Genomic DNA, 249,969 nt, shown 5'->3' with positions numbered 1-249,969 from the left:
GAGTGAATGGATTTTTTTCGTTCTTTTTTCTATTCACATTGTTAGGATTGTACTATATAACCATAACCAGCATCTAAACGAGGATATTAATAATGAACAATCTTTGAAATCGTATACCCTAGCTTTAAGGAATGATACAATGGCCTAAATGAGATAATACTTTTATAATTTTTATATTTTTGCATTTTCATTTTACAGTTTTGTAATTTTTGTTTTTCATTAGTTATTTTATATATAGTTTTTGTCAATTTTATTTCTGTTTTAGCTATTTTAGTACAACAAATTAAAAAAAAGTTTCAATTTTTTATGTTTTATTTCAATTAACATTTATTTGAAGTAACAAAGATGTTTTTTTAATAGTTTTAGTTAGAACATTTTTTAGAGAAATATTCAATGTAAATCAGTACAGTAAACTAAATGTTTTTTAAATAACAATTTACACATATTTGTAATAGCAGTTTTTTAGTTTAAATTTATACATTAAAATAAATAACTTTCTTTTTAGGATGGTGGCCCTCGCACCAGGACAAATATATTTAGGTCCATGGCATCTAAAAAGTTTGAAAGTTCCCTGGCTTAGACTGCTTAAAAACACATTCATGGGTCACGACAGTTTGGTATATTTTGAATATGTTGTACAACCAAACTTGGCCCAATAGATTTTTATTCTTTGGTTCATAATTTTAAAATAGTACTTTAATTGAGCTTTCTTAGCATTTGACTTAGCATTTGTTTATATACCATTCAGTCAGTGTTGTGAACAAGATTATTTGACTCAAAAACATTAAGAGAACTCATTTTGTGTGTGGGTGTGTGTGTGTTATGAATACAAAGAGGCAGATGCACATTTATCTGTTGCATACATGCGTGTTAAAAGGTGTCTGCCCATGCATGATTATCTTCCTTGTGTGCATTCAGATATGACTCTGATACCAGACTCTTTGAGTCACTCTGATCTGAGATCAGGCAGAAATTATTGACCTTTTAGTGGAGAGTCTGTAGTTGCTTTACAACAGGTCCTAGATCAGCCTTTCAAAGTAACCTACAATTTAACCAGATAGTTACACAGCAGTAACCAGCATGCATCTAGTAATGCTTGTGAACCTATCCAATCATTACCTAATAGAAAAAATTATTAGAACAAATATTGGAAACAAAATATAAATATTTTTGTAACACTTTATTTGTCTGTCCATGTACATACTATGCACTTATAGTAATTACAATAACTAGGTACTAACCCTGAACCTACCCATAAACTTAACCTTAACACATGTAGTTATCTTACCCAGTACTTTCTTAGGTAAGTACACTGTCCATGTACATATAGGTACAATATTTTTGTCTAGTTTGGGTCCAGCTGGATTCTTCATGTTTATGTATGTGAGAAGATCTATGCTGGATTTCTGACCTTTGGGTTTCCATGGCTTTTTTTTTAACATTGTGGGGGAAAATTAGATTTTTTTCCCCCCACACAGACTCTCTGAGTTTCCTGATTGACTTCAAAGTAGACACACTGAGTTGGGTAGTTGTGTCTGTCCCCATAATCAGGCTGTTCCTGAAACATACACACATCCCCAAAGCAGGAAAACACACATTACTTCATTAATTAGACGAGGGACCAGTGTTCTATTTTTATCCAGTAGGGGAAACAGGAAATAGCCACACAGGAATAAAACAGGATACCAGCAAAGAAAGTTAGATTTAAATCAACCATGGCTATTTAACCTACTATACGTGTATATGTTATTTATGAAAAAGAAATCTGTGTTACACTGCTCCACTGTGAACTTTGATTCTCAGAAGATGAACACAGTTTTGTTAGCAAAATATTAACCTGTGGATGCATTTATGAAACAACAACCCCTATTTATCTAAGCAATACAGGGTATCTACACTCACCGGCCACTTTATTAGGTACACCTGTCCAACTGCTCGTTAACACTTAATTTCTAAGCAGCCAATCACATGGCGGCAACTCAGTGCATTTAGGCATGTAGACATGGTCAAGACAATCTCCTGCAGTTCAAACCGAGCATCAGTATGGGGAAGAAAGGTGATTTGAGTGACTTTGAACGTGGCATGATTGTTGGTGCCAGAAGGGCTGGTCTGAGTATTTCAGAAACTGCTAATCTACTGGGATTTTCACGCACAACCATCTCTAGGGTTTAGAGAGAATGGTCCGAAAAAGAAAAAACATCCAGTGAGCGGCAGTTCTGTGGGCGGAAATGCCTTGTTGATGCCAGAGGTCAGAGGAGAATGGCCAGACTGGTTCGAGCTGATAGAAGGGCAACAGTGACTCAAATAACCACCCGTTACAACCAAGGTGGGCAGAAGAGCATCTCTGAACGCACAGTACGTCGAACTTTGAGGCAGATGGGCTACAGCAGCAGAAGACCACACCGGGTGCCACTCCTTTCAGCTAAGAACAGGAAACTGAGGCTACAATTTGCACAAGCTCATCGAAATTGGACAATAGAAGATTGGAAAAACGTTGCCTGGTCTGATGAGTCTCGATTTCTGCTGCGACATTTGGATGGTAGGGTCAGAATTTGGCGTCTACAACATGAAAGCATGGATCCATCCTGCCTTGTATCAACGGTTCAGGCTGGTGGTGGTGGTGTCATGGTGTGGGGAATATTTTCTTGGCACTCTTTGGGCCCCTTGGTACCAATTGAGCATCGTTGCAACGCCACAGCCTACCTGAGTATTGTTGCTGACCATGTCCATCCCTTTATGACCACAATGTACCCAACTTCTGATGGCTACTTTCAGCAGGATAATGCGCCATGTCATAAAGCTGGAATCATCTCAGACTGGTTTCTTGAACATGACAATGAGTTCGCTGTACTCAAATGGCCTCCACAGTCACCAGATCTCAATCCAATAGAGCATCTTTGGGATGTGGTGGAACGGGAGATTCGCATCATGGATGTGCAGCCGACAAATCTGCGGCAACTGTGTGATGCCATCATGTCAATATGGACCAAACTCCCTGAGGAATGCTTCCAGCACCTTGTTGAATCTATGCCACGAAGAATTGAGGCAGTTCTGAAGGCAAAAGGGGGTCCAACCCGTTACTAGCATGGGGTACCTAATAAAGTGGCCGGTGAGTGTAAATGTAAAAGGGAATGTAAGATGTTTTTATATTTACATTTTTTTATTACTGAATGATAACTAAATATGATTTTATTTAATTATATTTTACAGCCTTTTGACGTTTCCACAAGTACCCTGCATTAATGAAACTTGACACATCTGTGATAATTTAAGGAATAAATGCACATGGGTTTTGTTGTTAACTGAAAAGGCTGTACAGTAGTGTGGACTAGTCTGCTCTCAACCTTATGCATATTCATGAGTGTGTCTTTTCTCAATAGCACCCTTTGTGAATCATTACATTGCAGAGCTCTGAGAAAAGTCTAAAATGCCAATGTGACTGAATTAAATTACTATAAATATGCTGAATATGCTGTTTCAAAGACTAGACTGTCTGTTAGTCATGGGACATGAAAATAGGCTTTATTATTCAATATGGTACAATTAGGAGCTGAAGAAGAAATTGGTTATATTGGTTAAATATTGCTTTTATTGCAATATTTCTGTGTCCAAAGTTATTTAAAAAGGGGATGGGTTGATGAACAGTCATTTAGAGCTTGCTGTGCAATGACATTTGGAGTGATATCTTTGGAGCCAGTGTAAAGATTTCTCTTACACTCAATCACTGAAACGATCCATTTCAGAAAAAACATCATTAATATGACAAGAAAACATGGTGTGATCTGTAGTGAAGCTGCTGGTATTCTACTTTTTAACGATTAGAAATAGAGAATCAAAAGATATCACGAGGGAATATTACCAAATGCTTTTTTTCTCCATATTTTTCTGGCCAACACTATGGGAAAATTCCTGGAAAACCCAGAAAGCAAAAGAATAGTATGCTTTCATGCTGAAAGAAAAATGAATGGGTTGAGTGTTTGTTCTCCAGTGATCTTTTTCACTGCACTGCAGATTCAGATCTGATTCCTTACAGATGATCAAACGGTGTTGCGCATAAACCCTGAGCTCATTAGTCAAGACGTACTTAAAGACCTCACTCACAAAACTACAATTGAGCAAACAACTTTTACATGTGGGATTGAAATGAGGGCAACAAAGAAATCCCTTGTTAATTTGGGTCAGACAATTTGACGGCCATTGTAGAAGTCAAACTGCAGGACTACGAGTCAAATCTTCTGATACTTCCAGTATTTCGTTGGAGCTAAAATTCGATTGCAATGGTCAATCAGCTGCCAGTGAACATGTGGATCAAAGAGTTCAGATTTTAGCATACGATGAGAGGAGTCTTAGGATTTGCAAAGTGTGAACCCAGCTTTAGAAACACATCTAAATTATAAACTTTCACATCATGATGGTTAACCTTTGCAACTAATTCAGAAATTACACGCATGCCGAACCACAGAGCCTGATCTGTACAGACCAGGCCCCATGGTAAATACAACAAGTTATCAAATGTATTAGTGTATTACTACAGAAGACATCAGTCAGACCATGATGGGATCTACAAATGCTCTTTATTGAGAACAACTTTGATTATTCTTGTAATATCATTATAGGTCCACAAAAAAATATGTTTTATTTACAAACGGGTGTTTTATGCAACATATAAAACAGGATAGGAAGAGGACATACAAAAATAGACAAACAAAAGTAGAAAAACCACCCAGTAAACAAACCTAAGGTTAATTATTGCATTGTCAAAAGACTCAGATTGCATTACTGCAGGTTGGAGGAGTACATCTGGACTCCCAGAAGTCTAGAGTCAGTTTATTATGACCCCTAAGATCACATTGCTTTAGTATAGATGTGTGCAGACAGGGGTATAAGATCTGAGGTGCGTCTATATCTTGACGTTACTGGCTGGAAGACTGCTCTTATCCAAATCGTCAAAATACGGGTGTGTCATTGCTTGCCGTGCTGAAATCCTCTTCGGAGGGTCATAAATCAGCATTTTCTAAACAAAAGAGACGATGAAAATATGTGAGGAGAGAGAGGGAGATAAACACAAACAGATAAGTAGGACACCAGTATGTCAGGACGCCCTCTTACCATGAGCAGGTCGATGCCATTCTTGTCTAGATTTTTCACTGTGTTGGCCAGATTCCCAGATTTCCACTTTGGGAAGGTATTCTTATAATCTGGTAGTGACTCAACATCTGGCCAGACCTCATTGTTAGGGGTTCCCAGAGTCCTGAACACAAATGAACCAAGGGAGGAGAAAACTACATAAAAGTAGCCAGTAATTGTAGCATCTTCACAGCATTGAAGCTGCACACTATCTCAAGGCCAAATAACAGTAATATACAGTTTTGTTTCAGCAAGTGAGACGGTAAAGACATTTATTATGTTAAAAGAGATTAAATTTCAATGAATTAATTTCAATCATTTAAGTTAATTTATACTATAAAAAAAATCATTTAGTGACAGTTATATGACGGCAAACACGATGTGAAAAGTAGAAATAGAAGAAAAGAGCATGCATTAAACATTCAATATCAACTGGCACAGGTACATAAAAAAAGAACAAGAAAAGAAAACACAATGGAACCAATATATGTGATGCGATCTGGGAAACCCCGTCGGATGTGCGCTTGTACATTTTCAGTAAAGTCTAAATAGATTGAATGTCAGTTTATTGTCAAATTTGGGTTTTCAATAAATTATTATTCTATAACATCTTGTTCATATATCTTGGGGAAAATTCACTAGATTAGTGTTGAAAAAAAGCGATTTATAGCGGCAAGCTGAAAAGACACGTCTTTCTCTTTAAGAACACGCGCGTAGCGCAGGTGCAGAAGTCTGTAAAGGCCAGGGGTGCCCAGTCCTGCTCCCGGAGGGCCACTATTCTGCAGAGTTCAGCTTCAACCCCAATCATGGTCTTACTAGATACTTCAAGCAGCTGTGTTGGAGTTGGAGCTAAACTCTGCAGGCCCTCCATGACAGAGTTTTGGACACCTCTGGTATAGGCCTACCGGAAGATCCTGAAAAGCTGGTCTATTTCTGAGTCTCCATGGAAGAGTGGTTTCTTGGTGGCAAGCTCGGCAAAGATGGTGCCAATACTCCAGACGTCTACAGGTGTGGAATAACGTGAGGCCCCAAGCAAGACTTCAGGAGCTCGGTACCACAGAGTGACCACCTGTGCAAACACACAGCGAGTAGAAGTACGTTAGCCTAATTGATTACATAACGCTTTGAGCAGGGGGAAATTGCTGTCACTGAGATGTGTGTATGTACCTCATGTGTATATACTCTGACCGGGACACCAAAGGCACGTGCGAGCCCGAAGTCTGCAAGCTTGATCACACCTTTATTATCAATCAGCAGGTTTTGGGGCTTCAGGTCACGATGCAGAACTCGGCGACAGTGGCAGAACAGAATCCCCTCGAGGATCTGATACAGGTAACTCTATAAAGAGGACACACAGTTAATGTTACTTCCAGGTACAGACTCTAACCATGGGACCTGCTGTACAAGACAGAAATAAATCAATATAAAACCTGCAGAAAAGTAAAAGAACATATTCATTCAAATGCGAAATAATCGGCAGTGTTGAACATACATTATTTTAAAGTTTGATTTGATCAAAAACACAGTAAAAACAGTAACATTATGAGATATTTCTACAATTTAAAATAACTTTTCTAATTTAATATATCCCTGTTATGGCAAAGCCAAATTTTCAGTCATCATTACTGAAGTCTCAAGTGTCACATGATCCTTCAGAAATCATTCTACGCTGAAGTGGGCTAAGTTTTCATGTACACTGGGGTTAAAAGGTCCATGTTAAAAAAGTAAATGACAGAAATATGATTCAGCACCATTTGTTAATTAAATAAAAGTGTGCACCCAAGCACACACAAAGTGTGACATTGATCATGTGAACACATCTTATACACAATATAATGCACCTTGACCAGCATGGGCTCCATGAACTGGCCAGATGGGATGGAGTCCAAATACTTCTTCAGATCCATGGACAGAAACTCAAACACCAAATATAACTTTGACTCCTGCATCAGTACATCCAGCAGGCTGTGAAAAGGGGAACAGAGAAAAAAATACAGGGGTGTATTATGATTTACATAGTAGACAAATGTAAAGTATTTGCACGATAAATGTTTCAGTATACGCAACTAGCAATTAATAAAGACTTTTAAAAGGGTCATATGATGCATTTTCATGTTTTCCTATGGTGTGTTATGTAGCTGTTAGTGCATGTATTAGATCTGCCCATAAATAACTTCATTTCTAAAGGCAGATCCAGACCCAGCTAAAACACCTCGTTCGAAGTCCCTTTATGTGTAAATATTTGCATAATGTTGTCTAAATGGACACGCAAAGAAAGAAGGCATGGCTTTATAGGTTGTCAGTAGAGTTGTCGCCGCCATGTTGTGTATTTTAATTCGAAAACAAAAGCACTTTATTTGGCCTTCCGAAAGTAAACACAATTGGAAATCAGAAGGTTAAGAAGTGGTTGAGGAATCACTGTTCTAGAACAGTACAACCAAACTCTTCCATGTGTGCAGCCCATTTTATGGAAGACAGTTTCCTGAGCCTGTGAGAGTAGAAGCCCGGATGTCCACAGAAGCTTCCCATAATAATATAGCATAATATGACCCCTTTTAAAAATCCAAGTAAAATCATTACGCTTTTTTGACAGAGAGAAAACAAGTAAGAAGATATCTAATCAGTTACATGCACGCAATCAGCAATTTCTATTCAGTAAATCTGACTGAATTGAAACACATCATGCTAAACTTTGAGGATTTTATTCTGTTTTGTGTAGATAAAGATGTTATGAAATCTCTCCGTCTCATACCGTACAACGTTTGGGTGCTGAAGCTCCTTGAGGAGGGAGATTTCTCTGACAGCAGTGCTAGGCACACCTTCCTCCTCACTCTCCAGGCGGATCTTCTTCATAGCCACCACCTGTCCAGTGGTTTTATTTCTGCCCTTATATACCACACCATATGTACCTAAAGAACACATACATGGATTTCTATAAGACATATACAGAAAAAAATACCAGGAACTCAAATGCAATTTCATAATCTGCCTTGAAACAAACTGACTGACTGCACACTGAGAGAGAGAGAGAGAGAGAGAGAGAGAGAGAGAGAGAGAGAGAGAGAGAGAGAGAGAGAGAGGCCAGAGAACAATATAAAATGGCCAACTTACCTTCACCAATTTTCTCTATCTTCAGATAGTCATCCATTTTCTCTCAACAGTCTTTTTTGAGGAAAAACAAAGGGTTGAAAAAAGTAAATTTACAGTAATTACTCAATACTGATGCCAAAAGGAACTCACCTTAAAAAGCTAGTGACAGACAAACTGGTCATTTTTTATTTCAATACACTATCTAATATAGAATGCTATACATGTAGTATGCATGTATACATTTAACGTTACTTAAATAAGTTACACATGATGTATAAAAGACTGACTGGACACATTTCTGAACATCCATTAACTTAACAACTTTTAGCTTTGACATCATTAATATATTCATAACACACAGTGACATTTCTGTTGAGCCATATTTTTTTGCTTATGAAAACAAGAAGTCCCATTTTTTAGATCCATGTTTTGCAAATGAAAATGTGACCACGTTGAAAATGCAACGGAAACAAGTGCTAAAACCAAGGGAAGGCGACAAAGACCGTGATCTGCTTTTATTTAAGAACGATATTTGTAAGTCACATCAAACTAAATATTATTTACAAGTATAAACTGCATGTTGAATTTAAATGACTAACGTTAGTCTGTAGTATTTTTTGCCAGTGGGGCCTCAACAATCAACTTAAAAACGTTCAACGATGAGAATCAAGATTGATAACAGGCAATCATCTTCATATTTAAAAACTCACCGGTTCTGTAACTATATCTAATTTGGATGAATATCCAAGCCCTCCTATTTTCTTCAAATATCTTGATGATTCAAGTTTTTGAGAAGAGAAAGAGCGTGCGGATGTTGTATCTCACCGCTGCTGAACTGCGAGTTCCTAGATTCAAACTGGCCGCTTAGACGTAATTCAAAGCAGCCAATCGGAGTTCGCGGTGAACTTCAAACCAACCAATCAGATGCTAGGGCGGTTAGGAGCGGGAGCGTACGTCTGTCAGACAGTACGTGCGCGTGCCCAGTGGTTTGTTTATTTATTGTGTAGGTAGGGAATTATAGTGATATTCCCGGTTTTTCCAATGGCAGATGTTCGCTTCTACAAGATCGCTGGTAAGTTAGTGTTCACATCAGGAAAACCTTTTCTCTTTTTAATAGGTTGTCCTAAAAGACAGACTACCCAATACAACAGACTAAAACTTGATGACGTTCAGTGGTGCTTGTCTCACTTTTTTAATTCCATAAACCTTCCAATATACAAAAAACAAATTCAGTGATTACAAGGACACTGAATCTGCCCCTCGTATATTTTTTTATGATTATTGTATTTCATTACATTTTTTTGGAGCACTTTATTTTTGTTTTTCCAAATTATATATATATATATATATATATATATATATATATATAATCCATGCAATCTGTGCTTCCACTGGATCGTCTTCAAAAGGGCACGCCATGCTCCCCCCCCCCCCCCCCCCAGTTAAATTGGGAAAATAAAATGGCATGATATTAGCAAAATTTTTAGGTTTCAGTCTTTGTTATTGTTCACACTTTGTATAAAGATGATTCTCTATGTTATGAAAGATATAACAGAATGATTTGATATTGATATTATATATTTTATAATATATAATATATATTTTATAACTCTCTTTAGGACAAATATTATAATTTTCCATAAGAGTGCTTTATCATTTAGTCAATGGCAGTCATTGTGAAACTCCAAACATTTGGTTTCTCTGAAAAGCCCTGAATGTGCTCTTTACAGGACATCCAGACTGTGGCATGGTCTCAGAGATATTCGCTCAAATATAAAGTATGATCTGGACACATCTGTTTTTCTACAGTGTGTGGTAGGCACACATGCACATTCAAGCATACAATCCTCTGTTTGACCACTTGGCGTCACTGTTTGACCGCTGTATTTAGTAGGATGAGTTAATGTTTAGGCACAGATGTGCCCCAGAGAGAGCACTGTTTTTTTTTTTTTTAGTTTTTTTTAGTTTTTTTTAGTTTTTAAAAAACATTTTATTCTTCCTCTAGACATTCTTAAGAGAAAGAAAAAAGTGTGATGTACAATAAAAAAATTAACATGGTATGTACATATACTAGTTTACTTAGCACGCATCTTCACTCAAAGTGAAAACAAAAATTGTAATAAAGTTTCTCCTCAAAAGAGCTATTTAAAAACTCTCAAAAGGCCAATGAAGCATAACTAGGCTGTCTAATTACAGAGAAATAAAGGAGGCTTAGTCCCCATGATAAAATCTCAATTCAAAAGCCAAATCCTCAGAGGTAGAGACTTTAATTAAAGAAGTGATTAGTGACAAATTATTAAGATGCATGTTTGAGTCACCCTGATTGGCTGAAGAGACCAAAACGTTAAGTGGAATGGAGAATCAAACTGATGATGAGTGTTGTTGTTGTCATTGTTTTTAAGTGATTTAACCAAACGTGTTCCTGCATCTTTGTTACTGTGGTCCAATCAACTAATCCGATTTGAGGGACAAGTTTACAGTTTATGTTTAGGCTTACAAACAGGATTAAGTGCTTCTACATCAGTGTATACCAATCATTCCCCTCTGATTTTAGGAATAACCTATGGATAGGGTTAGGAATTTTCAGACAGGAATGTTCCTCCACTACTAGGATTAACAAAATTGATCCAGCTTGGCAAATTCACCGCATAATGCCATCACTCTATATTTACTTGATGTAAAGGATAGTGTATTTTATGCTAGATTTGTAACACTCCATTGAGTTTTATCTCATAATGATCTGACTGTACATTGTCCCTCTTATTACATGGCCACCATGAACATGAAACATTGGTTTGATTTGAAATTATTTTATTCTGAGTGCTATAGACTGTATGGTCGATGATACAGCGGCCATTTAGAAAAATAATTGGCACAGATTGAACCCACTGGCCAATCAGAATCAGGCATTTTAGTGTAATTTTACAGTTATTGAGAGACTATTTTCATTATTATATTGAAATAGTTATTATTATTATATTTTTCATTTTTATTTTAGTGAAATTAGATTTTTTTCTAGTGTTTTAATATTTCTATATAGTTTTTTTTTTTTTCATTTAGATTTTTAGTTATGTTGGCACATTAAGATAAACTAAATAATATGAGATATCTTTCTTTGGTTATAGGTGAAATTCTATTTCAAGTTTTAGTTAAGTATAATGGCCGTTCCAGAGAGGCATATGACATTATTACCTCCACCATGTTAATACAGTAGTCTGACGTCTGTGAGAGAGTCTGAAACACATGAACACGTATTAAGCAGTCTTCAGGGAGGAAGATGAGCATTGCGTATTCTGTGTCCCGTCTGAGAGATGTGTGTATGTTTACATGAGCTTGTAGAGGAAGAGAAAAGAAAGAGGTCATAATAAAGGGGATTGAGAGTGAGGTACTGACAGGGGGGTGGGGGTTGGGGGGGGGTGGACAAATGCTACAAATAGTTTTTAGGACACTGAGATTTTGGGGCAAGGGAGGGCTGTTGTGTGTTTGAGCGATTTTATTTGAATGTGTGTGTCAAATGTAGGGCAAATGCAGGACCAAAGAGGATTCCCTCACCTAGATTTCACATGACCTTCATGTGTGAAAAACTACAGCAATAAATAAGTGCATTTGAAAATTGGCTAATTATAAAGATCTGATTAGGTCATAACATTGACATTATGCTGATGACCGTATAGGCCACTGTTGACCATAATCGAAAATTGTAAACACACTTAATGTCGCATATTCCGTTTTTTTTTAACCGAAAGTACCATATATATATATATATATATATATATATATATATACTGTATATAGGCTATACATTTAAATAATGCTGTAAAGCTATCAAAGTATTCTGTATTGAATATTGTCCATTTTCTCTCTCCCTGCTCTGAAGACTCTCTGACATTAGCATTCCTACCCAGGCTTGGTTGCCATGGTGAAAGCATGTGGTTTCCTGGCGTTGCCATGGGGATTTCCTCCCTGAACATTTCTTTAGCAATCATACACGTGTCTTTTCATGATTTATTCCTTCTCTCTCTCTCTCTCTCTCTCTCTCTCTCTCTCTCTCTCTCTCTCTCTCTCTCTCTCTCTCTCTCTCTCTCTCTCTCTCTCTCTCTCAATCACTGTCTTTTTTTGTCTTTCGCTGCGATTGTCAGTCTCCCCTGCTGAGGATCCTGCAGTTGGTGTAACTGTGTAAAGGACAGTTGATGAGTCTTGATTCCCTTCAGATGAGGATGAAGGTTTTCTCAGGGTGACCTTCAGCAAGCGTGACCATATTGCTTTTCTCACCTCACATAGACACACAGATTTGTTCAAACGAGTGCACTTTGAGCAGAAATGATCAGCTAACGGGCATATAATATCACCCACTCACCCGGCCGCCCCCATGCGCACATTATGAGTTTCTTGTGCTTGTATTTATCAGGAGGTTCCTGAGGAAACACGCACTAGTGCTAACAAGACTCATTACGACAGCAGTCTTATTGAATGGCCCCTGGGTAAAACAACATGTGAGATCCTGTTATGTGATCTCTCTACTGCTATTTCCTATTAACACTGAAGCTAAAAAAATATTTATCCAGAAATACTTTATGGCCTTTACCTAGCTGATATTGGTTATTATTTCATTGAACACCCTTAACGGGGGAAAATAAGACTATATTTTTTTAAAATGACATTTTAATTATGTGTAAAACAATGATAATGATTAGCCACAAGTTTTTCCTACAGTTGTTTTATTTGGTAATGTGAGTATTCGGAGATACAAATGATCACAATTGCATATAGGATTATTCATTTCATCCCATTTATACATTTGGTAGATGCTTTTTTAGAGAAAAACAATTTGGTAGATCATTTTCATTTTATCACTTCAGGCATTGCTTTTTACATCATTATCAATGTAATATGATTTCTGAATAATATTCTGGTAATTTCCTTGATTTTATGTATTTATATATTAGAATTGCATGATCCATAGTGCAAAAAATGCACATTTTTATTATTATTATATTATGTGTTGTTTTTCCCCACTAAAAATATTTAAACTGAAAACAAGTTTTTTTTTCTTTACAGTTTTCTTATTTCTTGTTTCTTATACCCCATTGACATTTAATTTTTTATTGATGTAAGCATAAATGTTTGTGAGGTTTATGCTTAAAACAGAAATCTTTGGTCAAAAGAGTAAGAAAAATGTTTTCAAATTCCAATTCAAGATATAGCCTACTTATAATTTGAATTTGATTTTAATAACAATTTATAATAGTGTTAATTTATAATTTGGTTTTACAGCACATTGGCATTTGGTTTATGAAAAAAAAAGGAAAATATTCTTAAAGTGTTGAAATGACTGAAAATCCTGCTCCAAGACAATTAAAACCCATAGGCTATAATGTTTTAGAGATATATGTGTAGAGATATAGCTCAACTGAGCTCCATAAATAATTTTCACACTGCCTGCAGATTTACCCTAAATGGCAATCTGAAAGACATTAAGCAGTAATGTACTGGTAATTTCTAGCCTTATCATTGTCCTTTATTTTGTATTTGCGTGCGTGTGTATGTGTGTGTGTGATTTGTAAAGGCTCTTCACAGCAGGTGTTCTTAATATTACTGTGAAGTGGACAAAAATAAACCTGTGTATCTCGGCCAAACATTTTATATTTCTACTGAGGGAACCATGTCATTCCTGAAACAAATTCATCAGTCTTTAAATCAGTTTTATCTTTTCTCAGCTCAGCTGGTTTCAGACGGTTTCTGTCACAAGGTGTAAGTGTTCACATATACCTGATCATTGGACAACCTTGGACAACCTTATTAGTTGGTGTATTTGTGTATTCAGTGTGCATGGTGCATGTTGTTTGTGGTTTGTGGAGTACATTTGAGAGCTCTGACCATGCCAGAACAACGGAAGTCCTTTTAACACTTCTATCAACACATACTTTATCTCCACCTCTCTTTCTGTCTCAGCTTGTCCATTTGACCTCAAATAAAGGTCACTTCCTCTTCAGTAATCTTGTAGCATGCAGTGTATGTGGGCTCAGGTTTTGTTTTTGCGTGCATGAGTGTTTCCCTGCTGAGTGTCATGCATTTGGAAAGAGTGTGAGCGAGTCAACAGTGAGGACATACTGTAGATTTAAAAGTGAAAAGGCAGCCTGATTTACATGTGAAATATACGTTTTCTGACAACACAAGACGTCATACAACTGACTCTTTTGACCATACGTTAACATCCGCCGTTTTAGGGCACCCTTTAACGTCAGTTAGATGACGATCTAGGGGTGTCACCCAACTAACGCTTTACTTTTAACTTCAGTTAGGTAACGGGGTAGGTTTAGGTCTGGGGTAGGGTTAGGATTCGATAATGTCTTCTAACCGACGTTTAAGGGTACCCTAAAACGGCGGATGTTGACGTATGGTCTAAAGCGTCAGTTGTATGGCGTCTTGGGATGAGACTGCGCTGTTTCTGACTAAGCCTAAAATTTAGGCTTATAGAAAAGAGTTATTTTAAATTCACAATATGAGTCAAGGTCGGGGACAGTGCCTCTGGGATGGCAGACCGGGGTGGTGGTCCCTCTTTTTAAGAAGGGGGACTGGAGGGTGTGTTCCAATTACAGGGGGATCACACTTCTCAGCCTCCCTGGGAAAGTCTATGCCAGGGTACTGGAGAGGAGAATACGGCCGACAGTGGAACCTCGGATTCAGGAGGAACAGTGTGGTTTTCGTCCGGGCAGTGAAACACTGGACCAGCTCTATACCCTCTACAGGATGCAGGAGGGTTCATGGGAGTTTGCCCAACCAATCCACATGTGCTTTGTGGATTTGGAGAAGGCATTCAACTGTGTCCCTCGCGCCCTGTGGAGGGGGCTCCGGGAGTATGGGGTCCAAGGTCCTTTGCTTTGTCCCTGTGAGACCGAAGCAGGAGCTTGGTTCGCATTGCCGACAGTGAGTCAGACTTCTTCAGTGCATGTTGGACTCCGACAGGGCTGCCCCTTGTCGCCGGTTCTGTTCATTATTTTTATGGACAGAATTTCTAGGCGCAGTCAGGGTCCGGAGGATATCAGGTTTGGGGATCACACTATTCCATCTCTGCTCTTTGTGGATGATGTTGTTGTGTTGGCCCCTTCAGACCAGGACCTTCAGCATGCACTGGGACGGTTTGCAGCCGAGTGTGAAGCGGCTGGAATGAAAATCAGCACCTCCAATTCCGAAGCCATGGTCGTCAGTTGGAAAAGAGTGGCTTGCTCACTTCAGGTTGGTGGAGAGATCCTTCCTCAAGTGGAGGAGTTTAAGTATCTTGAGGTTTTGTTCACGAGTGAGGGAAGGATGGAACGGGAGATTGACAGACGGATCTGTGCATTTTCTGCAGTAATACAGTCAATGTACCGGTCTGTTGTGGTGAAGAAGGAGCTGAGCCTTAAGGCGTAGCTCTCGATCTACGTTCCTACTCTTACCTATGGTCATGAGCTTTCGGTCATGACCGAAAGGACAAGATCCCGGATACAGGCGGCCGAAATGAGCTTTCTCTTAGAAGCTCGGTCACTCGGGAGGATCTCAGAGTAGAGCTGCTGCTTCTCCACATCGAGAGGGGTCAGCTGAGGTGGCTCGGGCATCTGTTCCGGATGCCTCCTGGACGCCTTCCCGGGAAGGTGTTCCGGGCAAGTCCCACAGGGAGGAGACCCCGGGGAAGACCTAGAACACAGTGGAGGGACTATGTCTCCCGGCTGGCCTGGGACCGCCTCGGTGTCCCCCCGGAAGAGCTGGAGGAATTGTCTAGGGAGAGGGAAGTCTGGGCATCTCTGCTTTTTACATAGCACTTTTTACAATAGAGATTATATCAAAGCAGCTTCACAGTGATGAAAGTAATTCAACAAAGTTTGTTTCTAGAAGAAAATTTCGTCATCATCCACCTTCAAGGGAGATCAATAATATAGTTGAATATGATTTTTAATCAAACAAATGCAGCCTTGGTGAGCATAAGAGACTTAAAAATATTAAGAAATCTTACTGACTTTTGAATGAAATTATCCTATCTTCTGTTTTTCTTTCCTTTCCTCCTCTTAAACATTTGTCTGTGTGGGTGTCTTAACCCTGCTCTACTCTCTGACCTGACCAAACACATTTGGCACACATTAATCAGGCTAGCTTTAGCTGACTCTGAATCTCTCTCTCCCTCTCTCTCTCTCTCTCTCTCTCTCTCTCTCTCTCAGACAGAACAGACCAATGTATTTCGTTTTGTGCTCTGCTGTGGTCAGCCCTCTTAGCCGCTCTGTTTTATCTACCTGGCCTTTGTCATGCACACGTACACAGTGCTTTATTAGGTTGTTCAGCGCTGTGAGAGTTGTGTTGCATTAGGTCAGCAAGGTTGGGAAGGCTTTGTTAGGATTCTCAAACTGACCTCCCACTCCTATCCTTAAAGCACTGCTCTGAAAACTTCCCCGCCCACAGAGAGTTGGCCAGCTTTATCATTTCTGCTCTCATTTTTACACCTCATATTGATGATGAATTATAGAGGGTTTAATTAGCCTGTTAAAGGAGAGCAGAACGGCTGAGGAAGCAGAATCTTGCTTGGACAGTGATTATGAGAAATGCCTGAGGTAATAAACATGCTAAGTATGGTGGACCATTGCCTTCAGAGGTCACTGCCACAGGAAACATATTTTGTTATAACTGTTAACAACAAAATGAACATTAAAAAATAATCCTGCTCATCAATAGTCTCATATTAGAGTCACAAAATAAGCGTTCTATTGACTTTCTTTATAAAAAAAAAAATAAGTAGGCACTTAACTGCACTTAATTTAATAACTAGCCTATTGCCAAGTCTTTATCGCACCTCACGATACACAATTTTTACATTCATATTACAAGATATTCTCTTGCCCCCCCCCCCCCCCCCCCCCAAAATAATTTTGTTCTAGCCGATACATTGGATGGTAACATTTTATTTTAAAGGTCCCCTTTAGGCATTCTGTTGTCTGTCTATAAGGTACATTTTAACAACATGTCAACTGTCTCATAGAATATATAGTAGACTCTGTGTGCTTAATATCAGCTAATACCTGATTTTGATGCTCCCCCAACAGACATTCTACAGAGTATAACTTTTCAAGTAACTTATTCCACTAACCCGAACCCCCTGAGTACCCATAACATAAAAGTCAACTAATATTCTAATGAGAGTTAATTCTAGGTCCAGCATTATTTACAGTCAACTAAAAGTCTTAAGGGGACTTGGATATGGAGTTAGCATTATTTATTGCACTGTACGTGGAAATTATTTTCAAGCAAGCACCATGCCCATTAATGGCAACATCTTCTTCAGTTAGTCAGCTTTTTAATTACTAGAGTCGTAACTAGAAGTTGTTGCTTTCACATCATCACATCACCAGAGATGTTTATTTCAGTGAAGAAAGTACACAGATGGTTTTTATTGGCGTTGTATTTCTTGTCGCGTTTTTGTTAATCTTGATTTCTCACAACTTCACGAAGTCACACGAAGGTCACCAAAACATGTTTTATTTTTTGTTAAATAATACATTGAATCTCATGAAGATCTACTATTTCACAGCACATCATTGTATAACATACCAGCATGTATCTAGTCTGTGTAAATATATTGATCAGCAAACATGGTTCATGGTAACACCGGGTGAAAGTGTGGAGCGGTGAGCAGCAGCTCTGATGTATGTGAGAAAACCAGTGGAACTAAAAAGAGTTTCAGTGTTTTTTTCTCACGGCTGTCTATTACTGTAGTAATGCCTGTTGCCACGGTTACCCATGACATCTCTTGTCCTGGAAATCCAAAAGCACAGTCACTGGTTCCTTTCTTTTATTACTGTCTTTTTTGCAGCATCAGATCTTCCAAAGGAGGAAAGAGCCATCTCTTGTTCATCCTGACACTCTTCATGTGACTGTCTCTCTCTCTCCCTCTCTCTCTCTAGGGAGAATCACACATTATTCACAGGTTTCCAAAAGCATTCAAGTGGGCTGGCAAGAGAGTGTAACCATGGTGATGGGGTAATGGAGTGATCACCGTAGCAACATGGCTTGACAGGTGGATGGAAGGACTAACAAGGCTTGTGATTATGTCTCTCTCTGTGTCTGTAATTGGCCAATTCCTCTCTACCACTTAATCAGAGACTGATGTATTTTTAACCAAAAGTAGCAGCACAAAAGGAAATGAGCCTATCAGCTTAGTATGCCCTCAAGACACTATTTGAAGAACGAAGTACAAGTACACCATCATTTTGAACCAAGAGTACTCATAGTACTTGTGCTATTAATACAGTTGTATCCAACTTTTGTGTTCTTTATTGTTGTGATTACACAATAAAGATCCATAATGTGGAGTGGTTGAGTATAGATATTTGGAGAAGAGATAAACGATAGATAGAAAGATTTGTGTACGTGTGCTTAAGAGCGAGTTTATAAGTAAAAGCAATATATTTCGGTGTGTGTGTGTTTCTTACACAGCTGACGGGGCACTTGAGCACTGAGGCAGAGCCAGGCGGTCACTTTGGAAAATAAGCTCTGGATATCCACACTGTTTCAGAGAAGGGGCGAAAAAGGCTGAATCAAATCACAGACATTCACTGGAGAAGAAGTGGGCAGGACAGACAGACCCAGAGCTCTGATGCCCAGTGGTGTAATGCAAATCTTGGACCCCCGGGGGAATCGTGATGTGAGGCATCAGGTGGCATGTCATAATATTTGTTTTGCTGATGAATTAGGATAAGGACAATTTAACTCTGCTGTATCCTTTCTGTGCTGTAATATTTGACCATTTAGAAGAAGTTATCGGCCAGGAAAATAATAAAAGTTAACCTCTAGAATTTTTAATATCGGTGCATTCCCACTGATGTAAGGTGGTCTTTTTAAGAAATGCCAGTTATGTACACTATCCTTTTAAACTTTGAGGCCTGTAAGATTTTTTTTTTTATGTTTTGAAAGACGTCTCTAATGCTCACCAAGGCTGCTTTTATTTGATCAAAAATACAGTAAAAACAGTAATATTGTGAAATATCATTACAGTTTAAAATAAGTTTTCTATCTTAATAGATTTTAAAATATAATATATTTCTGTGATGCAAAGCTGAATTTTCATGATCATTCAGAAATCATGCTGATTTGATACTCAATAAATATTTATTATTATCATCAATGTTGAAAACAGTATTTGATGAATAGAAAGTTCAGAAGAACAGCATGTATTTGAAACAGATTTTTTTGGGGTTACATCTTTTCAGTTATTTTCTTTATCAATTTACTTGCTGAATATAGGTATTCTGCAGGGTCACAAAACTATTAATCAACATGCAAGCTTTTGTGTGGCATAACATTTATTTAAACACATACTTGCTACTTTAATTGAGCTTTTTTTCTTGCAGAGTAAAATTGTTCCACGATATAATACTGCCACGAGAGTGTCCCCCTAAAGGGTCAAGGATCCCCCTTCACTGTTGATTAAGAGGAGCTTTCCAGATCATGAGGTAGAGAGGAATCTATCAGTAGACTGAGAATTCAGAAAGCTTTAGTGTTCTGAAGAGCAAGCGAGCAGTTGTCAAGCACTGTTGTAGACTGAGCTTCTATGTGGCATGTCATTATGCTGCTAAAAGCTGCTAAGCTGATTTATATCTGATGGTTTACTTTGATCTCTAATGTTTGAGACAGGACCGGGGCTTACTCTGGCCCAAATTGACATGGCACTCTGGCCCAAATTGCCATGGCAATTAATTTGTCCTGTTTGAGCTAGATAATGTCATCCAGTCCATATTAAATATTTCAAACTATATTGAAATATAATGGGACCTTTTCTGCACAAATTAACTTTTCATGGTTAAGTATAAACGGAAGTGCCATCACAGTACATCTAAACTCAAATTCAGTCCCAGTTTTGGATATATTAGTTATATGTGTACTGTTTCTTAAAGCCAATGAACAACAGAAGAGAGTGTCACTTAGTTCGGTGATTAGTCACGTTGTCACGGCAACTGTCGTTTGGGGTGCCCAGGTGGCCACACTGAGTGGGCTGAAATTCGTGAAGCATTTACATATGGCAAAGCTTCCCAATGTTGGTATGAAATGATGTGAACAGAATTAGAGTGTCTAAATGAAGGTTTTATTTAACTGAGTTCAGCCAAACATGGCACAAGCTATGAGAAAAGCACACATTAATGTGTACAACTGGCTTGGCTGTGTCAACACTTATGAATGACAGACAGGGCTGTATTATATACACACATATAGAAATGAGTTTTCTTCTTAACACACGTCACGTAACTACATTTACTTTTACTGACCTCTTAGAACTTCTGTTGTAAGAGTTACGTGACGTGTGTTTAGATCCAGAAGAAAACTCATTTCTATTTACTCTGTCCCCCTCTCTAAATATATCCTTCTCTCCTCTCTTCCCTTAGTTTTTTTCTTCCAATTTGTTTGGCAGATGTACATAAACTGGGAATGTTCACTGTTTTCGTCACTTTCCGTTCTAAATAGACTGAATTAGTGTCTTTCTGTATGTTACATTGTAATGCCTGTTGCTGGCAACAAGTGACTTGCTTTATAAATGAGTAATAGGGTGTATTCACACCAGGTTCAAATACAGTCTAGACCAAATACAATGTTTTTTTGTGGTTTGCTTTAGCACTGCCCTTTTTGCAAGTGTACCAAAATTTGTAAACAAAACCACATATGTGCTTAAGGTCATCCATTCATTGGAATTCGAACCACACCAGAACTTGTTTGGAACCGGATTACGGTTGTTTGGTCCACATCCGAGTGCGATTGCTGTATGCACACCTGCCCAAACGCACCAAGGAGGAAAACAAACATGACTTTGATTCAATTGAACCAAACAGACAGGTGTTAATACACCCATCGATTCATTAATTCAGCCGGTTCGATCAACCACTGATTCATTTAAAAACAAAACCAGTCTTTATACGATAGAGTAATTTAATCATTCACTCATCCTATTTTTTTCAAATTATTGATTCATTCAGGTACGAAACACGTGACTATCTTTATGAGCGAGTCATTGAATCATTTACTTAACCTATTAGTTCAAAATCACAGATTTATTTAGAAAAATACACTGCTGCTGTCTGGCTAGGAGACGCTATGAGTGGCTTTATTGCATCAAATATACTATACTCACAGCTGATTGGTCCAGTTTTGGTCTGTGATCTCTAATCCAGAATAAAACAAGCTTTGTAGCGTACGTTACTATGACATCCCCCTTACAATTAAACAAACAAACGGAAAAAAAAAAAGTTTGCTCAAACTTACGTTGGTAGGAACTGAAACAAGCCTCTGAACATCAGCATGACTGTGATTATCGCAGTTACAGCCAAATTGTTTGTGGGATATTTCTTAATCACAAACTGATGTTATATTCTATTTTGTAAAATCATTAAGTTAAATCATTAATCATGGGAAACCTGTTAGATATATTGTCATTTAGAAGGTTTTATTAATGTAAATTTGGCAACAGACTGCCAGAATTTCGCCACACCACACGTTTCAACAAAAGACGTAAATTCAAGTGATCATTAATTATATGGTGCTGTTGCTATTTGGGAGATACGCCCTGTAATTTGTGGCTAACCGCAGAGACACCTGAAGAGAAGATTTTGACATCTGCACGCAACTGTATTTGATCATGTATGATTGTATACTTACTTTTTGTCAGAAACATTTTGAATGTCAGGTTTAGGAACTGAATCACACTCTAATGCTGGTAACCATGATTATTTAGATGATTGATGATTTTGCACGTTCAGTGTTGAGCTTTCATTCTTCAGGTCCTAAAACAACATTCCTGTAAAACAGACGGTAATGATTTAAGCCATACCTAAGCCTAAACCTTTCAAATCTGATGTTTCTTATGTTCTGTTTCTCATTGTCAGGTATGGCTAAGTCTGGATTTTTACAATCAGTTAGACAGTTGCAATCCACAGATGTGATGTCTGGAGGCTGGGATGGCGACAGTGCTTATATACTACTTCTGTGTTGACATAGAGTGACAGTCTTTGAGGCTGTTTCAGCTTCCTCTACAGCTCGCAGGATGCTGGCCACACTTTAGGACAGGTCAGTCTTGAAGAACACTTATTATTTATGGTACTAACCACCAGAGGGCGGAACAAAGAGGCAGCAAATTTGTGAGAGCTGGGTTTGTGTGTGAGCCTGAGAGCAGAATCGATCACTGCCGACTGGGGGTAGTCCCTCACGTCCCAGCAATAAGCTGTGTACATCACACCACGCACACAGATACAAAGAGATGCATACACACATTATAAATTATTCATGAGAGAGGTGGAAGTCAGTCACAGTGACACGCAAAATCACTGACTAACGCCTTACAGATAAACAGAGCTTGTTTTTTTTTTTTTTCGGATGGTGGAGATCATTTATGTGTGTGTGAAACTGTGGGTGGAGCGACTATGTGTGTGAGAGTGTGTTGTCAGTGATGTGCTGTAGGGCTAGAAGCTTTTGGTTGGCCAATCCCAGCCGTCTGTGACCAGATTACTGTCTTTCTCTTCACCCCCCCCCCCCCCCCCGATTCCTCTCTCTTTTGGACACTCGCTAATTCTCTCACTCTCCTCCAATTTCCCTCCTCCCATTCCCTCTCTCTTCTCTTTTTCTGTATTCATCACTCTCTGTTGATGATTTTGTTACTCAAATGGAGAGGAGGAGAAAATAAGCTGGCTGTTGGGCCGCCATGTCTGTGCACTCTCATATCATAATATGCGGAACGTTATATCACAAACCCCTTGAGAAAGATACATGTTTTTCTAACAAATAAAGCAAGGATAAACCACCAGATACATCTAGTAAATATTCAGGTTATTGGGTGATTCTTAAAGGAATAGTTTCCTTGGAAAATTACAATGTTGTCATTTGCCCATCGGGTAAATGGGAGAGAGTTCCCAAATAATTAGCCAATATTTGCCTTTACCAAACATGCTAGAAACTGCAGCCTATGTGTGAGAGTGCGTATTGAATTTACATGTATGTGTTGTTTAAATTTTAAATAATAATTGTTAAAAATAGTTGGGGTGTTTTAGAATTCAGACTCAATTTAAAGTATTTTATTAGATAGCATATTACCAATATACACAAACTGAAAGGGGGAAAAATAATTCTGTTAAATAAGAAAATAAATTTGGTTCCCGTTTTTTTTTTTAAAGAAATAAAATGTTTTATTCAGTAAGGACGCATTAAATTGATCAAATCTTTGTTACAAAGATTTTTATTTCAAATAAATAAAAGAATCCTAAAAAAATGTATCACAGTTTCCACAAAAATATTAATCAGCACAGCCAACATTGATGTTTTTATAGGGGTGATGAACTGAGAAATCAAATTGAGCTTTTGACATCTAGAGGTCATCATATCATAAGAATATTCTGTCAGTTTCAGAACGAAAAACGTCATTGTTAGTCCAATAAAAGCTTTTATTGACACCAGGCCCAGCAAACCACTCGTTTTTAAAAGTGGGGAACTATGACGTCAAAGAGGATAAAACACCACCCCTGCAGAAGAAGATCAACGCCTACTTCAACACGGCCGGTTTAGCCCCGCCCACCGATTTGCGCATTACACACATAACTAAATAACATAGATGCCTACCTCGTGATGACAAACCGGATCGAGCTACGAGCAATACAAAATATTGTGCAGTGCCTGGTTGTGGAAGAAGACAGTAGCTGCATAAGCTTCCTCTGGATTCCAATAGGACTGCATGGATAAACTTTATTTTTAATGACGTTCCAGCTGATGAGGGTAAAACATTGTCGGTCTGTTCGCTTCATTTCACTGAGGATAGTTTTGTAAACAAGACTGGATTTGCAGACGAATTAAGAGTAAAGAACGGTGCTGTGCCGTCTATATTGGATCTGACAGGAATAGTGCAACACACAGACTCTGGGTCAAACATGTATGGGCAAATCATTCCGGTGGCCATTTTACAACATTGGACGTTTTCAAAACAATTTCCCCCAAGTGCATTGACGGGTGAGTTAAAACTCATTATAATATGCAAAACTGTTATCCACTCACAGCAGTGGGCGTTTACTTCCGTGCGAGACGCCCATAAAAATTGAGCGTTTTTCAGCTAGGTTCAAAACTAGGGTACAGAATAGCCTATTACTTTTGATGTTTTTGAATGCAAAAACCAAGTTGACCTCAGACAACAATATAATAAAATTTAAAAAGCCAGTTCATGACCCCTTTAAGCACCAAATCAGCATGGTTTCTGAAGGATCATGTGGCACTGAAGATTGAAGTAATCGCTGGTTAAAATTCTTTTTTTTGATCACATAAATAAATAAATTACAAAACATACTAAAATAGAAACATGTCATAATATTGTTTTTACTGTATTACTAAAATAAAAGCAGCCTTGGTTAGCATAAGACACTTAAAACAACATCTCGTCAACCCTGAACTTTTAAACGGTAGACCATATCTACAACAAAATAATAAAAAGTAGTTCTATCAATAAAATAAAAGCAAAAATAAAACTCTTTAGTTTTCACTGCATAAATGTTCTAATCGCTCTCTCTTTCTCTGTTCCCTGTCTCTCTCTCCCTGTCAGTAAGCTGATCTCTTGGCACCGTGCTGGAGGAGTCTTCCTTTTCTGGAAGGACCTGATGCATGCTGGTCCAGCCCTGCACATACACAGACGTTTACACACACGTACACAGCACAGAGGTGTCACATTTAATATTTCACTCCGTGCACACTTGCAAACGCGCACACATTCTCAGAGCACATGAGCGGACTATTGGCAGCAATCTGAATGGATCTCCATTTACTGTGTGAGAATAAGAGTTTCTCTGTCATTTTATTGTTCTTTCTTTCTGTCATGTCATTTAATTGTTCGTTTACACCTCGTTTTGTTTCATTCTTGTTTAAAGTGTTCTCTCCCCCATCTCTCTCTCTCTCTCTCTCTCTCTCTCTCTCTCTATGAATATTAGGAGCGTCTGTGTGGGTGTCCTTAACAGATCAAAGTAGGTAGGCTATTCAACAGGATTACACTCCCCTGTATTTCTTCTTTCTCTGATCTAAACTAATCTGTCCATCAACGTCTCATCTCTTTTTTCTGTCTCTCTGTGTCCCCTCCTTCTCTCCCTCACTCTCTCTTTTGCTCCACTATCTCTCCACACCCTTTCTGGGGAACACCAGACAGAAGAAGGCGAGTCTTCTGGAAGAGAGAGGGAGAGAGTTCACACAAGAGAGCGTGCGCTCGCCTCTCAGCATCTCTCTCATAAACAAACACCATCAGCGAAGCTTTAATGGACTTCTCTGCCTGGTCCGCGGTGATCCGAGTGGATGTTGGAATAAGGAGGATCACTCAGGGTGTCTGATTGGATCAGCTTTCCCAAAATGAGTGAAGAAGCCAAAGAAAAAAGTAGCTCCAAACCAGCACACCGGAAAAAGAAAGGAAAGAAGGTAAGATAGAATTGCATAATGTTGTGTTATTGTGGTTTTGGCTGTTGTTTGCTCAAGTGCTCATGATGGATCGATGAAGATGCTTTAAACCCACTGAGAGCTTCAAAAGCCAATAAGAGAGATGTATGTCAGGCGTTTGATTGGGAACTATGGGTATTTGATTGTATTTATTGTTTTTTTCTTTTTCTTGTTTTTTATCTGAAGACTGCTATCCCAATGCATTGACTATTGTAATTTGTGAATTTGTGTCAATCAGTATATTTAACTAAAATAATAATAACAATATATATATATATATATAAAATTGTATTTACCAAAACATAGCCTAATATTGAATCTTTTTTGGTGTGTGTTCGCATACATGTGCGTGTTTAACCATTTTGCTAGATGATTTCTTGGTATGTCAGAAGATGGTTATTAGTGGGTGTGGTTTAGGTCAATAGGTCGATCAGCCTATATTTAAAAAAAAGAAAAGAATTACTTAATTTTTGGAGGCGTGTGTGCAAGTGAGATGAAAAGAGGACGTGCAAACGTTCATGCATTCGTGACGGCATGTCAATCTCATGAGGCTGTGTGTGCTGAGCTTTATTTTGTGTGATGTTATCAGACACTGAAGACTTTGTTTTGTGCTCTTTTCAGAAGTGTACTTGTGCAAGCACAAGTTTGTGCATGTTTGCAAATCTGTGCATTTGTTTGTCTCTCTATATCTGAATTTGCATATTGTGGAATGCTGTGTGATTGACAGGTCCTATCATTCAGTTATTTGGGAATTTGAGGGGAAAAAAAGATTACTTTACCCAGGAGTTAGGTATGCCACTGAAATGAAACGCATATTTTGACATCATCTACAAACCTGATTATCAGCATGTCAGTTACTCAAGTATCTGATGTTTGACACAAATACTTTAAAGCAGTTGCTCTTCTTTGGCTTTGAAGCTGATGGTATCTTTGTGCCTGCAAGGGAACAACTCACCCCTTCCAAAACATACCTCAACAATTAAAGGATTTTCACCGATTGCCAGTGGTCCCTCCATTTTTGGCTGTAGTTCTGTGTGTGTTTGAGTGTGTACTTGTTCTTAATGAGTCATGTGGTGTGTGGAGATTCTTATGTTGAAATCTAAAAACACAAACTGAGAGCAGCTGAACCACACTTATGCATAATATTCACATTACACAAACAAATGTTGAATGATAGTCTTTGTTGTCGCAATCCTATTTAGCCAAAGAACAAAATAAGCCTAAAGCTTTCTTCACTGCATTTTTTCTTGCTTTTTTGATAATTTTTTGTCTTGTTTTCATCATTAAAAGAAGATTAAAATTTACTCAAGAATACTTTTTTTATTCTATTTTTTGCCTATTTTCAAATCGTATTTTATTTTTATGGTTAACATGATGATTTTTGTGCAGTGTTGTGCAGGTTCCAATGATATTTCATTACCCCTCAGACTGACATCATTTACCTCAGCCATTAGTAAAAGGTTTTGGCACGGAAGGCATTTTGTCAGCGTTTTAATGGTTTGTGCCTGTGCTGTGCGTGCATGTGTCTTGGCCTGCTTTGTTACTACACTGTGAAATAACCATGTGTTAATGATTGTAGTCATGGAAACAAGAGAAAGAGAGATTTAGACAGGACAGACAGACACAAAGAAGTACAAAAGCAATGTAACCCTTAAATAGCACATATTGACGTCATATGAAATATTTTGCTTTTTAAAATTAGATATTTCTTTTTTTCTTCATCAGCCCAATCAGTCATACTAATATATTATATTTAAAAACAGCAAACATTTTTCTCTTTTTCTCTTCTCCATATTTTCTACTTTTTGTTTCCTTCACAAATGGATGGTTCCTCATTTTCTAATTTTCTCTGACTTCATCTCTCTCAGCCACACACAACTACACTTTTCTCACATCTTGTGCTTGTATGAGTGTGTGCTTTGACAGTTGTGTGTCCATGGATGTAAGTGACTCCGATTCTGCGATGTGCGATTCTGACATGGGGTGTGGTGCTCCATTATTGCCCCTCTGCCACCGTCATGTCCTTCTGGCTGACACACACGACACAGACACGCACTTTGCAGCGGCTATGAACATCATGACTGAAACACAGATGTGAATTCAGTTTGGGGAGATCCGACTACTCTGGCCAGAGAGATCAGAGGGAAATAAAGTGTGTTTGTATGGTGAAAGTAAAGGAAGGAAGGAAGGAAGGTTGTTGGTACACTGGAAGGAGGAAGGAAAATTAATACTAGGATGAAGCAAAATTAAAGATTGGAGGAAAGAAAATTAAGAAGGAAGAAGAGACAGATACTTGGTATGCTAGCAGGAAGAAAGCCAGGAAAGAAAAAAAAATCAATAGGAAAGAAAAGTCCAGTGTGAGAACCGAATGAAAGAGAGAAATGGCAAGCAGAGATTTCTGAAAGAGAGAGGGATCAAGAGAACATAACCGCTTTTCTTTTGATGAAGGTAGAGAGAATCCGAAAAGATCTCGACTTAAAGTGCTGACAGAAAGCATGGGAACATATAAGTGTGAGAGCAGGAGATGATGTAAACAAAGAGAGCGAGGGAGGGTTAGTCTAAATGGAGAGACAGTGTATTTAAAGGGGCTGAGGGCACTAAATCATAACAGCCAGAAAAACCGTTGCCATGGAGCTTTAGGCAGAGGGGGCAATCTATCAGTCTGCTCAACTACACATGCGCAGACACATGTTCACATGTGAATACAGTCACATTTAAACTGAACTGGCCTAAATGCTGCTGCAATCAACAGAAAATATTGTGGCAATCTAAATATTAGCATAATATCTTAACATATTGAGAGATAATCATGAAAACACTCATGCTTTCATGATTATTATGTATCTGATTTAATTGTGTTGATGTTGAATTTTTTTTAGAGAAAGCACCACTCTTCATCACTCTTGTTATACCACTCTTTATCATCCTTAAAGTGTCCAAAATCAATCATCATTTATTCATCCTAATGTTGTTTTAAACCTGTGCAACTTTCTTCTGTGGAACACAACAACCAGTGCTGAGTAGTTACTGATTATGTGTGTGGAGTATGTAATCATATTCCTAAAAATAAGTACTTGTAATAAGATTATGTTACGCTTTAAAATCAGACTATACAGTTACTTTTTGATTGATAACATGAACATGCTGTTCTCACAATAAAAATGTCCTTTCTTTAAAAACCTACTGATTATATACGTTCAAAAGGTCTTCCGGGTTTGTGGAATCGCACACACAGACCAGATACTACAATGAGCCAATCACTGAAAACTGAGAGCTGCACGGCATTTGATCACTGGATTTACCAAAATCATTTCACGTTTAAGAAGTGTTTTCTCAACACTGTAACAAAGTGTGTCTAATCAACTCCTGAAGAACACATTTAATTAAAGCTACACTGTGTGATTTTTACCCCCATCTAGTGGCTCAATTCCGATTTCGAACTCCTACGGTGGCCAATGTAGTCCAAGATTAACATGGCTTCCAGTTCGACCTCGTCCATGAGTGTTAACTCAAACGTAAACGTGAAAGGCGATGCTTGAATTAACGAGTATGTCCCTCTTTTGCTAATGTACTTTCAAGATGGAGGGGCAACATGGCGACCGACATTAGAACCCCTTACCCGTATGTATTTTCAATGGCATATTATACACTCACGAGAATACGTTATTACTTGAACGAAGTAAATATACATTAATGAGCACATATATATTTGAAAGAACGTGTTTTTAGCTAAGAATAAACTAAAAGAGTTACACAGTGTAGCTTTAAGGGTTCAAGCATGGAGTGATGAAAGTGACCCCTTTGACTTGTGGTCCACTGAAGAAAGAAAGTTTGGAACAACATGAGGGTGACATAAACATTTGGAACAACATGAGGGTGAGTAAATGAGTAAATGTAGGTTAGAAGGGAAAGTGTGACTGATACTCGAGAAAAACTTTCTGTCGCTCTCTCTGTAATCCTAATCCCACTCCTGAGCAAACAGACATTTCCCCAGCCTCTCTGATGTCTGCTGGAGTATCCAACACACACCCGGTTCGAAACGCCAGCCCCGAGAAATATTTAGCACGCGGAAGGGCGCCCCGAGACAGATCGGAGAGGAGAGAAACTGTACACCTGTCAGGGAGAGAGAGACTGAACGAGTGCAGTAAGACCCCATGCATACTGCAAGACAGGTCTTACACTTGGGGTAATGTGTCTTCTGGCTTTCAGGCTATATTTTCACCTAACACTCATTAATATTAATTAACATGATTAATTAGCAAATCCATATGAAAAACCTTTGTTATCAGCCCTGGTGTTAAACGGTGTTATTTACAGAATTATTGACAGCAGATCTAGATATGGCGCATTGTCGTATTTGTGTTTATGTGTATGCAAACAAGTGTGAATCCATGTGTTATGTGTAAGCAACTGATATAACTCTTTCAGGAAAGAGTCCGCAGCATTAGTGAGCTGTGACAGTCTGAAGTGCTGACGAGGCCGTCTGGGTACTAGAGCTTCTGGCAGAGATGAAGCTCTTTGGCCCATATCACACAATCTGGACAACGGATTGCTCTGTCTGCACCCTTAATGCACAGACTGCTGGGAACGTAAATAATTCTCTTCAGTATTTAAGTACTGTATTCGGTTCTGAAACCTGATCAATAAACTAGTATATGTCAAAATGTTCCCATGCCCCCATTTAAGTAGACGGGAGCTTCACTAGTAAAGTACTGTAAATAGAAACTTTACCCTATTACCTATAACTGTCTGGGCTGTTACCAGCATGATTGCAATGCAGAGTGAACTGACTTTTTTTTTTTTTTTTTTTTACTTACACTGTACTAAACTCAAGCATTTTTACAGAAAGATAGATTATACTTAGCAGTTGCCTTCGTTTCCATTTATCATACAAAACAGCTTGTAGTGCACTACATTTACAACAGAAACGGTCCCTTTGGAGTAACCTGGGGTTAAGTGCCTTGCACAAAGGGCACGTGGGTATAGGGAAGCCCTCATGGGGATTTGAATCTACAACCTTTGGGTTAATAGCATAAATCAATAAACATTAAACTACCATTACACACCGCATATGTTTGAAAGACACATAATTGAAAGCCTTGAATACATTACAGAACAGATAATTATAGGTGTGTAAACATTGCATCAGCACATCTTACGGTTGTTGTTGTTTGAGGTTTTACTTTTAGTTCCACGGTGTTGCAATAACAGTAGTTTAACACTATACATAAGAGAGGAAGAACAATTTTACCTGAGTTTCCATTACACACCCTGTGTACTGAAACTACTACTTATAATTACTGGAATAGTTGTTTGTGCCTTTGTAATGAGTTGTTTTGATGTGCACTTGCTCCACCAGTGATTCTTGACTCACAATAAATCAACAACGTGTATCATGCACTGATTGTTCATATGTATTTGTGCAAAAAACCTGCGTGTAAACATTTTCTTCAGAAATTATGATTAATAAATAATCTTCAATTTGTATTCCAAATTTAGAATAAAAGTTAGAATTCACAGATTCAACAATCAGAGAATCCTGTTGGCCTTAGAAACATTCATCAGAGAGCCTCTGTTTTTGTGTCTTTTGAGAATGGATGCGGCAAATGTGTGTTTGTGGGTGAGAAGTGTGATTTGCTTAATTTATATCCACTATGATGGTGCGAACGTGTAAATGCAACACCATTTGAGACTACAGACATGCCCCACTCAAAACAGCTACATTGTAGTGTGCGTACTTGCATAAAGATGTTAAACTGAGTGTGGCAAACGCTGTCAGCCAAGACAGAAGTGAAAGATTTCTGACACTTAATGGTTTTTTATTTAGTTTGTGTGACTTTTGTACATTGTTGTTGTTATTAGGTATGGTGATACTAATCTTTGAAATACATAATCTTAAAGGGGTCTTCGGATGCAAAATTCACTTTGCATATAAATGTGTCTTTGCAGTGTGTGGACACAACCTCCATACAGTGAAAAAAATCCATTCACTCTCAATGGACTGTCCCGTATAAACATATTTCTGCCCTCAGCCATTCGACACCCCCCATGGAAGAGAGGGGTGGGGCGAGCTGTTGCTCATTATCATTTAAAGAGACATGTACCGAAACAGGTCACTGTGAACAGAGCTGTTTTTGAGGAGGGAAAAAGGGTGCTGTTTTACACAACCATTGAGATATTTTAACCAAAGTATATTATAAACTTTACATGAACACCCTAAAGAATCATACCAACTTGTGGAAAATGGGCATCCGATGACCCCTTTAACAAATATAGTCAATTCAAATTATAATGAATATTTTTAATATAATCAAGAACATATTAGAGAACTTAGTTTGGCTCTAACAGTCTTGATAATTAGATAATCTGTTGTCTACAAAATAAATGTCCTGTGACAGTCAAAGATCTAATGAGAATACTTGGAGAACTGGAGTAGAAAAAAAGACAAAATGATGTTGTTTGAAGATGTAGAAATGATTGAAGGGCTTCTGTGTAGTTGAGCGTGTGTTTAGAGAGCTCTATTTCAGAAACATCACCAGAGATCTGCCTACATTTGCCTGTTCCTCCCTCTCTCTGTCTTGGCCATGTTCCAGCGCTAGAATCTCAGTTCAGAAATGCACCTGAGACCAGCGATCACCCTCACAAAGACAGCAGAAGTTCAAGAGAAAGACTTGGCAGTGCTAATGGTGTATTATGTTGGACTAAATGAGAAACTCCCACATGACTGAAAAGAGTTATATAAACATGGCTTGTGGATGTCATTGTGTGCATGTACACACATATTTCCTTTTGTTGTTCTCTTAAAGTAGTGTTCGGTATTACTTTATGGCTGTGCAGACAGAACCGGAATAGATTAGAAGTACACAGTAATGTAAACTCACACTGTCATCAACATGCAAACGCACACACAGACTCTCTGTTGGTCTGGTTATAAAAGTTTTAGGTGAGAAGTGCACAGAACAGGATTAAAAAAATCAAAGTTTGTTGTTTTTTATGTGAGAAGAGAAAAAGTTATTTTTTTTCCAATGGCCAAGTTTAACAATGTAGTTTACATTGAAAAGTGGACACTTTATTTGTACAGAGTCAGGGTTGAACAGGAGCTGTGAATTCTGCAAATTTTGTTGTGGGATGGTGCCATAAGCTTATTACACGGACAGTATGCTCTGAGAAACTTATATAATAATAATAAACTTTACTTTATATAGCCTGCCACGTTTAAAAAGCATCTCAAACTTGGGGCTAAGTGCCTTATTTAAGGGCAGAGTGGTGATGACTGATGCGGATTGACCCAAAAACCTTACAGTTACAATCCCTGAACCTTAAAGGGATACTTCAGGATTTAGTATTAAGCTTTGTATTAGTAGGAAACCTGTTGTATTTTCAAATTACCATGCTTTCCACGCTCATACCCCCCTGAGACGAGAGATGTTTTCCCGCATGTTTTAACCCGCCCATAGAGGGTGGGATCTCACTCACAGAATGTACACAGTGTCAGCCATCTTTTTTTGGAAGCTAAGTTAGCAGGCTCTTATTCTGTGGAGAAAGCTGAGAAGTAAGGGTTACCATCCTCTTTTTCCTGGACATGTCCGGCCATCGAGATTGTACAAAATGTCCGGCATCTAACTGAATCTCTAACTGAATTCATTCCGATTGGTGAATCTGAATGTAGTGTTTACATGAACGTTAAATAAGTGACTGGTTGATGTGCGTTTTGACTCCTCGAGACCGGTGCGTCTCATAGGTGTCGCTCATTGGTAATCACGCCACCGGCCTCACGCCGTTCTCCCGCGGACCTAGCCTCGTCCTGCTCGCCACAGGCAAAGTTAATTAATGGTGACCGTTGAATTTGTAATAATTTCTGTCGGCACTGGCCAAAGGTACTTACTCCTTGTTTATTTGAGGGAAACGAAGGAGGGAAAACAGTGCATGAGGAAAGATAAGCTGTGATACCTTTTATTTTAATTAATTTGCATATTTGGAAATTTATTTGGTATTAATTTATCCTTTCACTCAATGGACTGAAAAATTGTTTTATTTTCTATTTAAAAAAAAAAAAAACGTTTTATTGTCCTAAAGAGTATTCTCACCGTGTACCGCCTGCAGAATCATGCCATGGGCTGCCATTGTTTTATGCTACTGCTAAGTACGAGTTCACAGGTGTGAAGTCATTGGTTTGACTGTTGTTCCAGAGTACTTTCACGGGTCTAAGGTTGGAAAAACCTTCTTTTTTGGCCATATTGACCTTTTTTTTCTCTCTATATGCAATCTGTCTAATCCATCAATCACACACAATGTACGTTCTCCCTCTTGCACACAAATGGGATATTGAATTTTTGTTAAGAATATGGCAAAAACATCAGATTATGCACGTCTGCGTTCATTTCATGAGCTGAACAGATGTCGGATCAGGTTTGGCCTTGAGCTTACTTGAGATTGACGATTATATGCTAAATGAACGCATAGAGAGATAGGTTATTAATCTTCAATTAATCATCAAAGGCTTATGCCAGAATAACCAAATGAAGCATAGCTTTTCATAAGAGATTATCAGCCCTGTGTAAGAGTGTGTGGTCATGTCGCAGAAAGGAGAACTGATGAAGAATTACATTGATGGGAAGTAGCAGTTGATTTGCCCTGATGGCTGAGCATGTGTCTGTGTATATCAGCTCTTAATGTGGTTAATAACCATCCTTTGACTTCTGGTAATATTGTGGTTTAGACCTAGATATTGTTCTCTCTTGGGTTATAAATAACAAAACAGTGTTTAGGAACCTCCATAATATGATATCTTTCAGAGTGAAACAGGATAATATAGGGTGGGCCTGGATTAAATTTATAGGATTGATTGTATTTTGGACGAAAAATGTCTTTGCGTTAAGTTATCTATAGGTTAGGACTGCATCTTTGCTACCTACAAATTATGTTAATAAATTCATAATTTAATGTTTCTTTATACATAATTTCAACACATACTTTTTATATGTATTGACAATGTTATTTTTATAACATTACATTTATATTTTATAAAATTGTGTATTATATATATATAGGATATATATATATATATATATATATATAGGATATATATATATATATATATATATATATATATATATATATATATGTATGTATGTATGGTAACACTTCAGTTTAGGGTCCAATTCTTATTAACTTGTTGCTTACCGTTATTAGCATGCATATTACTAGTATAGTGGCTGTATATTGGTACTTGTAAAGCACATATTAACTGTGTTATTCTACATCACCATATTTTAGATCCCTTAATCTTACCCTATACCTAAACTAAACAACTACTTTACTAACTATTAATAAGCTGTAATTAGGAGTTTGAGGCAAAAGTCATAGTTAATATTCAGTTAATATTGAGAATTGGATCCTAATCTAAAGTGTCATCATAATTATAAAATAGATTCACATTTATTAATTTAGCAGAAGCTTTTTTTCAAAGCAAAATACAAATGAGGAATGAATGCAACAAGCGATTCATCTTAAGGAGGCAATATCACAGGAAATGCTAATAATATGAAGCTTCAAACTTTAGTTGTGTCCCAAGTGACGCACTACTGTACATTGTGCACTTGTACACTATGTGCTTATACACTATGTACTCAACTGTTTAGTGTATGAATTTTATGAATTTGTGAGTTTTTTTTCATTAAGCTGAGTGTGATCACCCCTCACCTTCTGCTACGTAATCAAAGCTGCGAAAATTGAGTGCGTGAAGTGTCTAACATTCCACACTTCGACTGTGTCTGAAATCACCCACCTTCAAATAGGGCAGTATTTAGGGGACAGCTATTTGTAGTGGTGTCCGAAACCATAGTGGACGTCATCGAGTGCACTCATTCAATCCCATAATGCACCGCAATATTTAGTGTACAACTGATGTACACTCAAGGGCTAGAGAATACCCATAATGTACTGTAAGGCTCATGTCGAATGAATTCCAGTGTCTCGACAGAAGATGGCGTCCCCAGCTGAATCATCCATCCATCCATTTTCCAAACTGCTGATTAAATATGAGTCAAAAACAGAGTTGACAGTTCAAGATACCTTCAAGATATCTTTCTTCTGCTGAACACAAAAAAATATGGAGTAATGAAGTCAATGATGCCCATCAACTCTGGTTACCAACATTCTTTAAAAGATTTTTGTGTTTAGCAGAATAAATAAATTCATACAGGTTTGGAACAACTTAGGGTGAGTAAATGGAAGAAGTAAAGCTGTTTTGTGGGTGGAGCTTAGTTATTGATAATCCTTAACCATAAGACAATCATTTAGATTTTGCATTAACAATGACAGCAATTAAATTACTTGATTTTGGCAGTTGTTTATGATCAATAATAACTACCGGTATATTCATGCTCTATATTCGTAAGCATCATCCCCATCTTTGTCATGTCGCTCATAGTCTGTTGCTCATGTTCAACTCAAACCACATATTCACATTAACAATGAATGATTTCTGTAGCTTTGTCGCTGACAATCACTGTCACTGTAAATGAGCCATTAATATTCATATATCAAGCTACAGCGAGGTTCTCAACTCCTTCTTTCCACAGTGCTATCTGACCCCGAGAAGGGCCGTCCCAGAAATACACTCACACACAGAGATGTGCAAACTGGCATAGCTCGCTCTAGGCTTCGGATTCATCTTCTTGGCAGGTTGAAGGAACGAGATGCTTTGAAGTCTGGCTGCACACAAACACGAAGACGCACAGATACAGGCGCTGAAACAAGCAGTCTGTCACACAGATAGATAGACGGCTGCACGCTGGCAGCCATATTATAGGATTAGGAGTGTGTGTGAGATGGGAATAAAAGGGCAAGTGTGTGAAGCAAGGACAATCGTGACCCGTTTTCAAGTTTGTAGCCTGTATGTGTATGTGTTTGCGTCTAGATGATCTTGAGATGTCTGGGTGATTTACAATGTTGTTGTTAAGCTGTTAATGAGTGTGTGAAATGTGCTTAGCTTATGGAAGAAGGTTGTGTATTTGGTTTGTGTAGTGAGTGTGTTTTTCATGGTGCTCTATTTGTGTCGCCATTGGTTACTCTCCTGTGTCCGTTGCCTTGACGACCCTGGGGCGGGGTTTCAGACTAAATATCAGCAGTCGCTTCTCTCCTTTGCTGTTTCTCTCTCTCCCTCTCTCTCATATATGAACATACATGAGAGACGATTTTATAAGCCCGAATACTGATGAATTGGTTCGTAGACATGCTTGTTTATGTAAGCTCAATCACTCATATCATCATCTTGAATTGCAAATTCTATTTTCTAATTGCATAGTTTTTTTGTTTTGTTTTGCATATTACATATCTAATTGTGAATGATTCATCCTTGCATATTTTTAACCTTTGTAATTTTTTTGACTTTTTAATATAGCAGACGTCTCTCAGGTGACACATGCCAGGCTTCTACAATCATTTTGTCTGCAAAAACCCTTCTAACAGTTTGCTAGCTCATATTCAGATCAAATGATGAATTGATTTGGAGAACTATGCTTTTAATCCATGTCAATTTTTTTTACCACATAGAAGCTAAATTCTATTTCATTGATTTTGTACAAGAGTTTGGAAAGCACTGCCACTTTCACATGGGATTTGTTCTGCCACTGCCAAATTTGTCCCATTAGAAAAAACCGGGAGCTTGTGGATACAGTGCGGCCGGATATCTGTGTAAATGGCCATAATAAGCTGAATTGCTTTTTTCCTTTTCTTTTTCCTCAGCAGGGAAAGAAGTAGGTGTAATATACAGTATAATCAATATCATTGTCATTTGTGTATTATAATTATACCATTTGATAAACAAATGCTTGCATTTTTAGGTTTCCAAATTGGTTGTAATTTGCAACTTTAGCCTATGTTTTGCAAAAACACGGCACAAGTTCTGTTAAACGAGAAATGTATGTAATGGCTTTATCACAATGTTCTTTATCATTTGACAGTACAACTGAATCCCTAATCTTGCCTTGATATTGTTCCTACAGGTAGAGGCCTAGCTTTGCATGCACTTTTCTGTCTCTGCTCTGACTAGCTAGTGAAATTAATCCTCTGATCTCTTAAACTGATTAGCGATTAGCACGCTAACAGTCTTGTTCTGATTGTTGTTGTTAGCATGTAGGCTATATGCTAACTCAGACTCCAGCTGTCAGTTTAGTCACTGCCAGTGTGTTTAATTAAGCAAACTAGATTGATCTGTGACACAGCAGAACACAAGATGACAGGGTGAGCCCCAGACTTGTTTAGCTAGACTATTTTCATAATTATAGCCTGGAGATAAATGTGTGTTTGCATGTGTGTCCTCTGAAATGTTTTTTAGGATTAGTGGCCATCATAATAATATTTAACTTTTAACTAAGTTGGGACCACTAGGAAACATCAAAGTGATGTTCCAGGAAATAAAAACCATTATTAACCAGACAAAACAGGACTTATTGAATATAAAAAAGGACTTATTGAATCTGAAAATATTTTTTCTTGAAATCACAAAGAATTAAAAGCTAAAAAAAAAGACTTTTAAAAAGACTTTGTTTTTCTAAAATTAATGAGGCCATATATAAGAGACATTATTTAGAATTGTGTAAAAGAGAGAATTGTGCCCTGCATTCAAAATGTGATAGACACCTATAGTTCTGGGAACTTGTGGGACATCAGTGGGACTTATTTGGGACTTGCCACCTGTCACAGGAAGGAGGACTAACTGGCTTTTGCATATTTGTAATCAGCCCTCTCTGAATATATCTGTGTTATGACGTGCCTGAATTGAGAAGATTGGCTGTAGAGATGAACTGCCTGAGGTGCATCTCTGTCAAGTAAATTCAGCTTTGAAGTGGTGAAGGTGATTGACTTGGCAAAGCTTAGTGTGTGTGTGAGAGTGTGTAATGCAATATTGGTTCAGACCCACAGTGACATATATTGAACATATGATACAAGTGACACCACTCAAAACCTACACATGCGTAACACACACATTTACATGTGCATACACCGAACTGGAGCAGAGGTCATACGCTATAAGCTAGCCAGTAAGTTTTCTTAAAGTTTTTGGAGTTTGCATACTGTATAAAGCTTACCTAGTCTGTCAAATAGCACCGTGTAAGTGTGTGGATCGAGGCTGTGAAATTGACAGCAAACTCCTGAGTCCTGTGCCAGCACAAGCAAGCAGATGGCATACAAGACCCACTGATGGGCACACACATATGGTCACACTCAAAGATGTCACACGCACACACACATAGAAAAACTGCAGACTTGCATTCACAAATTATTTCTTATTTAATACATAAAGCATATATTTAGATTCAACATGTTAGGAGTGGAGCTGGGTTGCATCATTTTTCTATCGTCATCAACAACACAATTAGGTTTTGCATTTAATGTAATTTGAGTACCTCAGGTTTTTGCATTTCTGAATGTCCTCCCTTACTGGATCTTTCCACAGACACAAACCCCGGCTCTAAGTTCATCATTATTCACTGAAATAAACAGCTGTACCAGAGTGTAAAATTGTTCCATTTTCCTCCTTGCATTTCCTTTTTTGCTAATAATTGGGGAAACTTTTCTCTCTTCACTTTTTGAGTTTCTTCATCTGGATGATCACGGGTGGAAAGTTTAAACAGTATCACATCTGCAGGCCATCTTGAGATTGTTAGTGCCATACTGAAGTAATGGATTTGAAAAGTGATCCAATAGGAATAGATATGCTATGGTAATCATTTTTGTCTTTGTTTCATTTTAACTTAAAAAAAAAAAATAAATATTAAACATACTTTTTTAGGACCCAAGAGCAAAGCCGCCCATATTTGTTCAGTAAGATCAGTGGCAGTTTGATTTAAGAGGAGGAACAGGGTTTTGACCTGCTGAATGCTAACGTTTGACTGGCTAAACCAGCTAACTAGCTAAAATTTGATAGCCTGGAAGTATCCTCTATTATAGAAATTCACTCCTGCATTTACCACCATTCTAAAGTTTGGGATTAGATGTTTAAAATTGAAAATTTTATTAAAATTGTAATATTATTTCACAATATGACTGTTTTTACTGTATTTTGGATTAAATAAATGCAACCCTGGTGAGCATAAGAGAATTTCAAAAACATTAGAAAAAATTATTAAATAAAATCATCTAAATAAAAAGGTCTTAAATGGTAATGTAAACTGGTCCTCTCCAACTTTGCAGTGTTTAACTTTACATAGACACTTCTGTCACTGTGACATAATGGTTAGCAAAAAGCACCAATAGCATTTAAAGTACTTGGGTGGCATCACTATGGCGACAGGAAATTGTATTTGCTATATAGAAAGGGTCCACTTTACGACCGATCCATTACTTTTAATGTTGCATAAGATTTTAGGGATCTTTTTTATTTTGATACAGCTAACTTGAGCTAACTTGAGCTTGATATGTCAAGAAGGCTCAAACCCTCAGATATAAATGCTATTTAGAAATTTGAGGCCTTGAAGTGTGTATTATGCTTAGGCACGTGGAAACAGTGACATTTACCCTGTGTAACACACTCTCTGTCCCCTTGTGGTTAAGTAAGGTAATAGTTTCCAGTTGTGTGTGTGTGTGTGTGTCACATTATGAGGACAAAATGTCCCCACAAAGATGACAATATCTTAAATTCATGTCCTTGTGGAGATGACATTTTTTGGTCCCCATGTGGAAAAATGCTTCTATTTCGTATTATATGATGTTCTTTTGAAAATATAAAAATGCGATGTGTAAGTTTATGGGTTGGGTTAGAGTTAAAATATACAGTTTTAACAGTTTAAAAATCATGTCTATAAACGTCCCCATAATACAAGAAAATCCAATGTGTGTGTGTGTGTGTGTGTGTGTGTGTAAAGTGGGTTAACATTTAGAGCTAGAGAGTTAATGTCACCTGTCATCTCTCAAGAGAGAAGAGGAAGTAATGGAGTGTGACCTGGCTTCATTATAAAGAGAGAAACATATAAAATCTTAAGAGAGAGGGGGGAATCCACTTTTTTCCATGTATAATGTGAGACCTGGATTTTTGGATCTCCGTTTGAAGTGGCTGTCAAGTTCATGTGACATTTTTTTTTTTTCAATTTAAGCAAAAAAATTATAATAGGTCAGGAATTGAACAGGTGTCCACTTGCACGTTAAATGACTGTAACACTACACTAACACAAGTTGACTATTCACCTTTGACTAGATGTGAACTATAAAGGCATGTGCAAGCAGGTTTTCCCATGGTCGCTTAGCCACGACCCGAATTTTTAGGAATTTCAACCAAGCAAACACAAACACAAGCACAAGCAAATACATTGTTACAATTTCACTTACACTGATGGATAAACTGTATAAGGCAAGGCTAATCAATAGAAGTTCTTAACTAGTTTTTGTTAATACAATAACGTTAGTAAGTTCCTATGAGATACCACATTCATAAAAAAAATATAGAAAATAACACAAAATGAAAATAAACTGGTATTTTGGGTTAAGGTTACATAAACTACAGTTACCATGGTAAAAACACAATACTAATAAACTGTTAATAGGCCTTAAACATATGGAAACTGACCCTGATGAATGGAATGACTATCATACAGTACCTGCATGCAAATCATTCAGCTAACACACAAACCAGTTTGGCCTACGTAATTTATTGGCAGTTTTTCTTATTCATGTCTTACTTGTTTGACACCGTAACTACGTCTTTGCATGCTTGTAATTTTATTCGCTCTTTAAGTAGTGAGGTGATAGCCTACTCAGTGTGTGCCGCGAGCACATTACAATGACTGACAGGTCAGGAAAGTTTGTTTTTTTGAGGTGAGAGAATTTTTATTTTGTAACAAGTTATGAAGAATATGAAATTAGATTGTGAATCACACTCTTTATGCTATACTTAAAGGAGCAATGTGTGACTTTTAGCGACATCTAGTGGTTCGGTTGCGAGTTTGCACCAGGTTTGCACTAAGGGCTCAGCCCACTGCTCACCCCTCCCTTTGGAAGAAGCTACGGTTGCTAAAACGGGACAAACATCTCGTCGGCTGAGACAGCAGAGAATAGCCATAGGAAGCCAAGAGTGTGTAACATTGTCACTGTTTCTGTACCACAGTCCATTATAAACCACATCATGAATACTGTCTGTTTAAAAAGCCATAGTCAGGTGAGGATCAAGGGTTTTAATATATAATTTAATAAAATAATAATCAGCTGATTGTATCACAAACGTAACCAGCAGCACATTTCTCCCCACATACTGTAGCAAACCCATAATACAGCGAGGGAGCAGCTATATATTCTTTCTAACAGGGTAGTAATAGTTTAGCTGGCTAATATGAGCTGTTACTGTGGCTGAGCTGGGACGCGTCTGCATGAGTCCAAAGGTCGGAACTGCGCGCGCTGTTACAATCATGTCATCTCCGCATCCCATAGATACTATTTACTACACACAATAGGCTTTTTTCTCTGATTTTTAAAATTCTTCGCGATCGACTTTAGTGATAAAAGACTTTAGTAAAAGTCTCTATCGACGGGTTAGTAATTCCTGTAACGTACTGTTTTACGGTCAATGACATGAATACTAATCATCAGCTGTCTCACGAACGTAACAGCACATCTATCCCCAACATAACAAACCATAACACAGCGAGGGAGAACTAAGGTACATGAAACAATCCCAACTACATATTTTACACCACTCACAAGGGAAAAGTCACTACTCACGGAGTGTAAGGCTAGCTTCCAGCTTTCCGCTACTTCTCTTTCAAGGTAGTGATGAAACGCGTTCTGTAGCGCTGTTTGTTCGCGTTCGGCTACGGTAGGAATATGACGTCACAACATGGCGACCTTCATAGAAGGGTATTCCCTCGGTTATGGAGCTATTAATGTCTCATTCTAGGTAATAAAAACATTACGGCTAATTAAGTAAGTTCTTTATACACCACTGAAAACATAGTTATGGATGTCATATTGCATTTCTGTTAATAGATACTCAACTTTGTTACACATTGCACCTTTAAACTGTGTCAGAAATGTCAACAGCTTTCAAAATAACATTTTTGTTATGTTATTACATAATACATCCCACAATATTACATCATATGTTTTGACTACATTAGTTCTCTCTTATTCAATGATTTCATGCATTGCACAGTATGTTTTTATGGAAGGTGGACAAATATATATATGAAGAGTTCAGATGCAAAAGCCTCTAAGTGCCATTTGAAATTTTCTTCTTTAATGATGATTTTTATCAAACTTGTATATTTAAGTTCAGTAATTTCACTTAAATGGCAATGATAATTACCTATTAATTGTTATTTAAGTGAAATTACTGAACTTAAATATACAAGTTTGATAAAAATCATCATTAAAGAAGAAAATTTCAAATGGCATTTAGAGGCTTTTGCATCTGAACTCTTCATATATATATATATATATATATTGTAAATATGCATACTATTGTTTAATAGGAGGAGCAAAGTATAATGTAGAGCAAGTTTTGTCCGTTATTTCAAATTGGCCTTCATTTTATTTTTATATTTATTTTTTATTTGTAGTTAAAAATATGTATATATTTTTTTCCATTTTGCTTCAATTTCTTTTTCAAACCACAAGAGGGCAGTAGAGCATCACTGTAAGTTCTCTAGGATCAGGAGCAAATGGATATTGAAGTACTGTATACCAACTTTTGAGAATTGATTTGCATGCATATATGTGCTGTGCGACGTGTAAGCAGTAACATTTATATACACTGGTTATTGCCCTCAGTGTTCAGCTGTGAATTTAAACCTGCTATTTTACAACTTTTAGGATTTTATTTTTTAAATGATCCCTACACTATTTTTAATTCATCCCTATACGTTTTGTCTAAATGCGAATTTAGGGCAGGGTCCCCACTGAAATTTAAAGCAGCTACACGCAAAGGACACAAATGTTTTGCAAATGCTAATTTGACGCACTCTTAAAAGTAATTACTTTACTATTATTGCATTTAGATTATTACAATAGCTTAATATTGTGTGTACTTTAACTAAAATGTCTGCATTCATTGAATTGAAAAAATTAAGTTGTTGTAACTTAATACAATTTTCTTGATAACTTTGGAAATTGAGTAAAGTGAATTTCTAGTTGCCAGCATGCTTTGCATAGGATTAGATAAGGAGAGTACATTTTGAAATTAAGTATTATTTTATATGGGGGTTTTTAGTAAAGGGAAAGACATGTTAGTGTTACCAATGTGCTGAAGAGACTTTATTAGCAATGACTGCATTAATGTCAGTGACATTATATCTTACTTGTTCATTAAATATGACTAAATATGTCAAAAACATGCTAAAGAAGTCCTATGATAGCTATGGATTTTATCTGAAGTAGATTAATTGGTTCTAGGGCTAGTTGGAGCAACTTATTTTTTTTGAGTAATCAACTTAATTTTTATTTTATTCAATTTATTGGTTTAAAATAATTTAATTTGTCAATTTGAAGTTGTCACTTTTTTTTTTTGTTTGTTTTTTTTGTTAGTTGAACACATTGAGGATAACCTTTCCGGATGTTCCCTACCACAATGGTCTTTGCCCTAAATTTGGCATTGTGAATGTTGAATTTGGCTGGACTATATATGTCCAGAACCCTTCATGGCGACTGTCCTAACCTGTGACGTCAATGGCAGTAGACGGGGAAAAATAAAAAAAAATTAGTTCCTTTAATGGTTACAAAAAACACATCTAATGAAAATATAATGAACTATTTGTTATTTACTTGTTTTTAAAAAATAATAATAATAATAATGCATTTATTCAACATGGATGCATGATTAAATTGATCAAAAGTGAAAGCAAAGACATTAACATGAGACTTAACATATATGGCCGTGAGTATAGATAGTTGCTAACCAGCAATACCTGTCTCTCTTCGTAATCTGACTATTCTGTACTGAAGGCAGATTTTGTGGGAGTTAATGGTCCTTATTATTTATCAGTTCTTCCACGCTTTAATTGGCAGAGTGTTTTTAATGGAAACTACTGATTTTGTTTTGTTTGTCTGATCTGAAAGTAGCTGATTTGATAGTTTCAGCTTGGTTATCTTATCTGACTGGTCCAGCTGTTGTCACTTATGACTGGTCAGTTTGAATTGCCTGCTGAACTGGTCACTTTTGGTGGAGGTGCGTAGGGGTGTATATCTGCTGGTGCCTGACTGCAGAGGTCACTGGGTTCATCAACTTAGCACTTATGCATCATGGGTAATTCCCCAAGGTGTGATGGGGTGGAAATGGTCCCTTTGTTGATACGGTTGAGCGGGGAATGTGCACACACTGTCCCAAGGGAAAAGGGAACCCGTGACTGGATGAGCACAAGCTTTGCTCAGTGTGCCAATGAATTATGAATCAGCTTTTCAGGAATCGTTTGGACTCTAAAGTGCTGTGATCAGCTCTGATGGTCTAGGAGCTGCACATTTACAACCAATTATTTGGTAGTGGTCATAGTTTTGATGAATATTTGGTTAGGCTTTTTAAGAGGAGGGGTACAAAAAAGCTTGCTAAGATAATGTGTGTTTATAAAAACAAAAGCATTAAGTTAAAAACAGTGCTCCCAGACAGAGGTAGTATATGTGTTGGGCTTTTTGCCCAGTCTGACTGGTAAATGGACCCTTCTGAGTTGTGTTTGTGGCAGTAACAGTGTATTCAGAGCAAAGGGAACTGAGCCAGACTGAGAGTGAGCCAAAACAGACCACTTGCTCAGTCTGACTGGGACTTTAAGACTATGTAGAGAAGTATTGTAGTAAAATAGATTTTTTTTTTTTTTTTTTTTTTACCGCATGGTACCTTTTTCAAATAGAGACATTGATGCAAATAAGATGATGGTCACAAAATATTATAACTGATTTTCAGTTAAATATATTATCTATGAATATCACTTTAGACTTTTATTAAATAGAAAGAGATTTACTTAATTGATATTCATCCAATTGATATTTTACCAATTGTATCTCAGTAAAAAATCTCAGTAAAGACTATATAAATAACACATTAATTTTATAGCTGGTTCTGTTTATTGTTCTTAAAAAATAAATTCATATCAGATGAATATAACACATGAGTTAATGAGCTTCAGCGTGTGAAGACCAATATTACATAGGGTGAATATTTACTTCACCCTCATGTCATTCCAAACCTGTAAGACTTTTCTTTGTGGAGAACAAAAGATCTAAGGTCGAGTTTTCATATATTATTTTGCACTTGCGTACATTTCATTGAAAAGAGCAATATGATCGTTCTGCCTCACATTTTCTTTGTTGTTCCATGTAAGAAAAAAAAAAGTCATATATAGTTTATAAGGAATATAATGAGTAAATGATGACACAATTTTTATTTTTTAAAGTGAACTTTCCCTCAAAGACATTACCACATGTTTAGCATGTAGTTAAACAATGTGTGTCATTCAATAGAGGGAAATTGATTGGCCTTTTTGGTGTTTTTTTTTAAAATTTTTTTCCCTCTGTCACGCACACGTTAAGTGCAGGGTGTTTTGTACAGGCAGTGAATGAGGCAGTCTTGGAGTTGCAGAGGACCCTGCTGCACTCAGGTGGCTGATAACGCAGACGAAAACCAACATGGCTGCCGTCACTCCATACTCAGAATGCCAATGACATCAGAGAGAAGACGAGAGTTGTCGTGTGTGTGAACCACGGTTGTTGTTTTTTCACTTGTGTTCATTGTTTCCTAATGGGAAAGACACTGGGCTTTATGGACACACCGATTTTAGCTGGCCTTAACCATGAATCCAAAATAAATATGATCCAAATATAATGATGCATTACCAATGCACAAAATATTGTCAACATGTCTAAGTGTGTGTGGATATACAACCAGTTTAATAATCAAAAATACCTTTTTTTTCCATTTTGTCTGGGTCAACCATTAACATAATTGGGTTGGAGTAGTAGTGGTACCCTCCCTCACATCGAATAATGTGTGTGCGCGCGAGAGTGATCGCACATGCATGAGCTAAATTGTGCAACACCCCTCCCCTACAACCACCATGCACACTCTCACACACACAAACTGTGCTGGTGGGGGGCTACATATATGCGCATATATTCACACTCACATACACTGATGTTGGTTGTCGTGTACACGGTTCAGGTATAGGACCGTTTGGGGACAGCTGAGAAGAGAACGTGGTTTCCGTAGTAACCACCCCAGCTGCCCTCCTCCACCCCTCTCTCTCTTTCTTTCTCTCCTTCAGTCGTTCACTCGTGCCTGGTGATGTTGGTGTCACCATCCATCTCTCTTTCTCTCTCCTACCCTCTTTCTTTCTTTTTTTCCCTCTATCTTCTTCTCTCTGGATATGGTTCCTTGAACTGCCAATGATAAAGGCTGGAGGCAAGCACACGGAGTTTTCTTTTTTTTTCTGGATGGGATCTTTCTCTTCCACTTGGAGGGATTTTTTTGGAATATTTTAGGGAATTGGAAATCTTCTGTATTCTGGACGTTCATCTCAGTATATTTGTGTGAGTGTGTGTGTGTGGTTGCTGTGGGGACGTGGCTGATGCTTGATAATGGCTCATGCAGCGTCTCAGATTAAGAAGAATAAAGATGTGGATATTAATGCACTGGAGGATGAAAAGGAAAAGAAGAGGAAGAGCAAGAAACTACTGCGGGAACAAAAGAAAAAGGTACCGGGAATACACCCGCACATATACGTGTTATTACAGGGAGATTGATTGGGTTTGTGGGACGACAGCATCTCGCCTGTTACTGCCAGTGAGTTTAGTGTGTGTGTGTGTGTGTGTGTGTATGTGTGAGTGTGTTAAATCTGTGCTGCAGTGCCAAGGTTACACTTACCGTTTACCGCTCGTCTTCACATAAACACGCATATGTCCCATAAACAACCAGCCGTGATGTGTGTGTGTGTGTGTGTGTGTGTGTGTCTGTCCATCCTCTTATGCGTTCAGGATAAAAACGAGAGCATCCCACTGCAGCATGTTCTGAGAGATTTTACTGTCCTCTGAAACGTGTGTGTGTGCGCGCATGCACACAGACACTCGTGTATTATACATCACATACTGATTTATTGATGTTTGTTCTGTAGAGTGGTGGAATGAAGAATACAGATGTGAACCGTACTAACTGTCTATCATTTCATATACAGAACACACATACACACAACCTATATCCACCACACCCAGACAGATCTTCTTCAGCAGTATCTCTGCGGTTCCTATTTGTAGTTATGTTGCTGCTTTGTCATTTTAAAATGGAGTGTGTTTTGTGATGTGGTTTGAGACATGAAGGATCTCTGTGTTAGTGAAGAGTGGCTGCCTTCTGTCTCCTTTAACATGTGTCTTACCTGTGATCAACACACCGAGCTATGTTCACATCTGTAGACCTTTGCTGTTACTAATGTACCAGAATTTGTTACATCAACAAAGGATTGAAACTGAAACGTTTAAAAGGTTTGAGAGAGAATTGACATTCAACAATATCTAATAATAATAATAATAATAATAATAATAATATATATATATATATATATATATATATATATATATTGTCTAATAATACAGTATATATACAGTATATCTAATTTCTAATATCAATATCTAATAATATATATATATATATATATATATATATATATATATATATATATATATGAAGAGTTCAGATGCAAAAGCCTCTAAATGCCATTTGAAATTTTCTTCTTTAATGATGATTTTTATCAAACTTGTATATTTAAGTTCAGTAATTTCACTTAAATAACAATTAATAGGTAATTATCATTGCCATTTAAGTGAAATTACTGAACTTAAATATACAATTTTGATAAAAATCATCATTAAAGAAGAAAATTTCAAATGGCATTTAGAGGCTTTTGCATCTGAACTCTTCATATATTATTAGATCAATTTATTTAATTTATCAATTTATTTATTTTCTTTTTTCTTTTGTTGATTTTAAATTTTCATTGCATTTCATTTTATTATTTTCAGAATTGTTAATGACACCCTATGTTTTATTTTCTTATATTTATTTTCTTACTTTCCATTATTGTTATCATGTTATATATATATATATATATATATATATATATATATATTTTTTTTTTTTTTTTCATTCTTTCTTTTGACCTTTTTCTATTGATGCTTTGGTAAAATTGTATGCAAACATCCATGCTAATCAAATACTTTGACAGATAAATTATTAGAGAAAGATAGTTTTTTTTATAGATAATAATACATAATGACATTGGACAAAAGGAATTTTATCTCTTCTTATTTTAGAATTAAGAATGTGTCAGGAGGTAGAGTGATAAAATGAAAGTATGATATAAAATAGAGGACAGTGTGTCTCTTTCTACCAATGACTGACGAACAGAAAAACATCATAAAGATGGATGTTAATCTGTGTCGCACTCTTGCATAGAGGAGGTAATTGCTTTGGCATTGTGGGACAGAGACACACATGTGCTTACACACACACACTTCCATATGGCATACACACACAAGTACATCACATGCATCTAATAGAGCAATTAGGAAGACTAGTTTGCCAAAGATATAGATATTTTTGTATTTTTATGTGGGGTTCTGGGTGGTCATTTTGTCTGCATGTACAATCAGGTTATCCCAGTACCTCTAGCCCACTATAACACATTCAGTGGTAATACCATGTTTTTTTTTGTTTGTTTTTTTTTGAATGTGTATCATGGCAATACCCAAATTTGGGAACCAGATGTAATGATTGAAGAACTGACTATTAAAAAACCTATTGAGCGAGATTTAATTTTAATATTCAGGAACATGTGTCACTCTCGATGTCTATGGTGGATGTGGCCCTGTTAATACCTTGGTATAAACCTTATGTAGCCCCGCCCCTTTTTTAGTGTTGCGCTCATTGTCTTTTGACTTCCGGTCTGTATTTTCACAGTGATCTTGCATAGGTATGCATGAACTGCTCATAAAAAAAAAAATCCTGGTCGATATTTGTTAAGACTTCTGCTTTACAATGCTTATGATAAACATTACAATGCTCATGATAACTTTTGTTAACTCTACAATAAGTAAATCCACTTCACCAGCTAATTACTCCTCGACAGCGATGCCATAGAAATATACAGAGCGACCGCAAAAACGTAAGTTCAAAGCCGTTTCTCTAGTGCATAAGGTCTATATGAATATAAAATTATTATTTAGTACAATGGTATCAAAATGGTTTATTCCTCATAGAGTTGGATTCTGTTTATTTCAGTGTGCAAATCAAACACAGCACTACAGAGTGTCACACAACATAGATTTTTGCATCCCAGGTTATGCTGAGGGTTGCAGTGGGAACAGGGAACATCTGTTGTGCTTTGGGAGTGTCACTGACCTGATCTCAGATCTGTCCACAGGGTGTTGTTTTGGAAGGCCTCATCTCTCAGGGGTCAAAGTTGGTGTCCATTTCACAACAACTTGTATGTGCATGCCTGAAAGTTGTTGTTTTTTTCCAAATGTATTTAAAATGACTTGAAACACTTGAAATCTGTTACATGACGGTGTTTCTGTGGTCTTAGAGCTTCATCCTCCTCTTTTACACCTGGTGTAGAACACCTTCATCTTACATTACAGAAATGGATAAAGATAGTGAATGTTAAATGACAGAGAGAGGTAGAAGCACAGAGACCAGCTGATTGCCATTGGCAGAGGTCATATGAAGGTTAGATGTTATACTTGTGTGCTCCGGGACAGTGAATCCTGATATACTGTAGAACTCATTCATGAAGAAGTGAACGTGCTGGATCCTCCAGGACATTTAAATCAAGTTTGAGCTCAGTTCACTGACCAGTTATTATTCACAATTGTCTTTGAGTGGACAATCATTGAGAAAAGTTCAGTTTAAGAGATGGTGCATTCCTTATAGATATTAGTTAGGGGAAGGATAGAGAGTTGTTATCTTGTTTTTTCTTCTCTACCATTTGTTTCAGCTGAAAAATGTCAGCTAAATGTAGTTTATAGTTTATATTAATTTACATTGTTTCTTCTTTGATTAAACTTTTTTTTTCTCTTAAAATGTTATATTGTATCAAACACACTGCCAGTGCCCAGGAAAAAAGGTGCTGTATGGAAAATGCAAATGCTTAAGAGTCTATTGGATAATTATTGCTGTGTTTGTTATGTTTCTAGCATGTTATATGCTTGGCAACAGTTCTTCTAACCCTTATTGATGTAGTGTAGTTTTTAATTTCTTAAACAAGCATGTAGGAAGAAATATTCCAGGATGACAATGTCAAGATTCATCAGAATCATTTTCATACATGATAAATTTGCACCTCTGAGTCCAGACCTTAAAGGACATCTCCGGCGCAAAATTAACCTTTGGTCTAATAACACATTGGTTCCTAGTCAACCGTTCTCTATCGAATGTAAAGAATTTTATCTCTAAAAACTGTATAGGCCATAGAGTAATGAAAAATAAAAATCGCTAGTTAATACCACTAACAAGGCTCAAAATAACCACTGTAGCATAATGAGGGTCCCTACATGCAAACCGAAACATTGAGAACGTTGTACTGACAGTTTAAAGGGATACTCCACTTTTTTTTGGAAATATAGGCTCATTTTACAGCTCCCACATCATCCCTCCCATCATTTTCGAATCCATTCAGCCGATTTTCTGATATTTAGAAGAATATCAACCAGACAGTTTTTGGTCCCATTGACTTCCATAGTATATATTTTTCCTACTATGGAAGTCAATGAGACCAGAAACTGTCTGGTCATAAAATGATTTATGCTGTCATTTTAATGCCTAAACAAAGTTTGATATTATTACTTTCATTTTATATCTTTTTAACTTTATAAAGATGCCTGGATATCATGAGATTAATCATGTTTTATTAATCAGTTAAAAAAATCAGCATTAAAGGATTATATTAAAACTATATATATATATATATATATATATATTTATATATATATATATATATATATATATATATATATATATATATATATAGGTGAGAGGTCAGAGGAGTTAAATACTTTTTGGGGGGTTTGTCCCTGGTGAGTACTCATGCCTTGTGGAGCCCCTACAGCAGAATATACAGTCACATATGTGCATGTAGCAGGGCAGTGTGAAGAATGAGCTTCGCTCCACTCCATTAATGAGAGAAGCCGTGTAATAGTGTGCCTCTCTCTCTTTCTCACACACACAAACATGAAGAAGGAATGGTGTGGGGGAAGGGAAGGAAAGGGGGTGATAGAGAGCATGCAGCGCATGAGAGAGACACACACATCGAGGGGGAGATGAAGAGGGTGATTTTGTTGGAGAGGTGGAGAAGGCCCCGTTATCCATCTATTCAGATGCTTTGTTCTTCTCTGTGATCATGTGATCATCAATTATGGCCTAGATCACTGTGTCTTTCACTCCCTTTTTCTTTCTCTTTCACGCTTTGTTTCCATGCTTGCCTGTAAATGCAGGTGTGTTGCAGTATTCAGGCATTTCAGGATGAACTATGTCTGTTGCAGTTATAAGATTGTCTGTTATTCATTCAGTGATACATGAGTGGCAGATGTTTAAGGTGTCCAGGGTAGGAGAGAATAGGTGTAAATAAGTATATTTATGGTAATAAGTGAGTGTGTGTGTGTGAGTGTGTTTGCTTACATGGTTACCAAATGTATCCATAAGGACAGTAAAAATTGATGTTCCAATGAGGAAAATGGCTTAACTGCAGAAATGTTTGTGTGAGGGTTATGTTTATTGGACAGAAGTCAACAGAAATCCATGGCTTTTATGCAATTGGGCATTCTATTTTTTTCATTAAGCTATAAACAACATATTTTACAGTTGTATCACTTGACATTTCCTCAAGTGTTTGTGTTGGTCTATGAGCTGTATCGGTTGTCTGTCAAAGGTTGATACATGCTTGAGGCTCCATATAGAGATTCAGTTCCTGCTGACAGATCACACACTCACAACCATATACTTACAGCCATTTCCACAGATTCAAATGTAAAATACAAATGAAAATGAGAAAAAAATGCATTTAAAAATATATTGAATAGAAAACAGTTTATTTTATTTTTTTAGTTTTTACTGTATTTTTGATAAAATTAACACAGTCTTTTAAATGGTAGTGTATATGAACGGATTTGACATTTTGCGCTGTAAAAGGTTTTACTCTGTAAAACGTCTGGGAACACTACTGAAGATTGATTCAAACTATCATTAGAATCAATCACACATAAGAACAGAATAAATACTGTAAATGAAAATAAAAAAATGTTTCAGACTTTGAAATGCAGAAATCCAGTCATGAGTTTTTAATTGAACAAAGTCTTTTGTGACATTTATTCATAATTTAAAAGGCTGATTTTATCTTGTCTTTCTCTGTGACACATTATTCAGGAAATTCCCGCATTTTCATTTTGGAATTATATTCAGCTACTATTAATTCTGATGTCGTGTTCAATATAGATCATATGAAAGTCTCCTCTGTGAGTGAACGTTTGTCTTTGAGTTGTCAACATACTTACAAAACATGTTTGTCAATGAGTTCACTGCTAACCTTACAAATATGTCACCTTACAAATATGTTCTTCAGTTTATGTCTGTAGGGATGTATATACAGTAAAAACAGTAATAAGGGTGATTGTCGCCTGTTGTCAAGGCAACACTCCATGTGCGTTGTGTCAAAACCCCAGCAAAACAGAGGGGCGGAGTGAGCAAAGCTCATTATCATGTAAATGCACTGAAACAGCATGCTGAAAACAGCTGTTTTTGACCAGGTAAAATTAGTGTTTTCTTGAAATAGTAATGAGAATTTTTAGTAAAAGTATATTACAAAGTTTTCATTTAGACACTAAACATTCATATTTACTCGTAAAAAATGGCATTGTATTTAATTCAGATGGATAAGTTATGTATATGAAGTACACTGAAGTACAACCTTGATACACTATTTTATGTTACACACGTGTACAGAAGGAACAAAATGAGCATTGTAACTACCTTAGTAACATATTTAAGTACTTGTCACATTGAGTAGTACAAAGAATTTTCTTATATAATTGCATTGTACCAAGTCGGTAACACGTATGTAACTGACTCGGCCTGTTACATGTGTAACAGTAGCTGCACTATTACATGAGTGTGATTACAATCTGTAAGTACAGGCTGTTCCATAACTTAGTTACATGTTTATTACATATTTACTCTTTACTAATATTTACAGTAATTACTCTGTATAAGAGACACCGTAAAATAAAGTGTTACCTAAATGGAAAACATATTTGACTGGATCTATGAATAATTATTTGTTCCTCTTAATTATTTACTACTTGCTTTTGAGTCATTTCTGGTTTAAATTGAGATCCCTTCCCTTATTACTCACCTTTCCTCCGCCATTCAGTCAAATAGCAAAAATCAACCATTTAAAGCATCATGTTCATTCTCAGTGACCTAGACATAGTAAAGTTTGACTACATTTCAGCATTTTGTCCAGTGTTATCAGTGTTGAAAACTGTTGTGCTGCTTACACGATTTTTTGTTCCAGGATTCTTTGTGGAATAAAACGTTTAAAAGTACATCATTTATTTGAGATCAGAAAAATCAAAACAGAGTGTTTCTGTAAATATTTCTCTTGCTCTTTCTGTCCATCTTATTGTGTTCGTTCTCTCTGCACTGTAATTCTTTTTAGATCACTTTTGCTTCTATGCTGTAAATGCCAGTCAAAGGTACTCTGTCTGATAATGGTCTATTACCCAGCAGCTCTCTATTGATCGTGTTCAGAGTGTTGTTATATCAGCTCTGGTACATTCTCAGGGCAGCAGCCAGACTGTCTGCCCTTATAAAACTTCTTTACTGTAAACTCAACAGAGATGCATGCGTGTGTGCGTGTCTTTGAAAGGTTATATATCTTTTTAAAGTTTTATAGTGAGCTGGCAAGTCCTCAAAGCTTTAAGTTGTTTGATATGACTTGGAATGACAATATCACAAGTTCTGGTTTGGTTTGAATTGAAACAATTTAGGTACTTAACAAAAATGTCTAATTTGCTCACAAAAATCCAATTGTTCATTGTCTATTCATGCTATTTCAAAGTTATCAAAGTTGTTGCATGTTATCTGAAAGAGACAACATAGAACAAAGCTTCGCGAGCTCCGCAGTTTGGTCAAAGCATCATTATGTCATGAAAGCATGGATTTTTTTTTGTGTGAGAAATTTCTTATACATACTCCTCTTTTCCATGTGTGTCTCATCATATCCTTTAATTGAGAAAAGTTTCTCCAGCTACTTTGACGCGTGTTTGGTGTGGGAGTGCCATAGGTTTGTTGTCACAACATCTGAAAAAGGTTAACATGTTGTGCATTACATCTTAAACCTCTTAAAAAAAGCAAAAAGAGAATGTGACAGAGCTCGTAATAACACAACAATCAACATTGGCTTGGCGTGTTAGAGATGGCGAGAACTGAGAGATTTGAAATGTTGTAAGAGCGGCGCAGAGATGACGTTTTTGTTATTCAGCCGCTGTAACACAGTCTCATCCCAAGTCATCATATAACTAACGTCTTGGGACGTCTTTTGACCATACGTCAACGTCTGCCTTTTTAGGGTACCCAACGTCGGTTAGCTGACGATCCCGGGCCGTCATACAACTGACGCTTTACCTTTAACGTCAGTTAGGTGACGGGGTAGGTTTAGTTGTAGGTTTAGGTCTGGGGTTTAAGGGTACCCTAAAAAGGCGGATGTTGACGTATGGTCAAAAGACGTCCCAAGACGTCAGTTAAATGACGTCTTGGGATGAGACTGCGCTGATTCAGCAGGTGACCAAGGTATTTCACTGAACAGATAAATTGCCATATGTAGCATCTAGCATTGTGTTAGTTCACTGTAAAGCATTATCTATTGTAAAGTGTCATTTCATTATGGGTTGTTGAAGCGCTGTGCTGGAATTGATTTTTTAAGGAAGATTAATGCGTATATGTCCAGTACCATCTTCAGCTAATCAGCTTGAGATCTGTTCCATCTAAACTGGTTATACCTCTTAAAGGCAGAGTATGTAAGTTTTGCCACTAGAGGTCGCTTATTCAAGTCAAAATGAGTATGGAATCATGGGAGTTGTTGTCTTCACCTCCACAGATGATGGAAAGCAATCTGAAGGGTCTCATGCAGAAGTCATGTTCATGGGTGAGCTAATTAAGATTTCTGTGTAGTATGAAGCATGGCGGGTGGAGAGCCTGGGAATAAAACAGAATTATTGAATAACTAAATAACTACTTATACAGGTCACTTTCAGCCCGTTCTCATCCCAAAGCGTAGACATCCAACGCACATGGCACCCTTTAGCGTCAATATGTGACGCATATATATATATATGGGGCAGAAGGCGCCTCCTAGTGGTGTAACACTACCCCAGACCTAAACCTATACTCTGTGCGTTATATTGACGCTAAAGGGTGCCATGTGTGTTGGATGTCTACGCTTTGGTAAAAGCGTTGTATATGACGCCTTGGGATGAGAATGTGTTGTCACTTTATCTGACGAATTAAAATTGTGGGGTTACGCATCTCTGTTTTGCAAAACAATCATACTAAATATGTTTGAGTGTGTTGAACATTGTTATAACGTTACTTGGTGCGTTCGTTCAATGGCAGCTATGAGATGCTTGTTGCACATTGTAGTATGCTAGATTGATTTCTGATTATGCTATATTAGCCACTTCACAAAGTTGTGATGTTTCTGACATTGTTATTCACTGCAAATCAAGAAAAGGAGAGATTCAAACAATAAGACTAACAGGATTGTGATTGTGAAAATCAAGGGTTGTGTGGGTATGGCGTCTTTGACAGGCGACGGAATGACTTGGGCTGTAACATTGGTTAAAACAGCTGATTTCTCTGGATTCGTTGGAAACATTTGGCCAAAATATATAGGCCTAGCATTGTTTTAGTGGTTTTTGGATATTTTAATCCAACTATTTTAAAACAACAGTTTTGTTGTTTTTTTTTTAATCGCTAAAGGGGGCAAAAGTTACATTGTGTACCGTAGGTATCTTTAACCGTTTCCACAATTTAACATATAGTTGGTGCTTGGTGGGGTCTGTTTAAAGTAATGATGCGGGAATCTCTTGCATGGAATAATTTAGACTTGTCACTCGGTTCAATGACACAAAGGAAAATGTGTGTCATTCGATTCAGGTTTTACAGAACGACCATTTGCTTAAGGAGGAAAGCAAGGGACTGATGCAATATCTTGGCTCATGGTCTTCAAACAGCATGTGTGTACATTTGAGATATTTCGAGGTGTGTGTATGTGTTTGGGGGTGTTTGAGGGCACAGGGGGGAGTGATACAGGCAGATGGCCTTTCCCTCCTCTCTCATCTGCTACAGTCTGGGTGCCAGATAATATCTCTCTTTCTCTCTCTCACACACAAACACACACACTTCTAAATGGAGGAGTGTGTGACAGTCATTCATCGAGCATGTGCACAGATTTGATCCTGTATTCTGCATTAGAATATGTTAGAAACGGAGCATGTGGTTACTTATCTTTAAGTAAAGGGCATGAGACATTTGATCTTTAATTTCTGTCAGCATTTGGTTAAATTCTGACTCACAACCATACTCTGATTCAGCTGAACATTTGTACTTGGTTTTTATTTGATTACTTTTGTCTGGTTGGGGCCAGGTTTTACCTTTGCATCAGTCATTTCTCCAGTCTTCAGTAACACCTGATCCTAAAGAAATCATTCTAATACGTGGAAACGTATCTAATCCTTATCAACTTTGAAAACGATTGTGCTGCTAAGTATTGTTGTGGAAACCGCAATACATTTTGTTCAGGATTCTTTGGGGGAATAGAACGTTTACAAATAGAAAGAACAGAATTTATTTGATTTGATGAATTCTGTCAGTTTATATGATCAATTAAAAGCATCTGCTGGAAAAAGTGTGTTTCGTAATTCGTAGTACTCCCCGTGGAAGTGGCTCTTATTTAAAATCAATATCCTGTGAGCATTATATCATGCGGCTATTGAATGTAGTACAGTGTTTCTGGACTTTTTGTGGCACTTTGGATACTGTTTGTCTCTCTAAATCACAAATGATTGAACAGACCCACATTACATTACGGCATGGTCTTGTCAACACTTAGTTCCTTTATTGCTTTTCTTTAATCCAGATTTACAGTGTTTCATACTACGATATCTTAAGACACTTGTAAGCCCTGTGGAGCCTTTTTACCTCCATACTTTTTGTGTCTTCGCTGCTCACTCAGTTAACCTCTCTCTTTTCTCTCTGTCCTATTGACGGGGGTTGAGATTATCCTTCTCACCTGATTTTAAATTCCCAGTGTAGTTATAATCCATGAATCCAGCTAATCTCAGTCCCGCAGATGGATGGACACCTCCAGTCCTCCTCAACACTTGTTGGGATGGCATTGAAAATTACACTCTGTATTTATTATTAAGAATATCTCTAATGTATGATCTATATATCATACCACTAAAGCGATTTTTATTGATTCTAGATGAAGTATAAATTAAATATCTAAAAAAAAAAAAATTACAATTACAATCACAACAGACTTAAGTAAGAAAGATGTGTGCGTGTGTACAATATTACATCCCACATCTGCAGGCTATCTGCACCTGGGTTCTGAGGCCACACACACACACTTTTTCAGAAAATTTGTTTTAACATTTTACCCCTCACTGTGTGTGTGTCCGATATGGTTTTATGGACAATGGTTGGGGTCTGTAATGATAATTTCCTTGTAGAAGCATGATTCTGGGTCACACGCTGCTGTTCTGCCTCCAGAGACCCACAGACACACACACACACACACACACACTCGCAAGTTCATGCATGCCGGCACACATTAACTGATGCCCCTCAGAGAGAACAGGAGAGAGTTTAATGCACTTCCAGCTGCCCAAACTCACATGAACTATTCAGTACATCTATGATTTGTTGATTGGCTGATTGTAAACTTGCTAAATTAGTTAATTAATAATAATAATCATTAATAAGTATAATGAAATTGTAAATTGGCAGTACATAATATGTGGAGGTTACATTTTATTATTATTATTATTATCATCAAGTGTCATAACTTGTTTATTGCTGTCACGATATATCAGTTGTGTTTGTTAGTTTAGTTTTCATTCATCACATGTGTTGCTTTGTTTGAGTTTTCGCCACTCATCTGTTTCCATGGACACTAATCCTCATCACAGCTGTTTGTTGTTAAGTTCATCTCCATGTGTTTATTAGTTCCTCATTTTAACTCAGTGTTGGTCTGGTCTACGTTTAAGTTAGCGTGTGTAGTTGCGTCAGTCTGAACATTATGTGAATTACTTTGTGGATTTTTATTAAACGTTGTGTTTTGAATCATCCTTATCATTGTCATCGTCTTCGTGTATTCCTGCCCTCTTGCTGACAGGTAAAGTCTACCTGAATTGTCATTTGTAACCATTTTTATTTTGGGGATATTACTTAATTGTGTTTATACCTTATAGATTTATATATAAATCTGAATTGTAAGATTTAAACTGATATTCTGCCTTTTTCCCCTCTAAGAATTTAGACTTTATATCCAGTAATTGACTTTTTTTTCTTCTTGTGATATAAACTCACATATGAACTTATGAGACATGAACTCACAATTGTGAGGGAAAAAAACTCAGAATTGTGAGATTTTGCCCCCTATGAACTGCATATGTGAATATTGACCTATTGTTTACATCAAATTCATGCATTAATAGATAGGTAATCGCCACAATTTCATCAGTCCAGTCTTATCTTTTTAATGGCTTGCAACCATAAACATCTGCATTTAGCTTCAAAGGGCGTCTTTGACATCCAATGACATTTTTTTTTCACTCTGTGGGTCTTGCCCATTTTCCTACTTATGTCTGATTTAAGATTACGCTGATTTGTTTGGAATAGCTTGCTCTGATTAATCATTCACAATTCGACCTGTACCATGCATTAGGAAAGTAAATACGGTCAAAAGGTTTTGATTTCATGTGTACTTTAACATTTTGCCATTTCAAATGTAACAAACAGGACAATAGATGTGTTTCTGTTAGGTAGAGTCAGTAGTATTGAATCTCTCCACTAGGGTCCGGTGTGAGTCTGGATGTCAGGCACATTCTGGTGATGTTATCATTTCTGATGTTTCGTTGCAGTCACTTTGTGTTTAGCACTGGTCACTTCATCTCTGTGTCTGACGTAGACCTCTCCCTGCCGTGCCCCTGCTTTACATGTAAGAAGACTGTGGCAGATGGGCATTAAATTTCACATTTTCAGCAAACACAGTGAACACTCACAAACAACATCATCACTAATAACAAAGATACATCCAGACACAGTCCTGACAGCCTGACACATCACTCACTTACAAACAAACTGAAAGAGTGAAAATGTATACTTGTGTTGCTACATCCAGTCTGTGTTGGCATTTCGTCATAGGAGCGAAGCTCATTTATCTTTCCAGAATGTACAATGATGGCCTATTTCTGAAAGCGTGGAAATCCTCCAGTGCCCATGGGTTTAAAGCAGGTGTAGCCCTTGTGAATACCGCTGTGTCTGACTGTATTTGAGAGGGAGAATGATGACTCTCACACACTCTCCGTGATTGGCTGATGAGGTGGAGGTCATTGAGGGAAACCATCACCACGGTTACCGAACATCTTGAGCTCCTTCAGATCACATTCTCTTTCCCCTCCTCCTCTGTTGCCATAGCAACGCCACCATCCCAGAACGAGGAGACCTGTGATGCACCCCAAAGCATCATGGGATGCCTCTCTGCATAATCAAAGTGTGTGTATGTGTGTGTGAATGCCTGTATGTTCAAGTGCATGTCTATTGCATCTATACGTTTTACAGAGAGAATTTAATGAAAGATGAAACCACAGCATACATAAATAATCACAGCAAAAAATAAAAAAGTGTTCCGGATGTGGTGTGTAACAGGAAATATGTCTAAAGAGTATTTGAGGGGTTTACAGAAGTAGCTATTAAATGTCAACAAAGCCTTTCAAAAGCATTTCCATTTTTCACACCTAAAATCAAAATTAAAGAACAAGAAATACTATTTTTTTTTTTTTGCATAACATGATCTATGTTTTTAGTACTATTAACATCTTTATTTTCAGATTATAAATCTAATTTTCATTACTCTAAAGCAAAAACATTTTATCACATTATATTATAAATATAAATAGATCACTAAAATATTTATATTATACATTTGATAAAAAATACATTAAAACAGTAATACTGTTTTTAATATTATTACAATTTAAAATTAGATCAAATGTTTTAATTCTGTATATTTGAATTAAATAAATATAATTTTTAAATTGATGCTATTATTTCAATTTGCATTTAAAAAAATCCATATATCATGGTAGCATTTCTTATACATTTATTTATGCAATTTATTTGAACATTTTTTTAATTATCAGTGAGAATGTTTTTGAGATTCACCTTTAAAAAAAGTTTGTTGTTAAAAAAATTCACTATTATTTTTTAAAAATATGAAAAATCTCTTGATGCAAGGTTTACAATTCATATGGTTAAATCTCAATAATGAACAATCCCAAGAGTAATTTTTTTGTTGTTGTTGTAAAATGAAATCAATGCTGGTTAGCTCTCCATATGTTCACACAGTGTGTGTCTGTCTAACACACAGCTCTAAGTCACTCCCATTTTCCACAAACTCATACTTATAATACACGGAAAAAAACAAACACCCAACGGTACATTCAACAGAACGGTATTCAAACAGACACTAAGATACACACAGCGCAAGCACAGTATGTAAACAACACAGTCTGTGTCACTGTATAATGTGTGACACGCTCCATCCCTTTGTCAGAGGTACAGCTGGGGTGCGTGTTTACATGATGGAGCGGTGGCCCTAATGCTGGGGGGAAATGCCCCCTAATCCTTTTTAAGCTGCACCATGAACCCAGCATTCAGCCTAATAAACTGACCCCCAGCGGTCCTAAACACACGCTCTTTTTAATTCAAAAAAGGGGAGTAGATAAGCATTCAGACAATACAAACCAAGCACATGAGGGTTTGCCGGCAGGGGGGAGACTGCAGAATGGAGGGAAAGGGAGTCTGCCATAGTCCTATTTGCAAATGCATTGGAATCAGCTGCTATTTTTGGACCCCCTTAACACCTCGTATCACTATTCAAAAGACCCCCACCCTCTGTGTTCTGTATGACAGAAAAAGATAGAGAGAGAGTCCAATCGGAGAGGTAGTGGGAAAGCACATAAAACATTACATTTGATCCATGTTGAATGATTGGAGCTGGTGCCCATTGGATAAATAGAAAAAGAGAGATCGTCTTGGACAGGATTGTGAACAGTCAAAGAAAACCAAGAGGTCAGTTTTCTTTGATGCAGAAGGAGACGTCAAGTTGTAAAAGAGAGAGGAAGAACAGAGAAGGTTGGATTCAAAGTGACTTTGTATTTATTGTTGTACTGGAGAGCTTTGTATCCTTGAATCCGTACTCACACACACGTCAGGTGGAAGTGTGTCTTTGAGCATCCTGCTGCCAGGGCATTTTTTACACGTCACATGACTGAATGGCACCTTGCTGGCCGCAGAGCTAAAGAAGTAAGTGATCGGGTTTCTGTGGGACTGCAGGAAAAATGGCGGTGGAGGAGGCTGCTGACTATTTTACCTCTGTAAGTACTCTACAAATATGACTGGGAATGGTTGGGAAGTGTGTGTTGTTTTTGAATATGTCTGTTGGGAATAGTTGGAAAAATTTAAGATTTGTTGGTTGGATGCTTGGGTCATTGTGTAAGAGACCCTGAAATGCTCTTGGTCTTTATCTGCTATACATTGAGTCAGATTTTGTTTTTCAAACATTTCATTAACATATTTCTTGAATATATGATATATTTCACGACTTTGGTCATTTGAAACTCTCTGCTAGATCCTCTGCAGTTTAAATGGTGCAAAGTCTGCTCTATTGGTCATGCTGGGCTCAGATTTCCAGATTTTGTTTGCAGAATCCTGCAGAGCTAGAAGTCCTCACAGACATTAGAGAATAACTGGCTCTGTTGTCTGTTGAGGTGAATCACATCCAAAATTTATATCTGCTTCATGTTTGTTAGTGTTAGTGTCGACATTCATGTTGGTCATGGCGCTACAACCCTACCTTTGCTCTAGTGCTTTTTTATTGACCTTGATGCATGTGTGCATGCATGGTAATATAAGCACAGAGTGATTGCCGTGCTCACTACTTAGACTACTTTATCTGTCATTTACCTAACAAAGCTTTACACTGTAGTACATTTATGACTGAATGATTCTACCTCTAAGCTATTGTGACTTCTGGGTCTTCAGTTTTTTTTTTTTGTGATGCTGAGGCTGGAAAGACATTGCAGTCCTGGATTTGGATCTTTTTGTCTGTTGGTCAGTCATATTGGCCATTATTAAGATTTAGATCTCCATCGACTTTAGCAGTAATGAATTGTGATAGATTATGTCAAATATTTAACTCTTTAAAGAGCCCCTATCATAGCATTTGAAATGTTCCTATTTTTGTTTTAGGAGTTCCCAAAAACAGTTAAACATGCATGCAAGGATAAAAACACTTTATTTGTCTTATAATATGCATTTATTTTTAACTGATTTTTAACAACTCCCAAATGATTCGTTTGACGATTCATTTTCCCAAACACCTCCTTTGAGTGACGCGAATCTGCAGCGATTGGTCAAATGACCCAGTCAGTTGTTATTGGTAAACCGTAGGCAGTATATAGAGCGAAGTCATATTTGGCTATTTTTCAATGAATGTCTGGTGAATATAAAAAACAAAACTAACTTTACCCCGCTTAGAAGCTGCGCGGAGTGTACACAACACACACAACACAATATAACTATATTGTGCATGCTACAGAAAACATAACAGCAAGCATTATTAATAATACTTACAGATTGGAACAACCGGCTTGCGAATGATTCGTCATTAAAATGATGAGAACACAAGGTTCGGGCTATACTGTTGTGGTATCATTGCAAATATGAACTCTGACCACTGGTTCTTCACATGCTTGTCCCTGGACAATGGAAACAAGTGGCTGAACTGTCTTTGCGATGTAGAACACAGCGTCTTCTCGACATGATGCGATTCAGCTGAAGTATTTGAATGTGTTCTAGACGTCACTTCAAGTCTGCGCCCACAGTTGTTGGGAGCGGCCAATGACCTCTCTACGTCACGATGTAACAGCTAATGACTCGTTTAAAAAAAAAAATCATTTCATAGACTCAGAGTCGACTCTCACTTTTGAAAGACAATAACTTTATATACGGTGCACTTTCAGATATAAATCTTTGCAGGATGTTTTCATTCCCTTAGAGCTATATTCCACACTATATGAACAGTCATTTTCAAAAATCTATGATAGGTGCTCTTTAAGTTTCTACTTCTTCCCCTTTAAGAGTCCACATGAGTTGCTGTGTGCATGTAATGATAGATTTTTAATTAAGAACAATGGATATGATTCAGTCACCAGTTGGTTTTAGGTTTATGGTTGAAGTGGGAATCAAAATGGACAGGCTGAAAAGGAGCGAGGAGGGATTTTAAAGCAAAAAAATACCAAACAACTTCACTTGTGGCAATTATGCGCGACCCAGATGGTTAAACTGAGCAACACCACCATTGCAAAACCAACCACAACTGGTCCAATCCAACCGTAAATCAATTGTTTGACTGTAGCTGCGTATAATGATGCTGATGTTGTCTGTTCAAAGGACAGGCATGTTGTGTGCGTGTGTGTGTGTGTGTGTGTGTAGTCACCCTGTCTGCAGCCACACTGACGGGTAGCTTTGTTTTTTGCCAATCATGCAGTATTCGAGCTCACTGCTTATCTAGGAACTGAAGAGACACTAGGACAGAGAGGCAGAGACTGGGGTATTATTGGGTCAACTATTTAAATGCTCTCCTTCTCTTCTTCTTTTATGAACAATAGCTATACAGACATTACCATTTTGTTTTCATAAGTAGTGTCACATCATTTTAATCAGCTATGACCTTTTCTCTTCTTTCCTCATGTCTTCCTTACAGTCCAGTATATGTGATGTTTTAATAACAGCTGTACCCTAGAGAATGTCTTATGTAAGATTTGTCTTATTGTGTGTGTGTGTTTGTGTGTCCGAAACTGTGTGAATGAGGTTGCACAGTGCGTTTCCACTGTACCGTGTGTGTACTGTACATGCATAAAGTGTTCACTGGATTTCCCACAATGAAATATTGATGTTTTACTATTTTAAAACAGGGAGGCCTTTCACATTGAGATGAATTATACAACAGGAGCATTTATAATGGTTCAGGACACTTGACACAGGTTACTAACACCAGTGTCACAGGGAAATATTTATTTACTTATAATTTTGTATGTGCTCTGTGTCTGCGCATTATATTACAGTATGAACACCAAGAAACATAAACCTGTAAATGTAAAGATTTTTTTCTTAGCATTTACAGAAAGTTACTTGCTGTGTAATCTTCACACAATGCCAATTCATGACTTGTGTGTGTGTCAACAGTAGGACAGGACTGTTTTTGAGTTTGCATTCAGTCATACATTTTTACCTAGTTTCTCACAACATCCCACAAAGCTGTTTTACTTACTGAGAAAGTATTTATCTTCTGTGGTGACTTATGTATGGTTTTGTGTAAAACTAAAGTGATACAAAAGATAAAGGATCTGTTCTGATGGAGATAAATGCCTGAATGCTGTGGAAATTACCAAGAGTGGAGTAAAGGGTGTGTTCACGTTATGAGTGTTAAGGTTATGTAAAGTTTAGAGTCAAATGTTTTATGGATGTTGTTGGTGTTCTGTGATGCTACTTTGTAGGTTGTATATGAATGTTTACATGTTTGTGGATTGCGTGAATGGTTTGCTGTGTACTATTAATTTTACTATGAATAAAGAGTTAAGGACTGGTTAGCGGGTTCGGCATTAGTTTACGCTTCAAAGTCTAAAGTTTAGGGTCAGTGCATATTTTTTGTATGAAAGAGATTAATACTTTTAATCAGCAAGGATACATTAAAATGATCAAAAATGACAGTAAAATTATTTGTAACATAATGAATAAAATCACAATATTAAAAGAAATATTAAGCAGGGGTGGTGATGGCGCATGTGGATAAGACACATGCCTTTGGTGTGTAATGCCTTAGTAAATCAGCATAATAGAAACATTTCTGAAGGATCATGTGACACTGAAGACTGGAGTTTAGATGCTGAAAATTAAGCTTGGCCATCACAGTAACAATATTACTGTTATTACTGTATTTTTTTTTTTTTTTTACAAAATAAAAGCAGCTTTGGTGAGCATAAAAGACTTATTTCAAAATCATAAAAAAAAATCTTAAATGTTTGAACTTGTTGCTGAGCATGTTTTTTTTTTATCCAAAGCTTTTATCAAACTTGTAGTGCAGAGCACTGTAATGAAGGGTTAAGAGTCTTTCTCAAGGTCACTGTGATAACAGGACAGGAGGTCCTGCCTATTCAATGCCAACAGATAACTCGAATCAAACACATAGAAAGTCAGATCTTATCCAATACGACACCAGCACTCACATTATGTTCTTTGTGATTGTATATATAAATATATAAGTGGGTGTGGATGGGTGTTATTTTCCCAGACAGAATCCTCCAGGGAAAGAGTTATGGGTGACAAGCTGGAAAAACTCATTAACTCAGAGATAAGAGGAGAAATCACAAAAAAGACCACCACACTCATAAAATGTCCTTTCTCTCTCAGTGTTTTTTATTGTGTATGTGTGGGGCAGAATTTGTTTACCGTAAGCGTAACCCTCTGAGCAAAGGCATCTTTTGCATGTGATTTTAATCCATCATTTCATACAGCACAGACTGTAAGTGTCTGATGATACAAGTGCACACAGGAAATGGAGGTTCTCCCAGCAGAATAGGTCGAATAAATGACTCGCTAATGAGCTTAGAGTTCATTATGAACTGTGAATCTCACAAAAGAACACCGTTACAAAAACACATCTGTCATTTTCTGAGCAAAATGTTGAGTTTTTGTCACTAAATGATCATTTAACTCTGGGAAATGCCAGCTTGGCTTCTTCTTGTCAAACTCATATGAGTTACTTTTGGAAAGTGAACCTTTCTTTCCAGACCTTCTTGCCAACACACATACATACACCCATTGATGGTAGATATGGGGAGGAGTTTGTCCTGGGTTTAGTTAGATCTAAATATAGCTGCTCATTTAGAGGAATACCCCAATGTGAGTGTGTCTCTGAGATAAGCCGGTCTTATTCTTTATAAAAAGAATGAGTGCTTATGTGTGAGAGAGGTAAACTTTACTGAAATTTTGCTGTGTGTCCTCTTCTGTCAACAGCAGTGTCCCTGAATCCAACTGAGGCTGACAAAAGAAGACACATTCACGAGGCACACGCATGCAAACACGTCATATTTTCTCGCCAAATCATGCACTGTTCCTCATATACGACTGAGAAGAGAAAAAATAATTCTGAGTAAGAGACTGAAAGATCAGAGGGATAGTGGGAGGAAACCTGTGTCAGAGTAATAGCTGTTATTAGTGTTTTGTTCCGGATCCGTTGATGAGAGACCAGAGGTGTTTTTGGCTGGATTTTCGATGGGATATCAGCTCAGCAAAGGACTGCTAATTGTTCTAGGTGTTCGGTGAAACTTTGATCCTATGTCACGCTACAATTGTAGCGTCTCTGTAGGACGTTGACTTGTAAACAAAAGCTGATGTTTCCCTGGATGTGTGTTTGTGGAGACAAATGGCTGTGATTAAAGATGGAGTTGGTATGAATTCTTTCATTGTATTTCAAAGAGCTGAAAGCTGTAAATATGTTTGTTCATTTGACCTCAGTTGCCCTGGATTTGACCTTTTAACCCTGTCATCAGAATAATAAACTTCTGCATTTTCTCTCATTGCTTGCAGCCGGACAGCAATGCCAGTTACCTGCGGGCAGCGAGGGCAGGGAACCTTGAGAAGGTCCTTGACTACCTGAAGACTGGTGTCGACATCAACATCTGTAATCAGGTGTGAATTATTTCTGTTACTATATAGCAGGATGTAACAATATTGTTATCATAACTAATGACTCATGACTGTCAAATTTACAGTGTGACAAAATATCATTTCCATAGGTTGCTGTTTTGTGATGCTGTTGGATGGTTGTTTTTTTTTACTGTTAGAATACACAGATGATGTTCAGATGCTGTTCTTTATGTCTATGACGTAGATAGTTTTGATCATTTTAATTTTATTTTTTGGGAAGAAATTTTTATTAAGGACGGATGCATTAAAATGATAAAGCGTTAAGCAGTCTAGACATTAATAATGTTAGAAAAGATTTCTGTTTCAAATGCATGCTATTCTTTCTATTTATATAAAAATCCAGATGAAAATGTACAGTATCTGTTTCCAGAAAAATATTAAGAAACACAAATGTTTTTAACATTGATAACAATAAATGTTTATTGAGCACCAAATCAGAATGATTTCTTATGGATCACGTGACTAAAGACTTTGAGTACAGTACTTACAATATTTGCGTTGTGTTTCAGAATGGGTTGAATGCATTGCATCTGGCATCCAAAGAGGGGCATGTGGAGGTGGTGGCTGAGCTGCTCAAACTGGGTGCCGACGTAGATGCAGCAACCAAGGTCAGTTTGACACACATACACACACGGCTTGATGAGATGTTTGTATCTGTGTTTGATATCACATGGTGTTCTCTATTTTTGTGAGCATGTTCACACTGGGTATAAAAAGCCTCTAGTGCTGTATTCACTCTGCAGGAATGAAGTGTGTGTGGTAATTTAAAGGCCAGCGGAAACAACACCTCTCTGGCAAAGGGGACATAATGGTGGTGGTGGTGGGATGCCAGTGGGACAAAACACCCCTTTGGATGGGGTGACACAAACAGGTGGTAGAGGATTAAACATGATATGCCACTCATTCTCTCTCGCTGTTATTTCTCTATGTATTCTAATCCAGAAAGGAAACACGGCGCTGCACATCGCCTCACTGGCAGGGCAGACGGATGTGGTGAGAGAGCTGGTGACCAATGGGGCCAGCGTCAATGCACAGAGCCAGGTACAAACTTCATACTCCACAGACACACTTTTAACTCTTTCCCGGCCATTCCATTGACGAAATTATCCGTCTTTCCGTGTTTTCAGTGTTATACGGTAGGGGGCGCTATACTGTGTTTCTTCTGAAAGAGTACAGAACATCTCGATCAAAACACAGGGAAAAAAGAAGCAGGAACAAGAGATAAAAGCATTGCTTTGGCACTTTTGCAGTCTTTTAAAAAACTTGATTTGCTCAACCCACACTCAGGTATTGATTTAAAAAAATACATAAAGCTAGAATAAAATGATTTGTTTTGTTTAGAAGCAGAGGCTCTGTTTTTTTTTTCCTTTTGATATATGAATATATTCATACAGCAAAAGTTTTGAAATGAAAGTTTTGTGAAAATAATCAAAAATTGTGGCGATGGATGGCAAATTTAAAATTAAAATTCTTGCAGGGAATACACATGCACATGCATGCATCATTTAGTTGGATCAAACAGCTTTTTTACAAGGCAGCGCACATACTCTCAATCTGTTGCTATTTTAGATGACCAGTCAATAAATACCCAAATACACACACACACAAACACACACACACACACACACACACACACACACACACTGCTTTGAATTTGAGCTCAGTAAGTTATGAAGGCCACCCCACCTACATTACTGGTGTGCCAGGATAACAGGAGCTGCTCTGAGCTCAACACAGTACATACAGATGTAAACACTCGTAAAAATATTCTGCAATTTTTAGCATTTTATTTTTCAAAAATGTTACAGTTATAAAGTAAGTCAAGAATTTTTGTGCCAAATAAATTAAAGTTTTTTTTATGACAGTTTTTTAACCCTCTCTCTGACCTTTAGAATGATCATGTTTTGCGGGGGAGTATGTCTACATGGGAGATTGAAATCTTTTTTTTAAAAGCAGCAAGTTCCATTTTTCCTTCACATATTCCTTTCATTTTTAATCCAGGGCTATTAGAATTACACATATATGCATAAAATGACATGAAATTAATTTTGAACTCAAAGCAAAAGTGCTAAGACATAGAATGGGTAAAACATGATGATGAAGGGAGATCGTGTCTGTGTCCCTGCTTGATGCTCCATCATCACAAAGTATTGCTCTCTCTTTACCTGCACTGTCAGCATCTCTGTGTTGCCATGGGAACAGGGTCACTTAGGTTAAGGCAGGGGGGTGTAATGGGGTCTGTCCTCTCTGGGGAAATCTCCACTGATTAAAAAAAATATTAAGAATGACAGAGTTGCCATGGTAACCTGTATGTCTAGTTACAACATCAAGATACTGATTATCAAGAAATTCAAAATAAAAATGTTAATTTTCTTCGCCGAGAGGAGGGGGTGGGTTGCTCAGCAGAGTGTAGCTGGGGTTAACAGCGTGTCTATGAAACAATAAATTTTGTGCATTTCAATTAGAGTCTCAGGACTGCTTGATGGCTTTTAGAATATTTGTTGTTTCAGTTGATATATATTACAGGGCATATCACATGGATCTAAAATGCTGTGATGCTTCGAAGCACTGTTATGGGAATAGTTTCAGTGCTAACGTCATTTTTTAAATGGCAGCTTGAAATATAGGTTTTGCAATAGTAAAACTAGCATAAATAAAGGGAAAAGTGAGAAAAAAGGGAGAAAAATACTGACTGACTAATAATTTAAATGTGTATATAACATTAATGTAATGTTTTTTTCAGAATGGCTTTACCCCACTGTACATGGCCGCACAGGAAAACCATTTGGATGTGGTACGGTTCCTCCTGGAGAACAACTCCAGCCAGAGCATTGCTACAGAGGTGTGTGTGTGTATGTTTGAGTGTTTTTGTGGGTGTGTGCGAGTCTTTTATTGATTATTGAGGTGAGCCTGGGTGACCTTGAGTTGTAAGTGCTTTCTACTTGCCTCAGTCCTCCGCCCAACTCACTTTTTCTCATACACAGAATACACACTCACCTAAAGGATCACTTTAGGAACACCTGTTCAATTTCTAATTAATGCAATTATCTATTCAACCAAACACATGGCAGTTGTTTCAGTGCATTTAGGGGTGTGGTCTTGGTCAAGACAATCTCCTGAACTCCAAACTGAATGTCAGAATGGGAAAGAAAGGTGATTTAAGCAATTTTGAGAGTGGCATGGTTGTTGATGCCAGATGAGCCGGTCTGAGTATTTCACAATCTGCTCAGTTACTGGGATTTTCACCACAACCATTTCTAGGGTTTACAAAGAATGGTGTGAAAAGGGAAAAACATCCAGTATGTGGCAGTCCTGTGGGCGAAAATGCCTTGTTGATGCTAGAGGTCAGAGGAGAATGGGCCGACTGATTCAAGCTGATAGAAGAGCAACTTTGACTGAAATAACCACTCGTTACAACCGAGGTATGCAGCAAAGCATTTGTGAAGCCACAACACGCACAACCTTGAGGCGGATGGGCTACAACAGCAGAAGACCCCACCGGGTACCACTCATCTCCACTACAAATAGGAAAAAGAGGCTACAATTTCCAAGAGCTCAACAAAATTGGACAGTTGAAGACTGGAAAAATGTTGCCTGGTTTGATGAGTCTCGATTTCTGCTGAAACATTCAGATGCTAGAGCCAGAATTTGGCATAAACAGAATGAGAACATGGATCCATCATGCCTTGTTACCACTGTGCAGGCTGCTGGTGGTGGTGTAAAGGTGTGGGGGATGATTTCTTGGCACACTTTAGGCCCCTTAGTGCCAATTGGGCATAGTTTAAATGCCACGGCCTACCTGATCATTGTTTCTGACCATCCTTTATGGCCACCATGTATCCATCCTTTGATGGCTACTTCCAGGATAAAGCAGGAAAAAGCACCATGTCACAAAGCTAGAATCATTTCAAGTTGGTTTCTTGAACATGACAATGAGTTTACTGTACTAAAATGACCCCTACAGTCACCAGATTTCAACCCAATAGAGCATCTTTGGGATGTGTTGAAATGGGAGCTTTGTGTCATGGATGTGCATCCCACAAATCTCCATCAACTGCAAGATGCTATCCTATCAATATGGGCCAACATTTCTAAAGAATGCTTTCAGCACCTTGTCTTTACTGTCACTTTTCATCAATTTAATGTATTCTTGCTAAATAAAAATATTCTTTCAAAAAATGTTACTGTCTTCAAACTTTTGAACGAATGTGTATATATTATGAAGCACAATGCAGTAATATATGTAAAGTAAACTAGAGTATATGAATATATAATCAAGCCTGTTTGTTGCTCTTTCTCTTTTTAGGATGGTTTTACACCGTTAGCCGTAGCCTTGCAGCAGGGTCATGATCAGGTGGTTTCTCTGTTGTTAGAGAATGACACGAAAGGTAAAGTCCGTCTGCCTGCGCTCCACATTGCAGCCCGCAAGGACGACACCAAATCTGCAGCTCTGCTTCTTCAGAATGACCACAACGCAGATGTTGAGTCCAAGGTCTGTCAGAAACTCTGTCTGTCTATCACTTATTTTCTTTAATTCCAAATGTTCTTACTGAAACAGCACCATCCTGGTCAAATATACTTCTGTACCACCCACACACTCTCTTGTGCACACACTTACTTTCCTACATTTTTGTTTCTCATATTTTTAATGTAATTAAGAGTACCTCACCATATACTTTATATGTTTAGCTTTTAAATGTGATTTAGGTGTTATTTTTTTCCTTAAAAACACTTGTTAACGCTTTATTTTGATAGCCCGCTTAAGACATTTCATAAGTAACTTTGCAACTACATGTCAACTACCAGTCATTAGAGTATTAGTAGACTGTGTGCGTAATATATGTTAACACTTTTTTTGTGATAACAGACATTCAACTGACTATAAGTAACTTTGCAGTCTAACCTAACAGTCTACTAACACTATAATGAAAATTTGCTGACATGTAGTTGCAAATGAATGAAAGTTAGTGGACATGTACAGTAGTTGCATTGTTACTTATAGTTAGTTGAATGTCTAAAGTGGACCGTCGAAATAAAGTGTAACTAAACACTCACGCACACTTAGTCTTGTCTTTAGGTACATGTGACTTGTCCTTCGTTTACCTGTCAGTGTTCACTAACTGCCCATTCTTTCCTTTCCTCACAAATCAACGTAGATGATGGTGAATAGAACAACAGAGGTATACCCATGATAAACATTAAGCTGTTGACCCCCACCTCCACCTCCTGCTTTGCCTAGAACACCCCTAGTGTTGCCCCCACCCTTGTTGTACCATCTCTATTTTCGTATCATTTCCTGTTTTCTCTTCTCTTATTTGCTCTTTGGGGATGGAGGAATGAGACCGTGCTTTGGGTGGAGGGCTGAAGCATGCTTTGATTTCTGCAGCTATGGGCCGTGGTTCCACAACTCTCAACATGCAGCTTTCTGATTGGTTAAAGGGTTTAATCAGTGGGTTTTGTTTAGTTGCTGGTAATGATGTTGATAATGGTGAAAATAAACTGTTGATTCAAGTGTTTCAGTTTTTAGAGCCCTTCGATCTGAGATACTGCTGTTTTAGAGAGATTTTCACTCAGTCAAGATCTAGAGGTTGTCTGACTAACATGTACAGCAAACAATCACAGTTGTTTTTTTTCCGTGTCATGTTTAGGGGTGTAAAAATGTAATTTCGATGTACTTACAATAACAGACTGGTGTATAAAACTCTTGGATGTATTTTAAAGCGTTTGTGCCACTTAACATGCCTTACATTATTTTGAAAATCCAGCGTTTAGTTGATCCTGATAAGCGCTCGTTGTCACAGTTGTAAACACGTCGGCGTTCTGGTGGTGATGAGTTTTGGTGTCACAACATCTTTGTTGCCAGGCGGACCGTTAAAGAACACTTAACACAGTTCTCCCGGACATATTGTAGAATTCAACCAATCAGATGACGAATTGAAAATCCTGAAGTCTTTCCAGTTGAGTGTGCCATATGCATCAGATGTTCAGACAGTGGTAGGCTGAGACTAGACATTACCTAGATCAAACATGGTCATAACTTTTGCCACATTTTAAGATAACATGATATCATAATTGGAGCTTTTTTCGTGGGTTTAGTCACAAAAATAACTTTAAGCAGATGCACTTTAATTTAATTCTCTTTTAAAGGAAACAGGCCAAAATATTTATATTGTCCTCCAAAATGTTGATTTTTGCCCAATAAAATATTTTCTCACGATTTTTTGGGGGGTCTGGATTGGTTGTGCTAACATATTTTCTTTTCCAACCATTAACTCTTTGTGAAAGAATAATTTTAAAAGAGTCTATATTGCAGTAATTCAATTTGTCAAACCAACAATTAAAAACATTTAATATTTTCTTATGAAAAATAAGAATCATTGCAATACAGTATTTTGGACTGTGTGAAAACGTTTATTTTGTGAAAGTCATCTGGCCTTTTGGAGATTCAAAGAGAATTCATTAGAATGAGAGTATTACATAATGCAAAGGTCACTTCACTGACACATCCTGCTACTGTAGAAGTGAGAAAACTGTACAATTTTAAGTTTGACCTTTTAAACAACTTTTAATACTAACTGGAAGAAGCATGTTGTTCCAACATTTTTCACTTGGTTTGGCTGAGAAAGAGGAACCCGGCTGGCCAGCTACAGAGATGAGACGGTCTTTTAGTTTAGTCCTCCTCCCTGGGGCTTGTGCATGGGCCTTTAGACAAAAACTCCCTCGGTTTCACTTAAACAGCTGGAAATCTAGCTGTTTAGGATTGTTGCAATGTTGCAAAAAGAATCTGCACATGTGCATGGTCAGGTTTGCCCACATGGCAAGCAACAGCAGTTTGACTGTGTAGATTTATATTTCACAATTTTGCATGATAGAGAGCATTGCCAAATTGCAAACTAAAAAGTCATATTCCTAATGTACTGGGAATTCCTAATTCCCTGTATAATTATCTACAAAAGGGTTTTGTGTGGGAATAGAAATTTGAATGCATTGGTTGTGATTACTTTATGGTGATAAATGAGAATAGGTGACAGTATGTGTTGTCTCTTGTCTCTGGTTTATTATTAGTGTGCAACTGGAAATGTTTAAACTCCTGCTGTTTTTCCATTCACGCCTGTGGCTAATAATTGCAATAATTCCCTTCAAAATGGGTGGAGCCCGTTCCCTTGGAGATGAGTGAGCAAACAGAAGGAAAGGGCTATGCTGAGAACCACCTGCTTTGTGTCGGATTATTGGCTAATTGAGATGGAAATCTCCATGACTGGAAGGCCTTTGCGGCAATGCAGCCTACAAGACACCTCCATCTCGCCTTGACAACTGTGTCTCATATTCAAAATGTTCTTATAGTCCAAAAATAGTTGATGTTTTGATATAACTCAGATCTAGCCACTCAGATCCAGTTTCTATTAAAGAATGTAGCGAATACAGTATAAATAGCTAAATCTTTTCATTAGCCTTTATAATATGACTATAATTTCATTTAACCATTAAAGAGAAGATAGTATTTAGTACCATGAGGATTTTGCATATAATATCCACTTTTCTGTAAAAATTGGACAACTCTGCGATTATTTCATTCATACTACACACATTCATAGGACATAGTCTTTTAATGGTCGCAAAGTAAGTTTCAAACCAAATGTAGTTCCTACTAGAACGAGAATTCGGACTCAGCAACTGTCTTTAGATAATCCCAAACACAATGCAAATGTCTAGACATTTGACATAAGAAGTGCAGGTGATTTAATATAGTGAAAGTTTATTTTTTAACCATTCTGTTCTTTGTCCTTTTTTTTTCTTCATCAGAGCGGTTTCACTCCTCTTCACATTGCTGCCCATTATGGAAACATTAACGTTGCAACACTACTGTTAAACAGAGGAGCAGCAGTGGACTTCATGGCAAGGGTAAGCTTTGGTGGACAATGATAACAGATTATAGGGCAAAAAGTTCTTCCCAAATTATTTACTGAGTCCACTCCACACATTTATATTAGAATATTCAGGTGCATTGATTTCCATTTAAAATGCAGCTAGACCTGGTTTCAGTTTGACCGTGGACATGCAATTCCATGAGCACCAGATGGGGGCAGTATTGCATTAATGTTGTAAACAGAATTGTAACCAGACTGAAGCCTAAAATGCCCCATAAGTGCTTTGATGAATGAGCTAAATGATCTGCCTATGGCTCTTTGTATGCACACGTATGTGTGTGTGTGGGTGGGAATCTGCCAAATGCCCTACCGACTGAAGCCTCTAAACTGTCATATGGCCGGCACAATAGCGCATGCATGAATCTTCTTCAGCCCGAGGGTCACACAGTTGCAATGCATCTCAAATGCATTTCAGGATATTGTGTATGCTTCCATTAAAATATATTATTATCATTATTAATTTTGTTATATTATTATTTTAGACATAAGTGTAATTTCGATTCTCTGTGAAGTCTGATTGTGACTACATATTTTGTACCCGCTGTGTATCTTATGATGTTTGTGTGGGTCGCATACAGAATGACATCACTCCACTGCATGTGGCGGCTAAGAGAGGAAATGGAAACATGGTGAAGTTGCTGTTGGACCGAGGATCAAAAATTGATGCCAAGACCAAGGTAATTTTTGAAAAAACAAAACAAAAAAAAAGTATTTTATGCTGGCTATGGCTGTATTTAAAATTAATTAAAAATACAGTTAAAGCTGGAATATTGTAAAATGTTATTACAAATTAAATAACTGCTTTCTACTTTTATATATTTAAAAATCCTTTCAGCTACCATTACTCTAGACTTCCGTGTTTCATGATCCTTCACGAAGAATTCTTTAATGAATATAAATTCAACTCTTTTGTAACATTGTTACTGTCAATTTTGATCAATTTAATGTAGCCTATCCTTGTTGAATAACAACCACCCGCCACAAATGTAGACTTTTGTTGTGTTTATGCACAAATATGGCAATGGGCATCTACTACTATAAAATATGAAGTCATTATAATCAAATTTACTATTCGTAAAGGAATAACAAGAAGTATAATTGCCTGAATGAATTTTTACTTCAGTGTACTTTACCTTAAGGGAAATGTCAGACAGCTTCTTAGGACATTCCTACTGTTATATATAGAAAGTCATCCTTTGACCTTTTACCTCAGGGATGTCTCAGATGAGACCAAGTTTCAGAGAACATTATGCACCTTGTAAATATGTCAAGTTGTCAACAGTTTGTTACTTATTAGTTTAGAATTTCTAAAGGCTCACAATTCAATGATTCAATACGTGTATCTGTGTGTGCTTATTATAGGATGGTTTAACCCCATTGCATTGCGGTGCACGAAGTGGACACGAGCAGGTTGTTGAGATGCTGCTGGACAGGGGAGCTCCCATCTTGTCCAAGACGAAAGTAAGACATCTACTTTTTTTACCCTATTTGTTATTTCAGCCCGTTTGTGTGTAAATGTAGATATGCAGGTGTGATTGGCTGGTACACCCCTAATGTCTGGCCATGCCTAAGACTGCCCCCATGTGGCCAACATTTCAACAGAAGCAAAAACATATTTATCAGGTCCCCTTTCTCTTCACTATCATTTCACAATAGATTGTGGATTTAGGTGCCAAAACAGGAGGGTTTTGCAGGTAACATAAATGCATCAATATCGTCACATAGTGTATGAGCTTTTTTAAACATTGGCCCTCTTTGCACATTCGATATTTTTAGGCAATCCTGCAAGTTTTGTCTAGAACCGTTCGTTTTATAGAGAACAGTTAAAGGGGCATTGTGTAATGTTTAGAAGGATGCAATATCATATACATAACTATGTTTTCAGTGGTGTATAAAGACCTTCCATAATGAAGTGTTATGTTTATAGACTGAGCCGTTTCTATGTACATACACCGCGAGTCCCCTTACATGGAAATATCAATTTTCCACCACCATGTTTCTACAGTTAAGTAGTTTAAGTAGTTTCGTCACTATGTTGTTCTTCATACAAAGAAGCTAGTTAAAGTCAGCGAATAAAACACTGACACAATGATGAACAAGTAACAAAAATATTCGCAATAACGTATCGTTTTACTGAATAATTAACCTTGTAAAGAAACTTTATTGCTTAAATGGCTCTCTGCTGACTCAGACGACGACTTCTTTTCCTGTCGGCAACCGTAACCTCACCACTAGATACTGCTAAAAATCCCACGCTGCACCTTTAAGGTGACATTTACCATTGTTCGGCAAATTTTCGCTGTCAAATCCGGTCATTTCAATAGGAATCAATCCAGGCGATCAGGAATTTCGCTTGGAGTGAAAATTTTACCATGCAGATTTCACGTTCATTCATTAATGTTAATGCATTATCTCCTTATCTCCATTATCTCCATTATCTCTTAAATTATCTCCTTTGACCAACAGACAACTTCTTGTTTTGAAAGTGACTTCTTTGTGAGCTGTGGTTTATAAATTGCCACTTCGTTGACAATAAACGATGGCCCTTTTTTAAAATGGCCTGCAAGTTTATTTGAATTGATATTTAGTGGTAACCGATCAAGGCTGGTCAAAGCTGGTTATAGTGGACAATATTTGGCATTTTTTAATAATCGCCAATGGCCGATAAGTTTTTCTTTTTGGAAAATCTTTGTGTTCATGTGTTCATATTCATGTCATATTCACTGTATACTGTATATAAATTTACTTTTACTGCCCTTTATTTGAGAAAATATGATTCCCATTGCACACTTCATGGGTTTATATGTGTAAAAATAATAGTGTGATGTGATTTAATTAATATTGGCTGTATATTGGCCATTGGCCACACTCTGCCAAGAAAAAAAATCTGTATTGATCAACCACTATCTTGTTAAATACCATTTTTTTTGCCATAGAATGGTCTGTCTCCTCTGCACATGGCGACCCAAGGGGATCACCTGAACTGTGTCCAACTGCTCCTCCAGCACAATGCCCCCGTGGATGATGTCACCAACGATTACCTGACGGCACTGCACGTGGCCGCTCACTGCGGACATTATAAAGTGGCCAAAGTCATCGTTGATAAGAAGGCCAACCCTAACGCTAAAGCCCTGGTGAGAGCAGAGGGGGAAAAAAAAACCCATATACAATCAGACTCATAAAATAGCTTCTCGCTCTTTCCTTTCTCTCTCTGCATTTCTTTCTCAGGGTTACAGGGTTAATTTTCCTCTGTTAACAGATGCAGCTGTATGAACGCTAATCTCCCACTCTACAATACACAGTTGTGCGTGTTGCCATAGTAATACTGAGACATTCTGATGACAGTTGTAAAATAAATCTGAACCTCAGAAATAACTTGATTTGAGGTTTAAAATAGATAAAATGAGCAAGATCACAAAGCTTTATTGCTGAATGCCATGGGTTCATTCAACCGAAGGGAGGTTTTTGTGGGTTCTCACTTCTGATAAAGGTGGGTGTGGTGGTATCTCAGTCGAACAGAGCATGTGTTTGTGTTCACATCAACAGAATGGTTTCACACCTCTTCATATTGCCTGTAAGAAGAACAGAGTAAAGGTAATGGAGCTGCTGCTAAAACATGGAGCATCAATGCAGGCAGTCACTGAGGTACGAGAGAGATATGATGATTGAAATTTTATCAAAAACATATGTGATATGATAAAGTGCCATAAAAACACTAGAACTGTATTGTCTAGTTTTGAATTTTTATTTTATATCATTTTTGTTTTATTTTTAACTTTTATTTTTATTGTTTGTAGTCGGGGTTGACGCCTATCCATGTTGCTGCGTTTATGGGTCATGAGAACATAGTGAAACAACTCACACATCACGGAGCCTCACCCAACACCACCAACGTGGTACGTTTCCTCTTTTAGTATAGAGTCACTCACAGACATACATTCTGTGAAACTTTTACTTGTATAAAGGTGATTTTATATATATATATATATATTCTACACATATACATTCTGTCATACACACAACTTTATGTGTTAGTGTATTGCATTTTGCTCAATCTAAATGAATGCAAAAAAAATTCTAATTCAAAAAATTCTCTTTTGGGGTGGATATTTTTAGATACAAATATGTGTATGTATCTATGTGTGTGATTTATCTGAATGTGAAGATCAATACAAAATGTAATGGGAAGGTTTTGGTCGATAGCATTTTATTTTTTAAAACAAATATTTTAGCAGATTTTTTATAATTGTCTGTACTGGCATACTGAATAACAAAATTCATATACTCGTTTGAATTTGTTGGCATAAAAGTACTCCATAACATGAATTATATTGTTATATAATGAGTTCAGAACTAATTTTGAATTTATATATTAAAGCTTGCAAATCACATGCACATCATGAAATGTTTTGGACGCAAATTTTGCATTGTAGAGAGGTGAAACAGCACTACACATGGCAGCAAGGGCCGGCCAGGCTGATGTTGTCAGATACCTGCTACAGAATGGTGCTAAAGTGGACATTAAAGCCAAGGTGAGACACACTCACGCACAAGCTCAAATTTGAATAAACCTCTGTGCACATCCAGCCACATGATAGATAATATATGGGCTTTGCAGTTTTGCCTCTCATTTCATCTCTCTCTCCCACTCTCTATTTCCATAACAACAATTTCTAGGATGACCAAACAGCCCTGCATATAGCTAGCCGTCTGGGAAAGTTGGATATCGTGCAGCAGTTGCTTCAGAAGGGGGCACTTCCCAATGCTGCCACCACCTCCGGCTACACCCCTCTTCACCTCGCCGCCCGCGAAGGCCATCAGGAGATAGCAGCTCTCTTGCTGGAGCAGGGAACCTCCCTCTCTGCAGCAACTAAGGTGTGTGTGTTTATGTTTGTGCTGTATGCTCGCACACAGTGGGGTTCAAACATTTGATCCTGATCAGATGATTCAAGCTGACTTTTCACTGTTTTTTGCTCTTTTTTCTTCTTTCATGCCCATATATACATCCACAGAAAGGATTCACTCCCCTGCATGTTGCTGCAAAGTATGGGCAGTTGGAAGTTGCCAATCTCCTCCTGCAGAAGAAAGCTGCACCGGATGCAGCAGGCAAGGTTGGTGCACACATTGTTGCACATTTGTATAGTGATGCAACATTTATATGAGTCACCTTAATGCATTTCATAATACAGCTTGGTCTTACCCCAAATGTGTGCACTTGATGTGGACTTCACTTGGGCTTGGCAAAGTCCATACAAGCCCAACATTTAGTCATTGGTGAAATATAATATTTAATAATCATAATGAAATATTTACATTTGAACTTTTTCTTGCAAAAAACAAACGATCAGAATACTTGGCTACTTTTGAATGTCCTTCAATGGAGAAACCTGCTTTTTGTAGCCAGAAGGTGTAGTTACAACAACATCTACAAGCAGGGGCTACTGTAACTGGGCCACAGTAAACAGCCAAACCATGACGCCTCCTTAAACCACAAGGACAGAGGGCGTCATTTGGGACAGGACCTTCATTTGTCTTTGTCTGTTCATCTGTGTCAACCTTCCTGCAAATGGTTCCTTCCTCTTATTATTCTTGAACTAACTGTCATCCACTTAAGGTCTGGTTTCCTTAACAAAGATTAAGCTTTTTAATACATACAACAATAGTATACAGAAATATAAGAAGCTTAAACTGTGTTAAGGAAAGGCACAACCATCCTTTTTTACTTCATATGTGTGAGCTCATTGCTGCTTGCTTAATATGGAGGCCCAAACCAGCAGAAATTATAAATAGATAAGTAATAATATAATAATAATAATAATGTAATAATAGGAAAATAAGTAAATAAAACAAATATACTTTTGAATTGAATGTAATCCTGAATTAATTTTTTATTACTTTGTTTCCCTGAGAAAATCTTGCCTATCCAGGGCTGCATTTCCTCCTGGCATCACAAACCTCGGTTCAAATAAACCTAGTAAACCTAGACAAGTTTTCCTCTGTGATTACACACACACACACACACACACACACACACACAAAAATTAGAAACCAAGTGGCAACTGGGTGTCATTAATCTAAAATCTGCCGACTTGATGACAATGCTGCAAGGAAGGATCACATTAGTTGCTAGCTTCAGCTTCGTGTTTCTATTTCTGGAAAACAGTGGTCACTACAAAATAATTCGACGTAATGCAAACTGGTGAAAATAACTTACAACTCACCAGTTGATCTGCCTCATCCCGTCGCAAACCTCTCAACCAATGATGCACTGGAGCTACGCAAGGACAGCTTCCCTCATTTATATGTTGTGCACAGATAAATAAATAAATGTATAAATATAAATCCTTGTGGGAATAAATAAATATAAAAATAAAATAATGCATAAATAAATGACAAATAAATAAACAAAAATTAAAAATAATAAAAAAAAAGTATTAAAGTAAGAAAAAAGTAACACAAAAATAAATTCACGATTAAATTCAATAAAAAAATAGTTGGCTTATTAAGTCATTTATTATTTTATTTATTTTAATGTTGTTATTTTTATGCATATTATATATTTATTTATTTTCAATTTCTGCAGGTTTGATCCTCCATAATCTTAATGTGGTTTGATGGGATTTCTTTGTTCTTAACTTTAACATGGTGTGTGTGCGTCCTGTTTGTGTGTATGTGTGTTGCATGCTGGCGTGGGTGCTTGTGGTCATGCTGGGGACTGTGTGTATATTGTAGACTGGGTTAACACCGCTGCATGTGGCTGCTCACTATGATAATCAGAGAGTGGCTCTGTTACTGCTGGACCAGGGAGCATCTTCTCAATCTGCAGCGAAGGTATGAGATTGGGTTTCTGGATTAACCCTTCCATGCCGTTTACCATTTAAAAGCAGTTACTGAACCTACATACAGTACCAAATCAAATCTGAAGAGTTACTATGTGCTGTTTGTGACTTTGTTGCCATGTTCAAATCACATTTGTAAAGGGATGTCATGAAGGCTGAAAAATCTGTTAAAAATTAATTAATTAAAAATTGTAAGCAAAATAAACTAAACGCACTCAAACTGCATGGAAGAGTTGTTAAACAGACCATATTCTCACATTGAGCTCTGCAGAAATCAGTTTCTTTTTTGATCATTTTTAAACAAATTTTCTCAGAGGAACACAACATTTTTGGGATTAAGCGCAAAGATTCCCAGGGGAACAAAACTTTTGCGAGTGAATACAAAGTTTCTCGGGGTGAATGCAAAAGTTTTCGAAGGAAACATAAAAGCGTTGAAATATAACTTTTCCTCCTACATATCTCATATTTTTTCCATGGCCTAGTCCCTTTTGATTTACTCAAGGAGGAAACAAATCTCATGTAAATTGATCTTGTTTTTACAATTGTAGACTTTTTTTTATGAAAAACAAGACAAAAATGTAGATTGAGTATATGATTTTTGCAGTTCTAAATTTAATGGCTTGCTTTTTCTCCCAGAGTTCATGTACCTTGAGTGATGTAAATGTAATCTCCATGAAAACAGGTTGGGTATTTGTTGGGGAATTAAGTGCTTGGTTACTTCTGACAGATTTCTTATAGTCTCTGCTTGGTTTGAGTAATCAAGAAAAGTACTGAAAAAAAAAAATACTACAGTAAAAAAATGACTGCATCTTTGCATCTTATTTGTCTCTCGTTCTCTCTAGAATGGCTACACACCTCTCCACATTGCAGCTAAGAAGAATAAATTGGACATTGGGACAACATTGCTGGAATATGGGGCGGAGTGTAACACAGTGACCCGGCAGGGCATCAGCCCCCTCCACCTGGCAGCACAGGAGGGCGGTGTGGACATTGTCTCCCTGCTGCTCACCAAACATGCAAATGTTAATATGGGCAATAAGGTAAACATACTTACATTCGCATATACACACAGAGCACAATATTGTAGATTAAAAGTAGTTTGACTCACTGTACTGTATGTCTTTGTAAAACAGAACGGTCTCACGCCGTTGCACATGGCTGCACAGGATGACAGGGCAGGCGTTGCTGAAGTGCTGTTAAACCATGGAGCAGAAATTGATGCCCAAACCAAGGTCAGGGGTCAGAACTTGTAGCGTTTCCATTATGCATAACCAGCACTAGCAGACTGATTCATTCAGAGGTTCATTGTCAACTGCTGTGTCTGATATTCATTTGTCCTTCTTATTCTCCTAATAGAGTGGTTACACTCCGTTGCATGTGGCATGTCACTATGGCAACATGAAGATGGCTAACTTCCTGTTAGAGAATCAGGCCAGGCCTAATGCCAAAACAAAAGTGAGTCTGTGTGTAGCTTGTCAAAAGATACATTATCTTGTTTTGCATGTAAACTGACTCTTGTTGTCGTTCTGTGCATAGAACGGTTACACACCTCTTCACCAGGCAGCACAGCAAGGCCACACCCACATCATTAATATGCTGCTTCAGTACGGAGCTTCGGCCAATGAGCTCACTCTGGTGAGTACTGAGGCATTTAAAAAAACGTACAGTTAAAATAGAGTAGTGTAGAGTAGTGTACCTCTCACTTCTCTCTCCTATTGTAATGATAGTACATAAGAAACGCCTCATTTACGGATAATTTAGTATACAGTAATGTTTTATGTGCCTGTGTGTGTGGCAGAATGGGAACACGGCTCTCTCCATTGCTCGCCGACTTGGGTACATCTCCGTAGTGGACACACTGAGAGGAGTTACGGATGAAAACCTCACTGCCACGGTAACATACTCACTATCTGTCTCCTGAGCACCCCTTCCACTTCCCTCAACATCCTCTAATGCAGCAACAATGTCCACAATAAACTTAGAATACCAAACAACTGCATCATGCAAATCACTTTTGAGCATAGTGTCTGAGTACATTATTTCTTTATTTCAGTCCATGTTGTTTATTTTTTTTTATCTTTATTACACTTCAATTAGAATATTAGATGAATCTTTTGATCTATATTGGATATTTATTCATTCTGGCTCATTTCTTCTATTTACATTTAGATTACCTTTGCTGAAAATTTTAAATAATTATACTGTTATATTTTTGAATCTGCAATTTATTGATTATTGGCCATAACATGAAAATAACATCATTTTTTTACATTGATAGTTTGTGATTTTTTTTTTTTTTTAAAGTTGTCATATTATGTCATATTACCAATATAATTTGCTACTTTATACTATTTATTCTTACGGAAGTGCCTCTAACTTTTGTTGTATTTTGCATGTTTTTCATTTTTGCCCAGCCTGTAACTGAGAAACACAAGATCAATGTCCCGGAGACCATGAATGAGTTCCTTGACATGTCTGATGATGAAGGTACAGCTGAACTAGTACTGATCTAAACACACACACAATGTTTCACTCTTTCTTTGTGAACTATACAGGTTTATAATGCGGAAAAGAGCTCTTTACTCCGCTGTGACTATATGAACACTTATGTCAGTGAGGCAGTTGTTGAAATATCATTTAAACTATAGTCTTGCATCCAGTGGTATTTTCAAATTTAGTTATTTTGACAGTTTCCCCTCTAGCTTGCACAATGATCACTGGGCTAACACTTAAATGCCTTTATTAATCTGTGTGTGTGTGTGTGTGTGTGTGTGTGTATGTGAGAGAGAGAGAGAGAGCGTTTATGTTTAACCTATTGCTGTGCACATGTTTGACAGTTGTGAAAGATCATGAAGCCCAGAATGATGGGGAAGAAGGTACACGCTTTCACAGTTCTGTTTTTTCGCTCCTTTTTAATCATCCCTCACTTCACGCACACACTCACTCGGCTTTGATGCGTTCCTCTTGTCTGGCTTTGCAGTGCACTGTGTCTGTTTTCTTGAGTCTGTATGTACTTAACCATGAGTGTGATTGCTGTGATTTCCTGCGAATGCTAACTTTACACACACAGTTTTCTTCCCCTCCATGACTTTAAACACATATTTATAAATGCTCTCACATAGAAACACAATAACATGCCCACACAAGCCTGTGTGTGTGACTCAGTTGCCTTGGATACATGCAGTGAAGCTGATGTGCTGTGGATCAGGAGGAGAAGAAAACACTCCACGTGTTGTTGACTATGATGCCAAACTCTCTCTCTTGTCTCATGGTTCAACACTGAAATATTCATGAGCATCCCTCTTTGCACCCCTCTCCATGGTTACACAGAGAGCTAAGGGTGTACGGTTACCATGTGTGTCAGCAGATACACTTAGAATCATGCAGGTGACACTGACTTGACCCACAGGTTTCACCCCTCTACCTGAGAGAGATAGAGAGACAATCTTGGAATATAATAAAGCAGTAAAACGCAAAAGTCTACTGTTGAAACTGTTGTCTGAGCAGTAAGTGCATTAGTGCGCGTGTGTGTGTGTGTTTGTTGGCAGCAGACGCCTATAATATATCTATAGGTTATCCTGTTAGTTGTCTGTGTATTGAGTGGTGAAGGCAGGCTTTATGTCTGTCAGAATCAATGACCTCTCCACTTTTGATCTCCAATCTGATTTTATAACACACCTGTTTGTTGTCATATTATGGTCGAGACTGACTAATGACGTCTATTGTTGTTTATTTTACAATAATAACCTTCCTTACAGAAACCTTTTTACATTCGATTTTAATTTAGATGATTTACTTTCTAACCAGTTATTTTCGTATTATTGAAATGCTATTATAGTTTTTTTTTCATATTTTGAATTAGCCTTTATTTGTGTTTTCTGTTTTAATTTGAATTTTAAGTTAATTTTAATCAATTTGTTATGTCCCTTTTTATTTATTTTTGTTGTTTATATTACTATTTTGGATTTTTTTTAATGTTATTTTAGTTGTAGTTTCTTTTTATTTCCAGTTAGTAATTTTTTTGCTTTAACTCAAGGCAATATTTCTAATTTTGTTATATTTTTTTTCCAGTTATTTGTAATGACTGGATATGTAATTAAAAAAAATATATAGCGATAATTGTCTATTTTCTTTAAATATGAAATTAATATAACCGCTTTGTGTCATACAATAAAATCATAATTGTTATTTTAAAAAATGTAGTTTTTTAATAACATTTTTTTTTTCTATATTTTATTGTCATAAATATAATTTATAATGACTATAAAAATAATTTTTAATTTTTTAATTATGTTTTAAAATTGTATTTACTCTAGTATCAGGCCTAGTAATCATACCTTTTGAATTCCCAGATATATTTTCCGGGGCTGTGTGAACCATGTATTTAATCCCTTCATTAAAAAAACACAAAACAAACAAACAACAACAAAAAACAACAACATTTTATCACAGTGTAGGTCAATTTAATTGTCATTATGGGGACAAACATCAAAGCCTGATTTCACACACAAAAAAGAGCACAGTGCCAAATACATCAAAATCCACATAAGTGTAGGCTACATAATAAAATTGCAGAGAAAATTGCACTTCCAGTTATGTAGGCTACTGTTCTTTATCACTTTGTAATGAGTAGAATGTTCTACCATGACTCTGAATGTGTGCCTGAGAGACCTATATTGACATTAGCTGATAAAACTTTACCGCAAAGACTTGTATTAGCATTTAAACTGCTGTAGCCTATTAACGTTTAAACATATTTCAGCAGTATTTCAGTTTTTATTTTTAAATTATTTTTATATTTTCTAATTATTACTTTTATTTTTTTAAAAGTTGGAGTTAATAATAACACTGCACAGTTGGAGTTAATAATAACACTGGAACAGACCTGTTAACTTTGTACGATTCTGGGGTGGATTTCATTAGGGTTTATCAATACAATAGCCTACTTTAAAGTTAAAGCATAAAATTATTGAGATGTGAGCATCTCAAACAGCGAGGACCATTTCAGATTTCCAAAAGTTAGTTTTCAACATTCTGTATTTGTGAGGATTTTTCTTTTCTTTTATAAATTTGACCCCTTTAGCCAAACCACACACACACTCGCTCATTAGAGAAGCGCTTGTCTCCCTCCCTTCATTCTCCTGAGAGAAATGACAGTAGCCTACTTGGTGTCTTGTTACCACCTTGCACTTGCTGCTAGACGTGCAAAATCTTCAGCAGTACATACACAGGACCTGCTCCTGCGCGCGCGTGTTCAGTGTGTGTGTGTGTGTGTGTGTGTGTGTGTGTGCGCGCGTGTGTGCGTGCGTGTGCGTTGCACTCGCGCTCACGCGGGAGGCTGGAAAAAGAGCAGAGCTTCCCTGACATGTGAGAGTGCAGCTTTGGTAGATCCTCCTTCACTTGACCCAGGCTGCCTTGTGATTTAACTTTTACCGGGCGAATGAACGGATGTAAATTTCGCACATCAAGCCACGAGAGTTCTGGTCGACTCGGGACGACCGACTCTCACTTGATCAACCGGAATAGACCAACCTCACCATCAGTTATTTTCTCAGAGGATACAGACTTCATTGAGAACTTAACGAAGTATCGGGGGAATACGCTAATACCGGATATATCAATATCGGAGTGGGATATGGCAGCGCTTTTATGTGAGTCGTTGTGTCAGAATACTGCGGTGTTTTTGGGGCTCTGCTGCATACTGTGTGCTACCGGCTGGACACTGCTCGGATTTGTTATTCAGATGTAACGTTACACTTTTAAAACTCCGAATGACGTAAAATGCCGTGTCTTCTATTTCTAGACGGGATCATCTATTTGTCTTTGTCATGAGTGTTCTTTGTCATTAAGTCGTTAATTCGGTACCGGAGAAAGGAATTAGTGAGCCGGTTAGGGAAACGGAGGAGTTCTGAAGCGCCGGGAGGGGAGGGGCTGCAGCACGGAGAGAGAGAGAGAGAGAGAGAGAGAGAGAGAGAGAGATAGAGGAGGAGGACAAGTAAAAGTCGCGTTTATGAGAGATACGAAAAAGATGTTGGCTGTGGCTCAAAACCTTGAGAACATTGCATACAGTACCTGTCATTTTGTGCATCGTAGGCGCCCTAATTTAGTAAAATAACGACACCCTGAAAACCATAGGAGATATCTGCCTAGATGGCGTTGAATGTTATGAAATGTCTAGTTAGCAGTTAACGAGGTTTTAAGACGCAGTCGTTGCTTGTTTTGTCATAGTGACTATTTGTTTGTTTGTTTGCAAGTGGCTTTTAATATAACAGCTTTGTTCATTTTGACAGATACAAAAAACATTTACAATTAAATCTGTCATTAAACTATACAAACTAGCAAGCCTGTTTTAACTGTTTAGGCCTATATCTTCAAGCTGCTGACTATCTCAAAAGTACCCAAAACCCAGTTAAAACTCAACAGAACAGCAAACCATCTTAGGTGTGTTAAAAAGCCCAGAATAAAAGCAGATACTGACTAGCATAAATCATATGTAAAACTAAACTATTAAACTTAATATTTGATCTATAATATTTTTGTATTGTCATATTTCACTTAAAAGCTGCCAGTCTAAGATGAGTTGCTAGTCTTATTTTAGCTAGAAAGATCCCAGCTTGCTTCAAACCCCTAAAACAGTAAACAGACCATGCTGTGTGTGAGAGACCTCCAGGATAGCCTGGTTTTAGCTGTTTTTCATCAGCTTTTAGAAACTCTTAGGGGTGTGATGGAAACATGCTTTAAAGCAGGAGACGCAGTGGTGTCCTGATGCAGCAATAACTGTTTTCTCTATGTGTTAGTGAAATATTGCCAACTAAGCTTCTGTTATTCACAGCGGGGACAGAAAAACACCCAGGTGTTAGATTAATAATCTAGAAGCTGCGAGCTGGATGTTTGCATGACACAAGAAGACTGTGTGGGCTGGTAGATTTACACCACAAGAGATGATGCACAAATTATTACCATTGTGAATTTGAGCAAGACACCTAACTTCAGATTGTTCTAGTGGGACTGTCTTGACAATAATTGAACTTGGGTTTTATTTAATTCGAAGATGATTGCCGCAGCTGCTGATAGGTCACCTTACCTGGTTCACCTTCAAGTGAGTTCACTTTAGGCCCGTCTCATCCCTGCAGGTGAAGATGCAATGACTGGCGAGACTGAGAAGTATCTTCGTCCACAGGACCTGAGGGAGTTGGGGGATGACTCCCTGCCGCAGGAGGGGTACATGGGTTTCAGTATTGGAGCCCGCTCTGCCAGGTAACTGCACTCACTGTATATACTTTATTTATATGGATGCTTGCTTTTTTATGAAGCTGTTTGTTACCTATTCACTGGTTCTCCATGGTGTTGCAAGTTATGGCAGGTGTAGATGTTTGGAGATGTTTGGATGAAGGATGATATGGATAGATTTAGGATGTGGAGTAAGACAAGGGAAATAATGTTTGTCTGGACTTCTCTAAAAGCATTAGGCCTACAGTCTTAAAAGGCATGTTACGGAGTGCTAGTAAGCAAACAAACTAAAACACCAAGTCTGTGGGCTTTTTCTTTTAATGACAGGACATTGTGCTTGTGCGTTGACTTTCAGTCTGCATTAGTAAAATGCTTCAAGAACAGAAATATGGCAGTAAACATCAGGAAAGAGAGAAAGCCAAATCTCGGTCAGATTCACTCTCCATTTAGAGCTGTCAGTCTTCATATCCTGTTGTTTACTGGAAATAAATTAAAAAAACTGGCATTTTGGTTCTCAGGAAACTGTTCCCACTACACATATTCAACTCACCATGTGCCATTCGAGTTAAAGTGTTTTTAGATGTCAGGATAAAATTATGAGAAATTATGCAAATAGTTAGTGCTTTTAGTGCAGACATAAATCTTAACAGTATTTCATTTTTTTTTTTTTTTTAAAGAGGTAATATCATACAGTTATCCCACTTGAAATTGTTGCATATTCTGCTGGGCAACTTTTGTCAAAAAATAGTAATAATTCATGGTTGCAAACTGATTTTATTAAACAGTTAAAAAATGACAGTAGAGTTCCCAGTTGTTGAAAACCAGACACATTAGTATACTGTAATTCACAGCAAAAACATTGTAAGATTGATTGGAGATGTACAATGTAAACAGATTTGAATAGAGGATTATGACTGCTAGTTCTATTTCAGCTTTAAGAAAGTACACATAGTGGATACTTAAAGGGATAAATCACCCAAAAATTAAAATTATTATTATTTACTCACCCTATATATATATACTGGATCTTCCTAGCTTTACGTATGTGGTTATTTCCACTTGGATGACTAATTGTAGTCTATATGTTTTGTTAATGATTAATGAAACATGATCAAATGAATCTTTGACAGCTTTGAGGATACTTCATAACAAGGATGATGTCCTTGTAAGCACCGAATCTGATCAGATATTACACATTTTAGAAAAAAGCCACATGATGTTGTATGCCTAAAGGTAAACATTTTGAACAATGTTTTTCAGTACCTTTTTAGCTACGTTTCTCAGAAAGGTTTAGTGCAGATAACACACATTTGTGGTGTTTTGTTCCCATCCCCATTTAAGAGGTCATCTCGTCAGGATCTGGTTGTCATTGCAGACGGATGATGAGTGTAGGTGAGAGAAATGGGACACTCGGATGGAAAGGTACCAGTCCTGTCATGCAAGCATTATGTGGCACAATGGAGCCTAATTTTCTGTTGTTGCACGGGACATTTAGTTCTGATTGGCTGGCCTTTGTGTGCTGTCATAGCATTCGAGGAGGCAGAATAAATAACTGAAAACAATGACGTCATCACAGGGAAGGGGACACTGAGTGACAAAGCCTGGAGAGTGCGTGACTCCGTTTGTGTGATCGTGAAGGTGTGATGTGATGGAGACAGACCTTCAGTCTCCAGTTATCACCTGTAGTTATGATGGATTTATTTTATTGGTCATTTCAATTTGTGCTCAGGACTTGTGTAGCTCAGAGGGAAGAATTAGCTCTATGGTTTGCTGTATTTGGATATTGACACAAGAGGTATTAAATAGTCAAATGTGAGTCAAATTAGATTATTGCTAGATTAAAGTCATTTGCAAAATACTCAGTATCCCAGCAGCTTCGTCAAGGTAAGACACACTGTGTTTCAGGTCTGAAATTTAGTTTGAATTGCTTTAGAAATGCGTATTACTATTTTGATGTTTCTTAATGATATTCCACCCTACAGTTTCATATTCTGCCTCTTTTATTTTGTTAACATCAGCCTGGCATTGTTTGCTCTTAGATTGGGCTACCAATGTCGCACCCAGTCCTTTCTAGGAGCACAACACATGCTGTGGCAGAGCCTCAGTGCCATGCTTAACTCTCACTGCTTCTGCCACGTCCAGTACATTTTACTCTTTTCTCTTTCTTCGCTTCTCTCACTCTCTCTAGCCCCAGGATAAGGTAAGAGTGATGTCTTACTCTCTGCCTTTCTCTTTCTGTGCCTTTCGCCTTCTCTCTCCGTAGCTGTCGTTTCTGTCACTGCCCCTTTCCATACGTACTACAACTCCCATCATGCCTCGCTCCACCATGTCATCTGGTGCAGTGCGTTTCTATGGAGTCTCATCCCTTTCATAGACTGAGGCCTGAGCTCCTCAAATTCCTGCATCTCAACTGGAGTTCTGGTCTCTGAACTCCTCTCGTGATGACGTTTGATTTATTCTATCTGGCTCCGAAGACAAACCTGAGCTTCTTATCGGTTACGCAAAAGCCATCTAACACTTTTGAAGGCGGATTATAAATTGAAAAGATGTGAGGAGTTTTTCAATAAAAGGAAAAGCGGGCAGTAGTTGTGTGTGTTGTGAAATATTGTTTTAAATGCTGAAATATTAATGATTAGTGTGTTAACTATTCTATTTTGGTTGCTTTGAGTTTTTGTTCTGTGTGGCATGGACTGTGTGTTTATATATGTTGTGTGTTGCTGTTGTTTCAGTTGTGATGCTCGATGTAACATCCAGGGACAAAAGCTTCAAGCTGATCACTCAGCAGTTGCAATACCACGTTTAATTGCCTGGCCATTACTCACAACATTGATCACAGGTCAAAAGAATAGATATGGTGTTCTAAGCATGTTTGGTTATAATAATCTCTAGTGTGCTTTTGATAGACAAGCGTAGAGAGAATAGTTATTCCAAGCACACGTTGATCGCAAATCATCAGATAGGCAAGTGATTATAACATAGCTAAGCCTGTTAGGAAAAGAGAACAACTATTCATCTCATTGTATGCTGTTTCACATGCAATGCACTCAAAACCATAGTACAGCCTTCTTTCAAAATTCTGTCTCTGTTCAGAATGATATAATTAGACAGAGAGAAAAAGTGCATAGTAAAGGAGGAAAATGATGAAGAACAAAAAAAAAGAGATAAGTTAATGCAGTGGAGGGAAATGAGAGACTGCAGAGAATGGTGATTCAGCTGCTCCATTACTATAGCACCATAAAAAACAATGCCGATCAGGACAAACGAAACTGACGTGCGAGAGGAAGACACAGAATGAGTAAACTCATTCATCCAAAGACTAGCACACACAAACCAACACAGTTTCTTCTGTAAACACACCGTCGTGCAGTTCTGCTGTGTGTGCTACAGTGCTGTACCTTTAAATCCTGCTGATTGCTGCAGAATTTTCAATCTCTCATACACAGTGTACAACCAACCCAAGACTGCTGTCCTGCAGAGATCCAGGCATTTCTAAGAGCACTGCAGAAGAGTGCACACATGCACATGCTGTCATACATTTGAAATGAGCTCAAATTGTCTGTTTATTATTAGTGGTGCTTGCTGTAACTGCTTTTAGTGGATCGTTTTTTAAAAACCTTTTAATTTAACTAGCACTAGCATACAAAGCGCAAGACTTCTGCTAACTTAAATATACACTACAGTTCAAAAGTTTATGGTCTGTAAGAGTTTTTAGAAAGAGATTCTTCTAAATATTCATCAAATATAAGGGAGGCTACGAGAACCCAACGCTGGTTTCTGTTTCAGTTATGTTTTAAATGAATTAGTTTTAGTTTGACATTTATATCTACTTATATTTTTCATTCTTGTTCTGTTCTAAATAGCGTTAAATAATTTTTATAAATAGTGTTTATAATTTTTGTAACCATTTTGCTTTATTTACAGGTATTTTAGATTATTTTTGCATGAAATAATACAATGCGTCTTATACACGACTTTTTGCACGTGCGTGTAGTATATTTTTAACCACACAGCAACATTTTTAAAATATCTTGAAAAATTACTTAAATTACTTTTAAACTGATAACTGATTTTAACTGACAGTATTAATCGGTCAAAATGCCGACTACGGGTAAACCAGTTAATTGTAAGCATCCCTGTTGCCGACTCAACATCTCTTCTACATGTCTGCCCATTTCGGTGTACTTCCTTCCTCCTCTCTGTCCATCAGACATCCCTTTCTCTCCACTCTTCTCTGAAGAGTTTGCTTTTGTTCTCCCTGGATGTTGCATGTTGTAACTTTTGTGTTTTTGTTTTGTGTTTGTTTGTTCGTCCCTGTTTGTGTCTTTTGCTTTATGTTTGTGTGTATCTGCTTGTGCGTGTGTACATATGTGAACCTCTTACACACTCCAGTCTGCGCTCCTTCAGCTCAGACAGGTCCAACACTCTGAACAGAAGCTCCTTCGCCCGAGACAGCATGATGATTGAAGAGATGCTGGCGCCTACCAAAGACACGGTGAGAATCCCTACTCTCTTTATCTCTCTCACTCTCATTCAGGATTGTTATACTCTGTGTCATACTTACAGAAAGCAGTAAGAATTAAGAAATTCTTATTTTTATCTTTCTTTTTGCCAAATACGCCATAGTGAAGGCAATCATAGAATACTTAGAATGCTAGAATGTGATGAATACATCAAAAATGATGTAAAAAAAAAAAAAATCATATTTATAAACAGTGTTGTATTATATTTTATACTACTTTACTATTTATTACTATTTTGAATTAGCTTTTATTTTTATATTTTTTTATATGTTTTATATTTTCATTTTAGTCAGTTATATTAAATATTTTAAAAATCAAATATTAAATATTTTAAAAATATTTAGCAATTTTAGTACTTCAACTTAGTAATTTTATTTCAATTGTAATTTTCATTTGCTTTTTCTCTACCCTTGTCGAGTTACAGAGTAAGTGATTGCAAAGTGGCCCTTTCCACGGATGAGAGTCCATAAACTGCATTGTTAGACCTGCACAGTGTATTTAAACCATACCATAGCGTAGTGCTTCAATTAAATAAATATATGCCCCGCGGGTTAAAATTAGGTTCTCAGAGCTTTTAGTTTAGTTCACACTAAATGCTGCTCGACATGAACTGTTATCATTTATATGCATGGAGCATTTCAAACTCCATATCTGGGAATGCAATGTCTGCCATTTTATCTGATATTTGAGGGAAATAATTTGTAAACCTTCACCAACACAGGAGAATACGTCAATATGTTTCTAAATATGCGTCTTGATTATTATGATTTCAAAATATATGTTTAAACCCTTTCTCTGAGTTTGCATGTTTGACTGTCCACATATTATTCTTATAGAAAAAGTTTGCTGTTCAAGAAAAGTGTCTTTAGCATTTTTTTTATTAAAGCAGTGTACAATTATGAAAGATAAAGTAAACATTTGAATTAAATGTTGTTTGGCCAATATTAAACAAGGATTGAATCTGTTGTGAAGTGTAACAACAATTAATATATTTTATTCATTCATTCAATACTGAGAAAATATATTTAAATTGACTTATACTGTATATCAGAGATATCAGACTTGATCGACATCAACACTGACTGGTCACCACTAGAAATGATGCACTTTAACATTTATAATTGTGTGTTTTTAACAAATGTACTTGCATAAAAAATGTTAGCTTATTACAGTTAGCAAATTCTGCAAAAACTTTTGCTTTTATTGATGTGGGATACAGTAAGGTTAGGATTAGGTTTGGTAGTATGGGTTGGTTTAAGGTTGTGTTAAGGTGTAAGGGAAGGGTCAAAAGTGTAAATATATATGTCATTACCGAAATTAATTACTGCTGTAATTGCATGCAGGTATTTTATTTGTAAATAAAAGTACAATCATGTAACAACAAATGCTTAATTTAAATGTTATTATTATTAGTTAAAGACACTTTCATTTATTTCATTTATTGTCTGGCATTCATCCTCGGGACTTTCCACAACACAGCAAAATGTCCTGGTATATTTGTGTTGGGTCCCATGGGGTTTGCGAATGCCCGGTCCCTATCCACATGGAAAAAATCACACTCTTCTCTTTTCTCCAGTGTCTCTCATTCTCATTTCCAAATGCGCCTTGCGACTCGACAGACTTGAGACTTTTAGTCTAATAATCAAAATGCTTGACCTCAATCTATCCATAAACAGATGCTGGCAGAAAGAGAGAGAGATGGAGAGTCAGACTTGGACTCTGTCAAGCTTTTCCATGATGTGTTTTCCTGTTCAGAGTTCGGTTGTGCTTTTCATTTTCAGGAGCAAAATGTTCACACCAGACTCTTGAAAAATTCAATTCTTGAATTTGATATAGGTTGACATAGAGATATACTGTAGTTATTAGGCCACTGAATTTGTTTGATTAAAATTTGAATTGGATTCACTTATGCACATCAAATATGACAATATGAGCCTTAACTAAAAATAAGTGTTATGAGGTTTAGTATTCATACAGCCTTGAGAGTTCCTTGAGAGTGCAAGCGAGAGAGTGCGATACTGCATACTAAACAGTTTTTATTTTTCCTTCAGTGTCAGATGTGTTCTTCCTAAAGTGATTGAGCGGCCTGCCTTGACATCTTTTTGGGCATCATTCAAGTGTTCATTTTAGGTTCGATTAGGTGGACAGATCACGAGGTTTAAAACAACATCAGATAAAGACTTTGTAATTTTTTTGCACACTACTTATTTCCTCTCTTTTTGTTTGGTAGAGCAAAGATCACCCTTTCCTCCTTTACAGCAAGTAGCATAAACATGCCTGTATGTGTGTTTTTCTTTTAAAGCTTCAGAGTGTATTTAAAGATATTTCCTACATGGTGGACCCTCAGAATAAGGTACAGGTTCCTGATAGTGACCATGTTAGTCATCACTCTCCATTTTTTTCCATTCTTTCATAACCAAAAAATCCGAACACGCTCATTTTCTCTCATTTAGTCGCTCATTGGTATGTGTGTGTTATTGTTTGTTTATAAATATAAGCTCCACCCCCACATGCAGCCATGTCAGTGTTTATTTCATGGTCTTTCACTCATTGTGTTTTTTTTTTCTTTTCTTATTGAGTGTCCTGTTTGAAGCCCTGTTTCATCCACATGCATCAATACGGTGTTTCCGAAGACGTTGTTTTCTTAACTTCATATCTTGGCATTGGTTTTACAAGGCATCTTCGGAGACCTTTGGAGTCATTGAATTAAAAAAATATATAACAATTTAATTTGATTTCTAAATGTAACGTTTACATTTACTAAATGTAAATATTGTAATTTAACAACCTGCACACACCTTTAAAAGGCGGTAAGCAACTTTCCTGACCCCATATCATAATGCTTGGATGTGTTTACAGCACCTCGCAGTGACTCGTGAATACAACAGTGAGTGTATGCGGCGGTACAGTTGGACCCCTGACACAGTGGACCACTCCCACAACGCTGCGTGCAGTCCTGTGCACTCTGGGTAAGAATACGGTTTTGTGTTTAGATTGTTTAACACGATTTTAAAAGATGCAAACACATTAGTAGCCTCCACATTATTATATTTTGATTATATACTGTATAATGTTTATTATACACTACTGTTCAAAAGTTTGGGTCAGGTGAGATTTTTGAATGGTTTTGCAAGAAGTCTCTTATTCTCATCAAGGCTGCATTTATTTGATTAAAATTACAGGAAAAATGTTGTGATTATTAATTTAAAATGACTGATTGAAATATAATAAATAATTTAGAATAAAATTTGTAATTTATATTATAATTTAGTCCCGTGTGATGGCAAAGCTGAATTTTTAGCTGCTATTGCTTCAGTTTTCTGCATTATATTATCCTTGTGCTGCTTAATATTTTTTGTGGAAACCTTAATACATATTTTTTCAGAGTTTTTTTATGTATCAAAAATTCAAGAGAACAACGTTTATTTGAAATTGAAGTATTTTAAGACATTATAAATGTCTTTGTCACATTTAATCAATTTAATGCAAATTTTAATTTGAAAAAAAATTAAAAAAAGTTCTTGCTGACCTATAACTTTTGAACGGCAGTGCTCAACCCCCCTTATTTCACAGTCGAATTTTCTTTTATTTATGAGAGTTTAAAGGTCTAATCATTTCCAGTAGTGCCAATTCTGTCAACATTGCCAATCATTTCGATTCTAAAACTTGACTCCCTACTTTTAACCACCTATTTCTCCTAAGGGGGGGCCGAGCATATATCACTAGTGTATAATGATACCATTTATGATTTGTGGAAGATGATTTAACCCAACCAATCTGCAAACACAATGCTGTTTTGGGCAAGCATGCAAAAAGCTTTTCATTGGCTTCATTGAGTTGTTCGCATAAAGCACATTTTGTTTTCCTTTAGATTCCCCCCAATCCACGCACACACTTCCTTCTGCATTGCACATAATTGATTTTTGATTTGCTTACTTGTATGTCAGCTGTTTTACCATGACAGCAACTGTAATAATGAATGTTGTTTATTTTTACCTCCTGCTTTCTGTTCTTTTTTTCTTTTTGTTAATTTTCCTTTTGCAGCCCTTCCTCCCCGCTTCCTCAGTATGACTCCAGGTGAAAACTGAGTCCGGTGACATCACTCTTTCTATAGCTTTCTGTCCTGTCTTTTCCCTATATTTTTCATCTGTTCTCTCCTGTATTCTTACACTCTTTATCTCTTTCCTGTTCTCCGTTGTTTTATTCCCTGTTTTATCTCCTCATCTGTGTGAGCGCTCCTCCACACTGGGTGTGTGAATAGCCGGTCTGTGGAAAATGGACCTCACATAGGCTACATTCAGAGATCAGCAACTTCAGCACATTTCTAAAATAAATTGCAGATCACTCATTACACACACTAGTACTACCACCATCAGCACATTAGGAAATGAGTCATGAAAGGGAGATTTTTGTCATGTTTTTCACTTCTCAGTGTGAAATCATCTTTTTTTTTCACTAGGAATAGGCAATATATTGAAATGTTACAATGTATTTGTGATAGTTTTTTATCATTTAAAACTAATTTTGAATTTCACAATGATGGTGACACGGTTGGTTCACACCATTAGACATTGTCCCTGTCCTGTTAGTGTGAGAGCGTTTAGGGTGTCCCTGATTTAAAGTTTACGCTAATTCAAAAACTTGTTTACGTCATCACTCAACATTGTTCATGGAATTCTTGAGGTGACATATCTCGTATATTAAATATATATTTATTATAGATATCGAAGCAGTTTGTTTTACTATTTATTTTTATATTGACCCATATAAAAGGAAATTATTAAATATCATTCTTCCAAAAGATTTTCAGTTATTTATTTATTGAAAATAATGATAATGTGAAAAGCATGTATTCATCATTGACTTTACCGTTTTAGTGCCTACATTAAACAGTTTTAATTGTAATTCACTGGATGTTTGGTCAAAATGGTCCCTCTGACAACAAAAACATAAACATACTTTCAAGCCATTTTAGAGCAAATGTATCAGAGTACAGTACTTTGAAGTTTTTCAAGAGTGTTTTTAAATACGTTTATTCACCAAGGATGAATTAAATTGATCAAAAATGACATTAAAGACTTGTTACAAAAAATAAATTTCAAATTAATTAAGTTAAATTAAATATATATAAATTTAAAAAAAAGTTTTCACTCAAATATTAAGCAGCACAATTGTTTTTAACATTGATAATAATAAGAAATGTTTCTTGAGCACCAAATCAGCATATTAGAATGATTTTTGAAGGATCATGTGACTGAAGACTGGCATAATGATGGCTGCTAAAAAATGTAGCTTTGCCATCACAAGAATTAAGTTTTAAAATAAACTAATTCAATTACATTTTATAAAATATCAAAATAGAAAATCGTTATTTTAAATTGTAATAAAAATTCACAATATTTCTATTTCTACTGCACTTTTGATCAAATATATGCAGCCTTGGTGAAAAAAAGAGAACATAAGAGACTTCAAAAACACCTCAAAATCTTGAGCGGAATATTTGATTTCATCAGTATCACAATTTCGCATTTTAGCTGCACTGCCCAGCCCACATCCAGTGTTGGGATCTCATGTGCATGTAACAAAGACACAATTGAGTTCACATTAACAGATAATGGGTGTTTTGGGTTTTCTGTCCACCTGTGGAGGGGCTTCTGGTCACACTGTTGATCACTGATCTCTGCTTCGAAACAATTGATCTTGGCAGTAACGCGATAGCATTTGACTCCGAGTCATGAATACAGTGACTGTGATAATATTTTGGTGAGTCAATATTCAAGGAATCCCTTGTGTACCTTCTAAGTGTCTCTGCTGCTGTTGAATGAGGGATTAAATGCTGCCAGGTTTAACAGCTCGAAGCACTGTCACTCTTTTTAATTGTTTTTCCTCTGTCTCTATCTCTCTTGCTGTAATGGTCTGTTCTCGCTTTCTGTTTCTCCTTCCTGCTTAGACCTTTGCTTTCTCTCTCGCTCTCTCTTTCCTCACCACGTGTGTTGGGTGTACAGTGATCACAGCATGGGAATCGTCTCTCACTCGTTCGTGTCTGTGTAGTGGTTTTAGCGTGGTGTCCCTCTTTCTTTCTTAATTTCCTTCCCTCTCTCTCTTTCATTATCCCTTCATTCTCTTCTTACAGGTTCCTAGTGAGTTTCATGGTCGACGCTCGAGGCGGGTCGATGAGAGGAAGTCGTCATGATGGTATGCGCATAATCGTTCCACCCAGGAAGTGTCCAGCACCAACACGAATCACCTGCCGCCTAGCAAAGCGCCACCGCCTGGCCTACCCACCCCCTATGGTGGAGGGGGAGGGTCTTGTGAGCCGACTGGTGGAGATGGGGCCATCCGGGGCACAGTTTTTGGGGTATGAGTTCCTCCGAGGTGGCTCAAAATATCTAGTTTCACAGTAAAAGCAGATCAATCATGAAAGCAACTCTAAGGGGACTTAAATCAGACTGTTTCTATAATATCTTAAATGCTCTCCTTCACTTAAATCTCTTAAAATTAGCAATTCTCTTGCAATTCTCCATCTTGCTGTTCGGTTTTGAGTGCTTGGTTGTAGTGAATCCACTATCTGTTCACCCCTTTATTATCTTCACTTCATTTTCAGGCCTGTTATAGTAGAAATTCCTCATTTCGGCTCTATGCGGGGAAAGGAGAGAGAGCTGATCGTCCTACGCAGTGATAATGGAGAGACCTGGAAAGAACATCATTATGACTGTAAAGTAACAGAGCTAACCTCAATCCTCAATGGCATGGATGAGGGTAATGTGCAAACAGCTGATGACATAACTAAAACTAACTCGTGGGGAGCTTTCATTTAATTCTCATGATTTTGTTTATTTGTGATTTCATGTGTGATTACAGAGATGGACAGTCAAGCAGAGCTGGAGAAAAAACGTATCTGCCGCATCATCACAAAAGATTTCCCACAGTACTTTGCGGTGGTGTCACGCATCAAGCAAGAAAGTGATCACATGGGACCTGAGGGCGGAGTCTTGAGTAGTGAGGCAGTTCCCATGGTGAAGGCTGCCTTTCCCCAGGGAGCGCTTACAAAGAAGATTCGTGTTGGACTACAGGTATAAAGGATTATCAAGATGGTTGTTGTCAAATTATATTTAGTCATGCTTAATTTTTTACTTTTACGTGGTTTCCAAGGTCATGGAAAAACAGGAAATGTAAGGGAATTTTAAAATGGTGTTTTCAGGAACCGGAAAGGATGTTTCTATAGTAAATATATTTAATTGAAGAACTTGTGTAGATGAAAACTCACTTAAAAGCTAAAACAATGTTCGATTTGTTTTGTCTGAGTCTGTCTAACTGGTTCACAGAATGATCGGAAGGATTTTTCAGATAAAGTAATTACATTAAACTGGTCTGTCTTTCTCATCTCAAGGAGCTCTGGCAACTTTCTTTCTCCTCCACACACAATAGTAGAATATTCCTCCCCCATCACACACACAAATTAGCAGAATATCATCTATTCTTTTGACTTAGGGATTCCTTTTGTTCTAATAGTGGTCAACATACATTTCCTGGCAGACAACCCATGCCTGTAACATAGAAACGGAGAATGTATACATTACACAAACAAGTGAGGAGACTAAAGCAATAAAAAGCTATTCACATTCTAATGAAAATTAGTTAGAAGCATATGCCTAGAGACATGAACAACAAACACACAGCATGCATGCACGAATTTGTACGGTGTAGATGCTCTGCATATAGATGTTATTTGTTTTTTTCTTCTATTGTTAATACTGCTTTTTTCTCTGTCTGTTTCTCTCTCTCAGGCACAGCCAGTGCCAGAGGACTTGGTGCGGACCATCACTGGTAACCGTGCGTCCTTCAGCCCTATTGTTACTGTGGAGCCCAGAAGGAGGAAATTCCACAAGCCCATCACCATGACAATCCCTGTACCGCCCAGATGCAAAGAGGCTGTTGCTAATGGACGCAAAGGAGAACCTGCCCCCTGCCTTAGACTGCTCTGTAGCATCACAGGCATGTGAATAGTGAAAGTTTATGTATGTGTATTTTAAATGAGATAGGGGTGAAAATGTCAGGTTTAATTTTTTTGATTTTAATACTTAAACTTCAGAGTTTTTTTCATTCTTGAGCAGAAATATCAATGAATCATGATGGCTTAATGAATATGCAACAACAAACGCACGTTAATTTGAGATTTGGCTACACTTGGTTTAATAGAGTTAAAAGAGCAGGTAAATTGGGGCTCAACACTGTTTTCAACTAAAAACGTAAAACTTTTATGTGTTTTGCCCATTTGATTAAATGACAATGATGTTTTTGGGTTCGTGAAAATTCAAAGTTTCGAAAACAGGTTTCAAAGTCCAAGTTTTTGAGAACAGTCTCTGTGTAAACAACACAAACACAAATCTCTGAAGATGATGACGTCATACACATGCATATACAGGATTTTTAGTCATTTTCGTGTATTCATCGTTTTAACAATGGCGTTGTCTTTACATGGAAATCTCAAGGAACTAAAACTTATTCGTTTTAAGCATATCATTGTCGTGTAAACATATCCTAAGATAAAGCATGCATTTGCAAGTGACTTCAAATTCCATGCTGCTATCGAATAAAAAGGACCAATAAATAAAGTATCATACCCAACAGATATCACAAGCTCTGCAGTGATTCCCGATACCCGTGTTTAAAAGTGTTGCATCTTTTTAGGTGGAACATCCCCCGCACAGTGGGAAGACATCACTGGGACCACTCCTCTCTCCTTTGTCACAGACTGTGTTTCCTTCACCACAAATGTGTCTGCCAGGTGAGTCTCAGTTGATGTTGAACTTTATCACATGCAGATTCTAATCATTTGCTTCCGAGTGGGAGACAGTGGAGGATTTGTGCCCTAGATTCATTTATAACATTCTAATCATGTTCATCTGCACCTCTGCAAAGTCAGATACCGATTGAACTTAAATATGACCGCAGACTGTTGCCTAGAAAAATGAATTAGTGAGAAGAGGTTCACATAAGGTCATTAAATAACAGACACCTTTTCTATAAATAGTGTGAGGATATTCTTATCTTTCTGCTCAAATGTCTCTAAATATACAAATCACTTTTTTGTGAATGTCAGTTCCGAAGAATAATGTTCTTAAAAATAAACATTTATTAATTAATAATTAACATAAATTGACACCATTACCTTGAACTGCATAAGCCCAGCAATATGCAAAATTAAACCATGCATAATCACGTTGCCACTGACCCTGCATTTAATGTAGTTTGGGTTGTATTTTATATTATGTTACATTTTTTTGTTGGTTGTTTTTGGGAATATGCATGTCATACAACATGTTCATGTTGGGATATTCCTAATTTGACTAGCTGCTAATAAGATTAATTTATGTAAAAAAATGTATATACTGTACGCACAGTCTTTGACATCATCAACAACAAAATATGTGAGATATGTTATTTCCTCTTTTTGATTAGCATATTTATTTTCTTATACTAAAGAAATGCTTCTATAGTCGTATTTTGTTTTGTTTTTTGCATTTTTTTGTCTATGAAACAATCAGAATAGATTTGTGGTCTTTTTTTGGGGGATTTTGACTGACACGCTGAGCACCACTGGTACACACATTGATTGTTTGTGTCAAACAGCTGAGATTTTATTTCCATAACTTATGTCATGTAAACATCTTAGAACTAAGATTCTTCATCCGGTGGAGTTGTAACAGTAAAAGAACTGTAAATATTTGTAAAAAATTTAAGAATTGGGGAGAATTTTACCCCTCTCTTCTCCTTTCTGTAGATTTTGGTTGGCAGACTGTCAGCAGATCGGTGAGACGGTGGGTTTAGCATCTCAGCTGTACCGAGAGCTGATCTGTGTTCCGTACCTGGCCAAGTTTGTGGTGTTTGCTAAAATGATCGACCCTGTAGAGTCCCGCCTCCGTTGCTTCTGCATGACTGATGACAAAGTCGACAAAACTCTGGAGCAGCAGGAGAACTTTGAGGAGGTGGCAAGAAGCAAAGACATTGAGGTGTGCAACTGTAACTCACACTCTAGCCTTCACACATGCACACACACAACACTATACACTTTCACATAAATAATTAACGATGAACATACTGTCAGTGTTTGGAAACAGTGAGTCATCACGAGTTTGTGAATATTCATGTTTACACATATAAGAAAAAAACATGACAGAAGATGTACCTGTCATTCAGTCCATATTCATAAAAACACCCACACGTTTATATTATCCTATATTCAAACAATAGCACTTTTCTGATAATTTATTGACTACATAAAGACATAAATGTACAGCTTCTTATGATCTGTCCTTTTTTTTTTTTTGTCAGATTCTGGAGGGTAAGCCCATTCATGTAGATTTCTACGGTAACATCTCTCCTCTGGCAAAGAGTGGCCAGCAACTCATCTTCAACTTCTATGCCTTCAAAGAGAACCGACTCCCATTCAACATCAAGGTTTGAGAGACAGTGGCTCATTCATCCTAATTCTTCCAGCTATTACAGTGTTTCTCAGTCGGTTTGACACGTTTCTCCAAACTCAGATCACTGCTTTCAAAACTATTAACACGGTGATCTGAACATTCTCACAGGATTTCGTCAGCAGAACAATCCAAAAACGCATTAAATAACAGAACAACCCACTGAAGAGATGTCTATCCCTCACAGCCTTGCTTTCATTCCTGTTAAAAATCAAAGATCACTATACAGTATGTGCTGTGCTGTGTGTCACACAATACTGTCTTTGGGCCATACACATCTTTTAAACTGCAGGGTAAGCAGGAGCAAATGGAGTGATATTTTGTATTTGTTTGGTGTTCCTTCCAGCATATTAAAGTTGAGGTACAAGCATGTCAAGTATGGATATTTAGACTTGTGAAAATTGAACTGTTTCGCAAACAAGAGAGTGTTTAGTTTGCTTTTAATTGTTTTGAGAGCAACCACAATTATTTGGAGAAATGTCAAATCGATAAAAAAAAAAACTGTAAAGATGCACATACAGAATTTCGCTAAACGAGTATAATAACGTAAATCAGCTAAACAGTTAAATCTGGATTTTGAAATGCGAAAATCGAAGATACAAAGTAAGTTAAAGGTGTATGTACAACCCGAATTCTGGAAAAGTTGGGACGTTTTTTTTAAAAATTTGAATAAAGTGAAAACTAAAAGACTTTCAGATCACGAGCCAATATTTTATTCACAATATAACATGGATAACATAACAAATGTTTAAACTGTTTAAGCTAATTTCAAATTTGATTCCTGCTATACAGTAGGTCTCAAAATGGATAAATTAAATTAAAGAAAATAATTATTATTAGCTGGTCATGTGATCTCGACACAGCAGATCCCACGAATTCGGTGGGAAGATTTTTTGTCATTCTATATGTGTGTATGGATTTTGTAGGTCAGAGATATGGGCCAAGAGCCATGTGGGAGAATATCTTTCCTCAGAGAACCTAAAACCGCAAAAGGCCTGCCACAGAGTGCAATCTGCAACCTCAACTTCACACTGCCAACTCACAGGAAGGTAAGAAGAACATACATAAACATGATTCTGTGACATTTCCTCTAGTGTTATCTAGAGTCTTGGACTATTATACATTGTCACAGAGCTATTTGTGTTGCTGCTTTAGCTGTAACTTTATTTTGCCTTTCCTTTTGTCTTGCTCTCTTTTAATCTATCTGCATCTGCATTTTTTACCTTTTCCACTCTCTTACTGTCATCTTTAAACTCCTTTTCTCTTACTCCTCTTCTTTCAACGCCATCTTCACATACTCACCATCCTCGGCTGCTGCCTCTCCATTATGTATTGCTACAATGCATCGTGGGAAATTGTAGGAAATGGAGTCAGATCCTGATGATGAGGTACATATTTCATAACTTGTCCACCTTTGACTTTAGTGTGGTGCTTATGTGATCATGCGCTTATTTATGTGATTGGTCAAAAGCTTTTGTTCCAGGTCATTGGTCAGGCAAAAAGTGCATGCCTCCTTTTTGTGTTTATCAGTAGATTTAAAGCATTGTTATTTTTGTGGCTTATTGGAAACATTTTTCACATTTCTCTTTTGCAGATTTGATTTTTGTTTTTTATTTCATTTTATTTCAAAGTGAAGCAATTAGGCAGTTTCACTGGAAAATACCTTTCACACTGTTAGCAAATGGGCAGTGCTTGCATAGTTGAGCCTCTCTCAGGAGAACGCATTTCAAAGTGAAATGTAGCACTGCATTCCTTACAGAAACTGAAGCGATTGGAATGTTTTACTGATATCCTAAATTAAATGCACCACATCAAATAATAATTCCTTCAAAAATAAATCTGGGCCAACATTGATACAGTACTTTCAAAACAATCAAAAGGAAATTATAGTAATTAGCCACTTTTTCTGCGATTTTTGTCACTTTGTTCTTACATAGGATTTTTACTTTTGTTATTGCAGAATGACAAAGATCGACGACATACCTTTGCCTCATTAGCATTGCGAAAGCGCTACAGCTATCTGGCCGATCCAGCATCCAGTGAGTCCTACATTTTCTTTGTTGTTGAAACATCAGCATGACATAATCATACATGTCACACATACATAGGCATCTGATACAGGCATGTATATGAAGGCACAATAATCTCATATCTTACCATTTTCAAAAACAGAACTGCCAGTATATCATGTCTGTGTACATTAGTCATAAACAATTACATTTGTTTGCTTGCTTTTTGCTATGTTTTTTTTTTTTATTATTTGTAGCGTGTTGTTTTTTCCATTGTTTGACATTTTATATCATTTGCTACCACATTGTCTACACAGGTTGTGTATTGCCTGTTATGTTTTTGAATAAACCCATCATTATTTTTTATTGTTATTTATTGTATTGTTTTCAAAAGAACTTGTTTTATTGACAGTTCTTGTAATTGCTCATGATAAAAAAGCCATGGAACTCAATATCAGTATTTTACCACTTGCTTGTTCATTTATTTAGGATGTATTTTTTTGTAACTTGTTAAAACTGCCTTGTAATTGTTCAGATTTATAAGGTATTCATAAATATTTAACTAATCGGCTATTTAACTATTTAACACACTCCTTTATTTTAAAATGTAATTATTAATGTAAATATTAAATGTATTAAAGTTACCCAGCTGTGATCGGTGAGTTTATCATTTTTATTGTCATTTTTGTTTAATATTAACTATTTAATAAAAAGTGGCAGGTCTGCATTTACACTTGCAAGGCCTAATGCACAGATCTAGCAGCGGTACTTATATATATATATATATATAGTTGTGGTCAGAATGAGTGGTATATGATCAAAAATTATATATATATATATATATGGACAGCATTAATGTTACCCCCGATTAATATGATGGCTAAATATATGAATATATACATATGATGATAAATCAAAAAATGGCTGTAAAAAATATATCTGCATTGTTTATACTTTTGATCTTTCATTAAAAAGTTAGCAAAAATCTAAACTTTCATTCAAAAAAATTGAAAGTGAAATAAATGCTTTTCTCCAAAACACGCTGGTCATAAGTATTGGCTCCCCGACTGTTATCAAATAATTATTATCATGTGATTTCACCCCCCATTTTCAATTCTTTTTCTTCAATGAAAGGTTAGATTTTTGCAAATTTTTTTGAATGAAAGATCAAAAGGATAAACAATGCAGATTTATTCTTTACAGCCATTTTTGATTTATCATCATATTCATGCTGTCCACAACTGTGTACAGTATATGGATATATATGGATATGGAAATGGATCGATATATATATATATATATATCGATTGTAATTTAAAAATTACATAGGCCTATTACACAGATCTAGTTTGATATAAATCCTATTGACTGAATCTAAATCTACTCTTTACGAAATCCTATTGACTGAATTAAATGCACTCTTTACAAAGCACTGGTACTTTCCTAAGTATAAATGAAGAGACTATAATTGGAAAACTATATTGTTTTCCAATTAAAATCTGAACATATTTTCTGAATATTTAGAGCTTGTTATCTTATTTAAGTGGCTGATATTTTACCATCATTTTGCATCTCCACCCATTTATCACAGGCATTAGTTACTTTATTTTCCCACTTAGCTCTCCATTGTCAAAAGCCTCCACACTTTCAGTATTTTCTCTACTGGTTGTTTCTGGATTTATTCCTTGACTAAATCTTGTTTCTCTTTTCTCTCTTATTTAACTATTTCTGTTTACTTTTATTAATTTGATTATGTTAGAAACAGCTGAAAGAGGCCATAACACCACTCCAAAAACCACGCCGCAGCCTTCTGGCTACGCTTACAAGCCTGTCTTTACGACGCGCACCTACCAGGCCTGGGCGACAAGCTCTCCCGTCAATGTCCCCAGCCAGACCAAGTCTGGTTTTGGCTCCCTCTCCAGCTCCTCATCCAACACCCCCTCAGCCTCTCCACTGAGGTCGGTGTGGTCTGTGAACTCTGCTTCTCCTATAAAATCCATCATTGGGGGTTCACCAGCGTCTTCCATCAAATCTGCCAGCGACATTGCATCACCGATTCGATCCTACAGAACAATCTCCTCTCCAATAAAGACTGTTGTTCAAGGTGCTCAGTATCCAGTCCAAGCCTCCCCCACCCTTCTGTCCTCTCCAGGGAAGAGTTCCCCTGACCCAGTTTCACTTAAAGGCCTCACAGGGCTCTCAGCCAGGACCTCACCAGTAGCATCTGGCGGGACCTTGCTGGAAAGATCCTCAATTTCTATGACCCCTCCAGCCTCACCTAAGTCTTCACTAAACATGTACAGCTCAAGTTTGCCATACAAGTCTGTTGTAACCTCAAACCCTCCAGCAACCTGCTCCCCCATTAAAACTGTCCCTGGTTTTTCCTCCATCAGAACCAACACTGATGCCTCTGCCAGAGGATTCCTGTCGTCCCTCTCCTCACCATTGAAATCCGGCTCAGCCACTACAGCAGCTGCGCTGATCAATGGGACAGTTTCCCCAACTAAATATCGCTCCTCCTCCCCAACAACCCATCTTACCAGCACCCTGCAGGAAAGAATTCAAGCCACAACAAATGCAGCAACAACAAATGTGAATGCAGCCTTTGATGAAGTGGAAAAAACTTTTAATTCCTGCTCTGCTGGCTACGGCACTCTAAAGTCAGTGTCCTCCACTCCCTCATCCTCTTACCAGTCTATCCGTTCCTCTGGGTCCAACTCACTGTATGTCTCCCTCAGATCCCCTCCCAATTCTACCACTTCTGTAACTTCCAGCACCATTACAGTTCCTGTCTATTCTGTTATAAATGTCTTACCAGAACACCAGTTTAAAAAGCTCCCTGAAGTCTCCAAGTCAACAGCTGCTCTCCTGTCCCCCAGAAAGGCCATGCCCCAAGAGGTTAATACCCAGACTCAGTCCTCTTTTGCCAGAACTCTGTCTCCTGTCAAGACTCCCCTGCACATGTCCCCAGGAACACTAAAATCTGCGAACTCTTCATCCCCTCTGTCGAACAGTCAGGAGATATTAAAAGATGTTGCTGACATGAAGGAGGACCTAATCAGAATGTCTGCAATTTTACAAACTGATACAAATTCAAGCTCCAAAGGTTATCATTGTCACTCTAAGGAACATAAAGTGGACGATGAGGAGCCTTTCAAGATCGTAGAGAAGGTAAAACAGGACCTGGTCAAAGTCAGCGAAATTCTTAGCAAGGATGTTTTGAGAGAGAGTAAGGCAAATATTAAAAACAGCAAAATAGAAGATGTCCCAGAGGATGACATAGATGATAATCAACAAAATGAATGGAGATGCCCCCCTCGATATGAAACATTAGCCCCTCAAGTGAAAACAAAACCAGTATCTGACAGAGATTTTAATCTTGCTAAAGTTGTTGATTACCTAACTAATGACATTGGCACAAGCTCTCTTTCTAAAATAGTAGAGGCTAAACAAAGAACTGAGGAAGCAAGAAGAGAAGGAGAGGAGAAACAGAAACGTGTCCTGAAACCTGCAATGGCATTACAGGAGAACAAGCTCAAAATGCCTCCAACTAACATGCGCCCTTCACCTTCAGAAAAAGAATTTTCAAAGTTAGCTGATGCATTGTTTGGTCCTGAAATAGCACTGGACTCCCCCGATGACGTTTCCCATGACCAAGACAAGAGTCCACTTTCCGACAGTGGATTTGAGACTCGCAGTGAGAGAACCCCCTCAGCTCCCCAAAGTGCTGAGGGAATGGGGCCCAAAGGCCTCTTTCAGGAGATTCCCCCTGTCATCACTGAAACACGCACTGAGGTTGTACATGTCATACGGAGCTATGAGCATCCAGACGATCCTAAGGACCCAGCATTGGAAGATGCTAGAATGACAAAGCCTCCACTGCGTTGTGCAGACACTGAGCCCCGATCACCTGGTGGGTCTATCAAAGAAAGAGTTAAAGCTTACCAAGCCAGAGTCAATGCAGAGGATGATGTGATGGGCAAAGGCATGCGAGTCAAAGAGGAAACTCACATAACAACAACTACAAGAATGGTGTACCACAAACCTCCTGCTAAAGAGGCTATATCTGAGAGGATGGAGGAAACCATGTCTGTACGAGACATAATGAAGGCCTTCCAGTCTGGAAAGGATCCTTCCAGAGAGTTAACAGGCCTGTTTGAGCACAAAAGCAGCAGTGAAGGGTCAAATTCATCTGTTAGGCCTCTAGACCCAATGCCCAAAGTCGAGCGCATCATTGAGGTTCACATTGAGAAAGGCAACAAAGCTGAACCAACTGAAGTAATTATCAGAGAAACAAAAAATCACCCTGAGAAGGAAATGTACATATTTCAGGGCAAAAGTGGCATGAAAGAAATACAAAACAGGATGGGCAATGAGCAACAAGACAACATAGAAGCTGAAGAATCTCTTCCTTGTTATCTGGACTCCAGAATACATATGCCTGTCTCTGTGGAGAATGATAAGACCTTGAAATTGCTTAGTCAGCAGTCAGTGGAGTACCATGATGATGAATCATCCGAAACTAGGGGAGAATCATACAAGTTTGCAGAGAAAATGCTCCTGTCAGAAAAATTTGACTCATCCCATTCAGACTCAGACGAATCTGTGATTGACCGGTCTCGATACTATGGTGAGAGAGCACAAGGTGGCTCTATTAGAGAATTTATGCTAAAGCCTGATATGTCAGGTAGATCATCAGATGATGACAGTTATGACAAACTCACTTTGTTGCAGTATGCTTCTGATCCTGATAGTCCAAAAAGGTCTATTTGGATGAGAGTTTCTGAGGACGGGCAGAATAAAAGCAGAGAGAAGCAAAAATATGAGGATAGAGTAGACCGAACTGTCAAAGAGGCAGAGGAAAAACTTAGTGAAGTCTCGCAATTCTTTCGTGATAAAACTGAAAAACTTAATGATGAGCTTCAATCCCCTGAGAAGCATCGCAGACAAGATGCAAGGGAGACTCGTTCTGGGCCCAGCTCAACTTGTAGTAGCCCAGAGAGGTCAGTTCATAGAAATGGAGGGACTGGAGAGGACTGGAGCAGAGACAGGTTTAGGGATAAGTATGGATCCCAGGACAGAAAATGTGCCAGTCTACCAAGCAGTCCTGAAAGACGGGTCTTGCTTCAATACAGTGATGACCCAAAAAAGGGCGACTGCTCATCTGCTAGCAGTGTAAGTGAATCATCTAAATATTTCCAACCCTCATCATCTAAGGTTAGCTCAGTAAGAATGAAATTTGAATCAGAGGCCCAGAAACAAGATAAAGGTCCACAATGGGGACAAACTTCAGGATCCCCCGTAAGGAAGCTGCAGGAAAGTAAGCTACCAGTTTACCAAGTTTTTGCTGGGGGGAATCTCCCAAAGTCAACAGAATCTTCAGAGAATGAGAGAAGCCTCAAAAAAGATAGTGAGGGTGGCCATAGTTATAATGTTAGAAAGGCTCAAGCATTTGCCCAAAATCAGATTGACAGACAGAGAAATAAGTCGGATAGCTCTTCACCAAAACATCACCAAAACATTTACAGTAAGGAGCAAATTGTCAATGAAGACAGGAAAATATACAAAACTTGGGAAAACCATGGCAATGGGCAACTGAAAGGCCAAAAGACAAAGCTCACACATACCCTAGTGCATGATAGGCAAAAGGATGACACACAGAATGAGCAGCACTCATTGAGTGATGGAAATACTACAAAAGAAGAAACAACTAAAAAGATAATTTACACAGAGTTGGTAATTCGAGAAGACCCAGGTAATGCTGAAAAATGCAACGGTGCTCTAAAAAAAAACTCGGAATCACAAATTCCTGTTAGGGTGTCATCTAGTTTTATAGATCATCAACAAAGTAGTACTTTAAAGTTAGATTCCTCCATTAAATCCGAAAGAACAGGGTCTCACATAGCCAGAAATAGACAGCACCCTAATTCAGGTGCCAGCAAATCACCTAGTGAATTGTCATCTGTAGGGAACTCAGATTCTAGTAGGCAGATTGTTAATATTGTCTGTAATGGTGTAGATGATAACCAAGTTGAGTATATTGAAAAAGTGACCCCAGGTGTCACTGCGGACATTAAACCTCTTCCTGTGTATGTCAGCATTCAAGTGGGTAAACAGTATGAGAAAGAAACTGCTACTGGACAGCTGAGCACATACAAAAAAGTAGTAAGCCACGAGAGTAGGACAGTGCATGAAACACGTGGAGCGTTTTATTCTGTTAAACAGAAACAGCCGCCATCTCCACAGGGAAGCCCTGAAGATGACACGCTAGAACAGGTGACAATTATAGACAGTTCAGGGAAGAGTCCGGTAACTCCTGAGACGCCTACATCAGAGGAGGTCAGCTACGATCTGAACTCCAGGGCACCAGAGCCTGTCATTGGTTCCATAGCTGGCATGCCTAGCCCAATCCCAGAGGAGTCTGAGGAAGAGGAGCAGAAGACATTCATTTTCAAGGAATTACCAGCAGAAAAAGCCAAACCTGCCACTCAATCATCAGAATCTTCAAAAAGAAAACAAGACTCGTCTGGAAAAAGATCAAAAGACAAACGCATAGCTTACATCGAGTTCCCTCCACCACCACCTTTAGAGACTGAACATGGTGACCCTGAAAAGAGGGGGTCATGTCCTTCCTCAGAAGCAGAAACAGAGATGATTGAGGTAAACCTTCAAGAGGAACATGACAGGCATCTGCTTGCAGACCCAATAATCAGAGTTCAGCCTCCTTCCCCTCTCCCACCTGGAGCTGACAACAGTGACTCTAGTGATGATGAATCTGTTTTTCACCCTGCCCCCCTTAAGAAGTACACCTTCAAAATGGCTGAGGAGTGTGAGAAACGTGTTAAGCCCAGGAAACCAGAGAGAAACGGCTCACATCACAAGGAGTCAGGTATCAATGGCATTGTGAAAGGAGAAGAGGTAGAATGTGAACAGAATGGAAATGATCAATCTATCACTGATTGCTCTTTAGCAACAACTGCTGAATTTTCCCATGATACAGATGCCACTGAGATAGATTCTCTTGATGGGTATGACCTACAAGATGAGGATGATGGACTGAGTGACCCTAAAACATCCAGCATGTCGAATGAGGGAAAAGCAGGAGATCGGTCTTTCAGCCAGAGTAAACTTGAAGTGATTGAAGAGGAGAGCCTGCCAAATGAGGAAACAGGGGAAAAGGCACAAACAAAGCGGTCATCTGGGAAAAAATCAAACAATGGGAAAGAGGATAAAATCTATTCTTTGGAGGGAAGACACCCTGATAGACAAGGTTTTGCAGACAATTATTTCCAGCACCAACTAGAGGAGGGCATAAACACCACCTTTAAAACTGTGGCTACTAAAGGCTTGGATTTTGATCCATGGTCTGGTAATGTGGGAGAGGAGGGAGCTTTTGATGCTAAAAACAAAGACGAAGATCCAAAACCCTGTGCTTTGTCAGTGGACGACAAATCGCAAGCCACCACGCCGGATACCACTCCTGCAAGAACCCCAACAGATGAGAGCACCCCAACTAGTGAGCCCAACCCTTTCCCCTTCCATGAGGGCAAGATGTTTGAGATGACCCGCAGTGGTGCTATTGACATGAGCAAGAGGGACTTTGTTGAAGAGAGACTTCAGTTTTTCCAGATTGGTGAGCATACATCAGATGGGCAGTCAGGGGACAAGGGGAAAGGGGGCAGAAGTGCGGGGGTAGTCACCTCTCACTCAAAGGCAGGGGAAAGAGCTGTAGAGGGGAAGGTAGAGGAAACCACAGATATAACACCATCCAGAGGCAGCGCAGTGCAGGGCAGTGCTGACTGCCTGGAAGCACCTCCATCCGTTGACACCACCTCATGCACTGTCACAGCCTCCAAGGTCGACCCCAAATTACGCACCCCCATTAAGATGGGCATCGCAGCTTCCATTACTATAAAGAAAGACCCTGGCTCAGCTGAACTGACTGATGTTAAAACTGAGTCCTCAGACAGTCAGATGCTGGAATACATTAGCATGGAGTCTCAATTATCTAAAAGTCACTTTGATAGCACTAACTCTCCCCCAACCGGCAGAAAAGATTACCCCTCAGAGAACTACAATAACAACAATAACTTAGAGTGCTCTAATGTGCAGGCCAACTACATTCAGTGTGGTAGTGTAGTTTTCAATTTGCAGTCATCTTCTGAACCCACCTTACAGAAAGCTAGTAGAATAGAAGCTCAGTTTTGTAGGGAGTCTGTGGAGAGACTGGAGAAAGCTAGCACTCAAAGTCATCAGACTAAAGTAGTCACAGAGAACAGGCAGCAAAAGTCTAGACTCCCAGTCAAGGCAGCAGGCTTCAGTTTTAACACACACACTTCAGGAAAGCAAAAGCCCAAGCAGGTTGTGAGGCCAGAGGCAAGGAAAGTGGATCCCACATCCATAACGCCTGAGCCCAAGTCTAGAATTCCTGTCAAGGACATCAAAAGAAATGGTGCAGTTAACTCAGCTGTCACAGCTCAGGTAGTTCCAAGGTCAAGCAAGCCCACAGACTCAGAGAGATCAGTCCGACAAGTAGCTCCCTCCAGGCTGCCTTTCAAAGAGAGGTCATCTGGTGCTTCTGGTGTTTCGGTTAGCGAGGCAAGTAGGGGCAACTTTAGCGAGGTGTGTAGACAGTCAATTGAGTTCTTAAAGAATGTTAGCGGAGAAGCAATAAAGGTGGCTGATCGACTTTCAGACGAGGAGAAACAGACACAGGGAGAGCAGTCGCAATCGGAAGAGGACAGCAGCACATCACGAAGCACCTCACTATCGGACCCCTCTCAGTCCCAGCCCTCCCTCTCCGCTGGCTCCTCCCGAAGGGTCACACCCTCGAGGACAAAGGTCACAAGGGCAGCGGGCAGTGAGAGGAGGAGGAGTAAGCGGACTGGAGGAGGGAAGGAGGGCAGTAAGAACGAAGGGGCTCGCAGGTCGCCCCCCGTCGCGGAGATCAAGCCTAGTTTGTAAAACTTTATTGAAAACTTTACTTGATCCTTAGTTGCATGAGCCTTTGTGACTGATTGGATTGCCTGTGGCGTGAACAATAGCTGTCATTCTTGTCATTCTCTCATCACTGTGCTGTGTGACTGTACCGTACTGTATCTGTCCCTGTCAGATCTCCCCTTCTCTCTCCCCTACCTTCCACAAATAATTTATCATAATAAGAGGTGGGGCACTGAACAGTGTATCTGTGCTGGGTTGGTTAAACAAACGTTGTGGAGGAATTTATATCTGCTTCAGTGTTTGTGAACTTTGTTAGATAAAATGTACAATACTATGTTGTCTGCATGCCTCATCTCAACAAAATCTATTTTTTTTTTTTTGTTACTACCGGTATGTTGTTTTTATTTTTATATCATTGTATAAACTCATAGTTATTGCCTGCATAGATTCTGTAGAAAATTGGTTTTACATATACAATCAGAGCACCAACTGTGTAGCTGGAACATTGTAGTTCACCATCTGTCTGTTCTTCCTTTTCTAGCCAAACACAGTACTATTCTAAAAACGTCTCTTAGTTTTTCCACTCCTGTACATAGTCTCTGTTTCAGAAAAATAGTTTTGTTAATTTTTTTCCTTGTTTTGGCCAGAAAAGAAGGACGTCATCTGTAATTTTCATTTGAAGTGAATAAGTAACATGTTTGCAATGTTCTGTATGTCATGACAGGTCCACAGAGTCCCTGTGAGAGAACAGACCTTCGCATGGCCATTGTGGCTGATCACCTGGGTCTGAGCTGGACAGGTGGGACTCGCTATGACTGACAAAGATTGCTGTGACTGAGTTAACATTCCACTTAACATTGTGCTAATTATTTATTATTGTCCTTTTGAAACTTTAAATATTTAAGAAGCAATTCAAATGATAATTTGATAACTAATAATCAAAGGGAAACAATCCTCAACAATGCACTGCTGTAGTGCCCTCTTGTGCCTGTGCCTGGTATTGTAGTGCAGTCGTAATTCTTCACATCTGACAGTATACTACTTCACTGTATATTTCTAAATATCAGATTCTGATTACATTTTCAAGTGTTTATTTAAAGGTCAGAAACATAAAATCTCCAACAAACTTTGTTTGTTAATTTATTACTAATTTGTCTCTACATCATTTTTTTCTTAATAGCTGTCTGTGCAGAGATGCTGCTAGTTATATGATGCTAGTTATAATATGATGTGTTTTGCTGTTCTATAGAGCTGGCTCGAGAGATGAATTTTTCTGTAGATGAGATAAACCACATTCGCACAGAGAACCCAAACTCTCTCACAGCCCAGAGCTTTATGCTCCTTAAGAAGTGGGTCAGTCGGGATGGGAAAAATGCCACAAGTGAGAATCATTTTTTTATCCATCTCTCCTGGCCTGTTTTTTTTTTTTTTTTTTCGTTTCTTTCTTTTCATTTCTTTCTCATACTGTGAAGTTCTTGTAATATCTTTCTTAACCATATAAAATTAAGTTACTTACATTTTTTTCTTAGCGGATGCACTGACGGCGGTCCTGACTAAAGTGAGCCGGATGGATATTGTGACTCTGCTGGAAGGGCCCATATTTGACTATGGTAACATTTCAGGCACCAGAAGTTTTGCAGATGATAGCGCTGTGTGCCAGGAAAAGGCGGATGGTAAAGTTTAGCCCCATCTAGCTGACCCCCCCCCCCCCCCCCACCTGACCTCACCCCCTACCCCCCCAACTCATTCCTTTATTATTGTCACCTGTGTTTTTTCCTCTACAACCTCCCTGTGCAGTTTGCCAAAGTGTTAATCACAGATGGGCCACAAATAGAAACTATCTTGCACTTGAAGTCTACATTCAGACATTGACTTTGGCACATTTAATATAAGATCAGATCACAAGCATCTTTTTAAAGGCCCCAATCACACACACACAGTGTGTTGAATCACTTACTATTCTTTTATTTGAAAGATTTTCTGTATTCAGAGACTCTTCATTTCTGTTACCCCTTTCCCTTCCTCCCAACACCATATGCATGGACCTGGTTTGAACATGCATGTATATGGTCATGTAGCGTGAAGCAATCTCAGCATGATGCTTTGCCTCAAGAAGTGTAGGAAGGGCCGTTCGAAACTGTTTTCCTGTTACACATGTACACACTTTTCTTACAGTTTTAATGAATGCCATAGAGAATATTCCTAGTGGAACATAAAAACAAACTGTTCTCATCCATGACATTAATTCTGTTTTTTGAAAGGACAGGAAAGAGTTACTTCTAAACCAAATGCATGTTGTTATCAGCTGTATCCTGATGAAGCTGTTTTGATTTTAGTTTCTAAGAGTGTTATATATCAGCTGTTTTTTACATATTGGACCACAGCGCATGCCTCAGCTAAAAGACTCAGCTGTCCTCTACCTCTCAAGCTGTCGATCTGCTTCCTCCTCCATCTATCCTTCTCTCCTCTCCTCCCCTGCCCTGGAGCAAGGGATAAAAAGAGAGAGGGGAAAAAGAAGAGAAAGAAGGAGATCATCCTTCTCTCCGTAGTCGTCGTCTCCTGACAATCTCCTATGCCCCCCTCTGTAAGCTACAAAATGACATGTCCTCTCCTCTCCCCCAGTACAATCCCTCATTTCCCCCTCCCAGACCCCCGTTCATTCTTCTCATTCAAAGTCATTGCCATATCTTTCTAACTTGCATGTTCTTTTTTTTTTTTTTTTTTTTTTTTCACACAACACATACAACTGTATCCTGATTTGGCCCAAGGCTCATCATCCAGTTCTCTCTTCCCATGTGCTCCTCTCAAGTATTCCTTCTCTCTCTATTCTCTCACTCCTTCTCTTGGATCTCCCATTTCCGCACGTAGAATTTGTCTCTCTCCCTCACCCTGCCATTCTCTTCCCTCTGTGCATCCCGTTGCCTGTGTCTCGTCTTCTTCTCCCCACCGCCCACGCCATTACCCCCCTTGTGCTTGCTGTCACTGCCCCTGCGTGCCCCCAGGACCACCCCTCACCACTCCATCCCTCTGTCCTATCTCCTCTACTTTTGAGCTCTTCCTCTGAAGAGACATAATTATCGTCATTTTTGTTTAGCCAGATTTTGAGTCCTCCTCATATTGAGTTGCAACACACATCTTGACAATGACTATTGCCAGGTTTCCATCCAAGTTTTTTTTCTTTGCGAAAATGGTTTAGCACTTCAAAATGGTTACCTATACCTATAGTTTAAAAGAGAATAGTAGAGCAGTAGTTTGAAAAATTAACAGCAGCTATATTAGTGATGATTAGTGAAAACACAGATCAACATTTAATAAACAAAATACAATTCAGTTTAAAATTGATGTGGAAAATAGGCTATTGCATCTTGAAAATCTATGCAGCTTGTCAAAAATAAAAATGGGAAATCTATTAAATGAAGAAAGGCTGTTGGAGTTTCCAGTGATGATAAAAATAAAAAAATAAAATACACAAATACACAAATGACACTTTTGTGTCTGACTAAATAAAACATTTAATAAAATTGTAAGTCTGTTTTAATTTTATGGTCAGAAGCTGTCCTAGGCTACATGACAAATGCAAATGTTTTTTTTTATGGAGCCTAAAATTTGCATACAGGACAAATGAACTGCCATGTGTCCAAAGTAACCCATGTTTTTTTTTTTCTCACAAAGCCAGTTACATGAAGTCCTGTCAACATCACTGTTGTCCTCTGATTAGAGATTTCATAATGATAGTTTCCTAATAATAAAAATGGCCTATTATTTGTGAAAACTTTTCTTTATGTATATTCACTTTTTTCGATTGTGCAAAAGCTGGATGGAAACTTGGTTTATGAAATTAAGACTATGCTTCTTTGCAGTTATGCAGCATATGTAATAGTGTCCAACTAACACAAATAACACCCACTTTTTTATTATTCTAGACTATAATGCTAACTCTAATGCTGTAATTTTTTAAAGTCAAAGTTAACACGCATAGCTCTTTTACTATGGGGAGATCACACGTACATATACACATAAATATTGTTCAAAAGTCTTTTATGCTCACCAAGGCTGCATGTATAGAAATACAGTAAAACTGTAATATTGTGAAATATTATTAGAATTTAAAATAACAGTTTTCTATTTGAATATATTTTAAAATGTAATTTATTCCTGTCATGGCAAAGATTAATTTTCTGCATCGTTACTCCAGTCTGTAGTGTCACATGATCCTTCAGAAACCATTCTAATATGCTGATTTGCTGCTCAAGAAACATTTCTTATTGTTATCAATGTTGTAAACAGTTTATTTTTGTGGAAACCATTAACACAGATAATATTTTTTGTAGAAACTTGTTCTTTAAAATAACAGAATTGATTTGAAATAGAAATATTTTGTATTATTATGAATAACTTTACATAACTTTTGATCAATTTAACGCACCCTTGGTGAACAAAACTATTAATCAAAGAGATCAAAAAGAGACTTTTGAATGGTTGTGTATGTGCAATCACAAGCCCTCTGTTTTTGGAAATCTGAATCGGTTTCATTGTCATTGTGTATTAACTGTGTGTTTGTTGGCCTGTGTGTCTGCTGGAGCTCTTTGAAATTTTGTCTAAAACTGCATTTTCTCTTCAAGTTGGGCTTAAGTGGTTGTCTGTCTACATTTAAATTAATAGTTCACCAAAAAATGAAAATTGTTGATATTTACTCTTTCTCATGTTGTTTCAATCCATCATCGTATGAAAAAAGAACATTTGCACAAAGACTCATTTGTAAAAAGTGAAACGAATACTGTTTCAAACCAACATGAGCTTGAGGAAATAATCAGAAAATATTTTTTGTTATAATTTTTTCGCCTTTATATGTGTGTGAGTGTGCTTGTGTGATCGTAATTGTGTCCTGTCATGTCCATCCATCTGTGTATCATCTCACCCAGGTTTCCACAACATCCTGGCTCAACTGCAGTCAACTACCAACCCCAACCCCACCACACCCCCTATCTGCCCCTCTAGTTCTGATGATCTTGAAGCAATCTTAGATCTGCCCTTTGATCCTCCCCCTTATTGCCCCTCCTGGGGGCTAGTGCAGGACAATGAGGACGAGTCTGTCAGGATCACCCCATCCAGACCCTGTGACCTGCCCCTGTCCAAACCTGTAAACCAGCCTCCCACTCTCTCTGAAATATCTGCAGAAATTCACACACACATACTCTCCCCTGCTCCTCATACACACTCTAAGCTCCCTCCCGACAACCCCAAATGCACAACACAACCTGCAGATGTCACATATGACCCTGACTCACACATTATCCCTGAGTTTTCTCCACTAGACCATGATGAACCTCCTCTAAACCCCTCGGTTTGCTCTGTATCACTTCAGTCTGTCCCAAAAATAGACCAACCCTCTCTGGCCGAACATGACCACAATATACAGGGGAACCAGGAGTCTCAACAAAGGGAACAGAGAGAAGGAAATGAGAAAAAAGAGTCTTTTCACTTCCAACAGAAATCGTCCCCTACGGTGGAACAGACTGACCTAGCATACAAGGGAAAAGAAGAGTGTAAGAGTCCCTCATCACCATTATTACCATCACCATTAGAAGAACCAAATGTTAACATGAAGGGACAGGAGAGAGTGACCCTGAAAGGGGTCCAAGATCACGATTCGTCCCCTTTGCGACCCTGGGCAGAGGTCCTGAGGGAATCTGGCTCAGGAGAAGAGGAGGAGGAGGAAGCCGAGAAGAGACAGGAGCGATTGGAGGTGTCAGGAGGCCACGTCAGAGAGAGGGAGAGGGAAGTGAATGAGGAGATGACAAAAGAGAAAGTGAGAGAGGTAGTGAGAGGTGTTGAACAAATTGAGTCTGAGATGTGCTCGCTCTCCACAGGCTGGCTCACTGAGACATCGAACGTTAATGCGGAGCCGCCCACTTCAGGGCGGAGCCATGGGTCAGACTACATGGACAGACAGGACAACAGGTACTTCACAGTTACTATTATGCTTAAAGGGATTATATCTTGACAAATCAAATTTGAGAATTTGAGTGTGTTTGAAGTCTATTGAGACTAAGGGTGTTTCCACACTTGGCTTATTTGGAGCGTTTGTTTCAGTTAGTTCAGTTTGTTTAAGCATATTTGAAGCAATTGCACTCATATCTCCACCAAAACAATCGCTCCGAGATCGCCTGAACGAGGTGGTCTCGGCCCGATTGAAAATGAACTCTGGGGTGGTTCAGTTGAGGTGAGAAAGCAATCCAACCCTACGGATTAATGAACTAAGCGGTATCATAATTCATAACACGAAATGTGTTGTGTAAAATGCAGCAGTGTCTGATTTTGTGAGTGAGCACGCTAGGTATAACAGTTAAAAACCAAAGCGCCTTTTCATCATAAAATGTTGTGTAATTGCTTCTCTCTGTGCATTACAAGAATTCTGTCCCAACATCTGTTATAGTATCGTGTAGCGAACTTGTCAATCCATCTTGATGGATGACGCAGTGGCAACTCTGGTTTTGTTTTTAATTAATTCTTACCAGTATCTTTTCAAGTTATTTGTCCCTAACTTGCTGCATTGTTTACATTTCAACCCTCTTGCAGTCCGGAGAACTCCAGCGACTCTGTGACATCATCATCCAGAGGTGATTCAGGCAAACCTCGACAAAATGGTGAGCACTCCAATGCCGTGCCCCGCAGCTCAGTGTCTCAGGAAACAGCCAGTGGCGTGAAGACAGGGACGGGCAAACAAGAAGGAGCTCTGATCGCTGAGCACAAAGTCCAGGTGAGAGAACCATATAGTAGCTAGCTTTGATAACTGTTATGAACTGACTCTTAACTTTGTTGCAGTGGAATGAGATACAAATTCATGTTAAATGAATGTGTGAAATCCTTCACATCCTAATACAGAAAAAAGAATCCACGGATGACAATTTAGACTAATTAAATGAGAGAACTGAAATCACACAAATACAGCACATATTAAGATGTATTTTATATGCATCCATTAGCAGCGCTCCTCAACAGAGACTGGGCTGGATGAAGAGCGTACCATCACCACTAAAGTGTTTCGTAGACGTCTCATTCTTAAGGTATCCTCAAACTGCAAGACGGCCGGTTTAAGATTCGATTTTGGTCAGAGTCAGATTTCGGTGTAGCTGGTGGAGTGGATCTGATTTGTCCAGTTAGAAACTCAGTGTGATCTGATATTTGATCGCATGTTTATTTTTACATCACTTGATTCTTGCTGTGTTTAGTTTGTGTGTCTTTGTGCTTACAGGGGCTTGGTTTGGGTTTACATCTTTTTGCTTGTTTGATATAATGTGATATATCCACATACAAGGGTGTATTTCTGTGAATGCCTTGTTTGTGGTGGTGATGGTGGGCATGACGGTTTGTTGAAGTTCCAGCTTTGCTTGCAGGGTCACATGGCTCTGGGTGTGTGGAAACATACTTGTAGGTGTGGTGTGCCGCTTTTGAAGGTGTCCTGGGTTATGTGTCTGCATATTGAATTAAGCGCTATCTCGCTTTAGGGAGAGGAGGTGCAGAACATACCTGGCGAGTCAGTTTCAGAGGAACAGTTTATTGATGAGGATGGAAACATCATCACCAGAAAAGTATCTCCATTGTTCCCTTTGTTTATCTTTTTCTCCTACTTTCTTATCCATTTCTAATTTAGCCACATATTTTACTCCCTTAGGTTGCTTGTAGTTTTTAGCTTTACCTCTTCAGATCTGATTTAGAGGCAGTGAGACAAAGATTATATACTAAAAGGCATACATTATACATTTTTCTTGCAGCTCACTCCTCTATAACCTTAACCGATCCTTTCCTGTTTTTCCTCACATTCTTTTAGTTTTCCATGCCAAGTATTCATGATGACTTCTGACCTTTAATACCCATCCATAGGTCATTCGAAAGGTGATTTGCCGCGTGGACACTCCCACTCCTGAAAACCAGGGCTTGGGGAGTGGCATGGGGTCACAGGGAGAGCCTGCCACCCTGGGGAAGAGCCATGCCCCCCTGGTCCCTGACATCCACACCCACCTCGCTGCACATGCTGAGGTTTGCACAGTCTGTGTGGAGTTTTTCTCTTTCCGGATACTTGCATATTGATATTATGATACATTTAAAATCTCTTTTGGGAAAATGGATCAAAAATTCTTTGAGCATGATAATGTCCCACTCCCTAATATCATGGTTCATATCTTTGATGTAAGTTAACAATACTGTCTATTTTTGAAAAGAGATACAGTCATGTGAAGTACACCCACTTTTCTGTTTTCACATATCAGGACATAATTAGCGTCTGGTTTAGAGCATTCAAGTATGCATTAATACACTGCCAGGGAGGAAAGACATCAGTAATGATCTTAAAAAAGAAATCGTTGCTGACATCAATCTGGGAAGGATATAAAGCCATTTCCAGACAATTTGAAGTCCATCATTCTACAGCGAAGAAGATTATTAACAAGGTGGAGAACATTCAAGACAGTTGCCAATCTTTCCAGGAGTGGATGTCCCGGCAAATTCACCCCTAGGTCAGACTGTGCAAAAAAATTTAGTTAAATCAATTAAAAGTTAAATCTCAGACTCTACAGGCCTCAGTTTGCATGTTAATTGTTAAAGTTCATGGCAGTACAATTGGAAAAAATACGGGACAAGTATGGCATGTTTGGAAGGATTGCCAGGAGAAAGCCACTTCTCTCTAGAAAGAACATGGCAGCTCGGCAAGTTGCATCTGAACAAACCACAGGACTTCTGGAACAATGTTCTTTGGACAAATGAGACCAAAGTGAAGATGCTTGGCCATAATTCAATTTCTGTGGCAGGACCTTAAGAGAGCTGTGCATAAACTATTGCCCACCCCCAAGAATTGAAGCAATGTTGTATAGAAGAGTGGGCCAAAATCCTCCACGAAGATGAGAGACTGAAAAGTCATACAGTCATAAAGATTTCCTCAAGTTATTCCTGCTAAAGGTGGCTCTTCAGGCTATTAAAACACACTTCGTTTTTTTTCCACACAGTGCTTCTCCATTTTGCTTCTCCATGACACAGTGTAATATCATGTCATGTGTTGTTGTTCATCTGAGGCTGTATTTACCCATTTTAAGAGCTGCTGCTGCTAGCGATCAGATGATTTTTCATTTGTCCTGATACGTAAAAAACAAAAATTCAAAGAGGGTGTACTTTCTTTTTCACACAACTATATGCCCTGTTTCATGAAATGGGAAATTCATTAACACAGTGAAGAAAACTACTCGAGAAGCATTTCATATGCTTCAAAAGTTTGTGGTCAGTAAGGTTTTTTTTTTTTTTTGATACAGTAAGTCTCTTATGCTCACCAAGGTTGAATTTTACAGTAAAAATACTAATATTGTGCAATATTATTATAATTTAAAAATAACTATTTTCTTTTTTCGTATATATTAAAATGTAATTTATTCTTGTGATGCAAAGCTGAATTTTCAGCATCATTACTAGTCTTCAGTGTCACATGATCCTTGATACGCTGATTTGATGCTGAAGGAACATTTATTATTGTTGCTATTATCAATGTTGAAAACAGTTAAAAGCATAATATTTTTGTGTAAACCGTGACACATTTTTTTCAGGATTAGTAAGTTTAAAAAAATAAATTAGTAAGTAGTAATAATAAGTTCAAAAGAATAGCATTTATTAGAATTTTACATTATAAATGTCTTTACTGTCACTTTTGATCAATTTAATGAATCCTTGCAGAATAACATCATTAAAAATGTATTTATTTCAAAGAAAAGAAAAACTTACTGACCCCAAACTTTTGAATAGTTGTGTATGTGCTGTAATAATAAAACAATAATGATTGCACATGAGGTTTTTGGTATGATACTGGCTTAGTAGACAGTTTTGGATACCAGAAATCCTCATTATATCCACACAGACTGAAGACCAGAAGTATTAACCAAAAGTGTTTGCTGTGAATGTGTGTGGGGGTTTGAGGTTTATTGAGATTTTTTCTGTTCATACCAAAACTGATGTTTCTTCAGCTATAACTCTTCAAACCTCCAACTTGTCTTGGCTTTCTTTTCCTTCCCTTCTAACCTTTTTTTCTCCTTCCTTCCAGCTCTATTCACAATGGCTTTCCTACAGGAACAAATAACATGAACTGAACTGATCTATTTAATATTAACTTCCTGTTAATTGTTAGTGATAGACTGTTATCAAATGATGGTGTCTGGCTATTTTCAGGTTGATTGTATTGATTCTGAACTTTAATTTATTCCTAAAAGATTTGTTGATGTAATTATCCATCTCTTTGATACAGATTGTTCTCTCTGTTTATGTGTAAACAGGGAGACGTTTCCAAGGCAAGGAAGAAGGAAGAAAAGCATTCAGAGAGAAAACATCATTCTTAGATGTGACTTCACCACTATAGACAGGTACAGCACTTCAGACAGCTCTGTTTGTTATTGTTTTTATTTATATTGTTAATTATTCTCTTTTCTTTTCCTCATGTACTACACAGGGGTGGACTTAGTGATGTGGGGCCCTAAGCAAATTCAGTTATGGGGCCCCAACACACCAGCTAGTATGTGTTCTTTTACTTTGTAACTCTTATTTACCCCTTCATAACTTGTCTTTGGGATTGTGAAAATTCAGTAATTACTTAGTTACCTGATGTTGTTCTAAAGCCATATTACCTTATTTTTTTGGATTACAAAAGAACACAAAAAATCATACACTTGTCAATTTAATAGCAGTGAATGTGGCCTTCTAGAATCTTATGCAAACAATTATCCCATGCAACTCGCTCTGAATTCCAAGTGTTCTAACGGCATATCGGTAGGGTTTGGTGAAACACAAACCGAAAATGTAATGTGTTATAAGTTTCGTTATAATCAATGAAGCTCTCTACACAGCATTCTAAATCTCAATACTTTGTTTATTATAATGAGAGACTTCAAGAGCGTTTAGAACTCAGCACCGAACAACAACAGAAACTGCCGTTTTGAGTGGTGAGTGGATTCTGACTAACTTAAACACCTCTCTTTTGTCATTGCGTTCAGAAATCAACAGATATGTCTGTGATTGGCTACATTGCGCAACTCTGCAAAAACACATTGTGAATAGAAACTTGACGCTCTCCAGAGCACAAAAATGCACTTGAGTGTTTGCCAAATCTGTTTCGCCAATTCAGATGATTCCCTGAGGCCCTAAGCACCCACTTACCTTGCTTATTGGTTAAGTCTGCCCCTGGTACTACTGTTCAAACTTTTGGGGTATGCAAGGTATCTTTTTTCTGAAGGATCATGTGACACTGATGGCTGTTGAAAATTCAACTTTGCATCACAGGAATAAATTATATTTTAAAATATATTAAAATAGAAAACAGTTATTGACTCAAATAATATTTCACAATATTACTGTTTTAACACGTTTTGGGGAGCATGAGACTTCTTTTCAAAAACATGAAATATCTTAGTAACCCTAAACTTTTGAATGCTTCTGTATGTCAAATCATTCACTATATATAATTAATTACAATTAGAGGTCAATTTTCTTTTATGGTCTGTTTTGTGTCTCTCAAGGCTTGCAGGTATATGTTTGATCTGTTTCCTGAGCGGCAGGGCCACAAAAGATGAAAAGGGACATTTGGCCTGAAAAACCGTCTATGGCTTCCACTCTGAAACGCATGGTCTTCAAAGAGACAGAACTTTGGCCTATTCGCTTGCGCATGAGCATGCATCACTGCTGACACACTTCCTGTTTCAAGGGGGTCTCGATCAATTCTACTTCCTTAGATGGGTCCTGGCGAATTCTACTTCCTCTCTCTGTTGGGTCCTATATAATTCTACTTCCTGTTTCTGGGGGACCTACGAGATCACACTTCATTTTTCTTGCTGGTTAATACCTATGCTGACCTGGACCATCAGGAAATCAGAAACTGTTTTGTGTGCCATGAATATCAGACGCGTAAGTGAAGGGGTATATTCAAAATACCCCTTAAACTTCAAACCGTATACTCACACAAATTTCCCTGTGACCAAAGATGGCACAAAAGCTCTTTTTCGTGTTTTAGGGGGGAAAAAAAACAAACAATAGATGCTGTTGAACCACACCTTACATTCGCCTTACACATTACCGTGGACCCATGACATCAGGAGGAGGATCCCTGTGTTTTAATTTTTTTTTGTTAATTTATATAACAAAGTAAATTATGTGGTTGACTTTTCTGTACATAAATCACATTATGTAAAAATCAAATAAAATTTAGTAGTTAGGTTTTGGCGAGAGCACCGCAAACATACACTTTATAAGTGCTTTCGACGTTTTAAAGACAGTGAAACTTCACATGCTCTTGTATAATTAATTATTATAGCAGGTATGTTTGTATATGAGAAAAGTTGGGTCGGTTTTCAGGGGACATTTCCTTAAAATCCTCTGCGAATTTCAACTATTCCCAAAATGGGAATTTATCAAATTCTGTGAAGAAGTCATACAGAGGACTAATATTTTGATGCATGCAGTTCACCTTATTTTAAGAACCTTTTTTCTAAGTTTGCAAAACACTGTATTTAAAAAGACAAATAAGAAAAGACTTTTTTCTTGTGTACACATACAACTCTAACATGTCTCGACTTTTATATTCCAAAATGTCACCCTACAGGTGTCCATCGTGTAGGAACGGTTAATTGTGAAAAGCTCTAAACAGATTGCTTCCTTAGGAGTTTCAGTGTAGTGTCCGTTATCATTTGTATGGAAGAGAGTGTCTGCTGATATAAGCCTGAGCGCTGCAAGTATGAGGTGTTCAGAATGTAAATGCTAGTTATCAGCATCTCTGTTCAACTATCACTGTATCATGTGTATTGGCTGTACAATGTAGAGGTCTCTCTTTGTCTTAAGGCTGTTTGTAATCATGATAGGAATGTCTCCATTTTTTTCTTTTCATTTTGATTGCTGAGGTTTTGAACTTAACATTTTGGCAATTTGTTTCAGGTTAGGTGAATATTTAACTTTTTCATCTGAGTCACCCTTACATGTATGGGAAGTCTTTAGACCTTTATTACTTGTAGATTTAATAGTTTATGTATTACGAATGACACACACTTGGATGGTCATTATAATTTAAAGTATTACAAGAAATCTTTTCCAATTTTGAAAATGTGTGATATATTTTAGACCAGAGAGTCAATGTGTTGCAGTGCTCTGCATCGGTTTTAATAATACTGAATTTTTCTTTAGATATTACTTTTTGTTTGTTTGTTTGTTTTGTTTTCCTCCAATAGAGCTCAAGTCTTTTTAGCTTGTGGTGTGTATGGTGTGAAATATCCTTAAGTGTGCTGAACTTGGCTATGGAAATGAGATCTGAAAGACTTTATAAGGAAACTAGGTCATGATGGGGTGTGGTTCTGCTTCCCTGTTATATGTCAATCAAACTGTGGGAGGGACCTGGCATGGTCCAGTGGTTGATTTTGTTTAATATAATATGTTTTCACCTAAGCAACATTTTTGATGTACAATTCTTACAACGAGTGAAGCCATTTAAATGTAACTATAATAGCACTTTGGTTATTAGAGGTCTTCTCTTTTAGAAACTAGCAGCTATGATGCCACCATAATGTTTCAAATGTCTTATAAGAATCTGATTTAAAAATAAACGCTTTGATTTTACAAACCTACTGCATTCTTTTTTATTTACTGTTATTTGACAATCTTTTTCAATCTATGTATTTTGTGCACCACATCACAGTAGAATGTATGATGCATGTAATGTGTATCTAGCTACATAAGTCATGACATTATGATTAATGTCTGCAGAGATATGAGACACTTTTTATGTAACTGAACATAACTGGATTCATATCTGTAGTTTTGACAGAGTATGCCCTGATGACTATGTCTGATTAGTTTCCTTTTTTGTGGGCTACGTACAATCTTTCTTTCCAGAATGAAGTAAGGCTGCTGTCTTTGGAAATGTGTGAAACAAAGGTTTTGAATTTCTCATGTTGTACCTCAAACAGATGCTAATTTCTCTTTAAACTTTGCTCCATACAGTATATCATTACTGAAATCAGAACCATGAAAAAAGCTTGCAGAGCAAAACAATCATGATGTATCAACTAACATTTTGTCATAAAATATAACTGAACTAAACATGTTTTGGGCACTGTCTATAATAACAGTGCAATTGGTAATGATCACACCTTTCCACTCTATAGAAATATTACATCCCTAAGGGTGAACTAGTAAACTGAAGACTGACATGGTAAGTAAAAGTCAAATAAGTTTAATTGGTTTGTTTTTTCTCTCCAGTGTGTTAGAAAACACTTACTAATGAATGTCACTTTATTGCATTTGATAACAAAATATTAAAAAAGTAGAATTTACATTACAAACAAATAAAGCTAGATCACATGTGTAGTTCAACCCGTTAACTGGTTATATGACTACTATATCTTTGACAACCATAAAGTTTCACAAAATTGTGTTTTTTCTATAGTTAAAATTATTAGTGTAAAATGTTTTGCTTATAAATGTGCTGTATATGCATAAATGTTGTTCTGTTTTAAATTTTGTTATTTACAGCAATGACATTTATTTTTAAGAGTCAGCTTATTTTTCTGAGTCACTGTAACAGATTTTTACATAAAATTTACACTATACAGTGGAGACACGAATAAAAACACTTTCACAAATTAACAAATACAGATGTGGACTATAAAGCAACAAAAAAACACCAGAAAAATAAATGTATACAATTATTTTAAGTGCATACAATGAAGGCGTCATAAAAAATACAATGTAAATATTTAGCTCTAACTAAACATGTAAATCTTCTAAATAATTAGACACCATAAAATTAACAACTTTTTATTAAATTGTATTAAGGCTATTGTGGTGTGAGTTGTGCATTTACTGTAAATAAGTCATGCCCATGAGTGAAAGAAAATGGAGGAAAACAATGAGAATTGTGTTGTCATTCATGAAGAAGATGGTCAAATAATGGTTCTAGAACCTGTGTGTATGTGTATTTTAAAGGTGAGTGTTTAATGAAATGGTTGAGTGAATGATTCAAAGAATCACTCACGATACACAAGAAGACTGCTTATTTCCCTTATTTCCATATTGCCTAATGATGTAACCCAATGTAAGGCCCGCCGAACAATCGAATTTGAACAAATCCTTAGGCAGAATGGATTAAAAAAAAAAAAACTGGAGTCACTGGGATGAAAAAAAAACAACAACAACAAAAAACACACTGTCCTCTCCACCACATGACGGCGCCACCCTCCCCATTCGCCTGCACTTTCAGCACGCCCAGTCATTTCTCTTGGACCGTTCCCTCTCCAGTCTAGTAGCCACACTTGCTCCATCCCTTTTTCTCCCTGGCCCCTGAAACACACTTCCTCTCCATTGAAATCCGTCGTGAGCACTGGGTAACGAGCGCGCGACACCATGGCGGACAGCGCGAGCGAGAGCGACACGGACGGCGCGGGCAGCAGCAGCAGCTCCGCCACCCCGCAGTCCTCCTGCACCTCGGCGGCCGTCTCCAACACCACTACGACCACAACGAACACCGCCACCAAAGCACAGGGCGTCGTGATCTCGCAGTCCCGACTGGAGGAGCTGACAAACCGACTCGCGTCACTGCAGCAGGAGAACAAAGTGCTGAAGATCGAGCTCGAGACGTTCAAGTTGAAGTGCAAAGCGCTGCAGGAGGAGAACCGCGACCTGCGCAAAGCTAGCGTCACCATCGTGAGTCAGCCCGTGTTTTTATCACTTTAATCTCCGCAGCACACCTGACAACACCATCACGGCATGCAAATACGTCTGAGCCACATTATACACCACACTGGGGTGCCAAGTTTAATTGTTTGTGGGGAAATAGAGGTCGCTAAACCTGCTAGCCTTCGAGCTAACTGAAAATATCCAACAAAAGCCAGATGGCACGTGAATAGTTTCAGTGAAAATGCAACGTTATATGACAGGCCAGCTTCTTAAAAATAGTTTAGATTTCAACATGGACTGTTAGCCTACAATGTAGCTGTATATGTATGTATGTTTTTCGTCTTAACGTTTTTTTTAATGGTTAGTAGTACTCCGCAGGTGTGTGTAACTTAAACTGACCACATAAGGCGTTTACTGATTTACCACAGGCTTAATCATCATCATCATCATACTTCTAATGTAGAACGTGTTTTTGCACGTCTGATACTTTGTGTTGAGCGAATGAGGTTGTCATCAGGACTTCATATTTGAGGCCTGTGTCAGGGTGGAAGTTGGCACTCTAAATATTTGGCTCTAATGCGTCAACATCCTGAATGTGAATCAGACCATCTGCATTTTAGACAATGAGCCAAAACTCGTGTCACTATAGAAACACTGATACTTTATCCATTGCGTTTGCATTCATAGCAGTTTGTAATGGTGGAAATTGATAGTGGAATGTGTTTATTGTTGGTTGTGCAATTGTTAACTGGGTAAATTCTGCTGGATTTATTGTGCAGAGTATTACATTTCTCATTGTCAATAATAATTATTGTCTGAATACCTATTTCCTTTGTAATCAGTATTTGTGAACTAAAATATTGTAAATCATAGTTTCAAAATCATGTTTCAAGATTAAATATTAATTACTTGGTTACAGAAGTATGTGGAAATATAATGCCAAATATTTTTTTCCGAGAGAAATCTTTACGAATAATTGCCTTTTCAAATGCATGACTGTTTTTATTTAATTTTTATTTTTTTTCTGCAGCAAGCACGGGCAGAACAAGAGGAGGAGTTCATCTCCAACACTTTATTTAAGAAGATTCAGGCTCTGCAGAAAGAGAAGGAGACGCTCGCTGTCAACTATGAGAAAGAAGAGGAGTTCCTCACCAATGACTTATCCCGGAAGCTCATGCAGGTGAGAAACTCTAGAAGGAAAGAGCCCATCAGTGGCGTTCGAGGTCAGGGGTGGGGAATTTGATCGCTTGCCCTTAGAATCATTCCTAAAGGTAAATTTCACATTGAGATAATGCTAGACATCTATTTCAAAGTTATTGTTCAGTGGCAACCAAAATAAGCTGCTGAACAATAGCTGATTAAATCGTGTGAGAGATTGTTTTGGTGTTGTGGCCATTACAAAAAATACAACAAAACACTCAAATTTGAAATAGCTGTTTTCCTTGTTTTATATATATTCTAAAATGTGTTTCTTCAGTGTCACATGAACCTCCAGATTAATTTTAATATGCTGTTTTGGTGTTTAACTTACCAATGTTAAAAAACTGCTTAATATTTTTGTGGAAATCATGATATTGTTATAATAGAAAGTTTAAAAGAATGGCAATTATTTGAAATAGAAATCTTTTGGAACATTATAAATGTCTTACTGATTACTGTTTGAACAATTTAATGCATTTCTTGCTGAATAAAATTATTAATTTCTTTCAAAAACAAATCTTACTGACTTTAAATGTTACTAGTGATATAAATATAAAATATGCAGACATGGCTCAACAATGAAAGGTTGGACCAGTCGTTAGAATCCAGTGCTGTGTAGTCAGTATATGGTATACTCATTGATTGTGTTTGTTTTTAATGAGTTGCAAACATTTGTTTTTCTGTGGTGTATTGAATTTAGAACACTGTTGCAGATTCTTTTGGTTAAAATGTGTTGCAGTGGTAAACTGCATGGCACATTCTAGGGCTGCCACCTAATAGTCAACTAAATGTTAGTCGACAAGAGGAGGCTTGGTCGACTAAATTTTAATCAGTGGATTAGTACTAACAGAATAACAATCCTAATGAATTGGCAAAGTCACGCAGTGACAGATCGCTAACATGGCCGGTCCATGCGGAAATATGTCGGACAGAAAAAAACAACAACTTATGTATGACCACAAAAAGGTGACATGGAACCTCAAACATGATTGATTTAAAACAAAGTAGTCTAAAGTAAGCCAATTGTCATGGACTCTCGATAAATGTCTGCTAATATTAGGTGAATAGCCAAGTATTGCTGTGGAACCTAAATTAGTATGGCGCTTACAGCACCACATATAACTTAACTTCTTTTTATTTTAACTTAAAGTCCACAACATCGGAGCGCATCATCTAAAAAAAAGCCAGTGTTACGGCTTCATTGTAAGCAAGCTCACTTCTCCTGACAACGTGGACATTAGAAAGTAACTAGTATTCCTTTCTCATAATATATGAAGACGATGGAGATCAGTGATTGGCCAAATTGTAATACATTATTTTTACTTACTCATTTTTATATAATGTTTATTTATTTAGTTTTTGTTCAGACTTCAGAGTTTTCATTTTGTTCTTTGACCTGATTATGTTTGCACTAATATTTCTCTTTTAAGGTATTCAGTATGTTTATTTATAATTTATATTTAAGTCCTACAAAAAAATATTTTTGTTAAATAATTTTTTTTAAGATGAAGCTGTTATTTATAGGGAATTTTTGTCTGCGTTCTAATCTCAGACAAATTCATGCAATGTTTGCAGCAAGCCTTTTGCTATAGAACGCTGGAACATTTCATTTATATTTTGAATATTCATTATTAAGGTTGAGTATTTCTCCCCCGACTGATCGACTAATGGCTTAAATGAACGACTAACTGACAACTTAAATCTTTAGTCAGGGACTGCCCTAGTATATTTGCAACACTAGCAACTATGCATGAGCGTTCAAAATAGTTACCATGAACAATGGGTTGGACATCAGGGTAAAATGTGACAACATAACATAATTACTTTGCATCACAGGCTTTGCCCATCATGTTTTGATTCAGGACTGTTGCCATAGACATTTTTTTCTCTTATATGCTCTTTCGTTTTCAGCTTCAGCATGAAAAGGCAGAGTTGGAGCAGCATTTGGAGCAGGAGCAGGAGTTTCAGGTCAATAAACTGATGAAGAAGATCAAAAAACTGGAGAACGACACCATCACCAAACAGCTCACTCTAGAGCAGGTACCTTCTTCTAACAACTTTCTGTAGAACAAGATCGTCCCTAAACCACTTATTCTTGACTGGCCACCATCTATTGCACAGACAATTTTTCAGATCAATTGGTCTAAACCAGTTGCACAGGTGCTTCCAATAACCTAGTATTTTTATTTGTTAGCATAGGCTTCTGCCAGTACCTGGCTCTGGATTAGAACAGGCTATTCATGAGCAAATACATCATTTGTACTTTCGGAAAGTCAACATTTTTCCTTAAAGGGATACTCCACTGTTTTTTTTTTTCATATTAAACTTTTATTCCCTTAACTTAGAGGAGTTGATGCATATCTCTTTCGTCTAATCGCTCTGGCATGTGAGACAGTTTGATAGCACTTAACTTAGCCCAATTCATTCATTAGGATCCAAGCAGAGAAGCGACCAAACATCTCCACGTTTTCCCTATTTAAATATACTTACACGAGTAGTGTAACTCGACCAAGTCGAGTAGTCAACTCGTCTTAGTTAAGGGAATAACATAGTTTAATATGAACGGATAAAAAAACGGTGGACTATCCCTTTAAGACCATGTATTGTTAAAATGCCATATTGTTTTATAATTCCATGTAATGTGTGCAGCTCCGGCGTGAGAAGATTGATCTGGAAAACACTCTTGAACAGGAGCAGGAGGCACTGGTAAACCGGCTTTGGAAGCGCATGGACAAACTTGAGGCAGAGAAAAGGTAATGTCCCTTGTAATGTGTTTTTTTTTTTTTTTTTTTTTCTTGGTGCTTTTTACATCAGTAAAAACAAAAACTTTGTATGTGTCTAACCACACTTCATTTCACAATTTTACCTCTTCACTCTGATTGGCAGGATTCTGCAGGAGAAGCTTGACCAGCCAGTGTCAGCCCCTCCGTCTCCACGTGAAGTTTCCATGGAGATTGACTCTCCCGAGAACATGATGCGGCACATCCGCTTCCTGAAGAGCGAAGTGGAAAGGCTGAAGCGCAGCCTCCGCACTACAGAACTACAGCGTGAGTCCTTGTCTCAGTACGCACTCCTGTCTTTCTGCCATCATACTCAACCAGAGGAAAACAAATAGCACTTTTTTAATATATATATATATTTTTTAGTCAAAAAAAGATTCTCAGAATGTACAAGTGAGTTGTATGTTAAATCATATGCTTCAATAAAAAGACGTTGGATTAAATCTCGTTAAAACGGATTTCATAAAATTGGTATCGAAAAAAGTATTGTTCAAAGTCAAGGAATCGGTATCTAAATATTTCGATTGATACCCAGCACTAAACAAAAGAAAGAAAATCACTCGCTGCTCTTGTGCCTTTAACCATAAGCATTAATCTGTATTTAAGTTTTACTTTCTGCAATTGCTTGCCTGAAAACTAGCCAATTGTTAGACCCACCTGAAAAACTCAACGCCATGTTTTTGTCTCATTATTTTAATCTATTTATTTGTGCTATTATTTGCAGTTTGTTGTTGTTTTTATTTTATTGCTGATTGTTTTCTTGTTTTTTTTTTCTTTATCGATGTTAGAAATTCCAGGATCGTGACATCATTATGGTGTACTCATGTCATGTATACTGACCAGTGAATTACATGGTTTTACTTTTGTAGTATAGATTGTGACACAGTTGGTTTAATACTCAGCTTAATTGTGTTATGGCCACTAGAGGGAGACATCTGCATTGTAAGACAACCATAGCTTACTCTCTAGCTCATGGCATCACACCCATTAAAGCTTTAAGCAGGTATTAACACAACATAGCATTGAGTCAGCAAAAAAGGTAGATATAAAAAGCTTTTAAAACTTAGCATGTAAAAAATTAAGGTAGCTATACTGTGTGTGTGTGTGTGTGTTTTTTAATTATTTAAAGTTAAATTAATATTAACTTAATTTTAATTTATTACATTATAGTGGACTTCAAACTTTTAAATGTAAATTATAAAATCAGCTGCACTATAAATGTATGCTGATATTATAATTTTTAATTCATAAAATAAGAGAAAAATTTAATTAAATAGTTCTTGACTAATGACTTAGTATTTGTCTTAGTATTTGAAAGTTTAAATTTATGATTGTGTAATCATGTATTTTGAAAATGATTCAAGGAGCATCATCTTCATCTTCAGTTTATTACAGTTTGTATATCTTTGTAACATTTGTTTGTTTTCCATCATCACTCCCTCCAGACACAGAGAAGCGGGCTCAGTACATTGAGGAGGAAAGGCAGATGAGGGAAGAGAACATTCGTCTTCAGAGGAAACTCCAGAGAGAAATGGAGAGAAGAGAGGCGCTGTGTAGACAACTGTCAGAGAGCGAGAGCAGCCTTGAGATGGATGATGAGAGGTGCGTTAATCATACAGAAAAGATGACTGGAATCATAACCTTGTCTTAAGGCTGTATTCCCCAAAAGCATTGTTAGCTAAATTTTGTTTATAGAGACCATTGGTTGCAATAGTTCGATGATCTGTTCAGGCTTATGATGCTTTTTGGAAACGCAGCCCAGCTACGTTTAAACCTTGGATATTGCATCTTATTTATATTGAATCTCTCTCTCTCTCTCTCTAGGTATTTTAATGAGATGTCTGCTCAGGGACTGAGAGCTCGGACGGTGTCCAGCCCAATCCCCTACACCCCCTCTCCTTCCTCCAGCCGCCCCATCTCCCCTGGTATGTCCATACAATTAGCTTTGCAAATGTATCACTTTTTTTATACCAAAATATACAGTACTATTCAAAAGTTTGGTGTCAGTAAGATTTTTTTGTTTGGTTTTTTAAGGAATTAATACTTTTATTAGCAAGGACGCATTAAATTTACTGGCCTGCTCACTCCGGAATTTCAGCATACAGTCGTGTCTGCGAAAAAAAAAAAATTACAATTATTATTTTTTTTTTTAACAAATGCTGTACTTTGTTTATGTGAGTAAATTATATTTTTAAACAATTAAAATACAAAATAGTTATCTTAAATTGTAATAATAATGCACAATGTTAGTGTTAGTTACTTATACTTTTATATTGTTTTACTAGTTATACTTGTATTTCTGATCAAATAAATGCAGCCTTGGTGAGCGGGTGAGAAACTTCTTTAAAAACTGGTACAGACTTTTGAAGTGTTTATGATTAACAGATTGTATGTGCTTTGTCTTTGATCCACATTTTAACACTCAAGGCTTTTGGTACACAGCCTTCTGGTCAGTTCATAAGATTATAATTAATTAGACAAACATGTTTTTTTATGGAGGGTTAATTATTATACAAGTTGCACTGTGCTGTGATGTGAAGGTGTAATAGGTAAAAGACTTGCTTTTAATCCCATTCTGAGATCAAAAAAGATTATTTCAGACCGATGATGATGCAGTAGATGTTTATGGGTGGTACATTTGCTTTGAATATATTGCAGGTATTGATAAACACAACATAAATCAACTAGATAATAAACTAAAACAATCTTTAATAAGATAAAAAAAGTACTCAATGAACAAGTACATCAAGTTATGTAAATCAAAGGTGAATGTTGTTCAAATGACCAAATATTCATATCAATAAGGAGTTTAAATAATAAAAAAAAGTTTTTATTTAGGCTCAGAGGTACCGTTTATTGTTGGTTTTTAATAACAGCATTAACCGGTTGATATCATGTGAAAAAAGAACATGCTTTAGTTTATTAGATGATATAATTTACATATGCATGATGAAAAGTACAACAGTGCACATTTGAAGGTGTGAAAGCTTTTTTTATATATTCTATTGCTGAGAAAGACTGGTTCGAAAAGAAAGAAAGACTTCTTTCATTAGGGTCCGTTGAAAAAGGAGTCCGGTTATTTATACATTTTCCCATGTTCCCAGAGGAGTGACATGCAAGAGCTATTTATATTTGTTCTGCATACTGTCAGTATGGTGGGCCAGGTTTCATATTTTTTTGGATGTATTACATTATTAGTATTATACTATATATATTATAAATCTATAGTACGGTATTATTATGTATTGCACATTACATAGATGTGACAAAAAACAACTATATAAAGGACCTCACTAAAACTGATTTTTTTTTTTTCAGGTTTGTCTTACGCTAGTCACACGGTTGGTTTCACCCCTCCAGCCACACTGAGCCGAGCACCACTCCCCCACTACACATCTCCCGGACTACACATCCACCCAGGACCCTCACACGCTGTACAGGTGCGTGTACACTATATGCACATGTCCAGCATATATATATATATATATATATTTAACGCACTCACTCTTTGCACAAGCTCATGTCAATGAGCAGCAAGATGTTTTCATGCAGGAAGTAGTGTGTATCATGGATGGCCTGTTTTCAGTTAATATCCATCGTAACACCATTCAGTTGAATTGCTAACAGGACATTAGATGACTCATCTGTGAATCACCTGGTAACACTCGACCTCAGAGTGCTCTTCTTCATCCCCTTTGTATGTTCAAGTTAATATAGACCAGTTCCGGGAATCCTCAGCCATCTAAATAAGATAAAGCACAAAAGCAGCATTCTCTTTTTCTCTTGCATTTCCTCCCTTGCTGTGTCTTTTGCTGTGTATTCTGACCTTTTAGATGGAGAGATAGCAGGTAGTCCCTTCAATAGGAAATCTAGTACGCCACACAAGATCTTGGTTCTTATCACAGTCCCAAAGTTCAATTGTAGATATACAATTGAATTCAATTGTATTATAATGCAGAAACCTTGATAAGATAACAAACTCGCTGAACAAAAACATCCACAGTGTTTTTATACACCATGTACCTACAGTATCACTAGTGATGATGGACTACATTTCTACATTTGTAAAATTAAACATTAATTAAATTATAAGAAAATGTTTTTTGGTGTTAAACACATCCATTCAGGATGTTCTTTCATTTCATTTCACTTTGCCAAAGGAACATAAAAAAAAAGAGTATGTTGATGAATTGACACGTTTTATTCTTTAATCTTGCCTCTGGTTTTGCTGAGATTAAATATTGACTATTAGTGTAAAAGCACAGCTTTTTTACTCACACTCAGTGTTGGGTGAAAATGAACAATAAATCTTTCATAATGTTTATGAAATTCAGACAAAGTGGTTTAAAAATTACTTTTTTTCTATATGTGTATCATAACCAGGTTCATGCCAGCTGAGACAAGACCTAGACATTCTTTATCCATTTCTGTCATTCATGGCTGCAGAATAATTGAGGTCACACTTCAGCTTTTGATTTCCAAATGAAAGGGCTGCTGCTTGGGTTGCCTAAATGGGTTCCATTCAGACCTTAATCTTAAATAGTTTACTGTTATATGTTAACAAAATTCTACAAGACATTTTCACCTGCTATATACCCAATGTTTAGATCTGATTGGGTTTATGCAAATTAGCACATATGTAATTAGATTATGCACCATTTGTCCATGTTAAACAATTGCAAAAAATGATGATCATGATGATATCTAAAGGTTAAATTTTTTACCCTTTTCACGTGAGAAAAAGAATGAATAGGCGAATGAATGGAATAAATTTGAAGAATCCCTGATGGGATTTTTCGGGGGCTTTTTTTCCTTTCTCAGGACATATTGAGGATACAAAAATCAGTTGAGTTTGCTTCTGTTGCAATTTTTTCAAGGTTGACCCCCATTTTGGCTTAAAATGGACTATCTGGCTGGATCAGCAGGTTGCAGGACGTGTGGCGCGTTATACACGAGTGTTGCCAACAGGGACGGTGTAGATTGCCCTCTGGTGGACAAACTATACAACTCCAACACTCATGAAATGGTTTAAGCGTGTTTCGTCCATTTTTATTTTATTTTTGAAATATTCATTTATCGGCCATTATAACTGCCGATAACGATAGTTTGGAAAATGCCTAATATCGGCCGATAATATCGGCCTGCCGATAAATCGGTCTGGCTCTACTGCATATAAACATTTCTTATTATTATCAATGTTGAAAACAGTTGTGCTGCTTTCTTCATGCTCTTCATCAAAGAACAGGATTCTTTGATGAAGAGCATGTTCAAAAGATAAGCATTTATATGAAATCGAAATCTTTTATATCATTGTTTTTTAAATAAATGTCTTAACTGTCACTTTTGATCAATTTAGTGCATCCATGCCGAATCAAAGTTTGACATTTTTCTTTAAAAAAAGAGAACTTTCTGACCCCATATTTTTCAGTAGATTAAGACCACAGATTAAGTGTATATTGCCCTTTCAAGCTGTTTTGTACCATTTGAGAAAAATGACAGGTGCAACACAGATTTAATGCATCACTTTATCAGGTTAATATTAACTAGCAGATAAATAAGTTATCTATAAATGTAGAGCAGTGAAGTAACCATTTTAACCTGTCTCAATTTCACCTTATGTACGTTCCGCAACACACTTAGGATATTGTCCAGTTGAGTGGAGGCCAACAATGTAAGATTAGCCTGGTTGCAGCAGCAATTAGTCATCATGTTTATGTCTGTTGCACAAAAATGACCCCTCTATGTAGCAGAAAAGACTTTTGATGAAGTGACTGACTAGGTAAGCACATTATATAATGGGATGGCTCATTGCAAGCTTTAACAGCAATCTAAATAACCAAAAACATCAACAATAAGAAGGAAGAACTTCATCTGAGCGCTTGTCCTTTTAACAAGACTCCTTTGTAAGCAATTTAAATATTCTAGGTAAACTTCTGAGGTAGGTTATCAAGACATAAACAAATCTAAGATGTGCTTGTGTTTTCTTTTGTTGCAATAGTATTAGCAATCTTTCAGTAAATCCAGTCAGTTGATCAACATCCCTTGTAGTTTTCAACAGATATGGTCTGGATTGAGAGCTGAACTGATTTGGTTATGTAATGAAGCATAATTGATCTTCTTACTACATGGATGATCACCTCAGGCTTTTGATGAATAATATTCAGTGACATGTTTGAATTAGCATTATTTTTGCTTTCCCAATACCCATTTGAACATTGTGGATTATTTTCCTGTCGGGGCGGTGTTGGCTATAGCAACAGTGATCTGTTTGTTTTAGCGATGAGTGGTTGGCTCACTTTCATGTCCCGCAGTGCCATGAAAAAGTCCGCTTGTTTTGATAAACCAAAGAAGTGACAGCAGAGCCAGACTGTTCCAACACACTCAAAGGGGACACGTTTGCACTTTCACACTCTGTTTTCACATGTAAACACTCATGTGTTAAATAAACTAGAGGTGATTATACCAATGCACATTCTGTGTGTAAGTGTGTTTTGATTTCAGCAAAAGCATGACCGCAATTGTCAGAAACTGTCGAATTTTGTTTGAATAACTTATGGGTTACACTTGTATTATGTATAGTTAAAAAGTAACTATACATAAGAGAGAGAAAGAGGCAGATACCCATTCATTAAAGTTTATTTCTATTTGTTACGATATTGATATATGAACTAATGTTGTCAAGTAAGCTTCATGCTTTCCCTGTTGCGAGCGTGCACTCCTCTAAACTGTAGCCACGTGACGGCTGCTCATTTCCCCCCGAGAATATCATGTTAACAACAACCCACATAATTCCTTTGTGGATCCTCTTGATCTGCTTTCTCCATGTTTCTTTGACTAATCTCAGTGCACGCTGCACTCAAGTTAACCATGTTCGACACATTTAACTGGGAGTGGGGCCGTCCACACTGTTTTAACCAATGTAGGCACCGCTCATGTTGTGTTTTCAGCTTTGGAAACGGAAAGAACACAACCTCCAGACAATCTCTCGGGTACCTAGTGTTCGATTTACTAACGCCGTGGGCGCACCGCTTCACCATCTTGCTTAGAGTCAATATTTGACGGACCTGCCCTCATAGTAACGTTTGCTATTATGTGTGATTGGACAATGGCAAGTTTGGGGGAGGGGCTGGCGAAAGATCAATCAGCCAATAATGTGTTGCTTATTACAAAAAACATGTTTCTGTTCATCTCAGATACAGACAGCTGCCTTCTAAAAAACAGTATCCTTAGAAATGCTTTTTTTCATCTAAACTTTGCTGAATAAAAGTGTTAATTAAAAAAAAAAATACATTTAATGACCCTGTACTTTTTTACAACCAGTATCACATTATGAGGTTGTCTTTTATTTCCTTCCCATACACAGAGGCCATCCCCAAGGAGAAGCACCAGTCCGGATAAGTTCAAGCGTCCGACTCCGCCTCCCTCCCCGAACACACACTCTGGAGCCCAGCACCCCCCTCCTCCTCCACCACCCGCACAGCCGATGGCTCAATCTGGCTCCTCCCACTCTGTGACATCACAGAATCCCCCCTCTCAGCCTTAATGCATGCACCGTGCACTACCTTAAGCTAGGCTGCTCCAAGCTAGGCTATACTACTACTATAATGATAACAACTCAGTGATCCTCCACTGGGCAAAGGTTGGAAGGTTTTTGGAGCAGATATGGAATTAGAGGACAGTTGAACTGGGGAACCAAAGGACTGGGAATGTGAAAAGGGAGAATGTGTAGATGCTTGGCCGACTGACAGATCCATAACCAGCCCCATGCCGTTAAATTTCTTTAATTTGACTTTTTTTTTTTTTTTCCAAGTGATCAAGCTGGCTCAGGAAACAATTGGGAAAGGTTTAGAAGATGAGTACGAGAGGGTTGTTGTCAGCTGTGTATGTCTGCATTTTGTTTGTGGAAAGTCTTTCCTATTCCCCCATTTTAACAGATTGACTGTTATATCGAATCCAAATTTTACAGTTAATAAACAACTGAATGACCGATTGGATAAATCTTTCCTCTCAAATGACTGTCTTCACAAAGGTTGAAAAATAACGGAATTTGCCATGGGGGCGGCAGTAAAAAATTTTTTCTTTTTTTGTTTTATTGTGTTTGAATGTTAGGCCATTTTTGTTCGTAAAACAGATGTGTGTGTCTCTCGTTGGCAGCATAGATGGTAAAGAAGACAGACTGAAATGTACTGAAACAGCACTTGTTGCCTCTCTGTGTGTGTATTATAGTGGGATTATAGTGTTTGTGTGTGCGGGTGTTTGTGTTTCTGCACAGCCATAGAGGTTTCCCACGACTGCTGGTCGGGGACCAGTCTCTCCCTGCTAGAATCCAAACATGACCCGCTACAAAAACAAAGTCAATACTGGTTTCTGATCAGCAGTTCAACCTCTCTCGGAGCCTTCGCTGTAAAGTGAGTGCCCTGAATGCTTATTCAGATGGGGAATTTTGCTTAATGCCAGTGTCATATAACACCTAACTATGAATCGACATCTTGATGCAACAAAACAAGGTACTGTTGAACAATAACTCAACATGATTAAATGCTTGTACAAAAAAAGAAAATAAAAATGTTTTTTCTTTATTTTCTTTTTTTTTTTCATAAATTTGTGTGCAAGTGATTGATATTTTGAATCTTTAAGGCTATTGCAATCCTAAAAGTTTTTTTTTTTTTTTCATTTTCAGTCAGATCCAGGGGGGGAAGTCAGGCTTCTGAAGTCACGAGTGATTAGTCATGTTTCCTGCTGTTTTGCACCTTTTTAAGATGAACAACCCTAGTCCAAAAAGTTTTTAAATATTGTTAAATAGTCAATAAATTGCCAAGTTCCCTTAATAGATCTCCTATTATCTGGTAAAAATAGTTAGTTAAAAGGTTATATTATGATAGAAAACAAATGTCTTGATCCTAAGAAACTGTCACAGGCTGTTAAATATTTAGTCTTAACTTATTTCTGTGGACCGAGAGCATAATACAACCAAAACTCGAGAGATATTTATATTTTCCTTTTCAGGAATGTCATGCAAATAATGTTGTATGTCATGGGGTCTACAGTATACAGTTCATAATAATGTTAATACACTTCACTGCTTAATTTGAAAGAACATTTGTTCATTTTTATATGATAGAAAATTGTTTTGATTCTGCATTGGAATGCTATCTGGCTCTAAAACCAGATGAGAAACGCTGAGCAAGATAATACAAGATATTAAAGACCTAGAGAATGTTGAATCAGTGGAGTTCTTTAGAAAATGTAATTTCTAAGCTTTCAAATAATACCATATGTGCTTCCTGTGCTATTGATCTGTTTCTGAGGATATTCCATTTCGGAAATTCAGTCATTACCAAGATATCTTGATACCTAGATGCACAGACATTGTGCATCAACTTTATAACATCAACATCCGGTAATATTGCACACCTGTTTGGCACTGCACATCATCCCCCCACCACAGTTTTCCATTCTAATTACCCAACACCTCTCTAATGTCTTACTAAGCACTGGTTCTCACATACAGTCCTGTAGCTGTGTGGTAGCCTAATCCCTGCAGAAGTATTTCAGCGTAAGCTGTCCTGTTCTGCTTTCTCTCTGCCAAGCCACTCTCACCTGGTTCAGACTGGTTTTGTCAGGCTAGGGTGGTCAGGGGGGTGTAACTGACCCTCAAGTCAGATTCGAGGAATAGAATAGTTGAAGTCATGCAGTTCACTGTTTGTGGTTCTGAAAGAATTAACATCGTGTGACTGCATTAACAGGTAGGGAACAACTAGGAATACTCGTAAATTTTAAAACAGAAATTATGACTTAATTGTTTTAAAATAATGTAATATTATTTTTCACGTAGGCTAATATAAAAAATATCTAAAGTCAAATGGAATGCAAAAACTTTGAAGCTCGACATCTCAAAAATGATCAGAAGTTTTGATAACCTGCATAACCCTATCATTCCAAAGTGGCTGTATGGTTATATATAATAATTATAGAACAATTAAAATATAATAATGAGAAAATAAATTATCTGTTTAAAATTTTTATAAAAAGTAATTAATTATGGTAGCGATCACAGAAAACCTCGCTAAAGTCAATAATTTTAATTAAAAACAATTATAATAATTATAATCAGAGAGCCTGTCAAAAGTTGTTATAGACAAATAAGTTCATTAAAGGAAGAGAAGGCTATTTGGCAAGTCTTTTCACCCATATTATCTACTGTTAAGAGAGACTAATGCACGCGACAGATCCACGCAAGCAAATCAATCCACAAATGCACGCGACAGATCCCCACACAGAAATCAATCCACAAATGCACGCAAGAGATCCACACACACACACACACACACACACACAAATCAATCCACAAATGCACGCAAGAGATCCACACACAAAGCTATCCACAAATGCACACGACAGATCCACACGCAGCAATCCACAAATGCACGCGACAGACAGATCCACGCACACAAATCAATCCACTAATGCACGCGAGAGATCCACACACACAAGTCAATCCACAAACACGCGAGAGATCCACAATTGAATAATGGAACAATCCTACCTCAGCACTCCTATGAAGCGAAAGCTCATAGTAAACAAGGGGATCATGTCACACACTCACAGCTTTTGTTTCCAGATATCCTCTAATTCTTAGTCAAATGAAAAAAAAAAAACAACAACAACCTCTTAATAAGAATGGTATTCATTAACATTACAGCAAATTCAACAAAACAAAATTAAACCAAAAGCTTTTTTACAATTCAGTCTGCTCTGACCCTCTTGCACAAATGGAGAATCAAGATAGTAAACTATCAGTCAAACTTTGGACACACTCAACTGTTTAACCTTTCTTATGTTCTTAAAGCCCTTTAGTTTTGTTGACAACTATAAATTGTGCTTTTGTATGAATTTATTTATGAAACAAACATTTTAATTAAAAAGAAAAAAAAGTGCCAGAGAGTGAAGGGAAAACAATTAAGCACCCAGCATGCATGGGAACTACTTCAAGATTGTTGGGAAAGCATCTCAAGTGGCTACTTGTGAAGTTTTGAGAGATTGCCAAGTGTTTAATAACAGCAGGCCTACATTAAAGAATTTAAAACAAAACCACTGTTTAATGTGTATACTTGTTTCACAGACAACTTTGCTATAATTCTTAACTGTGTTTACTAAAGTAGTAGGCTAATAAAGTCTTGAGAAGGTGTGTTTAAACTTTTGACTAGTACTGTAGATGAACTTGGTCTATATCCATCATGTCAAGTGCGTTTTTTTTTTACTTTTTAAACCAAATGTAATCGAGAGCCTATATGTTCCTTCCAGAAGTATCCCATTGGCTTCCCAGATCTCTGGGGGCTGCCACGATATATAAAAAGAGATGTTGTCCAAAAAAGTGATATGAGGCAAATGCAATTAACTGTTCTGTTCTTTCTTTTTGTTCCCTCTCTTTTCATGTCAGAGGGGATTACAGAGTCAGGGTGGGGGAAGACTCTCCTTGTTTTATGTCTGTGTGGGAACGAGTACAAGCATTCGGACAGGAACAGGATCTCGGTGGGCTTAAAGCCCAAGCCGTCTGACCCTCACGCACTCACCCAGCACAAAAGTTCAGCTGACCACCCAGACAGAGAGGAGAGACAGAAGGGTGGGAAGAAGTTTTTTAACTAGCCTAACAGAAGTCTAGTCCTATGAAGTTTGCTCTGGGGCACAGTCTAAATATGTCCTTCAATAACTTTAGCTGTGACATCAAACAGATATTTTAACTTTATTTTAATGTGTCTTTGTTAAAGTGTAATGGGGACAGTTGCAACAGGGGACAGTTGCAACAAGTCTTATTCCTCCAATCAGAAACATGCTAGAGTGATGACACTCAAACTGCACAGGGTACTGGACCAGCAGAAAAAAGTTTACGCAGAGAGTATTTAAAAAGGGCAGCTGACTTATACTATGGGTTAAATCCCAAAGAGGTAATATAAATATGCAAGAAAAAGACATTTTAACAAGAGAATTTTGTAGCCATAGAAGAGAGAGAGAGAGAAAGATGGACAATATTTACATTTCATTTCAGGTTGCCTTTTCAACTAGCCTCTCTGCAACTTTCCCTAAAAGTGGAGTGAGACCAGTATGGTGTTGGTGTTGACTGGTTCACTGGCTTTCTCACTGGTCAGTTGCAACATCTGGATTCTTCCATTCAAATAAATACTGTGAACGATATGCCATATGTAATCATCTTTAAATGGTATGGCTAACTAGCAGACAGGTGCAAGTTTAATACAAATTTGGTTGGTCTTATTTGGTTTCTCTCTGACTGAAAAACAGAATTCTGGTTGAAGCCTTTTGTGACGCCAAACACTTAGATTTCAATGAAAATAAAAATGGTGCGTTCACACAAGCTGCTGTAGGTATTGGGATTTTTTGTTTAGAATTTGCACATTATTTCAGAGATGCATAACCTGAATAATAATAATAATAATAATAAAAACCATGAAAAAACAAAGACATTCATTTGTTCATTAGACATAACCTTGATTTCAAATGTCCAAATATTTAGCCTGCTCAAAAAAGGTGTCCTTTAGGCTATATAGCCTATAAACGTTTTTTTTTGTCATATGAAAATTGCAGAATATGTATAAACTGTACAGTAAATTTATGTCATATTATGTCCACAGAGTCTCAGTTATATAAGTCATAAACTTTCACTTTCAGCATAGAAAACATAGTTTAATCATTTTGATGCTATGCTATATCAATAATAATTTTTTATCATTTTTTTAATAATAATAATCATAAAGGTATTATGATTAATTATTATTTTCTATTAAATTGTAACAGTACAGTTTTCCTAGGACGCAATATAAAATACTAATAGAATGCAAACGCAACAGAGATGGACGCTCTTCTTTCCAGTTGATCGCACAGTTGATCCATTTGATTTCACAAGTCTGACCGGTGAAAACAGCTTCAAACCGGTTCTTTTATTTCACAGGATTGAAAAGCGCATGCAGAGAAAATGAGAAACTTCAGCTCGCTTCCGTTGCACCGTTCTGCGCGCGATGAAGAAAAAGATGCATCCACGCGCTCCAAACGACACCAGTTCTCCTCGCGACTGTGGGATGCCATCTATGTTATGGACGTAAATAAAAGTAAACAGGGGAATAAGAAGGCAGCCCGCTCAGTGGTGCCTCATTCGAGGTGTGGCCTGTGTCCAGAAGCGTTTAAATCTAGGCGGCGTGCGTCACTGATCTGGAGAAGGTATTCAGCAGAGAAGTTCGTGAGACCGGCCTGGTCTACCAGGCACGAGCGGTTCAGCACACCGCTCTCGGGAAGCAAGAGCAACATCATCCACCTGTCGTAAGTGCCACAGCTATTTCACTTCTTGTGTGAGTTAACAAATAACACGCACTGGAACAATCATGATTTGATGCAAAAGTGAACATTATAGGTGCATTAACAATTTCACTCATTTTAATCACATTGTAGCTTTTTATATAGGCTAAAGTTAAACCTAAATAGTTATTTGTGTGTCAAGATTAAATAGAGCATTTCTAATTAAATATAATTACATACAGCATTCCTGCAAAAATGATATTTAAATTAGGCTTGCATAAATTATGGCATGTCATAATATGCTGTCACTGCTTGATGTATTATCATGTTTCACCCCTTCTTTCTGCAGACCCCTGAGTCAAGTGAAGTCAGCATAAGCTCAGTGCTGAGATGGGTGCTGTAAAGGGTGAGGGTGCTTTAGATGGTGGATGGGGATGGATTATTGTGGTGGCCTCCTTCATGGCCCAGTTCCTGTCATCAGGATCACCCCAGTCCGTTGGGGTGTTGTACCCAGAGTGGCTCAGTGCCTTCCAGGAAGGAAAAGGCATGACGGCTTGGGTCGGATCCATGGTGTCTGGTATGGCGCTCATCACCAGTGAGTAATGATCATTTTTCTCTTGTGTGTGTGTACCTGGTAATCTTTATGTTATGGGGACCATCCATTTTTGTTGGTTCCCATGAGCATTTTTTTTTAAATGTAAAAATGCGGAAAGTTTCCTATGATGGGTAGGGTTAGGGGATATACTATACAGTTTGGAGTCTAAAAAGCATTATGTCTATAAAAAGGCCCCATAAAATATGGAAACCAGTGTGTGTGTGTGTGTGTGTGAGAGAGAGAGGGAGATAAAGAAAGAGTACAGGTTTCCTAATAAAAAGCAGCATGTGCAAACAGAAAAAGTCCCTTATGGGTATGTAATTCACATGATCACAAATGGGTTTCCAACATAAAAAAAAGAAAACAAGAAAAAAAACTTTGCAAGCCAAATTGTGTAATGTAAGTTTTACTTCTTTTTTTCCTCACCCTATTAGTAAATATTATTTCGTTTTTTTCTACATTTTGTTAGATTTATGCTTTAAACAAGTAAAAAACATTTTGTTTTAATGGTCTTTGCCTATGTTTAGTAGAAAACAAGGTGAATGAGATAAACTATACTGCTCTTTGCTAATATACCTGCTTCTTGTATAATCGGACATAGAAATCATACACACTAAACCATACAGCACTGCTCTTTATTCTCATAGTATGCTGCTGACTCAGTTCTGTAATGCTCATGTTCCACGAGAAGACACGCTGACAGAGTAATTAACTACTTGTTTACAGTCATTCATTACTGTCTGTGTTGCAGGGGTCAAATTGACAATGAGTCCTCCTGAATAACAATTTCTTGAATAACTTTACTTAGAAATATGGTCAAGGAGTCTAGGTTTGCCATAATCAGATTATCAAATTATGCCTTTTATAATGGGCAGGCAACATATACAGTTCTTTAACCGTTAATGAAGTGTTTGCGACGACTGAGATTAATGGGAATACTAACAGCTCTCTTATAACGTAAAGAAAAAGGAAATAACAGTGCGTTTCTGAAAGACAAGAAAGGCATCCTTCTCTCAACTTTTTTTATAAGCTACAGTAAAAGTTTACACAGGCAGAATGTGTGTGTGTAAATGTGTCTGTATATTTTGGAGGTGTCAGGTTTTGTTTACAGGCATAGCGGTGTAGTCTATCGTCACGACAAGGAAAGACATGAATCATGACTGGACAGAACTGGCAGGGACATGGGTGTGTATTTGAGAGCAGGAGTATGTTGTTGTGTGCCCTGGTTATGCTGATTCAGAAAAATAGAGTTGTTTCTAGCCTGTGAAGCACACACATCACATCAGCACACAGTATCTGAATAATTCCTGATAATTCCATGGAGAAAACAGAGCAGATATTTGCCATCTCCACTAGTTCTATTGGCTATTATATAGTTAAGTTTCTCATTATGTTTGATATAATATGGGTTAGATGGTTCTGATTCGGCTTTAGAGTTGTCCATTCGTACTGATAATGCTGGTCAGTATGTAGAGTTCTACTTTGTCTGAAATTATTGTTGAGTAATGGCTGGTGTTGAGTAATCTTAAATGTGTTTGAGGGCATTTGGCAGTGATGTTAGGGGATATAAAGTTTCCCATACCAGACAGTAAAGAACTTAATGAGCCATCAAAATAAAAACGGGGAAATTATTTAGTCTGGATGGCACAAACACACACTGTTCTCACCAGATGCTCTTCCGAGTCCAGGCATTTTGGCCATATTAGGAGCCACTCACTACGTCAGATGTTATTTCTAATCATAGATAGACAAACATGTTCTCTGCATCACTGAAGTTTGACCGTGTCTATTTTAGTATATGTTAAGACAGTTGGAATGAGGGTCACCTTATACCTTTACACCTTAATAGAACAGAAGGGCTGTTTGTTTGTGAGGGGACAAATAATGTGCATTTGTGGTGCTGTATCTGACTCTATCAAAAATACTACATGCAGTAATTCAAGATCAAATAAAAAGACTAAAAGTGAAAGTTTAAATTACATTTTACATAAGTCTATGTGGAAGGCAGCCTAACTCCAATGGGTTTTTCATTGTTTGGTAAATTGTCCAAATTTATCAGATTCTTCTGTGTTGTTTGCATTCAGTAAGATGCTGTTCCTGTGTCTTTCTCTATAGGCCCAGTGTGCAGTGTCTGTGTGGATAATTTCGGTGCACGGCCCGTCACCGTCTTCAGCGGTGTGATGGTGGCCGGTGGTCTGATGCTGAGCGCTTTTGCTCCGAGCGTCTCTTTCCTCATCTTCTCTTATGGCATTGTTGTCGGTAAGAAAATAACAGCATCATTAGTGTTCATTAAATAGTACTTTACTGGTATTTAGAAACAGATGTGTTTGTTTGTTTGACCTTCAAATCTTCATATCTCGTATGAACATGTGAATCAATGTGTGAATGCCCTGCATTAGTAGAGAGTGATTGTATGTGTTTGTGTGCATGATTGTCAGTAAGTGCTAAATAGTTTGCATATTTCAGATGAATATGTTAAAATGTTTGTGACAGGGTTGCTTTTAATTGTTTTTCATTGACAGTTTATAATTTAAAACCACGTTACCCTCACTTATACACACGCATACACACAAACACACAGAAATGTATTACCCACAAATACCATTGCATATTCAGTTCAGTGGAGTTGTTTTACATAGACCAGTCAATCTATCAATCAACCGATCAGTCACACGAGTGTTTTTATCCTGTTGTTTAGGTATATTCACCTCTTTTGTCCCCTGAATCAGAAGTACATAATATAGGAAATTATATAAAATTTAGCACTATTGATTGACTCGTCAACTCCATCATTACCTACACCCTAGAATAAACCCTTGAACTCAACAGGCTGAGTGGCTCAGTTGATAAAGCGTTGGGCTTTAATCAAGAAGACCTAAGTTCAAATCCCTTTCTTGCTTACGTTAAATTCTTGTGATTATATCAAACAAAGTGGCCAAAACAACATTTCTCCAGCCGACAAGACGTGAAATTATCACTTTGGTCCACTTTGGAAAATGTGTAGATGTCACGGTTTCACTCCCTCAAACGTGAAACTTGCACTGAAACTGAAACTTAGCCTATTGGTTTTCATTAAACCGAGAAAAATGGGATTTTGTTTTATTGACGATCACTGAGAAATGGTCTATTGTTTAAAATGCAAAAAATGCAACAAAAAAAAAAAAAGTATTATTTTCAAGGTGAACAGGATTCATTTGCCTCGATGCACGCCGAAACAAAACGTCTAAATGTCACGTTTTTAATGAAGCAGCCTAAATGGTCCACTTTGGAAAACGTGTAGATGTCACGGTTGAACCCCCTCAAACGTGAAACTTACACGTTTGCGTTAACACGCTCCAGTGGAGAGATACCCGTGTTGACCTATTCTACACGCAATCACCTCTGCCAACGACCTGTTGGTTTTCATTAAACCGAGAAATTTTTTTGTTTGTTTTATGTAGCAGCTAGCCTACGATCACTGAGAAATGTTCTATTATTTAAAATGCAAAAAACATTTATTATTTTCAAGGTGAAAAGGATTCATTTGCCTTGATCTGTGCCGAAGAAAACGTCTAAATGTCAAGTTTTTAATGAAGCAGCAACGTAAACAACGTATTACATCGGCGTTAAACCACGTTAACCGTTAACCATAACCTTTTAAATACTCGACCTAGTTCCGTTGCTTAGCAATGGGAAGAAACTCCTGTAACTTCAGTGCCCAACCCGTATCACGACAAGACGTGAAATAATCACGTTGGTCCACTTTGGAAAACGCGTAGATGTCACGGTTTAACCCCCTCAAACGTGAAACTTACACGTTTGCGTTAAAACGCTCCGGTGGAATACCCGTGTTGACCTATTCTACACGCAATCGCCTCTGCCATAACGACCTATTGGTTTTCATTAAACCAAGAAAAATGTAATTTTGTTCTATTGACGATCACTGAAAAATGGTCTATTATTTATAATGCAAAAAAACATTTATTATTTTCAAGGTGAAAAGGATTCATTTGCCTTGATCCACGCCGAAGAAAACGTCTAAATGTCACGTTTTTAATGAAGCAGCTTAACGAGAAAAATGTCTATTTTTCCGGCGTCCAGCTCCTCGTTTGAGCAAAAGGTACGCTAAAACAACGTATTACATCGACGGTAAGCCGCGTTAACCTTGTTAACCATAACCTTTTAAATAGACCTAGTTCCGTTGCTTAGCAACGGGAAGAAACTCCTGTAACTTCAAGTGCCCAACCCGGTATCACGACAAGATGTGAAATAATCACGTTGGTCCACTTTGGTAAACGTGTAGATGTCACGGTTTAACAAAACCATAAATAGGGCTATACTGCCCTCTTGTGTCAAATTATATTTTTATATTTATTTTTCCAACAAATAAAACCAAACCTGCAATAAAAACCCATCCAGCCTAGCCTATCCTCATTTGAGATAATTGCCAACAAGGCCTTTAGTTTGTATTGGTGTGTGTATGTGTGTGTGTGTGTGTGTGTGTGTGTGTGTATGCATCATTTATGGCTTTTGAGATTGACATTAAATTTATAGTTACAGAGAAATGTGTAACAGAGAATCCGCAAATGTGTAAATAAAGTTGTGAAATGTTACATTGGTGTTTCTGTGTTTAAGGCATGGGCTGCGGACTTGTTTATGCTGCCACACTGACCATAACCTGCCAGTACTTTGACAAGAGGCGTGGTCTAGCTCTGGGTATTGTTACCACAGGTTTGGCCTTTAAATTCACTTTTTCAAAGTGACTTCACTCTATAGAATGGAATGTGTTATAATATTTTCTCTCTCAAATTTTTTTAAAATTATTTTTCAACACAAATCAGATTCAACAATCCCCTGTTCAAACTAAAAGAAGAAAATTAATTGTCAATAAATAAGTCTTTGAAACATGTATCCCTTTATCAGACCAACTCTTAGGCCCCGTCCACACTACTGCGTTTTCGTTTAAAAACGGAGAATTAAAACGAATACGATCTCCGTCCACACCAGCATTTTATCTGCGTATTAGAATTGATCTTCGTCCACATTAAAACAACTTAAAACGCGGATCACGTGACCATTCACCAACACTGGGCATGCGCGTGCCGGTGTAAATGCTGGCTGACAAATCAGGGAAGGACACAGCATGACTGATGACACCAAATCATAGAGCTGAGCGTAAGCCTCTGCGTCATCGTTTCTAAAGTCCTCCGTTTTCTTCCGTCTTTACTAAAACGCCCTCCGGAGATTCAAAACACAGAACGGAGCTGTAGCATTTCAGCATTTTAGTCTGGACGGGAGGTGCAAACGTAGCAGATCGTCTCCGTTTTTAAACGAAAATGCAGTAGTGTGGACCGGGCCTTAATTAATCCATCCTGCATCAAGATCGAGGGCGAAAAAGGTGATTACGCACAATAGGGCTAAAAAGAGAGAAATCCTGAAAGCCAAATGATTTTCTCAACTGGCTCCAAATCCTCAACAAGTGTTTCATTTCTGGGTAATCAGCAGGAATATTGGAAATTAGTTGTAGTCTAGTGCTGGAGGGGAGATTTGCTTATCAGCATGAATTTCCATATCCAACCAGGATGATCTAGATCTATGATCTTTATTAGGCAAGAAGTGTTAGTTCCACCAATACAGTGTTTCGTATGTTGTTGCCCAAACATAAAACTTAAAGTTCAGTAGGGCCAAAGTTGGGCTTAAAGGACGGCTCTGCTGAGTGCCACAGTACAAATTAAATGGTCTAGACTGAGTACAGACTATTAGTTAGGACTACTGCGGAGGGAGCACTAAATAATTTAATCCAAGAAAAAAAGATGGCACTAAATCCAAATTTTTCTGAAAATAAGACAAGGAACTCCCAATCCACTCTAGCATTAAGTTAATGGCAGAAATTGAAAAAGATTTGGCAATACATTATAAACCCTATTTGACGAGGTAAAACAATAGTAGGGAGGACATCCTCAAGAACCTTTATATTATGATATTATATTGATACCTTAGTTTGTATTGATTACCTGTCATAAGCATTTTTTGCTTTGGCAAATTTAATGAAAAAAATGCAATATTTATTTAGGTTATTTAACTTTCATTAAACGTGGCGCAGATAACAAAAAACAAACATTTTATTTGATTACCATGTTTTAATAGATTCTCTATGTTTATGTTCTTCCTTAAACTGATTTTTTCAAAATTGGGACACATGATTCTTTTCATCTTTCTCAGGTACAAGTGCGGGCGGGTTCATTTACGCCACAGTCCAAAATGAGCTCATTGAGTTGTTTGGATTGGAGGGTTGCCTGCTTATCATTGGAGCACTGGCACTCAACCTGATGGCATGTGCTGGGCCAATGCGACCTATGAACTTACCCGGTTACTACTTAAAACAGAGAGCTGCGCTACAGCATACAGAGGAACCAGAACCACTCTACACCAAACCTACTGCCATTATCATTGACTCTTTCTTGGATCTCAAAACCACACCCGGCTCAGCCAATAACATAGCCGCCATGAAGCTGTTGATCACCATGGAACCAACAGAGCAGCAAGAAAGTGAAGGGGAAAGAAATGGCGGGATATTGTCCTGTTCAACAGTATCACGAGCCATTAAGAAGTGGATGCGTCCCTATAGACGGTACCTGTGCAAGACTATAGAGCTCCTACAGGACCGTGTCTTCATGGCTTTCTGCATCGCCATCTTCTTGTTCAGCTTTGGGGCGTTCCCACCTGTTCTCTTCATGGAGGACGTAGCTCAAAGCGAGGGGCTTATTGATGGGATTGCACTAATACCCCTCGTCTCAATCGTTGCTTTGACAACAGGCATCGGTAAGCTGGTCTTGGGTGTGCTGGCAGACATGCAATGGGTGAACAGCCTGTACCTGTACGCCCTGACGCTGACAGGCACAGGTTTGACTCTGCTGCTCATCCCAGTTTTTAAGAGCTACCTGGGTCTGCAAGTTCTGTCGGCCATGGTGGGATTTTTCTCAGGAAATTGGTCTATCACATCCTACATCACTACCAAGATAGTGGGCATGGAACGACTCAGTCACGCTCATGGCATTCTCATGTGCTTCGGAGGGTTTGGAATCACACTTGGACCACCTGTTGTAGGTAAGAAGAGTCATCTTATCAACTCCAGTGCAGTTAAAAATAAAGACAAATGCTTTCAAGAATAAAAAAATTAGATTTCCCTTGTTTGCTCCACAAATGGAGTGATATCTCACAACATTCAAACAACCCTGCTCTTTTACTGATGTTGTCTCCATTTTCTTTTCTTATAGGTTGGTTCTTCGACTGGACTCAGTCATATGACCTGGCGTTCTACTTCAGTGGCACTTGTGTTTTAGTGTCTGGTTTGTTTCTATTTTTGGCCACCCTGCCTTGCTGGAACAGGACGACGGAGGAGGGAGATTCTCCCCCGGAAAAGGACGTCAACATTCTTGATTGTGACAAAGTAGCCTCTGTGGCTTGAACAACATTTCCAAGGTCTAAAACTGAACTTCGCCTTAACATTCTGTTGGACGTAGAAGCTCGTCTTCCTTTTCTTTCCTGGTGATTAGACTGACATTTTGCCAGGGGACTTCTCATGGTGCCTTTTTCTTTGTTTCAATGTGATATATATTTTTATACGTTTTCCAGGAACCCTGTTATTTTTGAGAGGGTGTATTAAGTTTTCTTAGATGCTTATAAAGACTGCCTCATTTTTGAGGCTTGAATTAATAGCAGAAATTGTTTTCTAATAGTATATTTTGTAGATTGTTTACTGGACACAGATGCTTTTATTGTAGACCACTTGTATTGTTACTTTACTGTCTGAGATGAATGATCTCACTGTGTTGTACATGATATCACCAACCTGTTAATATATACAATAGTTTAGGGAACATTCATGATTGAAGGCTGCAGAATGTGTGAATAGTGCTTTTCACTGCACTTACTATGAAAACCATTGGGGAAAAAAAAACAGATCCAAAGATTTCTTTTGTTATTTCTGGAGTGACAAGGACTTAAAAACAAAGAGAAAATGCACTTTAATGCAATCTTTTAAATAGTGTCTGCACATTATTTTCCTACTTAACCACTTTTTTTTGGTCTCCTGCATATCATCTCCTTTTAATGTATGCAATTCCAAGGTGGCACCAGTTTCATTAGAGAAAGGCTTTATTTCGAAATGTATTTACTTTAGCCACATTTGATTTTAAGACATACCCTCGGCAAGTTATGTATCTCTAATTGTTAATCATTTAGAAATACAATAATATGCTGATGAAAAAAAGTCAAAAACCAGATAAAAACAGAAAGACTGTGTTGGATTATTTGACTTCAAGTACTGTTTATGTGTGCACCTGGTAACAGAGTCATCCTCCACATTTGTTCAACAGGCTGGTCCCTGGCAACACTATATCTTATATTATTGTAAATTTGAAATGCCAGTGTCATTATTTTATATGTCAGTGAGATATATGCTGTAGAACCATCATATATTATGTATACATAATATTATTATTATTTTATTTTTTTAAATAATGTAAAGAAAAGGCCACCACTTTTGAATGAAGACTTGCTTTCAAGGAAGTTTTGAATGACGATTTGACAAGGTGCAAAATTATAAGTCCCCCATGATGTACCTGTATTTTGGTTTTATTTCAGTGTGTTTGTTTTGTACCGTAACAATTGTTGATTTTTAAGTGACAATAAAAAGATTTGATTCAATTCAATTCCTTGAAGCAGCAAAGGCTAATTGATTGCGATTTCACTTTTTTCATTTTAAATAGTGTGTAATGTTGCTGTTGGTGTTGGTGCATGAATAGTATCGGCAAAGTTGCAGCGCTGAAAGTTCAGTGTAAGCAGAGATATCATCTTTTAAAAATCAGGAAGTTTAATGCCTTCAAAAACGACTCGATTGGGACTAGAGCTGGGTTTTAGACATCACTAACCCATACATTTGCATCAACCCTCCCTCCGGAATATGCAAAAAAGGGCATGGCCATATTTCGAAAGTGTGTTATGTTCATCCAGCTGTCAGGTCTTCTGTGTTCAGGCTTCCCGTGGACGTTGTAGTTCGTCAACAATGTATACAATTTATGTTTGATTATGTTCCTGAAAATTACAATCATAATTTAGCTCTCTGTACTGCGCATTTTACGGAAGACAGGTTCCAGAATCTCCACAAATTCAATACCGGATTCAACAAGAAAATGTTAAGTTACTAAAACATGAAGCAGTTCCAACTTTAAAACCAGAGGCAGCAGTTGTTGGGCCACAACCTGTAAGTGGGCTAAGACTTAATCATTTTAAATGTATTTGCATGTATAATTTCAGACCTAATGTTTCAGTTTTATCAAATGCCAGCTATGCATTATATTAGTTATGCTATTTCCTGTCTACGACAAACGCGTACAAACATTTTGGACCTGAATTTGTATATGTACTAATTTTGTAAATGTATTTTTCATGTATATACTTTATGACGTTATTTTTCGAATTGATCAAGAACGTAAACCAATGCCAACGCTGTTTGTATAATAGCCAGTTAGTTCGATGCTATATAGGGGTTATAGCGTTCGAACAGGAAAACGGGTAACTTATAAACATTTCCGGTTTGCAGTCAGATGATCTCTGAGTTAACTTACAGGATTAGTTCTACTCAAAATGAACATTTCCTGATAATTTACTCACCCCAGTGCCATCCAATATATTCATGTCTTTCTTTCTTCAGTGGAAAAGAAATGTAATTTTTTTGAGGAAAACTTTTAAGGATTTTTCTCCACATAATGGACTTCAAGCAACATGTTGCAACAAATCAATGCAGTTTAAAAGGGTTTTGAATAGCTTCAAAGGGCTGTGCACGCTCCCAGCTGAGGAATAGGGTCTTATCCAGTGAAAGGATCGTCCATATCCTAAACAAGAAAACGACAGTGTTACCCCTTTCGTTTTTTTCATTTTCGGGCGAAAAATTAAGTTTCTCCAATCTTCTCAAAACTCTGGATTATGATAGAGGGCCACGAGACTTTGACCTGAGTGCAAAAATGGAGGCTCTAGACCCTTCCAGAGCTGAGATATCGAAATTCAAAATTTCGACCCGAAAAAAAACGACAGTGTTACCCCTTTCGTTTTTTTTCATTTTCGGGCGAAAAATTAAGTTTCTCCAATCTTCTCAAAACTCTGGATCATGAGCGAGGGCTGTGAGACTTTGACCTGAGTGCAAAAATGGAGGCTCTAGACCCTTCCAGAGCTGAGATATCAAAATTCAAAATTTCGACCCGAAAAAAAAAAACGACAGTGTTACCCCTTTTGGGTTTTTTTCATTTTCGGGCAAAAAATTAAGTTTCTCCAATCTTCTCAAAACTCAGGATTCTGATAGAGGGCCACGAGACTTTGACCTGAGTGTAAAAATGGAGGCTCTAGACCCTTCCAGAGCTGAGATATCGAAATTCAAAATTTCGACCCAAAAAAAAACGACAGTGTTACCCCTTTCGTTTTTTTTCATTTTCGGGCGAAAAATTAAGTTTCTCCAATCTTCTCAAAACTCTGGATTCTGAGAGAGGGCCATGAGACTTTCACCTGAGTGCAAAAATGGAGGCTTTAGACCCTTCCAGAGCTGAGATATCAAAATTCAAAATTTCGACCCGAAAAAAAAAAAAAAACGACAGTGTTACCCCTTTCGTTTTTTTTTCATTTTCAGGTGAAAAATTAAGTTTCTCCAATCTTCTCAAAACTCTGGATTATTATAGAGGGCTGTGAGACTTTCACCTGAGTGCAAAAATGGAGGCTCTAGACCCTTCCAGAGCTGAGATATCGAAAATTAAAAATTTCGACCCGAAAAAAAACGACAGTGTTACCCCTTTCGTTTTTTTTCATTTTCGGGCAAAAAATTACGTTTCTCCAATCTTCTCAAAACTCAGGATTCTAATAAAGGGCCACGAGACTTTGACCTGAGTGAAAAAATGGAGGCTCTAGACCCTTCCAGAGCTGAGATATCGAAATTCAAAATTTCGACCCGAACAAAAAACGACAGTGTTACCCCTTTCGTTTTTTTTCATTTTCGGACGAAAAATTAAGTTTCTCCAATCTTCTCAAAACTCTGGATTATGATCGAGGGCTGTGCGACTTTGACCTGAGTGCAAAAATGGAGGCTCTAGACCCTTCCAGAGCTGAGATATCAAAATTTAAAATTTCGACCCGAAAAAAAAAAACGACAGTGTTACCCCTTTCGCTTTTTTTCATTTTCGGGCGAAAAATTAAGTTTCTCCAATCTTCTCAAAACTCTGGATTCAGATAGAGGGCCATGAGACTTTCACCTGAGTGCAAAAATGGAGGCTCTAGACCCTTCCAGAGCTGAGATATCAAAATTCTAAATTTCGACCCGAAAAAAAACGACAGTGTTACCCCTTTCGTTTTTTTTCATTTTCGGGTGAAAAATTAAATTTCTCCAATCTTCTCAAAACTCTGGATTCTGATAGAGGGCCACGAGACTTTGACGTGAGTGCAAAAATGGAGGCTCTAGACCCTTCCAGAGCTGAGATATCAAAATTCAAAATTTCGACCCGAAAAAAAAATGACAGTGTTAGCCCTTTCGTTTTTTTTCATTTTCGGTCGAAAAAATTAAGTTTCTCCAATCTTCTCAAAACTCTGGATTATGATCGAGGGCTGTGAGACTTTGACCTGAGTGCAAAAATGGAGGCTCTAGACCCTTCCAGAGCTGAGATATCAAAATTCAAAATTTCGACCCGAAAAAAAAACGACAGTGTTACCCCTTTCGTTTTTTTTTTTCATTTTCGGGCGAAAAATTAAGTTTCTCCAATCTTCTCAAAACTCTGGATTATGATAGAGGGCTGTGAGACTTTCAACTGAGTGCAAAAATGGAGGCTCTAGACCCTTACAGAGCTGAGATATCGAAATTCAAAATTTCGACCCGAAAAAAAAAACGACAGTGTTACCCCTTTCGTTTTTTTTCATTTTCGGGCAAAAAATTAAGTTTCTCCAATCTTCTCAAAACTCTGGATTCTGATAGAGGGCCACGAGACTTTGACGTGAGTGCAAAAATGGAGGCTCTAGACCCTTCCAGAGCTGAGATATCAAAATTCAAAATTTCGACCCGAAAAAAAAACGACAGTGTTACCCCTTTCGTTTTTTTTCATTTCCGGGCGAAAAATGAAGTTTCTCCAATCTTCTCAAAACTCTGGATTCTGATAGAGGGCCATGAGACTTTCACCTGAGTGCAAAAATGGAGGCTCTAGACCCTTCCAGAGCTGAGATATCAAAATTCAAAATTTCGACCCGAAAAAAAAACGACAGTGTTACCCCTTTCGTTTTTTTTTCATTTTCGGGCGAAAAATTAAGTTTCTCCAATCTTCTCAAAACTCTGGATTATTATAGAGGGCAACGAGACTTTGACCTGAGTGCAAAAATGGAGGCTCTAGACCCTTCTAGAGCTGAGATATCAAAATTAAAAATTTCGACCCGAAAAAAAACAACAGTGTTACCCCTTTCGTTTTTTTTCATTTTCGGGCGAAAAATTAAGTTTCTCCAATCTTCTCAAAACTCTGGATTATGAGCGAGGGCTGTGAGACTTTGACCTAAGTGCAAAAATGGAGGCTCTAGACCCTTCCAGAGCTGAGATATCAAAATTCAAAATTTCGACCCGAAAAAAAAAAAACGACAGTGTTACCCCTTTCCTTTTTTTTCATTTTCGGCTGAAAAATTACATTTCTCCAATCTTCTCAAAACTCTGGATTCTGATAGAGGGCCACGAGACTTTGACCTGAGTGCAAAAATGGAGGCTCTAGACCCTTCCAGAGCTGAGATATCAAAATTCAAAATTTCGACCCGAAAAAAAAACGACAGTGTTACCCCTTTCGTTTTTTTTCATTTTCGGGCGAAAAATTAAGTTTGTCCAATCTTCTCAAAACTCTGGATTCTGAGAGAGGGCCATGAGACTTTCACCTGAGTGCAAAAATGGAGGCTCTAGACCCTTCCAGGGCTGAGATATCAAAATTCAAAATTTCGACCCGAAAATAAAAAACCACAGTGTTACCCCTTTCGTTTTTTTTCATTTTCGGGCGAAAAATTAAGTTTCTCCAATCTTCTCAAAACTCTGGATTATGATCGAGGGCTGTGAGACTTTGACCTGAGTGCAAAAATGGAGGCTCTAGACCCTTCCAGAGCTGAGATATCAAAATTCAAAAATTCGACCCGAAAAAAACGACAGTGTTACCCCTTTCGTTTTTTTTTTTCATTTTCGGGCGAAAAATTAAGTTTCTCCAATCTTCTCAAAACTCTGGATTCTGATAGAGGGCCATGAGACTTTCACCTGAGTGCAAAAATGGAGGCTCTAGAACCTTCCAGAGCTGAGATATCAAAATTCAAAATTTCGACCCGAAAAAAAAAACGACAGTGTTACCCCTTTCGTTTTTTTTTTCATTTTCGGGCGAAAAATTAAGTTTCTCCAATCTTCTCAAAACTCTGGATTATGATAGAGGGCTGTGAGACTTTCACATGAGTGCAAAAATGGAGGCTCTAGACCCTTCCAGAGCTGAGATATCGAAATTCAAAATTTCGACCCGAAAAAAAACCGACAGTGTTACCCCTTTCGTTTTTTGTTTTCATTTTCGGGCGAAAACTTAAGTTTCTCCAATCTTCTCAAAACTCTGGATTCTGATAGAGGGCCATGAGACTTTCACCTGAGTGCAAAAATGGAGGCTCTAGACCCTTCCAGAGCTGAGATATCAAAATTCAAAATTTCGACCCGAAAAAAAAAACGACAGTGTTACCCCTTTCGTTTTTTTTCAATTTCGGGCGAAAAATTAAGTTTCTCCAATCTTCTCAAAACTCTGAATTATGATAGAGGGCCACAAGACTTTGACCTGAGTGCAAAAATGGAGGCTCTAGACCCTTCCAGAGCTGAGATATCGAAATTCAAAATTTCGACCCGAAAAAAAAACGACAGTGTTACCCCTTTCGCTTTTTTTCATTTTCGGGCGAAAAATTAAGTTTCTCCAATCTTCTCAAAACTCTGGATTATGATAGAGGGCTGTGAGACTTTCACCTGAGTGCAAAAATGGAGGCTCTAGACCCTTCCAGAGCTGAGATATCGAAATTCAAAATTTCGACCCGAAAAAAAAAACGACAGTGTTACCCCTTTCGTTTTTTTTCATTTTCGGGCAAAAAATTAAGTTTCTCCAATCTTCTCAAAACTCTGGATTCTGATAGAGGGCCACGAGACTTTGACGTGAGTGCAAAAATGGAGGCTCTAGACCCTTCCAGAGCTGAGATATCAAAATTCAAAATTTCGACCCGAAAAAAAAACGACAGTGTTACCCCTTTCGTTTTTTTTCATTTCCGGGCGAAAAATGAAGTTTCTCCAATCTTCTCAAAACTCTGGATTCTGATAGAGGGCCATGAGACTTTCACCTGAGTGCAAAAATGGAGGCTCTAGACCCTTCCAGAGCTGAGATATCAAAATTCAAAATTTCGACCCGAAAAAAAAACGACAGTGTTACCCCTTTCGTTTTTTTTTCATTTTCGGGCGAAAAATTAAGTTTCTCCAATCTTCTCAAAACTCTGGATTATTATAGAGGGCAACGAGACTTTGACCTGAGTGCAAAAATGGAGGCTGTAGACCCTTCTAGAGCTGAGATATCAAAATTAAAAATTTCGACCCGAAAAAAAACAACAGTGTTACCCCTTTCGTTTTTTTTCATTTTCGGGCGAAAAATTAAGTTTCTCCAATCTTCTCAAAACTCTGGATTATGAGCGAGGGCTGTGAGACTTTGACCTAAGTGCAAAAATGGAGGCTCTAGACCCTTCCAGAGCTGAGATATCAAAATTCAAAATTTCGACCCGAAAAAAAAAAAAACGACAGTGTTACCCCTTTCGTTTTTTTTCATTTTCGGCTGAAAAATTACATTTCTCCAATCTTCTCAAAACTCTGGATTCTGATAGAGGGCCACGAGACTTTGACCTGAGTGCAAAAATGGAGGCTCTAGACCCTTCCAGAGCTGAGATATCAAAATTCAAAATTTCGACCCGAAAAAAAAACGACAGTGTTACCCCTTTCGTTTTTTTTCATTTTCGGGCGAAAAATTAAGTTTGTCCAATCTTCTCAAAACTCTGGATTCTGAGAGAGGGCCATGAGACTTTCACCTGAGTGCAAAAATGGAGGCTCTAGACCCTTCCAGGGCTGAGATATCAAAATTCAAAATTTCGACCCGAAAATAAAAAACCACAGTGTTACCCCTTTCGTTTTTTTTCATTTTCGGGCGAAAAATTAAGTTTCTCCAATCTTCTCAAAACTCTGGATTATGATCGAGGGCTGTGAGACTTTGACCTGAGTGCAAAAATGGAGGCTCTAGACCCTTCCAGAGCTGAGATATCAAAATTCAAAAATTCGACCCGAAAAAAACGACAGTGTTACCCCTTTCGTTTTTTTTTTCATTTTCGGGCGAAAAATTAAGTTTCTCCAATCTTCTCAAAACTCTGGATTCTGATAGAGGGCCATGAGACTTTCACCTGAGTGCAAAAATGGAGGCTCTAGAACCTTCCAGAGCTGAGATATCAAAATTCAAAATTTCGACCCGAAAAAAAAAATGACAGTGTTACCCCTTTCGTTTTTTTTTCATTTTCGGGCGAAAAATTAAGTTTCTCCAATCTTCTCAAAACTCTGGATTATGATAGAGGGCTGTGAGACTTTCACATGAGTGCAAAAATGGAGGCTCTAGACCCTTCCAGAGCTGAGATATCGAAATTCAAAATTTCGACCCGAAAAAAAACCGACAGTGTTACCCCTTTCGTTTTTTTTTCATTTTCGGGCGAAAACTTAAGTTTCTCCAATCTTCTCAAAACTCTGGATTCTGATAGAGGGCCATGAGACTTTCACCTGAGTGCAAAAATGGAGGCTCTAGACCCTTCCAGAGCTGAGATATCAAAATTCAAAATTTCGACCCGAAAAAAAAAACGACAGTGTTACCCCTTTCGTTTTTTTTCAATTTCGGGCGAAAAATTAAGTTTCTCCAATCTTCTCAAAACTCTGAATTATGATAAAGGGCCACAAGACTTTGACCTGAGTGCAAAAATGGAGGCTCTAGACCCTTCCAGAGCTGAGATATCGAAATTCAAAAGTTCGACCCGAAAAAAAAACGACAGTGTTACCCCTTTCGCTTTTTTTCATTTTCGGGCGAAAAATTAAGTTTCTCCAATCTTCTCAAAACTCTGGATCATGAGCGAGGGCTGTGAGACTTTGACCTGAGTGCAAAAATGGAGGCTCTAGACCCTTCCAGAGCTGAGATATCAAAATTCAAAATTTCGACCCGAAAAAAAAAAACGACAGTGTTACCCCTTTCGTTTTTTTTTCATTTTCAGGTGAAAAATTAAGTTTCTCCAATCTTCTCAAAACTCTGGATTATTATAGAGGGCTGTGAGACTTTCACCTGAGTGCAAAAATGGAGGCTCTAGACCCTTCCAGAGCTGAGATATCGAAAATTCAAAATTTCGACCCGAAAAAAAAAACGACAGTGTTACCCCTTTCGTTTTTTTTTTCATTTTCGGGCGAAAAATTAAGTTTCTCCAATCTTCTCAAAACTCTGGATTATGATAGAGGGCCACGAGACTTTGACCTGAGTGAAAAAATGGAGGCTCTAGACCCTTCCAGAGCTGAGATATCGAAATTCAAAATTTCGACCCGAAAAAAAAACGACAGTGTTACCCCTTTCGTTTTTTTTTATTTTCGGGCGAAAAATTAAGTTTCTCCAATCTTCTCAAAACTCTGGATTCTGATAGAGGGCCATGAGACTTTCACCTGAGTGCAAAAATGGAGGCTCTAGACCCTTCCAGGGCTGAGATATCAAAATTCAAAATTTCGACCCGAAAATAAAAAACCACAGTGTTACCCCTTTCGTTTTTTTTCATTTTCGGGCGAAAAATTAAGTTTCTCCAATCTTCTCAAAACTCTGGATTATGATCGAGGGCTGTGAGACTTTGACCTGAGTGCAAAAATGGAGGCTCTAGACCCTTCCAGAGCTGAGATATCAAAATTCAAAAATTCGACCCGAAAAAAAAAAACGACAGTGTTACCCCTTTCGTTTTTTTTTCATTTTCGGGCGAAAAATTAAGTTTCTCCAATCTTCTCAAAACTCTGGATTCTGATAGAGGGCCATGAGACTTTCACCTGAGTGCAAAAATGGAGGCTCTAGACCCTTCCAGAGCTGAGATATCAAAATTCAAACGTTCGACCCGAAAAAAACGACAGTGTTACCCCTTTCGTTTTTTTTTCATTTTCGGGCGAAAAATTAAGTTTCTCCAATCTTCTCAAAACTCTGGATTCTGATAGAGGGCCATGAGACTTTCACCTGAGTGCAAAAATGGAGGCTCTAGACCCTTCCAGAGCTGAGATATCAAAATTCTAAATTTCGACCCGAAAAAAAAAAACGACAGTGTTACCCCTTTCGTTTTTTTCATTTTCGGGTGAAAAATTAAATTTCTCCAATCTTCTCAAAACTCTGGATTCTGATAGAGGGCTGTGAGACTTTGACCTGAGTGCAAAAATGGAGGCTCTAGACCCTTCCAGAGCTGAGATATCAAAATTCAAAATTTCGACCCGAAAAAAAACCCGACAGTGTTACCCCTTTCGTTTTTTTTTTTCATTTTCGGGCGAAAAATTAAGTTTCTCCAATCTTCTCAAAACTCTGGATTATGATAGAGGGCCACGAGACTTTGACCTGAGTGAAAAAATGGAGGCTCTAGACCCTTCCAGAGCTGAGATATCGAAATTCAAAATTTCGACCCGAAAAAAAAATGACAGTGTTACCCCTTTCGTTTTTTTTCATTTTCGGGCGAAAAATTAAGTTTCTCCAATCTTCTCAAAACTCTGGATTATGATAGAGGGCTGTGAGACTTTCACCTGAGTGCAAAAATGGAGGCTCTAGACCCTTCCAGAGCTGAGATATCGAAATTCAAAATTTCGACCCGAAAAAAAAAACGACAGTGTTACCCCTTTCGTTTTTTTTCATTTTCGGGCAAAAAATTAAGTTTCTCCAATCTTCTCAAAACTCAGGATTCTGATAGAGGGCCACGAGACTTTGACCTGAGTGCAAAAATGGAGGCTCTAGACCCTTCCAGAGCTGAGATATCGAAATTCAAAATTTCGACCCGAAAAAAAAAAACGACAGTGTTACCCCTTTTGTTTTTTTTCATTTTTGGGCGAAAAATTAAGTTTCTCCAATCTTCTCAAAACTCTGGATTCTGAGAGAGGGCCATGAGACTTTCACCTGAGTGCAAAAATGGAGGCTCTAGACCCTTCCAGAGCTGAGATACCAAAATTCAAAAATTCGACCCGAAAAAACAACAACAGTGTTACCCCTTTCGTTTTTTTTCATTTTCGGGCGAAAAATGAAGTTTCTCCAATCTTCTCAAAACTCTGGATTATGATCGAGGGCTGTGAGACTTTGACCTGAGTGCAAAAATGGAGGCTCTAGACCCTTCCAGAGCTGAGATATCAAATTTCAAAATTTCGACCCGAAAAAAAAACGACAGTGTTACCCCTTTCGTTTTTTTTTCATTTTCGGGCGAAAAATTAAGTTTCTCCAATCTTCTCAAAACTCTGGATTATGATAGAGGGCTGTGAGACTTTCACCTGAGTGCAAAAATGGAGGCTCTAGACCCTTCCAGAGATGAGATATCGAAATTCAAAATTTCGCCCCGAAAAAAAAAACGACAGTGTTACCCCTTTCGTTTTTTTTCATTTTCGGGCAAAAAATTAAGTTTCTCCAATCTTCTCAAAACTCAGGATTCTGATAGAGGGCCACGAGACTTTGACCTGAGTGCAAAAATGGAGGCTCTAGACCCTTCCAGAGCTGAGATATCGAAATTCAAAATTTCGACCCGAAAAAAACAACAACAGTGTTACCCCTTTTGTTTTTTTTCATTTTTGGGCGAAAAATTAAGTTTCTCCAATCTTCTCAAAACTCTGGATTCTGAGAGAGGGCCATGAGACTTTCACCTGAGTGCAAAAATGGAGGCTCTAGACCCTTCCAGGCCTGAGATATCAAAATTCAAAATTTCGACCCGAAAAAAAAAACGACAGTGTTACCCCTTTCGTTTTTTTTTCATTTTCGGGCGAAAAATGAAGTTTCTCCAATCTTCTCAAAACTCTGGATTATGATCGAGGGCTGTGAGACTTTGACCTGAGTGCAAAAATGGAGGCTCTAGACCCTTTCAGAGCTGAGATATCAAAATTCAAAATTTCGACCCGAAAAAAAAAACAACAGTGTTACCCCTTTCGTTTTTTTTTTCATTTTAGGGCGAAAAATTAAGTTTCTCCAATCTTCTCAAAACTCTGGATTCTGATAGAGGGCCATGAGACTTTCACCTGAGTGCAAAAATGGAGGCTCTAGACCCTTCCAGAGCTGAGATATCAAAATTCAAAATTTCGACCCGGAAAAAAAAACGACAGTGTTACCCCTTTCGTTTTTTTTTTTCATTTTCGGGCGAAAAATTAAGTTTCTCCAATCTTCTCAAAATTCTGGATTATTATAGAGGGCAACGAGACTTTGACCTGAGTGCAAAAATGGAGGCTCTAGACCCTTCCAGAGCTGAGATATCAAAATTCAAAATTTCGACCCGAAAAAAAAACGACAGTGTTACCCCTTTCGTTTTTTTTCATTTTTGGGCGAAAAATTAAGTTTCTCCAATCTTCTCAAAACTCTGGATTATGATAGAGGGCCACGAGACTTTGACCTGAGTGCAAAAATGGAGGCTCTAGACCCTTCCAGAGCTGAGATATCGAAATTCAAAATTTCGACCCGAAAAAAAAAAACGACAGTGTTACCCCTTTTGTTTTTTTTCATTTTTGGGCGAAAAATTAAGTTTCTCCAATCTTCTCAAAACTCTGGATTATGATCGAGGGCTGTGAGACTTTGACCTGAGTGCAAAAATGGAGGCTCTAGACCCTTTCAGAGCTGAGATATCAAAATTCAAAATTTCGACCCGAAAAAAAAAACAACAGTGTTACCCCTTTCGTTTTTTTTTTTCATTTTAGGGCGAAAAATTAAGTTTCTCCAATCTTCTCAAAACTCTGGATTCTGATAGAGGGCCATGAGACTTTCACCTGAGTGCAAAAATGGAGGCTCTAGACCCTTCCAGAGCTGAGATATCAAAATTCAAAATTTCGACCCGGAAAAAAAAACGACAGTGTTACCCCTTTCGTTTTTTTTTTTCATTTTCGGGCGAAAAATTAAGTTTCTCCAATCTTCTCAAAATTCTGGATTATTATAGAGGGCAACGAGACTTTGACCTGAGTGCAAAAATGGAGGCTCTAGACCCTTCCAGAGCTGAGATATCAAAATTCAAAATTTCGACCCGAAAAAAAAACGACAGTGTTACCCCTTTCGTTTTTTTTCATTTTTGGGCGAAAAATTAAGTTTCTCCAATCTTCTCAAAACTCTGGATTATGATAGAGGGCCACGAGACTTTGACCTGAGTGCAAAAATGGAGGCTCTAGACCCTTCCAGAGCTGAGATATCGAAATTCAAAATTTCGACCCGAAAAAAAAAACGACAGTGTTACCCCTTTTGTTTTTTTTCATTTTTGGGCGAAAAATTAAGTTTCTCCAATCTTCTCAAAACTCTGGATTCTGAGAGAAAGCCATGAGACTTTCACCTTAATGCAAAAATGGAGGCTCTAGACCCTTCCAGGCCTGAGATATCAAAATTAAAAATTTCGACCCGAAAAAAACCGACAGTGTTACCCCTTTCGTTTTTTTTTTCATTTTCGGGCAAAAAATTACGTTTCTCCAATCTTCTCAAAACTCAGGATTCTGATAGAGGGCCACGAGACTTTGACCTGAGTGAAAAAATGGAGGCTCTAGACCCTTCCAGAGCTGAGATATCAAAACTCAAAATTTCGACCCGAAAAAAAACGACAGTGTTACCCCTTTCGTTTTTTTTTCATTTTCGGGCGAAAAATTAAGTTTCTCCAATCTTCTCAAAACTCTGGATTCTGATAGAGGGCCACAAGATTTTGACGTGAGTGCAAAAATGGAGGCTCTAGACCCTTCCAGAGCTGAGATATCAAAACTCAAAATTTCGACCCGAAAAAAAACGACAGTGTTACCCCTTTCGTTTTTTTTTCATTTTCGGGCGAAAAATTACGTTTCTCCAATCTTCTCAAAACTCTGGATTCTGATAGAGGGCCATGAGACTTTCACCTGAGTGCAAAAATGGAGGCTCTAGACCCTTCCAGAGCTGAGATATCAAAATTCTAAATTTCGACCCGAAAAAAAAACGACAGTGTTACCCCTTTCGTTTTTTTTTTCATTTTCGGGTGAAAAATTAAATTTCTCCAATCTTCTCAAAACTCTGGATTTTGATAGAGGGCCACAAGACTTTGACGTGAGTGCAAAAATGGAGGCTCTAGACCCTTCCAGAGCTGAGATATCAAAATTCAAAATTTCGACCCGAAAAAAAAATGACAGTGTTACCCCTTTCGTTTTTTTTCATTTTCGGGCGAAAAATTAAGTTTCTCCAATCTTCTCAAAACTCTGGATTATGATAGAGGGCTGTGAGACTTTCACCTGAGTGCAAAAATGGAGGCTCTAGACCCTTCCAGAGCTGAGATATCGAAATTCAAAATTTCGACCCGAAAAAAAAAACGACAGTGTTACCCCTTTCGTTTTTTTCCATTTTCCTGGCAAAAAATTAAGTTTCTCCAATCTTCTCAAAACTCAGGATTCTGATAGAGGGCCACGAGACTTTGACCTGAGTGCAAAAATGGAGGCTCTAGACCCTTCCAGAGCTGAGATATCGAAATTCAAAATTTCGCCCCGAAAAAAAAAACGACAGTGTTACCCCTTTTGTTTTTTTTCATTTTTGGGCGAAAAATTAAGTTTCTCCAATCTTCTCAAAACTCTGGATTCTGAGAGAGGGCCATGAGACTTTCACCTGAGTGCAAAAATGGAGGCTCTAGACCCTTCCAGGCCTGAGATATCAAAATTCAAAATTTCGACCCGAAAAAAAAACGACAGTGTTACCCCTTTCGTTTTTTTTTCATTTTCGGGCGAAAAATGAAGTTTCTCCAATCTTCTCAAAACTCTGGATTATGATCGAGGGCTGTGAGACTTTGACCTGAGTGCAAAAATGGAGGCTCTAGACCCTTCCAGAGCTGAGATATCAAAATTCAAAATTTCGACCCGGAAAAAAAAACGACAGTGTTACCCCTTTCGTTTTTTTTTTCATTTTCGGGCGAAAAATTAAGTTTCTCCAATCTTCTCAAAATTCTGGATTATTATAGAGGGCAACGAGACTTTGACCTGAGTGCAAAAATGGAGGCTCTAGACCCTTCCAGAGCTGAGATATCAAAATTCAAAATTTCGACCCGAAAAAAAAACGACAGTGTTACCCCTTTCGTTTTTTTTCATTTTTGGGCGAAAAATTAAGTTTCTCCAATCTTCTCAAAACTCTGGATTATGATAGAGGGCCACGAGACTTTGACCTGAGTGCAAAAATGGAGGCTCTAGACCCTTCCAGAGCTGAGATATCGAAATTCAAAATTTCGACCCGAAAAAAAAAACGACAGTGTTACCCCTTTTGTTTTTTTTCATTTTTGGGCGAAAAATTAAGTTTCTCCAATCTTCTCAAAACTCTGGATTCTGAGAGAAAGCCATGAGACTTTCACCTTAATGCAAAAATGGAGGCTCTAGACCCTTCCAGGCCTGAGATATCAAAATTCAAAATTTCGACCCGAAAAAAAAAACGACAGTGTTACCCCTTTCGTTTTTTTTCATTTTCGGGCGAAAAATGAAGTTTCTCCAATCTTCTGAAAACTCTGGATTATGATCGAGGGCTGTGAGACTTTGACCTGAGTGCAAAAATGGAGGCTCTAGACCCTTTCAGAGCTGAGATATCAAAATTCAAAATTTCGACCCGAAAAAAAAAACGACAGTGTTACCCCTTTCGTTTTTTTTTTCATTTTCGGGCGAAAAATTAAGTTTCTCCAATCTTCTCAAAACTCTGGATTCTGATAGAGGGCCATGAGACTTTCACCTGAGTGCAAAAATGGAGGCTCTAGACCCTTCCAGAGCTGAGATATCAAAATTCAAAATTTCGACCCGAAAAAAAAAACGACAGTGTTACCCCTTTCGTTTTTTTTTTCATTTTCGGGCGAAAAATTAAGTTTCTCCAATCTTCTCAAAACTCTGGATTATTATAGAGGGCAACGAGACTTTGACCTGAGTGCAAAAATGGAGGCTCTAGACCCTTCCAGAGCTGAGATATCAAAATTCAAAATTTCGACCCGAAAAAAAAACGATAGTGTTACCCCTTTCGTTTTTTTTTCATTTTCGGGCGAAAAATTAAGTTTCTCCAATCTTCTCAAAACTCTGGATTATGAGCGAGGGCTGTGAGACTTTGACCTGAGTGCAAAAATGGAGGCTCTAGACCCTTCCAGAGCTGAGATATCAAAATTCAAAATTTCGACCCGAAAAAAAACCGATAGTGTTACCCCTTTCGTTTTTTTTCATTTTCGGGCGAAAAATTAAGTTTCTCCAATCTTCTCAAAACTCTGGATTATGAGCGAGGGCTGTGAGACTTTGACCTGAGTGCAAAAATGGAGGCTCTAGACCCTTCCAGAGCTGAGATATCAAAATTCAAAATTTCGACCCGAAAAAAAAAAACGACAGTGTTACCCTTTTCGTTTTTTTTTCATTTTCGGGTGAAAAATTACATTTCTCCAATCTTCTCAAAACTCTGGATTATGATCGAGGGCTGTGAGACTTTGACCTGAGTGCAAAAATGGAGGCTCTAGACCCTTCCAGAGCTGAGATATCAAAATTCAAAATTTCGACCTGAAAAAAAAAAAACGACAGTGTTACCCCTTTCGTTTTTTTTTCATTTTCGGGCGAAAAATTAAGTTTCTCCAATCTTCTCAAAACTCTGGATTATGATAGAGGGCCACGAGACTTTCACCTGAGTGAAAAAATGGAGGCTCTAGACCCTTCCAGAGCTGAGATATCGAAATTCAAAATTTCGACCCGAAAAAAAAAACGACAGTGTTACCCCTTTCGTTTTTTTTCATTTTCGGGCGAAAAATTAAGTTTCTCCAATCTTCTCAAAACTCTGGATTATGATCGAGGGCTGTGAGACTTTCACATGAGTGCAAAAATGGAGGCTCTAGACCCTTTCAGAGCTGAGATATCAAAATTCAAAATTTCGACCCAAAAAAAAAAAAACGACAGTGTTACCCCTTTCGGTTTTTTTTCATTTTCGGGCGAAAAATTAAGTTTCTCCAATCTTCTCAAAACTCTGGATTCTGATAGAGGGCCATGAGACTTTCACCTGAGTGCAAAAATGGAGGCTCTAGACCCTTCCAGAGCTGAGATATCAAAATTCAAAATTTCGACCCGAAAAAAAAAACGACAGTGTTACCCCTTTCGTTTTTTTTTTTCATTTTCGGGCGAAAAATTAAGTTTCTCCAATCTTCTCAAAACTCTGGATTATTATAGAGGGCAACGAGACTTTGACCTGAGTGCAAAAATGGAGGCTCTAGACCCTTCCAGAGCTGAGATATCAAAATTCAAAATTTCGACCCGAAAAAAAAACGATAGTGTTACCCCTTTCGTTTTTTTTCATTTTCGGGCGAAAAATTAAGTTTCTCCAATCTTCTCAAAACTCTGGATTATGAGCGAGGGCTGTGAGACTTTGACCTGAGTGCAAAAATGGAGGCTCTAGACCCTTCCAGGGCTGAGATATCAAAATTCAAAATTTCGACCCGAAAATAAAAAACCACAGTGTTACCCCTTTCGTTTTTTTTTCATTTTTGGGCGAAAAATTAAGTTTCTCCAATCTTCTCAAAACTCTGGATTATGATCGAGGGCTGTGAGACTTTGACCTGAGTGCAAAAATGGAGGCTCTAGACCCTTCCAGAGCTGAGATATCAAAATTCTAAATTTCGACCCGAAAAAAAAACCGACAGTGTTACCCCTTTCGTTTTTTTTTTCATTTTCGGGCGAAAAATTAAGTTTCTCCAATCTTCTCAAAACTCTGGATTATGATAGAGGGCCACGAGACTTTGACCTGAGTGAAAAAATGGAGGCTCTAGACCCTTCCAGAGCTGAGATATCGAAATTCAAAATTTCGACCCGAAAAAAAAAACGACAGTGTTACCCCTTTCGTTTTTTTTCATTTTCGGGCGAAAAATTAAGTTTCTCCAATCTTCTCAAAACTCTGGATTATGATCGAGGGCTGTGAGACTTTCACATGAGTGCAAAAATGGAGGCTCTAGACCCTTCCAGAGCTGAGATATCGAAATTCAAAATTTCGACCCGAAAAAAACCGACAGTGTTACCCCTTTCGTTTTTTTTTTCATTTTCGGGCAAAAAATTACGTTTCTCCAATCTTCTCAAAACTCAGGATTCTGATAGAGGGCCACGAGACTTTGACCTGAGTGAAAAAATGGAGGCTCTAGACCAGGGGTCGGGAACCTTTTTACCAAGAAGAGCCAAAAAAACTAAACAAAATTGAGAATTTTTTTCAAAAGAGCCAGAGCAAAGTTTACACTCGTATATTAGACAAATTTACAACAGTAATATATAATAACAACAGTAGTAATATACGACTTGCACTAGTAGCAGTTCTGGTAGTTATATAACGTTACAACAACACTTTTTTGTTGAAAAAAAAATTGTGTGTGGGGTGGGGCTGACTAGCTTTCGCGAGGCACATAACGCGCGTGTTATGCGCGCAGCATGTTCTATGTCGCTCTATTCCGGGAGATTTTAACTAATTTTCGGGCATCAGGGAGACCGGAGACGCTCAATATGCTTCCGGGAGACTTGGGATTTCTGATATTTTGTTCACTGACATGCTGGTTTCTTAGCACACTGGACGAGAAGCGCAGCGCCTCATTTAAAATTCAAACACTTTATTCCCTATGACTCCGCCGTTTACACCTGCCCACTTCAAGCGTTTTCTGAGATCGGAAAGCGATCCGATCGTGAAAAGACCAGGTGTAAATGCCCCCCGAAACGCATTTGAGACGGATTTAAATCCGATCGCTCAAACCACTTCAGGAGGTGGTCTGGGCCGCATTCCAGACGAAACTGGACATGTGTAAATGCATCTGGTTGTTGAAACCACATATGTAAATTTTACTCCTCCCAAAAATGCTAAGAAATAAACGTGTGAGAGCGTATTATAGGCTATATGTCATGCTATTTTAGTCAGATATGACGATGCTACTGCGACACGCATTACCTCAGATGAGCAGCTGAACGCCAAGCCAACGCGCCGCATCGCAAATCAAAGTGAAAGTAAGATGCAGACGATTAACACTACCATAAAAGTAGTCTAAAGAAAAGAAATGATCTTACCAGGACTGTTGCCGCTCTCTTTATTGCTGTCTTTGCTTTTTTTGAAATTAGCCAAAGATCAAATTTCGGCTCATATCTGTTCGGTGACGCGCACTTCATTAAATCTGCATAGCGCGTGAATTGAAGATCGGATTTATATCCGTTTTGCAAAAACACATTTATGTGACCAGCGTGTAAATGGAATCGTTTTGATAAATCAGATAGCTATCCGATCTGAGAAAACGCATGAAGTGGCCAGGTGTTAACAGCCCCCTAGGAGTGGTGACCGGCGGCACATTCAGTGTCTGTCCGCGGCGCCCAGCAACGGCTCAGCAGAACCTTGTTCGAAATCCTGCTTTGCCACAGAGCGCCATTTACATAGTTTTATATAAAATTTACTTTTATTTGTATCAAACCGTCGTTAATGTAGGCTACATACTGACTTCACTGTGTGCTGCAATTTATATTTACTTTTACATTCATTTTCAGAAATCAGCTGCTTAAATGAGAATTGCTGAGGTAAAGTGTTCTGCAGACTTCAACGATTGTATTTAATTGTACAGTACAATTATAACATAGTACAGACATTATCTTAATTCCATAATGTCTTTAGTTTAAACATTACAATATTGCCGGTCATAAACTTGCGCGTCCGGTGTGCAATACCTCTTTCCTAGACGCGGCTCGCGCTTCTCGTCCGTGTGCGATACTTCTGTCCTAAGACGCTTCTCGTCCGGTGTTATGACACCACACAAATTGAGAAACGGGCATCATAAACAAGTGATTAACAAGTGCTGCATGGTGCATCTCAAATTGTCTCTTAATATTTTACTTTTTGAGAGACTTTTTCAGTCAGCATTTGAAAATTGGGAGAGCCATATAAAATCCTGAAAAGAGCCATATATGGCTCGCGAGCCATAGGTTCCCGACCCCTGCTCTAGACCCTTCCAGAGCTGAGATATCAAAATTCAAACGTTCGACCCGAAAAAAACGACAGTGTTACCCCTTTCGTTTTTTTTTCATTTTCGGGCGAAAAATTAAGTTTCTCCAATCTTCTCAAAACTCTGGATTCTGATAGAGGGCCATGAGACTTTCACCTGAGTGCAAAAATGGAGGCTCTAGACCCTTCCAGAGCTGAGATATCAAAATTCTAAATTTCGACCCGAAAAAAAAACGACAGTGTTACCCCTTTCGTTTTTTTCATTTTCGGGTGAAAAATTAAATTTCTCCAATCTTCTCAAAACTCTGGATTCTGATAGAGGGCTGTGAGACTTTGACCTGAGTGCAAAAATGGAGGCTCTAGACCCTTCCAGAGCTGAGATATCAAAATTCAAAATTTCGACCCGAAAAAAAAAACGACAGTGTTACCACTTTCGTTTTTTTTTCATTTTCGGGCGAAAAATTAAGTTTCTCCAATCTTCTCAAAACTCTGGATTATGATAGAGGGCCACGAGACTTTGACCTGAGTGAAAAAATGGAGGCTCTAGACCCTTCCAGAGCTGAGATATCGAAATTCAAAATTTCGACCCGAAAAAAAAACCGACAGTGTTACCCCTTTCGTTTTTTTCATTTTCGGGCGAAAAATTAAGTTTCTCCAATCTTCTCAAAACTCTGGATTATGATCGAGGGCTGTGAGACTTTCACATGAGTGCAAAAATGGAGGCTCTAGACCCTTCCAGAGCTGAGATATCGAAATTCAAAATTTCGCCCCAAAAAAAAAAAACGACAGTGTTACCCCTTTCGTTTTTTTTCATTTTCGGGCAAAAAATTAAGTTTCTCCAATCTTCTCAAAACTCAGGATTCTGATAGAGGGCCACGAGACTTTGACCTGAGTGCAAAAATGGAGGCTCTAGACCCTTCCAGAGCTGAGATATCGAAATTCAAAATTTCGACCCGAAAAAAAAAACAACAGTGTTACCCCTTTTGTTTTTTTTCATTTTTGGGCGAAAAATTAAGTTTCTCCAATCTTCTCAAAACTCTGGATTCTGAGAGAGGGCCATGAGACTTTCACCTGAGTGCAAAAATGGAGGCTCTAGACCCTTCCAGGCCTGAGATATCAAAATTCAAAATTTCGACCCGAAAAAAAAACGACAGTGTTACCCCTTTCGTTTTTTTTTCATTTTCGGGCGAAAAATGAAGTTTCTCCAATCTTCTCAAAACTCTGGATTATGATCGAGGGCTGTGAGACTTTGACCTGAGTGCAAAAATGGAGGCTCTAGACCCTTTCAGAGCTGAGATATCAAAATTCAAAATTTCGACCCGAAAAAAAAAACGACAGTGTTACCCCTTTCGTTTTTTTTTTCATTTTCGGGCGAAAAATTAAGTTTCTCCAATCTTCTCAAAACTCTGGATTCTGATAGAGGGCCATGAGACTTTCACCTGAGTGCAAAAATGGAGGCTCTAGACCCTTCCAGAGCTGAGATATCAAAATTCAAAATTTCGACCCGGAAAAAAAAACGACAGTGTTACCCCTTTCGTTTTTTTTTTCATTTTCGGGCGAAAAATTAAGTTTCTCCAATCTTCTCAAATTTCTGGATTATTATAGAGGGCAACGAGACTTTGACCTGAGTGCAAAAATGGAGGCTCTAGACCCTTCCAGAGCTGAGATATCAAAATTCAAAATTTCGACCCGAAAAAAAAACGACAGTGTTACCCCTTTCGTTTTTTTTCATTTTCGGGCGAAAAATTAAGTTTCTCCAATCTTCTCAAAACTCTGGATTATGATAGAGGGCCACGAGACTTTGACCTGAGTGCAAAAATGGAGGCTCTAGACCCTTCCAGAGCTGAGATATCGAAATTCAAAATTTCGACCCGAAAAAAAAAACGACAGTGTTACCCCTTTTGTTTTTTTTCATTTTTGGGCAAAAAATTAAGTTTCTCCAATCTTCTCAAAACTCTGGATTCTGAGAGAGGGCCATGAGACTTTCACCTGAGTGCAAAAATGGAGGCTCTAGACCCTTCCAGAGCTGAGATATCAAAATTCAAAATTTCGACCTGAAAAAAAAAAAACGACAGTGTTACCCCTTTAGTTTTTTTTTCATTTTCGGGCAAAAATTAAGTTTCTCCAATCTTCTCAAAACTCTGGATTATGATAGAGGGCCACGAGACTTTCACCTGAGTGAAAAAATGGAAGCTCTAGACCCTTCCAGAGCTGAGATATCAAAATTCAAAATTTCGACCCGAAAAAAAACGACAGTGTTACCCCTTTCGTTTTTTTTAATTTTCGGGCGAAAAATTAAGTTTCTCCAATCTTCTCAAAACTCTGGATTCTGATAGAGGGCCATGAGACTTTCACCTGAGTGCAAAAATGGAGGCTCTAGACCCTTCCAGAGCTGAGATATCAAAATTCTAAATTTCGACCCGAAAAAAAACGACAGTGTTACCCCTTTCGTTTTTTTCATTTTCGGGTGAAAAATTAAATTTCTCCAATCTTCTCAAAACTCTGGATTCTGATAGAGGGCCACGAGACTTTGACCTGAGTGCAAAAATGGAGGCTCTAGACCCTTCCAGAGCTGAGATATCAAAATTCAAAATTTCGACCCGAAAAAAAAACGACAGTGTTACCCCTTTCGTTTTTTTTTTTCATTTTCGGGCGAAAAATTAAGTTTCTGCAATCTTCTCAAAACTCTGGATTATGATAGAGGGCTGTGAGACTTTCAACTGAGTGCAAAAATGGAGGCTCTAGACCCTTCCAGAGCTGAGATATCGAAATTCAAAATTTCGACCCGAAAAAAAAAACGACAGTGTTACCCCTTTCGTTTTTTTTCATTTTCGGGCAAAAAATTAAGTTTCTCCAATCTTCTCAAAACTCAGGATTCTGATAGAGGGCCACGAGACTTTGACCTGAGTGCAAAAATGGAGGCTCTAGACCCTTCCAGAGCTGAGATATCGAAATTCAAAATTTCGAACCGAAAAAAAACGACAGTGTTACCCCTTTCGTTTTTTTTTTCATTTTCGGGCGAAAAATTAAGTTTCTCCAATCTTCTCAAAACTCTGGATTCTGATAGAGGGCCATGAGACTTTCACCTGAGTGCAAAAATGGAGGCTCTAGACCCTTCCAGAGCTGAGATATCAAAATTGTAAATTTCGACCCGAAAAAAAAACGACAGTGTTACCCCTTTCGTTTTTTTTCATTTTCGGGTGAAAAATTAAATTTCTCCAATCTTCTCAAAACTCTGGATTCTGATAGAGGGCTGTGAGACTTTGACCTGAGTGCAAAAATGGAGGCTCTAGACCCTTCCAGAGCTGAGATATCAAAATTCTAAATTTCGACCCGAAAAAAAAAACGACAGTGTTACCCCTTTCGTTTTTTTTTCATTTTCGGGCGAAAAATTAAGTTTCTCCAATCTTCTCAAAACTCTGGATTATGATAGAGGGCCACGAGACTTTGACCTGAGTGAAAAAATGGAGGCTCTAGACCCTTCCAGAGCTGAGATATCGAAATTCAAAATTTCGACCCGAAAAAAAAACGACAGTGTTACCCCTTTCGTTTTTTTTCATTTTCGGGCGAAAAATTAAGTTTCTCCAATCTTCTCAAAACTCTGGATTATGATCGAGGGCTGTGAGACTTTCACATGAGTGCAAAATGGAGGCTCTAGACCCTTCCAGAGCTGAGATATCAAAATTCTAAATTTCGACCCGAAAAAAAAACGACAGTGTTACCCCTTTCGTTTTTTTTCATTTTCGGGTGAAAAATTAAATTTCTCCAATCTTCTCAAAACTCTGGATTCTGATAGAGGGCCACAAGACTTTGACGTGAGTGCAAAAATGGAGGCTCTAGACCCTTCCAGAGCTGAGATATCAAAATTAAAAATTTCGACCCGAAAAAAAAATGACAGTGTTACCCCTTTCGTTTTTTTTCATTTTCGGGCGAAAAATTAAGTTTCTCCAATCTTCTCAAAACTCTGGATTATGATAGAGGGCTGTGAGACTTTCACCTGAGTGCAAAAATGGAGGCTCTAGACCCTTCCAGAGCTGAGATATCGAAATTCAAAATTTCGACCCGAAAAAAAAAACGACAGTGTTACCCCTTTTGTTTTTTTTTATTTTTGGGCGAAAAATTAAGTTTCTCCAATCTTCTCAAAACTCTGGATTCTGAGAGAGGGCCATGAGACTTTGACGTGAGTGCAAAAATGGAGGCTCTAGACCCTTCCAGAGCTGAGATATCAAAATTCTAAATTTCGACCCGAAAAAAAACGACAGTGTTACCCCTTTCGTTTTTTTTCATTTTCGGGTGAAAAATTAAATTTCTCCAATCTTCTCAAAACTCTGGATTCTGATAGAGGGCCACAAGACTTTGACGTGAGTGCAAAAATGGAGGCTCTAGACCCTTCCAGAGCTGAGATATCAAAATTCAAAATTTCGACCCGAAAAAAAAATGACAGTGTTACCCCTTTCGTTTTTTTTCATTTTCGGGCGAAAAATTAAGTTTCTCCAATCTTCTCAAAACTCTGGATTATGATAGAGGGCTGTGAGACTTTCACCTGAGTGCAAAAATGGAGGCTCTAGACCCTTCCAGAGCTGAGATATCGAAATTCAAAATTTCGACCCGAAAAAAAAAACGACAGTGTTACCCCTTTTGTTTTTTTTTATTTTTGGGCGAAAAATTAAGTTTCTCCAATCTTCTCAAAACTCTGGATTCTGGGAGAGGGCCATGAGACTTTCACCTGAGTGCAAAAATGGAGGCTCTAGACCCTTCCAGAGCTGAGATATCAAAATTCAAAAATTCGAACCGAAAAAAAAACGACAGTGTTACCCCTTTCGTTTTTTTTCATTTTCGGGCGAAAAATTAAGTTTCTCCAATCTTCTCAAAACTCTGGATTATGATCGAGGGCTGTGAGACTTTGACCTGAGTGCAAAAATGGAGGCTCTAGACCCTTCCAGAGCTGAGATATCAAAATTCAAAAATTCGACCCGAAAAAAAAAACGACAGTGTTACCCCTTTCGTTTTTTTTCATTTTCGGGCGAAAAATTAAGTTTCTCCAATCTTCTCAAAACTCTGGATTATGATCGAGGGCTGTGAGACTTTCACATGAGTGCAAAATGGAGGCTCTAGACCCTTCCAGAGCTGAGATATCAAAATTCTAAATTTCGACCCGAAAAAAAAACGACAGTGTTACCCCTTTCGTTTTTTTTCATTTTCGGGTGAAAAATTAAATTTCTCCAATCTTCTCAAAACTCTGGATTCTGATAGAGGGCCACAAGACTTTGACGTGAGTGCAAAAATGGAGGCTCTAGACCCTTCCAGAGCTGAGATATCAAAATTAAAAATTTCGACCCGAAAAAAAAATGACAGTGTTACCCCTTTCGTTTTTTTTCATTTTCGGGCGAAAAATTAAGTTTCTCCAATCTTCTCAAAACTCTGGATTATGATAGAGGGCTGTGAGACTTTCACCTGAGTGCAAAAATGGAGGCTCTAGACCCTTCCAGAGCTGAGATATCGAAATTCAAAATTTCGACCCGAAAAAAAAAACGACAGTGTTACCCCTTTTGTTTTTTTTTATTTTTGGGCGAAAAATTAAGTTTCTCCAATCTTCTCAAAACTCTGGATTCTGAGAGAGGGCCATGAGACTTTGACGTGAGTGCAAAAATGGAGGCTCTAGACCCTTCCAGAGCTGAGATATCAAAATTCTAAATTTCGACCCGAAAAAAAACGACAGTGTTACCCCTTTCGTTTTTTTTCATTTTCGGGTGAAAAATTAAATTTCTCCAATCTTCTCAAAACTCTGGATTCTGATAGAGGGCCACAAGACTTTGACGTGAGTGCAAAAATGGAGGCTCTAGACCCTTCCAGAGCTGAGATATCAAAATTCAAAATTTCGACCCGAAAAAAAAATGACAGTGTTACCCCTTTCGTTTTTTTTCATTTTCGGGCGAAAAATTAAGTTTCTCCAATCTTCTCAAAACTCTGGATTATGATAGAGGGCTGTGAGACTTTCACCTGAGTGCAAAAATGGAGGCTCTAGACCCTTCCAGAGCTGAGATATCGAAATTCAAAATTTCGACCCGAAAAAAAAAACGACAGTGTTACCCCTTTTGTTTTTTTTTATTTTTGGGCGAAAAATTAAGTTTCTCCAATCTTCTCAAAACTCTGGATTCTGGGAGAGGGCCATGAGACTTTCACCTGAGTGCAAAAATGGAGGCTCTAGACCCTTCCAGAGCTGAGATATCAAAATTCAAAAATTCGAACCGAAAAAAAAACGACAGTGTTACCCCTTTCGTTTTTTTTCATTTTCGGGCGAAAAATTAAGTTTCTCCAATCTTCTCAAAACTCTGGATTATGATCGAGGGCTGTGAGACTTTGACCTGAGTGCAAAAATGGAGGCTCTAGACCCTTCCAGAGCTGAGATATCAAAATTCAAAAATTCGACCCGAAAAAAAAAACGACAGTGTTACCCCTTTCGGGTTTTTTTTCATTTTCGGGCGAAAAATTAAGTTTCTCCAATCTTCTCAAAACTCTGGATTCTGATAGAGGGCCATGAGACTTTCACCTGAGTGCAAAAATGGAGGCTCTAGACCCTTCCAGAGCTGAGATATCAAAATTCAAAATTTCGACCTGAAAAAAAAAAAACGACAGTGTTACCCCTTTCGTTTTTTTTTCATTTTCGGGCAAAAATTAAGTTTCTCCAATCTTCTCAAAACTCTGGATTATGATAGAGGGCCACGAGACTTTCACCTGAGTGAAAAAATGGAGGCTCTAGACCCTTCCAGAGCTGAGATATCAAAATTCAAAATTTCGACCCGAAAAAAAACGACAGTGTTACCCCTTTCGTTTTTTTTTAATTTTCGGGCGAAAAATTAAGTTCCTCCAATCTTCTCAAAACTCTGGATTCTGATAGAGGGCCATGAGACTTTCACCTGAGTGCAAAAATGGAGGCTCTAGACCCTTCCAGAGCTGAGATATCAAAATTCTAAATTTCGACCCGAAAAAAAACGACAGTGTTACCCCTTTCGTTTTTTTTCATTTTCGGGTGAAAAATTAAATTTCTCCAATCTTCTCAAAACTCTGGATTCTGATAGAGGGCCACGAGACTTTGACCTGAGTGCAAAAATGGAGGCTCTAGACCCTTCCAGAGCTGAGATATCAAAATTCAAAATTTCGACCCGAAAAAAAAACGACAGTGTTACCCCTTTCGTTTTTTTTTTTTCATTTTCGGGCGAAAAATTAAGTTTCTGCAATCTTCTCAAAACTCTGGATTATGATAGAGGGCTGTGAGACTTTCACCTGAGTGCAAAAATGGAGGCTCTAGACCCTTCCAGAGCTGAGATATCGAAATTCAAAATTTCGACCCGAAAAAAAAAACGACAGTGTTACCCCTTTCGTTTTTTTTCATTTTCGGGCAAAAAATTAAGTTTCTCCAATCTTCTCAAAACTCAGGATTCTGATAGAGGGCCACGAGACTTTGACCTGAGTGCAAAAATGGAGGCTCTAGACCCTTCCAGAGCTGAGATATCGAAATTCAAAATTTCGACCCGAAAAAAAATGACAGTGTTACCCCTTTCGTTTTTTTTTTCATTTTCGGGCGAAAAATTAAGTTTCTCCAATCTTCTCAAAACTCTGGATTCTGATAGAGGGCCATGAGACTTTGACCTGAGTGCAAAAATGGAGGCTCTAGACCCTTCCAGAGCTGAGATATCAAAATTGTAAATTTCGACCCGAAAAAAAAACGACAGTGTTACCCCTTTCGTTTTTTTTCATTTTCGGGTGAAAAATTAAATTTCTCCAATCTTCTCAAAACTCTGGATTCTGATAGAGGGCTGTGAGACTTTGACCTGAGTGCAAAAATGGAGGCTCTAGACCCTTCCAGAGCTGAGATATCAAAATTCTAAATTTCGACCCGAAAAAAAAAACGACAGTGTTACCCCTTTCGTTTTTTTTTCATTTTCGGGCGAAAAATTAAGTTTCTCCAATCTTCTCAAAACTCTGGATTATGATAGAGGGCCACGAGACTTTGACCTGAGTGAAAAAATGGAGGCTCTAGACCCTTCCAGAGCTGAGATATCGAAATTCAAAATTTCGACCCGAAAAAAAAACGACAGTGTTACCCCTTTCGTTTTTTTTCATTTTCGGGCGAAAAATTAAGTTTCTCCAATCTTCTCAAAACTCTGGATTATGATCGAGGGCTGTGAGACTTTCACATGAGTGCAAAAATGGAGGCTCTAGACCCTTCCAGAGCTGAGATATCAAAATTCTAAATTTCGACCCGAAAAAAAAACGACAGTGTTACCCCTTTCGTTTTTTTTCATTTTCGGGTGAAAAATTAAATTTCTCCAATCTTCTCAAAACTCTGGATTCTGATAGAGGGCCACAAGACTTTGACGTGAGTGCAAAAATGGAGGCTCTAGACCCTTCCAGAGCTGAGATATCAAAATTCAAAATTTCGACCCGAAAAAAAAATGACAGTGTTACCCCTTTCGTTTTTTTCATTTTCGGGCGAAAAATTAAGTTTCTCCAATCTTCTCAAAACTCTGGATTATGATAGAGGGCTGTGAGACTTTCACCTGAGTGCAAAAATGGAGGCTCTAGACCCTTCCAGAGCTGAGATATCGAAATTCAAAATTTCGACCCGAAAAAAAAACGACAGTGTTACCCCTTTTGTTTTTTTTTATTTTTGGGCGAAAAATTAAGTTTCTCCAATCTTCTCAAAACTCTGGATTCTGAGAGAGGGCCATGAGACTTTCACCTGAGTGCAAAAATGGAGGCTCTAGACCCTTCCAGAGCTGAGATATCAAAATTCAAAAATTCGAACCGAAAAAAAAACGACAGTGTTACCCCTTTCGTTTTTTTTTCATTTTCGGGCGAAAAATGAAGTTTCTCCAATCTTCTCAAAACTCTGGATTATGATCGAGGGCTGTGAGACTTTGACCTGAGTGCAAAAATGGAGGCTCTAGACCCTTTCAGAGCTGAGATATCAAAATTCAAAATTTCGACCCGAAAAAAAAACGACAGTGTTACCCCTTTCGTTTTTTTTTCATTTTCGGGCGAAAAATTAAGTTTCTCCAATCTTCTCAAAACTCTGGATTCTGATAGAGGGCCATGAGACTTTCACCTGAGTGCAAAAATGGAGGCTCTAGACCCTTCCAGAGCTGAGATATCAAAATTCAAAATTTCGACCCGAAAAAAAAAACGACAGTGTTACCCCTTTCGTTTTTTTTTTCATTTTCGGGCGAAAAATTAAGTTTCTCCAATCTTCTCAAAATTCTGGATTATTATAGAGGGCAACGAGACTTTGACCTGAGTGCAAAAATGGAGGCTCTAGACCCTTCCAGAGCTGAGATATCAAAATTCAAAATTTCGACCCGAAAAAAAAACGACAGTGTTACCCCTTTCGTTTTTTTTCATTTTTGGGCGAAAAATTAAGTTTCTCCAATCTTCTCAAAACTCTGGATTATGATAGAGGGCCACGAGACTTTGACCTGAGTGCAAAAATGGAGGCTCTAGACCCTTCCAGAGCTGAGATATCGAAATTCAAAATTTCGACCCGAAAAAAAAAAACGACAGTGTTACCCCTTTTGTTTTTTTTCATTTTTGGGCGAAAAATTAAGTTTCTCCAATCTTCTCAAAACTCTGGATTCTGAGAGAAAGCCATGAGACTTTCACCTTAATGCAAAAATGGAGGCTCTAGACCCTTCCAGGCCTGAGATATCAAAATTCAAAATTTCGACCCGATAAAAAAAAACGACAGTGTTACCCCTTTCGTTTTTTTTCATTTTCGGGCGAAAAATGAAGTTTCTCCAATCTTCTGAAAACTCTGGATTATGATCGAGGGCTGTGAGACTTTGACCTGAGTGCAAAAATGGAGGCTCTAGACCCTTTCAGAGCTGAGATATCAAAATTCAAAATTTCGAACCGAAAAAAAAAACGACAGTGTTACCCCTTTCGTTTTTTTTTTCATTTTCGGGCGAAAAATTAAGTTTCTCCAATCTTCTCAAAACTCTGGATTCTGATAGAGGGCCATGAGACTTTCACCTGAGTGCAAAAATGGAGGCTCTAGACCCTTCCAGAGCTGAGATATCAAAATTCAAAATTTCGACCCGAAAAAAAAAACGACAGTGTTACCCCTTTCGTTTTTTTTTTCATTTTCGGGCAAAAATTAAGTTTCTCCAATCTTCTCAAAACTCAGGATTCTGATAGAGGGCCACGAGACTTTGACCTGAGTGCAAAAATGGAGGCTCTAGACCCTTCCAGAGCTGAGATATCGAAATTCAAAATTTCGACCCGAAAAAAAAAACGACAGTGTTACCCCTTTTGTTTTTTTTCATTTTTGGGCGAAAAATTAAGTTTCTCCAATCTTCTCAAAACTCTGGATTCTGAGAGAGGGCCATGAGACTTTCACCTGAGTGCAAAAATGGAGGCTCTAGACCCTTCCAGAGCTGAGATATCAAAATTCAAAAATTCGACCCGAAAAAAAAACAACAGTGTTACCCCTTTCGTTTTTTTTCATTTTCGGGCGAAAAATGAAGTTTCTCCAATCTTCTCAAAACTCTGGATTATGATCGAGGGCTGTGAGACTTTGACCTGAGTGCAAAAATGGAGGCTCTAGACCCTTCCAGAGCTGAGATATCAAATTTCAAAATTTCGACCCGAAAAAAAAACGACAGTGTTACCCCTTTCGTTTTTTTTTCATTTTCGGGCGAAAAATTAAGTTTCTCCAATCTTCTCAAAACTCTGGATTATGATAGAGGGCTGTGAGACTTTCACCTGAGTGCAAAAATGGAGGCTCTAGACCCTTCCAGAGATGAGATATCGAAATTCAAAATTTCGCCCCGAAAAAAAAAACGACAGTGTTACCCCTTTCGTTTTTTTTCATTTTCGGGCAAAAAATTAAGTTTCTCCAATCTTCTCAAAACTCAGGATTCTGATAGAGGGCCACGAGACTTTGACCTGAGTGCAAAAATGGAGGCTCTAGACCCTTCCAGAGCTGAGATATCGAAATTCAAAATTTCGACCCGAAAAAAACAACAACAGTGTTACCCCTTTTGTTTTTTTTCATTTTTGGGCGAAAAATTAAGTTTCTCCAATCTTCTCAAAACTCTGGATTCTGAGAGAGGGCCATGAGACTTTCACCTGAGTGCAAAAATGGAGGCTCTAGACCCTTCCAGGCCTGAGATATCAAAATTCAAAATTTCGACCCGAAAAAAAACGACAGTGTTACCCCTTTCGTTTTTTTTTCATTTTCGGGCGAAAAATGAAGTTTCTCCAATCTTCTCAAAACTCTGGATTATGATCGAGGGCTGTGAGACTTTGACCTGAGTGCAAAAATGGAGGCTCTAGACCCTTTCAGAGCTGAGATATCAAAATTCAAAATTTCGACCCGAAAAAAAAAACAACAGTGTTACCCCTTTCGTTTTTTTTTCATTTTAGGGCGAAAAATTAAGTTTCTCCAATCTTCTCAAAACTCTGGATTCTGATAGAGGGCCATGAGACTTTCACCTGAGTGCAAAAATGGAGGCTCTAGACCCTTCCAGAGCTGAGATATCAAAATTCAAAATTTCGACCCGGAAAAAAAAACGACAGTGTTACCCCTTTCGTTTTTTTTTTCATTTTCGGGCGAAAAATTAAGTTTCTCCAATGTTCTCAAAATTCTGGATTATTATAGAGGGCAACGAGACTTTGACCTGAGTGCAAAAATGGAGGCTCTAGACCCTTCCAGAGCTGAGATATCAAAATTCAAAATTTCGACCCGAAAAAAAAACGACAGTGTTACCCCTTTCGTTTTTTTTCATTTTTGGGCGAAAAATTAAGTTTCTCCAATCTTCTCAAAACTCTGGATTATGATAGAGGGCCACGAGACTTTGACCTGAGTGCAAAAATGGAGGCTCTAGACCCTTCCAGAGCTGAGATATCGAAATTCAAAATTTCGACCCGAAAAAAAAACGACAGTGTTACCCCTTTTGTTTTTTTTCATTTTTGGGCGAAAAATTAAGTTTCTCCAATCTTCTCAAAACTCTGGATTCTGAGAGAAAGCCATGAGACTTTCACCTTAATGCAAAAATGGAGGCTCTAGACCCTTCCAGGCCTGAGATATCAAAATTAAAAATTTCGACCCGAAAAAAACCGACAGTGTTACCCCTTTCGTTTTTTTTTTCATTTTCGGGCAAAAAATTACGTTTCTCCAATCTTCTCAAAACTCAGGATTCTGATAGAGGGCCACGAGACTTTGACCTGAGTGAAAAAATGGAGGCTCTAGACCCTTCCAGAGCTGAGATATCAAAACTCAAAATTTCGACCCGAAAAAAAACGACAGTGTTACCCCTTTCGTTTTTTTTTCATTTTCGGGCGAAAAATTAAGTTTCTCCAATCTTCTCAAAACTCTGGATTCTGATAGAGGGCCACAAGATTTTGACGTGAGTGCAAAAATGGAGGCTCTAGACCCTTCCAGAGCTGAGATATCAAAACTCAAAATTTTGACCCGAAAAAAAACGACAGTGTTACCCCTTTCGTTTTTTTTTCATTTTCGGGCGAAAAATTACGTTTCTCCAATCTTCTCAAAACTCTGGATTCTGATAGAGGGCCATGAGACTTTCACCTGAGTGCAAAAATGGAGGCTCTAGACCCTTCCAGAGCTGAGATATCAAAATTCTAAATTTCGACCCGAAAAAAAAACGACAGTGTTACCCCTTTCGTTTTTTTTTCATTTTCGGGTGAAAAATTAAATTTCTCCAATCTTCTCAAAACTCTGGATTTTGATAGAGGGCCACAAGACTTTGACGTGAGTGCAAAAATGGAGGCTCTAGACCCTTCCAGAGCTGAGATATCAAAATTCAAAATTTCGACCCGAAAAAAAAATGACAGTGTTACCCCTTTCGTTTTTTTTCATTTTCGGGCGAAAAATTAAGTTTCTCCAATCTTCTCAAAACTCTGGATTATGATAGAGGGCTGTGAGACTTTCACCTGAGTGCAAAAATGGAGGCTCTAGACCCTTCCAGAGCTGAGATATCGAAATTCAAAATTTCGACCCGAAAAAAAAAACGACAGTGTTACCCCTTTCGTTTTTTTTTCATTTTCGGGCAAAAAATTAAGTTTCTCCAATCTTCTCAAAACTCAGGATTCTGATAGAGGGCCACGAGACTTTGACCTGAGTGCAAAAATGGAGGCTCTAGACCCTTCCAGAGCTGAGATATCGAAATTCAAAATTTCGACCCGAAAAAAAAAAACGACAGTGTTACCCCTTTTGTTTTTTTTCATTTTTGGGCGAAAAATTAAGTTTCTCCAATCTTCTCAAAACTCTGGATTCTGAGAGAGGGCCATGAGACTTTCACCTGAGTGCAAAAATGGAGGCTCTAGACCCTTCCAGAGCTGAGATATCAAAATTCAAAAATTCGACCCGAAAAAAAAAACAACAGTGTTACCCCTTTCGTTTTTTTTTCATTTTAGGGCGAAAAATTAAGTTTCTCCAATCTTCTCAAAACTCTGGATTCTGATAGAGGGCCATGAGACTTTCACCTGAGTGCAAAAATGGAGGCTCTAGACCCTTCCAGAGCTGAGATATCAAAATTCAAAATTTCGACCCGGAAAAAAAAACGACAGTGTTACCCCTTTCGTTTTTTTTTTCATTTTCGGGCGAAAAATTAAGTTTCTCCAATGTTCTCAAAATTCTGGATTATTATAGAGGGCAACGAGACTTTGACCTGAGTGCAAAAATGGAGGCTCTAGACCCTTCCAGAGCTGAGATATCAAAATTCAAAATTTCGACCCGAAAAAAAAACGACAGTGTTACCCCTTTCGTTTTTTTTCATTTTTGGGCGAAAAATTAAGTTTCTCCAATCTTCTCAAAACTCTGGATTATGATAGAGGGCCACGAGACTTTGACCTGAGTGCAAAAATGGAGGCTCTAGACCCTTCCAGAGCTGAGATATCGAAATTCAAAATTTCGACCCGAAAAAAAAAACGACAGTGTTACCCCTTTTGTTTTTTTTCATTTTTGGGCGAAAAATTAAGTTTCTCCAATCTTCTCAAAACTCTGGATTCTGAGAGAAAGCCATGAGACTTTCACCTTAATGCAAAAATGGAGGCTCTAGACCCTTCCAGGCCTGAGATATCAAAATTAAAAATTTCGACCCGAAAAAAACCGACAGTGTTACCCCTTTCGTTTTTTTTTTCATTTTCGGGCAAAAAATTACGTTTCTCCAATCTTCTCAAAACTCAGGATTCTGATAGAGGGCCACGAGACTTTGACCTGAGTGAAAAAATGGAGGCTCTAGACCCTTCCAGAGCTGAGATATCAAAACTCAAAATTTCGACCCGAAAAAAAACGACAGTGTTACCCCTTTCGTTTTTTTTTCATTTTCGGGCGAAAAATTAAGTTTCTCCAATCTTCTCAAAACTCTGGATTCTGATAGAGGGCCACAAGATTTTGACGTGAGTGCAAAAATGGAGGCTCTAGACCCTTCCAGAGCTGAGATATCAAAACTCAAAATTTTGACCCGAAAAAAAACGACAGTGTTACCCCTTTCGTTTTTTTTTCATTTTCGGGCGAAAAATTACGTTTCTCCAATCTTCTCAAAACTCTGGATTCTGATAGAGGGCCATGAGACTTTCACCTGAGTGCAAAAATGGAGGCTCTAGACCCTTCCAGAGCTGAGATATCAAAATTCTAAATTTCGACCCGAAAAAAAAACGACAGTGTTACCCCTTTCGTTTTTTTTTCATTTTCGGGTGAAAAATTAAATTTCTCCAATCTTCTCAAAACTCTGGATTTTGATAGAGGGCCACAAGACTTTGACGTGAGTGCAAAAATGGAGGCTCTAGACCCTTCCAGAGCTGAGATATCAAAATTCAAAATTTCGACCCGAAAAAAAAATGACAGTGTTACCCCTTTCGTTTTTTTTCATTTTCGGGCGAAAAATTAAGTTTCTCCAATCTTCTCAAAACTCTGGATTATGATAGAGGGCTGTGAGACTTTCACCTGAGTGCAAAAATGGAGGCTCTAGACCCTTCCAGAGCTGAGATATCGAAATTCAAAATTTCGACCCGAAAAAAAAAACGACAGTGTTACCCCTTTCGTTTTTTTTTCATTTTCGGGCAAAAAATTAAGTTTCTCCAATCTTCTCAAAACTCAGGATTCTGATAGAGGGCCACGAGACTTTGACCTGAGTGCAAAAATGGAGGCTCTAGACCCTTCCAGAGCTGAGATATCGAAATTCAAAATTTCGACCCGAAAAAAAAAAACGACAGTGTTACCCCTTTTGTTTTTTTTCATTTTTGGGCGAAAAATTAAGTTTCTCCAATCTTCTCAAAACTCTGGATTCTGAGAGAGGGCCATGAGACTTTCACCTGAGTGCAAAAATGGAGGCTCTAGACCCTTCCAGAGCTGAGATATCAAAATTCAAAAATTCGACCCGAAAAAAAAACAACAGTGTTACCCCTTTCGTTTTTTTTCATTTTCGGGCGAAAAATGAAGTTTCTCCAATCTTCTCAAAACTCTGGATTATGATCGAGGGCTGTGAGACTTTGACCTGAGTGCAAAAATGGAGGCTCTAGACCCTTCCAGAGCTGAGATATCAAAATTCAAAATTTCGACCCGAAAAAAAAACGACAGTGTTACCCCTTTCGTTTTTTTTTCATTTTCGGGCGAAAAATTAAGTTTCTCCAATCTTCTCAAAACTCTGGATTATGATAGAGGGCTGTGAGACTTTCACCTGAGTGCAAAAATGGAGGCTCTAGACCCTTCCAGAGATGAGATATCGAAATTCAAAATTTCGCCCCGAAAAAAAAAACGACAGTGTTACCCCTTTCGTTTTTTTTCATTTTCGGGCAAAAAATTAAGTTTCTCCAATCTTCTCAAAACTCAGGATTCTGATAGAGGGCCACGAGACTTTGACCTGAGTGCAAAAATGGAGGCTCTAGACCCTTCCAGAGCTGAGATATCGAAATTCAAAATTTCGACCCGAAAAAAAACAACAACAGTGTTACCCCTTTTGTTTTTTTTCATTTTTGGGCGAAAAATTAAGTTTCTCCAATCTTCTCAAAACTCTGGATTCTGAGAGAGGGCCATGAGACTTTCACCTGAGTGCAAAAATGGAGGCTCTAGACCCTTCCAGGCCTGAGATATCAAAATTCAAAATTTCGACCCGAAAAAAAAAACGACAGTGTTACCCCTTTCGTTTTTTTTTCATTTTCGGGCGAAAAATGAAGTTTCTCCAATCTTCTCAAAACTCTGGATTATGATCGAGGGCTGTGAGACTTTGACCTGAGTGCAAAAATGGAGGCTCTAGACCCTTTCAGAGCTGAGATATCAAAATTCAAAATTTCGACCCGAAAAAAAAAACAACAGTGTTACCCCTTTCGTTTTTTTTTCATTTTAGGGCGAAAAATTAAGTTTCTCCAATCTTCTCAAAACTCTGGATTCTGATAGAGGGCCATGAGACTTTCACCTGAGTGCAAAAATGGAGGCTCTAGACCCTTCCAGAGCTGAGATATCAAAATTCAAAATTTCGACCCGGAAAAAAAAAACGACAGTGTTACCCCTTTCGTTTTTTTTTTCATTTTCGGGCGAAAAATTAAGTTTCTCCAATCTTCTCAAAATTCTGGATTATTATAGAGGGCAACGAGACTTTGACCTGAGTGCAAAAATGGAGGCTCTAGACCCTTCCAGAGCTGAGATATCAAAATTCAAAATTTCGACCCGAAAAAAAAACGACAGTGTTACCCCTTTCGTTTTTTTTCATTTTTGGGCGAAAAATTAAGTTTCTCCAATCTTCTCAAAACTCTGGATTATGATAGAGGGCCACGAGACTTTGACCTGAGTGCAAAAATGGAGGCTCTAGACCCTTCCAGAGCTGAGATATCGAAATTCAAAATTTCGACCCGAAAAAAAAAACGACAGTGTTACCCCTTTTGTTTTTTTTCATTTTTGGGCGAAAAATTAAGTTTCTCCAATCTTCTCAAAACTCCGGATTCTGAGAGAAAGCCATGAGACTTTCACCTTAATGCAAAAATGGAGGCTCTAGACCCTTCCAGGCCTGAGATATCAAAATTCAAAATTTCGACCCGAAAAAAAAAACGACAGTGTTACCCCTTTCGTTTTTTTTCATTTTCGGGCGAAAAATGAAGTTTCTCCAATCTTCTGAAAACTCTGGATTATGATCGAGGGCTGTGAGACTTTGACCTGAGTGCAAAAATGGAGGCTCTAGACCCTTTCAGAGCTGAGATATCAAAATTCAAAATTTCGACCCGAAAAAAAAAACGACAGTGTTACCCCTTTCGTTTTTTTTTTCATTTTCGGGCGAAAAATTAAGTTTCTCCAATCTTCTCAAAACTCTGGATTCTGATAGAGGGCCATGAGACTTTCACCTGAGTGCAAAAATGGAGGCTCTAGACCCTTCCAGAGCTGAGATATCAAAATTCAAAATTTCGACCCGAAAAAAAAAACGACAGTGTTACCCCTTTCGTTTTTTTTTTCATTTTCGGGCGAAAAATTAAGTTTCTCCAATCTTCTCAAAACTCTGGATTATTATAGAGGGCAACGAGACTTTGACCTGAGTGCAAAAATGGAGGCTCTAGACCCTTCCAGAGCTGAGATATCAAAATTCAAAATTTCGACCCGAAAAAAAAACGATAGTGTTACCCCTTTCGTTTTTTTTTTCATTTTCGGGCGAAAAATTAAGTTTCTCCAATCTTCTCAAAACTCTGGATTATGAGCGAGGGCTGTGAGACTTTGACCTGAGTGCAAAAATGGAGGCTCTAGACCCTTCCAGAGCTGAGATATCAAAATTCAAAATTTCGACCCGAAAAAAAAAAACGACAGTGTTACCCTTTTCGTTTTTTTTTTCATTTTCGGGTGAAAAATTACATTTCTCCAATCTTTTCAAAACTCTGGATTATGATCGAGGGCTGTGAGACTTTGACCTGAGTGCAAAAATGGAGGCTCTAGACCCTTCCAGAGCTGAGATATCAAAATTCTAAATTTCGACCCGAAAAAAAAACCGACAGTGTTACCCCTTTCGTTTTTTTTTCATTTTCGGGCGAAAAATTAAGTTTCTCCAATCTTCTCAAAACTCTGGATTATGATAGAGGGCCACGAGACTTTGACCTGAGTGAAAAAATGGAGGCTCTAGACCCTTCCAGAGCTGAGATATCGAAATTCAAAATTTCGACCCGAAAAAAAAACGACAGTGTTACCCCTTTCGTTTTTTTTCATTTTCGGGCGAAAAATTAAGTTTCTCCAATCTTCTCAAAACTCTGGATTATGATCGAGGGCTGTGAGACTTTCACATGAGTGCAAAAATGGAGGCTCTAGACCCTTCCAGAGCTGAGATATCGAAATTCAAAATTTCGACCCGAAAAAAACCGACAGTGTTACCCCTTTCGTTTTTTTTTTTCATTTTCGGGCAAAAAATTACGTTTCTCCAATCTTCTCAAAACTCAGGATTCTGATAGAGGGCCACGAGACTTTGACCTGAGTGAAAAAATGGAGGCTCTAGACCCTTCCAGAGCTGAGATATCAAAATTCAAACGTTCGACCCGAAAAAAACGACAGTGTTACCCCTTTCGTTTTTTTTTCATTTTCGGGCGAAAAATTAAGTTTCTCCAATCTTCTCAAAACTCTGGATTCTGATAGAGGGCCATGAGACTTTCACCTGAGTGCAAAAATGGAGGCTCTAGACCCTTCCAGAGCTGAGATATCAAAATTCTAAATTTCGACCCGAAAAAAAAACGACAGTGTTACCCCTTTCGTTTTTTTCATTTTCGGGTGAAAAATTAAATTTCTCCAATCTTCTCAAAACTCTGGATTCTGATAGAGGGCTGTGAGACTTTGACCTGAGTGCAAAAATGGAGGCTCTAGACCCTTCCAGAGCTGAGATATCAAAATTCAAAATTTCGACCCGAAAAAAAAAACGACAGTGTTACCCCTTTCGTTTTTTTTTCATTTTCGGGCGAAAAATTAAGTTTCTCCAATCTTCTCAAAACTCTGGATTATGATAGAGGGCCACGAGACTTTGACCTGAGTGAAAAAATGGAGGCTCTAGACCCTTCCAGAGCTGAGATATCGAAATTCAAAATTTCGACCCGAAAAAAAAAAACGACAGTGTTACCCCTTTCGTTTTTTTCATTTTCGGGCGAAAAATTAAGTTTCTCCAATCTTCTCAAAACTCTGGATTATGATCGAGGGCTGTGAGACTTTCACATGAGTGCAAAAATGGAGGCTCTAGACCCTTCCAGAGCTGAGATATCGAAATTCAAAATTTCGACCCGAAAAAAACCGACAGTGTTACCCCTTTCGTTTTTTTTTCATTTTCGGGCAAAAAATTACGTTTCTCCAATCTTCTCAAAACTCACGATTCTGATAGAGGGCCACGAGACTTTGACCTGAGTGCAAAAATGGAGGCTCTAGACCCTTCCAGAGCTGAGATATCAAAACTCAAAATTTCGACCCGAAAAAAAACGACAGTGTTACCCCTTTCGTTTTTTTTTCATTTTCGGGCGAAAAATTAAGTTTCTCCAATCTTCTCAAAACTCTGGATTCTGATAGAGGGCCACAAGACTTTGACGTGAGTGCAAAAATGGAGGCTCTAGACCCTTCCAGAGCTGAGATATCAAAACTCAAAATTTCGACCCGAAAAAAAACGACAGTGTTACCCCTTTCGTTTTTTTTTCATTTTCGGCTGAAAAATTACGTTTCTCCAATCTTCTCAAAACTCTGGATTCTGATAGAGGGCCATGAGACTTTCACCTGAGTGCAAAAATGGAGGCTCTAGACCCTTCCAGAGCTGAGATATCAAAATTCTAAATTTAGACCCGAAAAAAAAACCACAGTGTTACCCCTTTCGTTTTTTTTTCATTTTCGGGTGAAAAATTAAATTTCTCCAATCTTCTCAAAACTCTGGATTCTGATAGAGGGCCACAAGACTTTGACGTGAGTGCAAAAATGGAGGCTCTAGACCCTTCCAGAGCTGAGATATCGAAATTCAAAATTTCGCCCCAAAAAAAAAAAACGACAGTGTTACCCCTTTCGTTTTTTTTCATTTTCGGGCAAAAAATTAAGTTTCTCCAATCTTCTCAAAACTCAGGATTCTGATAGAGGGCCACGAGACTTTGACCTGAGTGCAAAAATGGAGGCTCTAGACCCTTCCAGAGCTGAGATATCGAAATTCAAAATTTCGACCCGAAAAAAACAACAACAGTGTTACCCCTTTTGTTTTTTTTCATTTTTGGGCGAAAAATTAAGTTTCTCCAATCTTCTCAAAACTCTGGATTCTGAGAGAGGGCCATGAGACTTTCACCTGAGTGCAAAAATTGAGGCTCTAGACCCTTCCAGAACTGAGATATCAAAATTCAAAATTTCGACCCGAAAAAAAAACGACAGTGTTACCCCTTTCGTTTTTTTTCATTTTCGGGCGAAAAATGAAGTTTCTCCAATCTTCTCAAAACTCTGGATTATGATCGAGGGCTGTGAGACTTTGACCTGAGTGCAAAAATGGAGGCTCTAGACCCTTTCAGAGCTGAGATATCAAAATTCAAAATTTCGACCCGAAAAAAAAAACGACAGTGTTACCCCTTTCGTTTTTTTTTTCATTTTCGGGCGAAAAATTAAGTTTCTCCAATCTTCTCAAAACTCTGGATTCTGATAGAGGGCCATGAGACTTTCACCTGAGTGCAAAAATGGAGGCTCTAGACCCTTCCAGAGCTGAGATATCAAAATTCAAAATTTCGACCCGGAAAAAAAAACGACAGTGTTACCCCTTTCGTTTTTTTTTTCATTTTCGGGCGAAAAATTAAGTTTCTCCAATCTTCTCAAATTTCTGGATTATTATAGAGGGCAACGAGACTTTGACCTGAGTGCAAAAATGGAGGCTCTAGACCCTTCCAGAGCTGAGATATCAAAATTCAAAATTTCGACCCGAAAAAAAAACGACAGTGTTACCCCTTTCGTTTTTTTTCATTTTCGGGCGAAAAATTAAGTTTCTCCAATCTTCTCAAAACTCTGGATTATGATAGAGGGCCACGAGACTTTGACCTGAGTGCAAAAATGGAGGCTCTAGACCCTTCCAGAGCTGAGATATCGAAATTCAAAATTTCGACCCGAAAAAAAAAACGACAGTGTTACCCCTTTTGTTTTTTTTCATTTTTGGGCAAAAAATTAAGTTTCTCCAATCTTCTCAAAACTCTGGATTCTGAGAGAGGGCCATGAGACTTTCACCTGAGTGCAAAAATGGAGGCTCTAGACCCTTCCAGGCCTGAGATATCAAAATTCAAAATTTCGACCCGAAAAAAAAAACGACAGTGTTACCCCTTTCGTTTTTTTTCATTTTCGGGCGAAAAATGAAGTTTCTCCAATCTTCTCAAAACTCTGGATTATGATCGAGGGCTGTGAGACTTTGACCTGAGTGCAAAAATTGAGGCTCTAGACCCTTTCAGAGCTGAGATATCAAAATTCAAAATTTCGACCCGAAAAAAAAAACGACAGTGTTACCCCTTTCGTTTTTTTTTCATTTTCGGGCGAAAAATTAAGTTTCTCCAATCTTCTCAAAACTCTGGATTCTGATAGAGGGCCATGAGACTTTCACCTGAGTGCAAAAATTGAGGCTCTAGACCCTTCCAGAGCTGAGATATCAAAATTCAAAATTTCGACCCGGAAAAAAAAACGACAGTGTTACCCCTTTCGTTTTTTTTTTCATTTTCGGGCGAAAAATTAAGTTTCTCCAATCTTCTCAAAACTCTGGATTATTATAGAGGGCAACGAGACTTTGACCTGAGTGCAAAAATGGAGGCTCTAGACCCTTCCAGAGCTGAGATATCAAAATTCAAAATTTCGACCCGAAAAAAAAAACGACAGTGTTACCCCTTTCGTTTTTTTTCATTTTCGGGCGAAAAATTAAGTTTCTCCAATCTTCTCAAAACACTGGATTATTATAGAGGGCCACGAGACTTTGACCTGAGTGCAAAAATGGAGGCTCTAGACCCTTCCAGAGCTGAGATATCGAAATTCAAAATTTCGACCCGAAAAAAAAAAACGACAGTGTTACCCCTTTTGTTTTTTTTCATTTTTGGGCGAAAAATTAAGTTTCTCCAATCTTCTCAAAACTCTGGATTCCGAGAGAAAGCCATGAGACTTTCACCTTAATGCAAAAATGGAGGCTCTAGACCCTTCCAGGCCTGAGATATCAAAATTCAAAATTTCGACCCGAAAAAAAAAACGACAGTGTTACCCCTTTCGTTTTTTTTCATTTTCGGGCGAAAAATGAAGTTTCTCCAATCTTCTGAAAACTCTGGATTATGATCGAGGGCTGTGAGACTTTGACCTGAGTGCAAAAATGGAGGCTCTAGACCCTTTCAGAGCTGAGATATCAAAATTCAAAATTTCGACCCGAAAAAAAAAAACGACAGTGTTACCCCTTTCGTTTTTTTTTTCATTTTCGGGCGAAAAATTAAGTTTCTCCAATCTTCTCAAAACTCTGGATTCTGATAGAGGGCCATGAGACTTTCACCTGAGTGCAAAAATGGAGGCTCTAGACCCTTCCAGAGCTGAGATATCAAAATTCAAAATTTCGACCCGAAAAAAAAAAACGACAGTGTTACCCCTTTCGTTTTTTTTTCATTTTCGGGCGAAAAATTAAGTTTCTCCAATCTTCTCAAAACTCTGGATTATTATAGAGGGCAACGAGACTTTGACCTGAGTGCAAAAATGGAGGCTCTAGACCCTTCCAGAGCTGAGATATCAAAATTCAAAATTTCGACCCGAAAAAAAAACGATAGTGTTACCCCTTTCGTTTTTTTTCATTTTCGGGCGAAAAATTAAGTTTCTCCAATCTTCTCAAAACTCTGGATTATGAGCGAGGGCTGTGAGACTTTGACCTGAGTGCAAAAATGGAGGCTCTAGACCCTTCCAGAGCTGAGATATCAAAATTCAAAATTTCGACCCGAAAAAAAAAAAACGACAGTGTTACCCTTTTCGTTTTTTTTTTCATTTTCGGGTGAAAAATTACATTTCTCCAATCTTCTCAAAACTCTGGATTCTGATAGAGGGCCACGAGACTTTGACCTGAGTGCAAAAATGGAGGCTCTAGACCCTTCCAGAGCTGAGATATCAAAATTCAAAATTTCGACCCGAAAAAAAAAACGACAGTGTTACCCCTTTCGTTTTTTTTCATTTTCAGGCGAAAAATTAAGTTTCTCCAATCTTCTCAAAACTCTGGATTCTGATAGAGGGCCATGAGACTTTCACCTGAGTGCAAAAATGGAGGCTCTAGACCCTTCCAGGGCTGAGATATCAAAATTCAAAATTTCGACCCGAAAATAAAAAACCACAGTGTTACCCCTTTCGTTTTTTTTCATTTTCGGGCGAAAAATTAAGTTTCTCCAATCTTCTCAAAACTCTGGATTATGATCGAGGGCTGTGAGACTTTTACCTGAGTGCAAAAATGGAGGCTCTAGACCCCTCCAGAGCTGAGATATCAAAATTCAAAAATTCGACCCGAAAAAAAAAACGACAGTGTTACCCCTTTCGTTTTTTTTTCATTTTCGGGCGAAAAATTAAGTTTCTCCAATCTTCTCAAAACTCTGGATTCTGATAGAGGGCCATGAGACTTTCACCTGAGTGCAAAAATGGAGGCTCTAGACCCTTCCAGAGCTGAGATATCAAAATTCTAAATTTCGACCCGAAAAAAAAACGACAGTGTTACCCCTTTCGTTTTTTTTCATTTTCGGGTGAAAAATGAAATTTCTCCAATCTTCTCAAAACTCTGGATTCTGATAGAGGGCCACAAGACTTTGACCTGAGTGCAAAAATGGAGGCTCTAGACCCTTCCAGAGCTGAGATATCAAAATTCAAAATTTCGACCCGAAAAAAAAATGACAGTGTTACCCCTTTCGTTTTTTTTCATTTTCGGGCGAAAAATTAAGTTTCTCCAATCTTCTCAAAACTCTGGATTATGATAGAGGGCTGTGAGACTTTCACCTGAGTGCAAAAATGGAGGCTCTAGACCCTTCCAGAGCTGAGATATCGAAATTCAAAATTTCGACCCGAAAAAAAAAACGACAGTGTTACCCCTTTTGTTTTTTTTTATTTTTGGGCGAAAAATTAAGTTTCTCCAATCTTCTCAAAACTCTGGATTCTGAGAGAGGGCCATGAGACTTTGACGTGAGTGCAAAAATGGAGGCTCTAGACCCTTCCAGAGCTGAGATATCAAAATTCTAAATTTCGACCCGAAAAAAAACGACAGTGTTACCCCCTTTCGTTTTTTTTCATTTTCGGGTGAAAAATTAAATTTCTCCAATCTTCTCAAAACTCTGGATTCTGATAGAGGGCCACAAGACTTTGACGTGAGTGCAAAAATGGAGGCTCTAGACCCTTCCAGAGCTGAGATATCAAAATTCAAAATTTCGACCCGAAAAAAAAATGACAGTGTTACCCCTTTCGTTTTTTTTCATTTTCGGGCGAAAAATTAAGTTTCTCCAATCTTCTCAAAACTCTGGATTATGATAGAGGGCTGTGAGACTTTCACCTGAGTGCAAAAATGGAGGCTCTAGACCCTTCCAGAGCTGAGATATCGAAATTCAAAATTTCGACCCGAAAAAAAAAACGACAGTGTTACCCCTTTTGTTTTTTTTTATTTTTGGGCGAAAAATTAAGTTTCTCCAATCTTCTCTAAACTCTGGATTCTGAGAGAGGGCCATGAGACTTTCACCTGAGTGCAAAAATGGAGGCTCTAGACCCTTCCAGAGCTGAGATATCAAAATTCAAAAATTCGAACCGAAAAAAAAAACGACAGTGTTACCCCTTTCGTTTTTTTTCATTTTCGGGCGAAAAATTAAGTTTCTCCAATCTTCTCAAAACTCTGGATTATGATCGAGGGCTGTGAGACTTTGACCTGAGTGCAAAAATGGAGGCTCTAGACCCTTCCAGAGCTGAGATATCAAAATTCAAAAATTCGACCCGAAAAAAAAAACGACAGTGTTACCCCTTTCGTTTTTTTTTTTCATTTTCGGGCGAAAAATTAAGTTTCTCCAATCTTCTCAAAACTCTGGATTCTGATAGAGGGCCATGAGACTTTCACCTGAGTGCAAAAATTGAGGCTCTAGACCCTTCCAGAGCTGAGATATCAAAATTCAAAATTTCGACCTGAAAAAAAAAAACGACAGTGTTACCCCTTTCGTTTTTTTTTCATTTTCGGGCAAAAATTAAGTTTCTCCAATCTTCTCAAAACTCTGGATTATGATAGAGGGCCACGAGACTTTCACCTGAGTGAAAAAATGGAGGCTCTAGACCCTTCCAGAGCTGAGATATCAAAATTCAAAATTTCGACCCGAAAAAAAACGACAGTGTTACCCCTTTCGTTTTTTTTAATTTTCGGGCGAAAAATTAAGTTTCTCCAATCTTCTCAAAACTCTGGATTCTGATAGAGGGCCATGAGACTTTCACCTGAGTGCAAAAATGGAGGCTCTAGACCCTTCCAGAGCTGAGATATCAAAATTCTAAATTTCGACCCGAAAAAAAACGACAGTGTTACCCCTTTCGTTTTTTTTCATTTTCGGGTGAAAAATTAAATTTCTCCAATCTTCTCAAAACTCTGGATTCTGATAGAGGGCCACGAGACTTTGACCTGAGTGCAAAAATGGAGGCTCTAGACCCTTCCAGAGCTGAGATATCAAAATTCAAAATTTCGACCCGAAAAAAAAACGACAGTGTTACCCCTTTCGTTTTTTTTTTTCATTTTCGGGCGAAAAATTAAGTTTCTGCAATCTTCTCAAAACTCTGGATTATGATAGAGGGCTGTGAGACTTTCACCTGAGTGCAAAAATGGAGGCTCTAGACCCTTCCAGAGCTGAGATATCGAAATTCAAAATTTCGACCCGAAAAAAAAAACGACAGTGTTACCCCTTTCGTTTTTTTTCATTTTCGGGCAAAAAATTAAGTTTCTCCAATCTTCTCAAAACTCAGGATTCTGATAGAGGGCCACGAGACTTTGACCTGAGTGCAAAAATGGAGGCTCTAGACCCTTCCAGAGCTGAGATATCGAAATTCAAAATTTCGACCCGAAAAAAAACGACAGTGTTACCCCTTTCGTTTTTTTTTTCATTTTCGGGCGAAAAATTAAGTTTCTCCAATCTTCTCAAAACTCTGGATTCTGATAGAGGGCTGTGAGACTTTGACCTGAGTGCAAAAATGGAGGCTCTAGACCCTTCCAGAGCTGAGATATCAAAATTGTAAATTTCGACCCGAAAAAAAAACGACAGTGTTACCCCTTTCGTTTTTTTTCATTTTCGGGTGAAAAATTAAATTTCTCCAATCTTCTCAAAACTCTGGATTCTGATAGAGGGCTGTGAGACTTTGACCTGAGTGCAAAAATGGAGGCTCTAGACCCTTCCAGAGCTGAGATATAAAAATTCTAAATTTCGACCCGAAAAAAAAAACGACAGTGTTACCCCTTTCGTTTTTTTTTCATTTTCGGGCGAAAAATTAAGTTTCTCCAATCTTCTCAAAACTCTGGATTATGATAGAGGGCCACGAGACTTTGACCTGAGTGAAAAAATGGAGGCTCTAGACCCTTCCAGAGCTGAGATATCGAAATTCAAAATTTCGACCCGAAAAAAAAACGACAGTGTTACCCCTTTCGTTTTTTTTCATTTTCGGGCGAAAAATTAAGTTTCTCCAATCTTCTCAAAACTCTGGATTATGATCGAGGGCTGTGAGACTTTCACATGAGTGCAAAAATGGAGGCTCTAGACCCTTCCAGAGCTGAGATATCAAAATTCTAAATTTCGACCCGAAAAAAAAACGACAGTGTTACCCCTTTCGTTTTTTTTCATTTTCTGGTGAAAAATTAAATTTCTCCAATCTTCTCAAAACTCTGGATTCTGATAGAGGGCCACAAGACTTTGACGTGAGTGCAAAAATGGAGGCTCTAGACCCTTCCAGAGCTGAGATATCGAAATTCAAAATTTCGACCCGAAAAAAAAACGACAGTGTTACCCCTTTCGTTTTTTTCATTTTCGGGCGAAAAATTAAGTTTCTCCAATCTTCTCAAAACTCTGGATTATGATCGAGGGCTGTGAGACTTTCACATGAGTGCAAAAATGGAGGCTCTAGACCCTTCCAGAGCTGAGATATCAAAATTCTAAATTTCGACCCGAAAAAAAAACGACAGTGTTACCCCTTTCGTTTTTTTTCATTTTCGGGTGAAAAATTAAATTTCTCCAATCTTCTCAAAACTCTGGATTCTGATAGAGGGCCACAAGACTTTGACGTGAGTAAAAAAATGGAGGCTCTAGACCCTTCCAGAGCTGAGATATCAAAATTCAAAATTTCGACCCGAAAAAAAATGACAGTGTTACCCCTTTCGTTTTTTTCATTTTCGGGCGAAAAATTAAGTTTCTCCAATCTTCTCAAAACTCTGGATTATGATAGAGGGCTGTGAGACTTTCACCTGAGTGCAAAAATGGAGGCTCTAGACCCTTCCAGAGCTGAGATATCGAAATTCAAAATTTCGACCCGAAAAAAAAACGACAGTGTTACCCCTTTTGTTTTTTTTTATTTTTGGGCGAAAAATTAAGTTTCTCCAATCTTCTCAAAACTCTGGATTCTGAGAGAGGGCCATGAGACTTTCACCTGAGTGCAAAAATGGAGGCTCTAGACCCTTCCAGAGCTGAGATATCAAAATTCAAAAATTCGAACCGAAAAAAAAACGACAGTGTTACCCCTTTCGTTTTTTTTTCATTTTCGGGCGAAAAATGAAGTTTCTCCAATCTTCTCAAAACTCTGGATTATGATCGAGGGCTGTGAGACTTTGACCTGAGTGCAAAAATGGAGGCTCTAGACCCTTTCAGAGCTGAGATATCAAAATTCAAAATTTCGACCCGAAAAAAAAACGACAGTGTTACCCCTTTCGTTTTTTTTTCATTTTCGGGCGAAAAATTAAGTTTCTCCAATCTTCTCAAAACTCTGGATTCTGATAGAGGGCCATGAGACTTTCACCTGAGTGCAAAAATGGAGGCTCTAGACCCTTCCAGAGCTGAGATATCAAAATTCAAAATTTCGACCCGGAAAAAAAAACGACAGTGTTACCCCTTTCGTTTTTTTTTTTCATTTTCGGGCGAAAAATTAAGTTTCTCCAATCTTCTCAAAATTCTGGATTATTATAGAGGGCAACGAGACTTTGACCTGAGTGCAAAAATGGAGGCTCTAGACCCTTCCAGAGCTGAGATATCAAAATTCAAAATTTCGACCCGAAAAAAAAACGACAGTGTTACCCCTTTCGTTTTTTTTCATTTTTGGGTGAAAAATTAAGTTTCTCCAATCTTCTCAAAACTCTGGATTATGATAGAGGGCCACGAGACTTTGACCTGAGTGCAAAAATGGAGGCTCTAGACCCTTCCAGAGCTGAGATATCGAAATTCAAAATTTCGACCCGAAAAAAAAAACGACAGTGTTACCCCTTTCGTTTTTTTTCATTTTCGATCGAAAAATGAAGTTTCTCCAATCTTCTGAAAACTCTGGATTATGATCGAGGGCTGTGAGACTTTGACCTGAGTGCAAAAATGGAGGCTCTAGACCCTTTCAGAGCTGAGATATCAAAATTCAAAATTTCGACCCGAAAAAAAAAACGACAGTGTTACCCCTTTCGTTTTTTTTTTCATTTTCGGGCGAAAAATTAAGTTTCTCCAATCTTCTCAAAACTCTGGATTCTGATAGAGGGCCATGAGACTTTCACCTGAGTGCAAAAATGGAGGCTCTAGACCCTTCCAGAGCTGAGATATCAAAATTCAAAATTTCGACCCGAAAAAAAAAACGACAGTGTTACCCCTTTCGTTTTTTTTTTCATTTTCGGGCGAAAAATTAAGTTTCTCCAATCTTCTCAAAACTCTGGATTATTATAGAGGGCAACGAGACTTTGACCTGAGTGCAAAAATGGAGGCTCTAGACCCTTCCAGAGCTGAGATATCAAAATTCAAAATTTCGACCCGAAAAAAAAACGATAGTGTTACCCCTTTCGTTTTTTTTCATTTTCGGGCGAAAAATTAAGTTTCTCCAATCTTCTCAAAACTCTGGATTATGAGCGAGGGCTGTGAGACTTTGACCTGAGTGCAAAAATGGAGGCTCTAGACCCTTCCAGAGCTGAGATATCAAAATTCAAAATTTCGACCCGAAAAAAAAAACGACAGTGTTACCCTTTTCGTTTTTTTTTTCATTTTCGGGTGAAAAATTACATTTCTCCAATCTTCTCAAAACTCTGGATTCTGATAGAGTGCCACAAGACTTTGACCTGAGTGCAAAAATGGAGGCTCTAGACCCTTCCAGAGCTGAGATATCAAAATTCAAAATTTCGACCCGAAAAAAAAACGACAGTGTTACCCCTTTCGTTTTTTTTCATTTTCGGGCGAAAAATTAAGTTTCTCCAATCTTCTCAAAACTCTGGATTCTGATAGAGGGCCATGAGACTTTCACCTGAGTGCAAAAATGGAGGCTCTAGACCCTTCCAGGGCTGAGATATCAAAATTCAAAATTTCGACCCGAAAATAAAAAACCACAGTGTTACCCCTTTCGTTTTTTTTCATTTTCGGGCGAAAAATTAAGTTTCTCCAATCTTCTCAAAACTCTGGATTATGATCGAGGGCTGTGAGACTTTGACCTGAGTGCAAAAATGGAGGCTCTAGACCCTTCCAGAGCTGAGATATCAAAATTCAAAATTTCGACCCGAAAAAAAAAACGACAGTGTTACCCCTTTCGTTTTTTTTTCATTTTCGGGCGAAAAATTAAGTTTCTCCAATCTTCTCAAAACTCTGGATTCTGATAGAGGGCCATGAGACTTTCACCTGAGTGCAAAAATGGAGGCTCTAGACCCTTCCAGAGCTGAGATATCAAAATTCAAAATTTCGACCTGAAAAAAAAAAAACGACAGTGTTACCCCTTTCGTTTTTTTTTCATTTTCGGGCGAAAAATTAAGTTTCTCCAATCTTCTCAAAACTCTGGATTATGATAGAGGGCCACGAGACTTTCACCTGAGTGAAAAAATGGAGGCTCTAGACCCTTCCAGAGCTGAGATATCGAAATTCAAAATTTCGACCTGAAAAAAAAAAACGACAGTGTTACCCCTTTCGTTTTATTTTTCATTTTCGGGCGAAAAATTAAGTTTCTCCAATCTTCTCAAAACTCAGGATTCTGATAGAGGGCCACGAGACTTTGACCTGAGTGAAAAAATGGAGGCTCTAGACCCTTCCAGAGCTGAGATATCAAAATTCAAAATTTCGACCCGAAAAAAAACGACAGTGTTACCCCTTTCGTTTTTTTTTAATTTTCGGGCGAAAAATGAAGTTTCTCCAATCTTCTCAAAACTCTGGATTCTGATAGAGGGCCATGAGACTTTCACCTGAGTGCAAAAATGGAGGCTCTAGACCCTCCCAGAGCTGAGATATCAAAATTCTAAATTTCGACCCGAAAAAAAACGACAGTGTTACCCCTTTCGTTTTTTTTCATTTTTGGGTGAAAAATTAAATTTCTCCAATCTTCTCAAAACTCTGGATTCTGATAGAGGGCCACGAGACTTTGACGTGAGTGCAAAAATGGAGGCTCTATACCCTTCCAGAGCTGAGATATCAAAATTCAAAATTTCGACCCGAAAAAAAAAATGACAGTGTTACCCCTTTCGTTTTTTTTCATTTTCGGTCGAAAAATTAAGTTTCTCCAATCTTCTCAAAACTCTGGATTATGATCGAGGGCTGTGAGACTTTGACCTGAGTGCAAAAATGGAGGCTCTAGACCCTTCCAGAGCTGAGATATCAAAATTCAAAATTTCGACCCGAAAAAAAAAACGACAGTGTTACCCTTTCGTTTTTTTTTTCATTTTCGGGCGAAAAATTAAGTTTCTCCAATCTTCTCAAAACTCTGGATTATGATAGAGGGCTGTGAGACTTTCACCTGAGTGCAAAAATGGAGGCTCTAGACCCTTCCAGAGCTGAGATATCGAAACTCAAAATTTCGACCCGAAAAAAAAAAACGACAGTGTTACCCCTTTCGTTTTTTTCATTTTTGGGCAAAAAATTAAGTTTCTCCAATCTTCTCAAAACTCAGGATTCTGATAGAGGGCCACGAGACTTTGACCTGAGTGCAAAAATGGAGGCTCTAGACCCTTCCAGAGCTGAGATATCGAAATTCAAAATTTCGACCCGAAAAAAAAAAACGACAGTGTTACCCCTTTTGTTTTTTTTCATTTTTGGGCGAAAAATTAAGTTTCTCCAATCTTCTCAAAACTCTGGATTCTGATAGAGGGCCATGAGACTTTCACCTGAGTGCAAAAATGGAGGCTCTAGACCCTTCCAGAGCTGAGATATCAAAATTCAAAATTTCGACCCGAAAAAAAAAACGACAGTGTTACCCCTTTCGTTTTTTTTTTTCATTTTCGGGCGAAAAATTAAGTTTCTCCAATCTTCTCAAAACTCTGGATTATTATAGAGGGCAACAAGACTTTGACCTGAGTGCAAAAATGGAGGCTCTAGACCCTTCCAGAGCTGAGATATCAAAATTCAAAATTTCGACCCGAAAAAAAAACGACAGTGTTACCCCTTTCGTTTTTTTTCATTTTCGGGCGAAAAATTAAGTTTCTCCAATCTTCTCAAAACTCTGGATTCTGATAGAGGGCCATGAGACTTTCACCTGAGTGCAAAAATGGAGGCTCTACACCCTTCCAGAGCTGAGATATCAAAATTCAAAATTTCGACCCGAAAAAAAAACGACAGTGTTACCCCTTTCGTTTTTTTTTTTCATTTTCGGGCGAAAAATTAAGTTTCTCCAATCTTCTCAAAACTCTGGATTATTATAGAGGGCAACGAGACTTTGACCTGAGTGCAAAAATGGAGGCTCTAGACCCTTCCAGAGCTGAGATATCAAAATTCAAAATTTCGACCCGAAAAAAAAACGACAGTGTTACCCCTTTCGTTTTTTTTCATTTTCGGGCGAAAAATTAAGTTTCTCCAATCTTCTCAAAACTCTGGATTCTGAGAGAGGGCCATGAGACTTTCACCTGAGTGCAAAAATGGAGGCTCTAGACCCTTCCAGGGCTGAGATATCAAAATTCAAAATTTCGACCCGAAAATAAAAAAACACAGTGTTACCCCTTTCGTTTTTTTTCATTTTCGGGTGAAAAATTAAGTTTCTCCAATCTTCTCAAAACTCTGGATTATGATCGAGGGCTGTGAGACTTTGACCTGAGTGCAAAAATGGAGGCTCTAGACCCTTCCAGAGCTGAGATATCAAAATTCAAAAATTCGACCCGAAAAAAAAACGACAGTGTTACCCCTTTCGTTTTTTTTTTCATTTTCGGGCGAAAAATTAAGTTTCTCCAATCTTCTCAAAACTCTGGATTCTGATAGAGGGCCATGAGACTTTCACCTGAGTGCAAAAATGGAGGTTCTAGACCCTTCCAGAGCTGAGATATCAAAATTCAAAATTTCGACCCGAAAAAAAAAACGACAGTGTTACCCCTTTCGTTTTTTTTTCATTTTCGGGCGAAAAATTAAGTTTCTCCAATCTTCTCAAAACTCTGGATTATGATAGAGGGCCACGAGACTTTGACCTGAGTGAAAAAATGGAGGCTCTAGACCCTTCCAGAGCTGAGATATCGAAATTCAAAATTTCGACCCGAGAAAAAAAAAACGACAGTGTTACTTACCCCTTTCGTTTTTTTTCATTTTCGGGCGAAAAATTAAGTTTCTCCAATCTTCTCAAAACTCTGGATTCTGATAGAGGGCCGTGAGACTTTCACCTGAGTGCAAAAATGGAGGCTCTAGACCCTTCCAGAGCTGAGATATCGAAATTCAAAATTTCGACCCGAAAAAAAAACGACAGTGTTACCCCTTTCGTTTTTTTTCATTTTCGGGCGAAAAATTAAGTTTCTCCAATCTTCTCAAAACTCTGGATTATGATAGAGGGCAGTGCGACTTTGACCTGAGTGCAAAAATGGAGGCTCTAGATCCTTCCAGAGCTGAGATATCAAAATTCAAAATTTCGACCCGAAAAAAAATCGACAGTGTTACCCCTTTCGTTTTTTTTTTGTTATCGGGCGAAAAATTTAGTTTCTCCAATCTTCTCAAAACTCTGGATTTTGATCGAGGGCTGTGCGATTTTGACCTGGGTGCAAAAATGGAGGCTCTAGACCCTTCCAGAGCTGAGATATCAAAATTCAAAATTTCGACCCGAAAAAAAAAACGACAGTTTTACCCCTTTCGGTTTTTTTTTATCATTTTCGGGTGAAAAATTAAATTTCTCCAATCTTCTCAAAACTCTGGATTCTGATAGAGGGCCACGAGACTTTGACCTGAGTGCAAAAATGGAGGCTCTAAACCTTTCCAGAGCTGAGATATCAAAATTCAAAATTTCGACCCAAAAAAAAACGACAGTGTTACCCCTTTCATTTTTTTTCATTTTCGGGCGAAAAATTAAGTTTTTCCAATCTTCTCAAAACTCTGGATTCTGAGAGAGGGCCATGAGACTTTCACCTGAGTGCAAAAATGGAGGCTCTAGACCCTTGGAGAGCTGAGATATCAAAATTCAAAATTTCGACCCGAAAAAAAACTGACAGTGTTACCCCTTTCGGTTTTTTTTTCATTTTCAGGCAGAAAAATTAAGTTTCTCCAATCTTCTCAAAACTCTGGATTCTGATAGAGGGCCACGAGACTTTGACCTGAGTGCAAAAATGGAGGCTCTAGACCCTTCCAGAGCTGAGATATCGAAATTCAAAATTTCGACCCGAAAAAAACCCGACAGTGTTACCCCTTTCGTTTTTTTTCATTTTCGGGCAAAAAATTACGTTTTTCCAATCTTCTCAAAACTCAGGATTCTAATAGAGGGCCACAAGATTTTGACCTGAGTGAAAAAATTGAGGCTCTAGACCCTTCCAGAGCTGAGATATCGAAATTCAAAATTTCTACCCGAAAAAAACAACAACAGTGTTACCCCTTTGTTTTTTTTCATTTTCGGGCGAAAAATTAATTTTCTCCAATCTTCTCAAAACTCTGGATTATGATCGAGGGCTGTGCGACTTTGATCTGAGTGCAAAAATGGAGGCTTTAGACCCTTCCAGAGCTGAGATATCAAAATTCAAAATTTCGAACCGAAAAAAAAAAAACGACAGTGTTACCCCTTTCGCTTTTTTTCATTTTCGGGTGAAAAATTAAGTTTCTCCAATCTTCTCAAAACTCTTGATTCTGATAGAGGGCCATGAGACTTTCACCTGAGTGCAAAAATGGAGGCTCTAGACCCTTCCAGAGCTGAGATATCGAAATTCAAAATTTCGACCCGAAAAAAACCCGACAGTGTTACCCCTTTCGCTTTTTTTCATTTTCGGGTGAAAAATTAAGTTTCTCCAATCTTCTCAAAACTCTGGATTCTGATAGAGGGCCATGAGACTTTCACCTGAGTGCAAAAATGGAGGCTCTAGACCCTTCCAGAGCTGAGATATCGAAATTCAAAATTTCGACCCGAAAAAAAAACGACAGTGTTACCCCTTTCGTTTTTTTTTTTGGTTTAAGGGCAAAAAATAAGTTTCTCCAATTTTCTCAAAACTCTGGATTCTGATAGAGGGCCATGAGACTTTCACCTGAGTGCAAAAATGGAGGCTCTAGACCCTTCCAGAGCTGAGATATCAAAATTCAAAATTTCGACACGAAAAAAAAACGACAATGTTACCCCTTTCGTTTTTTTTCATTTTCGGGCAAAAAATTAAGTTTCTCCAATCTTCTCAAAACTCTGGATTATGATAGAGGGCTGTGAGAATTTCACCTGAGTGCAAAAATGGAGGCTCTAGACCCTTCCAGAGCTGAGATATCGAAATTCAAAATTTCGACCCGAAAAAAACCGAAAGTGTTACCCCTTTCGTTTTTTTTCATTTTCGGGCAAAAAATTAAGTTTCTCCAATCTTCTCAAAACTCAGGATTCTGATAGAGGGCCACGAGACTTTGACCTGAGTGCAAAAATGGAGGCTCTAGACCCTTCCAGAGCTGAGATATCAAAATTAAAAATTTCGACCCGAAAAAAAAACTACAGTGTTACCCCTTTCGGGTTTTTTTTCGTTTTCGGGCGAAAAATTAAGTTTCTCCAATCTTCTCAAAACTCTGGATTATGATCGAGGGCTGTGCGACTTTGACCTGAGTGCAAAAATGGAGGCTCTAGACCCTTCCAGAGCTGAGATATCAAAATTCAAAATTCCGACCAGAAAAAAAAAACGACAGTGTTACCCCTTTCGTTTTTTTTTCATTTTCGGGCGAAAAATTAAGTTTCTCCAATCTTCTCAAAACTCTGGATTCTGATAGAGGGCCACGAGACTTTGACCTGAGTGCAAAAATGGAGGCTCTAGACCCTTCCAGAGCTGAGATATCAAAATTCAAAATTTCGACCCGAAAAAAAAACGACAGTGTTACCCCTTTCGGGTTTTTTTTCGTTTTCGGGCGAAAAATTAAGTTTCTCCAATCTTCTCAAAACTCTGGATTCTGATAGAGGGCCATGAGACTTTCACCTGAGTGCAAAAATGGAGACTCTAGACCCTTCCAGAGCTGAGATATCGAAATTCAAAATTTCGACCCGAAAAAAAAAACGACAGTGTTACCCCTTTCGTTTTTTTTTTTTTCATTTTCGGGCGAAAAATTAAGTTTCCCCAATCTTCTCAAAACTCTGGATTCTGATAGAGGGCCATGAGACTTTCACCTGAGTGCAAAAATGGAGGCTCCAGAACCTTCCAGAGCTGAGATATCAAAATTCAAAATTTCGACCCGAAAAAAAAAACGACAGTGTTCACCTTTCGTTTTTTTTCATTCTCGGGCGAAAAGTTAAGTTTCTCCAATCTTCTCAAAACTCTGGATTCTGATAGAGGGCCATGAGACTTTCACCTGAGTGCAAAAATGGAGGCTCTAGACCCTTCCAGAGCTGAGATATCAAAATTCAAAATTTCGACCCGAAAAAAAAACGAAAGTGTTACCCCTTTCGTTTTTTTTCATTTTCGGGCAAAAAATTAAGTTTCTCCAATCTTCTCAAAACTCAGGATTCTGATAGAGGGCCACGAGACTTTGACCTGAGTGCAAAATGGAGGCTCTAGACCCTTCCAGAGCTGAGATATCAAAATTAAAAATTAAAAATTCCGACCCGAAAAAAAAACGACAGTGTTACCCCTTTCGGGTTTTTTTTCGTTTTCGGGCGAAAAATTAAGTTTCTCCAATCTTTTCAAAACTCTGGATTATGATCGAGGGCTGTGCGACTTTGACCTGAGTGCAAAAATGGAGGCTCTAGACCCTTCCAGAGCTGAGATATCAAAATTCAAAATTTCGACACGAAAAAAAAACGACAATGTTACCCCTTTCGTTTTTTTTTCATTTTCGGGCAAAAAATTAAGTTTCTCCAATCTTCTCAAAACTCTGGATTATGATAGAGGGCTGTGAGAATTTCACCTGAGTGCAAAAATGGAGGCTCTAGACCCTTCCAGAGCTGAGATATCGAAATTCAAAATTTCGACCCGAAAAAAACCGAAAGTGTTACCCCTTTCGTTTTTTTTTCATTTTCGGGCAAAAAATTAAGTTTCTCCAATCTTCTCAAAACTCAGGATTCTGATAGAGGGCCACGAGACTTTGACCTGAGTGCAAAAATGGAGGCTCTAGACCCTTCCAGAGCTGAGATATCAAAATTAAAAATTTCGACCCGAAAAAAAAACTACAGTGTTACCCCTTTCGGGTTTTTTTTCGTTTTCGGGCGAAAAATTAAGTTTCTCCAATCTTCTCAAAACTCTGGATTATGATCGAGGGCTGTGCGACTTTGACCTGAGTGCAAAAATGGAGGCTCTAGACCCTTCCAGAGCTGAGATATCAAAATTCAAAATTCCGACCAGAAAAAAAAAACGACAGTGTTACCCCTTTCGTTTTTTTTTCATTTTCGGGCGAAAAATTAAGTTTCTCCAATCTTCTCAAAACTCTGGATTCTGATAGAGGGCCACGAGACTTTGACCTGAGTGCAAAAATGGAGGCTCTAGACCCTTCCAGAGCTGAGATATCAAAATTCAAAATTTCGACCCGAAAAAAAAACGACAGTGTTACCCCTTTCGGGTTTTTTTTCGTTTTCGGGCGAAAAATTAAGTTTCTCCAATCTTCTCAAAACTCTGGATTCTGATAGAGGGCCATGAGACTTTCACCTGAGTGCAAAAATGGAGACTCTAGACCCTTCCAGAGCTGAGATATCGAAATTCAAAATTTCGACCCGAAAAAAAAACGACAGTGTTACCCCTTTCGTTTTTTTTTTTTCATTTTCGGGCGAAAAATTAAGTTTCCCCAATCTTCTCAAAACTCTGGATTCTGATAGAGGGCCATGAGACTTTCACCTGAGTGCAAAAATGGAGGCTCCAGAACCTTCCAGAGCTGAGATATCAAAATTCAAAATTTCGACCCGAAAAAAAAAACGACAGTGTTCACCTTTCGTTTTTTTTCATTCTCGGGCGAAAAGTTAAGTTTCTCCAATCTTCTCAAAACTCTGGATTCTGATAGAGGGCCATGAGACTTTCACCTGAGTGCAAAAATGGAGGCTCTAGACCCTTCCAGAGCTGAGATATCAAAATTCAAAATTTCGACCCGAAAAAAAAACGAAAGTGTTACCCCTTTCGTTTTTTTTCATTTTCGGGCAAAAAATTAAGTTTCTCCAATCTTCTCAAAACTCAGGATTCTGATAGAGGGCCACGAGACTTTGACCTGAGTGCAAAATGGAGGCTCTAGACCCTTCCAGAGCTGAGATATCAAAATTAAAAATTAAAAATTCCGACCCGAAAAAAAAACGACAGTGTTACCCCTTTCGGGTTTTTTTTCGTTTTCGGGCGAAAAATTAAGTTTCTCCAATCTTTTCAAAACTCTGGATTATGATCGAGGGCTGTGCGACTTTGACCTGAGTGCAAAAATGGAGGCTCTAGACCCTTCCAGAGCTGAGATATCAAAATTCAAAATTCAAAATTCCGACCCGAAAAAAAAACGACAGTGTTACCCCTTTCGTTTTTTTCATTTTCGGGCGAAAAATTAAGTTTCTCCAATCTTCTCAAAACTCTGGATTCTGATAGAGGGCCATGAGACTTTCACCTGAGTGCAAAAATGGAGGCTCTAGACCCTTCCAGAGCTGAGATATCGAAATTCAAAATTTCGACCCGAAAAAAAAAACGACAGTGTTACCCCTTTCGGTTTTTTTTCTTTCATTTTCGGGCGAAAAATTAAGTTTCTCCAATCTTCTCAAAACTCTGGATTCTGATAGAGGGCCATGAGACTTTCACCTGAGTGCAAAAATGGAGGCTCCAGAACCTTCCAGAGCTGAGATATCAAAATTCAAAATTTCGACCCGAAAAAAAAAACGACAGTGTTCACCTTTCGTTTTTTTTCATTTTCGGGCGAAAAGTTAAGTTTCTCCAATCTTCTCAAAACTCTGGATTCTGATAGAGGGCCATGAGACTTTCACCTGAGTGCAAAAATGGAGGCTCTACACCCTTCCAGAGCTGAGATATCAAAATTCAAAATTTCGACCCGAAAAAAAACGACAGTGTTACCCCTTTCGTTTTTTTTTTCATTTTCGGGCGAAAAATTAAGTTTCTCCAATCTTCTCAAAACTCTGGAGTATGATAGAGGGCTGTGCGACTTTGACCTGAGTGCAAAAATGGAGGCTCTAGACCCTTCCAGAGCTGAGATATCAAAATTCAAAATTTCGACCCGAAAAAAAAAACGAGTGTTACCCCTTTCGTTTTTTTTCATTTTCGGGTTAAAAATCAAGTTTCTCCAATCTTCTCAAAACTCTGGATTCTGAGAGAGGGCCATGAGACTTTCACCTGAGTGCAAAAATGGAGGCTCTAGACCCTTCCAGAGCTGAGATATCAAAATTCAAAATTTCGAACCGAAAAAAAAACGACAGTTACCCTTTTCGTTTTTTTTCATTTTCGGGCGAAAAATTAAATTTATCCAATCTTCTCAAAACTCTGGATTATGATAGAGGGCTGTGCGACTTTGACCTGAGTGCAAAAATGGAGGCTCTAGACCCTTCCAGAGCTGAGATATCAAAATTCAAAATTTCGACCCGAAAAAAAAACGACAGTGTTACCCCTTTTGTTTTTTTTCAATTTCGGGCGAAAAATTAAGTTTCTCCAATCTTCTCAAAACTCTGGATTATGATAGAGGGCTGTGCGACTTTGACCTGAGTGCAAAAATGGAGGCTCTAGACCCTTCCAGAGCTGAGATATCAAAATTCAAATTTTGACCCGAAAAAAAAAAACGACAGTGTTACCCCTTTCGGTTTTTTTTTCATTTTCGGGCGAAAAATTAAGTTTCTCCAATCTTCTCAAAACTCTGGATTATGATAGAGGGCTGTGCGACTTTGACCTGAGTGCAAAAATGGAGGCTCTAGACCCTTCCAGAGCTGAGATATCAAAATTCAAAATTTCGACCCGAAAAAAAAAACGACAGTGTTAGCCCTTTCGTTTTTTTTTTCGTTTTTGGGCGAAAAATAAGTTTCTCCCATCTTTAAAAACTCTGGATTATGATCAAGGGCTGTGAGACTTTGACCTGAGTGCAAAAATGGAGGCTCTAGACCCTTCCAGAGCTAAGATATAAAAATTCAAAATTTCGACCCGAAAAAAAACGACAGTGTTACCCCTTTCGTTTTTTTTTTCATTTTCGGGAGAAAAATTAAGTTTCTCCAATCTTCTCAAAATTCTGGATTATGATAGAGGGCTGTGCGACTTTGACCTGAGTGCAAAAATGGAGGCTCTAGACCCTTCCAGAGCTGAGATATCGAAATTCAAAATTTCGACCCGAAAAAAAACGACAGTGTTACCCCTTTCGTTTTTTTTTTTCATTTTCGGGAGAAAAATTAAGTTTCTCCAATCTTCTCAAAACTCTGGATTCTGATAGAGGGCCATGAGACTTTCACCTGAGTGCAAAAATGGAGGCTCTAGACCCTTCCAGAGCTGAGATATCAAAATTCAAAATTTCGACACGAAAAAAAAACGACAGTGTTACCCCTTTCGTTTTTTTTCATTTTCGGGCGAAAAATTAAGTTTCTCCAATCTTCTCAAAACTCTGGATTATGATCGAGGGCTGTGAGACTTTGACCTGAATGCAAAAGTGGAGGCTCTAGACCCTTCCAGAGCTGAGATATCAAAATTCAAAATTTCGACCCGAAAAAAAAAAAACGACAGTGTTACTTACCCCTTTCGGTTTTTTTTTCATTTTCGGGCGAAAAATTAAGTTTCTCAAATCTTCTCAAAACTCTGGATTCTGATAGAGGGCCATGAGACTTTCACCTGAGTGCAAAAATGGAGGCTCTAGACCCTTCCAGAGCTGAGATATCAAAATTCAAAATTTCGACCCGAAAAAAAAAAACGACAGTGTTACCCCTTTCAGGGTTTTTTTCATTTTCGGGCGAAAAATTAAGTTTCTCCAATCTTCTCAAAACTCTGGATTATGATAGAGGGCTGTGAGACTTTCACCTGAGTGCAAAGATGGAGGCTCTAGACCCTTCCAGAGCTGAGATATCAAAATTCAAAATTTCGACCCGAAAAAAAAAACCGAAAGTGTTACCCCTTTCGTTTTTTTTTTTCATTTTCAGGCGAAAAATTAAGTTTCTCCAATCTTCTCAAAACTCAGGATTCTGATAGAGGGCCACGAGACTTTGACCTGAGTGCAAAAATGGAAGCTCTAGACCCTTCCAGAGCTGAGATATCAAAATTAAAAATTTCGACCCGAAAAAAAAAACGACAGTGTTACCCCTTTCGGTTTTTTTTCGTTTTCGGGCGAAAAATTAAGTTTCTCCAATCTTCCCAAAACTCTGGATTATGATCGAGGGCTGTGCGACTTTGACCTGAGTGCAAAAATGGAGGCTCTAGACCCTTCCAGAGCTGAGATATCAAAATTCAAAATTCCGACCCGAAAAAAAAACGACAGTGTTACCCCTTTCGTTTTTTTTCATTTTCGGGCGAAAAATTAAGTTTCTCCAATCTTCTCAAAACTCTGGATTTTGATAGAGGGCCATGAGACTTTCACCTGAGTGCAAAAATGGAGGCTCTAGACCCTTCCAGAGCTGAGATATCGAAATTCAAAATTTCGACCCGAAAAAAAAACGACAGTGTTACCCCTTTCGTTTTTTTTATTTTATTTTCGGGCGAAAAATTAAGTTTCTCCAATCTTCTCAAAACTCTGGATTCTGATAGAGGGCCATGGGACTTTCACCTGAGTGCAAAAATGGAGGCTCCAGAACCTTCCAGAGCTGAGATATCAAAATTCAAAAATTCGACCCAAATAAAACGACAGTGTTCACCTTTCGTTTTTTTTCATTTTCGGGCGAAAAGTTAAGTTTCTCCAATCTTCTCAAAACTCTGGATTCTGATAGAGGGCCATGAGACTTTCACCTGAGTGCAAAAATGGAGGCTCTTGACCCTTCCAGAGCTGAGATATCAAAATTCTAAATTTCGACCCGAAAAAAAAAACGACAGTGTTACCCCTTTCGTTTTTTTCATTTTCGGGAGAAAAATTATGTTTCTCCAATCTTCTCAAAACTCTGGATTCTGATAGAGGGCCATGAGACTTTCACCAGAGTGCAAAAATGGAGGCTCTAGACCAGTCCAGAGTTGAGATATCAAAATTTAAAATTTCGACCCGAAAAAAAAAATGACAGTGTTACCCCTTTCATTTTTTTTTCATTTTCGGGTTTAAAATTATGTTTCTCCAATCTTCTCAAAACTCTGGATTCTGATAGAGGGCCATGAGACTTTCACCTGAGTGCAAAAATGGAGGCTCTAGACCCTTCCAGAGCTGAGATATCAAAATTCAAAATTTTGACCCGAAAAAAAACGACAGTTTTACCCCTTTCGTTTTTTTTCATTTTCGGGCGAAAAATTAAGTTTCTCCAATCTTCTCAAAACTCTGGATTATGATAGAGGGCTGTGCGACTTTGACCTGAGTGCAAAAATGGAGGCTCTAGACCCTTCCAGAGCTGAGATATCAAAAATTCAAAATTTCGACCCGAAAAAAAACGACAGTGTTACCCCTTTCGTTTTTTTTTTCATTTTCGGGCGAAACATAAGTTTCTCCAATCTTCTCAAAACTCTGGATTCTGATAGAGGGCTGTGAGACTTTCACCTGAGTGCAAAAATGGAGGCTCTAGACCCTTCCAGAGCTGAGATATCGAAATTCAAAATTCCGACCCGAAAAAAAAAAAAACGACAGTGTTACCCCTTTCGTTTTTTTTCATTTTCGGGCAAAAAATTAAGTTTCTCCAATCTTCTCAAAACTCAGGATTCTGATAGAGGGCCACAAGACTTTGACCTGAGTGCAAAAATGGAGGCTCTAGACCCTTCCAGAGCTGAGATATCGAAATTCAAAATTTCGACCCGAAAAAAAAACGACAGTGTTACCCCTTTCGTTTTTTTTCATTTTCGGGCGAAAAATTAAGTTTCTCCTATCTTCTCAAAACTCTGGATTATGATAGAGGGCTGTGCGACTTTGACCTGAGTGCAAAAATGGAGGCTCTAGACCCTTCCAGAGCTGAGATATCAAAATTCAAAATTTCGAGCCGAAAAAAAACGAGTGTTACCCCTTTCGTTTTTTGTTTTTTTTTCATTTTCGGGCGAAAAATTAAGTTTCTCCAATCTTCTCAAAACTCTGGATTATGATAGAGGGCTGTGAGACTTTGACCTGAGTGCAAAAAATGGAGGCTCTAGACCCTTCCAGAGCTGAGATATCGAAATTCAAAATTTCGACCCGAAAAAAAACGACAGTGTTACCCCTTTCGTTTTTGGGCAAAAAATTACGTTTCTCCAATCTTCTCAAAACTCTAGATTCTGATAGAGGGCTGTGAGACTTTGACCTGATTGCAAAAATGGAGGCTCTAGACCCTTCCAGAGCTGAGATATCGAAATTCAAAATTTCGACCCGAAAAAAAAAACAACAGTGTTACCCCTTTCATTTTTTTTCGTTTTTAGGCGAAAAATAAGTTTCTCCAATCTTCCCAAAACTCTGGATTCTGATAGAGGGCCATGAGACTTTCACCTGAGTGCAAAAATGGAGGCTCTAGACCCTTCCAGTGCTTTAGACCCTTCCAGAGCCGAGATATCAAAATTCAAAATTTCGACCCGAAAAAAAAACGACAGTGTTACCCCTTTCGTTTTTTTTAGTTTTTAGGCGAAAAATACGTTTCTCCAATCTTCTCAAAACTCTGGATTCTGATAGAGGGCCATGAGACTTTGACCTGAGTGCAAAAATGCAGGCTCTAGACCCTTCCAGAGCTGAGATATTGAGAGTTTTATAATGGCATAAATGCTACGTGGGATCTCAATATCTCAGCTCCGGAAGGGTCTAGAGCAGGGATGGGCAACTGGCAGCCCGCGGGCCGCATGTGGCCCGCCTCCTCAGTCAGTGTGGCCTGCGGGTGAATTTTCAAATACCATAGAAATGTTGGTTTCACATGTTTTAGCGCGTGAAAACGACAGTGGTACCCCTTTCGGGTTTTTTTTTCAGGCGAAAAAATAAGTTTCTCCAATCTTCCTGAAACTCTGGATTCTGATAGAGGGCCATGAGACTTAGACCTGTTTGCAAAAATGGAGGCTCTAGACCCTTCCGGAGCTGAGATATTGAGATCCCACGTAGCATTTATGCCATTATAAAAATCTCAATATCTCAGCTCCGGAAGGGTCTAGATAGCCTATCTTTATTATTATTTATTATGAATTTATTAAATAACCAAACTTCAACAACATAAGGGGAGATCCTTTTAGCTCTGTTGATGACACTGTGGAGTGACGCTCGAGTGATCAAGTATTCCAATGTATATAAAAAATCTTTTATTCGATTCCTCTGTCCTCCTTTCCTTTCCTCGCGTCCTACAGGGGGTGGAGCTGAGACGCAAGGAAAGGAAACGAGGATGCACAAATAAGAAATGAGAAGCACCCTGTGTATCCTCGCTATGACTCCTCAGGAAGCCTCCTCTAGGGTGGCCATACGTCCGGATTTTGGCCGGACAGTCCGGATTTTAAGCTCCGTGTCCGGCGTCCGGCGCAGCCTCAAGCCGGACACTCATTTGTCCTCCTTTTTGGAGTTGATCTGAATCGGCAAAAAAAAAAAAAAAAAAAAACGCTCTAGAATCTTTATTGAGACGCAGCAGCAGCATAGCGTTTAATGCCGTAGATCTCTAGTAAAACACATGATTGCAGGGTTGCCAACTCTCACGCATTGAGCGCGAGTTTCACGCAAAATTGAGCTAATTCTCACGCTCTCACGCCACACCCCCGATTTCCCACGATGAAGTGTGAATCTGGCCGGTCAAATCCCTGAAAGATGAGTTTATCTATAGATCTACCTGATGAGCCACTCGTGATCGACTAGTTTTACCGCAATCTAGAGCTTAGCTCCTAACGGCACGGACGCAAAGCCAGGACTGGAGCAAAAGCCCGTTCCTCTCTGCACTCTAAGCGTTCTGTTATCACTCCGCTCTAATCCACTACGGGTTTTCCAGTCTCACTCACAGGCAGGGACGTGCACAGGGGGGTTGCTCAGGTTGCCCGGGCAACTGCCCATATGCCCTTCTTGACTCAGGTTGCCCTTCCGAGGAAAAAAAAAAATCGTACAATGGATGTAGAATTTCACGTAGGCCTAGACAAAAAAATAATATAAAAATCGCAAAGCCTCATTCACTTCCAAAAAAAAAAAGTGAAAGTCAAACTGTTTCCACGAGACCATAGACTGCACGCGACCGGTGCGGTAAGGCACCGCAAATTACTCAGGCCGCGCCTCCATCTCGTGTCGCGCGCTAATTAATGTGTAAGAAGTCCATGACAAAATGAAGCGAAACTATCCTTCTCGTCACGAAAAGAGGAAGAAGAAAAACATGAGAGTGAATTGCGGGAACAGCAGTCAGGTAAACTTGTGTTCTCTCCTCTCTAGTGTCAGCAAAGTTTGATGGTTTGTCTGGGCAGGCAGTGCATCTCTTGCATCACTTTTTGCCTGACAAAAGTGAGAGTAAAATACCATTATTTATTACGTTTTGTTTTTGATGAACGACAAAGTGCAACAACAGTGTTTGTTTACTGCAGCTCGGAAAACAAAACCGCGTCGCGTGTGTTGCGTTCATATGCGCGTGCACGAAATGAAACTCGCATTTTTCAAGCAGAAATGTGGAGACCAGAGAAATACCGTACAATACGTGAATGATGGCACTCCCAATCAAAGTACACATTATAAAGACACTGATTATCTAGTCTCAGTGTAGTTAAAAACTCTAAACAACTGCACTAATTATGCAAGATATAAACCAATGTATTGGCAATTTGACATTGATTGACTATTGATTTATAGGGTATATTGAATTTAAAATGATGATTAGATGGACATTCTGGTCAATATGAATGCAAATCCCTCCGTAAATAACCATAAATCAAGATTTGCTTCAACATGCATAAAAATAAAATAAAAATCATAGGCTACTGATTCCGAAAATACCCTGGCTATAGAGAGAACCAAAGTTAATCCCAAAAGCCAAAGTTCAGGGTTGTACTTTATTATTTTCTTCTTGTTTATGTTTACGTTAATATTCACTTAACATTCTATAAAAATGCTTTATTCAGTAAATATTGTTTGTTTGAACCTCATTCTGTTGTTGTACTTATTCTTTGACTGTTTTGTTTAAAGGAGGGAGGATTGTATTGGGCGGTATTGAGTGGCAATGGCAAATGGTTTACATGGCTCACGGCATCACAGATCAGGTAGAGGGCCCCTTAGCAGAATTTTGCTTAGGGCCCCAGGGGGAGGTCAGGATTGGCAAAAAAGAATTGTATTTTTTTCCCAAAATCTAAGCGTTTTTTATTTTTTCCATTTAATCCAGATTATTTCTTTTCAAATAAATAAATACATAAATAATAATTTAAAAAAACAATAAACAACAATATGAGGAACTCTTTTGCTCATTTGTCTCATCTCTGACATTTTGCAATCTTTATAAATAATTATAAGACCATAATATAACATAAGATGAGGCATTGCGTGTGGACATAAACACGGCCAGATAAGGCAATTTGGAAGGGGACAAATTCAACTGAATATATTCCTTCATATAGCCTGTGAGGGGGAAGGGGGGGGCGGGGGGGGGGGCCCTTTTTTCAGGTCAGAGCAACTGCCCCTCAAAATTCCTGTGCACGTCCCTGCTCACAGGTAAAAACTGCTCCGTGTTCAATCTAATTTAGAAAAGATAATCTTATGTTTTATTTTTTTTTATATACATCACAAACGTCTGAATTTATAAAATGTAATGCTCTGGAAAGTATTCTACATGTTTAATAATTGTTCCAACTGCTTACACAAGGAAACAGTATGGGAAAGTGCACCCAGGTAAAAATAAGAATTTGACAAATTCTACTAATCTTAGTTTGTCAACAGTTAATATATATATATATATATATATATATATATATATATATATATATATATGTAGCATGTCTGGAACGGACTCTTTAACCCAAATGACCACACGACCACACAGCGATGAGATCCAATGTTTTTCCTTTTTAATCTGTAAACAGAGAGATCATCAGTGGATCAACGGGGCTTCAGCTTCTCTCTCTCTCGTGTAACACAGTAACATTCATGGAAGAAGCAACATTGCGTGCGCTCACGAGCCTCGCGCACAGGTAGACTGAGGCTATTACAGTTCTTTTAAGAAAAATAAATAAAACATGTAAATAAAATAATAAATGTTACACATTCATAATCTTCCTTGTGATACATCACATTAATACTCTTATCAATACACTACAATAATGTATAGTACATCAATTTTATACTAAATTACATGACCATAAGCATTAATTCAAGTATTTATATGCATTAATTCAGATATTTATTATATAAAATAACATGCTATGATAAACAACCAATAAATTATAATATAATTTGTAAACATAAATCCAAAAGAAAAGCTCAATGCACATTTAGCAGCATACCATATGCAGGGCGCACCACGTGCGTCACGCACGAATCTGATTCGATTCCCCGATAACACTCTTAATACAGTACGTATTTATTAACAGTCAACCAGATCTCTTTCCTTTCACAAAACAGAACTAATTAAACAACACACCTGTAAACAGAGAGATCATCAGTGGATCAACGGGGCAGATTCTCTCGTGTAACACTGTGCATAAGATAATCAGTTAGCACCATGATGAGTTTTATAAACTCGTACTACTATGCTACACATTCATCACGAGTAACACACTCAAATGATTAAGCACACTCAAATCACAATTATTGAGCAATAATTATGCCTTCAAACAATAAACATCATCATACCAGTAACATTCATGGAGAGAAGCAACATTGCGTGTGCTCACGAGCCTCGCGCACAGGTAGAAGTGGCTATTACAGACCGCACGAGGAAAAACCCCGGAAGTGTTCCACCGATGACGCTCCCTCCCCAAACAAACACTCAGAGAAAAGTTCCGCTAATTTAACGTTATGTTCTCTTACTCATGAACAATAATGTGAACAAAATTTTGTGAGGTTCATTAAGCCATTCTAAATACAAAAATAGGAAAACTTAAACAGTAAAATACAGAAAAAAAATAATACAATAAAAGTCAAAGGTTAATTTTCACCAGTTACATAGGCCTATATGATAGAATTATAGATGCAAGCACGCGCACGACGCAAACCCCCAAACGTTGATTTTACGAATGGGAATATCGAAATATGAATATGTATTGGGTTTAAAACCATACAGATTTTTGAAGGCTGATAAAACATGGCTTGGTGGACATGATGACCCAATGGTGCCAGATTATTTGTTTATTTCTGTATTTCTATTAATTTTATGTATTTATCTTATTAGTCCATAAATGGTTTTTTTCTGGTACTGTGCAATTCCCCCAACCTGGTTGCCTTTCTGTTGCCTTTTTGATATTTTTAGTTAGCCTGTTATTTGAGCACGACCAGGCGCTGTAAAAGAGCCTTGTAAATAAAAGTGCACGAGTTCCAGCATTTGCCGACCCTGTGTCTCCTTCCATCACCCACACACAACGAACCTTTTGCATCACACTATTGTTTTAAATGCCCGAACATGCACCAAAAAGCATTAAGTCAGTCAGGGAGGATCGGAAAATAGGGCTCCCCCGAAAGCCACTTTGTAATTCGAACCTGCTTGTGACACAACACAAACAAAAACAATATTGCCAGTCATTAATAAATTTAAACATAACTGATTCAAAACTGAAACTGTTTAAACAGGAAATGCACCCCTGTTACTAATAAGTAATAATTTTACATAGTTTAAACTGAACAATAGCACCCTCTTCGTGCATGATTCAAGAATGATGCCTGAAAATATGAATGAAAGCCACATCTTGTTCAAACATTAAGCTTGAAAAGACATTTGAATTTAGTATACACTTTAGCTGAAAAGAACAATCTTGACATTGGTTTAACCAACTGTCTAGTTGAGTAAGCGGTGTGATTGCACCATAGACTGCTGGTTCGCACGATTGCCCAGCATCTTGAAAGACTGTTCCTCTGGTAAACAGAAGGGGGAGGCAGAGCCGAGCCGGTCAGCTCAGAGTTTTCTGTTGAGTTTTCATGCGATAGTGTTTGGTTGTTTTGTAAAGCTCTGATTAGATTTAATATTCAACGTTTTTTAAGACAATGAGACATAAACAAATATTTTATATGTATGCGTTTTTACTAAATGCATTAACTGAATTCAATAGTCACAGTAAGGTTTTTTTTTTATGTTTTATTAATATTTATGACAGACTGCAGCAGATTTATTTATTTAGCCCTGTTAGCTAGTACCCATAGCACAAGGGTATTTGATGTCCTATTTACATCTAAGACGTATTTTAAAGAGTGTTTGCTCATCTGCAAGACGTCTGACGTTTCCTGTCAGATGTCAAATAGACGTTCATAAGATGTCAGTTTAACATGCATTCTAAATCATTACATCTTAGAGACATCTTCTAAACGTCTATTTGACATCTGCAGGAAACGTCCTATAGACGTCTTGCAGATGAGCAAACACTCTTTAAAATACGTCTTCCAGATGTAAATAGGAGATCAAACAGCTTTTTTAAATGTTTTATTAATATTTATGACAGACTGCTGCAGATATATTTATATAGCCCTGTTATAGGCTAGTAGTGGCTAAAAGGCTGTGTGTGTGTGTGTGTGTGTGTGTGTGTGTGCATATGCTCATGTACATTTCCTAACACTGTAGAGTGTTTATTGCTGATTAAATCTGCTTCACCTCCAAACCTCTTTCCCTCCTTCCTTCTGTACTCCTCGAGCAGTTCTGGGTTGCTGTAGTTTTTCCCCCTGGACTTTGTCAACCTGGCCTTAGCTAAAACTAAGCTAAAACTTTTTTTCTCACTTGCTTACTGCCTACAATGAAAATCATGACGCAAAATATCAACTGTTAGAAAAAATATTTAAGTTCATATTAAATTCATACGGTAGCCTATATTTAAAAGTATACAATGATTAAATTTTCCGAAACAGAAGTTTTCTCTACCGCAACTGGCCTTAAAGGGTTAGTTCACCCCAAAATGAAAATTAAGTCATTAATTACTCACCCCCATGCTGTACCAACCCCGTAAGACCTCGTTCATCTTCGGAACACAAATAAAGATATTTTGGATTTAATCTGAGAGCTGGATCACTCTTCCATAGACTGCATAAGGGACTGGCTCTTGACGGCCCATAAAGTCATTAAAGAAAAGGTTTAAATATTCCATGTGCCTACAGCGGCTCAATTATAAGTTTATCAAGCGACGAGACTACTTTTTGTGCAAAAAAAACATAAATAACGACTTAATTCGACTATTCTATTACTTCCTTATGGGCGCATGCGCGAGAACTGAGACGAGGACGTTCTTCTCCTTCGACTACTTTTTGTTACCGGCTGCTCCGCTTAGGAGTATTACCGCCACCTACCGTATAAAATGATGATCCATATATAAGGCGCTCCGGATTATAAGGAGCACTGTCGTTTTTTTAGAAGATTAAAGGCTTTTAAGTGCACCTTGTAGTGCGGAAAATACGCTAATTGAAAAGCGTATGTACACCGCGCATCTTCCTCTGCTTGTAAACAGAAAGTTTTGCGCTTCCAGCTATATCAGCACATCATCTTATACGGTAGGGGGCGGTAAAACTCCTAAGCGGAGCAGGAAGGAAGTAATAGAATAGTCGAATTAAGTCGTTATTTATGTTTTTTTCGCACAAAAAGTAGTTTCGTCGCTTGATAAACTTATAATTGAGCCGCTGTAGGCACATGGAATATTTAAACCTTTTCTTTAATGACTTTATGGGCCGTCAAGAGCCAGTCCCTTAGGCATCCTATGTAGGACTGATCTTGCTCTCAGATTCAATCTAAAAATATCTTTATTTGTGTTCCGAAGATGAACGAAGGTCTTACGGGGTTGGTACAGCATGGGGGTGAGTAATTAATGACTTAATTTTCATTTTTGGGTGAACTAACCCTTTAAATGGTTGCAGTGTATGAAAATGGTGTTTCGTAGGATGAGGTGACTTGGTATGTTTTGCAAGAGAATCCATGATGACTTTGCTAGTCTTTTACTCAGTGCATATAATTAGACATTAATGAAGTACAATTTTATATAAAATTGTAAATCTACAGTAACAATTTTCTAAATGTAGAAAACTACTTGTTTCGGTGATGATAATCTTTTATTTGGCGGTTGGCAACTATTTCTTGTGCATTACCGCCACCACAGGACTGGAGTAAGGCATAAGAGCTACTGTCTTATTCTTTACTATTATTAAAAACATAATATACCAGCAATTCCATAATTATTTATAAAAAAAAAAAAAAAAAACTTTATTCCTATATCCTTTTTAAAAGGCCTGTACTTTTCCAAAAAGAAAATAAGAGATCAAAATTCTCCTTTGAACTTCTGTCCAATAATGTTTTAGTTTCTAAAGACATTTTCTTTGCTTTAAACTCATTAGCTAGTCTTTGCCTTGCTTCATTGTATTTCTGACAGTACATTATTACATGCTCTACTGTTTCAGGTATATTAATACACACACTTTCCATCTACATGCTTTTTTATTAAAAACATTGTACTATTCAACTTTGTATGACCCAACCTCATCCTAGTCAGCACAATTTCTTCCTGTCTTGATCTGGTTATGTGTGTTTCTTTTCCCACTTTCCCTTGTATCCTATATAGATGTCTTCCTGAGCACCCATTATCCTAGATATGTTGCCACTTTTTAATAGTTTTAGCCTTAATTATGCTTTTTATCTCTGCTTTACTGTATTTTACATCTTTATCTATATTGCTTTTATCTGTTACTCTCTTTGCATGTTCATCAGCCATTTCGTTACCTTCCACTCCTATATGGGCTGGAACCCATACGAATGTCACCCTCCTTCCTGATGCTTGTATTCCATTTGCTAGCTGTAAAATTTCTTTAAAATTAAAATATCTTCCCTTGAATCAGACCGATAGTTCTGAATACTGTACATTGCTGAACTTGAATCAGAGGCAATTACTGCCTGCAGACAATTGTTAGACTCTAGCCACAAGAGTGCTAACCATATGGCAACCAGTTCAGCGGTATACACTGCTAGGTCATCATTTATCCTTTTTGCCATTTCTATGCCCATCTCAGGAATTACATAAGCTACCCCTACTCTCTTCTCAGTGTTTTTAGATGCATCTGTAAAAACCTTTACACACTCTTTGTCTTTTCCTGTTATATAGTTGCTTACCCCATACTTATCCACTCCATCTTTCTTCTACTTCCAATAGTTCTAAATCAACATTCAATTCTTGTAACATCCACGGAGGCACGATTGGATATGACACTGTTGGGCAGATGTTCAAAGATCCAATTCCAATGTTATTCACCTTATCTTTTATGACCCACCCATACCTTTTGATTTTCATACTTTCTTTTTCCTGACATTCCCTTAATACTGTTTGAGACGTGTGGTTCTCTTTATGCATGTACTTCTTCATTCAAAATCAAACTTTATTTAAATTCTGAATGTGCATTTTAACAGTCCTCAAAAATGTTGCAAAGAATGAGAACCGCTGTTATGGATGCATCATTTTCCTACTTTTTACAATGATAATTATACATGAATATTCAGTAAATAATTTTTTTGTCATCTAAAATAATCTAGTACAACATCCATTTAATTTTTTCTTTTTTTTAAATTTTCATTTGTTTAAATTACAACTTACATTCAGAACATTCAGTTAAGTTGGACGCATTACGGTAATGAGAATTTTTGCAGAAAATACAGTAAAATATAAAATAAAATTATGTTGAAAATATTTGTAATGTTATGTTAATGTTGTAATATTTACCTTGTCATGTCTTAACCCTTTCACACATAAGTTTAAAAAAATTCTAACTGATCCCCCAGCGTGAGTTTTTCTAGGCAACATTATGTCTATTTAGAACATAGACATAATAAATACATAAACGCCCTATATGCTGATTTCACGCAGCCGCCATTTTGAAATCGAAATTGAGGCTCCAGTGGGAAGAACCCCAGAAGTACAGATAGACCCCGGAAGTACAGATAGACAACAGTGCCTTGGACTACCAACCTGAAGCTGCTGCTGCAATTTACACTATTGGATGTTAATATCTAATGTAGGATATAGTTCGTTCCTGCTTCTTTTTTTTTACGTTCTTTATATATATATATATATATATATATATATATATATATATATAATTTTATTTATAAATGAATTTCACTGTACACACAAAAAATAACTATTTGAATGAACATTGACACACACACTTAATTTTAACATGTATTCTCTCTTAATTCAACCATATGCAAAGCATGCTGGGAACAAACAAGCACCGCCCAGTTTCAGTTAATCCAACACAAATCATTCATGTAATCCAACTCAAACGGATTAAGTAAACTTAAATGTCACATATATTTAAGCAGATTGAACACAATCAAATTAAGTTTGGACAAAATGTATACAGTAGCAATAGCAATATGTAATCTAAAGTATGAAAGAAACAGTTTTAGAATAACTAATTTCTACATTAAACACAACAATACGCTATCGCATTCTTGACTGTCCTGATTAAAGGCGACTGGTTTTCTTCCCACCGGAGCCATTTTAAAATGGCGGCTGCGTGAAATCAGCGTATAGGGTCAAAGCCCAAGCTTCAGCTGATGCTGCATTTTCAGCTCCTCCAGCTTCCACCCTAAGCTCCTCAACTGCCGCGTCTCCGGGTTCCGCAACTTTTAAATATAACAACAACTCCTATCTCCTGTTGCACCATGGGTTGCTTACCAGCAGCCATATCACCCTGTAGCCCAAGACTGGTTGCCCATTAAAGCTAAGCAGGGCTGAGCCTGGTTAGTACCTGGATGGGAGACCTTCTGAGAAAGGCAGGTTGCTGCTGGTAGAGGTGTTAGTGTGGCCAGCAGGGGGTGCTCACCCTGTGATCTGTGTGGGTCCTAACGCCCCAGCAAAGTGATGGGGACACTATGCTGTCAAAAAGAGCACCGTCCTTCGGATGAGACGTTAAACCGAGGTCCTGACTCTCTGTGGTCATAAAAAAAAAAAAATCCCAGGATGTCTTTCGTAAGAGCAGGGGTGTAACCCCGGCATCCTGGCCAAATTTGCCCAGTAGCCTCTGTCCATCATGGCCTCCTAATCATCCCCATATACACCAATTGGCTTCATCACTGTCTCCTCTCCACCAGTAAGCTGGTGTGTGGTGAGCGTTCTGGCGCAATATGGCTGCCGTCGCATCATCCAGGTGGATGCTGCACATTGGTGGTGGTTGAGGAGATCCCCCCCTTCTATGTGAAGCGCTTTGAGTGTCCAGAAAAGCGCTATATAAATGTAACGAATTATTATTATTATTATTAAAGTGTCTATCACATCAAAGAGGAGAAACTCCGATGCTTTTTTGGTAACAGCCACTAGGCGGCGCTTCGATAGCGCGGCAGCCATTTTGAGGTGAAGATTCCAACTGGAGTTACTTGACAAACTCATTGTTGCGCACCCAAAATCAGATAATCTCCCAGCCAAATCAGAAGCGCAAATAGAAAATTTCTTAAATTAAGCCATCAATAAATTTTGTCAGCAACAGTTAGCATTAAATCGCCTCAGATAAGTTAGCATCCAATGTAGGGACAGGTGGGTTTTGGGGGGCTAATATGCTAAATTCCTCAACTTATGCTGCGTATTGCTGCATTCCAGGCAGGTTTTTGAGCATGTAAATCATGACTTCAAACCACGACTCACGGCTTTGTAGCAGTCACACCAAAGTACCTGAGCGCAAGGAATTGTGGTAGCTACATGTAAACGAAACAGCATGGCAAACCTTATGTGCATTTGTAATAGTTTCTGTCGCCAAAGGTACTTTCTCCTTGTTTATTTGAGGGAAATGGAGAAGGAAAAACAATGCATAAGGCAAGATAAGCTGTTATACCTTTTACTTTATTTGTATATTTGGAAATATATTTGGTATTAATTTATCCTTGCACTCAATGGACTGAAAACTATAGTTAATTATTTTTGCCGCATCATAGACATCAGTGTGTATTTTACAAACTCAAAAAAAAATTTTTTTTTTTCAAAATCATTTTTTTTTTTTGCTAGTACTTAGGTGCATTTAAATGTCTGAAACCTAAAATAAACATTATGTGGTTGAAAACACAGAATAGTTGTGAAATAAGACAACACTGTCTCTGGCTCAGCGCCAGCCAATGCGCAAAGGCATGTGTGAATTTATCAGTTGATCACGTGATGCACTGACCGTTCTAATGTTCTAATCACACCAGTGTGATCGTACGTTCCAGGGACCAACCCAAACTGATCACACCATTGTGATCGAACGTGCGAAAGGGTTCGCTTCGCTTTTACAAAGACTTTATCTGAAATCGCTATGGGAGAAATGAATGGAAAAAATACTTCCGGAACCAACACCACTAAAAAAAGTGGGAGGACACGGTGAGCTAAGCTGATTTTAGGCTGAGTTAACTTTTTCCCGGAAGAAGAAGAGTGAATGGACCAAGGTTCAATGATGAATATATGATGATGAATGTTTGAATATTTGTAGAAAATATGTTTTAAAATTGCTTTCACATTAAAGCAACAAGAAAGAATTTTTACCTTAAAATAATGGTTTCAAAATCGTTTCAGTGGTTCAGTAGGGGCACAGTAGGATGCGGTAAATTATTTACGACAGCAGTAATGGACAATTCCGCTTCCAACCTGTAGGGTGACCGCAGAGGAAAAGTTCTTTGGTGTTGCTTTAAATGTCAGACCACAAGACTACTATAAAAATCAAACTCCAAGAAACTGAAACAGTTGATCACAATGAAAACCAATTTTTACATTCAAGCACCTAGAACAGTTTTCAAGAGGAATGAAAAATGTTTTACATTTATGACAGTGTTTGAAATTACAAATGAAATGACAAGATTACAAATGCTGATGTTGTTTAGTTTTTGAATTCTCCGAAATATTATCCATCCCTATAAATTGCACACAGCCTACACCTTATTTTGTGCTCATTTAAAAACTTGCTGACTTGCGCACAGATTAACATGCCTGAAACACATATCTGTATAGGCCTACTTAATAAAAGTATAATTCCTGGTCATTAGAAATTTAAAGTTAAAGCAAAGTAAAGTAAAGGCAAAGTAAGGAAACCTATACTCGGAATATGTCATCTGCATTTAATCCATCCAAGGTAGTGCACATATATTAGGAGCAGCCAGGGGTGTGAACATGTAAACATGCATGACATCAGATTTAATATAAAATTCATTGCAACAACCAATCATTTTATGCAATGTATGTGCTGTCTTTCTATCACATTTACAAAAACTAAACAACATCAAAACAATTGTGAAAAAATACAGGCAAACAGATGCACAATTGAGAACCATATAGCATGAGCCAACTGTACCGTTCCAGGAAAATTCATATTAAACTCATCTATCGTCTCTTCTCTCTTTACTTCTCCCTCTAAATCTCAGCTTTTCTCTTTTACAACATTTGGTATCACCCCAATTGCCCATAAAAGAGATTTATTGATGTTCCACCCATGGATATGACATTACACAGATACAAAACAGAACAGTAAATGTTTATAATGTTTCACAAAACCTGAAAATACATAACACTAGAATAAGACACAGTCACATTCAATTGAGGCATTACAATATGTCTAGAGAAGTTTGAACAGTTACAATCTTGCTGCTGAATGCATTCAAAAACAAATCCTGCTTGGTCAACGTGATTTCGCCTTATAAAAAGTGTTCAACATCTTTGTTGATCCTGGAACAACATTCCAATCAACCAATCAGATTTAAGGGATGGTTTACAGTTAAAGTTGCCTCAGTCAAGTTTAGGCTTACAACCAGGGTTAGATGCTTTCTACATCAGTGTTATTTATTATGTCCCTTTGATTTTAGGATAAGTTATGGGTAGGGTTAGACCAGATATCTTTTTGGACAGGATTGTTGTTCCAGGCTCAACAAAAGATGTCGATCCAGGAACATGTCAATTAGAACAGTATGGTATATAAATAAATACATGATGTGGGTGTAAGGGAATAAGGGATTTGTTGTGTTTGATTCCCACTATTACAGTTATGGCAAACTATTCCCCAGGTACTGACAAAGATGTTTTGCCTGGCAAGGATACAAGCACTCAGTCCTATGATTACAGTGTGTTATAACTCTGCATTACTAAGTCATGAAATGGGTGTAATCTTGAAATGTGGATGCCTTTTCTATTGGGAGAGCACTTTAAAATAAATTGATGTATTATACCAGAGCCCGTTTATCATACAAAATTATTACTCCCATCAATCATGTCTTTATGTGACTGACAGATGAGTTGGCCTGACACCTGATCAACAAACCGAACAGATATTCATTTTGTATATTTCACAAGCACATTTATGATGAAGGTGACATTTATGTATTTTTCACAATTTTATTTAATCATCTTTTTGAGTTTAAACATCGTATAAAATTAATTAATAGTTTCTTGATAGAACATTTCAGCCAATGTCTCTTTCTGCTGGTTATGTGTGTGTGTTTGAAAGGATGAGTCACAAAAATAAGCCCCAGAAAAATGAAAAACTCCAGCACAGTTTTGTTTGTCCAGTGGATATTATCGGTTTTCCCCTTTTAGGCTGCAGCCTGACAATATAAGCTGACAGGTATATTCTGATTTATTGTGGGTTTTAGCTTGAATCACGCTAGACATTAGGGTTAGCATTAGGGCTTAGCTAGCTCAGTGCCTCAAGGAAGAAGAGATAATGTTTCAGATGCAAGTGTTGCCTTCACCCAATTCATTCCTTATAGCTTTCATTGTGTTTGAGTGGCAAAAAAGCTACATAGCTCACAAACCTTCTGCTGCATTTTCCTTACATAGTCCACCAGTTTTAGCAGAGTAAAATGCTTTTGGAAATTTAAAACATAATCAGTGTGCATAACATACCTCAATGTTACAACAAGGATAGGATTCAATCCTTATAAATCAAATGGGTATTTGTCACGACTTCATTCCGTGGACCAATCAGAATCCATAATCAATCCATTCAAGTTACATTTTCAATACATTTATGTACTTTTATTTCCACCTTTCCACTATATGGCATCTGTCACTGTAGTGGAAGTCAAGCTTGATCTAAGCTAAACACTGGTTTTGATGTCCAGATTAATTAAGCAATAAGCCCAGAATTACACAGAACTGTTTCTGAGTGATGTCCGTGACACATCGGTGTTCATGGTGGACATTGGAAAGTGTTCGTAGCTGTCTTCGACTGGCTGAAAATGGCAGTGTAGCACCACGGAGGACACATCCTTGCGAAAGTTGCTGTTGAGGAAGCCATAGATGATGGGGTTGATGCAGGTGGAACTCATGGCCAGCAGATGACAGAGTGAAAACAGCAGATTGTGGTAACACACAGGCAGCGCCTCCTGGTACCAGTCCGCCACCACATTAAAGGCATTTAATGGCAGCCAGCACACAGCAAATGCAACCACCAAAGTGGCAAGCATAACATTTATGCGTTTGCTGTGCTTCACGCGCCTGTGTTCGTCTTCTCGATTGCGGCTGCACTGGCGCTCCAGCATGCGTTGTCGGCGTCGCAGCCGCAGGAAGATGCGAAGGTAGCAGAGAAGCATGAGGAGTAGCGGGCAGCAGTACTGGAATATTAACAGGCTGGTGGTGTAGACTAGTTTGTGCTGCTGAGAAGGCCAGACTTCCAGACATGCCTGTAGCTGGCTAAGCGGCGCGGGAAGCAGACTGTATGGCTCGCTGCTGAGCATGTGGAATGCCAGGAAAGGTAATGATGTTATGCAGGCCAGCAGCCACACAATCAAAACGGCTATGTATGCCTGCGGGACGCTCGGCTTCCAGCCAGATGGATGCAGTATGAGCTGGTGCCTTTCAAGTGCGATCAAAACCAGAGACAGGACTGAAACTGTCACCGACACACACTGCACAAACGGCATTAGGCGACATAGCAGCCCACCGAAGATCCAGTGATCCATGAGAGTGTAAACCACAGTGAAGGGAAGGCAGAACACACTCACCAGGATGTCGGAAACCGAAAGGTTGGCAATGAGGATGCTAGTGACGTTCGGAGGGTCCCGCTGGTGCATAATAATGCAAATGAGGAGGATGTTACCAAGCAAGCCCAAAATAAGCACCAGGCAGTAGCATAACACTAGTGTAAGCGTCATGGCGCTTGATTGCCAGCAGGGGACATCAAGCAGGAACAAACTACTGTTGCTTTGATTGAGGGTGAGGGTGGAGTTTAAGAGCGCCTGCCACCACGGCATGTCAAAGAGAGCCGACGGCATTGGCCACCTCAGGATAGTGCCATCTTGGGAGTCTGAAAATAACAAAAAGGAGCATCTAAATTAGATGTGCACTCCCCTTGGGCACTCTGCATGCATTTCAGTAGCTGTGATAGAGAATATAGTTGGTTATTTTAGAAATAATGAGGACAAGAAGTGAAAGGATGCTAAAGGTGATATTAAGACAAGGGTTTTACTTAATCCAAAACAGTGACTCGTACAGAGTCACTGCTATTATCAGTTCTTTTGAGACCTTTATGTCTATGAGTTGACACATTTGATTAAAAATAAAAAGACAGACTCTTTGTTATTTGACTTTGTCTGTAGTTGGACATAATGGGAAAGAGGTAAAAGAGAAGTGTGTGGGAGGAATGATACTGTGACCCTGCTGAGGGATTTGCTGTGCATCCAATTATAGATGTTCCTTTGGGGGTGGCCATTGATCCGGCACCTGCAATTGCTCATAATAAGAACACAATCAGACCATTTCAGCAAAGTATCCATAGAGTGTCTTGGAGACTAGTGTTTTATTTGTGTTTCTTGGGCCACAGGCTTACAGACTGGTCTCGGGTCTCGCTTCAATCTGAGTGTTCTAGGGACGATTTATAGATGTTCTGAATAAATACACACACACACTAACTCATATTCATCTCATTGAAGCCACTGCAAGACTGTTCTTGATTTACTTTTAGCATTGTCTGAAAAGCGCCTCACATTCTATCCATCAACAATCTTAATTCTTAAAGGGATATTTAACCTAAAAATGAAAAATCTATCATTATCTCACTTCAGAGAGAAACGGAATCAGGTTTACTCTTGCCTATGATTTTGTAAGAAATATTTTCCTTACAAAGCCGTGTGGAGCACTTTTATGATGGATTAATGCACTTTTTTGAGGTTCAAAACTGATGGTTGCAATCTACTGCCATTATAAAGCTCGGATGTGTCAGAGTATTTATTAATATAACCTGGATGATGCGATGGCAGCCATACTGCGCCAGAACTGCCACCAGCTTATTGGTAGAGAGGAGACAGAATGATGAAGCCAATCAGTATAAGGGGATGATTAGAAGGCCGTGACGATGGACAGAGACCAATGGCCAAATCTGGCCAGGATGCCAGGGTTAAATCCCTATTTTTATTTCAAAGGAAATCGTGTTTTTTTTAATGACCACAGAGAGTCAGAAACTTGGTTTAATGTCTCATCGGAAAAGACGGTGCTTTTTGACAGTATAGTGTCCCCATCACTATACTGGGGTGTTAGGACACACACACACACACACACACACACACAGACGTGAGGGTGAGCACCCCCTACTGGCCTCATTAACACCTCTTCCAGCAGTAACTTTTTACCAGGAGGTCTCCCATCCAAGTACTGACCAGGCTCAACCCTGCTTAGCTTCAGTGGTGGGCAACCAGTCTTGGGCTAGAGGTTGATATTGCTGCTGGCTTGTTGTGGGAAAAACATATTAAAACATATTGATTACTGCAGCAATAGTAAAGTAACAGCCAGTCCCAGCTTGGAAACTCATCTATCAAAGTGATATTTTTTATGATAATTCATAATTACGGTAATTTCAGCAGCATGTTGAGGCAGCATTAGGCAGGATGTTTACACTGCTCTTTTCCATACAATAAAAAGGAATGATAACCATATGTTGTCAAGCTCCAAATCGGGAAAAAAAACCCCACCATATATATGGGTGATTCTTCAATTAGGGGAACTTTTATGTCCCCAGGTTATACATTCATGTTAAAAATACAATATTATAAAATAAACAGTTTAGTTATTTAAAATTATATTTGTTGTACCACGAAAAAATGTTATACACAAAAATCAGTATGATTTCCATTTTTAAAATTATTTTCATCACTAATATTTGGCTATTCAGGCCTTGTCCCCAACCCAGACTTCAGAACTTGTCTGCTCTGAAAATGTGATAAAATGTAATCAGTTCATTAAACAATTACAATATATGTTTAAACAGTAACTTTAAAAGGCACTTGATGCATAATTCGGGTTAATATCTGTGCAATTTGTGAATATTTTTAACAATTTAGTATTGTCCACAACAATACTGTCATTACCGCAACAGTCTATAATTACAACAAGGATATTTCTGAGGGTGAGACTTGTTTATGCCGTAACCATGGAAATGAAGACTAGAAGTGGAGCACATGTCAGCCATGAAAGAACAGTGAAATTTGATGTCTGAAAAAGTAAGTTATTTAATCTTGAATTCTTTCTGATCATGGAGTAGACTTATTCAGCGTCATTACCATAAATGTTGTAGCAGCAATATTTTGATACATTTATATATACATTCACGTGATTTATGTGTATTTAAAGTTTTTTGTACTAGCTGTTGAGTAATGTTAGCAAAACCATGACCTAGCATCCTTTTTTCCTGAAAAAAATTAAAAATATCATTACCGCAACACGTCATTACCAACACACAACTTGTTGTGATGGTAATGACAAGTGATGGTGGTAATGACATGTTCCGTGTCACTATCTATATCATATTGTGTGTTTATTAATTAAGTTAAAGAAGCATAATACTGTGGTTTTACAGTGAAACTTAAGTGATAGGTCTTACTTCATAAAACAATTTTTTCTTATTTTTTTAACCAGAATGGCTTCCAAGAAATCAACAGAAAGGTCTAGAGATTATAGAAAAAAATTGAAGGGAGATCCTGTAAAATATCAGCAGTATGTTTACAGAGAAAAAGAAAGATACAAAAGAAGAAAAGAAACAGGAAAGCTTAAAGTAATCTCACACTTTAAGGCATTTTTCCACTACACAGTACCAGCTCGACGGTGTTAGGCCTACCACTCATAAGCAGTGTGGAACCTGTGTTAGGCTGGGTCCATACGTTGCGGTCCCTACAGTGACGGGAGTGTGTGATGCAAATCACGCACGCCAATTACATTGGCTCGTTCAATAGTACTCGAAGAACATAGGCTCTCTGGCGCGATCCCCATTCAGTCAACAGTCGACAACGTCCTCCGTTCCCTCCTTCAGGGAACGGTGGGTTGCATACGCAACCAGGGCGATTTCTTTTAACAACACTCACCAAAAGTCATTATTTTAAGCCTTTAAATTTGCTTTACGTATCAGTGCACTTTTCATTTATGTCATTACCAAAACACTATGTCATTACCAGAACAGTATGTCATTACCGCCACGTTGCTTAATTTACAGCAAATGTACCTTTAAAAATGTTTTATGTTCAATCCTGAGGTGCTACATGAAAAGCCTAATAAAATACTCATTCACCTATTCAAAGAAAAAACATCTAAAATTAATTTTCCAGAAATTAAACAAAAGTGTGCTTTGACGAACACAGAAAAATACTTTTTTATGGTAAGAACAAGAAAATATCCGTAATTCGCTGAGTGGAAACATTTTGTTTTTTATACGCATTGTTAAAGGTTAAAACTATTTGCAAGATAAATGAGTTTAAATGATCTCCTTGAAACATTCTGTGCGTTATAAGACTTTTTGATGTTGTGATGGGAATGACATTTTGAAGTGCCAGTTGACAAATAGATATAAAATACTCAAATAATATTTAAGCTCAGTTGCGGCCATTATTATATCTTTACATCAAAACATGTAAACATTGTCTTGACATAATTCTAACAAAATTTAACCAAATTTCATTAATCAAAATCTAAGATGGCAAAATAGCCCCCAATTGAAGAATCACCCATATATATATATATATATATACACACACTGTAAAAAAATATTGATGGTTTAACTTTAAAAAGTAAGTAACCTGGTTGCCTTAAAAATTTAAGTTAATTGAACTGGAAAAAGTGAGTTAATACAATGAAGGAGAATGATTTAATCATCAGAAACTCAAAATTATATGTTATCTGAACTAAATAAATTATTTAAGTTGATTTGACAAAAGAAAAAATGTTGTGATTACTACACTGTAAAAAAAATTGTTGGTTTAACTTAAAAAAGTAAGTAACCTGGGTTGCCTTAAAATTTTAAGTTGATTGAACTGGAAAAAGTGAGTTAATACAATGAAGGAGATTAATTTAATCATCAGAAACTCAAAATAATAAGTTATCTCAACTAAATAAATTATTATAAAGTTGATTTGACAAAAGAAAATATGTTGTGATAACAAATCTTGAAAATATTTTTATAATTTAAATAAAACTAAAGAATGAAATCGAAGTCATTATTCATTGTACTGAAAAGAGAAGGATCAGCATTCTTCTTTAGTGTTCCATATGGGTGCGTAACTGAAAGCAGTTGATCTTTACAGTTTGCGTAAAATATTATTATGTGGTGGGACTAATTGTTTTGCCCTGTTGTAAATCATGTGAAAGAGCCATCAGCTTTGCTCACTATATGCCAGCTGAACTCGGAATAGGTTAGTCTATAAGGCAGAGGCATGCTTAGCTTTTGACTATGAAACACTGAGCATAACCATCCTTTATTTGCGCAACAAATTACATTTTCATGCTTGGCTGTATTTGTCTTTATCTCTCTTTGTTGGTCTCTCTCTATCTCGTTCTCTCAATCAGAGGATAGACATAATGAGATAATTTTGGACTTCCTGTTGTAATTGTGCCTCATTTAATTATATTATAATATTAGAATTCTCTCATCGTCAAACATATCTGCAACTTGGCAAACACAGAGCCAAGATGAGATGAAAATCAGTTTGTTGTGGTCAAATGTGTGGGTGTTTCCAAACAAACAAATAATATTTTTCACACTTTTAGCATAATTTGGTTCAATTACAGATTGGAAATAATGCTCTAAAAATATTATAATAATGTTTTATTAATAAAAAAAATATATTATGCAGTGTTTACCTTGGTTGATAGTTATTTAACGCAGTAAACATTGAAGTGCTTTGATTTTTGAGTGAATATTTCAGTCTTTGGTTAGATTATCAATCAATGGATTCAACAATGGATTTTTATAAAGTTTGAAATAATTATAAAGTTTTAAACTACAAAGCCCTAAAACAGTTTTCAGGTCATTTTAATGTGTGTTAAAAAAAAGTTGAATTAAAGTAAATAAAACTGCCTATAATAACTGCAAATGTGTTTCGTGTGATGAAGAGAGAAAAGGAGGAAGAGTGATCGCTATACCCTGACTTACAGCTGATATATTTTTCTTTTATATCATCAAATGTTATTATTCACCTGTGATAGGACTTGGAGGGTGAGAAGATCACATTATCTTCCAGCACTTTCTCTCTATCAGTTTCATTCTTTTCTCTCCCTTTCATAATCATCCCAATCTCACATCATCTCTCTATTCTTATCCTACAGGTGTGGATTTTCCCTTTGGCAGTTTTACATGTCACACTGACCAAACTGTAAAATATTCAAATCTGCACTCATATACTGACAATATTACAAAACCTGAGCTGTATTATAGATGATATTAAAATCTGGTTTAAACTTTTAGTTATTTATCTAAATAGTTAGTACATAATTTTCATTTTCAAAAAAAAAAAAAAAAATCACAGATGCTGTTGTGCTGACTTCTGAACTTCTTTTTGGTCAAGGGCTATTGCAAATTTTCGACAGAAAATCCTCTCACACATAACACATAACATTGTGGTCACACATCCCATTTGTGTGAAGTGACTTATCAGAAACAGAACATCTATATAAAGTTAAAAAGAAAAAAAATTGAACCCTGAGGCATAGCTTTTCAGCCTGACTCAAATGTGATCCAAAAAATCACTAAATTCTGTCGCCATACTGCCCGTCTGCACAAACATACTGATCTGAGGAGGTGTGTGTGCATTTATGTGTGCAAGGGAGAAAATTGCCTATGTGTCCTCACTTCATGGCAACACAAAAGAGCTGCAGTCTATGTCAACATGTCCAATAGATGACTGTGGGTTACTTCAATCTTTTCACAACCTATTGCGAACAACTATGTTTGCATGTGCATGTATGGCTGATGTGGGCTGCAATTACAATGTCTCCAATATGGAAGTGAAACTGATCAGATATAAAATACAATATAGAACACAATTTTCCAACTTAAAGAGACAAAAGCATCCACAGAGGCTTAAATTTATCGTGTCCACTATTCACAGACAATCAAACTTAAAACACATGAAGATGCTCTACAGAATAAACTGTGACCCTGCTACTGCACATTCATAAATTCAGTCTTTTCTCTCATCTTTGAAACAAGGAGATAAAACAAATAATTACACATATGAATTATTGTATTCATATGATCATTTATTATTACTGATAGCTATGTAGTGTAGAAACATGCATTTTCTGCACTCACCTGTCTTCTACAGCAGATTGCTGTCAGGCAGTCGGGGGAATAAACACTCTGATTCAGTCAACTCCAGGTGTTCTACCTCAACATTCATCTCTCTCTCTCTCTCTCTCTCTCTCTGGGCTTCTTCTGAGCCCACATCCTTGCATGTGCCGTCTCTGTAGTAACTATTCTGCTGGGCTTCACACTGTAAGCATAACCTCATGCGATTGCACTGTGTTTACTGCCCACGTGTGACATGAACCATGTACTGCATCAGGTTCCATTGGACACAGACAATAAAACACATTCAGGGCCTATATTTTCCTCAAAAATACACTAGCACACACAAATGCATGCTTATTGGTCCACGATACATTTAAAGGTAGGGAAGGCTATGTTATTCAGAAACACTTTTGGTTATACTGGTTGAAACTCTCTTCATCACCCCGTTTCAGAACCATTCATGTCCTCAGACTCGGATTTATGTTTCAATGGCAACACTATCAATGCTGAAATTAATCCGCAGCAGTCATTTGAAACATGTAACATTATTATTGTAATGTTTTGTGCTTTGAGACATTTAACGCAGATTCTCATGACGCTTTGCAGACTCTGCTCATGTGTTTTTGAGGAAGTGCGCGTTCGTGACTCTCCTGTTTGAACTCGTTTATAAAAATGAACAAATCTTTTTTCGTGTCATTTGGTTCATTCAATGAACGAAATGAATGAATTGACTCGGGAAAAGATTCATTCATTTTGATGAACGAGTTCGAACAGGAGAGTCAAGGTCGTTTGGACTTCGAACCGTTTGGTTAAAGTGCATTATATGGAGAAAAATCCTGGAATGTTTTCATCAAAAACCTTCTTTTTGACTGAAGAAAGAAAGACATAGTCATCTTGGATGACATGGGGGTAAGTAAAATTTAGTTGTTTTTTTTTAAAGTAAACTTTAAAGGGTTAGTTCAAAAATGAAAATGATGTCATTAATGACTCACCCTCATGCCGTTCCAAGCCTGTAAGACCTTCATCTGAAGACCATTCATCTTCGGAACAGTTTAAGATATTTTAGATTTAGTCCGAGAGTTTTCTGTCCCTCTATTGAAAATGTATGTACGGTATACTGTCCTTGTCCAGAAAGGTAATAAAGACATCACCAAAGTAGTCCAAGTGACACCAGTGGATTAGTTAATTAATTTTTTGAAGCATCGAAAATACATTTTGGTCCAAAAATAAAAAAAACTAAGACTTTATTCAGCATTGTATTGTCTTCCGGTTCCGTTGTTAATCCGCGCTCACGAGTCCGCGGTGAAACTGATAGCGTAAGACGCTGCTGACGTGTGTCTGTGTATTCAGGTTCAAATAAATATGGCTGGGTAAAAAAATGCAAGTCTTCCTCTGTGTCGAAATCCTTAGACATGTTTGCGAAGATTGTTTTGTTTACAGCGCTACAGTTTACTCCCTCAGACTGTAAACGAAGCTCGGATAAGATAACACGTCAGCAGCGACTTACGTCATCAGCGTAACTGAACGTGACTTGACAACAGAACCGGAGGACAAAACAATGCTGAATAAAGTCGTAGTTCTTGTTATTTTTGGACCAAAATGTATTTTCAGTGTTAATATATCTTTATTCCCTTCCTTTTGTAGACCACACACACTTATAAACTGTAACCATGTAAAGCCTGTGTACTGCTGTGTTGTGTACAGCCAAAGATTGTCAACAAATACACCTCTTTTGCATGGAACGGATCAAATACAGTGTGTTCTGACCGACACCCCCATTGAGGAAGGTTAGCTATAAACAGCCCATTCTCACCCCCAAGGCGTCACTTAACTGACGCCTTAATTGGGAAGCATTTGGACATGCTTCAATATCTGACGCTTTAGGCGCCCTTTATCGTCAGTAAGATGACGCCCTGGATCGCGTGTACCCTACCCCCACCCCACACCTAAACCTAACCGCGTCCTCTAACAGACACTTTCCTTTCCTTTAGCCTTGGGGTGAGAATGCGTTGCTATAAACCATCACCTAATACTTTAATACAATATAATACATCAACCTTTTTCAGTCCTACTATCGAACACTGGGGGGAATGAGAATCAAACCTGCGACCTTTGCTCATTAGGCCACTACTTCTGTGTCTTTGAAGTATACTGCTTTACTGTTCTGGTCTAATGTTTTCATAAATGCTCAAACAACAACAAATGTATGCTGGGGTATGTATATTTTATTAAGCCTAATTTATATCAGCTTATTCAACAGGTTAATGCTTTGTATTTAATGTAAATGTAAAAAACAAAAACAAAAAAAAAACTACATTTGAGTATTTTTGCTGCTCAGGATGGATTGTTCGCTGTTCTCAGCTGACTCATTAAAGTCATCACCAATGACTTCAGGTGAGTCTGAGGAATCCGTCTGATTGGGAGCTTACTCCTCATCACTGTTGAAACACACACATACACACAGTCATCTACATACAGTATGTGTTTGGCATAATGTCATTTCTCAAACCACTGCACAAAGCATTAATGCTTCTTGAAAACGGCACATGCAATACATTTCATTGATTTTCAAAATGGCATAATAAGACTATACTGCCCGGATTTGATTTTGCAAGAGAGTTGTTGTCAGTATATGTGTGTCCTGTGTTTCCCCCTTTCTTTGTGTATTTAGTTCAGTCCTGTTCCCATTTTCCCGCTCCTCCTACTGTTTAGTTCATTTACCTGTGTTTAGTTTATTTGCCCCAGCCGTGCCTTGTTTCCCCTATCTGTGCTCTTTGTATTTAAACCCTGTGTTCTCCCTCACTCCTAGGCTGTTCTCGTTTATGTAAAGTGTGTGTATCCTCTGCCTGTTTGCCTGACTGTATCAGTTTGAGTTTAGTAAATGTTTGAATTGGAGCCTTTTGACCCAGTCTCTCCTTCAACCCACACACCCTGATCCTTGGGATGGTTCTTCATTCCCTCCGATGTCGTTGTTAGTGAATGCTCCAAAGTTATCATAAAATATTTCAGTGGTGGGTTCAGTTTGGAAGTGATGATAAAATCTGTCCAGTCATTAGCACAAAAAAAGTAGATAGAAAAAAGAATTATACAGTGTTATAATTTTGATCATATTACCAAATTAAACAAATTTCATGATTTCTGCAAGAAAATTGGAAACAGATTTTCTCTATAAATGTGAAAGTGATGTTATATTTAAATAATAATAATTTAATATAGTGCCTTTCGTGCAATTTTATGAAAACAGAAAAAAAAAACAAATAAGAAAAAGATAATTGAATGACACAGTCATGCGTCACAGCAAAATTTCTACAACTGTCACAATATAATTACTTTATAATAAACAAAAATAGAACAGGGAAATGGATGTGTGCAAATAACTGTACCGTCCACAACAGATGATTCCAAAATCCACACAGACACATGTCTCATGTTCGTTGCTCCACTCAGAGTTAAATCCATGGAGATTTCCTTCAGAGTCAGTACAACCTGAATCAATAATAGAAATGTACCTCAATTATTATCGCTTGGTCATCCAGGATCATAAATACACACAAACACAGAAATATTTTTTAACTTGATCTCATGAGAAAAATTCATTTATACGGGCCAAAACACGTTTTTTAATCATTAGTGAATGTGATAAAGGGATAAAAAGCCACACAAATCTTCATACCACTGGAATAGGCATTGATGGGTCTCTGAACTCAATGTGCATTTAAGCCCTCCTACCACAGCGTCATGTCAATGGCTTTAATAGGACGTGCTGACAATTTCTGAATCAATCAATCAATCGATCGATAAATTAATCTCAATTAGTCAATCGTAGAGTTTGGACCTGCAACCATATATTTAACGGTTTGCAAAAATGTGAGTTACATTTTTCCCAATAGACAAGGTAGTAACATCACCTGGGCTGTTAGTGGTATCTGGAGGGTTATATTCTACATGGCAGGCATTGCAGCAGACCACTGCTGTAAGCAACACAAGCACGCTAAACTGAAAGAGAGGACAAATAAGAGATTAATATGGACTTATTTGACATCACATTTGAAGTAAATATATGATGCAAATTATATACAAAATCAAATATAACAAAGGCAATCAAAAAATACATAGTTTGCATTTCAAATAACAAATGCGTAACTGGAGACAAATGACCAATATACTCTATAATCTACAACATACAGCACATAAGACTCATGCGTGAGATACTGTTTCCCCCAGAAAATCACATGGCATCATATTAAAAAAAAGACCATAAAAAACAGCAAATTGTTAAAGAGACCCCACAAACGTGCTGTTTAGGATAAAAATTGTACAGTACCATGTTATGGCGAGATGTGATGAGAAATTCGAGAAGACTGGTCAATCAAACACCAAAATGCACTTTAGGAACTCTTGAAATGCTACAATAAATACTTACTCTAAATTGATATTCATGACCTATAATCTTTTCCTCCAACCAGTGAACAGCAGCTGTATGCTGATGAATGGATAAACCCCACCCCCATTTTCTGCTTCCATTGGTCTACTTACTTTGCATCTGCAATTGTTGGAAAACAGCACTTATCCAAAACCAAATAATTTGCATTGGTGGAGTCAGTGTAGATATTAAACACATTTATCTTGGATAAATATTTCTAAGAACTTGTTGAATGCAAATTACATAAAATGTTAATTTTTGGTGGTTATACAAACATATGACTTATGACATATTCCATATGATAAAAACCTAAAATATCCACAGCACGAAACTTCCCTCAATTATAAGAAAAATAATTGTAACTAGTCCTACACTGTCAAAATATTTTCATTTTGTTATCACACTATTTTTCTTTCGTCAAATCAAATTTGATAATTCTTTTGGTTCAGATAACATAATAATTGTAGATTCGGTTGATTAACCTAATCTCCATTGTATTAACAAAAAAAAAAATTATAATTTCACTGTCACTGAACTCAAAATTAAGGCAACCGGGTTACTTACCGGGTTACTTTTTTGCTGAATGATGGGACTTTGCTGTCAAGCTGATGGATCTAATAATGTTTATGGATGAGTGCAAACATTCATGTTTTTAACATTACAGTGGTATGAAGCTGGCCCCGTCCACACTACTGCGTTTTCGTTAAAAAACAGAGAATTAAAACGAACACGATCTCCGTCCACACCAGCGTTTTATCGGCGTATTAGAATTGATCTCCATCCACATTAAAACGACTGAAAACGCGGATCACGTGACCATTCACCAACACTGGGCATGCGCGGTTAACGAATAAGGAAAGGATACGTCATGACTGATGACACCCAATCATAGAGCCGAGCGTCAGCCTCTGCGTCATCGTTTCTAAAGTCCGTCGTTTTGTTCCATCTTCACTAAAATGCCCTCCGGAGATTCAAACCGCAAAACAGAGCTGGAGCGTTTCTAAACTTCTCCCTTTTAGGTCTTCGTTTTTTTCCTTTTTAGTCTGGATGGGAGGTGTAAACATAGCAAAAGTAGAAAAAAACGTAGTCTCCGTTTTTAAACGAAAACAAAGTAGTGTGGACGGGGCCTAAGAGACAGATATCACACGCGAGTCCCACGGATCTAAAGGAATAGGGACATTTAATTCTACTGAACTAACGTTAGTTAGTAAAGCCAACTAATTTAGCCAACTTAGTTAGTTAGAAACTGTGGGAACTGCAGCAGCCTACCTCTGAGCCTTCACGTCCAATGAAGGGCGCTCGCGCCTTCACAGCATCATAGCCCGCCAGTATGGGTGCGGCTTAGCGTATATAAGCAGGGCTCAGAGGCTGTTTCTCTGGTTTTCATCGACTGAACCGTAAGTCACTCGTGGCGCGAGCACGACAGGTTACGCAATACGCGTTCCCTCCTCTAGAGAGAACTGAGGTTACGTTAGGTTACCGATACAAAAGGGTTGTCTTACCGGCTCATTGGCTGCTAAATTAAACACTGCAGTAGCCTGTGTGAAGGGGACTGAAAAGGAAATGAGCTTTGACGGCGGTCTGGCCGCAGTGGGACTCGACCGCCTTTTCCGTTTTTCTACTGCCGCTAGGAGGATTTTGCGTACTCGAGCTTCAGTGCAATCTTTTGCCGAGGCCCTCTGGGGGGCGGCGGTCTGCGACGGCTGTCTGAGCGCGACCTAAGGCGGCCACCCTGACATCGCTGCATAGGCTGGTTAGGCTTTGTTGGACGCTGAGTGATGGCTTGTGCAGGCGGCTGGTCACGTGAGCAGCCTGTAGAGGAATTCGAGCATCGAGGCAGGAAAAGTCTGTCTTGCGGCGGCGTATGCGCGGATGACAAGGGCTGACTTTGAGTGCCATCTCACGGAGGGTGGGCAAAGGTGCACTCACTGCGCTGAAACGGGGCGGCCCTGGCTGCAGGCGCGTGATGGTGGTGACTCTGAAGAAAGCAGCTTTTGAGTCTGTTCGGTGTGGGCTCATTCAGGGGTGACCACTCGAGCTCGAGTCGGTCAACGGCCTGAGACAGCAGGCGCATCAGCTCAGCGTCCACACCAGCACGAGTCCGGCCAGATTCCTGGATCGAGGTGGAGTTGGAGTGATAAAAACCGACCACTCCTCGCTGCCCGATGTCAGGGAGTCGAGGCTCGAGGGAGGGAGTCGTGGTGGCCACAGGCTTCGGTGGCCTTTGAGAACGAATTTTCTTTTGCGCAGTCCTGCAAAGGGCTGAGTGACAGCTTGAGGGTTGAACACTTCGAGCCGAGCCCGCAGGAGTCCGCATCGGAACTGCGTCTCAAAGCTCACAACCCCCTGACGGGAGGGCGAAAGCTGCGTGTTCCTGGCCCAGGCAGATCACATGGTGGTCTCCGTCACTGAGCGGGGCTCTGCACAAGCCGCAGGAAGTGTGAGGCATCTTGAGAAAGACGCTCGCTGCTCTTTTAGTCAGAAGTTTTGCAAGGAAAAAGGATATGTTGCCAGATAGTGTAGCTCACACGGACGGCTGAAGGTGGCGAAGACATGTGCTGTCCTAAGCTGGCTTTGTCGCTTTGCAATAAACAAACTATACCATGATGAGTAAGAAGACCAATCAAAATGTTCAATGATCATTAATAAATTATAAACAATAAACTCTCTTTAATGGCTTTAAATAAACATCCAATCACTTAAAATGGGGAAAAAAATGAATCTCCCCTCCTCCCACCAAAGGTCTATTGACATCCAATGATTTATTTTTTTTTATTTTTTTGCATCAATGCTGGTGTGGGTGTGTTTGTCTAGTCATGTGTTACTTGTTTGCAGAAGAATTTATTTTTTATAACTGATATGTATCTTCAAATAAACTAGAAGAATTTATTTGTGGTTCTCTTTAATCAGATAAGGGATTTTGAGAATGTAACATAACAAATCTACGTTTCAGTCACATGGTAATTAAAACCATTAAAATGCTGAAGAAAGAATAACAACTTTTATATAGATGATATATATTAATCAAATCTATGAATACAATTTTATATCACATTTATAAGGCAAGATAACATGATTTTTGCATATGGTTGCATATCATTTTATTTGTGAATTTAAACACACACACACACACACACACACACACACACACACACACACACACACACACACACACACACACACACACACACACACACACACACACACACACATATATATATTTTTGTATGAACGGTACTGATGAATCATGATTTGTTCATGCAAAGCATTGTGTATTTTTTACACATAAATTTGAGACGAACAAACTTAAATCAAAATACATAATTTGATCGTATAATCATTTCATTCAGTTTTAACAAGACAACAGGTAAGCACTTTACAAATACCCTACTAAAACTCTAATGAGAGTTTGTTGACGTAGGTGCAATGTTCCTAGTCAACATAATGTTTAAAGGAGACCAAAAATAATGTTACCAAACATAATAAAAACCATACAGCAGATATATTTTAAAAATAAGACAAAATAATCATAATAATAATAATTTAAATGACAAAACACAACATACTTAAACTTAAACTAAAATAACAATTAAAACATAAAATATTATAAATGTTTTAAATATTTACAAAAAAATATAATAATATCAATGATGCAAATGATCTTTTTTTTAATCTGTTACATGTTGTACATTGTATTTTATTGAGTAATAGTTTTTAGTGGTAGTAGTTGGACGAGTTTAAACATCAACATGTGTGTAAATTGTTCTTCAAATTGAAAATCCTACTCCAGCATGCCGTTATGACAAAATTATACCCAAACTAATTTCATGGCGATAAAATTCCCATTCCTTGTTTAGTTGTGTATTAAAGACTT

The 249,969-nt window shown here is 38.0% G+C and overlaps 6 protein-coding genes and 1 long non-coding RNA gene across 22 annotated transcripts; 4 read left to right on the top strand and 3 right to left on the bottom strand.

Moving 5' to 3' along the window:
* Window positions 1–4,555: 4,555 nt before the first annotated feature.
* Window positions 4,556–9,084, bottom strand: cdk1 (cyclin dependent kinase 1). Its single transcript, XM_039670300.2, has 8 exons — window positions 8,928–9,084; window positions 8,239–8,289; window positions 7,880–8,036; window positions 6,969–7,092; window positions 6,295–6,465; window positions 6,033–6,196; window positions 5,110–5,251; window positions 4,556–5,014 (listed from the first exon to the last, which is right to left on the bottom strand). The coding sequence occupies exons 2-8, from the start codon at window positions 8,273–8,275 to the stop codon at window positions 4,901–4,903; spliced, it is 909 nt and encodes a 302-aa protein (XP_039526234.2). The 5' UTR covers window positions 8,276–8,289; window positions 8,928–9,084; the 3' UTR covers window positions 4,556–4,900.
* A 78-nt stretch (window positions 9,085–9,162) lies between these two features.
* LOC120478422 (uncharacterized) lies at window positions 9,163–19,728 on the top strand. Of its 2 annotated transcripts, XR_016146675.1 has the most exons (4): window positions 9,163–9,289; window positions 18,144–18,256; window positions 18,676–18,895; window positions 19,590–19,728. It is a non-coding gene; the product is annotated as an uncharacterized LOC120478422 (long non-coding RNA). The 2 variants fall into 2 exon arrangements; XR_005622715.2 differs by lacking the exon at window positions 19,590–19,728 and having other exon boundaries at window positions 18,676–19,173.
* Window positions 19,729–46,795: 27,067 nt separating this feature from the next.
* ank3a (ankyrin 3a) lies at window positions 46,796–129,337 on the top strand. Of its 15 annotated transcripts, none has more exons than XM_039670319.2 (50): window positions 46,796–47,343; window positions 67,631–67,732; window positions 68,260–68,358; window positions 68,693–68,791; window positions 70,494–70,592; window positions 72,057–72,242; window positions 72,907–72,930; window positions 75,554–75,652; window positions 76,257–76,355; window positions 77,041–77,139; window positions 78,615–78,812; window positions 79,225–79,323; window positions 79,476–79,574; window positions 80,112–80,210; window positions 80,356–80,553; window positions 80,691–80,789; window positions 82,411–82,509; window positions 83,360–83,557; window positions 83,651–83,749; window positions 83,874–83,972; window positions 84,054–84,152; window positions 84,316–84,411; window positions 84,932–85,004; window positions 89,651–89,774; window positions 91,936–91,947; window positions 94,152–94,239; window positions 96,570–96,620; window positions 97,127–97,236; window positions 98,312–98,344; window positions 100,401–100,625; window positions 100,872–101,026; window positions 101,129–101,340; window positions 102,055–102,262; window positions 102,959–103,055; window positions 104,052–104,280; window positions 104,603–104,728; window positions 105,678–105,800; window positions 106,113–106,139; window positions 106,712–106,790; window positions 108,520–115,716; window positions 116,425–116,499; window positions 116,950–117,081; window positions 117,230–117,373; window positions 120,623–121,661; window positions 122,280–122,460; window positions 122,687–122,767; window positions 123,209–123,292; window positions 123,585–123,740; window positions 126,011–126,097; window positions 127,247–129,337. In XM_039670319.2, exons 1-49 carry the CDS (start codon window positions 47,227–47,229, stop codon window positions 126,071–126,073), a joined length of 13,629 nt encoding a protein of 4,542 aa, XP_039526253.2. In that variant the 5' UTR covers window positions 46,796–47,226; the 3' UTR covers window positions 126,074–126,097; window positions 127,247–129,337. The 15 variants fall into 15 exon arrangements, with proteins under 15 accessions (XP_039526253.2, XP_088976417.1, XP_088976419.1 ...); XM_089120291.1 differs by having other exon boundaries at window positions 94,137–94,239; XM_089120300.1 differs by having other exon boundaries at window positions 46,797–47,343; window positions 94,137–94,239; window positions 117,230–117,310; window positions 121,571–121,661.
* Window positions 129,338–130,965: 1,628 nt separating this feature from the next.
* On the top strand, window positions 130,966–143,946 carry ccdc6a (coiled-coil domain containing 6a). Its single transcript, XM_039670333.2, has 9 exons — window positions 130,966–131,414; window positions 132,418–132,567; window positions 134,499–134,627; window positions 135,237–135,340; window positions 135,474–135,634; window positions 136,813–136,969; window positions 137,192–137,292; window positions 138,686–138,807; window positions 142,731–143,946. Exons 1-9 carry the CDS (start codon window positions 131,115–131,117, stop codon window positions 142,908–142,910), a joined length of 1,404 nt encoding a protein of 467 aa, XP_039526267.1. The 5' UTR covers window positions 130,966–131,114; the 3' UTR covers window positions 142,911–143,946.
* Window positions 143,947–148,577: 4,631 nt separating this feature from the next.
* slc16a9a (solute carrier family 16 member 9a) lies at window positions 148,578–156,859 on the top strand. Its single transcript, XM_039670342.2, has 6 exons — window positions 148,578–148,696; window positions 149,022–149,267; window positions 151,383–151,526; window positions 153,882–153,977; window positions 155,469–156,353; window positions 156,524–156,859. Exons 2-6 carry the CDS (start codon window positions 149,063–149,065, stop codon window positions 156,712–156,714), a joined length of 1,521 nt encoding a protein of 506 aa, XP_039526276.2. The 5' UTR covers window positions 148,578–148,696; window positions 149,022–149,062; the 3' UTR covers window positions 156,715–156,859.
* Window positions 156,860–233,822: 76,963 nt separating this feature from the next.
* npy4r (neuropeptide Y receptor Y4) lies at window positions 233,823–235,613 on the bottom strand. Its single transcript, XM_039670356.2, has one exon. The coding sequence runs from the start codon at window positions 235,395–235,397 to the stop codon at window positions 234,270–234,272; it is 1,128 nt and encodes a 375-aa protein (XP_039526290.1). The 5' UTR covers window positions 235,398–235,613; the 3' UTR covers window positions 233,823–234,269.
* Window positions 235,614–243,877: 8,264 nt separating this feature from the next.
* On the bottom strand, window positions 243,878–246,081 carry LOC148973556 (beta-microseminoprotein J1). The gene is made up of 5 exons (XM_089119979.1): window positions 245,997–246,081; window positions 245,581–245,668; window positions 245,056–245,158; window positions 244,603–244,713; window positions 243,878–244,110 (listed from the first exon to the last, which is right to left on the bottom strand). The coding sequence occupies exons 1-5, from the start codon at window positions 245,997–245,999 to the stop codon at window positions 244,098–244,100; spliced, it is 318 nt and encodes a 105-aa protein (XP_088976105.1). The 5' UTR covers window positions 246,000–246,081; the 3' UTR covers window positions 243,878–244,097.
* Between the last annotated feature and the right edge of the window lie 3,888 nt (window positions 246,082–249,969).

The sequence above is a fragment of the Pimephales promelas genome, chromosome 15 (genome assembly GCF_988280905.1).
Source record: "Pimephales promelas chromosome 15, fPimPro1.hap1.1, whole genome shotgun sequence".
Classification (NCBI taxonomy): domain Eukaryota; kingdom Metazoa; phylum Chordata; class Actinopteri; order Cypriniformes; family Leuciscidae; genus Pimephales; species Pimephales promelas.
Note: the sequence above shows the minus strand (reverse complement) of the source record. Positions and strands in the feature narration are given on the sequence as shown.

Excerpts from the sequence above, each read along its gene's own strand:
- LOC148973556 (XM_089119979.1), bottom strand. Across the intron at positions 245,159-245,580 it reads AGATACCACTAACAGCCCAG|GTTGTACTGACTCTGAAGGA; the intron begins GTGATGTTACTA and ends TTATTGATTCAG. Across the intron at positions 244,714-245,055 it reads GGAATCATCTGTTGTGGACG|ATTTTATCATCACTTCCAAA; the intron begins GTACAGTTATTT and ends ATGACTGGACAG.
- npy4r (XM_039670356.2), bottom strand. The coding sequence starts at position 235,397 with ATGCCGTCGGCTCTCTTTGACATGCCGTGGTGGCAGGCGCTCTTAAAC.
- cdk1 (XM_039670300.2), bottom strand. The coding sequence starts at position 8,275 with ATGGATGACTATCTGAAGATAGAGAAAATTGGTGAAG. Across the intron at positions 8,037-8,238 it reads GATAGAGAAAATTGGTGAAG|GTACATATGGTGTGGTATAT; the intron begins GTAAGTTGGCCA and ends TGTGTTCTTTAG. Across the intron at positions 5,015-5,109 it reads ATGGCATCGACCTGCTCATG|AAAATGCTGATTTATGACCC; the intron begins GTAAGAGGGCGT and ends TCTTTTGTTTAG.
- ank3a (XM_089120291.1), top strand. The coding sequence starts at position 47,227 with ATGGCTCATGCAGCGTCTCAGATTAAGAAGAATAAAGATGTGGATATT. Across the intron at positions 68,792-70,493 it reads GCGTCAATGCACAGAGCCAG|AATGGCTTTACCCCACTGTA; the intron begins GTACAAACTTCA and ends TGTTTTTTTCAG. Across the intron at positions 117,374-120,622 it reads GTGCCAGGAAAAGGCGGATG|GTTTCCACAACATCCTGGCT; the intron begins GTAAAGTTTAGC and ends CATCTCACCCAG.
- ccdc6a (XM_039670333.2), top strand. The coding sequence starts at position 131,115 with ATGGCGGACAGCGCGAGCGAGAGCGACACGGACGGCGCGGGCAGCAGC. Across the intron at positions 135,341-135,473 it reads AAACTTGAGGCAGAGAAAAG|GATTCTGCAGGAGAAGCTTG; the intron begins GTAATGTCCCTT and ends TCTGATTGGCAG. Across the intron at positions 138,808-142,730 it reads GACCCTCACACGCTGTACAG|AGGCCATCCCCAAGGAGAAG; the intron begins GTGCGTGTACAC and ends TCCCATACACAG.
- slc16a9a (XM_039670342.2), top strand. The coding sequence starts at position 149,063 with ATGGGTGCTGTAAAGGGTGAGGGTGCTTTAGATGGTGGATGGGGATGG. Across the intron at positions 149,268-151,382 it reads TGGTATGGCGCTCATCACCA|GCCCAGTGTGCAGTGTCTGT; the intron begins GTGAGTAATGAT and ends CTTTCTCTATAG. Across the intron at positions 156,354-156,523 it reads ACTTGGACCACCTGTTGTAG|GTTGGTTCTTCGACTGGACT; the intron begins GTAAGAAGAGTC and ends CTTTTCTTATAG.